Source organism: Misgurnus anguillicaudatus, chromosome 11, assembly GCF_027580225.2.
Source record: "Misgurnus anguillicaudatus chromosome 11, ASM2758022v2, whole genome shotgun sequence".
In the NCBI taxonomy this organism is placed as follows: domain Eukaryota; kingdom Metazoa; phylum Chordata; class Actinopteri; order Cypriniformes; family Cobitidae; genus Misgurnus; species Misgurnus anguillicaudatus.
The window spans coordinates 7,935,422-8,140,516 of record NC_073347.2 but is presented as its reverse complement, the minus strand read 5'-3'; the positions used below and the strand labels follow the sequence as shown (position 1 = coordinate 8,140,516).

General features: G+C 38.8%; 6 protein-coding genes across 27 annotated transcripts; 5 read left to right on the top strand and 1 right to left on the bottom strand.

The window, feature by feature from the left end:
* The first annotated feature begins 4,645 nt into the window (after positions 1-4,645).
* Positions 4,646-142,024, top strand: pde10a (phosphodiesterase 10A). 3 transcript variants are annotated; one of them, XM_073872959.1, is made up of 22 exons: positions 4,646-5,717; positions 92,560-92,691; positions 108,476-108,504; positions 111,552-111,675; positions 112,344-112,393; positions 113,987-114,133; positions 114,648-114,797; positions 116,338-116,388; positions 117,264-117,322; positions 120,260-120,311; positions 121,391-121,533; positions 122,838-122,930; positions 123,396-123,582; positions 125,681-125,823; positions 126,163-126,246; positions 128,746-128,896; positions 128,983-129,138; positions 131,361-131,533; positions 131,636-131,747; positions 131,875-131,955; positions 132,131-132,219; positions 137,629-142,024. In XM_073872959.1, exons 1-22 carry the CDS (start codon positions 5,498-5,500, stop codon positions 137,747-137,749), a joined length of 2,547 nt encoding a protein of 848 aa, XP_073729060.1. In that variant the 5' UTR covers positions 4,646-5,497; the 3' UTR covers positions 137,750-142,024. The 3 variants fall into 3 exon arrangements, with proteins under 3 accessions (XP_073729060.1, XP_073729061.1, XP_073729062.1); XM_073872960.1 differs by having other exon boundaries at positions 4,649-5,717; positions 111,555-111,675; XM_073872961.1 differs by lacking the exon at positions 4,646-5,717 and adding an exon at positions 60,529-61,202 and having other exon boundaries at positions 111,555-111,675.
* Positions 142,025-145,489: 3,465 nt separating this feature from the next.
* On the top strand, positions 145,490-149,604 carry LOC129415537 (kinesin-like protein KIF20A). Of its 2 annotated transcripts, none has more exons than XM_055169551.2 (4): positions 145,490-146,776; positions 148,622-148,741; positions 148,925-149,063; positions 149,260-149,604. In XM_055169551.2, exons 1-4 carry the CDS (start codon positions 146,756-146,758, stop codon positions 149,382-149,384), a joined length of 405 nt encoding a protein of 134 aa, XP_055025526.2. In that variant the 5' UTR covers positions 145,490-146,755; the 3' UTR covers positions 149,385-149,604. The 2 variants fall into 2 exon arrangements, with proteins under 2 accessions (XP_055025526.2, XP_055025525.2); XM_055169550.2 differs by having other exon boundaries at positions 149,242-149,604.
* A 5,925-nt stretch (positions 149,605-155,529) lies between these two features.
* Positions 155,530-163,893, bottom strand: LOC141368842 (kinesin-like protein KIF20B). Its single transcript, XM_073873635.1, has 6 exons — positions 163,855-163,893; positions 163,576-163,714; positions 158,365-158,531; positions 156,674-156,725; positions 156,013-156,576; positions 155,530-155,926 (listed from the first exon to the last, which is right to left on the bottom strand). The coding sequence occupies exons 1-5, from the start codon at positions 163,891-163,893 to the stop codon at positions 156,284-156,286; spliced, it is 690 nt and encodes a 229-aa protein (XP_073729736.1). The 3' UTR covers positions 155,530-155,926; positions 156,013-156,283.
* On the top strand, positions 156,827-178,303 carry LOC129415533 (uncharacterized). 19 transcript variants are annotated; one of them, XM_073872955.1, is made up of 12 exons: positions 156,828-157,097; positions 167,860-168,149; positions 168,274-168,633; positions 168,979-169,197; positions 169,301-169,432; positions 170,265-170,374; positions 171,659-172,194; positions 172,395-172,582; positions 176,383-176,468; positions 176,863-176,897; positions 177,206-177,489; positions 178,126-178,303. In XM_073872955.1, exons 3-6 carry the CDS (start codon positions 168,400-168,402, stop codon positions 170,292-170,294), a joined length of 615 nt encoding a protein of 204 aa, XP_073729056.1. In that variant the 5' UTR covers positions 156,828-157,097; positions 167,860-168,149; positions 168,274-168,399; the 3' UTR covers positions 170,295-170,374; positions 171,659-172,194; positions 172,395-172,582; positions 176,383-176,468; positions 176,863-176,897; positions 177,206-177,489; positions 178,126-178,303. The 19 variants fall into 19 exon arrangements, with proteins under 19 accessions (XP_073729058.1, XP_073729056.1, XP_073729053.1 ...); XM_073872952.1 differs by having other exon boundaries at positions 175,866-176,468; XM_073872954.1 differs by having other exon boundaries at positions 176,863-177,489.
* Positions 178,304-179,330: 1,027 nt separating this feature from the next.
* LOC141368778 (uncharacterized) lies at positions 179,331-195,678 on the top strand. The gene is made up of 4 exons (XM_073872938.1): positions 179,331-180,761; positions 191,536-191,727; positions 193,966-194,072; positions 194,194-195,678. The coding sequence occupies exons 1-4, from the start codon at positions 180,566-180,568 to the stop codon at positions 195,664-195,666; spliced, it is 1,968 nt and encodes a 655-aa protein (XP_073729039.1). The 5' UTR covers positions 179,331-180,565; the 3' UTR covers positions 195,667-195,678.
* Positions 195,678-202,880, top strand: LOC141349113 (serine/threonine-protein kinase pim-2-like). The gene is made up of 8 exons (XM_073872939.1): positions 195,678-196,156; positions 199,632-199,717; positions 199,824-199,874; positions 200,024-200,402; positions 200,515-200,661; positions 200,806-201,557; positions 201,993-202,078; positions 202,185-202,880. Exons 1-6 carry the CDS (start codon positions 196,099-196,101, stop codon positions 201,036-201,038), a joined length of 954 nt encoding a protein of 317 aa, XP_073729040.1. The 5' UTR covers positions 195,678-196,098; the 3' UTR covers positions 201,039-201,557; positions 201,993-202,078; positions 202,185-202,880.
* Positions 202,881-205,095: the final 2,215 nt, after the last annotated feature.

Genomic DNA, 205,095 nt, shown 5'->3' with positions numbered 1-205,095 from the left:
GCGTGCACGTAAGCGCTGGAGCGTGCTGCGACGCTTCGATAGCATTTAGCTTAGCCCCATTCATTCAATGGTACCATTTAGAGATAAAGTTAGAAGTGACCAAACACATCAACGTTTTTCCTATTTAAGACGAGTAGTTATACGAGCAAGTTTGGTGGTACAAAATAAAACGTAGCGCTTTTCTAAGCGGATTTAAAAGAGGAACTACATTTCACGGCGCAACAGCACTTTTGGGAGTACTTCGGCTCGCCTGGAAAGTCCGCTCCCCTTCTCACTCTCATAATGGGAGAGGGAGGGTGTTACTGCGCCGAGTCGAAGTACACCCATAAGTGCTATAACGCCATACAATATAGCTCCTCTTCTAAATCCGCCTAGAAAAGCGCCACGTTTTATTTTGTACCATCAAACCTGCCCGTACAACTACTCGTCCCAAACAGGAAAAACGTTGATGTGCTTGCTCACTTCTAACTTTATCTCTAAATGGTACCATTGAATGAATGGGGCTAAGCTAAATGCTATCGAAGCGTCGCAGCGCGCTCCAGCGCTTACGTGCACGCACACAGATGATAGAGGGATGTATCAACAATTCTTAGTTAAGGTAATAACATATTTTAATATTGAAAATGAGTAGACTATTCCTTTAAACAATTGTCGCCTGGTGTTGGGGTTAGAGTTGGGTTTGGGTAGCCCCTGAAAAGTTAAAAACACGAAGTCTTGGTAAATTCCATGTACAAACACTCGACTGACTTTCCCATTGTAAAGATAATGGTATGTTTCTGTGCTTTTATTTGTGCATTGAAGACCTGTCACCTCCGATCAACAGCACAAATTTGAATATATCTTCATATATCAAGCCACTTCTTAATTTCATCCTTACACTGGTTCATAAACGGCAGTTGTAAGTTAGTAAACATTAACTGTTTAAATCATGTTTTATGCGTGCTCCCACTACACTCTTTTCTACCGGCTGGCTATTGAACCTTAAGTCTCGCGCAGGAAAGGAAATATGTCACATAACTTACTTCCGTGTTCGAGAAAAAGGTGGATAGTAATAAGGTATAGAAACGCATGGGAAATTTTTGAAAAAGTTTTCAATGATACCACAAAATATCACAATCATTAGCAGGTTATTGTAATGTAATTAGCAAACTAAAATAGCAAACCAAACACTTGAGTTCGAGAAGGAAAGTGTCCCCGCAAAAGTGAACCCCTTCTCAAAGCATTGCATTCACCAGAGTTCTAATCACCGTCACCTGTCTCTCATTATCAGCGCACACTATATATAAGCCACCTTTGCATTTACACCTAGGATGGTAAAAACTGTAAGGACAAAATATATTGCAAATCTACTTTACAATAGAGTTGTAAGGTATCCCTTAACATTCTGTTATAGCAATATTAATATTGGAGGTTTAATAGGAACAAAGTGTAAAATTTCATTGTGTCATACTCATAATGGCATACTTGCCAGTTTGCAAATCACTCATGAAGTGTTTAAGCAAGACCACACGCAAGAGAAAACATTTATTTACATCATAGCCGATTTACGTCATAGCTCAGTTTTCTGCTAATACGGGCCTGATTAATTCCTCTCTTTCGGATGTGTGCTTAGAGGGGAGGCAAGAGGAACTATTCCAGCCCCCTGTTATTACTGTGTTATTACTTTATAGCATTTATATAACTGATAAGCTTTTATAAGTCTGTATTGTATGGCTTTGTCTTGTTTATTTATTTATATACAGTATTTTTATTTGACATTTATAGTGATTAGTAGATCATGAGCCTAAACAATAATGATAGGATATTTCTATATATCCAATTCACAAAGCACTGCACGTGGATATGTAGAGAACAGCCTTTTCCATTCACTTATACATTAGTTTCTTCGTTTTATTATAATGCATCAAACGAGGGGAAGAAAATGCCATTTTGCCAGCATTGAAAAGGCCTGTGGGCATTTTTTATAATAATCCTATTAGGATCCAAAGAAAAAAACTCTCCTTCTGTCAAAGAGAGAGCATTGACGCAAGCAGCTCTGACGTCAATGAGGCTGCAGTGAATGGGGGCTGGGGGGGGGGGTTAAAGCAAGCGTCACTAACAGAGCGCTACACTGCTGTGATAGTCTTCTCATAGCAAACCATGCAGCTACTTTAATACAAAAACACAGTAACGGTAGGCATAAACTCCAGATTACGAAAGCCACCCGATGTAATCCACACATTGCTTTATTGAATTTGCCTTTTTTACAGATTGTGTCTCCCAATATACATTATATCATAAAGTAGTTAAGATCAGACATTATTTGGCCAACAAAGTTTGAAAATATCCTGTGTCATCTATGATTTATTCCATCAAACTTTGATAAACATCTGCATGCAGACCTTTATGCAACAACTGCCCAAAATTACGGAGGGAGAAAAATCAATACTGATTGATTCTTAGTAGTTTAATATGAAGACATGTTTAAAGGCAGAATTGTACAACAATGCACTTTGTACAAAAAGTGACTTTTGAAGTCTATGATTGCAAACTTATGTACATAAGCGGTTGTATCAGTGGCGACCGGTGACATCTTTATTCGAGGGCGCACGATGCGAAGTTTGTCACAACATGTATGTAGCCCGTCATGTGCGTGGTTCGTAATGTCAAAATATGTGTTCGTCACATTGAGTGGACCTGTGTGCATCACGTGTTTTGTCAAGATAAGTGCCTGCTGCAGACGCGTCTAAGGAGTTTATGATAAAAGAGACGCTCGCGTTTGCCAGATACTCGCATAATCTCATGCGTAATCAGAGTTTACTGTTAAGTGAGTGTCTTGCGTGTATTTTGTGAACGTGAGCTTCTCTTTTATCACAAACGGTTTTGCCGCGTTTGCAGCAGGCACTTATTTTGACAAAACACGTGATGCCCATGGTTTACATGACGCACAAACACATAAGCAACTCACATGATACTCCGAACACATATTTTGAATTTGCGCCCCTCGGATGAGCAGTCACCAGCCGCCACTGGGTTGTATAAGGGTTGCTGTGGGTAAATTAAAGGGATAGTTTACAAAAAACATTCTGTCATCATTTATTCACCCTCATGTTGTTCAGAACCTGTATAAAAGTCTTTGTTCTGCTGAACACAAAGGAAGAAATTTTGACGAATGTTTGTTACCAAGCAGAACTGGGCAACCATTCACTTCCATAATTGAAAAATTAATTCCGTAGAAGTGAATGGTGTCCCAGATCTGCTTCATTACAAACATTCCTCAAAATATCTACCTTTGCGTTCAGCAGAACAAATAAATGTATGCAAGTTTGGAACAACTTGGGGTGTATAAATTATGACAGATTTTTTTGTCAACTATCCTTCTAAGATAACAATAACACTAAACTAAACATGGGCATCAATAAGGTTCATGTGTTTTTTGGTTAAAGGGGCATGCAACACCTGCCCAAAATTACGGAGGGAGAAAAATCAAGTTTGGCTCTCCTTATGATGTCATAAGGAGCTCTTATTATAATAATACCGCCCCTTAATCTGCACTATCCAATCACAGCATTGCCATTTAGTGCAGAGAAAAAGAGAGCGAAAACAAAATCAGGTCACAATTTCAACTGCAACCAACCGCTCATTTGCATTTTAAAGGACACACGCAAAATGGCACATTTTTGCACCTACAATTTTAACAATTATTTATATGCTATTTTGAGGTAAAACTTCACATATGTGCTCTGGGGACACCAAAGATTTATTTGACATCTTTAAAAAGTCTTGGCCATGGCCCCTTTAAAGCATTTAATGGCCTTTGTGCAACTATTGTGGGGGAAAATTTCAGCTGCTTTTGGATAAAAGCAAACGCATCCAGCAATCCAGCATTTAAGCATTTCATCAGTCTTTGTGGTTTCTCTTAGATTAAAACTGCACAGCGCTGTGTTGGATCACAGGAACAATACCCAGGATTCCCTCAGTCATGAAAAAATGGAAAATATTAAAACATATAAAAGTGATTTCCAAAGCTCATGTATGGGTGTCTGTATGGAATACACTATAGGACAGTTTCCCAAACAGGGTTTAGATTAATCCAGGACTAGTTATATTTAGGACATTTAAGTTGTTTATACAAACATACAAAAAACAATACAGGTGTTCATCTTGAGACAAAATAGTAACATTGATGTTGTATGTTAAGATACGTCAGTGCAAGATGTTTTTAAATTAGGGCAGCTCAAAAATGCATTTTAGTCTGGGGCTAAAATAAGCCCTGTCTGGGAAATCACCCCTTATATTTCAATATACTCTGCTTTCTTGAATATAAAAAGAAACATGTAATCAAAAAATCATGAAAAATGTTTGGTGAGAAAGCAGGGGAATGCATGCTGAAAAGAACTGCAGGACTGGATGAACGTTATTCATTGTCTGATTTAAGTTAAAACCCAAGTCTGGATCCAGCACACGTGGATCGTGCAGACAACCGAGACACGTCCACGTATGCGTTGCTTGCGTAAAGCGCGCGAGTTTATAATTTGGTTCAATCTAAACTGTAGCCTTGGCAGCATTTGCGGAGGAGGCTGCTGACGTCATTTGCCCGTTGAATGGAACCGCTGTAGCGCTGATGATGCTGCTGCTGATGGAGCCTTTATTTACACACAACTCTTAAACTCTTTCGCGCCACCAAAACACACACAGACAGTTTACGCTCGATAAACGTTAAACTACTGCGAGTACCTCACTCCAGGTTTAGGTCACTTTAAGCTCGAGAGCGCAAAAACCATGAACGTTTGGGCGCTCCGCGGTTCCCTAGCAACCGGATTAAGAAGTTTTGAGAAGAACGTGATCAACGTAAGACAAACGTCGCTAATGCATCGATGGATGGATGATTTCTGTATAAGAGCAAAGGTACAGTGCGGTTCTCCATCCACCCGATATTTTGTGAGCAGGGGCTTTCTGAAATTTGGGAATAAATGGAAATAAAGAAATGTTCTGATGGCGCTTGCGTTGACTTTAGTAACAGAGACGGTGACTAAAACGGTGACTTGTTGCAGGTCGCGACAAACCATCAGAACTGACAGAAAGTTGGACATAGCTACATTACCTAAATGCAGTTAATCCATCGCTCGTTTACTCTCGTTTGCAAAATGTTACTGCGTATCAGAACAAAACGGTTAACATCGTGGGTGTTCGTGCCTCTGCGAATGGACGAGCGCGATTTGACTCGCAAAGTCAAGACGCGTACTTTTCTGCTTCAGTATAATCCCGGGCACACGTGATTCCCAAATCACTTTCGTAGCAACATCTCTCATTTGTCAGAGGAAAATCCCTGCGCATTTGTTTGCTTTATCCCAAAGCCTACATTTCTGGATGGCATTATCGCGTTTACTCTTTTTATAAAATACAGACTGATTGCTTTACGAACAGCATCACCGGTACCCAGGTGCACCTTGCTAACTTTTGCTCTCTTTGCGTTGATCTGGTGCCGGAGCGAATTGGAGACTGAATGGCTGAATGAATGGGGCTCGCGCTTTGTAAAGCTTTCGACAGTCAGCTTCCCGCTAATTTTATGTGCTTGCCCAGACAGCCGAGTGTTTCTCGTCCTCATTCGCATCTCAGTTTTGAGCCAAGAACAAAGAGACAAAAGAGAAGGCGTCATATTATGTCGAAGAAACGCAAAACTCCGGACGACGGTGGCGGTGGGGAGTTCGCGGGCGCAGAGGATTCCCTTCACCAAGGTATGAGCTCATTTTTCCTCACTTACCATGGGATCTCTCACCTTGGGGTCATTAGAGAATATAATCTTGACCCTGAACACATGCAGCCAATGTATTTTTCCAGGACAAGGCATATAATAATATACATTTTGATTTAGCATGATCAAAACAACATATTGAAGCTGTAACGTCTTTCCCTATCATAAATCACACTTGCTCTTCTGATCAAAAATGTGACTGTTGTCTAATAGTTGCCGTTTTGTGTGGGCCACGTTTCACCATAGCAAGAATACACTGTAGAAAATATAATAAAACATCACGTTTAGGACATAGCAATAAGTTTTTGAGATAATGACAGTGTTTAAATGATTAAACAAATATATAGAAGAACACAAAAACAGAATCTGGTGTGAGAAAATGGGTTTTGGTTAATTTGTTTCCTTTTGAAGTGTGTTGTTTAACCAAATCATTCTGTCAGAGATCGAACACTTCATTTCAGTACTACATGCGTGAGAAAGGATGAAAGAGGGACTGAGATAAACATGGAGGTGGGGAACATAGAAGCCAATAGGAAGCTCCTTCTGCACCCACAGTGTGAATAGACTTTGTCAAGGATGAAATGTCTAGCATAGCTTGAATAAATTATAAACACTGGATTCTTTCATGACATTAACGTCGTATCATGTTAGGATTGACTTCTAATGCAAGAACTAAATCATACAATGGCCTTTTATAAATGATGTTCTTTACTCAGAATATATTTAAAGGACATGCATCCGCACGGGAACACGGCATGCATCTGCATCTGGTGAAATTCACCATAAACATCTTTGAAATTCTAAACGATCGAAATAAACATAGCGTTGAACGTGACTGTGTGTTGCTATGTCAAATGCATGTGAAGGTCAGGCCTCTCTCTCTGGGTGACTGGGGTAGCACATTAATGTTATTTACACACGTTGTGTGACTCAGCAGCAGGTTTGTTGGCTGTGTATTGGCTGTGTTATCTCAGCTTGAGCCAGAATGCGAGTTTCCCTTGGCTAGGATGAAGAGGGATGCATGGGCACTTCCTTTAGCCTGTGGAGCGTGGCATCTGCGCAACTGTGAGGACTTATACACAACCGTCCACGTTCTGTGTGACTGACAAACAGACTATTAAAAGTCCACATTACTTTAAAAATATCAAGGTTATATTTTCACATAATGGTCTTTACATAATGTAGGATGATTTTTATATAGAAAACAATAAATCTCAAAATAATGACTTTAGATGGGTTTTCACAGACTGGTCATTCTACAGAAAAGGTGGAATTCGGGTGATGGAAATCTGCTTAAATAAACTTCTTTCAAAACACCCAAAACTTCTATAATAGCATTAATTAACTTGTCAAATCTATGAATCCGCAAAACGGGGAGCTTAATCTATGTTTAATTTTTAATACATTTTAATAAAGAATCCATGACGTTGTATCTTCAATACCTGACAAAATGAAAATATAATAATAGATAATGAATATGAATATGATAAAACTTATAAACTTAAAAATTTTTTCATCTTGTTTTGTTTGTATGCTTTTATGTTGGTCAGTTAAACCAGTGGTTCTCAAACTTTTTCAGGGTGCGGCCCCCCTTGTGTACAGTGCATTATTTTGCGGCCCCCGAAAGAAAATTTATGACAAAAACAGTTCTAAAATTTAATATTTTAATTAAACAAAACATATTAAATTATACCTAGTAGTGCAGTTGGTTAGTTGGCTTATTCTTTTTTAGGTTTAGTTACACAGAATTCATGATAAATGAATGTATTTTATAAAATGTCATAAAACTGGGGCCCCCCTGGCACCATCTCGCAGCCCCCCTGGGGGCCCCGGCCCCCAGTTTGAGAACCACTGAGTTAAAGGAATAGTGCTTAAGGGCGCACTCACATTATCCAAACCAAACCAAACCATGCCCCAGCGCGATTGTCACCCCTACCTACTCCCCCAGGTGCACGCACTCACACTGTACTTTTTATCGATCCGAGTCCGGGAAGTTAGGGTTAGGAGAAGTACTCATTAGAGAAGACGGTAACACCAATGATGGTAACTTGCCTTGCGCGATGTTACCAATTAGCGAGAGGCGAGCCTCTCATTCATTCATTCAGTCTATATTATAATATAATATAATATTCTATATAATCTATATTCATTGAGTTGAATCAAGTATAAAAATCCAGTCGAGAATCGAAAATTGGTTCGAGAATTGAAATCGAATCGATGTGATAGCTTGTGAATTGAAATCGAATCGATCTGAAACATCTGAATCGATACCCAGCCCTATATGTAACGTAGTTCGAAGTTAAGCTAACATCAGCTGACCCCCAAGGGGCTGAAAAAACTCCTGGGAGAAAAACTCTTTGAGAGAGAGAGCTAGACATAGCTGATCGATATACTATATTAAATATTATCTTATAAAATTCTATGGTAATACCCTATTGATTCATTTTCAAATGTACTTTTAACACATGGATGTCAGGTCCCTTTGCCTTCAGAATTTACAGCATGCAGCTGATGTGAGGGATGGACTTAGGATATGTTTACACGAAAACAGTGTACAGAAACAGTTGATCCTTTTTATTTTTCGTAAACAGACGACAATGCTGTCAAAATGAACGGATCAACTGAAACAAATAAAAATACTCTATTAGGGATGCCAGGCCAGTAGTAGGCATTGTCAGATGATGTAACGTAATATGCCTGTAAATGGCTTCCATGTTTTCAAAAATTCACATTTTGTAGTTTTTGTAGTTTGTGTTTTTTTTATTGCACTTTAAAGCTTACATTTTTTAAGCTTACATTTTCAGGCCTCTAAAATCCCGTTGTTACGTAAATGAATGGCCAAAACAAATGAGTGTTTCTCAAGTTCGCATTAACATGTAATCGATAAGGAATGAGATAAAGCATATTTGGCGTGCGGTCCGAGGAGAGGGTTCCGAGCTCGGAATTTTAGCCCGAACCCAGAGTACTCCAATCTCTTTAACTGTGAAAATGAATCTAGATGAGAGTGAGGTGATGGGGTGGAGGAGGGATGCTGCAAAAAATCTGTCACGGGACAGAAGTGAGGGACTGCCATTTATAGGCATCTCTTTGCACTGATTGGTTGGATCACATGACCATGCTTCTCCCGAACTTAGTTAAATAAACTTTATTAAAAATTAAAATTGCATAATTTTTTTGTGATTCCCTCATTTTCTGTTAATTTATTACATACTTTGCACCATTTTACATTATTGTTTAAATTACTGTATGTTTTCTTTAACCTATGAGAGTGTAGTACTATCTGCTCAATAGTATAATAGTCTAAATCAATTCTGCATTTCCCCCCAAAATCAATGCATATAATTTTGTGGGCCTGCCAAAAGATTAAAGTGATTAAAGTTTTTATATAATGCACACTTATTAGAAATTTGATATTTATTAAAATAAACTGTTAAATCATTTTGAAGATAGAAACGTGTACATTATAACTTAAGAGATGGTTCCTAAATTCACAAACATCAACCGTCCAACTTTTAAGTATATTAGCTACACTTGTGGTGATGGTGAAGATACATTAAATATTATGGACAAGACATTACAATATGAGATTTGGATTATGTCTAGATAATGAGAAAACATCTTTTTCATAAGAAAACAAGCAAGCAAAATAATAGTAGTGGGTTCCATTTCGGCTTCCATACATGACAAAACTGTAATTTCTTTAAGGTGAACTGTTACTTTAAGATTTTGAAACTAGCGTTAGTTTTTATTTACTACTTTTTGATTAAATGATGGTTTAGGACTTAAAGATGTGAATGCACAGATATGTGTGGCCCTGTCTTAAATGGTGCACTTATTGTGGGCTTGTGGTCGTGGCCTTCATTTGTGCATATCCGTAAAGTCCACAAGAGCGAGAGCAAGGACAGACTGCAGATTGTTTTCACAGTGCAGACGTCATGTGACGTAACTGTTAAGATTTATGTGCTATGCCCTGGATCTGAATGAAATACTACCAAGTACAATATACATTAGTTCCTTTTTTTTGCACTATATGCCAAACAATCATGATGTCTTTAGCATGAACAAAATGGGTAATGATTTTGGACCGCTTTGCATCAGTAGTGCAAAATCAGATTTTTTATTAATTGCATAAAAGAAAGAGCAAACGCACCATACGCATGTACGGAGGGTACCAGACGTGGATGGGTTGAAGATGCACTTTTTTGCAAAAAAGTACCAGTGAATTGTTGCTGTCTAGACAGTGTCAAAAAGGAGAAAAATCTATCAACCCTACCACTGATTTGTGAGATTGGGTTTGATGAATTTACCCTAAGTCAGATATTAGGATGCTCTGTACTTCTGTTTAGTATTGATAACAAAATAAAATAAAATAAAATAAAATAAAATAAAATAAAATAAAATAAAATAAAATAAAATAAAATAAAATAATAAAATAAAATAGAATTGAATTAATAATAATAATAATAATGTGGTGTATTATTAACAAGTTATCTGCTTGAAACATGCTGAAGAAGACAACCTGAAAAGCAACTATCGGAGAGAATTGCAGGTATAGTGTCAAAGATAAGGCGTAGTTACACATTTAAACCACAAGATGGCGAATAAGTTTTGGCTTTTTTCTAAGCTGGGTCTTAACATCGACCTAATATTAATGTATATCATGTAATGCTTGGATTTAAAAATAAATAAACTTAAATTCATGTTAGGCTATTTCATATGTTTTGAATAATAAAGTAATAAAGTGCTAAATGAATCAATGATAAATAAAACAAATGAATAGTGAATCAAAAGGTACAATAGACATGCTATATGAAGAAATATAATACAGATAAAGAAATAAGAAAATAAATCAACAAACCGATTTTGATTTGAGTTAAAAAAGTTCACCTGTGCCATGTTTCATAAAAGCTGTTTCTGTGTGACTGTGTACCAACATTAATTAATAAATACCAGTGATATTTCTATAAACAATTAACTTATCTATTTAAATTATTATTATTATAAATAGTAGGAGAAAACAGTTTGTTCATGTTTACAAATAACATATTCATACACTGTAAAAAAATGTAGCATTTTGTCCAATCAACATATATTTTTATGTTACCTTAACATTTCTACTTTTCTAATAAATTATGTCAACTTATCACAGGTCAAAACCTAAAATAGTAGGTTAAATTGACTTGCAAAACCAAGTTGTTATAACTTCATACTGCATTTTTTTACAGTGTATGTTAATACATTTTTCTTAATGAGAAGGGTTATGGTAAATGCACTGTAAAAACTTACTATTATTTATCTTGACTACTACAGGTGTTGTTATAACTTATAAAATTAAGTTGACTTTTCTCAACTATATTTTATAAGTTGTAACAACTCATCTCTGTTGACATGACTTGTAAATCTGAGTTGATTTAGCAAAAAATTTTAAGGCAGCAAAGTATTTTTTTACAGTGTGGTGTTGTAGTTTGGAAGTTGTTCCCTATATGTTTTGCTCCATTTAAATTATAACCAATGAGAATTATACTGTATATCACTTAACACTGTAACAATATATTACAGTATAGCATGCAGCCCCAAAAATATCTGAAAAAAATCTACATTTTTTGTTTTCTGAATCTTTCAAATAAATAATTTTATTCCTATTGGCAGTAAAAACTATTTTCTAACTTTGACACTGATAACACAAAATGTTTTATTAAAAATAATAAGAAAGATTTGTTTCATCTGTTATTTTGTTTGAATGGTGTTGTTTATTTTTTACTTTTACATTTTTGTATATTTTATTATATGTTCTTAATCTAATTAGATTATTGTTGTTAATCATTGCTTTGAATATTTTTTTTGCACTTACATTTACTAATTTAGCAGATGTTTTTATCCAAAGCCCCTTACAAATAAAAAAGCAATTTATACAGGAGCACAAAATATCGACATAACAATTATACATAAATTCTAACCCACTATAATTGAAAACAAGAGTAACACAAATAATGTCCATAAATGGCTAAATCTTGAAGTTGGATGTACTTTAATTTATGATTATAGATTAATTGATATAATCTAAATATGAAATAAATATCAAATACATAGAAAAGCCATCTAAAACATATAATGGGATTAACAGGACAATTATAATATATGCATATATTCTGAATATAAAAAAATATAAAAATTGTTCCAAGAGCGTTGTGCAAACTCAGTTTTGTGCTAGACACCGAACACAGCACTTTGTGACAGGAGTGCAATGTACTTTTCAAGAGTTTGTGAGTCAGTATTAAGGAAAAATTAAAGCTGTACGGCTTCTTTGTTCAGAACGTTGTGCACACACGGAGAATCTCCTGAAACAGCAGGAGGGACCTTGAGAGGCCGTATGACATCACTCATGTGTGTAAAGCAGTGCTGCAGATGTAGGTAGATGTTGAAATGAATCATTTTGGGCAATACATACAGCGCTGTTGACAGCCCGAAACACTTCCTCTTGAAGATGTACAGTCAGATGTTTTTCTTTATTCCAGATTGGGGAAAAGACTAAAGATCTTATGATAGCCACATTCTTTGAAGCCTCTGGTATGTTATGTAATAAATGGCTGTAATGGCTACATCACAGATTACATTCAACACTTCTGGACACGCTCTTATCACACAAAGTAATGACAGACATACATTTTTGATTGTAGGGTATTCATACAGATTTTGTAGCATAATGTCTACTGGTTACTACAATATTTTTCTTAACACTTATATCCCACTTACTGTTGTAAGACAGGACATTAACCGTAAATAAACATTGAATTTTTGCTGTTTAAAACTCTGTGCATAGTAATTACAGTTATCTAAATACAATTGTTTATGTTAGTTAATTCCGCATTAACTAATGTTAACAGTTACAACTTTTTTATGTGTCATGCGCAGGATACACTGCAGGATTTTTGCCATCCTATAAGATCATTACTTTATTACACTGTGCGACAGTGGCAGCTGGTGCTAAAAAATTTGGGGGGCATACAAACATGAAATTAAACTTTTACTGTAGTAATGCAGGTCTGTGAATAGCTGTTTATCAGGTGATGAATATCATTACTGTCAGGACTCTGCCTTGAAGTCTTGTTATATTTGTATTTTGTCATGGTGGCAGAGTTCTGGCAGCCCCTGGCCTTGTGTGGAGGTTCATGCCTTGTTTTTGTGTTTGGCATGTACCTCCGGTGTCTTGTCATTTGTCCCCGCTCCCTCGTTCTCCTGCTTATTGTTAATTATCACTTATTCCCATCACCTGTTCCCGCTCGTTATCTTGTTTGCTTTCTTCTATTTAATGTCAGTGTATCTTTAGTTCTGTGCAGATTTAAGTATTTGGGAATATGGTTTGACAATAAGTTAACCTGGAAAGATCACATTGAATATATTTTAAAAAAGTGCAGTAAGATACTGAATTTAATGAGAGGTGTCGCAGGTCAAGACTGGGGTGCAGATAAGCAGTCATTAAAAGATATATATGTTGGTCTCATGCGATCAGTCCTAGATTATGGATGTATTGTGTATGAATCGGCATCTGTATCTATGTTAAAAAAGTTAGATATCATACAAGCCAAAGCTTTAAGAATAATTTTAGGAGCAGTTAAAACAACCCCAAATGCAGCATTGCAGGTGGAAACATCCGAAATGCCTCTGTATATAAGAAGGGAAAAACTAGCTATGGCATATTGGATTAATCTAAATGGACAAAGTAATGATCATCCTGTAAAAGAAGTACTTAAGGAAAGTTGGGAAACTATGAATACACCAGGTAAAGGTTTTGCATGGAAAATTAAAAAATGGATTAATGAAACTGGGTTAGATACGAAAGTATTTGCTCCAATAATTGTAACGTCTCCAATACCACCTTGGTTACTTGATCAACCTGAAATAGACTTAAAGATACATGAGAAAATTAAAGAAAATGGAGAGGTGGGTAATGTTAAAACATTAGTAGCAGAGTATATTAAATATTCATATTATTCATTTCTTCAAGTATATACAGATGGATCAAAGAACATAGAAACTGGAAGAACAGGAGCTGCTTTCTATGTTCCAGAGTTTGATATTAGGAAGGCTGGAAGAATAACAGATGGCACATCTGTGTATACAGCAGAAATGGTTGCAATTCTAATGGCACTTGGATGGGTTTATGAAATAAGACCTGATAAAGTAATAATATGCTCTGACTCAATGGCTGTTCTGTTGAGCTTGCAATCAATGCAAACAAATAGAAGTGACATTTTAATAGAAATCATGATTACATTGTATAGTATTAAACGAATGGGAATAACAACTAATTTTGTATGGGTACCTGCACATGTGGGAGTTCAAGGGAATGAAGAAGCAGACAAAATGGCTAAAGATAGTTTAAATATGGATGAACCAAGTATTAATATTTCAATTAGTAGATCAGAAGGGAAACAATTAATTTTAGAATTATGTAATAGGAAATGGCAAACATTCTGGGATTCATGTCAAACAGGTCAACATTTTCATAAAGTTCAAAGGAGTATTAAGAAATCTAAAATCAACCATAATATAAGTAGAAGGGAACAAGTTATCCTCACTCATTTACGAACAGGTCATTCTTATCTTAATCACACTTTACATATAATAGGGAAACATAATACAGGGTTATGTGAAGTATGTTTAATAGAGGAAACAGTGGAACATGTAATGATGGTATGTAAGGTATATGAAAGAGAAAGGCAAAGTCTTAAGGAGGAAATGCAATCACTGGGAATTCAAGAGTTTACATTAACTGAAATATTAACTAACGGATTAAATGCAGGGGAAATGATACATGCAATCATGAGATTTATCAGGATAAGTGGATTAAAAAATAGAATATAATTTTTTTTATTTTTTTTTTATTTATTTATTTTTTTTTACTTCATTCTCTTCACACTCCACCACAGTAGGTGGCGGTATGCACCTAGGAAGTTGGTTCGCAATCCGCCATAAAATCAAAGAAGAAAGAAGAAGAAGTTCTGTGCAGGTTCATTGTGTTCTGTTCTTGTGGTCGTGTTGCAGTCTAGTCTAGTATCCAGTCATAGTCAAGTGTTATATGTTTTCATGTTTTGTACCCCCTCGTGGGTTTTGTTTTGTCAAAGAATAAAGTGTTTTCTGTTTATCCCTGACATCGTTGCATTTGGGTTCATCTGTCCAGCAAACCCTCACAGATGAACCTGCCAAAATTGAACCCAGCAACGGTGTCGGGGTTACTTGCTACCCCTCCCGGTTTCATTTTGTTGCCTGTGGTAGTATGCCCAATACCGGACTGGCTGACCAGGAGGAGTCGTGAGCATTTCTACTCCGTGCTCTGGAGAACCATCGCCATGCCAGAGCCTTTCCTTAAGAGGTCTGCCGCCGTGCTCGGTCCGTTCCTCGGCTTGGCCGCAGTGAGGTTTACTGCAGCTCGCGGGATGGCTGAGCTAGAGCCAGAGCCGGAGCCCGCGCAGTCCGCGCAGCCAGAGCCGGAGCCCGCGCAGCCAGAGCCGGAGCCCGCGCAGTCCGCGCAGCCAGAGCCGGAGCCCGCGCAGTCCGCGCAGCCAGAGCCGGAGCCCGCGCAGTCCGCGCAGCCGGAGCCCGCGCAGTCCGCGCAGCCAGAGCCGGAGCCCGCGCAGTCCGCGCAGCCAGAGCCGGAGCCCGCGCAGTCCGCGCAGCCTGAGCCAGAGCCGGAGCCCGCGCAGTCCGCGCAGCCACTGCCGGAGCCGCCGACCCGTCTCGCGCATCCCGCGTGGTCGATTCAGCCCGCGCAGTCCCAGCTGCGTCCTCGCCCCAAACCCCCGTGGACTGTTGTGATTTGAGTGTCTTGTGGACTTCAGTGTGTTTGATAAGTTTTGTTTTGCACCTTTTGTTATTTTATAGTCTGATGTGTTCATAGTCTTGTCATGTGTATTATCTGTCATGTTCTTGTCTTGTGTGTTCCCTTTTTGGACGCCAGGTGGCGTCCTTTGAGAGAGGGCTACTGTCAGGACTCTGCCTTGAAGTCTTGTTATATTTGTATTTTGTCATGGTGGCAGAGTTCTGGCAGCCCCTGGCCTTGTGTGGAGGTTCATGCCTTGTTTTTGTGTTTGGCATGTACCTCCGGTGTCTTGTCATTTGTCCCCGCTCCCTCGTTCTCCTGCTTATTGTTAATTATCACTTATTCCCATCACCTGTTCCCGCTCGTTATCTTGTTTGCTTTCTTCTATTTAATGTCAGTGTATCTTTAGTTCTGTGCAGGTTCATTGTGTTCTGTTCTTGTGGTCGTGTTGCAGTCTAGTCTAGTATCCAGTCATAGTCAAGTGTTATATGTTTTCATGTTTTGTACACCCTCGTGGGTTTTGTTTTGTCAAAGAATAAAGTGTTTTCTGTTTATCCCTGACATCGTTGCATTTGGGTTCATCTGTCCAGCAAACCCTCACAATTACTGCTTAGCTAAAATGCTGAATATGTTACTGTTGAAGTCAATTAAATTATTAAATAAATTTACTATGAATGTGTAAATCTGAGTATAACACGCACACGTGCGCGCGCGCGCACACACACACACACACACACACACACACACACACACACACACACACACACCAGAGTTTACGTTAGACTATTACATTTGAACATCTCAACAGTCAATTATCCGTCATTTCGTGTTTTAATGATAATAATTGTTTTCGTTCACCTGTTCATTTTTTAATCATGCACCATGACGAGCATTCAAGTTCAAATGTATTTATTTATTTGTGGAGAGAACAGATGAACAGAGACCGTGCATCACTTTACATGTTTAACATCACATGAAGCAGATTAATAAATTATTTTTCTCGCAGTTACAGACAGCTGAGGCGATAAAACAGACAAACTTTGTGCTGAACAGGCAAATATGAACAAATCAAATCACAAAATAGCCTACTATTGCGATTAAAATAGCAACAGACGTGTAAAAATCTGAATTAAATTATGTGTATCTGAAACTATCTTGTGTAATAAACGCATGGAGGCAGATAAATGGAGACTCTTGTCATTTTGTGTTTTTGCCTTACATAGACACTCATTAGGGGTGCGCCCCAGACACACAAACATGACACACACACAACAAACTCAGTTTTGATTTTTAATTTTTTTAAATAAATTATAACATGACTAACAGTAAAATAGTACAACTAAACGATTTTATTTTGTATTAATTTGCATTTTGCATTATACATTTAACTTTTTGTTAAAGTAGCTTTCTTTTCTGGCCAACTTTGGGGGGCGGCGCCCCAGCGCCCCCTACTGACCAGCCGCCACTGCTGTGCGACATGGGTTGTTTAAAATTGGGTACGACAAGCATGTAGACTGTACGATGATGACACCTTTTGAATTGGAGGCTGCAACGGCTATGACACATGCTGATGACATTGCGCTAGTGGTAAACAAATACCGGTACGCAGGTCGTAGCAGCAAATACACTTTGCGTTGATCATGCTGAATTTCTGACACTGTCAGAAAACTATCGTAGGCTATCTTTGAAAGCAAGACCGGGAAAATGTCAATTTTTGAACCTCTCTCACTGTACGACATAGGACCACCGATTAAGAGCCACGATCACAGAAATCGCCATGATTGTTTCACGGTGGTAATCTTTCGTCTGGGACAGCCAAAAATCGAGCAGTGTATTCCGGCCTTAGGATGATAAAATTATAATGAATTAAAGTGGACATATCATTAAATTCTGACCTTTTCCGTGTTTAAGTGCTATAATTGCGTCCCTGGTGCTTCTATCAACCTAGAAAATGTGGAAAAGATCAACCCAGTAACTTTTAGTTTGGTAAACCATTCTTTGTAAGCATGTGAAAAAATAGCTAATTGAAATGTCTCTCCTTGTGATGTCAGAAGGGGATAATACAGCCCCTTATCTGCACTACCCAACCACTACACTGCCATTTAGTGTAGAGATCAGCTCATTTGCATTTAAAAGGACACATCCAAAAACGGCACATTTTGCTCACACCTACAAAGTGGCAATTTTAACATGCTATAATATATTATGATATTTTGAGCTAGGACTTCACATACATACTCTGGGGACACCAAAGATTTATTTTACATCTTAAAAAAGTCTTGTGAAATGTCCCCTTTAAAATTAATGAATGCTGCAGAGCTATTGATCAATGTTAGTTAATGTTAGTTAATCCATTAACTAATGTTAACAAATACAACCTTTTTTACCTTATAAAGTATTACCATTTATTTTTATATATTAATTTCTTTACATAACCTTCTGAATGCCGGCCTATTTTTGCAGTGTTAGTGCATTCATTGCATGAATTGTTGTAATTACAGTGCATTGAAAATGCGCTGTACTGTTGTTACTGGGCTTTTTATTATTATTATTAGTGGTGCTTGCATTTATGCAAGGCATCACTATTACTATTGTAAAAATTATTATTATATTTTATTCTTACATCTGCACGTTTTTTCGGCACCTAACTCGTCCCGCACGGTTTGACGTAGACCCATGAAAGAGGGCTCAAATCGACCAGCTTATTGAGGAGAGGTGTGCTATGACTTTTATAAGCGATCGGGTGCAGGATTTCCGAAAGGGGGGCGAAAAACCACCCGAAAAATCCCATTGACTTAACATTGCGCCCAACTTTGACGAGTCATAGCTCCGCTCGAGGATTTTGTAGAAACATGTGGGTTACAACATTTGAAGAGGGTGGTAGGCTCTGTAAGAACATACATCACATTGGGGTGTAAGTTGTACCCCTGGGGTGTAAGAGGCGCCCAAAAGTGCCCCAATTAAAAGTCAATGGGGAAAAATCCCATAGACTTAACATTGCAAAAACTTTGACGGGTCATAGGTACGAGCGAGATTTTTGTAGAAACATGTGGGTTAATACATTTGAAGAGGGTAGTAGGCTCTGTAAGAACATACATCACATTGGGGTGTAAGCTGTACCCCAGGGGTGTAAGAGGCACGCGAAATTTCCCATTCAAAGTCAATGGGCGAAAATCCCATAGACTTAACATAGCGAAAAACTTTGACGGGTCATAGGTCCGAGCGAGGATTTCGTAGAACCATGTGGGTCACAACATTTGAAGAGGGTGCTAGACTCTTTCAGGACGTCCCCCACAATGGGTTGTAAGGTTACCCTAGCAACCATTTTGGGCACCCTAGCAACCTATCCCATAGACTGCCATCATAAAATGCCCAGATGGATATCTTTGCACCACAGTGTCATAGAGACATGGGGGTGGTCTCATTTTACTCAGGCATCCAATCAGTCTCTCAGGATCCTTAAAGACTTACTAAGCCACGCCCCCTAGCAACCACTTTTGAGCACCCTAGCAACATAAAATTCAAACAGTTATATCTCGGCATCACAACATCGTAGAGACACGGGGGTTGGACCGTTTTACTTGTGACTAGGGGTGTAACAATTGGGCACATAATTGGCCACTCCCAAGCCACGCCCCTAGCAACCAAATTTGAGCACCCTAGCAACCGAATAAACTAAGCCTTATATCTCCGCATCAGAACATCGTAGAGACACGGGGGTTGGACCGTTTGACTCGTGACTTGGAGGGTAATCACTAGTGGATGCCAATTTTTTCCCTAGCAACCAAATACAGTACCCTAGCAACAGAGTAAACAAAGCCTTATATCTCCGCATCAGAACATCGTAGAGACACGGGGGTTGGACCGTTTGACTCGTGACTTGGAGGGTAATCCCTAGTGGATGCCATTTTTTCCCTAGCAACCAAACACAGTACCCTAGCAACAGAGTAAACAAAGCCTTATATCTCCGCATCAGAACATCGTAGAGACACGGGGGTTGGACCGTTTGACTCGTGACTCGGCGGGTAATCACTAGTGGATGCCATTTTTTCCCCTAGCAACCAAATACAGTACCCTAGCAACAGAGTAAACAAAGCCTTATATCTCCGCATCAGAACATCGTAGAGACACGGGGATTGGACCGTTTGACTTGTGACTCGGCGGGTAATCACTAGTGGATGCCAATTTTTTCCCTAGCAACCACATACAGTACCCTAGCAACAGAGTAAACAAAGCCTTATATCTCCGCATCAGAACATCGTAGAGACACTGGGGTTGGACCGTTTGACTTGTGACCCGGCGGGTAATCACTAGTGGATGCCATTTTTTCCCTAGCAACCAAATACAGTACCCTAGCAACAGAGTAAACAAAGCCTTATATCTCCGCATCAGAACATCGTAGAGACACGGGGGTTGGACCGTTTGACTCGTGACTCGGAGGGTAATCACTAGTGGATGCCATTTTTTCCCTAGCAACCAAATACAGTACCCTAGCAACAGAGTAAACAAAGCCTTATATCTCCGCATCAGAACATCGTAGAGACACGGGGGTTGGACCGTTTGACTTGTGACTCGGCGGGTAATCACTAGTGGATGCCATTTTTTTCCCTAGCAACCAAATACAGTACCCTAGCAACAAAGTAAACAAAGCCATATATCTCCGCATCAGAACATCGTAGAGACACGGGGGTTGGACCGTTTGACTAGTGAGTCGGCGGGTAATCACTAGTGGATGCCATTTTTTTCCCTAGCAAACAAATACAGTACCCTAGCAACAGAGTAAACAAAGCCTTATATCTCCGCATCAGAACATCGTAGAGACACGGGGGTTGGACCGTTTGACTCGTGATTCAGGGGGTAATCACTAGTGGATGCCATTTTTTTCCCTAGCAACCAAATACAGTACCCTAGCAACAGAGTAAACAAAGCCTTACATCTCCGCATCAGAACATCGTAGAGACACGGGGGTTGGACCGTTTGACTTGTGACTCGGCGGGTAATCACTAGTGGATGCCATTTTTTCCCTAGCAACCAAATACAGTACCCTAGCAACCAGATAAACATAGCCTTATATCTCCGCATCAGAACATCGTAGAGACACGGGAGTTGGATCGTTTTACTTTTGGCTTGGAGTATAATCATATATGTTACCCAGAATTTTGCCACGGCAAGCACCACTCACATTTTCTTCAGGAAATGTACCTATCTAGTTATTAGTGGTGCTTGCATTTATGCAAGGCATCACTATTATTATTGCTCATACTTATTATATCTTTATTTATTCTTATATCTGGACACTTTTTCGGCGCGTAACTCGTCCCGCACGGTTTGTCGTAGACCAACGAAACAGGGCTCAAAACGACCGTCTTTTTGAGGACACGTCTGCTATGACTTTTATAAGCGATCGGGTGCAGGATTTCCGAAAGGGGGGCGAAAAACCACCCGAAAAATCCCATTGACTTAACATTGAGCCCAACTTTGACGGGTCATAGCTCCGCTCGAGGATTTGGTAGAAACATGTGGGTTACTACATTTGAAGAGGGTGGTAGTCTCTGTAAGAACATACATCACATTGGGGTGTAAGTTGTACCCCTGGGGTGTAAGAGGCACCCGAAATTTCCCATTGACTTATAATGGGGCAGGAAACACGCCCATATAAGGGAATAAAAATGTTCCTGATGGGATATCTTCGCATTACAGCTTCGTAGGGACAAGGGGGTGGGCTCATTTTAGTCAGGCACCCAATCAGTCTCTCAGGATCATCCCAGAGCTATTAAGCCACGCCCCTAGCAACAATTTTGGGCACCCTAGCAACATCTCCCATAGACTGCCATTATAAAATGCCCAGATGGATATCTTTGCAGCACAGTGTCATAGAGACATGGGGGTGGGCTCATTTTACTCAGGCATCCAATCAGTCTCTCAGGATACTTACATAGGTATAAGCCACGCCCCTAGCAACCACTTTTGAGCACCCTAGCAACATAAAATTCAAACAGTTATATCTCAGCATCAGAACATCGTAGAGACACGGGGGTTGGACCGTTTGACTCGTGACTCAGAGTGTAATCATTATGGGATGCCAATTTTTTCCCTAGCAACCAAATACAGTACCCTAGCAACAGAGTAAACAAAGCCTTTTATCTCCGCATCAGAACATCGTAGAGACACGGGGGTTGGACCGTTTGACTAGTGACTCGGAGTGTAATCATTATGGGATGCCATTTTTTTCCCTAGCAACCAAATACAGTACCCTAGCAACAGAGTAAACAAAGCCTTATATCTCCGCATCAGAACATCGTAGAGACACGGGGGTTGGACCGTTTGACTCGTGACTCGGAGTGTAATCATTATGGGATGCCAATTTTTTCCCTAGCAACCAAATACAGTACCCTAGCAACAGAGTAAACAAAGCCTTATATCTCCGCATCAGAACATCGTAGAGACACGGGGGTTGAACCGTTTGACTCGTGACTCAGAGTGTAATCATTATGGGATGCCAATTTTTTCCCTAGCAACCAAATACAGTACCCTAGCAACAGAGTAAACAAAGCCTTATATCTCCGCATCAGAACATCGTAGAGACACGGGGGTTGGACCGTTTGACTCGTGACTCTGCGTGTAATCATTATGGGATACCAATTTTTTCCCTAGCAACCAAATACAGTACCCTAGCAACAGAGTAAACAAAGCCTTATATCTCCGCATCAGAACATCGTAGAGACACGGGGGTTGGACCGTTTGACTCGTGACTCAGAGTGTAATCTTTATGGGATGCTAATTTTTTCCCTAGCAACCAAATACAGTACCCTAGCAACAGAGTAAACAAAGCCTTATATCTCCGCATCAGAACATCGTAGAGACACAGGGGTTGGACCGTTTGACTCGTGACTCAGAGTGTAATCATTATGGGATGCCAATTTTTTCCCTAGCAACCAAATACAGTACCCTAGCAACAGAGTAAACAAAGCCTTATATCTCCCCATCAGAACATCGTAGAGACATGGGGGTTGGACCGTTTGACTCGTGACCCGGAGTGTAAACACTATTGGAGATGTCAAATTTTCCCTAGCAACCAAATACTGTACCCTAGCAACCAAATAAACAAAGCCTTATATCTCCCCTTCAGAACATCGTAGAGACATGGGGGTTTGACCATTTGACTTGTGACTCTGAGTGTAATCACTAGTGGATGGCAATTTTCTCCCTAGCAACCAAATACACTACCCTAGCAACCGAATAAACAAAGCCTTATATCTCCGCATCAGAACATCGTAGAGACATGGGGGTTGGACCGTTTGACTTGTGACCCGGAGTGTAATCACTATTGGATGTCAAATTTTTCCCTAGCAACCAAATACAGTACCCTAGCAACCGAATAAAAAAGCCTTATATCTGCGCATCAGAACATCGTAGAGACACGGGGTTTGGATCGTTTTACTTGTAACTGGAAGTATAATTATATATTGTCCCCAGAAATTTGCCACGGCAAGCACCACTCACATTTTCTTCAGGAAATGTACCTATCTAGTTATTATTATTCTTATGTCTGCACGTTTTTTCGGCGCGTAACTCGTCCCGCACGGTTTGCCGTAGTCCCATGAAAGAGGGCTCAAATCGACCGGTATATTGAAGAGATGGTGGCTATGACTTTTATAAGCGGTCGGGTGCAGAATTTCCGAAAGGGGGGCGAAAAACCACCCGAAAAATCCCATTGACTTAACATTGCGCCCAACTTTGACGAGTCATAGCTCCGCTCGAGGATTTTGTAGAAACATGTGGGTTACAACATTTGAAGAGGGTGGTAGGCTCTGTAAGAACATGGATCACAATGGGGTGTAAGTTGTACCCCTGGGGTGTAAGAGGTGCCCAAAAATGCCCAATGAAAAGTCAATGGGGCAAAATCCCATAGACTTAACATTGCAAAAATTTTGACGGGTCATAGGTCCGAGTGAGGATTTCATAGAAACATGTGGGTTACTAAATTTGAAGAGGGTGCTAGACTCTGTCAGGACGTCCCCCACAAGGGGGTGTAAGGTTACCCTAGCAACCATTTTGGGCACCCTAGCAACCTATCCCATAGACTGCCATTATAAAATGCTTAGATGGATATCTTTGCATCACATTGTCACAGAGACATGGGGGTGGGCTCATTTTACTCAGGCATCCAATCAGTCTCTCAGGATCCTTAAATACTTACTAAGCCACGCCCCTAGCAACCACTTTTGAGCACCCTAGCAACATAAAATTCAAACAGTTATATCTCGGCATCAGAACATCGTAGAGACACGGGGGTTGGACCGTTTTACTTGTGACTAGGGGTGTAACAATTGGGCACATCATTGGCCACTCCCAAGCCACGCCCCTAGCAACCAAATTTGAGCACCCTAGCAACAGAGTAAACAAAGCCTTATATCTCCGCATCAGAACATCGTAGAGACACGGGGGTTGGACCGTTTGACTCGTGACTCGAAGGGTAATCATTATGGGATGCCAATTTTTTCCCTAGCAACCAAATACAGTACCCTAGCAACAGAGTAAACAAAGCCTTATATCTCCGCATCAGAACATCGTAGAGACACGGGGGTTGGACCTTTTGACTCGTGACTCGGAGGGTAATCACTATGGGATGTCAAAATTTTCCCTAGCAACCAAATACAGTACCCTAGCAACAGAGTAAACAAAGCCTTATATCTCCGCATCAGAACATCGTAGAGACATGGGGGTTGGACCGTTTGACTTGTGACTCAGAGTGTAATCATTATGGGATACCAATTTTTTCCCTAGCAACCAACTACAGTACCCTAGCAACAGAGTAAACAAAGCCTTATATCTCCGCATCAGAACATCGTAGAGACACGGGGGTTGGACCGTATGACTCGTGACTCTAAGTGTAATCATTATGGGATGCCATTTTTTTTCCCTAGCAACCAAATACAGTACCCTAGCAACAGAGTAAACAAAGCCTTATATCTCCGCATCAGAACATCGTAGAGACACTGGGGTTGGACCGTTTGACTCGTGACTCGGCGGGTAATCACTATGGGATGTCATTTTTTCCCTAGCAACCAAATACAGTACCCTAGCAACAGAGTAAACAAAGCCTTATATCTCTGCATCAGAACATCGTAGAGACACGGGGGTTGGACCGTTTGACTCGTGACTCGGCGTGTAATCACTAGTGGATGCCATTTTTTTCCCTAGCAACCAAATACAGTACCCTAGCAACCGGATAAACACAGCCTTATATCTCCACATCAGAACATCGTACAGACACGGGGGTTGGACCGTTTTACTTTTGGCTTGGAGTATAATCATATATGGTCCCCAGAATTTTGCCACGGCAAGCACCACTCACATTTTCTTCAGGAAATGTACCTATCTAGTTATTCTTCTTCTTATATCTGGACACTTTTTCGGCACCTAACTCGTCCCGCACGGTTTGCCGTAGTCCCATGAAAGAGGGCTCAAATTGACCGGTTTATTGAGGAGAGGTGTGCTATGACTTTTATAAGGGATCGGGTGCACGATTTTCGAAAGGGGGGCGAAAAACCACCCAAAAAATCCCATTGACTTAACATTGCGCCCAACTTTGACGGGTCATATCTCCGTTCGAGGAATTTGTAAAAACATGTGGGTTACAACATTTGAAGAGGGTGGTAAACTCTGTAAGAACATACATCACATTGGGGTGTAAGTTGTACCCCTGGGGTGTAAGAGGCACCCAAAATTCCCCATTGACTTATAATGGGGCAGGAAACATGCCCATATAAGGGAATAAAATCTTTCCCGATGGCATATCTTTGCTTTACAGTGTCGTAGAGATAAGTGGGTGGGCTCATTTTACTCGGGCATCCAATCAGTGTCTCAGGATCATCTCAGAGCTATTAAGCCACGCCCCTAGCAACCACTTTTGAGCACCCTAGCAACATCTCCCATAGACTGCCATTATAAAATGCCCAGATGGATATCTTTGCACCACAGTGTCATAGAGACATGGGGGTGGGCTCATTTTACTCAGGCATCCAATCAGTCTCTCAGGATCCTTACATAGGTATTAAGCGACGCCCCTAGCAACCACTTTTGAGCAACCTAGCAACATAAAATTCAAACAGTTATATCTCGGCATCCGAACATCGTAGAGACACGGGGGTTGGACCGTTTGACTCGTGACTCAGAGTGTAATCATTATGGGATGCCAATTTTTTCCCTAGCAACCAAATACAGTACCCTAGCAACAGAGTAAACAAAGCCTTATATCTCCGCATCAGAACATCGTAGAGACACGGGGGTTGGACCGTTTGACTCGTGACTCGGAGTGTAATCATTATGGGATGCCATTTTTTTCCCTAGCAACCAAATACAGTACCCTAGCAACAGAGTAAACAAAGCCTTATATCTCCGCATCAGAACTTCGTAGAGACACGGGGGTTGGACCGTTTGACTCGTGACTCAGAGTGTAATCATTATGGGATGCCAATTTTTTCCCTAGCAACCAAATACAGTACCCTAGCAACAGAGTAAACAAAGCCTTATATCTCCGCATCAGAACATCGTAGAGACACGGGGGTTGGACCGTTTGACTCGTGACTCGGAGTGTAATCATTATGGGATGCCATTTTTTTCCCTAGCAACCAAATACAGTACCCTAGCAACAGAGTAAACAAAGCCTTATATCTCCGCATCAGAACTTCGTAGAGACACGGGGGTTGGACCGTTTGACTCATGACTCGAAGTGTAATCATTATGGGATGCCAATTTTTTCCCTAGCAACCAAGTACAGTACCCTACCAACAGACTAAACAAAGCCTTAAATAACAGCAACAGAACATAGTAGAGACACGGGGGTTGGACCGTTTGACTAGTGACTGGGAGGGTACTCATTATGGGATGCCAATTTTTTCCCTAGCAACCAAATACAGTACCCTAGCAACAGAGTAAACAAAGCCTTAAATCTCGGCATCAGAACATCGTAGAGACACGTGGGTTGGACCGTTTTACTGGTGACTCAGAGTGTAATCACTATGGGATGCCATTTTTTTCCCTAGCAACCAAATACAGTACCCTAGCAACAGAGTAAACAAAGCTTTATATCTCCGCATCAGAACATCGTAGAGACACGGGGGTTGGACCATTTGACTCGTGACTCAGAGTGTAGTCACTATGGGATGCCAATTTTTTCCCTAGCAACCAAATACAGTACCCTAGCAACAGAGTAAACAAAGCCTTATATCTCCGCATCAGAACATCGTAGAGAAACGGGGGTTGGACCGTTTGACTCGTGACTCGGCGTGTAATCACTAGTGGATGCCATTTTTTTCCCTAGCAACCAAATACAGTACCCTAGCAACAGAGTAAACAAAGCCTTATATCTCCGCATCAGAAAATCGTAGAGACACGGGGGTTGGACCGTTTGACTTGTGACTCGGATGGTAATCACTAGTGGATGGCAATTTTTTCCCTAGCAACCAAATACAGTACCCTAGCAACAGAGTAAACAAAGCCTTATATCTCTGCATCAGAACATCGTAGAGACACGGGGGTTGGACCGTTTGACTTGTGACTTGGAGTGTAATCACCAGTGGATGCCAATTTTCCCCCTAGCAACCAAATACAATACCCTAGCAACAGAGTAAACAAAGCCTTATATCTCCGCATCAGAACATCGTAGAGACACGGGGGTTGGACCATTTTACTCGTGACTCGTAGTGTAATCACCAGTGGATGCCATTTTTTTCCCTAGCAACCTAATACAGTACCCTAGCAACAGAGTAAACAAAGCCTTATATATCCGCATCAGAACATTGTAGAGACTCGGGGGTTGGACCGTTTGACTCATGACTTAGAGTATAATCATATATTGTTCCCCGAAATTTGCCACGGCAAGCACCACTTCACATTTTCTTCAGGAAATGTACCTATCTAGTTAGTGGTGCTTGCATTTATGCAAAGCATCACTATTATTATTGCTTTCGGTTATTATTATTCTTCTTCTTATATCTGGACACTTTTTCGGCACCTAACTCGTCCCGCACGGTTTGCCGTAGTCCCATGAATGAGGGCTCAAATTGACCGGTTTATTGAGGAGAGGTGTGCTATGACTTTTATAAGGGATCGGGTGCACGATTTTCGAAAGGGGGGCGAAAAACCACCCAAAAAATCCCATTGACTTAACATTGCGCCCAACTTTGACGGGTCATATCTCCGTTCGAGGATTTTGTAAAAACATGTGGGTTACAACATTTGAAGAGGGTGGTAGACTCTGTAAGAACATACATCACATTGGGGTGTAAGTTGTACCCCTGGGGTGTAAGAGGCACCCAAAATTCCCCATTGACTTATAATGGGGCAGGGAACACGCCCATATAAGGGAATAAAATCGTTCCAGACGGGATATCTTTGCTTTACATTGTCGTAGAGATAAGTGGGTGGGCTCATTTTACTCGGGCATCCAATCAGTGTCTCAGGATCATCTCAGAGCTATTAAGCCACGCCCCTAGCAACCACTTTTGAGCACCCTAGCAACATCTCCCATAGACTGCCATTATAAAATGCCCAGATGGATATCTTTGCACCACAGTGTCATAGAGACATGGGGGTGGGCTCATTTTACTCAGGCATCCAATCAGTCTCTCAGGATCCTTACATAGGTACTAAGCCACGCCCCTAGCAACCATTTTTGAGCACCCTAGCAACATAAAATTCAAACAGTTATATCTCAGCATCCGAACATCGTAGAGACACGGGGGTTGGACCTTTTGACTCGTGACTCAGAGTGTAATCATTATGGGATGCCAACTTTTTCCCTAGCAACCAAATACAGTACCCTAGCAACAGAGTAAACAAAGCCTTATATCTCCGCATCAGAACATCGTAGAGACACGGGGGTTGGACCATTTGACTCGTGACTCGGAGTGTAATCATTATGGGATGCCAATTTTTTCCCTAGCAACCAAATACAGTACCCTAGCAACAGAGTAAACAAAGCCTTATATCTCCGCATCAGAACATCGTAGAGACACGGGGGTTGGACCGTTTGACTCGTGACTCAGAGTGAAATCATTATGGGATGCCAATTTTTTCCCTAGCAACCAAATACAGTACCCTAGCAACAGAGTAAACAAAGCCGTATATCTTCGCATCAGAACATCGTAGAGACACGGGGGTTGGACCGTTTGACTCGTGACTCAGTGTGTAATCACTATGGGATGCCAATTTTTTCCCTAGCAACCAAATACAGTACCCTAGCAACAGAGTAAATAAAGCCTTATATCTCGGCATCAGAACATCATAGAGACACGTGGGTTGGACCGTTTTACTCGTGACTCGGCGTGTAATCATTATGGGATGCCAATTTTTTCCCTAGCAACCAAATACAGTACCCTAGCAACAGAGTAAACAAAGCCTTATATCTCCGCATCAGAACATCGTAGAGACACGGGGGTTGGACCGTTTGACTCGTGACTCAGAGTGTAGTCACTATGGGATGCCATTTTTTTCCCTAGCAACCAAATACAGTACCCTAGCAACAGAGTAAACAAAGCCTTATATCTCCGCATCAGAACATCGTAGAGACACGGGGGTTGGACCGTTTGACTCGTGACTCAGAGTGAAATCATTATGGGATGCCAATTTTTCCCTAGCAACCAAATACAGTACCCTAGCAACAGAGTAAACAAAGCCTTATATCTCCGCATCAGAACATCGTAGAGACACGGGGGTTGGACCGTTTGACTCGTGACTCGGAGGGTAATCATTATGGGATGCCATTTTTTTCCCTAGCAACCAAATACAGTACCCTAGCAACAGAGTAAACAAAGCCTTATATCTCCGCATCAGAACATCGTAGAGACACGGGGGTTGGACCGTTTGACTCGTGACTCAGTGTGTAATCACTATGGGATGCCAATTTTTTCCCTAGCAACCAAATACAGTACCCTAGCAACAGAGTAAACAAAGCCTTATATCTCCGCATCAGAACATCATAGAGACACGTGGGTTGGACCGTTTTACTCGTGACCCGGAGTGTAATCACTATGGGATGCCAATTTTTTCCCTAGCAACCAAATACAGTACCCTAGCAACAGAGTAAACAAAGCCTTATATCTCCGCATCAGAACATCGTAGAGACACGGGGGTTGGACCATTTGACTCGTGACTCAGAGTGTAATCACTATGGGATGCCATTTTTTTCCCTAGCAACCAAATACAGTACCCTAGCAACAGAGTAAACAAAGCCTTATATCTCCGCATCAGAAAATCGTAGAGACACGGGGGTTGGACCGTTTGACTTGTGACTCGGAGTGTAATCATCAGTGGATGCCAATTTTTCCCCTAGCAACCAAATACAGTACCCTAGCAACAGAGTAAACAAAGCCTTATATCTCCGCATCAGAACATCGTAGAGACACGGGGGTTGGACCGTTTTACTTGTGAGTCGGAGTGTAATCACTAGTGAATACCAATTTTCTCCCTAGCAACCAAATACAGTACCCTAGCAACAGAATAAACAAAGCCTTATATCTCCGCATCAGAACATCGTAGAGACACGGGGTTTGGATCGTTTTACTCGTGACTGGACATATAATCATATATTGCCCCCCGAAATTTGCCACGGCAAGCACCACTTCACATTTTCTTCAGGAAATGTACCTATCTAGTTATTATTATTCTTATGTCTGCACACTTTTTCGGCGCGTAACTCGTCCCGCACGGTTTGCCGTAGTCCCATGAAAGAGGGCTCAAATTGACCGCATTATTGAGGAGATGGTGGCTATGACTTTTATAAGCGATCGGGTGCAGGATTTTCGAAAGGGGGGCGAAAAACCACCCGAAAAATCCCATTGACTTAACATTGCGCCAAACTTTGACGGGTCATAGCTCCGCTCTTGGATTTTGTAGAAACATGTGGGTTACATTATTTGAAGAGGCTGGTAGGCTCTGTAAGAACATACATCACATTGGGGTGTAAGTTGTACCCCTGGGGTGTAGGAGGCACCCAAATGTGCCCCATTGACTTATAATGGGGCAGGAAACATGCCCATATAAGGAAATAAAAACGTTCCAGATGGGATATCTTCGCTTTACAATGTCGTAGAGACATGGGGGTGGGCTCATTTTATTCAGACATCCAATCAGTCTATCAGGATAGTATCAGAGCTATTAAGCCACGCCCCTAGCAACCACTTTTGAGCACCCTAGCAACATACAATTCAAACAGTTATATCTCGGCATCAGAATATCGTAGAGACACGGGGGTTGGACCGTTTTACTTGTGACTCAGAGTGTAATCAGTGGCCACATCATTGATCACTCCCAAGCCACGCCCCTAGCAACCAAAATGGGCACCCTAGCAACATAATAAACAAACCCTTATATCTCCGCATCAGAACATCGTAGAGACACGGGGGTTGGACCGTTTTACTTGTGACTCGGAGTGTAATCAGTGGCCACATCATTGGTCACTTCCAAGCCACGCCCCTAGAAACCAAAATGAGCACCCTAGCAACAGAATAAACAAAGCCTTATATCTCCGCACCAGAACATCGTAGAGACACGGGGGTTGGACCGTTTGACTTGTGACTCGGAGTGTAATCATTATGGGATGCCAATTTTTTCCCTAGCAACCAAATACAGTACCCTAGCAACAGAGTAAACAAAGCCTTGTATCTCCGCATCGGAGTATCGTGGAGGCACGGGGGTTGGACCGTTTGGCTCGTGACTCGGAGTGTGGTCGCTATGGGATGCCAGTTTTTTCCCTAGCAACCAAATACAGTACCCTAGCAACAGAGTAAACAAAGCCTTATAACTCCGCATCAGAACATCGTAGAGACACGGGGGTTGGACCGTTTGACTTGTGACTCGGCGTGTAATCACTATGGGATGCCAATTTTTTCCCTAGCAACCAAATACAGTACCCTAGCAACAGAGTAAACAAAGCCTTATATCTCCGCATCAGAACATCGTAGAGACACGGGGGTTGGACCGTTTGACTCGTGACTCGTAGGGTTATCACTAGTGGATGGCAATTTTTTCCCTAGCAACCAAATACACTACCCTAGCAACAGTGTAAACAAAGCCTTATATCTCCGCATCAGAACATCATAGAGACACGGGGGTTGGACTGTTTGACTCGTGACTCGGAGGGTAATCACTAGTGGATGCCAATTTTTTCCCTAGCAACCAAATACAGTACCCTAGCAACCGGATAAACACAGCCTTATATCTCCGCATCAGAACATCGTACAGACACGGGAGTTGGATCGTTTTACTTTTGGCTTGGAGTATAATCATATATGGTCCCCAGAATTTTGCCCCGGCAAGCACCACTCACATTTTCTTCAGGAAATGTACCTATCTAGTTATTATTATTCTTTTTCTGGACACTTTTTCGGCGCGTAACTCGTCTCGCACGGTTTGCCGTAGTGCCATGAAAGAGGGCTCAAATCGACCGGATTATTGAGGAGAGGTGTGCTATGACTTTTATAAGCGATCGGGTGCAGGATTTCCGAAAGGGGCGCGAAAAACCTCCCGAAAACGTCCCATTGACTTTACATTGCGTCGAACTTTGGCAGGTCATAGCTCCACTCGAGGATTTTGTAGAAACATGTGGGTTACAGCATTTGAAGAGGGTGGTAGGCTCTGTAAGAACATACATCACGTTGGGGTGTAAGTTGTACCCCTGGGGTGTAAGAGGTCCCCAAAAGTGCCCTAATGGAAAGTCAATGGGGCAAAATCCCATAGACTTACCATTGCAAAAATTTTGACGGGTCATAGGTACGAGTGAGGATTCCTTAGAAACATGTGGGTTACTAAATTTGAAGAGGGTGGTAGGCTATGTAAGAACATACATGACATTGGGGTGTAAGTTGTACCCCTGGGGTGTAAGAGGCACCCGAAAATTCCCATTGACTTATAATGGGGGAGGAAACATGCCCATATAAGGGAATAAAACAGTTCCAGATGGGATATCTTTGCTTTACAGTGTCGTAGAGATAAGTGGGTGGGCTCATTTTACTCGGGCATCCAATCAGTCTCTCAGGATCATCCCAGAGCTATTAAGCCACGCCCCTAGCAACAATTTTGGGCACCCTAGCAACATCTCCCATAGACTGCCATTATAAAATGCCCAGATGGATATCTTTGCACCACAGTGTCATAGAGACATGGGGGTGGGCTCATTTTACCCAGACATCCAATCAGTCTCTCAGGATCCTTATTGAGGTATTAAGCCACGCCCCTAGCAACCACTTTTGAGCACCCTAGCAACATAACATTTAAACAGTTATATCTCGGCATTAAAACATCGTAGAGACACGGGGGTTGGACCGTTTTACTTGTGACTCGGAGTGTAATCACTGGCCACATCATTTGCCACTCCCGAGCCACGCCCCTAGCAACCAAATATGAGCACCCTAGCAACCGAATAAACAAAGCCTTATATCTCCGCATCAGAACATCGTAGAGACACGGGGGTTGGACCATTTTACTTGTGACTCAGAGTGTAATAACTGGCTACATTATTGGCCACTCCCAAGCCACGCCCCTAACAACCAAATATGAGCACCCTAGCAACATAATAAACAAAGCCTTATATCTCTGGATCCGAACATCATAGAGACATGGGGGTTGGGTCTTTGGGTCAAGTTAGCTTAATGCTAGCTTAATGCTAAGTCATAGTAGTTTCATGCTAGCTTAATGCTAATTTCACAATAAATCTTGCTAACTTCACGTTAAATCATGCTAGCTTCATGCTATCTTCATGCTAACTTCATGTTAACTTCTTGCTAATCATGCTAACATCATGCTAATCATGTTAACATCATGCTAACTTTATGCTAATCATGCTAGCATCATGCTAATCATGCTAACATCATGCTAACTTCATGCTAACTTCATGCTAACTTCATGCTAACTTCATGCTAATCATGCTATCATCATGCTAATCATGGTAACATCATGCTAACTTCATGCTAATCATGTTAACATCATGCTAATCATGCTAACATCATGCTAGCTTCATGCTAATCGTGCTAGCTTCATGCTAACTTCATGCTAATCATGCTAACATCATGCTAGTCATGCTAGCTTCATGCTAACTTCATGCTAATCATGTAAGCTTCATGCTAGCTTCATGCTAATCATGCTAACATCATGTTAATCATGTTACCATCATATTAACATCATGCTAGCTTCATTCTAATCATGCTAGCATCATGCTAATCATGTTAACATCATGCTAGCTTCATGCTAACTTCATGCTAACTTCATGCTAATCATGTTAGCTTCGTGTTAGCTTCATGCTAATCATGCTAACATCATGCTAATCATGCTAACATCATGCTAGCTTCATGCTAACATCATGCTAGCTTCATGCTAATCATGTTAGCTTCATGCTAGCTTCATGCTAATCATGCTAACATCATGCTAACTTCATGCTAATCATATTAGCATCATGTTAGCTTTATGCTAATTATGTTAGCTTTAATGCTAGCTTCATGCTAATGATGTTAGCTTTATGCTAGCTTCATGCTAATCATGCTATCTTCATGTTAATCATGTTAACATCATACTACCTTCACGTTAATTATGCTAACATCATGCTAGCTTCATGCTAATCATGCTACCTTCAATAAACAAAGCCTTATATCTCCACATCAGAACATCGTAGAGACACGGGGGTTGGACCCTTTGACTCGTGACTCAGATTGTAATCACAAGTGGATGCCAATTTTCTCCCTAGCAACCAAATACAGTACCCTAGCAACCGAATAAACAAAGCCTTAAATCTCCGCATAAGAACATCGTAGAGACACAGGGGTTGGATTGTTTTACTTTTGGCTCGGAGTATAATCATACATTGCCCCCAGAATTTTGCCACGGCAAGCACCACTTCACATTTTCTTCAGGAAATGTACTTATCTAGTTATATTTTATTCTTACATCTGCACGTTTTTTCGGCACCTAACTCGTCCCGCACGGTTTGTCGTAGACCCATGAAAGAGGGCTCAAATCGACCGGCTTATTGAGGAGAGGTGTGCTATGACTTTTATAAGCGATCGGGTGCAGGATTTCCGAAAGGGGGGCGAAAAACCACCCGAAAAATCCCATTGACTTAACATTGCGCCCAACTTTGACGAGTCATAGCTCCGCTCGAGGATTTTGTAGAAACATGTGGGTTACAACATTTGAAGAGGGTGGTAGACTCTGTAAGAACATACATCACATTGGGGTGTAAGTTGTACCCATGGGGTGTAAGAGGCGCCCAAAAGTGCCCCAATGAAAAGTCAATGGGGGAAAATCCCATAGACTTAACATTGCAAAAACTTTGACGGGTCATAGGTACGAGCGAGGATTTTGTAAAAACATGTGGGTTACATTATTTGAAGAGGGTGGTAGACTCTGTAAGAACATTGATCACAATGGGGTGTAAGTTGTACCCCTGGGGTGTAAGAGGCACCCGAATTTTCCCATTGACTTATAATGGGGCAGGAAACATGCCCATATAAGGGAATAAAAAAGTTCCAGATGGGATATCTTTTCTTTACAATGTCGTAAAGACAAGGGGGTGGGCTCATTTTACTCAGACATCCAATCAGTCTATCAGGATATTCCCAAAGTTTTTAAGCCACGCCCCTAGCAACCACTTTTGAGCACCCTAGCAACATAAAATTCAAACAGTTATATCTCCGCACCAGAACATCGTAGAGACACGGGGGTTGGACCGTTTGACTCGTGACTCAGAGTGTAATCATTATGGGATGCCAATTTTTTCCCTAGCAACCAAATACAGTACCCTAGCAACAGAGTAAACAAAGCCTTATATCTCCGCATCAGAACATCGTAGAGACACGGGGGTTGGACCGTTTGACTCGTGACTCGGAGTTTAATCATTATGGGATGCCAATTTTTTCCCTAGCAACCAAATACAGTACCCTAGCAACAGAGTAAACAAAGCCTTATATCTCCGCATCAGAACATCGTAGAGACACGGGGGTTGGACCGTTTGACTCGTGACTCGGAGTGTAATCATTATGGGATGCCAATTTTTTCCCTAGCAACCAAATACAGTACCCTAGCAACAGAGTAAACAAAGCCTTATATCTCCGCATCAGAACATCGTAGAGACACGGGGGTTGGACCGTTTGACTCGTGACTCGGAGTGTAATCATTATGGGATGCCATTTTTTTCCCTAGCAACCAAATACAGTACCCTAGCAACAGAGTAAACAAAGCCTTATATCTCCGCATCAGAACATCGTAGAGACACGGGGGCTGGACCGTTTGACTCGTGACAGAGTGTAATCATTATGGGATGCCAATTTTTTCCCTAGCAACCAAATACAGTACCCTAGCAACAGAGTAAACAAAGCCTTTTATCTCCGCATCAGAACATCGTAGAGACACGGGGGCTGGACCTTTTGACTCGTGACGGAGTGTAATCATTATGGGATGCCAATTTTTTCCCTAGCAACCAAATACAGTACCCTAGCAACAGAGTAAACAAAGCCTTTTATCTTCGCATCAGAACATCGTAGAGACACGGGGGTTGGACCGTTTGACTCGTGACTCAGAGTGTAATCATTATGGGATGCCATTTTTTTCCCTAGCAACCAAATACAGTACCCTAGCAACAGAGTAAACAAAGCCTTATATCTCCGCATCAGAACATCGTAGAGACACGGGGGTTGGACCGCTTGACTCGTGACTCAGAGTGTAATCATTATGGGATGCCATTTTTTCCCTAGCAACCAAATACAGTACCCTAGCAACAGAGTAAACAAAGCCTTATATCTCCGCATCAGAACATCGTAGAGACACGGGGGTTGGACCGTTTGACTCGTGACTCAGAGTGTAATCATTATGGGATGCCATTTTTTCCCCTAGCAACCAAATACAGTACCCTAGCAACAGAGTAAACAAAGCCTTATATCTCCGCATCAGAACATCGTAGAGACACGAGGGTTGGACCGTTTGACTCGTGACTCGGAGTGTAATCATTATGGGATGCCATTTTTTCCCCTAGCAACCAAATACAGTACCCTAGCCACAGAGTAAACAAAGCCTTATATCTCCGCATCAGAACATCGTAGAGACACGGGGGCTGGACCGTTTGACTCGTGACAGAGTGTAATCATTATGGGATGCCAATTTTTTCCCTAGCAACCAAATACAGTACCCTAGCAACAGAGTAAACAAAGCCTTTTATCTCCGCATCAGAACATCGTAGAGACACGGGGGCTGGACCGTTTGACTCGTGACTTAGAGTATAATCATATATTGTTCCCCGAAATTTGCCACGGCAAGCACCACTTCACATTTTCTTCAGGAAATGTACCTATCTAGTTATTATTATTAATAACCAGGGGCGAAAAAGCAGCCGAAAAATCCTATTGACTTAACATGGAGACAAACTTTGACGATTCGTAGCTCAGACCTAGAATTTCACAGAAACTTGTGACTTGCCACATTTGAAGAGGCTGGCAGGCTCTGTAAGAACATACCTCACAATGGGGTGTAAGTTGTACCCCTGGGGTGTAAGAGGCCCCCAAATTTCCCCATAGACTTATAATGGGGCAGGAACCATGCCCATATAAGGAAATAAAAACGTCCCAGATGGGATATCTTTGCAACGCAGTGTCATAGAGACATGGGGGTGGGCTCATTTTACTCAGGCATCCAATCAGTCCCTTAGGATCCTTATTGAGCTATTAAGCCACGCCCCTAGCAACCATTTTGGGCACCCTAGCAACATTTCCCATAGACTGCCATTATAAAATGCCCAAATGGATATCTTTGCAGCACAGTGTCACAGAGACATGGGGGTGGGCTCATTTTACTCAGACATCCAATCAGTCTCTCACCATCCTTATTGAGGTATTAAGCCACGCCCCTAGCAACCACATATGAGCAGCCTAGCAACATAATAAACAAAGCCTTATATCTCTGGATCCGAACATCATAGAGACATGGGGGTTGGGTCTTTGGGTCATATTAGCTTCATGCTAGCTTCATGCTAAGTCATACTAGCTTCATGCTAGTTTCATGCTAGCTTTATGCTAATTTCATAATAAATCTTGCTAATTTAATGCTAAATCATGTTAGCTTAATGTTAAATCTTGTTAGCTTCATGCTAAATCATGCTAGCTTCATGCTAATCATATTAGCATAATGTTAGCTTCATGCTAATCATGCTAGCATCATGCTAGCTTCATGCTAATCATGCTAGTATCATGCTAGCTTCGTGCTAATCATGCTAGCATCATGCTAGCTTTGTGCTAACATCATGTTAGCTTCATGCTAATCATGCTAACATCATGCTAGCTTCATGCTAATCATGCTATCATCATGCTAGCTTCATGTTAATCATGCTAACATCATGCTAGCTTCATGCTAATCATGCTAGCATCATGCTAGCTTCATGCTAATCATGCTAGCATCATGCTAGCTTCATGCTTATCATGCTAGCATCATGCTACCATCATGCTAATCATGTTAACATCATGCTAGCTTCATGCTAATCATGCTAGCATCATGCTAGCTTCATGCTAATCATGCTAGCTTCATGCTAATCATGCTAGCATCATGCTAGCTTCATGCTAATCATGCTAGCATCATGCTAGCTTCATGCTAATCATGCTAGCATCATGCTAGCTTCATGCTAATCATGCTAGCATCATGCTAGCTTCATGCTAATCATGCTAGCATCATGCTAGCTTCATGTTAATCATGCTAGCATCATGCTAGCATCATGCTAATCATGCTAGCATCATGCTAATCATGCTAACATCATGCTAGCTTCATGCTAATCATGCTAGCATCCTGCTAGCTTCATGCTTATCATGCTAGCATCATGCTAACATCATGCTAATCATGTTAACATCATGCTAGCTTCATGCTAATCATGCTAGCATCATGTTAGCTTCATGTTAATCATGTTAACATCATGCTAGCTTCATGCTAATCATGTTAGCTTCATGCTAATCATGCTAGCATCATGCTAATCATGCTAACATCATGTTAGCTTCATGCTAATCATGCTAGCATCATGGTAGCTTCATGCTAATCATGTTAGCATCATGCTAGCGTCATGTTAATCATGCTAGCATCATGCTAGCTTCAATGCTAGTCATGCTAATCATGTTAACATCATGTTAGCTTCATGCTAAATCATGTTAGCTTCATGCTTAATCATGCTAGCTTCATGATTATTCATGCTAGCTTGATGGTAAATTATGCTAACTTCATGTTAAATCATGCTAGCTTCATGATAAATCATGTTAACTCATGCTATCTTCATATTTCATCATGGTAACTTTTTTAAATCATGCTAGCTTCACACTAAAACATGTCAACAGCCAGGTAAACTGCTAGACTAAATTTCTTTAACATTTCTGTCAATCAACTTTTTTTGCATTTTCATGCACTGGTAATTCCTTGGGAATTGCATATCTAGTTTTATATATACTGTACATGTGTATGATTTGACATTAAATTATAATGTATGTATGCTTAGTTTATTGTTAGGTCTGCTTAGAAAAAAAGTGTGAAGAAAGAGAATGTGTGAAACCATAAGTGTGCAAGCTTTGATGTTACCGCACAGCGAGTCACTTAGACGTCCCCTACTGACGTAAGCAGACCACATTGTGGAATATATAAAGCCTAAATCCGGTGCTTGCTTTTTCCTAATTTGTGTTTTTTCTCGCTTTACGAGAGCCCAGGAGATGGTGACGTGTGTCACATTCATAATGATAATCAGCTCTTAAAGTTAATGAGGGCAGTGATTCAGGTTTAGAACGGCCTCTGTGAAATTCCAGGTCACTGGTCTCAGTAGATGTGAGGGTTTAAGCGTGTGTGCCAACCTCCATATTGTCCTCAGAGTGTGCCACGGTGACGCAAAAAGGGGATGTTTAGGGAAAACTGTGTCAGGCGCTCTGGGATGATTGATTAGGGAGAAAAAATGTCTGACGTTCACAAACGCAGACGCGCCTGGACCTCTGCTCGAATGGCTTTATTGGTGTGAATGATTTCACATTACTGTCTCTGAGAAATCTTTGCCCTCTAGACCGTTGATGCAATACTCCTGGAGTCTGCATGGAAAAGCACAGAAGCTCTTTAAAATGGGAGAGGCAAGCAACCCCCCATCTGTGACGCTCAGACTGGTCGCTCCTAATGAAGCCAATGTGCCACAAAACCCTTTCTTATTTTCATTGGCTTCAGCTAAGTTACTGTGCAAAGATCACTTAGGGGCCCCGTGCTTTCCAACAGCACAGGAGAGAAACACAAGTCGGAGATCTTGGTTTAGAGAGAAAATGGTAAATGATTTGTAAAAATAAAAAATAGAAATTGTGTGTTCACTTAGAAGAAAGAAAATGTTTTACCTAAAGCGGAAATATAGCATGTTATCTTCTACCTGGCTACATTAGGTTAGAGAAAAACTGTCCCAGCAACTACAGCAGTCTAATACAGTTACTGTTATATTATCTAGTTCATATGTTTGCTGACTATGTAAAAAAGTAAATGTTTAACTGTGATAAATAAAATACATCTTTATTAGTGTCTAAAGGGTTTATGATAAAAGAGACACTTGCATTTGCCAGATACTCGCATAATCTCATGCGTAATCAGAGTTTACTGTTAAGGGAGTGTCTTGTGTGTATTTTGTGAACGTGAGCGTCTCTTTAATTATAAACGGTTTTGACACGTCAGCAGCAGGCACTTATTAGGACAAAACACGTGATGCACATGGTAAACATGACGCAACAAACACATATTTTGAATTTGCTCTAGAGCAGTAATCGGGCCTTAAAAGTTAGGCCCGAAATGTCCGGAGCCCGACAGAATGCGGCCCGAACCCGAACGTACATTTAGATTGACAGCTTTTTAAAAGCCCGAACCCGTTTACAGCCCGACATTATTTAAATGTGCGCACACACACAGCTTTTGTCAAGAATGAGAAATTTACACAGGTTTTAACATTATTTATTCATGACTAATAATCTACACACCACTTGGAAGTTGAAACAAAGAAATAAAATAAGTCATCTGTAACATTGTAACATCTCATTCTAAATAGGCTTATGCAATACACTATAAATATGCCAATAAAATTATTATTTCGAATTAAATTAAGATAATACATTCTGAATTAAGATGGGAATTTGGCAATAACGAAATTAAGAGAAAGGCTCCGCTGGATTTGCGTCGGCACTTCTCTTCATTACTGCTAACATAAGTCTATATCCTCTGTCTAAATGATGTATTTAAGACTTGATTCATATTTAGTTATACATTGAAAAACCTACTCACCAAGATTAGGCTACATGTTTTTGATGAGGAAAATCATTAAATCCACTGTAAATGAATTCAGCGCGGTCCTGCGCTACTGATAGTGCATCCAGCAGCATTGAACTTGACCACTCATTTACCTCACAAAGCCGGAGCGCAAGCCCGACCCTGGCCCGAGCCCATGTAAAATGTTAGAAATGAAGCCTGAACCCGCCCGAGCCCGTCGGTTCGGGCAAAGATCTTCAGCTCTAATTTGCTCCCCTCGGATGAGCAGTCACGAGCAGTGATGGGAATAACGGCGTTATAAATAAACGTCGTTGCTAACGGCATAATTTTTTTCAGTAACGAGTAATCAAATAAATTACTGTTTCCCCCGTTATAACACCGTTACCATTACTGACAATAAATGCTGCGCGTGACTATAATTAATCTCACTGTAGCAATTTTCACCGGAGTAGGTTCTCTCATCCAGACAGGCAAATTTTCTCTAGTGCAGGGGTGTCCAATCCTGCTCCTGGCGATCGACTATGCTGCAGAGTTCAGGTCCAACTCTAATCAAACACATTTGCCTTCAATTTTCAAGTAATCTTGAAGTCCTTGATTAGCTGCTTCTGGTGTATTTGATTTGGGTTGGAGCTGAACTTTGCAGGACAGTCGATCGCCAGGAGCAGGATTGGACACCCCTGCTCTAGTGTGTGTGTTTGTGTTGGAGGGTGGGAGACATAACTATGATGATTGGTGTGTGTGTGTTAGAGGAGGTGGGACAACCACATAACCGATGATGATTGGCTTATTTTCCACCGATAGCCAACCAGAGACTAGCAGTCGCAAACACAAAGTATAATAAGCACTACTTTTACATCATTGAGGTGAAAGGCAAGAATGTTTATGTAATGTGCAACTTATGCCGACCGAGTAAGAAAGAGTCACTCCAAGTCTGTAATTCTGATCTAATGAAGCACCTCACATGATCACATTCTGCCACAAAATTTGTGGTTTCTCTTTAGTGTCCAATTCATTCATTTAACAAATTTAATATTGGGGCATCCAAGTTATTTGAAATATATCAAAAATCCTGTTGTGTGGTGAGAACCTTGAGGACTAACACACACAAATGATGTAGATTGTCAAGTGAAGCTGTCATGTGTGGAGGTGGACAAAACCCATGTGTAGATAGCTCTTTAACACAAGACTTTATTTATTAACAAAGTACACTCTAGTGATGTTAGAGTCTTGAGCGAAGCGTTCTTAAGAGACGGGTCTTACCCCTTCAATGCTCACTGTCCAGGAATACATTCAAGGCTTCCGGCTTGGGGCTCACCATCCAGGGACACACTCGTGGCTTATCGTCTAGCACCGTGAGTGTTTCACAGTCCAGGGACACACTCGCAGCTCATCATCCAGGGAAACACTTGTGGCTCTCTAAATCAGGGACACCATTTAGGGACAAACTCAAGGCTTACCGTCCAGCACCGCGAGCGTGTCTCCATCAAGGAACACACTCAAGGCTCACCATCCAGGGACACACTTGTCAAGGCTTACCATCCAGGAACACACATCGCGGCTCACCATCCAGGGACACAATTGTGGATCATCAACTAGGAACACCCTCGTGGCTCACTGTCCAGGGACACACTCAAGGCTCACTTTCTAGGGACACACTTGCAGCTCATCAACCAGGAACACACTCAAGGCTCACCATCTAGGGACACACTTGCCACTCACCGTCCAGGGACATACTCAATGCTCACCATTCAGGGACAAACTCTTCGTCCAGGAACACACTCAAAACTCACCATCCAGGAACACACTCAAGGCTCACTGTCCAGAAACACACTGAAGGCTCACACAAGGAACACCGTCCAGGGACACACTCAAAGCTTAGCTTCCAGGGTCATACTCGCAGCTCACTGTCGAGGGACACACTCGCGGCTCTCCATTCAGGGACCCACTTACGGCTCACCATCCAGGAACACACTTGCGGCTCACCATCCAGGAACACACTCAAAGCTCACCATCCAGGAACACACTCAAGGCTTACCATCCAGGAACACACTCAAGGCTCACCATCAAGTAACACACTTGTGGCTAATCGGTCAGGACACATTGGTCAAGATTTCCCTCTCACTGTCCAGGGACACAATAGTGGATCACCGTCCAGGGACACATTGGTGGCTTACCATCCAGGGACACACTAAAGGCTCACCTTCCATGAACACACTCAAGGCTCACCAACCAGGAACACATTCAAGACTCACTGTCCAGGGACACACACAAGGCTCACCATCTAAGGACACACTCATGGCTCAACGTCCAGGGCACACTCACAGCTCACCCACCATGGACACACTCAAGGCTCACTGTCCAGGGACACACTCGCAGCTCTCCATTCAGGGACACACTTGCGGCTTACCATCTAAGAACACGCTCAAGGCTCACCATCCATGAACACACTCAAGGCTCACCAACCAGGAACACAGTCAAGGCTCACTGTCTAAGAACACATGGCTCACTCTCCAGAACACACTCACCCACTATGGACACGCTCAAGGCTCACTGTCCAGGGACACACTCAAGGCTCACTGTCCAGGGACACACTCAATGCTCACCAACCAGGAACACACTCATTGCTCACCATCCATCAACACACTCAAGGCTCACCATTCAGGGACACACTCAAGGCTCACTTTCTAGGGATACACTTGCAGCTCATCAACCAAGAACACACTCAAGGCTCACCATCTAGAGACACACTTGCCGCTCACCGTCCAGGGACATACTCACGGCTCACCATTTAGAGACATACTCTCCGTCCAGGAATACACTCAAAACTCACCATCCAGGGACACACTTGTGGCTCACCGTCCATGAGCACACTCAGGGCTCACCGCCAAGAACACACTTAAGCCTCACCGTCCAGGGACACACTCAAGGCTTAGCTTCCAGGGACATACTCGCGGCTCACTATCCAGGGACACACTTGCAGCTCACCATCTAGGAACACACTCAAGGCTCACCATCCAGGTACACACTGAAGGCTCACCATCCATGGACCCACTTAAGGATCACCGTCCAGAGACACACTTGTGGCTCATTGTCCAGGGGCACATTCACGGCTTACCGTCCAGCACAGCTAGTGTGTCACCATCCAGGGATGCACTCAAGGCTCACCGTCCACAAACACACTTGTGGCTAATTGTCCAGGGACACACTGGTCAAGATTTACCCTCCAGCACCAAGTGTGTCACTCTCCAGGGACACACTAGTGGATCAATGTCCAGGGACACACTCGTGGGTCACCATCCAGGGACACACTCAAGGCTCACCATCCAGGGACACACTAATGGCTCACCATCCAGGGGTAAACTTGCGGTTTACCATCCAGCACCGTGAGTGTGTCACCATCCAGGAACACTCAAGGCTCACCATCCAGGAACACACTCCAGGCTCACCATTCAGGGACACCCTCAAGGCTTACCATCCAGAAACACACTCAAGGCTCACCATCCAGGAACACACTCCAGGCTCACCATCAGGGACACACTCAAGGCTTTCCGTCCAGGAACACACTCAAAGCTCACCATTCAGGGACACACACCATCCAGGGACTCACTCGCGGCTCATCATCCAGGGACACACTTGCGTCTCTCCATCCAGAGACACACTTGTGGCTCACTCTCTATGTACACACTCACATTTCACCATCCAGGAACACACTCAAAACGCGCTGTCCATGAACACACTCAAGGCTCACCAACCGGGAACACAGTCAAGGCTCACCATCCATGGACACACACAAGGCTCATCGTCCAGGGACATACTCGCAGGTCACCATTCAGGGACACACCCTCTGTCCAGGGACACACTCTTGGCTTACCATCCAGGGACATACTCACGGCTCGCCATCCAGGAACACACGGCTCACCATCCAGGGACACACTTGCAGCTCACCAACCAGGTACACACTCACAGCTCACAGTTCAGGGACACACTCAAGGCTCACGTCTAGGGACACACTCACAGCTCACTGTCCAGGAACACACTCGCGTTTCGCCATCCAGGAACACACTCAAGGCTCACCATCCATGAACACACTCAAGGCTCACCAACCAGGAAGACAGTCAAGGCTCACTGTCCAGGGACACACTCAAGGCTCACCATGTAAGGACTCACTCACGGCTCACCCATTATGGACACACTCAAGGCTCACTGTCCAGGGACACAATCACAGCTCTCCATTCAGTGACAAACTTGCAGCTCACCATCCAAGAACACACTCAAGGCTTACCAACCAGGAGCACAGTCAAAACTCACTGTACAGGGACACACAGCTCACTGTCCAGGACACATTCACGGCTCACCTACCATGGACACTCAAGGCTCACTGTCCATGAACACACTCAAGGCTCACCATCCATGAACAAACTAAAGGCTCACCAGCCAGGAGCACAGTCAAGGCTCACCGTCCAGGGACACACTCAAAGCTCACCATCTAGGGACACACTTGCGACTCACAGTCTAGGACACACTCATGGCTCACCCACCATAGACACACTCAAGGCTCACTGTCCAGGGACACACTCGCAGCTCCCTATCCAGGGACACACTCACAGCTCACCGTCTAAGAACACACTCAAGTTTCTTCACTAGGATCACACTTAAGGTTCACCATCCAGGAACACACACACACAAGGATCCCCATCCAGGGACACACTCAAGGCTCACTGTCCAGGAACACACTCAAGGCTTACCAACCAGGTGATGCTGCTGTCAAAGCTGTCTGCTGGGTTCCCTGATGGCTGGATTGTTCTCTCACGTGTGGAGATGGACAGAACCCAAGTGCAGACAGCTCTTTAACACAAGACTTTTTTTAATAACAAAATATACTCAAGGGGGCAAACAAAGGCAAAAATTCAATAATTCAAACATAACAAGAAAAAAAACAAGGCAGGACAAGCACATGAAACACCCCTGGTCTATGCTGGCAGTGGCAGCCGGTAAATAATGAGCGCTGGGGCGCCGCCCCCTTAAAGTTAGCCAGAGAAGAAAGCTACTTTAAACATGTTATAAAAAGTTCTAATAATATAACACACTAATAAATGAACATATGAACAGCATATATATTAAACATTTGAACAAAATACGAAAAACATCTCTATATTTAGTGGTTATAATGATAAACTGCTAACATTCACTTAACCATAACATTACCACAATTAATAGGATATAATGAGCCTAAATATTAACCAAATGTTATATAAGCTGTGATATATGGATTAATATAGGCTAATGTTTCCTGTACTTCAATGTCTGATTTATTTGTGGTTAACTTTATATTTGAGTCCATAATTTCTTACAAGGCGTTTCACAAATGAAATTCACCTCCTTTGCGTAGGTCTTTGCTCTTTAAATGCTTTAATATAATAACTTAATATAAATAAATCACTGACAAACATGCAAATGCTCTGATTATAATCATATAGCCTATAGATAATTTTAGCTGATGTTTTGTATGCTTTATTTTAGCAGCTTGCAAATTATTAACGTTATATATGAAAGTAATCTATGCACGTATACGTATGTGCACGCGCACTTTGATGCATATACAGCGGGGAAAATAAGTATTTGACAGATCATCATTTTTATCAGTAAGATTTCTAAGTGAGCTATTTACACAAAATTTCCACCAGATGCAGCCATCAAGCCAAACACGGAACTCATAGAAAGAAATCAGAACATTTAAGTATACAAGTTGAGTCACAACAAATAAAGTGAAATGACACAGGGAACAAGTACCGAACACATGAAGAGAACACGGTGCAAAATGGCATATAAAGCCAGGATATCACCTGAAATCCGTCAGTATGGAGAGAGAAACCCTACCCCTATCAGTACCAATTGATATCAGCTGCTTTAGTCCTAATTGATGGCCTATAAAGGCTTCTTATTACGCAGGAGGCACACAGGAAAGACTTCATGCTGGGTAAAAGCAAAGAACTCTCTCAAGATTTTCATAATCTTATTGTTGAAAAGCATTTTGAAGGCAATGGTTATAGACACATTTCCAAAATGCTGAATGTTCCTGTGAGCACAGTGGGGGCCATTATCCAGCATCACTTCACTATAAACCGGCCACGATCAGGTGCTACGTAAGATCCCTGTCCGAGGAGTCCAAAGAATAATCAGGAGAGTTCTCAAAGAGCCAAGAACCACTCGGCAGAACTTCAGGAAGACCTTGCATCAGCAGGTAATGTTGTTCCAAAGAAAACTATAAGTAATGCACTGAACCGCCATGGCATCCATGCACTCTCACCACGCAAGACTCCATTGCTGAACAAAAAGCAGGTTGAGGCTCGCTTAAAGTTTGCGAAAGAGCATTTGGAGAAGCCTGTGGATTATTGGGAGACTATAGTATGGTCAGATGAAAGCAAATTGAACTTTTTGTCATTCCTCACACCATGTTTGGAAAAGAATTGGCACTGCCCACCATCCCAAGAACACCATACCAACAGTTAAGTTTGGGGGTGGAAGCATCATGGTTTGGGGCTGCTTTCCAGCAAGAGGTACTGGCAGACTTCATATTATTGAAGGCAGAATGAATGGGGAAAATGTACTGGGACATTCTGGATAAAAATCTGCTGCCTTCTACCAGAAAGCTGAAAATGAAAAGAGGGTGGACATTTTAGCAAGACAATGATCTCAAACACAAGGTCAATCACCTGACCTAAATCCCATTGAAAATCTATGGAGAGAACTGAAGATTTAAGATTTAAAGACCATTTGTGTGGAAGAATGGGCCAGAATCACTCATGAGCAATGCAGACGACTGGTCTCTCCATACAAGAGGCGTCTAGAAACTGTAATCACCAACAAAGGATTTTCTAGAAAGTATTAAATAAAGTGTGTTCAATACTTATTCCCTGTGTCATTTCACTGTATTTATTATGACCCAACTTGTATACTTAAATGTTCTGATTTATTTGAATGAATTCAATATTCATGCCTGATGGCTACATCTTGTGGAAATTTTGTGTCAATAGCCCACTTAGAAATCCCCTTACTGATTAAAATGCTGATGTGTCAAATACTTATTTTCCCCGCTGTAGGTCTTATAACCTGTATAAGGCATACATATATTTTGAAATATAAAAATGTTAATGAGAATCAGATATACAGCTCTTAACCAATGTGCATGTTCGAAGGCGCCAAATTATTTCTCTGCCGGTGGGTGCACAGCATCAAGCAATGCTTAGGTTACTTAGCAACGAAAGACGCTCTGGAGCGCTCACGTGCTTTGAAGATGGGGAAAGCTGCCCTGTCACGGTTTCCGTGTAGTTTTAGACGCGACATGTGAAGCAAATGTGAAGCAACTGTGCATATGTGCTTGGCCACCGGGGCTCGGCTCGAGCACCCATGGCATCGGCACCTATTTGCGTGTTTATTGTAGCTCTTCCATCTGTGAAACAAGAAGTTAGGAACCTTTTTGGGGTTATAATGTTTCCAGCCATGCTGAAAACGTGTTCTGATGGTTTACTGGTAGCGCAGTTTGTTTTTTGCAGCGTTGAGTGACCAATTAGAACGTCCATTTCTCAATCCGAAGGCTGCAGCCTCCGGAGGTCGCATATGTCATCAAGCCTGGTTTATTTCAGTTAACTGAGTTACATTTGCAACTCATACGCATATTACAACAGTCAGTATATTTAAGTAAAATCACAGGCCTTCCTTATCCATGTAAATAGGCCACACAAAACTTAGATGTAGGGGGATAATTTGTAAAACACACTAGGTCCCCAGATAATACTAATCTCGTGCGAATAGGGCTTTTGACAGAATATTTTAAGCAGTGATGGAAAACTCTGAAAGCCATTTTGACAGATTACACTTACTTGTAAATGTAATTCCCAGCCCTGTCCAGTTGGTGGCAAATGCGTATTTGACCTAAATGCAGCTCTAGGCGGACTGATCTACGTGAAGTTCTGTGAATTACAGTAGTAAGCGATAATAATTTAATGTCATAAACTGATAGATTTGCACAGTGCTGCTGAAGTTTAACACTCCAATGTGGTGGAAGAGCGGAAGTTCAATCTCCAGAACAAAATTAAAACTGCAACAAGACAGTTGTCTGTCCGAGGTGATGTCAGAAATTGTAAGATCATAGACTAAAGTGAGACAATAGCCGTTTCTCAATACCAAGTACGCCAAACTCGGACTTGTGTCCTTCGTAGTTCGAACTTGCAAGTTCAGACTCGGAAGAACGAACTCCTGACGCGAAATGCATTATGGGAAACTTCGCTATCATAAGTCCACACAAGTCTCCTCTGATGCATCCTCGATAAAATAGGCGGATCAAGAACACATCCGGGGATTTTATGTGAACTTGGGCTTGATGCGAACTTTGAATTGGAACAGTACTTGGGCCGCGACTGATGACGTTTCACAAGTCCACAAGAACGCAAGTACAGACAAGAACGCATATTGAGAAACGACTAATATTTCAAGCTGATGCCCCGTGTCTCAATCATCCTTCATCAGCATTCAAAAGCAAGATAAGGTCATCCTCTTATTTTTCATGGACAACTTTTCGCGTTACATCAGGGATTCTGTTCTCAGTGAATGTATTTAGAATGATGAATAAAAAATACACTGCATATTGCTTGCTTATTTTGTTCAAAAGCATGATCAATCTAAGTCACATGTCAGTCATAATAACAAGGAACTATACTTCTAAAAAGAGCTGGAGAGATGTAGTTAAAACCACACAAGTTTGCGATGCAGTTAGCGAATGATGGTTTCAGGAAACACCCGAATCGCTAAATTATGCTGTAACGGCGGAACATGCGACCAAACTATGCTTTTGGGAAACACACCTCAGGGTCTTACCATGCAGTTGCTAAGGTGTTCTGCAGGTTTTTACATGTTGCGATGCTGTTGCTAGGCTGTTCTGGTTAGTTTCTATCATGTTGCTGTGCATTTGCTGAGCTGTTCTAGATTGTTGCCACGTGGTTGCTTATTGCCAGAAGTCAAAATAAGCCATCTCCATTTTACTTTGAAATTTTACTAATATTCACATATAAACCGCATTTAAACTATATAAATAAAAGACTTCATTGTGCATGAATGCTGAATGTAGTCTTGTCCTGCATCAGTTTAATGATGGTGGGCCAACAGAGATAAATGCAGTTTCTCCCCCAGGCTCTCCTGATATGGTACCATCCGCTCATGCTCTCTTTATGGCAATGCTCAAGCATCGCTGTAAAGCTGCCCTGACGTCACTCTAATCTCAATATGCATCAGCCGTACGTCAGTGCCTCTCGTTTAACCAAAGATCAGCTGAGATTAAATCGATTCAGATTTACATACCTACCAAACTCCTTTAAAAAACTGCATTTATCTGTTTTAGTCATAATCTCAACAAAAGAAATTGAAAAGGTTACTGTGGTGAATTTTTAAAAGACAAAACCATCAGGTGAAGATTATGGTTTTAGAAACTAAATCATATAAAAACCATTAATATCTGGATGCATTCTGGGGGGTATTAGATGCCGTGTATATAGCGGCTAAACACTTACTTCTTATTATCATTGTTGAAATAGTTACAGGCTGTGAAGATGAGCATAAGTTCCCTCGAGCCTCCAGGGACCCATTTTTTTTCATAGCCCTGTCTCTGACGTCAATGGCCCGGCTGTCCTGTGGATTGTCACAGCAGACGTTTAGAAAGAGAGAATGTGTGTGTGTGTGTGTTTAAAGTGAAAGCCTGTAACCTTCCACGCCGGTTAATATTGGAAGGTTTTAGAAATGTACATGGGGTGTTTATGGGTTTAAAGCATGTGTACACATGTGTGTGTGTTAAAGACTTGGGAAGGTGGACGCAAGAAAATCCTTACAAAGCTACAATTACACAGCAGCATAAAAATGTCGGTTTATGATTTAATTTTTGTTACACAGAGCTTCTGGTAGCTCCTGTATGAGTGTCAGTCTCACAGATGTTTCACTGCAGTGTTCTTTATATTCAAAAATCATGTTGACTTTATTTCAAATTAAACACTAACTTATTATACTATGCAGTGTATACATCTAATCCTGCATACTATTTTTACAGTATACTATTTAAAAAAAATAGTATGCTATGTCAATGTTATACGTATGTGAATTTTAAATAAATAAGGCCATTTTCATTTTCTTTTGTCAAAAAAGAGTTTGAAAAATCAAGGCTGCAGTTATTTTTCGGCTTATTTGTCATCCCGGAAATATAAAGTCAAGAGGAGCACATTGTATTGTGGCATACAGCACGGATAGTAAGACTAGTACATTAGGCTATTGAAAACATTGCTGTCGTCTCTGCACTACTGAACGCTGGGCAATGTGTTAATCTAATATTCCTGCTCAAACTGGCTGTCGTGCCTGGCACAGTTTTTCCTAACTAAAACAAAAATGACAAGTCTATTACACTTTGTTAGATCCAGAGCATCAAAGATACGGCGCGCCCAGTTTTATTTGGTCTGTGACGCATGAGGTCTGTTTAGCTGTGCCTTTTATAGCTTTCTGCCCCTGATTAATGAGTTTAAATTATGTATAAAAGACAACACTCCAGTTTTCAATTCAAATGTAAACTTCCGATTTTTGTTATAAAATAAGTGATAGCTACCACATTGTATATCAACAAATTCTAATGTAAATTTATGAAAGAGTATCTGCTATGACAAAGCATAATACCCAAAAGCTTTGCAGATCTCCACAGTGCTCCACGCATCAGAGCCACTTGTGTGTTCATTTTTAAATCATTTTGCGATGCATTTCATCATTTATTTGAGAAGCAACAAACAAGCAATAAAGAATTTTAGTGTATTTACTGTGTTTACAGATTTCATAAAAAAAGCTGCACAGTTTTTATTAAGTAAGCCATGTTCTGTATTTAAGTGATATACAGAATAATACAGATATTTTTGTTAAGGGATAAAAATTTATATTATTATTATTTAGTACAGTTTAAGTTTGAATTTTATTGGATTCATTTTTCTTAACAAATGTAAGACAATGTAACAAAGTATCTGTATTTGTAAGATGGCTGTGCAAAAGATGACATCATCACTATCACATTAGGGTTTGAAAGGACATTATATTGGTTATAGATATTTTTTGTGTGTGTAGAGCTCATTTATAAGTGATACCTCAACCTCTTGGATGGGTTTGTGCAACGCTCATGATTAGAGATCACAAAATCAGGAGTGTATTTGCAATGCATAATTCTTGTTCATTTTATTGCATAAACTTTTCACAAAATGCACCTTTAAGTATGGCAAATGACAAACTTGTCTATTTCTCCAGCTTAATATGCAACTATAAGTGTGCAATTTGTATGCTTTTTCTACCATCAAGTGTAAACATCGTTCCTCTGTTTGTTTGAATGACCAGACACACAAGCAGCAGTGTTATGTTAATGTTTCAGAGAAGAACTGTCTCTTCCGATTGTTGAGTCTGGTTTCTTCCAGTTTTATGCCACTTTCAGCTTTGGCTTACTCACTGGAAGACTGCTGAGACTAGGTTATACGTTAGGGTTTTATACTTAGTTAATATTGCCTTAATTGTCTGACCACATCTTATAGTCATTTAACTTTTAGAAATGCTAATGTAGACTTTATAGTATTATTGCAAATTCTTCATGCTTATTAGTTTGCCTGTTTTTATATCATTTTCTCTTTCGTTTTTGGCCCATTTTCATGTTAGCTGGATTCACATGTCTAATTTAATTTGATACTTGTCGTTTCATGCTTATTGACTAAATGTGCATGCCTTTAGATAATGACATGTATTTTATGACTGGTACATTATTTATGATATCCTGCATTCCCTAATATTATGTATTCTGTATATTTTCTATTCTACGTGTTTTCTATAATTTTTCCTCTATATTGTTTATTGTATTTTGTCTCAACTGCATGTACTAATAGGCCCTTGTGTTTTCTTTAGCTGATCTGCAACAAGTGCAAAATAGTGAAAAGCGCTTTTGAAATAAAACTTAGATAAATTAAGATTAATATTGGCAGTTTTAAAAATGACATACCATACATGCATACTGTGCACTTATGGAAAATGTACTGTATACTACAGAAATAATCAACCTGTCCCTTTATTTACACTGTGATGATGGATACAGAAGTAATACCAGACACATCTTTTCTGACTAATTTGTGGATGACTCAAAGTGAACTTTTGTGCTAAATTATAGTAAGCATGCAGAGTGCATGTTATTTCCGAAATAATGACTGGATGGCAGTTCCTAAATGAAACATGTAATGCGTAACCATGTGACAGCAAAACTAATGTTTTGTAATGTTTATCATTGCATACTGTTTCACAACAGCAGGCATCAATGCATACTGTGCAGTACAGCCGTATGCAGACATTTTATTTGAATCAGTGCATAGCTGAAAAAATAGTACCCAGAATGCATTGCACTGCAGAATTTTTTAGAATTTATTTGGTGCAAGTACACTGTAAAAAAAATGTAGCTTGACAGCACAATTGAGTTTCAATTTCAACAAACCACCATTATGGTGATCAGTGTTTGCATTTCATCAGGGCTGTTTCCCAATAATGATTGAACTTAGCACTTAAGAGCGCTTACTACAAGCTACTTAACAAACATTTGTTGTTCATTTACGTGCGTTTCCCAAAAATGCACGTAAAACGATCGCTCGCAGCTGGGTTTTAAGTGCTACTTACTATCCGTTTGTCAAGTGCTGATATGTCACCTGTAGAACGACTCGTAATTGTAGCAGAAGCTTGTTTAGCCTGTTTAGATGTGCACTAATATTTTTAATAATATTGTTCATTATTGTTCAATGACTAATTTTTTTATATTTGTGCATCATGATATATTCTTCTCCATATTTAGTTAGGACTCATCCCACTGCGCAATGCCTTCCGCATCTTGTATTATAGTGTAGATTAATATTATTATTTGTTTTTTATTATCTATGTTTATTTATCATTATGGATTTCTGCATTGTACAGTACATATTTATATTGAGCACAACCTTTGGTCAGAGAATAAATTAAGGTTTAGAGCTAAACAATACAGTTTCTCTACAAATCAGGTGTTTCTTTAAGTATTGCCTTCTGAATTTAGTGGAATAGACGAAAGGCAATGTGTGACGTGTGAAAGCCTAAAAACGTCTCAGTTACGGATGTAACCCTCATTCCCTGAAGGAGGGAACGGAGACGTCACGTCGTGACCGACGAATTGGGAACTCGCTTAGAGGGACCAATCTGCTTCGATAACTACTAAAACGCCAATGAACTTGGCATTAAGATATTTGCATAATGCTGGCGCCGCCCCGCCAGGTGCGTATATAAGCAGCAGGTGCAAATATGGAAATTAGCTTCTTTATCTAATGAACGTATTAGGTGTCGCCCAACCAGCCAGCTCTGCAGATGTCTGTTAGCGAGGAACCACGAGCGAGAGCCCAAGATGAGGCAACATTTCGTGCTGCAACATACCCTGCAGATTATAAGCCAGGGCGATAGTATCAACTATCCAATAAGACATCCTCTGCTTAGTGACAGCTTTCCCTTTCTGCTGACCACCATAACAGACAAAGAGCTGGTCTGAGGTCCTGAGGCTTTGTGTGCGATCCACGTAGAGTGGCAGTGCGCGTACGGGGCACAATAAAGCCATGGTTGGGTCTGCCTCCTCCGGGGGCAGCGCTTGCAAGCTCACCACCTGATCTCTGAAGGGAGTGGTGGGAACTTTGGACACGTAGCCTGGCCTGGGTCTGAGTGTTACGCCTGAGACAGCAGGACCAAACTGAACGCACGAATCCTCAACGGAGAATGCATGTAGGTCCCCTAATATCTTCACGGAGGCCAATGCTAGCAGGGTCAGAGTTTTCATTGATCAAAACTTAAGACTCACAGACTGCAAAGGCTGGAACGGGGGTCCCTGCTGGGCTTTCAGCACCATGGACAGGTCCCAGGGAGGAATAGAGGGAAACCTAATAACTAAGTCGTGCTGGTCGACTGATCTGCCGTTGATAAGCGAGTGATGAGCAGATATAGCGGCGATATCAACTTTAATGGTGGAGGGTGACAGCCTACGCTCCAAACGGTGTAGAAGATATGAAAGCACGATATTAATGGGGCATTCTCGGGGGTCCTCGCGTTGCGAAGAGCACCAGGTGACGAAAAGGTTCCATTTAAGCGCGTAAGCCCGTCTTGTGGACGACGCTCGTGCCGCGGCGATGGTGTTAGATACCGCTTGCGATAAATCACCTAAACCTTGCGTGCGCTCAACGACCATACATGGAGATCCCACAGGTCGGGGCGCGGGTGGCATAATGTGCCCTCTCCTTGAGAAAGTAGGTCCTTCCTCAGGGGAATCCGCCAGGGAGGGGCTGTCGAGAGGAGCATTAACTCTGGAAATTGATATGCCAGTGCAGCTGGGGTGCTGTCCACACCCCTGAAGCTGCAAGCCCGTTGTACGTGGCTCCCCAGCCCGTGTCGGACACATCTGTTTGAACAACAGCATGCCGGGAGACCTGTCTCATGGACACACCGGCCAGAATGTGCTATTATAAGCCAATCGTCGAGGTAAGCCAATATGCGAACACCGCTCTCTCTCAGGGGCTTTAACGCCGCCTCCACTACTTTCGTGAACACACGGGAGAGAGAGACAGCCCGAATGGTAAAACTTTGTACTGATATGCCCGCCCCTCGAACGCAAAGCGGAGAAATGGTCTGTTACGAGGGAGAATGGACACATGAAAGTACGCGTCTTTCAGGTCTATTGCTGCAAACCAATCTTGGGGGCGAATTGAATTGAATATTTGCTTCGGTGTTAACATCCTGAAAGATCTCTTCTGAAGAGATTTGTTCAGTACGCGCAAATCCAAGATCGGTCGTAACCCACCGCCTTTTTTGGGTACTATGAAATACAGGCTGTAAAAGCCTGACCTCATCTCGGTTGAAGGGACCGGCTCGATCGCGTCCTTCGCCAGCAGGACTTCGACTTCTGCACGCAGTACATGTGCATCAGACGCTTTCACCATGGTGAAATGAATGCCCAAGAATTTGGGTGTGTGCCGGTTGAATTGTATTTCGTAACCGAGGTGGACTGTGCGTAAAACCCAACGAGATGGGCTGGGAAGCTGAAGCCAAGCCCCCAGGGACCACACAAAGGGAATTAACGGCACTACTGATGTTACCCGCAGTGGGGCAGCGAAGCGAGACAGGTGGGACAGCACGAACATCTACAGTATGTGTGTGTGTGACACTGACCTGAGCTCGCTGAGGGTGATGGTCATCTGGTCTCCTCTGCGGAGAGCGCAGACTCCAGTGAGGGTGCTGGTGGTCCGGTCTCCTCAGGGGAGAGCTTGGACTCCTCAAACCACCCACTGGCGATAGAGGAGAGGGAGGATGAGCCTGTGAATGCCCGCTCATGGCTCTCTCGATCCTCAGGAGACCTGGAGAAGGAAGAGGTGGTGGTTTTGTGGGTACCGGCTGAAAAGCCGGCGGAACGGAAATAGAACGAAACCAAGGATTTTCTATCCAGCCCTCCTCTGGGGGAGGGAGTGGTGCCTTCACCGTCTCCCGAGGAGTGATCCCCACCAACTCCAGGTCGCCTGTCTCAGGAACGCTTCGATTTCCGTTTGCCACGGGAAGCGGGTGGGGTGGTCGGGGCGGGCTGTCGACGGCTGTTCCCCCTCCGTGGCCTGGATGACGTCCTAGCGGGGGGGACGGAGGCAGCCGCCACAGGGCGCCCTCGGCGAGGAGCAGCCGGCGCTGGAGGGCGAGATGCTGCCCGCTTGCGCCGGGGCATGATCTGAGCGATCGCTTCCGTCTGCTTCTGGGTGGCGGCGAACTGCTGGGCGAAGGACTCCACCGACTCGCCGAAGAGACCGGTCTGGGACACGTCTAAGAATATATATATATATTTTTTTTAATATTTTTTTTACTACAGTGATATTAAAGCAATGGATATGTGAGTGTCAAAATATATTCCTTTAAATGTATGACTCCCTTGATAAGGACTTGTTTAGGCCTTAAGAGTTTGTTAATGAGGATATTTTAATTTGGTAATAAAAGTGCATTATATCTGTGCATAATAACTAAGAACCATCTGCTTGTATAATGCAGGTGCAAACATGCAGGGCAAGTCTAAACTTACAAACAGCACGTAGTACTGTCTAGACAAAAAGCTGTCTTCCTTGTGTCTTTTTAAGACCCCATTAAATCAAAAATTGTATAGCTTTTAGCATGCGTGTTAGCTTTAAGTTTGGCAGCCAAAAAAGTATTATTTTAAGTATTTGTTCTTCTTCTGGGAAAATACTGATGACTCCTCTTGAGAACATATGCATGTCTAACTTTTTTGTCTGATGTAATTATCTCAGAATATGAAGCAACTTCTCTAATACCACCTGCATCCGACTAGCAGTGGTTTACAGTTATAATGTAAAATTAAGGTTATTGGCTCTGAATATTTGAAAGTGAAATAAATAAACAAAATGCAAACCAATTCTTTGCAAACATATCCACTGATGTACAGCTGCAGATCTGTAATATTATTGATGTCTGAAAAATTAGCAGATGTGAGCTTCAAGTCTTTTTCCAAATACTTCATGTGATACAAAATTATTTTGTTTTCCAGATAAAAAAAGTCAAACACAAACAAATCTTCATTACCAGGAGCTGTAAGCTTGCAGATGTTACGAGTAATAGCACTTGAACATACAGAGCTTAGGAAAACCCTAAAAACCGCATGACATAAGAACCGCAGTTTGGTCTGTGAATATTCCCTCTAGCCTCTAAACACCGGGTGGTTAGAAATGGGAAAAGAGGTAGTTGCTGTAAAATGACTCTTATCCACAAAGTCCTGAGTGACATTTACATTTTCTTAATGGATCAGCATTCATCAGTGCTGAGCTCCCCACACACGTCACCGCTGGTCTCTTCTGATGTGGCGTCTTACTGTGTTGCAGGGCAGGTTTCCTCATATGGTTATTACCCTATAATTCACTCTGCCAGGATATACAAGGCTATTTACAGTGTGGTTTTGCGATGAAAGAGATGAGGTTGTGAATCAGAGAAGTTCTGCACAGGAGCTCTGCTTGAAGGTAGGTCCGAAAGGAAATGGATTTGAACACATATCTCAATGGGCTGAAAAGATCTGATTTGCACTTTTTTCCACCGCACACTGTAAAATGCTATGATGATGTCTGAAGCAAGCATGTAAACTCTCACAAAAGTTTCCTGCACAATGAAATTCTTGCTTTTCTTTCCACACCAATGCCGTTAAAAATGAGAATATAAAATAAGAATAAAATAAACTACATTGAAAGAACATATAATTTACAAGTATAAAAATATACAAACAATGCAACAAAAACTGTACTGCAAATTTACAGTAAATTATGTAGTGTACTGTATGTGCAAATCATATGAAACAAATATTAATTGAAGTGGTTGCACGCAATTATATATTGAAACAGATGCTGATTATGGCAAACACTTCCAAAGTAAATTCTTTCTAATGAAGGCATTTACAATGTAATGCACAATGTAATGAGGCTCTACTCGTCTGCACAATGGTAACCATTTAAAAACCCACAAAACAAAAAATCTTTCAATACAAATAAAACAACAATAAACATTAATATGTCCCCCTCTTTTGTTATCTTAATTTGAATAACGCTTTATTTGATATTTAATCTCATTATCAGTCTCATGCAAAGCATGCTGGGAACTGCCCAGTTTTAGCAATATTGATTTAATCCAACACAAATAATTCATGTAGTCCCAAATTAAATTAGGCAAGTAGGATGAAACACCTAGAAAACACTTAATATTTTCATTAAAAAAACAACAACATTATAATGGATTAAATGAGCAAATTGTAATAATGTTCAATTTATTTAGGGTTAGAATCATGCCAGGTGGGGTGAATGTATATATGGTACTATGGTGAGTGTATTTGAGGTAGTTAGGGTTCACCCTTTTTTGCTATCTCAAAATTAAAATGCTGTGTTAAACCATATTGAAGGTATGGAAAAGCGTATACTACTAAAATTTACTATAGTATATATTACATATGCATATGCAGCTTCAGACTTAGTATTTACCACATGTAGTATACCACAATGGATGTTTATTTCTGAGAAGATAACACTAAGTATGCAACAGGATAAGGTCATCAGACAGCAGTGTAGTATACTGTTTAAAACATTATCTTGGAAGAAGACGAGAGAAAATAATACCTAGAAAAAAAATTATTTTCCAAATTATTTATATATTATATTTATTATCTAAACCTCTGCATATGTTCAGGAAAATTAAAAATATATATCATAGCCTATATATAATCAAAGAGTAATATGTGATTGGAAACATGAGTATGTTACTGTATCCTAATATCAAAGTGAAAATCAGTTCTTGCAGAGTCATTGCCGGCTCAATTGGAGTTATGAAACTTATGACAAAACTGCTTCAATATACTGACACTGATATACCAACCTTAATGCAATATTGTGCTAGTGATTAAAACAGGAGTCAAGCTTTATATGGTAGTACATTTTTGGTAAACTAATTATTTTTTTTAAATATATATTGCAAGTCTGCCTTAAAAAGTATATTGCGTACCATGTGCAGTTCTTACCAAATAAAGAAACATTTTGCAAGCTCTTATTTTATCCACCAACTCAAGTCTGAATGCTCAGTCAACACATGAAGAAATATTTCTTTAGTTTTGGAAAGTGTGGGGCCCAACAGACGTCAATGGGACGTCAAAATGATACAGGAAATCCTTTAAATAAACCTCAGGGTAAAAGAACTGGAACAGAAACCCAACTCCTGTAATAATGACACAGAACGTCTCTACTGTATGTCATGCTGCAATAACAAACTGAAACTTTGCAAAATGAGCATTATTAACTTAAAATGGTCTACATGAACAACCTGTTAAAAGTGATTTTTCTATTATGCTTTTGCATGATCTTGCAATTTTATTACCATGTAGTATTTTGCAAAACTTTTACACATTAAAGTTTTTTTCTACAGGCTGAGGCATTTAAAGTTTATAACAGTGCAGTGGTAATGGTTTTCAAACAACAACACATTACATTAAAATACTTCAATTTTTTAGAAATATAAGCTATTTATTCTGGTAACCTGTGATGGAGTTGCAGATCGCTTTGATTGGGTTAATTTTAAAAATGAAATAAAATTAAATTAAGCATACGAATCACACACTATCCCCTAAAATCACATAAACAATCATTAAAAATGTGTTGGTGTTGTGCTTTTAAGAATCAAAATAGGTGCACTTATGTTCCTTAGAAAACCCAGATAGAGAATATATTTTTTCATTTTTTTAATGATCACCAATTCTGAAATTACACACAAAGGTTTGTAGAGAAATATAACATGGGCAGCTGTAATTTTGTATTTTATTTTCATATAGATTATGATTTCGTCGTCTTTTCTGCAGCAGTAGTTTTTCATTAGTACGCTGTGCCAAAGCGAAAAACTGAGCGCACACACACACACACAAGCGCGCACTCGATCTGTTTCACACACAGTAACTGACGCGCGCTGACGTCAGAGCACTTCAGCCCACAGCAGCGCACGCTTGCATGATTTCTTCACTTCTGCCATTCGTTTATAAGATTACGGTCGTTTGTTTTCGATGACAGCCGATTTTATGAACACACTGTATGTTAAAACAATCTGTGAAAAATCTGTTGTCAGAAAGATTCCAGAGCGCGCACAAACCAGCATGTTTGTTTGTTTAGCAGTGAATGGCGTCTAATGGCAGCGCTTATAAAACACTCATCTGTCTTTCAAATTACACGAACTGCTTTCAAATTAATTCCCCAACGTCCTGCCTCGACACTATAAAATAAGAGGATGTACAACCCTGAGAAACGACGCCCCCAAGCCCCCCCGAGCAGTGGGAAAACACTGATGTGAGACAAACACGATACAGCAGTCCGGAGACGAGCAGCTGCGCCAGAGTGCGCGCAGCCGGGGAGGAGACGCGCACACGCCGCCGCAATCAGTGCCGTTCTCCGGCTCGACTCAAGTCGAGCTCCCTTAATCCCATTGCTTCTTTTATAACATTATACTGTGGGAGAGGACTGGGCGCGTCTGCAGTACTGGACCGTGCGCGTAACTACACGGCGTTGTCTGACGCGCTTTGATGTCATCCGGCGTTTGAATCGGATCATTTCGTTTATAGCAGCAGGACTACATTAAACCAGAGGCACATCGCGTCAAGAGTTATCATTACTCGCTTTCGGTCAGACATGGAAGATGGTCCGCCTTCAACAAGCTGTTTCCGAAGGTTTACGGACTGTTTTCTTGGCTCAAGTAGGTGTCTTTATTAATTCCCATGTCCGTCAATGTGTCATTCTTTGTTGCCTGCAACTTGCATCGAATTGCAAACTTTTGGTTGCTTTTATTTGATCAGCATTAAGTTTGAGCAGAAATATAACAATTGCAAGATTGTGTTTTTGAACAATCATGTTCATTGTAAGTTGTTGTTTAGATAATTCTCTACCATCACCTGTTATGTGTGTTTCTGCTCAGTTTCTCAGTGCAGTAACTGGGTGGGGACATACATGTGGGAGATTTATTTTTAAAATTTAGATTAAATAAGTGTGACACTAAACTATATTCATTGTGGGACTAAACACAATAGTCAGTTGTCTACTGGAATGCTAATTAGCCAGTGTAATTTATTGGGACTTGTCTAATTCAGGAGCAAGCCAAGTAATGCAGAGAATAAACACTGGACCTGTTTGTAAAAAAGGACATTAATCGAGTCCTTTACTATCTGCAACAGCCTGTGGTATAGCAAAAGTTGTCCTTTGGGCAAAGCACTGTACAGTAGACTTTTTCTTCATGGCATAAATGTGCACATACACCGTACAGTAGTTGTGGGATCTTTAAAGTATTTCGTTTGATCATTAATGGCATGACGTGTCTTTCATTGAATGGAGATTTTCAGGATAATTTTTTTATCTCATACGAGCATTTATTAACATTCCCTGTCACATTCTTTAATGTCAGAGACTTTACTATAGTCACTTCATTATCTTAAAAAATCTGAATAGATAAATTAAGAATTTATTGCCTATTAAATTCAATTCATATAATCTTATATTTTTTGACTGTGTATATATTTAAGTCTTTGGAAGTCTTTAAAAATCATACAAATTGAAAACATTTTTGGAACTTAAGTTTTTGACCCTGATACAGTATGTGCCGTACTGAGATGATATCAAAAACTGTTTTCAATTATCTGTTGCCTTTATGCCCATAAATGGACTCTAAGTGTAGGTATTGCTATATTTACACTACACATTATGCACATTTGCATCTAATGCTGCATATTTAGAGAAAGGAAAGTAAATTGAATGCACATATTTTTCTCCTTTGCATGCATTTTGCTGCACAACACAATGTAATTAAATGCTAATCTTCATGGCAAATAGTTGTAATGTCATGTGCAATTGAATACCTTTTAGAAATTACCATTTGTTTCTCTTGACAAAATACTCTCAGTAGAAGACAATACATTACGCTAGTATATTGCAAAGAGAACGTACTATAAACTCACCAGTATACATTATTTAACCTTTTTCACATTTTCTGTTGAAAAATGATTCATGCTAGTGCTACGAAAAAAGGAAATAGGCAGGAGTAACACATGTACACTTTGATCCAAAGCTATAAGAAGATATTATGTTTATATAGCAGAGGCTCACTGTCCTGTCTTGCAATAAATAATCAGAGCTTTACATGTAGAGGAATAATTGTGCTTAACTTCAAATACAGTTTCTCACAATTCATAGCAGTAGCCCAGAGATGCTGTGTTACCACCATACTATGTTTGTTTTATGTTCCTGAATGATAATAAGGAAATAAAATACATGCATAATGTCATTTTAAGAGCTGCATATCTGCATACGTGAGACCTTTATGTGGTGCTCCGTTCGTTATATATTGTACTTAGTTTCATCCAACATGATATGTGTGTTTCTGCTTCAAGATCAAATAAAGCACAGGGTGTTTCTTCTGCTTCAATGTCGCAGAAATGAGCTACACGCAGGATATTGTGGGAGTTTAAGATTTTTTTACTTTAGTTTTGCTACACTATTGAAAACATCACCAGGACAGTTTAATATCAACATTAATATACAGTGTGTCTCAAACTTCTGTTGAAAGCGGTCTACCAACAGCTTCTGCAAGCTATATAATATAATATAATATATGCCACGGGCCTGTTGAATGCTTTATTCTGATTGGTTCTCGAAATGTTTCATGGGTGTTGATTATTTTTCTATAAACCGCACACCTAACCTGTCAATGGTCTTAAAATAACCACCAGAGCAATGTTTGTGGTAAACGTGGTATAAGTGGAATAATTGATTCTGGTCCTTTAAATTATTGGAAAATAATGCACACCCGCTTTGCGTCGTGCCGCATGACCACCTCGGGTGTGCATTATCTACAAATAATTCAACGCTCCATCGTAAATTATTCCTAATATAATATAATTTAAATTTTGGTTTTATAATGTTGAACATTAATTACTTGTTTCACTTAATTCTTTAAATTCAGGATTGTTGTTTTCCTCAAAGAAACACTCCACTTTTTTGAAAATATAATAATTTTTCAGCTCCCGTAGAGTTAAACATTTGATTTTTACCATTTTGGAATCCATTTAGCTGATCTCTGGGTCTGGCGCTAGCACTTTTAGCATAGCTTAGCACAATCCATTGAATTTGATTAGACCATAAGCATCGCGCCTTAAAATAAGCAAAGAGTTTGGATATTTTTCCTATTTAAAACTTGACTCTTCTGTAGTTACATTGTGTACTAAGACCGACAGAAAATTAAAAGTTGCAATTTCGATTTTCAAAAATAGTCCTTTGCTATTGAAAGTAACCAAGGGGACTATTTTGGCTGCTGTGTAACATCATTGCACCTCCTGCAGCCATGTTACAGCAGCAAAGTCCTTGATTATTATGCCAGAATGAGAGTATAGTTCCTAGCCATATCTGCCTAGAAAATCACAACTTTTAATTTTCTGTCAGTCTTAGTACACAATGTACCTACAGAAGAGTCAAATTTTAAATAGGAAAAATATCGAAACTCTTTGGTTATTTTTTAGCTCAATGCTAATGGTCTAATCAGATTCAATGGATTATGCTAAGCTATGCTAAAAGTGCTAGCGCCAGACCCAGAGATCAGCTGAATTGATTCCAAAATGGTAAATTTTTTATTATTAACTCATACATACATAACTGGAAAATGAGCATTTAAAAAAAAAAGTTGAGTGTCCCTTTAACAGACCTAAAACCCAAATCTGGGTCCCAACCTGCATGCTGGAAACCACGGCACTTAATTTCTTGTCTTATTGTTTAATGGCCATTTTGTCTTCGTTAGACAGGATTGTAACAGAAGCACAGGGCAGTGCATGGACGAGAGACTAAAAGCACTAGTACATAATTGCCAGGGTTTGAATCCAGGGGCGTCATGCACCAGTTTTTTTGTAAGGGGTCTCAGTGTGCACAAACAGACATTAAAAGCAACAATATTGAAGAGTGGTTTCCAGTATTTTCCTTGGTGTCCCCCACTTAAATGTATAACATTCTGAGCCCCCCTGCCTTCATAAACCCTGTATTATATTGGCAAAAATTGCATTTATGTTTAATTACTTTTTAATACTGCTCATTTGTGCCATTGTGCCATGTTATAAAAAGTAATGTAATTTTAAATGCACAGAGTATATAAACAATGAAAATGACAAAAAAGTCACGTCTGTGATTGGTTAATGTTCAACTGCAAAATCGACCCCTTTTGTTTGTTTCTGCACTTCATTTTAATTTAAAGCATATAATTTTTAGCATTTCATTTTTAAAAACTTAAAATTATTAGAGGCATGCATTTTTTACTTCATTTGTGAACATGTGTGATTCAGTGCCCCCATGAACTCTGCTATTGTACAATGATGAATGAAGAAATCTACATTGAGAAATGGTTTTTAAACCATCAGCTTTGTACACAGCAAGGGTTAATTGCATGTTACCGTACTGGGTTTTGGAATTTGTTGTGCACGTATCAGTTCTGAAGACGTCTTAATTCCTCAGATAGTAAAATGCAGCAGCAGCGAGCCTGTGACTGCACACAGAAGCTGATGATGTCTTCAGTGCCTGCACCTGAATGAAGCAACATGTGATCACAACCCTATGATCCAAACATCAAAATCTGATAATATTACTTGTGGCTCAAAAAAAAAGTTTGAATGGGCATGAGTCCTCTGATTGAGTCACCAAACTCAAATTAAGAGTTGTGGAAGATAAAGTGTTTTGTAGGAATTGTTATTTTGCCATTAGAGTTATTGTGATGTTATCTGTAAGCAGATCAGTGCAGATGGATTGTGTATTGAAGGGAGTTTGTGGCATCTCTCACATACAGTGCAGGGGCTTTCTTACTGCTGTCTATAGCGCAGGTCTGCTGATATCAGCACAACGCTACAGATATAACACTGCAACAATAGATGCACATTGATTTCCAATCATTTTAATTCATTAAAGTGTCCAGTTTTAATTGTGTTGTTATAAAAGATTATTTTGTGAATGACGTTTTGCTGATAATTTTTGATAGATGAATTAGTTTGTTATCTGGCTGTATAGAGCTTGTTGTTGTTGTTATATTAGGGTTAGGGTTGTGTTAGATATAAAACTGATAAAATGATGCTTATTGTTTACAGTGTTACGACTGGCACTGTTCCAAAGCGAGTTTCTAACAAAAGCATCCATTTCACTGACATATTTTGCATTAGAAGATGGCCCTAAAATAAGTTTAATTTTCTTGAAGCAAAATATAATTTCTCCTTTCATTTCTTTAATTTTGGGAAGAAATAGGACCCAGACAGGTTCTTGACAGGTTTTGTGTAAATCATTGAAAAAATCTCCCCCAACTTAGATCTGAAGTTAAACAATAAGACAAATCTTAGTATTATAATTAAATTTAGTATTGGACAAGCAGACAGCAGCACACTGTTGTAAGTCAAACTTTACGATGCCAAGGACTACCAAATATGATGAACCATTTGTGGGGGACCCCCTACCTAAAATATCTATCAATTTATATATTTTTATGGCTACACTTAAAGCCCGTAGTATGGTCTGCTTTTTTGTGTACGCGAACGTATGCGCATGGTCGTTGGCACAAGCCTTCAAAGTTTAGTTTATTTGATTCGTAGACAGACGTTCAACGCATGCACATTGCGAAAAAATACAATGTATCTCCTGGGCTTCATAGTACATTCTCCGGTAGGCACATGTGCGACCTACACATACAATGTACACAGGGTTTCACCATAGACTGTAAAAAATCGGGACGTAATGTTTGTGACTTCACACATAGGTTTGTGAAGAGCTATTTTGAAGCCAATAAATTGGTGGAGCCTGCCGTTGCTGTCTTGGCATCGCATCACTGGCGGATAGCCGAAAATGGGCAGAGAGGCGGGGTGTGGGTGAAGCTGAAGTGATTGGTTGCTGAAACCATGCTAGGGTGTCACGATTCTCCAAATCTTCGATTCGATTACATTTTCGATTTTACGGTCACGATTCGGTTCGATTCTCGGGGTTTTTTTTGAAAGACAAAAATGCTATGCCATTATTATTATTATTATAGTTTCACATTACCATGCACATTTCGTGCTTTTCCTCACATGGGGGGTTGTGGGCTTCCCTTTACGCGAGAGAGCTTGTAGAGAGGATTCCTTCTTGCATGCACATGGACTTAATGCGCACGTCTTGGACTCCTAGCACGTGAAATAAATCCAGCGCGTCATAAGCAGCTGCGCTTCTCTCTGTCTCACGTGCACGCACATATGTCCAGAGTCTAAACATAAACTAAATTAGTAATCCTTACGTAGGCCTATTTGTTCAGTTTTATGCATTTCATGCGAGCTGAGGCAAACTGTCCCTTTTGTTTAAAATATAACCCTCTGCATCTGTGCCTCTCTCACTCTCGTGTACGTGCAGAGCTGCGCCCTGTCCGAAGTCAGATCATTAGCTAGTAATCCTGATTATGATATGCATTTCAAGGAGTTGTAGCAATACATCCCTCGTGTTTAAAATATAAATCGCGTTCCGCTGGACCGATGTTTTTAAAGGCACCTCTGAGAGTTTTTTTCCCCACTTGGCAAGCCAACCGGACGTGACATGGTGACGTGGCAGCATCGACGATCCCATTTTTTAATTCGAAGTTCGAGGTTGTGACTTAAAGGAATAGTCTACTCATTTTCAATATTAAAATATGTTATTACCTTAACTAAGAATTGTTGATACATCCCTCTATCATCTGTGTGCGTGCACGTAAGCGCTGGAGCGTGCTGCGACGCTTCGATAGCATTTAGCTTAGCCCCATTCATTCAATGGTACCATTTAGAGATAAAGTTAGAAGTGACCAAACACATCAACGTTTTTCCTATTTAAGACGAGTAGTTATACGAGCAAGTTTGGTGGTACAAAATAAAACGTAGCGCTTTTCTAAGCGGATTTAAAAGAGGAACTACATTTTATGGCGTAATAGCACTTTTGGGAGTACTTCGACTCGGCGCAGTAACACCCTCCCTCTCCCATTATGAGAGTGAGAAGGGGAGCGGACCTTAATTATGCAGAACTTTAAAGGGGGTCGCACATCAGACGAGAAGTGTCGCACCGCGTCGCGCCATGAATCTAAAAACGTAACATATTATTTTCTATGAATGTATGCACACCGGCAGCGTCTGGCGGTGTCTGTTCGCTGTGACTCAAATCCCTGTCGCGCCACTCACATAGTTTAACATTAAATAACATCATATTTGTCCTAAATCGTAAGCGATTTACATTGGCTGCTAACGTACATTTAGCATTTTGAAGTAGACGCTATTTGACGCTATCTGACTAAGCTCACGCTATTTATATGTATATAATCTTTAGTGGCCAGTCGATGAATTGCAGTTTTAGTCCTTTCCATGTTGGCTTCACGATATAGATCGGAAGGTTGCCCCTTGAGTTTCAAAAATCCAGCGGTGCACGTACAGTACGCGCACACTCTTCTGATGACGAAAATTGCATCACACTCATTGTACGCGGTCCCCCCCTGAAAATGTTCAGCCTTATTGCTACATTTTCAATTCAAATTTATTTATACTGCAGCACATTTCACTGACATTTTCTGGGGACCCCCTAGAACCTTTTTGAGGACCCCTGGGGGCCCCCGGACCCCAGTTTGAACCCCTGGTCTAGCGTAGGGTGTTTTATCAGCCCTGCTTTGGTGTGGCTTTAGTGTCCACTTCTGAGGCTACACCAGGTCAACGCTTATGTGATCTGACAGTCCATCTACGGAGAGCTTAACTCAATGAAGAACGCTGCATTGTCATGCAGGAAGCGCTCATTCCAGACACTTCCTCCCTCAGCTGGATGTCATTTAATCATCTCTGTGAATTCCCTTTTCAAACAGCCTTTCACCAAACACAAGTCAATGAAACTGCTCATGTGACATACATTGAAACACAAACGTCTTACAGCCACATGTCGAGGTCCAGCATGCAGCATCGTCTGATAGAAACTGTATCAATGGAAGAGAAGGAAGTTTCTGAATATTATATATTTTTCTTATTTGTTAGAGATTGTGGGAGCCGGGTGTAGTGGTTAGCGCACCTTCTGTTAACATGTCCAACTTGGGAACCGGCTGCTGATGCAGGTTCATGTTTGCCCTATATGTCTGGATCCCATTTCGTCTCCTTTGCTCAATAATATCCAGTTTTAGATAAAAAAGGGAAAATTTGGGATGTTCTTGATGGATACCGTTTGCTTCCTCGACGAGGCTTTATCAGCAAGTATTTGCAAATATGCAAACAATTCTAGCAAGCTTTATACCAGGCATTTAGACCACAAGGGCCAGTGAAACTGTGGTCAGTTTTTGCCTACAGTTCAACTGTTATCATGAAATCCTGCTGAGCAAGTCAAAATGTAAATGTGTGTAGCTGGCTACCCGGAAAAAAACATATCTGCTTTAATGGGACACGTATTTTATTGCAAGTACTGACATTTGTTACAGTCATAGCATCACAAGAAAGTACATTCATGTATAAAAGACTGTACGTTGTCAGTATGAAAGTACATTTACTTTGTGTGTATTGAAGATACACGAACATCCCCTCACTTTTTTACAACCAACAGCAGCTCTACGTATGTACACACTGAATTCAGTACAGCAATGGCCCTCAGCTCACACATTCAGCTAAAAAAACATGAAAGGGAATTTGATTTGAAAGACTAATGTCCAATTTCAATGGGATGAGCACACATTTGACCTGTTAGACAGCACTCTGTTCCTGTGATGATGTCAGTCTCGTGACATTGAAGTCTACAGAGCTCCATTATGACCTTATGTGAGGAATGTCCAAAAGCAGATAGTGGGTCTGCTGTTCTCATCAGACCATGTTTAGGTCCCAGTGCTCCGCTGGTCTCAAGAACTCTCCAGATGTGGCCGGGTGAATTTCTGCATCTTTGGCTTCTGCTGGCTGCTGTCAGATCAAAACTCCTTTAGGGAGTAGGAATGGGTTTCATTTTACTTTAATCAGCTTTGTGTCAGATATTTCATCACAATTCCTTAGAAAAATCTTTACAAATCTTTTAATTGAAAGCTTTAGTATATCTGAGAACAGTATCCTACTGCAGTTTAACCATAAACGTTTCAGTTCCTTATTACTTCCATAAAAGCAATAGATCAGACAAAAATAAAAATAATTTCATCATTTTCTCACTCTCATGTATAATTTTCTTTTTTTTTCTGATAAACACGAAAGAAGATAATTTTGTGGATGTTCAATCAGAGGCCCCATTGATTTCCATTGTATTCTTTTTTCCTACTATGAAAGTCGATGGGGCTTGGTTACAAACATCCATCAAAATGTCTTCATTCGTGTTCATCAGAAAAAAATAAATTTATGCAGGCTTGTAACAACTTGAGAGTGGGTAATTGATGACAGAATTGTCATTTTTGGGTGAACTGTCCCTTAACAATTATTTTATTAATAGACGATTATTTTTATGCTGATTTAAGTGTCACAAGCTTTAAAAGTGATGTTTTTTTTTTTGTTAAAACACTTTCACATATGTCATAGGAATGCTATAGCAACATGAAGTGGTAGAGACCTGGAAGTGGTGGGCAACGATTAATCATATACAAAATTAAAGTGAGTTTTTGTATAATATATAAGGTGTGTGTCTGTGTGTGTGTGTGTGTGTGTGTGTGTGTGTGTGTGTGTGTTTCAATTATTATGTAGGGGAGAGCGGGGCACAATCTAACGCTTTTTGGTTTTGGCTCAATCAATCAAAAAATATTTGAGTTTGATTAATTGTATTTTTACACAAGCAACATACACATCTCTGCTACAAATGACTATTAGAAGTTTGTTTCTCATACTTACCATTCTTGGACAATTACACCAAACGTGACCAACGTACCCCATAGGTGGGGTTAATTGTAACAGGCGGGGGGTTAGTTGTAACACTTGCTTAAAATTAAGTTTGCAGGCAAATATTTCAATTATATTTTGTCTACTTGAAGTGGATATTGTTTATATATCTGTCTATAATAGACAGGTATATATACTATTCATCCCTCATCTAAACATAGTTCAATTATAAATGGATACAAATGTCTAAGTATGTAAGAAAAAGCAACAAAATTATGACAAAACATTTTTTATACGTGACCCAGTCTGTAATAACTATACTACAGTTTCAAAATCAATCAATGTCTGATTTTAGCCATTCATTTCATTATGATTTCAATCTTTGAAGTGACCTTATTCAGTCAATATTAAAGATATGAACAAAAATCAATTGGACACATGATTTTTTATAAGACAGGCACATTTATTTTGTTGGCAGTCAGCAATCATTCGTGTGTAGCTTATTTAAAACAACGGCAAGAATTACGCTAACATTAGCAGGTTTTCATATCGTAAGTGCTGAAGGGTTAGTTGTAACACATCGTTACAATTAACCACGCTGGGTCAAAATATTTTCAAGCCCACCAAAAAAGTTGCTAAGAGCTGCAGACATATTTCAAACCGATGTTATGTTTTAGTCAACAAGACACTGATTAATATGACATAGCATTGGATTTCGTATCTTACACACCCAACTTAGAAACCGAAAAAAACATATGATGAAATAATTGCATGCCACCTAAACACCCGTTCATCAATAACTCTCTGGAAAAACATTATACATTTCCAATCATTTGTGAGAGATCTTTTGGCAGCGTGAAAAAATACCGGAAAACCATCTATTTTGGTTTTATCTATTTACGAAACATTTACATGTGTATTAAATAATAAAAAAAAATCTATATTATATATATAAACTAACAAAATTTATATATAAAATAAAACATTTAAATGTATACATGAATGAATGAATAATTTTTATACTACTGTATGTCCAGCCCTAGGCTTACATGTATACACGTATCTGTTTCTGCTTAAATATTAGAGCTGGGCATAGATTAATCTAGATTAATCTCATACAAAATAAATGTATTTTTTTGCATAATACATGAGTTTGTGCTGTGTGTAAATATTATGTATATTTAAACACACACACATACATATATATACATTTAAGAAATGTTTTATTTATATATCGTTTTTTATTTATATATAATATAGAATATACAAAAATATGAATAAATATATATACACATGTAAATGTTTCTTAAATACATACATGAATGTGTGTGTATTTATATATACATAATAATTACAAACAGCACAAACTCATATGTTATGCAAAAAATTTCTTTTATTTTGTATACGATTAATCTAGATTAATCCATGCCCAGCACTATTAAATATACATAATAATTACACACAAAACACACACGAATATTATGCAAAAACTCACTTTTATTTTGTATGCAATTAATTGCGATAAATCAATGCCCACCACCAATAGTAATATTAATACAGTACAGACATGAGAGGTCAATGTGCCATGAAAGTTACAGCATGTCATCCCTGTGGGGTTTATGATGTAAGAGGCCTTACTTTAGTGCTGCATCGGATGAAAGTGACTCTAGGTAGTCCCCAATCCGGAGTCCCTCCCGTCAGGTGCAGGTTATAGGGGACTCTTATCTCTATCTCAACCAGACATTTAATAGCCCTCACCCTTTCCTCTTAATGACCACAGCCATGAGAGTGGAAATAATGCAAATTACTTTTCCATGGTAGCCGCTGCGTGTTTGTCCTGCGTTACTGTAAATCTACTATTCATTTGTTAACAGATGTTGTGAATGCCTGTGAAGCCTTTAAAAAGAGAAAAATATTTGTGTTTTTCTATTAGGTTTGTGTAGTTTGACAGTACATACATTGCAACAGTTGGAGACTATGCAAGGTAATGCGTAGGTGCAAAACGTGATGCTTTCCAAACAAGTTGAAAATATATGAGTTTAGTTGTTTACAGTTGGCAAGCAAACTTGCAACTTTTGTTTATGTAGAATTTATTAAATCTGTCTGTCTATTCATCCATCAATACATTCGTGCATCACTGTCCTAGCCAGGCTGCAGGCCTTTCTTTAGATAAGAAACATATGGTCTTCCCACCTTTGGAAAGGGAGTCCCAGGCGGACCGATGACGCAGGTGGCCCCCTCCTCACCACACCCCATCCCACATCACTCACGTCAGGCATGTGAAAAGTAGTACCTTGGCAGTCTGCCCTTGAAAGCATGCCAGAAAGAGAACAGTTTACAAAAATCTCTCTCTCTCTCTTCTGCGGTCTCTGGTGTTTTTGATCACGGGTTTTTAGAGCTAACAGTTTCTTTGGTCATCAGGAGCATGATGCTGACCCTTCAAGTTTAAAGACCTTTAACTTTACTGCTGTAACCTTGGTTGACCAGCAAAAAATGTCAGGATTGATTAATTATAATATAAGCCGTATGCAGTATGTGCCGAAGTTCAAATCAAATTCAAAAAGTGTTTTTGTTTCAATTTACAAGCAGTCTTCAGCTGTATCAGGAGGTATTTTTTGTGAGGTTTGCATGTTCTCCCTGCGTCACCGTGGGTTTACTCCGGGTACTCTGGTTTCCTCCCACACTCCAACGACATGCAGGTTAAGGGCGTTTTCACATTAGCACTTTTGGTGCGCACCCGGGTTCGATTGACATCAGAGTTCGGTACATTTGGATGATGTGAACGCTGTCTTCCGAACTCGGGTGCGCACCCGCGAAACGTACTCGAGTCATGTGAACTCCAGATCAGTTCGCTGCTAATGTGAGCGCAATCGTACCAAATCGCGGAAGTGAACCACTGTTAATTACGTATTATATGGAATGTCCCACCAAAACAGACGTGTGTGTTTGTGTGTATGCACTTACCTTGACAACAAAATGCATAGAATGCTTGCTTGACTTTTGTTCTTATTTTTGTAAACCTTTGGTTTTGTTTTCAAAGAAATAATACAGAAACGTACTTTCGTCTGTTTGCTACAAACATACTAAAGTCGTTTCGATGACAACGGTCTGTCCGCCGTCGTACATTTTTGCGGAGGCATTCATCTCTCTGCTTGCAGTTCGTCAATCACGCTTGTCGTCTTCTCGTTTACAGCGGTTGCCAAGCAACATGAGCACGCGCCGGCAACTGTACACTATCGATACAGCTATCTATCATGATAGTAAACTGTACTGTCATAACCTGCAATCGGATTAAATTTAGTGGGATTGACAAAATTTGTGCATTGTAAACAATGCCATTGTATTTTTCTTATTTTTTTGTTATTTGCATAATTATGCACACATGTTGGACTTATTCAGCTTACCTTTTACAAATTTATCCAAATCTACAATTCATTCTTTCTTTAAATTTTTATCGCTGCAGTATGTTAATCCCTGAATGAAACAAATAACCTTTGCTAACAAAATGCAATACCAACTGAACTACAGGAACAGAATACAAACAAAAAATGTTTTTATGTAGTATACTACCACTAAAGTAAAATACAAAGATAGTGTCGGGACATTGGACACGACTCTGAGTTGTCCTAAAGTTTATCAGGAAGTCTGGTCACCCTGTTGTGACCTCCTCTTCAACATCCCAAAAAAAACAACCTTTATCATAACTCCATTGAAGTAGTTTTTTGTCACTCCTGTGTCTCCACACATCAAAACAACAGTGATAAAGCTTTTTAAACCACTTTGTCAGCTTTGCATGAATTGTGTGGTGAGACGAAGAAGAAAGATGCTTTTTCTTCCAGGATTGACATACCAATAGTTTTCTTTTTACATCTTATGAGTCGTGTGGGAAAAACAGAGATATTTAGCAGTCACACAGCGCTGAAGTATTAGCCCATTTGTCAGTTAAATATTTTTTCCTATGGTTTGATCATGTATTTATTTAATGTTTGGCACACACGTTACCATGCTGTAAATAAACATCTGGATTCTTCTAGGACAAGAGTATTTCCTTATGGCGTGTGAATGAAGTCATGTGCTTTCCTGAAAGTCATCTTGTGTAGTCTGTAATCGTGATCTGTAGTGAAACATTAACCTCGAGCAACTGCTTAAAAACAGGAGAAATACCAAAGACATGTTCAGTTCCATTCCTTAAATGCTCATGTCAGAACAATTCACCAAAACATGTTATGATGTATTTCAGATAGTGATGCATGTTTGGTTTTAACATTGTGAAGGACATTTTAAGATCAAAGTATACAGATGAACACAGGTATACACACAGAAATCACAAGTTATGTATAAAGTATTAGAAAATCATTATTTTGTTTCTTCTCATCAACTATAAGTCATTTGAGTGTTTGGGTGCACTCACATTATCCAAACCAAACCCCCAGAGTCTGGTTCTTTTGACTAGTGTGATTGTTCTGTGCCTCACCTGATTTGGTTGATCTTGCCCTGGCCCGCTTGCGGAGGTGGGCTCGTGCGTGGTTCGGTTTTGCTCGGGTGCGGAAGGCACGGTGTGATTGCGAGTTTTGCTAGAGCGTGGTTTAAAGGGAGAGACGTCATTGCGCGAATATCATCGCACCCCAAACGACCCCAAAACAAAGATTTAACATTACGATGGGCTCCAGTGTTAACTAACAGTGCAACTAACGATTATTTTCATAATCAAATAATCGTGAGATTTTTTTCATAAACATTTACATTTATTATTACACTGTAAAAAATCTGTAAAAAATTGCAGCTGGGTTGCCTGTAATTTGCCGTAGATTTGAATTTGTGTTATTTGCTGGCAACATTTTGTTCAAGGCTAAATGAACATTTAACATTTGCGGGTCTTTGTCTTTACAGAGATAAACTAAACAAAACGGCATCAAGCAAAACATTCTGGTAAACATAATCTGAAGCAAAAAACAGAAAAAGTTTGACGATGATTTCTGGTTCCCAGAATGCTTTTCATGAGGCTGTTATTGTATAGTTTTATTCTGTAAAGATAAAGACTTGTTAATATTTAAAATTTATTTAACTTTGAACAAACTCTTGCCAGTAAATAACATCAATTTAAATCTACGGTAAATTACCGGCAACCCAGCTCAGCTGCAATAACGTTGTAATTTCTACGGAATTTTTTTACAGTGTAGATTTTTCTTATAGCTAAATAAGACACTAAATTAGGGTATTCATGTGTAGAAGTGTACTTTTAAATGTGCAAAAGCCACACGTTACAGGGTTTTACTAATATAATCTTTTTGATATTTTAAGCCTTAAATAAAAAAGTTTGTATTTAAAGGGGCTGTATGTAGTTTTCAGCGGCCTCTAGCGGTGATGTTTGTTTCAGATTGCAACCAATAAGTTTACAAGCGTGTGCTCGAACTCATGAGCGACGGCCAGACTGAGATGCAACACACCGGAGAAAGCACCACACAACTGGAAACTCACTGCAACGTTAAATTGACTGCATTTAGCCTATGTAATGTGGTGTTATGTAGGTAAATGTATGGTAAGTTAACGAAAATGGTTGGTGAACTACACTGAACAATTTCAGTATAACAGTAAAGCCTGGTATACATTGTGCTATTTTAAATAGACCTTTAGGATTGTTGCTTGCCACAGTGTGCGATCAATATCGTAGTTAAGTCCATATCACAGTGTATAATCTCAGTTTCCATCAATGTCAGACTGTACGAGTTTAAAGACTAAAAAACGGACAGCAGTTTTACGTCATTGATCGACGACGGCTGGGCAAACACACGCTAAAGCGAAGGCTAGCAAACCGAAACAACATCTAAAAAACTAAAGCATATATTTTACATGCTTTGTAGTAATGTTAGCTTACCTGTCCAATAGGATGAAAGCCAACTCCGGATCCGTTTTTATACCCAAAACAAAGCGGAGGTTTCTCCATAATTCAAATGCCCTGCCGATAGGGATGCTCATATCAGTTGATTTTCCCGACCGACAACCATAGCTTCTAAACCAAACATTAACCGTTAACTTATAAGATTTTAATATGAAATTGTCATTGAGTAAAAATACAGTTGACGGTTGTCTGTGAACTAGTAAAAACTAAAGATTTAATTTGAACGTGCAAACAGCAGCGACAGATCAACAACAGAACCAGGATTCATACACAACGCAACATTATCTTATTAAAAAGCACGCGATCAGTCCAGAGGATTAATATCCAAAAAGGGCAGATTGTCTCTGTTTCATCTACCACAGTGGTCATTTCTAAGGCAGGATGCTTTTCAGAAAGTTTTGCTTTTGCGTCGTCTTTCTCCGTTTGTGCAAAAAGATCTAGATGTTTATGGACAGGGTCAGAGGCCATCAGCGAACGTCTGTCCGGATGTGCGCGAGACGGACCGCGTCATCTTGCGGGGACACGCGCTCATCTCCGTTCAGTTTCCAAACACGCATACAAATGATTTCTCATACAAATGATTACTTTATCAGACCGTCAGGGCAGCAATAATTTGTGTCATTTACAGGACATTCACAAATTAAAGATAGAAAAAGTGGCGAAATGTCTGTCGGCTCATGACGACACGTACCATGTATTAACAAATATTTTTTATTTTAACTGATAATGTTAATCGGTCATAAATTCTTACCTTCGGTTAACGGTTAAACAATCAATGTGAGCATCCCTACCTGCCGATGTTAATCCGTGTTTTTGTCCTTAGTTGATTCGATTCACGTTTGGCCTTACAAGCTTCAGCAGATAATTTTTTTCCTTCACAATATGTGGAGTTTGTGTTGGAGTCTGTGTTGTGCTGGGAGCAGGTCGTTTCAGTCTGTTATCAGACACGTTGCAGTAGGGTTGTGCCGATAGACGATAGTATCGTGTATCGACGATCTTCAGACATATCGCCAATGCCCGGCTTTCATGGCGATAGTCATGACGATAGTTGGCGAATGGTTATTATTATTATTATTATCATCATAGTTTTACATTAACATCCACAATGCATGCTTTTCCTCGCATGAGGGTTTGAGGGCTTCAATTTACACGGAGAGCTAGTAAAGAGAGAATTCCTTCTTGCACGTACCTGCACTTAATGCGAGCGTCTTGGACTCCTTCTAGCACTAAATCCAGCGTGCCGCGTCATGAGCAGCTACGCCTCTCTCTGTCTCACGTGCACGCGCTCTCGCGTCTGTCCGAAGTCTAAACATAAACTAAAGTAGTAATCCTTATGTCTTTGTTCAATTTAATGCGTTTCATGCGAGCTGAGGCAAACTTTACTTTTTGTTTAAAATATGACCCGCTGCATATTGGCGCCTCTCCCACTCTCGCGTACGTGCAAAGAGCTGCGCTCTGTCCGAAGGCAGATGGTATTAATCCTGTTTATGATATGCATTTCAAGGAGTTGTAGCAACATATCCCTCGTGTTTAATATATGAGTGTGTTTAAAATATGATCGCGTTCCACTGGACCGATGCGTTTAAAAAGGCTCCTCTGAGAGCACCACGGCTTGACAGGTGTAGCCTTCTGCAACAGCACTAAACAAATGCATTGATTTGTTTGTATGTGCGCGCACGTGTGTGTGCGTGCGCAGATGCATGTTTTTACAGTTATTAAGTAATCATGATAGGGTTTTAATGACGCGCTCGCGTTAATGGCATCAGTTTTGAGAAGGTTGCGGTCATGATGGTGTTGCTCTTGTTCTTTTTTGTCCACCCATCAAGTGACTTGTTATAATGAGTAAAAAATTAACAAATAAAAAAATGAGTAAACTACTGCCCCGCCTCCGATACTATTGTGTATCGCCGATCTCACAGGCTGACGATAGGACGATCTCAAAATAGGGCATATCGCCCAACACTACGTTGCAGTGTCGTCGCTGTTGAGCGCAAGTCAGTAGATGAGGCGAGAGGCTCGGGAGTGCGCATGCAGGCGACATCACTGGATTTCGCGCCAAATCCGACCCGGTACTTTCACATTAAAATTATAATATTTTTTTTCAGAGGTAATGGCAAACCCGCAAAGTGGATCATTTTAATGTGAGATTACAACCCCTTCACACACAGGCAATTGAAAAGGGATTAGTTTAAGTAGAAACGCTACATACAGCTCCTTTAAAAAAGTTTGTAAATAGTAAAACATTTAAATGAATTGAGTCTTCAGGGATCTGCTGGTGAGGAAATTTTGCCACAGATTATTAATTAAACTCAACTTTAGACCTTGATGAATTAACAGTATTAATTATTAACAAAATAAATAAGCCATGTGATATGAAAGTGATATACGTGCATTGTTACAGTAATAAAAACCTGGATTTCCCCCTTACTTTACAACAAAAACTTAGTTTGTGGTTCATACCTTTTTATAAAAGCCCAACAATTAAAAGCAAAACAATACAATACAAACTCACCTATATTAAAAGACAAAATTAAACTTTTATTAACCAGCGTTTGTAGGCGCTTATGTTTCCATCATTGTCCTGTCAGGGTTGCCAGATCCGCATAACAAAACCAGCCCAATGGCCTTTCAAAGTAAGTCCAAAAGCATCCCAATGACTATTCACATCCCAAATACCAACAACTAATGAACCAAATCCTGTTCTTCTCTAACCTGCAGAAAAACATAATTCTGCAGAAACTTCTTTAAAAGAAGCCCAATTCAGAACCTCGCCGAAAGGCAGAGGACCTGGCAATGCTGTGGACGGCGGGTTGCAGGGTGAGAAGAAGCGCCTAATAAACGTGCATCTCGCGTTGTATGCAAAAGACATGCCTGACTTTAAGCACGCAACTCACCCTGAATGAAGAATGCTTGTCCGACGGTGGTGCGGGAGCATGTGACATCACCAACCAACAAATCGATAATAAAATTTGTTAACAATCTTAACGATTAGTTGTTGACTAGTTAACAGAATGCTTTACTTCCTGTTTTCTTTAAAACAATTGCATCCTAATGCAAAGCGTGCCCGGGCTCGGATCTATATAAGTACAGTGTGAATGCATGCTTCTGGGGGATTAGAGAGGGGGACTGTGCTTGGGCACGGTTTGGTTGGGTTAGGTATAATACTGTATAAGGGCGCAGTCACATTATCCAAACCATACAATGTCCCAGCGCGATCATACTGTTCTTTTATTAATATAAGCCCGGGCGTGCTTTCGTCATTAGGATGAAATTGTTATAAAGAAAACAGGAAGTAAAGCACTCTCTTAACAAGAGTTGAGTGGTGGTCGCGCAATTGACGTCTTTCCTTTTGAATTGCGCTCAGGTTCGATTGCGCTCATGCTATAGCCTTCCGCACCTGAGCCCAAGTGAGCTGCGCTCCAGCCCACCTCCGCAAACCGGCCAAGGTGCAGTTAACCAAATCGCGCCCGCGCGCGGAACAGCGCGATCACACTAGTCAAACAAACCAGGCTTTGGGGTCAAACGCACCCCAGCGCTGTTTGGTTTGGTAATGTGAGTGCGCCCTAAGTGGACTCTTGGTAGACTTTCTGCTCCTCTGACAGAACACCAGTGGGTGGAGCCAACAATCCAATAATGTGCTGTGTCTATCTGTGGGGCTGGTCAAACTTTTCCAGACATTTTTAATTAGCTTTTTCCTAGAGAATGGTTACATAATTGCTTTCAATATTGATCAGGAGGGTGTTTTAAGCTTAAAACCTGCACGATGTATTAATGATCCCAAGACCTGTTAAAAGTCAAAAGATCAAGGAAATTTGATTCTTAATGTCATAACCCCTTTAATAACCCTATTGCATGAATAATAATGGTCTTGGTGTTTTGTGTGCATGAATGCGTAATTCCTTACTCATTTTATGCTGACTACGCTTTATGATGAAATAACAGTGAACAGGGCTTCCAAATTAAGCCACCAGCCCAATCACAAGGCCTGCATGTTCACACAGGTGACTTTACTTATATAATAGTTTACCTGATCATTGAAGCATTCTCCAAACTACTGCTTCATGCAGCTGTGAATGCCTTTTAAGAGAATCTGAAGTCACATGCACATAGTCTCATGCTATAATTTAATACTAACATCATTTAATTTATAACGGGAAATACTATGGTTTTATTTTACTAATATTAAACAAGATGCGTCACTATTGCTATCTCAAGAAATATTGGTAGTGATCACTGAATAGTCCTTCATCTATATCCAAATCTATCAGACTTTGTGGTGTGACATTAAAGTTATGACATTGTGAAGGAAGATCAGATGTCGCAATGAATAACTGACATCTGTACCCACTCCCAACCCTTCCTTTACTCAAAGCAAAACTTAAAAAAGGGGAAAAAACCTTGAATGACGCAATTAAAATGTCTGGGGGATCTGAGACTGTACAGAACTAATCTAAAAAAGAAAAAAGAGCAGTGTGTTAAAGAAGAAGGACAAACGCAAAGAGGAAATGAGGCCTGCTTAAGATAGAATATAAGTCTTAGGGACTTAGCTAACATCTTTCTCTCTTGATAGATATTTTCTGTTTCTTTGAAGGGTGCTGTCAGGGTATATTTCATCACGTGTCATTTTGTGGAAGACAATACCTGTCCTGTAAAACGGTAACTTTGTCGCAGTACCGTTTCAATGGTATAGTAAAGCTCCCCGGTCCAATCAGATTCGAGGAGTAGGAAAGCTATTGTATAAACCCATTTACATGTCATGTTCTATCTATATCAGCAAATATAATGTAAAACTAAATATTTATACTTCATATCTGAGCAAGTAGTCATTGTGAGGTAATTTCCTCCGAATAAACATGTTACGTTTAAGAGGGTGAGACCAAGCTTAAGAATATCCAGCGTGTAAAAACAAATCCACCTACATTCTAAACATGGCAACAGGTTCCAGCTCTCTTAGGTCACAACCACAGGCTAATTAGATGACTTGGTGTTGAGGCTGAATTGCTTCACCGGCATTACACACGATGATGTCATTTTATCCAAATCAGTAGCTCAAGTGCAAACATTTTGAGTGCCTCATTTTCGAGCAAATCAAAAGGTCGGACACTGACGAAAAGCTGGCTTCCATTAGAGGTCAGGGCGCAGCCAAATATGTGCGTACCATCTCTGATTTGAGCGGCAGGGGCCACACCAGCTGGGAGCCGAGAGGCATCTGTTTTGAGCCCATGAGATCGCAACGTTCCCAGAGGTCCGGCGTTCAGTTGGGTCACATGTATTCTCATTGTATGTGCAAAGAGCTGCTCTGAGGAATCTTGGGTCGATGCAAACAAACAGTAAATGTCACTTATTCAGAGATGTAACTAGATCCCAACAATTTCCCACAAGCAAGATCTAAAGTCCTGGTCACAGTTTTCCTCCCAGTGCTTCAAAAATAGCATTATATTTAGTATTAATAGTATTGATATTTCTTAAATATTATACTTAAATATTATAGTTACTGTGTGTTGTAAATGTATTAGTATTAAAACTTAATGTATATAAAATAATTATCGATACTCTTTAGTAAACATAAGCAATAGGGTGGTCCTTATAATGGGTCTTTTTTTTATGTTCAACTTTCATCCCCTAAATGTATTAGGATATCAATAAAAACACACTGTGCAAATTTTTGAATTGTTCATACAATATCTAGAGCAGGGGTGTCAAACTCATTTTAGGCTGAGGGCCGGATGGTAAATAACGCCACAAAGTGAGGGCCGGATAATTTTTTTAAACCTTAGTGTGCTGATAATTGTCTTAAAATTAACTAAACAAACCAATTAATTAGTTTGTTTAGCAAGAAAATCCAGAGAAACACACAGCTCTGTGAAAACTACATTTCATAAGTCACACTCATTTTGTACATATTATACACACAAATTTACATCTGTACAAAACCCACTGGCCTTAGGTTGAAATGCTTTAATTTAACTTCTTTTGCCTTAATGGCAAAATTATTTATAAACCATTCACTTTTCTTTGTAATAAGAACAGTCATTTAGAAAATGAAAATGCTAGATGTGGCAGTGGCCCAAAAGCAAAAAGGGCACTATGGGGGGTGGTACTATTATTATGGTTTTAATGAAGTATTATAAATATGATGTGTTATATTACTAGCATCAACTTAGACAAGTGATTATAATGGGAAATATAATAACAAGAATTAAAGTCTGCTAAACATTCAATATGATTTACCTGTTGGCTTGATGGATCCATGTTTGCAATGTTAAACTGCCTTTAGCAGCCTCTCTTTCCGTTCTCTGACGTTATTTTGTGAAGGCATTGGTGTTTTTTGTATTTTTTTTTTCTACAAAGTGTGCCAACAACAGCAAATTTAGTGTTTATATTAACTTAGATCTGATCGGGGACATTAAATCGATTAGACAAGCATTGTAACGTTAATACTAAGAATGTGGATATTTTGTTGTTGTTTGCTTGCTAAGTTGTTAGCACTTTTAGAACGCCGAAGGCAAATCATTACCGGAAGAAATACATAAACAAACTTACAAATTACTAATTCTGTTGTTTAACAACTGATATAATGTAATGAATCTACCTGTTAATGCAACGAACTTCGGAAACTGTCGTCTTCGCTCTCCAGGCAGAGAGTGAACACCATCACAGAGAAAACACGAAGTGGATCGCCGGAATCAGTGGATCTTTAGCGGAGCGGTAACAATAAAACGGCAAGATTTTTGGGCACCGTGTTAAGTCTATGTTCTGCGTTTTGCTGCTTTCCGCAAGTCTCTCATATTAAAAACGAACTAGACACCCGCCTGAAAGGGTTTTTAAAATATGTATTTAATATTTAATAAAACTGTATAAATCATCATGCGGGCCGCATGTTTGACACCCCTGATCTAGAGGTTGCTCAAAGCCTTTGAATATTTCCGAAATCACATATTTTTGCAAAAACTCTACCATTTAAAAATACACAAGACACATAAAAACTTGCTTCTTGGAGGGTATTTCAGTTATTTCAGTCTCTTCTGATCCGAGTAACTATAGCGGACATGCTTCGTGTTGCTTGCCATTGTCTCATATTGTCTATTGTGCTTTATTCACATTGAAGCTTTCTTGCTTTGAAAGACACATCACAACTAAAACAGGAGTTTTATTTGCATGGAGCATGGTCAAATAAGTCCATTGCTGCCATAAGTATATATTATTAAACGATTTTACATGCTAGCACAAAGTGTCACATAATACGCGAAATGTGTTAAACTTCAAAGGTCTTGAGCAACCTCTAAATATTAATTAGTATTGAAAAATTTTTGTCCAATTTTTATTAATTTATTCAAACATATTGGTGGGGTGAGAGCATGAACTTTTAAAAGTTGAAAAATAAGGACCACCCTACTAAGCAAGTCACTGATTGGTTGGTGTCCCCAAAAAGAGTTATGATGGTATTAGGGTTGTGCCAATAGATGGTGCTTTAGTCTATCGACAATACTCAGACATAACGCCGATAGCGATTGCATTCATGAAAATAGTTTTACCATGAATGTTTTCAATTATTTTTATGTTATTGTTATTATCATGTTTCATATTAAAGGGGACATTTCACAAGACTTTTTTAAAATGTAAAATAAATCTTTGGTTTCCCAGAGTGCATATGTGAGGTTTTAGCTCAAATATCCCATAGGTAATTTATTATAACATGTTAAAATTGACCCTTTGTAGGTGTTTTGGGGGATCCTTTTAAATGTTGATTTTTGCAATAAATGACATTGCCGTGTTTGGATAGTGCAGATTAAGGGGCGGTATTATCCCCTTCTGACATAACAAGGGGAGCCAAATTTCAATTAGCTATTTTTTTACATTCTTGCAGAGAATGGTTTACCAAAACTAAGTTACTAGGTTGATTTTTGTCACATTTCCTAGGTTGATAGAAGCACTGCAGACCCAATTATAGCACTTAAACATGGAAAAAGTCAGATTTTTTATGATATGTCCACTTTAACATTCCCGCATAATCTGCATTTGCATTGCATGCTTTTCTTCACCAAAAACTCTGTTTATTGTCCAACAATTTAGTGACTTGTCACAGATAAATGCATAAAAAAGCAAATGAATAAGTAAGGAAACTACTCCCACAATTATATACCACAATTAAACACTACATGGTAGCAGTGTTATGGGTTTATTTGAGCACCCAGCACAGTCTCAAACAACAGGATTCAACCAATAGGGCAGAGTTGTCTGTTTGACCAACCAATAGGGCTGCACGATATCACAAGCCAGCCCATATCGCATCCATAATCGCTGGCGATACGTACGCGATAATTCATGCGTAATTGCCCTGATGTCAGTGAACTATGGCTTTGTGTAGTAAATGCCGCTCCATCTGAAAGCAAGTGATGCCGATTTACTACTAATCAAGGATTGGCATGCGATTTATTGTGCAGCCCTACCAACCAATGGCAGAGGTAAAAACGAAATGTGTCCGATGTAGCTCCTTTCTTACGCATAGCAAAAGCCTACACTGAAAAACAAAGCTAAAAGATTAATTCTGTCCTGTGATTGCACTGATATCAGACTGAATCAGACTGAAAGGGGTGTGTCCTCAAGGTCACATCGCTGACAACCCTGTGATGTATGAGGTCTTAACTCCAGTCTCATAACATCACAATGTCACTTATCTACAATTTATAGTCACGGCCTTGAGTTTCACCGCTTATTATGAATAAACACTCTTTGTGTGCGTGGAATTAGTGTCTACATCAGCATGCTCATCAGTTGATCATATTTGTGTTTTATCATTTGTGTTGTTGCCCACCATGAAAAAAATAAAACCCAGACGTTCTGTAGTGGTTCAGCTATGTGCAGTTTTTGCAGCACAAAAGTAATGTTTTATGTTAATGTGAAGCCATCACTTTTTTTGAAAACCTACCAAACACCTCTGAACCTTTTCTTTATCCAAGTTATGATCACATCTCTGTCAGTAGGATGCCACACAAGAGAACGTGTGAAAAGTGCCAGCCGCCTTGGATGAGGTCATCAGCCTAGCAAATCAATAAATAATGACAACATTTCTACAGGGCTGTGTGCTCTGGCTTCATGTGCTGGAAAGTGCAACAGTAAAATAAATCTAAAAAAAAATCTGCTAAAGAAAATGTCTTTGGGATAGGCTTGAGACGAAGCTTAGTGTTCTTAGGTGGTTGTTAGTTTGACTTTACAATCTCTAAAGCTGGACAGAGTTCAGTCCCTAATATAAAAATAATCATATGATAAATCTTGTCAACCATTAGTCAACTAGTTATTTTTAAGTATTTCAACCTAATGCTTATATAAATTCAGTTATGTGGCGTAAATGTGACAACAGTTTGATGCTTACTGGAATGACTTCATAAGACCTATAGTAATAGTAATGCTTGCTGAAGTATACTCTCCAGTAAACTACATTTTATATGTGAATTTTATCTTAAAAACTAAATCAGTTTTACATTCTAGCTTGTATTAAACATTCAAATTGAAGGAGGTTGTTTGTGTCTTTGTAAGAAAACAGGGCACGGGGTCCACTGTAGCTACTGGCTGTTTAAGACATTGGGCAGGGAAAGAACGGGTGGTGAGTCTTCTGTGCTTTGTGGTTTTGGGCTGTTGTTTTAGCTTGCTGTTGTGATCTCTGTCGTCATGTGACGCATGCAGAAGCTTTGATGATATTGCATGTGATCTGTCTGCAGCTATGTTCATGCAAAATAACAAGCAATGCAAGGTGAACTTTTACAGATCTACAGATTTGTGTCCTACTTTTTTCACTGAACAGCCTTAAAAAGTTGAGGATTTTATGATGCATATAATAGGGATGTGCATGCATGGTCGAATATTCGATCTGCAATAATAATTTGAATAGAAAAAATGCTATTCGAATGTATGTTTGGTTAGTGTTACAGTATAATATTTGGTATGATTTTTGTAAGATCGAACAGTAGTGAATTCACACTTACGACTGACTTGAAACACCAAGGATTTAGACTTAGCCTTCGCTCCGTTTGGGGTTTTAACCGAGGGGCAACCTTCCGATCTCTCTGATAAAAAAAAAACTAATCTCTTCACTGAGGCCTATGGGCTTTAGCACCCCCCTTCCCCTCCCCTTGTTTTGTTAAGCGCGCCCTATATAAATTAAAGTTATTATTATTATTATTATTATTATTAAGCCATTACGGAAGAGACTTAAACTGCAATTCATTGACCGGCCGCTAGAGGCAGTCAATTCCCATAGACCTCCCAACTTTACAGCAGAAAATAATGTCTTTACAGCCTGCTACAAAAAGTGTTTTTGGTCTATATAGCTAATTTTGCCCTTAAAGGAGCATTTCACCCGCAGAAACAATAATCTTTATTGAAAGTGTGTCATATTTGTTCATACGTTTCGAATTTGGTACCTATTTGACCGAGAAATGGGGTGTTTGTAGTCTCACCCCCTCAACAAAGATATTGGACTTCCTGCTTTCAATGACGCAGAATTATGATTTTTTCATCATTGAAAGAAGGAAGTGCAACACTGAAATCTGCATTTCTCCTGTCTCAGCGGCAACTGAGGAAATGATGCACGACCATTAAAAAAACATGACTGGGGTTCTAACGATACAAAACTTAATGCAAATGGGTTAAGTGTCCCTTTAATGACAACTGTGAGGGGGGTGAATTTGTAACTCATCTGTTTAAATGATATTAAGCTTTAAAGTTTTGCATAATTAAGGGTGTGGCCACTTGAATGACGGTTGAATAGCCACTGCTGTCACTAGAGTTGAGCTAGGGGGCGTGGTTTTAGCAACCAGCCACCTCAGCTTCACCCACGTGACGCCCTTGTTACCCATTTTTGGATATCCGCGAATGATGCACGGTGATGCACGGCCAAGATGGCGTAGGCAAGCACCGCCTACTATTGGCTTCAAAAACGAACATCACAAACCTATGGGTGACGTCACGGACACTACGTCCGTATTTTTTTTACAGTCTATGGTTTTAACGCCATTTTTTGTAGGCTTTTTACAATGTTTTCAACTTAAAATGCATATATACAGAATATAAGCTTAGCTTAAGATTGTTGTGGATATTTCCTAATTATAAGCCTTCTTTGAAGTGTCAAAACTTCAGAAACGTTTGTCTTAATTAATGTAATTTTAGTAAATGTATTCGAATATTTGTTTTTATGAGCTCAAGTATTAAAATATCTTATAAAACGGTTAGTTCCAATCGTTGATTCTGATTGGTCAATAGGTGTGCTTTATTCACGATAAAACACTGCTATGACCGCTTCACCCAACGGTTCTATTTAATATCACTGCGCCCTTAGCAACACCCTTAGCAACACATAAACATATAATGAGACAAAGTCTGAGAACAGTTTGTTGTTTTTATTTGAGCTTTCATGTTGTTGTTCGCAGTCAGGGACTATTTTTTCTAGCGGAAGGAATGCATTTATTGATTTAACTTCATGAAAGTTGCACTACTATTTTTTTTACTTTAATATTGTGTGGTAACCGTTTTATAAAAGCAATAAGGTACTCGAGGCAAGTGCTGTATCGTGAATAAGTAACGCCCTTCAGCCGTTACTTATTCACGATACAGCACAGCCTGTCGTACCTTATTGCTTACATATTACCTAAAACATACATGAAAATTTAAAAACATTTGTCCATTTGTGAATGCTCACATTCATAAAACAAAAATGGATATAGGTACCAGAGATAATAAACATTAAAAAAGTAACACAAATCATTTTGAATGTTGTTATAACTCCGAATTTAACCTTTTCACAATTTACACTCCTATTTTCGCATTCACTAGCACATGTTTGAATGGTCCCATAATTTGACAATTTTTATTATTATTATTATTTATTTATTTATTTTGTTTTGAATATTTTTCAACAGCAAAGGTAACAGTTATGACAATTATTACAGTGTTTTATTACGTTTCATTTCTTCAAAGTAAAAAAGATAAAAAAACACACAGAAAAACTGGGAAAATATTAAATGTGTTGTGTACAGTATACAAAGAATTATAGAATATATGATGTATTCCCAATTTTATTGTCCTCCTCATAAATGAAGTATAATCTAAAAAGGTTTTATAGCCTAATTTTTCATTGGCTATCAAACATGTTGATTGAATTTAACAATGTATCAATGCATCAATACATTTTAATATTTAGGATATATTCAAAGGTATTTTTTAAACAGAGACACAAACTGTGATCATCTACTAAAAGAAATTGCTATTCCAAAATCACGTAACACATGGATCAGTGCGTACACGATGCAGATAACCTCATTGCAGCTTGCCGAGTACAGTTTCTCTCGTCTCGCCACTCTCAGTCTTTGTGTGTCTGCGTCCCCTCCGCTGTCTGATTTATTAAGCAAAGCTCTCTGCCCATGTGCGTCAGCACTGGCTCTGCGAGTCTCGTGAGGCGCTCCTGAAGAGCTGCGTCTCGTGTCTGGACAGCGTCAGTCTGCGGCACCCCTCCTGTTTCGCTCTCCTTGCATACAGAGACCTGTACCTCCATGTATTAAACTATAATGTGCTTTTATCCCTCTGGGATAATCCCAGCCTATATGACAGTTTATGTGTGGATGTCTTTCTTACATCTGGTTTGGTTTTAGCATTTAAAGAGCGTAGGCTGTGCCATTCTCGTGTTTGGTCCTTTGTTGTGTGCACCAAAACAGTCTGAAGCCTCTTACTACGCCTTTGTCTGCTTGTGAGAGCTCTCTGTACTGCTCGAGTCTCGGTGTCTTCCTCCTAACATGTGTGTGTTTTATGTAGTGTAAAACACATGCCTCCCAGCTGTGGTTCCCACAGGTTTGCACATTAAGCCAGACTGCACATATTCTGCAAAAAGTCTGAGCGTACTGTAGAGTCCATCTTGGAATTAAAAAACCAAAAGTGTGTTGACTAAAGGTATTACATTAAAGTTCCTGGAGGTCCAGTCTATGCATTTTTTTCAGAAACATGCAAAGCTTTTGTTTAGGATATTTTAGTAATGTTAGGCAGCAAAATAGTAAAAGTTTTGGTTTACATCATATACAGTACTGTGCACAAGTCTTAGACCACCATGTCAGAATTTGATTTGTTGTTTTTGCAATGGTCATATATAATTGTTTCTGAATCTCTTTAATAAAATACATCCAGAAAATACAGGAAATGTGTATATTGTATTAAAAACTGTATAAAAATGTAAACTGATCTGCCAGGTTTTAAGAATAAACTCCCCTTTCACTTTAGCAATTGCAGAAAACTGCAGGATCTCTTAAACCTAAATAAAATTTAAATCCTAATTTATAATTTTAAAGAAACCATTTTAGTCTCTTTACTCAAAAACGTTCAAGATGTGTTTAGTGCCAGGAGAGGTCACACTATACACCGACGATGCCTAAAGTCAACATTTAGTCCTGAAAGTTGTTTTTTTCCTTGTACATGTGTCCTGTATTTTCTGTTTGTCTCTTAATAAAATGAATTGAAACATAAATGTGGATGGACATTAAAACTTCTAAAACAACATGTCCGGTGGTGGTGGCCTAAGACTTTTGCACAGTACTGTGTGTGTGTATTTTGTATAATAGTTATGTGTATAGTTTAAATACACACACATGCATGTATAATTTTAAGAAAAAAAATGTGTGTATATATTAAGTATTCATATATAAAAGTGTCTACCAATCCAAATAAACCAAATGCATAGAATCTCAGTACAAATTTATGCAATAATAAAAAGTTTTTGTTAAACAGATGCAGCAGTAGATTTAAATTTAAAAAAAATTCAGTTGCTTTATTTGGGTCTGTGTGTGTGTGAATGAAATGCAATTTTCCAGCATGGGAAATGTGTTTGTAATTCCTGTGTAAATGCGTAATGAACTGTCTGTGGAGTGTAAATACAGTTTAACTGATTTGTTTGGAGAAAAAGACACTATATTTATTTGTATTCATGACAAATGATTGTTCCTGGCGGAAGCAGGTCTGGGTCCGGATCTGGATGTAGACAGTAGGTCAGAGACTAAAAAGAATGCCATAGATTGACTGTACTGTGTGTTTATCAATGAAAAGTCTCTAGATTATGTTTTTCATGGTAGGGCTGGATTTATGACATATTTACGTGTAGCAACAAAAATTTGTCTGACTGCTTTTCTGTTATTTATAAGATATGTTAAACTAGAAGCGTGGTACAGTATACGTCCCAAACATATCAAGGCATGGAAGAACCTATTTAGACATGTTTTATAGGCAAAACTAACAGGTGTTGACTAGAGTTATACTACATAGTGGCTATTTTACAGTGTTTTTACATTTTGATTGGATGAACCATTGTAAAATCACAGTCTGAAATATCTATTTTGTGATGGTTTTACTGTGTAAAGTTTTTTTTTTTTTAGCTCAAGTGATTATGGAGTCTATTTATGAATATTTTTTTGCAGGTTTGAAATGAAAAAAAAAAATATATATATTTTTTGTATTTAAGTTTTAATTTTCAAAATTTTTAGTTACAATTTAATTTACTGGATTATATTTGTACAAAAATGACATTATTCTGTGAACAACCCCTTTAATGCAAATCACCCCATTTTCTTTCAGATGAACACAATTGAAGTTGTATTGGGAGGTTTCCTGCCTCTTCCAAGCTTTGTAATGGTGGTAAACAGGGCCTGACATTTTAAAGGCCAAAAAAGTGCATTAATCCTTCACAGAAGTAATCCACATGGCTCCATTGGATTAATAAAGGCCTTCTTAGGGTAATTGATGCAATTTTGTAGAAAAAATATCCATATTTAAAACTTAATTTTAAACATATTTAAAATATAATAACTAAGTTAAAGTAATGTCCAATATGCATTTACCAGAGAGTATCAATGTGGGACATAGCATGTAAGGAGTAGTGACGAACAGAGACCAAAGATTAATGGCAGTCACGAATAAGAAGTCTAAATCAAGGATTTTTTTTAAATGGCAGAGGATTTCGATAAAAGACGAGGATACCTCTGGTGAATGCACATTTAAAGTTTTAAATATGGAAATTTTCCTACCAAATCTTTGCCTTAATTTAACCCACTGGAGCACTGTGGATAACTTCTGAATGATAGATTCACTTTTTTGGGCTTCAAAATGACCAGCCTCGTACAGTGCCATTCAAAGCTTACAAGACCCAAGACATTTTCTAATATTACTTTGATTGTGTTAGTCTGAAAGAATATGGTCATATGTATGTTGGATGGCTTAAAGGTGTAGCGGAGGATTTTAGAAAAGAACCGCCTTCTCCACTTTTTAAAAAAATGTAATTGCGCAACACTCCTGATTGACAACCAGGAGGACCAATAGTCTTGATGATCCACCTGGAAAAAGAAAATCCTCTGCAATACCTTTAAGGGGGAGTTAACCTAAGCAAAGTTTTTTTGTGGGGGGATTATCCCTTTAACCTGTATAGTTATTTAATAATATACAGTACATATATAATAAACAAGTTTTCATCATGGTTTCAGTAAAATTACTATATCATATTAGTTTTTTGAAAAGAACCCCCACTGATATATTGCCACCCCCCATTAAAACCTCAATTTCTTATGCATTTCCTTCAACAGTTAGGGTAGGACAATCAGAGCAAAAGTAAAGACCTCCTATATCTTTATGAGCTACCAGAATGTTTTTAAGATTACATGATGTCATGTTTACCCATTCAGTTGACTGCAAGAACCACTACCTCCGTCATAGTGGTCTTTTATTGAGTATTGGTCAGTCTACATTACAACATAAAACATAACAACTACCACCCCCAAAAAGAATAAACAGGCTTTCACTAGGACTACCCACAAAAGGATTTTGTTCACTGTTAGCCAAACGACACCACCAAGCACATTAGAAATGTGCCTGGTTTCAGCAACAGCCCGGTAATTGCATGTTTGTCCTGACAACAAAGACCATAAACAGCAGCACTTAGCAAGCTCTCAAACACTTAATTGCCTATTAAGCAAAAACGACTTGTCTATCTTCTTCTTGTGGTTTCATAAGGGCCTCTAGTGCTGCAAAGTGGGAGTGGCCCCAGCACAGAGCCTTGCAGCCCCCCATTGAGTTTTAAAAATTACATTGGGGTCAGCAGCGGGACACAGTTGTTGATCTGAGTCAGCATGTGTGTGTGATCCCAGTCTAAATGCTACACTTTATTTTTTCATACAAGTAGAAAAATAAAATGTTCAAACAACTCTGCTGCATTGGTGAAACAAACTGCCAATGATAAGAATGTCAGGAACTCATACAGCATGTGCAAATACACAGCGTTCACAAGCACTACACTAATCTTGATCACTGTGTTGCAGGTTTGACGGATGAGAAAGTGAAGGCTTATCTCTCCCTTCACCCGCAGATGCTGGATGAGTTTGTTCTGGAGAGCGTAAGCACAGAGACGGTAGACAGATGGTTGAAACGGAAGAGCAGCAGCCAGCCTGCAGGTAGGAACTCATGGCCATGTGAACTGTGCTTGAATGTTCTGCAATAAGAGCTTTGTGTTGTCAAGAATACTCCTGTGTAAAATTTCCTTTAAGCTACAAGATGTTTCTTTATTTGAATTATAGATTGTTGCTTAATTTTAGATGGGTAATAAAAGAATAGGTAGTCTACCTGAAAAGCAGAAATTGTAGAGTACATATTCAAACCAGCGCATGCTATTACAAATACCTGTTTACACTTGGACTAGAGAAACATAACTTTTGATAAACTCCATAAATTTGACAAATATAATAAATGTATAATTTCCATATAAAGACTTTTCATTGTAACAGCTTTTACAAAATAATAAAAACTGATTTTAAAAACCTTGTTTAAACCTTAAATAATTAAACATTGTTTAACTTTAAATACTTAAACTAAGCTTAAAGTAAAAAAAAATGAATTTTGTGTTTTATTTGTCAACTCATCTCTTACACATTTGAAGCACATTTAAAATTTGCTCTACAGATAAATGATTATTTTATATTCATTATTTATATTAAAAAATACATATTTTCAATATACACTGTAAAAAGTGAAAGTTGGACCAACTTTTTTCAACTTACATTTTTAATTTAAAGTGTTTTTCACTTAAACATGTAAATTGAAACAACTTTATTTTTTAGGTGTTACCAATTCAAGTAATTTTTTAAGTTGATCTAAATTTTACTTTTTACAGTGTAGGTTGGGTCTATGGGACTGTATACAGTACAGTCTTTTCTTCAGTACCCAAAACAGTATTATTTTTATTAAATACCATTTTTTCTTTGAAGTTATCTTTTGATTCCTACAATGGATTTGTCTTAAACATACCCTAATGCGCCAGTGCTTCAACAGAACTGTTAATGCGGTCACAAACCACTTCTATGCATGTGTTTGTGTGTATGTAACCTGAGCAGCCAAGACAGGCTGAAAGGCTACAGGGTTATAGCCCCAGTAAAAGTACGGGAGAGAAAGCCCGCTGGGTCCTTATGGGTCATTAGGACTGTTTAAGCAGGACTGACATGTCCGTGCACGGCATGCTTCATGCCACGGCCCGGTCCACTCGACCCATCGCATCCATCAAGGGCCCACAGGGTTGGCGGCTGGCCCAGCTCGACTACTGACGTCAGAGCCAACCTCCAGGGGCATGCAGTCGGCCGGGAGGGGGAATGGAGGAGGGTGAATGTGTCGCATTTTGGGAATGTTTTCTGCATGAGTGCGGCAGAGTGCAGCTCTCTCTCTCTTTTCTCTCTCTTTCTCACTCGGGCTGGGCGGCTGATGGTTAACCTCGCCTGTGTTCTGCAGGCCCGGGTGGTGGGATTTTTCTCAGGCAGAGTTTCAACATCAATCTCTCCACAAGCATGCATGCCAGATCCCGTTTTGGCCTGTGATGCATGTCAAGCAGTGCTTTGAATTAGTATGCATGTCAGCCTTCAAATTCTTTGTGCACGTCAATTCTTTTTAATTCGTGACCATGACCAATTAAAGCATGAGGAATGCAATGTGGGTTCAGTCAACTTCGTGTTTCATATATGAACATATGGGACTCCTTTAATGGACGACGGTTGCTGTTTGGTTGGGTTACACTACACCTTAAAACTCTATGATGTATAATTTTGGCAATGTTAAAATACTTTTGCTTATTAGTAGGTCATTCATAGGTTGATTCCATTACAAAGTGTAAAAACTATGTGGCTGTGTGGAGATATTAAAGCATCGCTCTGTTTGTTTGGGCATACGGAGCAGCCTGACAGAGCAACATGGGACAGGAGTTTTTGTGTTGATCTGACTATTTACAGACAGGAGGATCTGTTAGTATTTTAGTGGCAGTTGCTTGCCTGACACAAAATCATAAATGTTATGGATGCACCGAAATGAAAATACTTAGCGGAAAACCGAAAAAGAGGAAACCAAGGCCAAAAACTGTAACACAGAAAGAAATTATGCCAATTATTAGTACCATTGCATTTATGGCTATGAATGTGTATTAACATTTTATTTGTATGTGCCCTGTCAATAACAGAAAGATTTTATGTTAGCTTGCTTTTTAAAACGTGTCTCTTCGTGTATACACTACTGAGTGCACTTAAACGCGCATGCACACAGACAGATGGCGAATTCCAATAGCGAAGCATAAACAGTCTTCCACATAAAAACATTACGTTGTTTTTCATTGCTCTGTTCTCCAAATGTATTTTAATGGATTGCATTTTAAGACACAGTAGCGCAACTCTCTCTAAAGTTTACACATCAAGAGTTCTGATCTTTGAAGGGATGATCACGTCTGTAGCTGGACCGAACACATTCAACTGCACGAGTGTCTGTGCGTACAGAAAGCTGCTCACTTTAGCGTCTTTTTGGGGTTAAATTGTCTAAAATCACTTGAATGTTAACATTTGCAAGCCTAAGAAACACGTGCAAATGATAAACTTTCCCTACTTAAATTTGCGTATTAATCTGCAAATCGCATGCGAGCCGTACATACTGATTCACGACCTCGGGAGCTAGGGAGCGAATTGAGACCAAGGGATACTGAAATACGTCCACATTGTAGACCTGTTGCTTAAGACGAGTACATGCAGGTCGCGGTTTCTGTTTGCGTCATCACAACATTTTGGCCGTATTGTTTTTGTGATAAATTTGGTGCATCTCTAATAAATTATGAATCATAAATAGGGTTGCAAAATTCTGTAATAATGTTACATTACATTTCTAACCTGCATATTCTTCAGTCACATGTATACAGCACAATACTGTAGGGCCATTGAGGCCATACCCCCTGCATGTACTTACATTCTTCCATAACATGCACAAAATGTCTATCGTTGCACGTATTCACATGAATTACATAAATAATTGTTTAAAACTTTCTTGTGCTGTGTGTTCATATTAGAATGATTTCTGAAGGGTTTTTGATCAAAAAATTCAGGCTTGATGAGCGGAAGTATCAGGATTCTTCAAAATTTGTATTACCTTGCATGCATGTCTGCTTATGACCAAACAAAATGTTTATTTATGTTTGTATATTATATAGTGTATATACATTTTCCTAAATTTCCAAATAATTCCTATAAATTTCCGTTGGGTTTCCAATTTGGAAAATTTCCAAAGTGCCCCAGACTATGTTCCTATCGAAAGTTTCCAGGAATTTTCCACCACTTTGCAACTTTAATCATAAATGATAAACGATAATTTGACAACACTGGCAGACCAAAATGTGCAAATGATTAATCCTTTCACTAAACTGTCTTGAACTGTGAAGTCAAAGACAATAAACACAGAAAATGTGCAATTCTTTATTTAATTTAGTCAGAAATCACATTTACTTTCTGGATCATATGCCTGTGAAGACCTAGCTAAAGTCATTTTTGTGATTTACTACTTTCTACACGAAATCCTTCTCCTAATGTAAAGAACATTGTGTGAAAATATAACCTTGATATCTTTAATATCGACTGTGCCAAAGATTGAAATCAAACTTTAATGCTACAAATCTCATCGTTATATTATGAGACTTAAGTCTGGGTTTCATATATAGGGTCACAAAGTTCATTTCAGTTTAATGCTCTTACAGCCTTCATAGACTATTAATAAAAGCATTCTCTGATCATTGGCATATTTTACTGTTTGAAAGGATGAACTATGCAGACCTGAAGTCTTTCAGGCACTGACATTGCATGACACTTAAATCAATAGGTTAAATCCCATGACCTACTGGTGACATCTCACTGAGCTCTTTTTAATTCTGTCTCCTTGTCAGTGTGGGTATCTCTGTACTTCACAGGTCACCTATCTGCTAAAAGACTGCTGACTGGACACTTTGAAATATAAGCTAGAAATCGTTTAAGTGTATGATGTCTATAAATGCAAACAGTCATGTTTTATATCTTGTAGTCATTTTTACCCCAAAAGCACACATTTATCACCACTTCCTAATTTCAAATTTTAAAGAAATTAGTCTTTTTACTTCATTCTCCTCAAAAACGCTCAAAATGTGTTTAGTGCCAAGAGAAGTCACACTAAACACAGACGATGCGTAAAGAAGACATTTAGTCCGGAAAATTATTTTAACACATATTTCCTATATTTTCTGTTTGTATCTTAATGAAATAGATTAAAAAATAAATATGGATAGACATTAAAACCTAAGACTTTTGCACAGTACTGTATATTGCTTATGTTAGTCTGAAGTTGCATACTGTCTTGAGTAATCAGTAATTACTTAACAAACTCCTTAGTATGTTTTATATAGTATGAATGTGTGTAGTATATGAAATCCAAACATTGTAAGAGATTGTGCATCGGAGCTCCGTCGAGTTCATCACCGAAATCCTTTTTTCTTACTATCTTATTCCTATTTATGTAATATAACTTATTAGTTTATCCTAGGAATACTTTACTGTGACGATTATTGAGCAGTACTACAACGTGAAATGATTTATCACTAATAAACACCCAGTGTTAGCATATAGCCCGCTAGCATCAACAAACGGTGCTGAAACTAGCATTTGGCGATCTAATGGCGGATTCATCTGATATATGCTGTTCTGACCTGTCCTCACCTGAGCGTGAAGCTGTGGAGGAGTTGATACCCGGTTTTAGCAGATCCAACGCGAGGTACAGCACCTACTTCACCCTGACTCCGGACGTTCACAAGCGACTGAGGCATGCAACAAGCGAGCACCCTATGCGATGCAGCTACAAGGACCACGTTCAGTTGAATGGAGACGCCATGACCCAGCATGAAAGCGATCAGGAAGCTGTGGAGGAGCCGCTGCCCGGCCTTCGCAGATTCAGCGTGCCTCACATCACCCTGGCCCCAGACGTTCGCAGGCGACCGAGGCGTGCAACAAGCGAGCACCCCACGCGACGCAGCTCCACAGACCCGTTTGCCACTGAACCTGCATTAACGACGACAGTGGGGCTTCAAGCCTTAGTCAAACGGGTCGACAGGTTTCATTTTCTCTTAAAGATTAGAAGGTGACCCTTAGTTACCATATATACCTTCGCATTGGGCCCCCAACTTACTAAATCCTCAACTGTGGATAACATAATTATGCCGCAATAGTTAGCCTGTCTGGAACTAAGCTTGTTTAAACCACAACACTGTGTGACACTTGCATTACATGTGAACGGCCCCTACGTTAATATGATTTTGTTTTTCTCTCCCTGTCTCGTCCTCGACCCCGAGGACAATGAGACAAACAGACCCACCAGTAAATGTGAAACTCAGCACACCTCTGATCTACTGGCCGTCCTTCAACGTGATGCCCAGCTGATGCCTGACCAACGACCACTGGCATACCAACGACCACCGGCAGAACCCGCTTAATCTCCGTTTAATCTCCTTATCCGTTTACATGTATATACATATATATATATATATATATATATATATATATATATATATATATATATATATATATATATATATATATATCTCCCAAGGGTTTTTTCCTCCTAGGACTTTTTTTATTTCCCCGGCTAAAAAGCCCAGGGTTTTTTTTCTCCTAGGGGTTTTTTTAAACCGGGGAGGCAGCCTGTTTTGGCTTAACTTAGCTTCCTCTTCTAGACGTTACATTAGTAATACGCTCGCTTATAATGTTGAGTCATAGCCGCAGCAAATTTAACTGCTTATGATATCGTGTATTATGTTTTGCTATTTGTCGTTTTTATGTGCTTTTCACTGCTTCTATTAATATAAAGCTGCTTTGAAACAATTGACTATTGTGAAAAGAGCTATATAAATAAATTGAATTGAATTGAATTAATTCATAGATTGTTGACAGACAATTTTATAACTAATATAATAACATTTAATACAGATGCCTGAAAAAGTTAAACAAGATAAGTAGTCTTATGATTAAAAGACAAAAATAAACATTTGGTTGCTTGTCAGTAGCATGGTTTTAGTACATTGTAGTTACAATGACAGCAAAAAATACATCGGCCTACATGTAATTTTAAATAAAGCCTTCAATAAATTGTTGTTAAATTGTATTAGTTTAATGTTTTCAGTGCTTTTTAATGACTGAAATTTAATTTAACTATTAAAATCAAAATACAGAAAAGTGAAAATGGAAAACATGGAATTTGGGAATAAATAAAATGGAATTTGGGAAAAAATAAAACCGATTTCATAGGGCCCTAGTTTAGTCCTTTGTCTCTTTTAGACTTTCTGTTGTACTAATCTGTTGTCCTAAGCATTTTCTTAATTGCTTTAAACCGATATATGCATGTAATAGCCCCGCAGACCAAGGGAAGCAATGCATAAATCCATGTCAAAGCTTGCTTAACAAGCCTCACAATTTGATGGACATGTACACACATGTCTGTTGCAAAAGGATTCTTGTCGATCACTGTCAACCAGGGTAGGGAGGTGGTGGGTTGTGGACAATGGGTCTTAGATGGAGGAGTGTGGAGCAGACAATTTAGAAGGTACACACCCTGAACCTTTATAATTAACACCACCTGTCATCCCGTCACCTAATGTTGTTTGGCAGAAAGTGTGACCCTGAGCATCAAAGTTTGATTTCAGTCATCGATTTCACATTAATTTCAATCTATGACTTCAATATTAAATAAATCAAGGCAAAATTTTCCCAAAATGTTCTTTAAATTATGTAGGATGATGTTATGTAGAAAACAGTAAATCACAAATAATGATTTTAGCTGGGTTAACTCTAACCCAGTCCTTATTTACTACTTATGAAAGAGGAGTATTTATATTTATTTGCGTGAATCAGTTCAGAAGTTTGTGCAAATTTCTATCCCTAAGTATTGTAATGGTGATGCATGTCTTCTTTTGAGATGTTCTCCAGCAGTGAAGTGTGTTCATTCTGTATGAGTCTGTACTTTGGCTGTGACTAACAAGGACCCCCAAGGCCCCAGTGACGTCAGAGGCCTCCACCACATTCCCACCTAACGTCCCACGGGCCCTGTTTGCTTCTCACACGCACCGTCTTCAAATAATGGATAAGTCCCAATCCTTTCATCTCTCGTCCTCCAGAGAACTGCTCATCTGGAGCGGTTTTGTGCCCCGATATCGCATATGCACATGAGCGTGCACAGCATGATTCATTAACGGCTCATTCAGTCTGTCTTTATCCCACTGGCCTTGTTGACCTGGCCCATACAGGAGAGCTGTGGATGACGTGCAAGTAAATATTTCCGAAATGTGCCATAATTCAATAAGAGTGCCTGAATGTGCCGTTTGTGTCCAGCTGTGCCGTCTGAGCCCCAGACAGGGGATGTCTAGAAGGGTCCTGTTTCTTGTCCCCTACTGTTTTCTTTACAAAGATTCATAGAGACATTTGTTTGCTTCATGTAATTCATTTTTATTGATTTTGGCATTTTGTTGTCATTCTTGGTTCTGTGTGGCGTAGCACTTATTAAACTGTTGACGTAAAGTCGACACAGCAAAAAAATAACATGCGGTACACATTTTCCATATGAGATGTGAGTGTAATGGACAATTAAACAAGCAAAAAAAAAAAAAAATGTGGGGAGGGACTTGAGTTTATCTAATGGAAATTGATTGGATTGTAAATGTGGTCTGACAGGAAGTTCGAGGGAAGAGGTTAACAAATAATAGGGCTTGGTGACAACACCCCGGAGGTTTATTTGATTGGAATCAGATGAATTGTGAGCAATTAAACGGAAGCCTGTAAGTTGGGTAGATAACTTGGAAAAAGCAATTTAATTTTATGTTAACTATACTGATGAAACATTACAGGCAGAAAACGAATGCTTTGGATTGTAACAATTGTAAGCAATGGGTTTATGTATCTAAACAGAAATTAGTTTTGCTTAATGCATTTAATTTTTGAACAACATGCGGCAGCTGAAAGAAATTGCACTAATTTTTCCACATACAGGTAGTACTCAAAATACAATGTTAAAGGAATAGTCTACTCATTTTCAATATTAAAATATGTTATTACCTTAACTAAGAATTGTTGATACATCCCTCTATCATCTGTGTGCGTGCACGTAAGCGCTGGAGCGCGCTGTGACACTTCGATAGCATTTAGCTTAGCCCCATTCATTCAACGGTACCACTCAGAGACAAAGCTAGAAGTGACCAAACACACCAACGTTTTTCCTATTTAAGACGAGTAGTTATACGAGCAAGTTTGGTGGTACAAAATAAAACGTAGCGCTTTTCTAAGCGGATTTAAAAGGGGAACTATATTTTATGGCGTAATAGCAGTTTTGGGAGTACTTCGACTCGGCGCAGTAACACCCTCCCTCTCCCATTATGAGAGTGAGAAGGGGAGCGGACTTTTCAGGCGAGTCGAAGCACTTCCAAAAGTGCTACTACGCCACAAAATTTAGAAAAGCGCTACGTTTTATTCTGCACCACCAAACTTGCTCGCACAACCACTCGTCCCAAATAGGAAAAACGCTGATGTGCCCGGTCACCCCCAACTCCACCTCCAAATGGCACCACCGAATGAATGGGGCCAAGCCAAATGCCATCGAAGCGTCGCAGCGCGCTCCAGCGCTTACGTGCACGCACCCAATGATAGAGGGATGTATCAACAATTCTTAGTTAAGGTAATAACATATTTTAATATTGAAAATGAGTAGACTATTCCTTTAATGTACTGCATTATTTGTCATAAATGTAGAGTTTTATGTTTAAGTGTCTGGAGCTTATATTTGTCTACAGAGAGCTTTACAGAAACTCATCTGCATTGAATACTGAGCATTTCCATCTGTGAATGTAATGACGTGAGCATAGGTAGCCTGTGGGATAAAGTGGATCATGATGGCGATCCCTTAGCTGCCCATCAGACTTTGGGTACAGAAACAATTTAGACTACATCTACTAATCCACATTTATTGGAAAATTGTCCACACTAACGTTTTATAAGTTGCTCATCCAGGCAGAAACATCTGAAAATGCTTCCTGTACATGATAAGACACTTGGACATGCATCTTTCACATCACGCGTTCATACTTTCCACTTCTTTGAAATGCAGCCTTGAGTATGTACAAACTGACATGAATCTTTAAAGTGATACTTAAAATTACCCCATGATTTACTCACCCTCAAGCCATCTGAGACCGTCTTCTTTAGACAAACACAATTGAAGTTATATAAAAAAATGTAATTGCTCTTCCAAGCTTTATAATGGTAGTAAATATGGATCAAGGAACAACTATTGACTTTAAAGCCCAAAAAAGTGAATTCATCCTTCACAGATGTTCTGCTTTCAAACAAAAAAAGTAGGTAGGTTTCTTCAAAAACACTGAGATAATTCCATTTGTGAAGGACTTTTGATAGAGATCAGATTCAGAGAGATTCTTAAAATTTACACGGACATACAGCTGTTTGCCCTTGGGCGATACTTCCGAGTTTTATTAGTTGCGCAAGTTTGTTGTTTTATAAGTTGTAGTGCGGAAAGCTGGAAATACTCGTCATTTGCATGGGAAGCATTTTCTCTTATGTGGGGAAAGAGTTAATAAAGGCATTCTGAGGGTAATCATTGCGATTTTGTAAGAGAAATATCCAAATATTTCAAACAAAAGTGTCCTTTTTAACAACGCTAACAGTAGCCAAAAACAACTGTAAAAAAATCTGTAGAAATTACAATGTTACTTGCAGCTGGTTGCCGTAGATTTACATTGATGTTACTTACTGGCAACGTTTTGTTCAAAGTTAAATAAAGATTAAACATTTACAAGTCTTTTTTCTTTATAGAGCAAACTAAAATAGCAGCATCAAGCAAAGCATTCTGGGAAACAAAATCTGTAGCAAAGAACAGAAAAAGGTTGATCATGATTTCTGCTTCCCAGAATGCTTTGCATGGAGCTGTTATTGTATAGTTTTATTCTGTAAAGATAAAGTTGTTAATATTTAAAATTTATTTAACTTTGAACAAACTCTTGCCAGAAAATAACATAAATTTAAATATATGGTAAGTTACTGGCAACCAGCTGCAAGTAACACTGTAATTTCTACAGATTTTTTACAGTGATGTAGTACAGTGCCGTCCAGCATCTTGCAGTGGGCTGAATGGGTCAGATGTCAAAAAATCCGCCATCGTTTTCAAAAAGTCTCCGTATTCAGTCCACACAATGCCAAAATTGTGTTTTCAAATGTAATAGTTAACAAATTCACGAATTCATCAAAATCTTGAGAGGTTCCTATGTAAATTCATATAAATTCATAAGAACATAAGAACCAGATTTGGTTCTCAGATTTAAAAAACATAATAATTTTGCAGTAGACAACCACTGCCTATGGGCTTCGTGGTCCACTGGTTGAAAACCAATGGTGTAGAACACCACATTACCCGACTTTAGCAGCAAGGGAAAACTGGCAAGTCCACAGTGTCCAATTTACAAGGTGATATGAATTGATAGTTTCAGTGCCTGCTGATGTCGTGTAGAAATTAAAAAAGAATGCAGGTTTACATTGACACCACAGCGGCACTGGATGCTTTAGAGCAGCAACGGATTGCTGTCCCACCCACAGATGGATTTTTACGGGCCTGTAATGTAGAGGGTATGAATTGACGTCAATTTTCAACGTGACCAAGAGAGAGCTCGTCCGGTTGAGTGGCAAAACATGAAACAAAATGGCTGGTTTTCATAGCGACTGCTGCGAAAATCCCAGTAAAACTGACTATTATCAGCTTAAATTACATTTAGTTGGACTTGATAGCAGAGGTGGACAATACTACATTTTCCAAGCATCTGTGCTTTATAAGGATTTGTATTGTGAAAAATTTACTTCACTACATTCTAAAGCATAGAATCATACTGTGTATTCTTTAAAATTGCATATTAAAATTTATTTAATACCTAATTGCATTAAAATTGTGTAAGTTTACTTGAGTAAAAGTACGTTAATGTACTTATATATTTAATGAAAAATAAAAACGTATTATTTATGAAATGTAATGGAGTAAAAATTAGGTAACACTTTATTTCGATAGTCCACTTCAGACATTTTACTAATTATAAGTAACTTTGCAACTACTTATCAACTACCAATCGTTAGAGAATTAGTAGACTGTCTGCTTAATATCTACTAACACTTTATTGTGATGATATCTCAACAGACATTAAACTGTCTATAAGTATCTTTGCAGGTGCATGTCAACTTATTCCTCTAACCCAAACCTCTTCCCTAACCCTAACACTTACAGTCTACTAATACACTAATGACAGTTAGTTGACGTATAGTTGTAAATTATTAAAAGTTAGTTGACATGTAGTTGCAAAGTTATTTATAGTTAGTAGAATGTTTAAAGTGGACTATCAAAATTAAGTGTAACCAAAAATTATGATAATATGCTTTGGAATGTATGTTTTCCAAAGAAAAACACGGATAAAATACAAACACTTGAAAAATACTTTTAAGTAGAATGTAAAATCTTTGCTTGATAGTGACCCTAGCAACTTATCAACCCACCTGTGGTCTGTGGACGTTGGAATGAACAATCAATTTACTTCTCCTTTCTGTGTCTTTTGGTAGTCTGTAAAACGATAGCTCTGAATTCTTGTTAATCTGTTAGTACAGTCTATAGCACAACAGCTTTTACCCATTTCGACGCGTTTTCACTGTGTTTTCGTCGATGTCACGCTGTACTCAAATGTTGACGCTCTGTCTTTTGCCACGCGGTGGGCGTAACCGCAGTCCCTCTCGCCGACGGTGACATCATGTGCATACCCTCTATAGTATCAAGCATATTTAGGTAAGCTAATATATGAGATAAGTGGTCAGTGCTTTCTGCACAATCTTTCTTTATGTTTGTCCATGCCATCAGTCAACAAACATTATCAGCAATGATCTGCTTGTGAAAGCTATACCTGCTGATCTGTGTCCTCAAGTCTTAATGTGCATTCCCAAACATTTCTGATTTTCATCATTGACATCTGGAGAAGATTAGATTGCGTTGCATGCGTGTAAACCTGCAAAACACAATTAGATTGGGTTGTTTAGCGTCTGATTGGGCCTCATTCAAATGTGGATCTAAGTCCATTACGTATCTGACATCTGGTCATCTGAACTACATCTGACTCGTATCTGATTTGCTAAGTAATTCAGGAATTCCCATTATTGTTATGTGGGACATAAGCTTTAGTAACATTATTGCATGGGAACTGTGTGAATCACGTAGTGCTATTTACCTTCATTTAGTTGTTTATTATTGCATGTCATCATACCCGTTTCATTTACCCCTTCATTGTAGTCACACAGACTTCATGAGCTGTATGTGATTCAGAACGGTGTCAAATATTTAGCAGCTGAAGTCTTACAAAATATGGTCTAGAATCGCTTATGAGTCTAAGCTGTTTTTCTGACTCCTCACATGATGGGCAACTGCTCGGGTCACTCATCATTGACCGCTTTGAGTCATGCTCAGTCTGAGAGATCTGCATCTCTTCCTGTGTTCTGAGATTTCTCTAAAAAATATCTCATGACATGGTTTATACGACAGCTTAAAAATCAAAACGGGTCAAATTGACCCGGAACATAATATGAGGGTTAAAGCCTGTGGCTTTAGCTGCAGTACATTTCTAGATTCTTTTTGGGGACAATTTTAATTAGTTTTTCATTAAGATGCATCAAATGTGTGAAAGTAAAGTTTCTTAGCCTTTCATACTGGTGTTTTTATTATCACAAAAAATATTTTTAGAATAAACTAAGGCTGCGTCCGAAACCGCATACTGTACAGTACGTACTGAATAGGATGAAGTACCTACTTACTGACCGTTAAAACAGTAGGTACTGTATAGTATGAATCCCTGGTAGTATAAATGTGATTCGGAAGTACTACATCCGCCATGTTGATACATCATGTGACATACATCGTCATCAGGTCATGTCATACCAGCACGAAAACGTCCGAAAACTATTTGGCTTGTGTTTTGTTTCTGTGCACTTCAGGCATTTTGCATATTTGTTCTGCACTTTGTTACTTCTGACCTTATTTTATTTAAAAAATGTATCTATTATAAACGTAAATTCTGATCTAATTTAAGTCTGTAAATTTTGGATAGCTTTTCGTTGTATCAATGTTGCACTATTGCGTGCTGGCCATGCTTTCGCATGTAATTTAGCCGAACGGGCTAGGTGCTCTGCGTCTCATATTTAGGAGTTCATCAAACTAAACATTAAAAAACGGATGTTTTTCGACAAGTATAAGTTTTTAAAATGTATTTATCATACATTTTGGTTATCTTGTCAAAAGTTAAACTACAAAACAGGTAAGCCGTTTTTTAAAATTTCTGTGATGAAACGGAAACTATCTGCACCGAACCTATTTCTGCCTGACACGAATGTCTTTCTTGTGATTTAATATTATGGTTGGTGTTCACTTTTAAATGATAGCAAAGAGATTCCTGAAATAAATAATATCATCCGGTCTTTCTGTATCTAAAGTGAATACAGAGATGATCAAAGTCAGAGCAAGCAAGCAGGTATTTCTGTGCTAAATAATAACGCATAGTGTCTATAAAATCATTAATTTCAGTGTTTTTCATGTTATAAATTAACGTTTAATGAATTGTAAATAAAGATTAGTTTTTATCATTTACAGTCACAATCACAAATTATTTGTAATTTCTCATTTGTCGTTTTTTTTTTGGTCATGACTGCTTTGACGCGCTATATCTCCAAATTAAATAAAAACACTGAATTGTAGCCGGGGGTTTCCAAGGCAGAATCACCTTTGTTATTTTTTTAGGTTTAGTTATCAAAATGTATTTTTGTGTGATGTTCTGTAGATCGTGGCTTTAAAATGTTATGAGGAATAAATAAACAAATGTTGTCTATATATTTTACCTTAAAAAAATAAATATATAAATGCATCGTCAGTTTTGTCTTCGTTCATCACTTGAAAGACAGTTTGGTCACTTTAACAGAAAGTTGTTTATGTGTGCTGCTTGTGAAAGAAAATAAAAGTTACCAATTTGTACCTGGTCTGGCCCCCTCCCAACCCATGCAGACAAACATAGATATGATTCGACTATCGGTCGACTATGGAAAGATTCGACAATTCTGATTCGAATATGTAAATCCTTAGTCGAGGACACCCCTACATCACTGCTTTCGTCTTTCTTCTTCGTTGCATAACTCCGCTCCCGGGGCATCATGGGATAGTGAAGTGTCCATCATATGCACGCTGCAAAATCTAACCGGATATAGTAGGTCATCCGGGTACTTTTCGCATACTGTTTTTGAAATACTATGTATTCGGACATACTACTCGCCTTGCCTACTGCTTTTCGCCTACTACATATAGTATGGAAGTAGGCGGTTTCGGACGCACCATAAGTCTCTGCTTTCAGATGAAACCAAACTTATGCTTTTAGTGCAAAGGCTTCATAAACTGTACCTAATTTTAGTTTGGGTAGGTTTTCAAAAGAGAAGGTTAATGATAAAATGATTAAAAGTTGCCTAATTCAGAACTTTGCAGAAAGGCAGAGAACCTGGCAATGCTGCAGATGGGGCAACGCTGCCTTGTTTTTTAAGCAAGCTTGTTGCGCTTTTAAAGAAGCGTCTTATAAACGTGCAGCTTATATTGCATGAAGACAACGTGGCTGACTTTGCACACCTTGCGTTGTATAAAGAAACACCACCTGACTTTTATGAAGTGCGCAGCGTGTCCACACTGTCCAACGGTGGTGCAGGAGCATGTGACGTCACAGGCCAACAAATCAATAAAAAAGTGTTGACAACGGAATTCATTATTGATTTTATGGATTAGTTGTTTCAGCCCTATGGAGGACCCAAAGCTTTCCAAATCAGCATAAACTAGACATGTCAGTTATGGTGTTTTTCCATTGCATAGTACCCCATGGTTTAGTTTGGGTCAGTTCAGCTCACCTCACTTTGGCTCGGTTAGCTTTTCCATCAAGATTAATAGCACTTCGGAATGGGAGGGGTTATAGGCGTGTCATTATATTCGCGCTGCCTACTGCTGTGACATCATACAAGTGAGAGCGTCACATGCTATACATTCCCATACATTAATTTATTTCTCAGTCCACCACAAATTAAAATTGACCACCACAAATGTTCTGTACAAATTATGTACAAACAACCATGGCGTTGGTCGACGCGCTCCGCTGAGCCTCATTTAATTTGCATTTAAGCATATATGCAGACGCATGCATTGCGAATGTGCCGCCACAAACTACAAAAACTATTATGGTGTTCCTGATTCTCAACCTGTGGATGTTTTTCATCGCTAAAATGGAGTCTGGGAACGTATAGCAAAGCACAGATAACAACAGCTTTACTCGAGATGGCGCAAGCTGGCATGAAGGTAAAGCTAATCTTTTACATTATAGCGATGACGCTGGTAGTGACGATTCTCTCTGACCAATCAGTGATCTACAGTGTTTCCGCATCATGTTTTGGTATCAGCTCGGGTCGCTTGGAGCCCCGACCGCGGTGGTATGAAAAAGAAGTATCGGGTACTACGAACTGAACCCAGTGGAAAAGCCCCCAAAAGTAAGCTGACCCCAAACCAAATCGTGGGGTACTATGCAATGGAAATAGAATAGATATTTCTGACTTTATATTTCAACTTGATGAGTGAGTTTTGAAGCTATTTGTAAAATGGCTACACACGTGCATGCGGCAACAAACAAACAATAACTATAGCGTAACTAATGTAATACAATACATGTTATAACATTTTATAGGAATAGAAAACTGTGAAATGTTGTAGACTGTCATGGGCAGTGAGTTTGTGCTGCAGTGCATGTAATTTAGTTTTTCTTTTATGTTTTAACAGATGATTCTCCGGTTAAAGAAGTCAGTCGGGTAAGTGAAGCATCATCACTTATGTGTGTTTTTGCAGAAATCCCAACCCTAAACCAGTCCCTCCAGAAAAACGCGATTGTGCGATCGCGCAATATATTGCATAATCAGCCAAAGTCCGGATATTTATGCGGGGCTGCATTTTTTCCAAATATGACGCACTTTCGCCGCATTAATGACATATTACCGCGCACAAAATATGAGGGGCTTGCATGATTTCATAATCTCTGCATTTTCGTAGCAAAAACTCACATATATATTAGCAGAAAGTTGAAAAATGTTGCATTTACTTCCCAAAAGCGCAGCCGTGTCCTCTATTGCCATTGGAACGTTATGAAGTGACGTGATTATGTGACGTGAACATCATTGCAGCTTTTGCAAGTTTCCGCAGTTTTTGCAAGTTCCGCAGTTTTTGCAAGTTCCGCAATTTTCGCAAATTCCCGCAACTCCATCGCATAAATTGCATAAATATCCCGCATATTCCATCACATTTTTTAAGAAAACGTGCCGCAAAATCAAGGATTTTTGCCGCAACAATCACAAAAAACTCTGCATTTTTCTGGAAGGACTGCTAAACATATATTATATATATATATATAGCAAATTTGTCAAACCTTGTCCTGTTCCCGGCTTTGTTGTTACATATCCTTCTGAAGCATCCCATCAGCTAAAGTTTATTTAAAACAAGATTCCTGTTCAATGTATGCTTTCCAAAGAAAAGAAGTTCAAAATTATATTGAAATTGCTGTGAGCTCAAAGTATGTTTTCACATGTAAAGAGGATTGTTTGCACAGCAGTTTAAGAGCCTGTTGAATGAGTGGAAAATGGTCATAAAAACTAAACTATTAAGCAAAGAAAACATATATATAAAACACATAGTCTTGCAGAGTGTCCCAAGTGAGGACGGGTTGCCAATATTGCACTTCATTGAAACATTACATTTCTGCAAAAAAATCTCTCAACAACATGCACACAGCTATTAAATACGAGTTTGATGAACAATGACCTGGTAATGAGATCATCGGTGCTTTAATGGTCTAATACACAGACACACGCCTCATATCTGAGCAGTAAGGCATGATGTTATAGTGGATGGAGATGAAGAGGTTAAACAAGGCCGCTGAAAAGAGAGCATGGAGAAAAAAATGATTTTATTTGGACATTGTGGATGTCGCCCATCTTCAGTACGTCACATCTTCGTCTACATAAACAGGATGTGTAGGGAGCTGTTCCCGCGGGGGAGAACCTCACACACCCCTTATCCACCAGCCCACTTTGACCTTTCACACGGGGACAGAAATAGACATCCATGCTCGGGCCTGCACTGCAGTTCATCCTGCCTAATTTAGAGTCGCTCGCTATTTAAAACTTACAGTATAAAGAGCACAACAGATTTAAGGAGATCAAACAGATATAAGATAGTTTATTGTGACTAATAAATGGTGCTTTATGGATCTTGACATACAGTATATAGTCCATTTGTTATTAGGCACAAATACAGTTAAAGTTTAAACATTGCAATTTGACATTTTGTATTAATTATATGATATTTGACTGATGTGCAGTCACAGGTGTGCATACTGTATATCCGCCATTTTACAACAGCTCGAAATATGGCTGGTCCAATCAGAGCTTTAGTTATGAATCTCATCTTTTGGTTAAGCTCAGAATTTTTTACAAATTCTTAATTGGCTTTGTTTGAGACAGTGAGACATCAAATGGGACTGTATCGTACAGATAATATGTGACCCTGCCTGTATGACCCAGCTAAAGTCATTTTTTTTTGTGATTTGCTGCTTTCTACATAAATCTTTCTACATAATGGAAAGAACATCTCGTGAAAACATACCCTTGATACAGTGGCAAGAAAAAGTAAGAACCTTTTGGAATTTCATGGTTTTCTGAATAAATCCAATAAAATGTAATCTTATCTTCAAAGTCAATGGTATTGACAAACATAATGTGTCTAAAAATAATAACACAAGAGAGAGTTCGGGTTTTCAGGTCTGTTCGTCAAAAAACACATTTAATTTTAAATTACCCGAGACCCAATTCCACTATTATCATACCTGACCCATGTCCGAGGCACACTTGAAACTTTTAGACCCGAACCCGATCGGGTCTCGGGTCGGACCTCGGGTTTTCAGATCTAAGTGGACCTGTGAAGACCTCTAGTGTGGACTACTTTGAATGATAAAAACCGCTCACACTTTTGGAGTTTGCTCTGCACAAGAACCCCACGCTTATGTGAGCCATGCCTTGTCAAAAATGATAAGAATCGTCAAAATGACACCAAGAGCACAACCAAGACTCATCAATGAGGTAAAGAAACAACCCTGAATAACAGCCAAAGATTTGAAGGCATCATTGGAACTTGCTAACATCTGTGTTCATGAGTCTACAATACGTAAAACACTGGACAAGCAGGGTATCCACGGCAGGACACCATGAAGGAAGCCAATGCTTACTAAAAACATCATTGCTGCATGCCTGAAGTTTGCAAAAAAGCACATTGACACTCCACCGCACTATTGCCAGAGTTTAAATTGGGCAGGGGCCGTCCTGGGCTGAGCCCCGGGACATGGCTGAAGGATTCGCTTTGCTGTAGCACCAGTGTGCCTACTGGGGCTGGTGCGTGTGCACTGACACAAAGCGAATAACATGCTTTCGTTCATTCCTATGGAAGGTAGCTCTCCTTTTACACATTTTAGAGTGACCTTTTATAGGCCAGTGGCCTAAGGCACACCTGTGCAATAATCATGCTGTGTTATCAGCCTGTGAGGTGCATGGATTATCTCGGCAAAGAAGAAGTGCTCAATAACACAGATTTAGACAGATGTGTGAACAATATTTGAGAGAAAAGGCCTTTTCTGTACATAGAAAAAGTCTTAGATCTTTAAGTTCTGCTCATTAAAAATGGAGGCAAAAACAAAAGTGTTGCGTTTTAATTTTGTTCAGTGTAGATTATGAGACTTTAACCTGGATTTCACAGAAACGATCACATATAGTATACAGTGTGTGTGCATGTATTGTTTCTCTCTTGTGTCCAGCAGTATCAGGACACTAATATGCAGAGTGTCGTATATGAGCTCAACAGCTACATGGAGCAGCGATTGGACACTGGAGGAGACAACAAACTACTGCTCTATGAGTTGTGCAACATCATCAAAACAGGTCAGGATCTCTACATTTTCCAGCATACTCAGTAGGTGCACATAAGAGGAATTGAAATGATAATCATTTGTAAATATAACCTGCCACTTGCTTATTCCGTAGTTTGGATTATTTGGTTATGCCTTTATAAACTACATAAATAAATGAGAATTTCAAAATGTGTTTGGTACCCCATATGAATTTTGTTCATATTTGACCCAACCAATGTTCAGACCCTACACTGAACAAAACCAATGTATCCTGTAATCTACACAACAAATAAAAATCAACCCATCTTTTTTAAAGTGCTTCACAGACCTTTGACTGCACACATATGTATTATTAAATATTATTAAATGTAACTGTTTATTTGATCATATTCTCGTCATAGAGATGTTACTATCATTTTTAAAAGCAATACACTTTTAAACTCCTCTTATCGGTGGTAAAGTGATTGTAACGGACGGCCTCTCATGGCTTTTGGGATACTTGGGATTATTTTAAAAAGTAATGTCTGCTGAAAACATTAGACATGTGTATTAGCAATTATTAATTTTCCTCCTGCCGAAAACAGAAGCGGACACTGGGTTCATTTCTGTCCGGTTAAATGGATGCTTTGGGGCTGTTATAAATGTCTGATACTTCAGTTTATGATACTCAAGTGATCAAAGAGTTTTCTGTCTTCACAGCCACAAAAGCAGATGGATTTGCACTTTATTTTCTTGGAGAATGCAACAATGTAAGTATGTTGTGTAATAATGGAGCAGATACAACCTAAATGTATCCTGTAATCTACACAACAAATAAAAAGTTTGGGTGCACATACTCATTTGTTCTTATTAATTTTTACAACATTTTCAATCATCAAAACTTTGAATAATACAAACGGAAGTTTGGGAATTATTATATATTGACCAAAACATTTTTAAATAAAGTAGATTTTAGATTTTGTTAGATAACAACACTACAGATAAAGTGCATTCTAAAATGCCTTTTAGACCGTATTGAAAAAGTTGATTAAAAACCTCTTAAACCCTGAGGACCCTGTCCCGGGTCCAGAATTTTGTATTTTGACTTAATATTAAATATTCTTTTAATCTTTAATGGTCCTTCATGGACCCCAGTAACACATATGAGATACTGTTTGAAAGCTTAGATTCTCTACTTTCTGCAGATATGCATCACTTTGACATATCTTTCACTGTAAGTAAGTTATTTACACTTAATTTACACTATCACCCCCCCCCCCCCATATTTTTTAATATCATTTAATATTCATATATTTCATATTTTTCAAGTATGACAAACATGGGCAAGTCTTATATCAAATGAAAGCTCTCACTCTCAGGAATAAGGCTACAGCGTTATTTTGTTTTATTATCAACACATATCCAACAATCGATGAATGAATAATAAGGTAAAAAATGGTCTTTTGTAAATTTATGTGAAACTTGAGCATGAACTGCCTCAGATAGCACAGATAGCCACAAATGATACACCATCTTTTCTCTTAGGTCCTACTCTAAAAAATGAGTCCATTCACAGCATTTTCTTTGGTTGTGTGCATGGATAATCCCTTGCTATTTATTATATGTGCAAAACAAAAAATTAATATTATATAAAGTATTCGTTTTATTATTTTTATAAGACCCAAACTGTTGGCCTATAGAGGATTATCCCTGGCAGCTGCCACGCCACTCCCTAGCAACCAAAGAGAGTACCCTAGCAACCATTTGGCAAGACCTGCATCTTTGCATCAGAACAACATTGAAACGTAGGAGTTGGCTCTTCTGTTGAGTATAGGGTTGCATAACGATTAATCGTGATTAATCTATTGCAGAATAAAGGTTTTTGTTTACATCATATATGTGTGTGAACTGTGTATAGTAATTATGTAGCCTATATATTAATATGCAAACATGCATGTATAATTTTAAGAAAAAATATATATGTATATATAATATTAATTATACATAAATATTCAAATGTATATACACATGTAAACATTTCTTAAATATATACATCCATGTGTGTTTAATTTATTTATACAAAGTTATTATACACACACGTATATGGTGTAAACAATTTGTTTGGTTCTGCAGTAGATTGGTCGCGATTAATTGTTATGCAACCCTAGTTGAGTATTATAATTGACAGCAGCCGAGCCACTCCCTAGCAACCAACAAGAGTACCCTAGCAACCATTTAGCAAGACCCGTATCTCTGGATCAGAACATTGTAGGGGGTTAGGTTAAAGTTTAAGTTACAGTGACCAATTCAGGATGTTTTCCTAACTTTATGCTGTTTTGTTAACGCATGTCTCTCTTTGGCAGAGTTTATGTTTGTTCACTCCAACGGGGGCAAAAGAGGGGCTTCCTGGGCTCATTCCCTCTGGTCCCATCACATTCGGGACCACCATCGCTGCTCACGTTGCAAAGACACGCAAGACACTACTTGTAGAGGACATCATGGGGGATGAGGCTTGTATTAATTCACAATATTTTACACTTTACTGCTTCAATAGAAGTTTTGTAAAACAACCTGGGATGGCTGCGAAATTGGACATTATACAAAATCTAGCATCATTTGTTTGCAAATATTTACTTTGATATTTTATTATGTAATGTTGACACAAAACCCCGTAGTTGCACTTGCAGAGACATTGGAAGAACCCTTGGGACATATTCCCATGTGACAACTAGCCCCAGTCTCTTTCGTTCAGAGCAACTGGTCTTTAGAGATAAGGATCTACTGTAGATCTGTTTAAAGACATTCAAACATGTGTATCCAGTTGTTTCATTCTGAAATATAAGTAGAGTTCTACAGAATTCCGCTTTGCATTCATAAAATTCCACACATTCCATGTTTGTTGAAAGCATGATCAGATTAGCCAAAATATTTAATTTACAATGAATATGAGTTTAACACTTTAATTTATAAACGCAGATTCTGTTTACCTAAGCAATTCGTGCATGTCTGTTTTTTTAGGATGAGCGGTTTCCTAACGGCACAGGGCAGGACTCAGGGATTCGTGTTCATTCTGTTTTGTGTCTACCCATCCTCACCGCCATCGGAGACCTCATCGCCATCCTGGAGCTCCACAGGCATCGGGGCAGAGAGCCCTTCAACCTCAGCCACCAGGAGGTACTCGGAGAGCGCCACTGAGAGCCACTGCTGGTATTTGTTACCCATGTGGCTCTGCTCTCAATTCTTTTAGTCAAGCTGAATTTATCCTCAGGACTGTTGAAGGAATGTTCAGAGTTATTTTCAACTTAATGTCAATGATCAGCATCCACTCTTACCTGAAGTGTAAGCATGTGTGTTTTCATGTGTAGGGGAGAGCGGGGCACAACCTAACGCTTTTTGGTTTTGGCTCAATCATTTAAAATCTATTTTGAGTTTGATTCATTTTATTTTTACACAAGCAACACACACATCTCTGCTACAAATGAACATTTGAAGTTTGTTTCTAGTACTTACCATTCTTGGGCAATTACACCAAACGTGACATTACGCTAACGTAAGCGGTTTTCATATCGTAAGTGCTGAGGGGTTAGTTGTAACACAGCGTTACAATTAACCCCGCAGGGTCAAAATATTTTCAAGCTCACCAAAACAGTTGCTAAGAGCTGCAGACATATTTCAAAAATGATGCTATGTTTTAGTCAACAAGATACTGATTAATATGACATAGCATTGGATTTGGTATCTTACACACCCAACTTAGAAACTGAAAAAAACAAAAAAATTTACTTACATGCCACCAAAACACTCGTTCATCAATGAGTCTCTGGAAAAACATTATACATTTCCAATAATTTACGAGAGATCGTCTGAAAAAAAATACTGGAAAAACAAAATGCTCAACCTGGTGCAACAACGTAAACAGTTTGTGTTACCAGTAACCCCTGAATTAGTTTTTGCCCCGCGCACCCCTACTGTGTTTCCCTGGCCGACACCAATTATTATGTAAACCACTTTGGAATACCTGTCACAAAACCTTGTTGGAAATGCAAAAAAAGCAGCTTACTATAACCAGTCCTTGGCCTCAGATGGTTACAGTCAAAGGTCCGGATGCTTGAATGATAATCGAATGAGAATCACTTTTACGGTAACACAATTTACAGTAATGCATTAAATGGAAGCATCGAGCGGGCAGCACTTCATACAGTATAAATTTTTAAAATAGGCAGCTATCACATTGTTTTGAAAGTGTCATGATCCTAACAGCCTGAGAGCAACATTTCAGCACGAATTGTTTGAATAAGACAATTAAATAATGTTATTTTGCTTTCTTTGTAGGCATATTACTTTAAACACTTTTCTTTTGTTTATACAAATCCTGTTAGGACAGTGATCCATGTTTTTGTGGTAATCGAAAATAAATCAGCACACGCTTCCATAGACATTAAATAAAGAAAATAACTCAATTGCAAAGAACATACTCCTGTGAACAAAAAAAAAGATTAAATACAGAAACTTGTCTAAAAGAAATTGATCACAGATACAAACATTCTTAAAACATTGCAACACTCTTTGAAATATTTCAAAGTTTGACAGATTATTTTTCTCATCTTTGACTACTTTAACAAAATATGTTTTTTCATTTTGTGTTCTGTGTAACACAATATGTAATTGAGGAGAGACTTTTGGCAATTTTAGATAACCCTGCCCTGTTTTTCAGGTTGCAACAGCAAATTTGGCCTGGGCGTCTGTAGCTATACACCAAGTTCAGGTGAGTTCATTTGAGAAAACAATGCGGTATTAAACCTTCCAGGTCAGGGTTTTCTTGGTTAAGCTGGTTCTGCACACGTGTTTTGATTTCTGCAGTCCACTGTGTACATGGATCAGGCTGCCGGTCGGCCCTGTGTAAGCAACCATTAAACATAAACGTGTCTCAGGAGGGGCAATTAATGACAGTGGAGGCTTGTTTGTATGTGAACAGTTGCTGGCTGTGAGTGACACCACTTTGGGGTTTTGATGTCCCTGTGCGTCACAGAAGCTCCCTTTGTGGGACCTGAACCTTCTTCAGAGTTATCCCAGGCAAAGACGCTTAAGCTCATTCTCGCGTTTTTTGGAGAAAATCCACAAGATTTTATATTGTTGCAGTTGTAAGGCTAATTCACATTGATCTAATATATGGCTACAAACACTGACAACATGCAACATTTTTAGACTGTGTGTACACCAAATAGTTTTTTCCTTAGCCAAGCGTATTTTTTTTCAATTGTTGGCAATTATAGCAACCAAAGCACCTCAGCTAAAAATAACGCTGCCAAGCGCCCACAGTCTGTGTTTTAAAGTCTGTGAACAGGGAGTCACGATCGACTATACTTCCATATTATGACGTATTAACGAATGAAATGGAAAATCACACGAGGAACATAGTGGGCGTGGTTTGTGTTTTCACTTTGAATTGATTGGATATAGAAAACCAGGCATTTCATTCAGAAATGGAGCTCAAATAAAAAAAATCACCACAAAAGGGTGGAAGTACGTTACATTTTGAGATTTTGATTAAAGTTTGATTTTTTTTTATACGTATTAATTGTTTGTAATGAACCTGCAATACTGTCATACTCAAACTTTCCTCTCATGTTTTCTTCTCAGGTCTGCAGAGGTCTCGCCAAACAGACTGAACTTAATGATTTTCTTCTAGATGTATCAAAGTAAGTGACTTTGTGTCTAATGTAGGGCTGTCAAAAGATGAATTGCGATTAATCTCATACAAAATTAAAGTTTGTGTTTGCACAATATATTTGTGTGTGTGTATTGTGTTTATTATATATTATATATATATATATATATGAAAAGAGTTTGGTTCAAAAATGTGATAAACACCTTTTTTAATGAGTTACCACCAAAATCAGTATTATATCAGGTCAGTATTAAAAAGTGGATTCTTAATTTTGCGGAAAATCCAATATCCGCCGTGTTGTTCTGTCATCTTTTTTTAAATTTTTTCCCAAAATGCAATAAACGTCACTCCTCCTTTTCTGCGGAATGCAATAAAGCCGCTCAACAAATCACAGCGCACCATTCCACGCATTGTAAACAAAAATGGCAGCGTGTTGAATACACACAATACATGCAATTGTACTTTGTGATCAACAAACAAACAAAAACAAAATAATACTTTTATGGCATTGATAAACTTTTGGTGGTTTTCTGTGGCAGGGAAGAAACGTAAGCCATCAAAATCGAATAATTTACGAGAGAGGCACTCGGGCGAAGGAAAAATGCCGGCTGTTGCTTGTTCTCACACGACAGCATCAAGCTTCTGTCATGCTCCCAGGGGATTTTATGAAAAACTTTACATTATTTTACTCAAAGTCAATGAAAATTGAGCAGGACCAAAACATTTTACAGCTGATTGCTGTCAAAAAAAGTTCAGCAACGACGTCCCATGGATGACAGCAGCAATGACAGTGTTCTTAATATGACAAATGAAGTGTTTTGATTAATGCCATTAATCAATCAAATTATGGATTTGAATTTTTTATGTCTGTATAACCTAAAGATGCTATGTGAACGTTTGTAACAGACAATAGTGGTTTTCATCTTGTCACTTTCTTGGTATAGAAAACAAATTTTTATCAAAATTAAAAAGGATTGTCGAAAAGGATTTATTGCGTTTTGGAACCAAACTCTTCATATATAAATACACACATTCATGTATACATTTACAAAATATATATTCATGTATATATTTGTGTGTGTGTGTGTATTTAATTTATATATAATATCAAAATCGAAATATATAATGGCTGTCAAAATTAACACGTTAACGCAAATTCATTTAACGGCACTAATTTTATTAACATGCGATTAATGCAGCGCGCAATTTCAATTTGACACTTGGTTTAGCCCATTAGAGCATTTGCGTTTTAAAACGGCATTTTAAAATGAAAACGATCCTCGTTTATACTGGCATTTTAAAAAGAATCTTTATCCACACTATACATGACCATAAACGCATTAAACATGACCAATCACGTAACTGGGCATGCGCATAAAAGTGTAAAATAACTTTATAGTAGCAAACAAAACTTAAATTAAACTCGAAAATAATGTCTGACCCATTACAATTCTCCCTTCATATTGGCCTTTACAACGCCCTTTATGACGTTTAAAATTACAATCTATCTTTCGTAATAAGCTAACTAAATTAAAACAAAACATAAACAACATTACAACTATATTCAAACCCAACAATACTCAAACATGTATCTATAAGGATACATGTTAAAACAATCTGATATAGCTTTAAATAATTTTTACTTTGAAAATGATGCGCTGTCATGTTAACATCAGCTGTTAACATGACAGCGTCTACGTTCATTTACACGGCAGCGCAACCCCCGAGTTCTCAAACTAAAACAGGGTCTTCAGCGTTTACGAACGACTCAGTTTATGAGGGTCGAAAGCGGTGGCGTAGTGTAATTGAAAGGCGTAAACGTGGCAAAAGTAATGCGTTTTAAAAGGTAAACGCATTAATGTTAACATAGCCTTAGACAGTAAATGTTCACATGTCGCGCCTAAAAACGTGTGGAAAATGCTAGGCGCGTAGCGTAGATTCTTGTCACATGACCTGCGGTGCGCTTGCGACATTCTGAAAGGTTGAAATGTTTGTAACTCGATGCGGTGCGGACGCACCTGAAAAAAAACGTGCGTGTCGCCCACCTATTATGAGCCTACATTTGAAATAATGAACTTGAGTGTGCAAAAGACACGTTATGTGAATCACCCCTTAATGAGTCGGAGGTTTTCATAAAAATATGACATTAAGCTCTAGTCTAGCGATCCCAATGCTCTAAATAGTCGTTGAACATCTAAAATTATGAAAAAAGGGCCAATATCTTCTCCAAAATCTTAAAGTTTTTAAACATTTACTAGCAACATTCTATACTGCATGTTTTCAAAAGCAATTTGTGCCATTTAATTTACAAAAATGCAATGTCAATAACTATATTTAATTAATTTAAAACCGTTTACTTATTTACATAAACTTTCTTGGGAAGTACAGTAGGGATGTTTAACACAAAGTCAACTGCATTCCTTGTATGGTGAAATTTATCATTGAATCTCAATAATAAAGAAAAATAAGTTTCAAGGTAAACACTTTCATTTATAAAATATAAATACACCATGTTTTATTTACATTTGCAGTATGTTATTTTTATATTTATTTGGATGCTGTTACAAAAATACAAAATTTACTTCATACAAGTTCATTCACATAAGGTGCAGTATGCAGAAAAAGCTGTGATGCTTTGCTCAGTGCGAACAAAACCAGCCACTGCTGGCATTTTTGAAAAGCACGTTGCTACTATTGGAAACAATTGAAGACACGCCCCCCAAGAGCTCCTGCATAGCTCAGTGGTAGAGCATTGCGTTACCAGCGCAAAATGTCATAGGTTCAAACCCAGGATTTTTTTTTACTTGTAATGCACTGTAAGTTGCATTAAATGAAAGCATCTGCCAAATGCATGAATGTAAATATAAAATATTACATATTTGAAACTAATTTTATGTTACAGCAGTCATCACAATCAGTTTCCCTTTAAAGTTGATATATCTTTTCCCTGTATTTTCATTTCAAACAGAACGTACTTTGACAACATAGTGGCAATAGATTCTCTACTTGAACATATCATGGTGAGTACGTTTTGCTTTTTTCAGTAGCATCACATGCTCACTCACGAGGACAAACTTGCTGTTCTCCTGTCGCTCGTCTGTGTCACCATCAACGCCGAAGAAATCTGTGCTATGAAAGGCCTTCTCTTATTTGTTTGCCATGTTCTGTGATAACCCTCATCAGACGCTGCTCGACCCAGCAGCCTTGGGCTTGTTGTTAAATGTCCTCTCATTTACGCACATGTTTGTGTTCTCGAGGTCTCACACGCACGCAAACAAAGTGAATTTATACACCCAGTGTATCAGATAACTCCCTTAAGTCTCTCTCCTGTCTTTCCTGTTGAGCGATGCAGCACAGGAAGTGATGCAAGCCGGTCAGGATGAGGACAGACTCGATGTCTGACACTTTCCCAGAATCTGTCAGATGTCTTGTTTTTCCAAGTGTATACTTTCAAAGCTAGTCATGTGACTAAAAGATTTTTTTAAATTTGGCAAACATTTCCTAAAGCAGAAGTTACGTTGGGGGGTAAAACATGATGTGCGACAAAGTTACAAGAAATAAATTAGTAAGAAACATCAGTTGCGGGCAGTATTTAATCAATTTATACACTTTATTTTTGTTTGCTTGAAATGTATATTTATGCACAATTTATGTTATTGTGCATAACTAAAGCATTTTAACAGAAGCCTTTGAGTGCAAAGATTTTAACACAAATTGAGTCAAATCTGTATACAATTTAAGATATTATTATCAACACTATAAAAAAATTGTCAAAAAATGGTCCATAGCTGTCACTGAGTGCATACAGTATTAATATAAATATTAATAAAGATCCATATTGGCACCAAATGTTTACATCTGTACCCAAATGGTATCTTTTAAAATGGTACTCCTCCAATGATAGCTTGGGACCATTTTTTTGACCACTTTATCTGACAATGTACTATATAATGCACTATGAGAACAGGAATTTTTACAAAAATGACTTTTATGACCTCAAAATGACCAAATACTGCCTCTGGAATAAAATTTTTGTATTTTAGTATACCGTGCATAAATTGTTTTGTTGTGGAAATGTTCATTTGCATTTGTGTTTCAGATATATGCAAAAAACCTGGTTAATGCGGACAGGTGTGCGCTCTTCCAGGTGGATCATAATAACAAAGAGCTCTACTCTGACCTGTTTGATATCGGTGAGGAGAATGAAGGGAAACCTGTCTTCAGGAAAACCAAAGAAATTAGGTGAGCGGTGACAATCCCTCACTCATACCTGTCAACTTAAACCATCACTGACTGATTTTGGAAGAAAAGAAATTGATGTACTATATGTTAAAATATACTATACTATAAGATTTAATAAGAATTTAAACATTAAGAAATTTAGGAAATTATTATTGAATTATTATTATTATTGATAGTCTTTACTGCTTTAATATAGTACATAAACCAACAAAGACTTGAGGGTAAAGCTTATAAAACCTGTGAAGAGCACATATTTGACCTCTTCAAAAAAAATAAACTATATTTTGCTTAAAGAGTACTTGGTAACACCAACTCAATTGTTAACACCTAAAAATTATTTTTTAAACTTACATTTCACTTAAAGTGAGAAAATTTAAGTTGATAAAACTTAATTATTGAAGTGTTACCAATTGAATTTTTTTAAGTATATCCAACTCTCACTTTTTATGGTGTACATTTTAGGGTGTGCATTGCCATTGATGAGAAAAAGTTTTTACGCCAATCCATATTTTTTTGCTATTATGCTCTAGGTGGCGCTCTCATCCAACTTATATAACATATAGATAGCTTCCGAGCCCCTAAGGTGACATTGGAGTAAAAAAAACTAAAGTTTAATTTTATGTGCTCACGTGAAACTTTCGCGTGCTCACGTGAAACCTTCCTGTGAAGAATTTTTTTTTTTAAGTTTAGTTTCATGTGCGCACGCGAAACTAAACTTTATTTAATTTTTTCTACATGTACCCTTAGGGGCTCCGTAGATAGGATAGTATAGTTATAGTTTTTTTTTAAGCAGAGGGTCTGTTCTTTTATTTGATATATTGTATGTTTATATATTCAAAGAAGAAAATGTTCTGGAAGGCTTTCATTAAACTTTCATTAGGCTTTTCATTAAACTTTTCATTAAAAAAATCATTTAAAAAGTCATATAAAATGCTGGTGCGGATGGCAACTTTTTCTACAAATGCTGGCGGGGAAAGAGTTAAATATATACAATTTATCAGTAGTATGTGTGTTTTATTGTAAACCAGCCTGTGACCTCTGCAGTTATACTACATTGACATTTTTTATGATAATTAAGTCCCCCAAAATCTCTGTTATAATCCAAATAAGTTTGTAATGAAAATAAAAATGTGCATGAGTCACGGTTTACATGCAAAAAGACATTGTATTAATTTTTTTCTATTTTTTTACCATCATATTACATCTTCAGTCTTAAAACATCTGAATGCATTACTGTAAAATCACTTAAACATCTAAACAGTTTAGGGGACAGTTTAGACATTAACCTTGAACCCCATTCACAGGTTTTCTATAGATAAGGGAATAGCAGGTCAGGTGGCACGAACGGGAGAAGTTTTAAATATTCCAGATGCCTATGCAGACCCTCGTTTCAACAGGTAATAAAAATTTTCATTTTTGGATTATCCTCAGTTAGCATCATAGAGAAATGCAAAAGTAAAATTGCATTTTAAACCATTTTTAAACTTCCATTGGTTGGACAAACAGTTACAGTGTTGTTTGGTATTTATATTGCCATGCGCTATAGGAACAAACGTTTTTTTTATTATTATTATTAACTCTCATTGAATCTCATATTTAATTTCATAATTCACAGTGATATCAAAAAAAGTTTTACCAGCAGATTGGCACAAAACATTGGAACATTATTGTGCGTGTTGTAATAGATATTTCAGATAAAAGAGTCTTTCTGATTTAAGTAAATCTAGAATAAGTTGATTAAGTTAAGCAGCTTCAGATGAAGCAGCACTTGAAAGCATTGGGTCTTTAACTCAATCATACAAGCATTATAGGTTTTCTGGCTCGTCTGTGTATTTCCCTGTTGTCTGTTCTGCTTTTCACAGAGAAGTCGATCTCTACACTGGCTACACGACGCGTAACATCCTGTGCATGCCCATAGTGAGCCACGGGAGTGTGATCGGCGTCGTTCAGATGGTGAATAAGCTGGGAGGAAGTGCCTTCACGAAAACTGATGAAAACAACTTTAAGATGTTTGCTGTCTTCTGTGCTTTGGCCTTACACTGTGCAAATGTAAGTGCTTGTACAGTTGACATTGATCTGCAATCTAGCAGGACGTCTGTAGTCGATGATGTACAACAAACAATGATTAAAACAGGGCCAAGCAACCATTATACTTTAAACACAGGAGTGTGCTACAGTATTTGAATTACCAGGGTGAATGTTACATTACTGTTAAGTTATGAAGTTTATAGTTTGCCCCAGCATGGTCATGATGTCCTACCCCTCAAATGTCACATAAGACTTATAGCAGCTTTTACAGTTATTGAAGCATAAATTAATAGTTCACCCAAAAATAAAAATGACTTACCTTAATACTATCCTACATGACTTTTTTCTTCATCCGATAACTTTTAAAGTTATATTCAATAATATCCCGTCTATTTCTACCCTTTGTAATGGGACTAAATAGTAATGTTTTTGGTTTTGGTTCTGTTGTATGTGATGTATTCATGGTAGACTGAAGGTTAAAGTAGGTGTAAAGTCTGAAATTAAAGGTAGGGGGTATGATTTTTGAAAGACACTTTGGAAAAGGGAGTCGGGCTGACTACCAAAACACACTTGTAGCCAATCAGCAGTAAGGGGCGTGTCTACGAACCGACATCATTGGCTGGGTTGCGTATGTGTTGGAAGCATAGACTGTAAAAAGATGGACGACGCCTGTTCGCTCTCTTCCATTGATAAAAAGTGAAGCCGCCAGTGTCCTGATACGGCGCTGACATCTTGGGTCTTGAGTCTGCGCAGTAGCGATTTCAGGACCAGTCCTGCAGAGTATTGAGCAGGAAGTAAAGCCGCGAAAGCAAGGCCCCGCCCTCGCAGAATGTGCATATCACAGCTGTCAATCATGTGGTGACACCACCGTTTTTATAGCATTAAATAACTAACTAAAAACAAACTTATTTTAAAAACAAACATAAGCGTGATAAAAACTACAGTAAATGACAGAAACCAGCTTCGGAAAAAAGATAATTGAGTTGTAATTAAATTAAATATATAGTTGGTCTCAAGTCCCATTGAATAACATGTGGAGGCGGGGTTTATGACCTATGGGACCACTGGAGGGCGACCGAGATGTTTTGGCTTCACTTTTCAGGGCTTGTGTGGCACGCTTGGTGGGAAGGGTCTATTAAAAGAAGGTCCAGATTCTATTGGGGTAGGGGCGTGTTTGTTTAGGTGATTTGAAATATTAATGGCTCTCAGAGATCATGCACCCCGTCTTTAAATGTGTTTTCAGTTTGTCACACCACATAAAAAAAACATGTTACTATCCATCCAGACAAATTTGAATGATTAAAAAAGCGGCAAGTAAATAAAATACGTTTTCAAAATCTTGGAAAGATATGCAGGGTTATCTTCTCTCAGACGCTGGGGGCGTGTGCGCTTTTGGCCCTGAAACCACGCCCACTTGCGGGAAAGCTGCCGCCCGTCTCCCTTAACTTTCTAACAGCGATACAACCTGAATTAATGCTCACGATTATGTTCACTTATGCTCACTTTTTCCAAACAGTTTTTCCACATTGTTGGAATTAAACTTAACAATTCAGTACTACATGGTTAAAAGTCTTTGTAACGTGTTTCAGCAATAGATTTCTAACATTTATAATGTTAGAAACTATTCTCTGAAATTACTTTTACGAACAAGATTCTTGTTACCACCAATTTATAATACAGTTCATAAATAGCTAAAATAACTTAAATCACTTTTTCCAAGTTTAAGTGCTATAATTGGGTCCCCAGTGCTTCTATCAACCTAGAAAATGTGACAAATAACAACCCAGTAACTTAGTTTTGGTAACCATTCTCTGCAAGCACCCAAAAACGCCATGTTTTTGCTCACACCTACATAGTGTCGATTTTATCATGCTATAATAAATTATCTATATGATATTTTGAGCTAAAACTTTACATGTACTCTGGGGAGACCAACGATTTATTTGACATCTTAAAAAGTCTGATAATATGACACCTTTAATTATTATTCATGCTGTAGGCAGATAGACAGATGTCTGTTATATATGAACAGTAATACCACACAGATGATATTTTGCATGAATATTTTGCATTTACGTATATGGGGTGTATATTTGTGTGTGTGTGTGTGTTTCTGTAGATGTATCACCGGATAAGACATTCAGAGTGTATTTATCGGGTGACAATGGAGAAGCTGTCTTACCACAGTATCTGCACGTCAGAGGAGTGGAAGACCCTCACGCAACTCTCACTTCCTTCAGTTATATATAAAGAGATTGAACTGTGAGTTCACCCTCTAATACATCAATGCTTGCGTCTAAAAAGAAGTCTTTAACTGATATATTATTTTATTGAACAGTTATTATAATGTGTGGTTGTGACTCTAAAATCATAATGAAATTGAATCATAAATGGATGTGTTTATTCACTGAATATTTATCGTATTGCACTTGCAAACGTTTAGTAAAAAAAAGGTCAATTGGTTTTATAACAGACTCCAGCTCTAAATTTTTATGATATGTGCACTTACAGTATTGTGCATCAGTTAAATGATATAACAATGTTTAGTAGATGTGATATACAAGCACAAAACCTGCAAAAAATCTTTTTTCTCTTTCCAAGGTTTCACTTTGACATCGCCCCTTTTGAAGAACTTTGGCCTGCGATCTTTGTGAACATGGTTCATAATTCATGCGGGGAAAGCAGGTAAATATGTATAGCAACAGGAAAAGACATTCTTGCATGGTAAAAGATGGCTCTGTGGATTTAATAAAATCAATAAACATATGAGGAGCTCAGATGCAAAAGCCTCTAAATGCCACCTCAGTCAAAAATGAGATCATGTTATTAACCGAATCCTCTTGACACGTATTATATACCAAATACTTTTGCTTTATTCAAAAATACAGTTTTGTTGGCAGAATCATTAAGAGTCGAATAAAAAATGCTTGAAAACATGTCAGATGCATTTAGGGATTTTGCATCTGAGCTCTTCATATACAGGTACATGCATAATAAGAGAATAATGTTTTTGCTAATTTAGTCTTTTTGTCTCAGTTTATGCATTTTTTTTATTACATTCTTTGGTAAACTTAAACATTTAGATTAACTTAATCATAACATTAACAAACTAAACATGATTCTTTACATTCCTGAAAAAAAGTTTTTGTTTTACACACACTTATACTCAAAGTTTATGGTCAGTTCAGTGAAATACGTTCCTTTAACCTTACAAACCTTTTTCAATAGGTTAAGTGGATAGCACTGTAGCTTCACAGCAAGAAGGCCAGAGTAGAAATTACGCACGACTATAAATCGGACTCCCATTTCCTCCCAAAGTCCAATGGGATTAATCTCACCATAAAAAAACATAGATGACTAAATTTATGTAAATAAATTATTAAATAAAATTAAAGACTTTGACTAAATAATGACGGAAATGCAGCCAACAAGAGCCAAGAACTGCTGTTAAAAAATGTTTTGGTTTTTATTTAATACCTTTTTTCATCTAAACATAATTTTCACCTACCTGTATTTTCCATAGTTTACTATTACTCTAAAATGTGCAACAAATATTAATAAGTATGTGAGTACAGTAATTGACCCTAAACTTGTGAAAGTAGTGAAATTGTTTTCTTCAAACACTTGTAATATTGGCCTTGATTTTTCTTTGTGTCACATGATACTGTACATATCAGACATGGCCTTCACTGACAATGTTGTCTCCTTGATAAACACATACACTAACTTTTATCACTGACAAAATTCATGATTGTGATGAAAGGACACAGCAAAGTGACAGTCATAACTTGTGTAACTACCAATCATTTTAACACAATATATGTGACCCATGCTGGCAAAATGAGTCTGAATGTGTCTAATTTAAAGGCAAAAGAAAGTATAAATGTCGATTTTGGTCGAAATTGTTGCGTTTATAAAAATAACCCTCATCTAGCAATCTCAATGATCTAAAAAGTCATCTAAAATAATCTTTATTTGTACGTTTTCTGAGAGGTGTAACGTCCTTAATGCTTAACCTATACAAAAATCCGTATCAATTCACATGCATGTCTGACATTTTAGATCAGACCTCAATATATACACAAATGCACAGAATTACAGTTTTGAAAAATCAGTTTTAACAAGAATTCATGCAGATATTATCTGTTATGTCTTAAAGCTCCCGTTCTGTCTGTGATTTTGAAGCTTTGATTGTGTTTATAGTGGGCAATATAACACGTGTTCATGTTACACGTGTAAAAAAGCGCGGCATTTTTCACACAATGTACTTCTCTGTATAGCGCCGTTTTCACTGTCCTCAAAACAGGCTGATGTCTTCCTTGTTCTATGAAGTTCCTCCTTCAGAAATACGTAATGAGTTCTGATTGTGTAGTTTGTTTAGTGTGTTGTGATTCGATAGCAGCTTAGCTTACCAGAGCCGTTTGAGCCAAAGCTGGTGACTGACGTATTCCTGTGGGCGGGGTTTAGTCAACGAACTGTTTTACTGACGTCATTAAAGCAGGAAATAGAGGGCTGTAGTCCAAACCGGCCGTTCGTTGTAGGCTTTTAAAGAGGAATTCTATTGAAGAAAATATATCGCCTGGCAGTGAACTTTGAGCTTTATCATTTTACAGGTATTATTTATGCTATTATAGCAACATTACATACTAACTAGGGTTTACAAAATGGTATCAGGAAGAACGTGACCTGTAAGTGAATGTTTGGTTAACTGTTGAGGAAAAAAATATCTGATGTGTAACATTACATTAGATCCTTGCATTACAGTAGATCTTAAAGCTGTCTGTCGCAATGTCAATAACAATGTCAATATAAGCTGAACTAATATTTTTCCTATAGATATTGTTTTTGACTTTGTGTGTGCTAAATCTATTAGTTTTACCAGTGATTTTGTTTTGGAACCCTTAAACATCTTTAACTTGAGTTTTCTCAAAATTGACTTTGCTGACTTTATCAACTTCAAACAGGTGTAGCTCTGTTATTATCTATCAGATTCCGACACATCAATGTTTTTTATGTAAAAATGTAAATCATTTTTTTTTACATTTCAGGCTCATTTTGCCAGCACAGGTCACAAACATTAAAATGGCTTTTACTTCACTCTTTGTTTAGATGTATCATGATTTTTAAAATGCAATAAATCAACAGTTCTTCATTTCTAACACACTCTCTTTGTTTTTCTTAAAGTTTTGAGCTGGAGAAACTGTGTCGCTTTACAATGTCAGTGCGGAAAAATTACAGAAGAGTTCCATATCACAACTGGAAGCACGCTGTGACGGTAGCACACTGTATGTATGCCATCCTGCAGAAGACCACGGGGATCTTCACTGAGCTCGAGGTCAGCAGCTCATCCACAAGATTCCCTCTGTATACTGCATGATAAACATGACCTCATCTCTTCTTCTGCTTGTCTGTCTCTACCAGAGGAAAGGCTTGCTCATCGCCTGCTTATGTCATGACCTGGACCACCGCGGCTACAGTAACAGTTATCTGCAGAAGTTTGATCATCCGCTGGCTGCTCTGTATTCCACCTCCACCATGGAACAGCATCATTTTTCACAGACGGTGTCCATCCTGCAGGTAAAGCTCAAATACACTATGTGTGGAAATATACGAGATAAATCCGTTTTTTACATTTTTCAGAAATCTCATTTTTTGGTTGTGCATTCCAATTAATATCAATTCAACTGCAGTTGGTTTGTTTTGATTTAAAACCTTCATAACATAAAAAATACAGCACCATAAAACAAAATAATAACATGATAACGTAATGTTTTGACAAAAATGTTAAAAAATGGCTTTATCTCGTTTTCCAACGAAACTCTTCAAATACACCTCCAGTTTGTTTGTTTTATAATCAAGACAAACTTAACAATACATAACTTTGGTTTTTTTTCAGTTTTTAAATAAATGTACCTAAACTTTTGACTGGTAGACTTCTCCTGCTTCCAGCTTTTAAAGCAACACTATGTAGTTTTTTTGTCTTTTAATAATGTCTCTAAAATTATTTCAGTGGTAGAACAACTTTTAACTGGACAAATTGTACTGTTGCTGCAACCTGAGCAGCCTCCTAGCTGCTACAAGCACACTCTGAAAGTGGCGGTGGAGGGTAGAGCACCAGCCCCGCCCCTCCCCCTGCCTGCAGAAGAGTGTCTGATACCAGGCACTGTTGCGCTTTTCAACCACATGGGGGAGCTGTAAGTCATTTTTACATGGAAACTACATAGTGTTGCTTTAACATCTTACATTGCTTCTTTATATATTTTTTATACCCAACATAACTCCATTGTTTTGATAATAGGCTAATTTTCTGGCTCCCGTGGGGTTGAACATTTGAGTTTTGCCGTTTTCCGGGTCTGGCGGTACCACTTTTGGCATAGCTTAGCATAATCCATTGAATCTGATTAGATCATTAGCATCACGCTAAAAAAATACCAAAGAGTTTGGATTGCAGGAGGCGCGATGATGTTGCGCAGTGCCTGAAAATAGTCCCCCTGCTATTGAAAGTAACCAAGGGGACTAGTTTCAGGCAGTGTATAATATCAATACGCCTGCTGCAGCCATGTTACGGCAGCAAAGTCCTTGAGTATTACGCCAGAATGATTGTATAGTTCCTAACCATATCTGCCTAGAAAATCACAACTTTTCATTTTCTGTCGGTCTTAGTACACGATGTAACTACAGAAAAGTCAAGTTTTATTAAATTGGGAAAATATTAAAAACCTTTGCTGAGCTGTGCTGGGGGTGCTAGCGCCAGACCCGGAGATCGGCTGAATGGATTCCAAAACGGTGAAGCTCAAATGTTTAACTCTGGGGGAGATGGAAATTAGAATATTTTCAAAAAAAGTGAAGTGTCCCTTTAAAAATCTGCAGTAAACAACAATAAATAGCAGTTAAAAGAAGAATTATTGCAAGAATTACAAACATTACTTCCTACAGATTGTAGCAATTCCATGCAAATGTCAACCTTATTATGAAAATAAAATTTTTACCGAAAGTTTTTAAAACCACAATATGTAAGATTTTTCTTATGTAAGACTGCTCTTGGTGAGCTACAGTACCGTTAGTGGTGGCTCATGACTGCTCATCCGAGGGGCGCAAATTCAAAGTAAGTGTTCGTCATGTGTGTTGCTTGCTTTATAAAAATATTTGTTTGTTGCGTAAAACAATGTGCATCACGTGTTTTGTCGAAGTGGGTACCTGTTGCACACATGTCAAAACCGTTTATAATAAAAGAGATGCTCACATTCACAAAATACACGCAAGACACTCCCTAAACAGTAACCTCTGATTACGCATGAGATTATGTGAGTATCTGGCAAACGCAGGCGTCTCTTTTATCATAAACCCTTTGGGCGCATCTGCAGCAGGCATTTGTTTTGGCAAGACACGTGAGACACATGAGATCACTCGACGTGCCGAACAAATATTTTGAAATAAGGAACCACAAACATGACGGGCTACATACATGTTGTGACGAACTTCCTCGAAAAAAGAAGTCACTGGCCGCCACTGAGTACCTTCCTGCAGTTTTAAGCTCCAACCCCAATCAAACACCGCTAAAGCAGTTAATCAAGGTGTTCAGGGTTGCTTGATAATTACAGACAAGTGTGTAGGAGCTGAAGTCTGCAGGGCGGTAGCTCACCAGGAGCAGGGTTGGACACACCTGAGGTAGACCTTCAAATTCTTTCAATGTCCTTTAGTAGCCAGTGATCGGTTGGATGACCCTTCAGTTTCCAGTAGAGCCAAATGCCCTATAAGTGGAGCTTTTTGCTTTTTTATTGATCTCTTTTTTCCCATAGCTGGAAGGGCACAATATTTTCTCCAACCTGACTTCCAGTGAGTATGAGCAGGTTCTGGAGATCATCAGGAAGGCCATCATCGCCACCGACCTTGCACTTTACTTCGGCAATCGCAAGCAACTAACTGAGCTGCTGGCCACAGGGGCACTGGACCTGAACAACCGTGCACATAGGTCAGAGGTCGTTCCCTTCATCCATACAGAAATTAACCCAGTAATAGAGATATTTTTATCTTCAGTTAAAAGATTTGTTGACTGGTAAATTGTCTTTCACAGGGACCGTGTGATTGGTCTGATGATGACCGCCTGTGATCTTTGCTCTGTTACCAAACTATGGCACGTCACACGACTCACGGCCAATGACATTTATGCTGAATTTTGGGCTGAGGTATGATGAAACATTAGCCAAACATCAATCCTATAAAATAAAATGTGCATTATCACAAACAATTTAAATAAAACAAATGATTATTACAATTTTATTTTTTGTAACAAAATATATTTTATAATGGCAGGGAGATGAGATGAAAAAGATTGGAATCCAACCCATTCCTATGATGGACAGAGATAAGAAGCATGAGGTTCCCCAGGGACAGGTAAACTTTTTGTCATGACCAGTCTTTTTTTTTAAGCCAAATTGCTTTGGTTGAAACACCTAGGTAGGCTGCTTGCTAGATAATGGAACTGTAATATTGTTTGAATGAAACATTGTTAGCTGTCAGTCATGTTTGTTTGAGTAATACTAAAGTCATGTTTTTACTCATGTTTTAGGTGGGGTTTTATAATGCAGTGGCTATTCCATGTTATACGACCCTATCAGAGCTGTTTCCTCCTTCTCATCCACTGCTTTCAGCCTGCAGGTCAGTCACATATTCAGACTACTTACAACAACAAATGTTTGAATGCATCATGTGTAATGGTAAAACACAAATGTGTCAGTGAACTTACAATATCAATGAACAATTAGTACTTAAGTACTTCAATTAATAAAATGAGCCATTGTGAAAACATTGCAACACTCAACCTATTGCAGTTTTTGACTTTAACAATCAGTGCCACTATATTTACTGTAAAACACCCTGCTTCTCTTTATCCGGTCAGTTTTGTGCACATTCAAAATTAGACCCGAGATAATAATTGATCACAATTAAATGTCTAATAATCAGCTTCTTTGACCTATCAACGTCTAGCAACCAGGTGAAACACCCTACCAACCTTGTAACACACCTTAGCAACACCAAGCAACTGGTTTTTGGGGCCTAGCAAAGCTTAGCAATTAGGTAAAACACCCTTGCAACTACTTAAAACACCTCAGCAATATCTAGAAACCAGCTTCTGGGGTCTAGCTATGCCTAAGAATTAGGCGAAACAACCTAGCAACCAGGTGACACACCTTAGCAATGTCTAACAACCAGGTGAAACACCCTAGCAACCAGTTGACAGACCTTAGCAATGCCTAGCAACCGGCTTCTGGGCCCTAGCAATGCCTAGCAACCAGGTTAAACACCTTAGACACCAGGTGAAACACCTTAGGAACGCCTAGAAACCAGTTTCTGGAGCCTAGCAATGCCTAACAATCAGGGGAAAAAACCCAAGCAACCTGGTGAAACACCTTAGCAAACCTAGCAATCAGGTGAAACACCCTAGCAACCAGGTGAAACACCCTAGCAACGAGGTGAAACACCTTAGCAATGCCAGCTTCTGGAACCTAGCATGCTTAGCAACCAGGTGAAACACCTTAGCAATGCCAGCTTCTGGGGCCTAGCATGCTTAGCAATCAGGTGAAGCACCAAAGCAAACGGGAGGAAAGACCTTAGCAACACCTAAAATAGCAACCAGGTAAAACACCTAAGCAATGCCAGCTTCTGGGGCCTAACAACACTTAGCAACCAGGTGAAACAATTTAGCAATGCCTAGCAATCGGGTGAAACACCTTAGCAACGCCTACTGTAGCAACCAGGTAAAACACCTTAGCAATGGCAGTTTTTGGGGCTTAGCAATGCTTGGCAACCAGGTGAAACACCCTAGCAACCAGGTGAAACACCTTAACAATGCCTAGAAGTCTGGTGAAACACCTTAGCAATGCCTACAGTAGCAACCAGGTGAAACACCTTAGCAACGCCTAGCAACCATGTGAAACACCGTAGCAATCAGATAAAACACCTTAGCAATGCCAGCTTCTAGGGCCTAGCATCCTTAGCAACCAGGTGAAGCACCTTAGCAACGCCTAGCAACCACGTGAAACACCCTAGCAATCAGATAAAACACCTTAGCAATGCCAGTTTCTGGGGCCTAGCATGCTTAGCAACCAGGTGAAGCACCCTAGCAACCAGGTGAAACACCTTAGCACCGCCTAGCAACCACGTAAAAAACCATAGCAATCAGGTAAAACACCTTAGCAATGCCAGCTTCTGGGGCCTAGCATGCTTAGCAACCAAGTGAAGCACCCTAGCAACCAGGTGAAACACCTTAGCAACACCTAAAATAGCAACCAGGTAAAACACCTTAGCAATGCCAGCTTCTGGGGCCTAGCATCCTTAGCAACCAGGTGAAGCACCTTAGCAACGCCTAGCAACCACGTGAAACACCCTAGCAATCAGATAAAACACCTTAGCAATGCCAGTTTCTGGGGCCTAGCATGCTTAGCAACCAGGTGAAGCACCCTAGCAACCAGGTGAAACACCTTAGCACCGGCTAGCAACCACGTAAAAAACCATAGCAATCAGGTAAAACACCTTAGCAATGCCAGCTTCTGGGGCCTAGCATGCTTAGCAACCAGGTGAAGCACCCTAGCAACCAGGTGAAACACCTTAGCAACACCTAAAATAGCAACCAGGTAAAACACCTTAGCAATGCCAGCTTCTGGGGCCTAGCATCCTTAGCAACCAGGTGAAGCACCTTAGCAACGCCTAGCAACCACGTGAAACACCCTAGCAATCAGATAAAACACCTTAGCAATGCCAGCTTCTGGGGCCTAGCATGCTTAGCAACCAAGTGAAGCACCCTAGCAATCAGGTAAAACACCTTAGCAATGCCAGCTTCTGGGGCCTAGCATGCTTAGCAATCAGGTGAAGCACCCAAGCAACCAGGTGAAACACTTTAGCAACACCTAAAATAGCAACCAGGTAAAACACCTAAGCAATGCCAGCTTCTGGGGCCTAACAAGACTTAGCAACCAGGTGAAACAATTTAGCAATGCCTAGCAATCGAGTGAAACACCTTAGCAATGCCTACTGTAGCAACCAGGTAAAACACCTTAGCAATGGCAGTTTTTGGGGCTTAGCAATGCTTGGCAACCAGGTGAAACACCCTAGCAACCAGGTGAAACACCTTAACAATGCCTAGAAGTCTGGTGAAACACCTTAGCAATGCCTACAGTAGCAACCCGGTGAAACACCTTAGCAACGCCTAGCAACCATGTGAAACACCCTAGCAATCAGGTAAAACACCTTAGCAATGCCAGCTTCTGGGGCCTAGCATCCTTAGCAACCAGGTGAAGCACCTTAGCAACGCCTAGCAACCACGTGAAACACCCTAGCAATCAGATAAAACACCTTAGCAATGCCAGTTTCTGGGGCCTAGCATGCTTAGCAACCAGGTGAAGCACCCTAGCAACCAGGTGAAACACCTTAGCACCGCCTAGCAACCACGTAAAAAAACATAGCAATCAGGTAAAACACCTTAGCAATGCCAGCTTCTGGGGCCTAGCATCCTTAGCAACCAGGTGAAGCACCTTAGCAACGCCTAGCAACCACGTGAAACACCCTAGCAATCAGATAAAACACCTTAGCAATGCCAGTTTCTGGGGCCTAGCATGCTTAGCAACCAGGTGAAGCACCCTAGCAACCAGGTGAAACACCTTAGCAACGCCTAGCAACCACGTAAAAAACCCTAGCAATCAGGTAAAACACCTTAGCAATGCCAGCTTCTGGGGCCTAGCATGCTTAGCAACCAAGTGAAGCACCCTAGCAACCAGGTGAAACACCTTAGCAATGCCTAGCAACCATGTGAAAAACCCTAGCAATCAGGTAAAACACCTTAGCAATGCCAGCTTCTGGGGCCTAGCATGCTTAGCAATCAGGTGAAGCACCAAAGCAAACGGGAGGAAAGACCTTAGCAACACCTAAAATAGCAACCAGGTAAAACACCTAAGCAATGCCAGCTTCTGGGGCCTAACAACACTTAGCAACCAGGTGAAACAATTTAGCAATGCCTAGCAATCGGGTGAAACACCTTAGCAACGCCTACTGTAGCAACCAGGTAAAACACCTTAGCAATGGCAGTTTTTGGGGCTTAGCAATGCTTGGCAACCAGGTGAAACACCCTAGCAACCAGGTGAAACACCTTAACAATGCCTAGAAGTCTGGTGAAACACCTTAGCAATGCCTACAGTAGCAACCAGGTGAAACACCTTAGCAACGCCTAGCAACCATGTGAAACACCCTAGCAACCAGATAAAGCACCTTAGCATTGCCAGCTTCTGGGGCCTAGCATGCTTAGCAACCAAGTGAAACACCCTAGCAACCAGGTATTTTTACATTTTATCACTGATATGATTAAAACGTAAAAAAAAGAAACCTGGATGTCATTTTGTCTCACATCATGTTGATCTCATTCGGTGGCGTGAACGTTTCAAAGCCAAAGAGGTCTAAAGTGCTTCTGTTGGGTCTCATAAACAGAACTTTAGCTTTGTTTTATTGTAATTGTAATTCAGTTCAAGTTTATCCATATTTAGAATTAACACTAGAGGTTACTACTGTACACGCATCTCTCCTGCCCAACATCAGACCCATTGCTGCGCTTCACCCAGGTCACATTAACAAGTTTTTCGTTAAGGCACAGTTGTGCCAGTTCTGATGTGATAAAGTGTCTGTGTGTCTAAACTAATCCCCAATGCTCCTAAACACCGGTCGAAAGCTCCCCGGCCTCTGTGACCTTGAGCTACGGAGAACGTAAACACAGTTGATGGCACAATTAAAAAAGCTGTGCCACTGCGTCAGCACCAGGTTTCATACTGGAATCTGTAGGCAGCAGGCCCAGACGTTCAGGAGCCCTGGTCATTGTGAGATCACAGAAGGACCAATAAATGACATCACCTCTTTTTAAATGAAAGGGAGAGACTAATAGACGATAATTTTTACCCTTTCCTATTGGCTTGCATTACATACATGGAACAGAAAGGGCAGACCTAAAAAAAACACACAGACTGTCAAATTGAGCATGACCACCTTCTTCCTCCATGCCTGGGTCAGATCGCCCTTAAAAGTGTTGCTTCTAGTCAAAGGCAGGCGCCGTTACAGGGAGTGCAGATTATGCAGTTGCTAGGGGGCCCAGGGTCATCACTTTTCTGTTTGTTTTTTCTGTTTTTTTACGTTTCAATCATATCAGTGATAAAATGTAAAAATAAATTCATATAAAACAGCGAGCAAGCATGACCTAAATGCAATATTTTACATATTTGGCGGTTTCGAGGTGGTTTTTAATTTGATTGTGCGGCTAAAAATGAGTATGGGTGAGTAGGCCAAAATTTTGGTTCAGGATCAGTTTTTTGGGTTTTATACAGTTACATTATATAAGTTAATGGGGAAACAAAACGAAAGCGTGCTTCCAATGCTGTGCAACTCTTGCGCTTGCCATACGGTAGCGTCTGCAACCATGAGCCGTACAGTCCATAGATTCAGAAATGCATCTCCATGCATTATTCTTCTTTTAGTGATCTCATTAAATTGGGAATGTTTTCTGCCTTTCCAGATTAAAATGGTTTTTGTTTTTTTCGAATAAATCTTTTTTTACTTCTCAATTCGCATGCATTTATTTTTAGCTGCAAATGCGAGTAAAATGCTCCATCAAGCCCTGTAAAATTAAATAAACTCACTTTAATGTTTATGTAGCTATGAATACAACCATAGAGTCAAAAAAAATCATCTAAAGGAAGAAGCCCAAAATTTTGTCTTGCATATTGCACTCACAGATTCCGGAAAATCATTGGCAGTGTGAATGAACCAAAAATCCCGAAAAAAATATATATTTTACAACTAGAACCTGTGAATATATGACCTTCCTGTAAAAAACCAGCTCAAGTCTGTTTTTTTGTTCATTAAAATTTTTCAACATAAAACCAAAAAATCTTACTTTGTTGCTCCAAATCTCATCATTAGATTACGAGACTTCAGCCTGGACAAACAAAAGCAAACAAAGCTTTTCGGTTACACGCAGTAATTTTTGTGTATTACCAGCTGATGTAACACAGTTACAATGTGTGTTTGCAGGGAAAATCTGTCCCATTGGGAACGAATTGTGCAAGGAGAAGACGTCTCAGCGTGGGCTTCGAATGAAGAAGTTGACCTGAGCGAGTCTTCAGACAGTGGACCAGTCAAAGTGGACAACTGAATCTGTGGCACTTAACCCACAGCAGCACCTACAGCCTGCCAAACACATCGGACTTCCTGTGGACAGTCCCGCGTCCTGCAGAGACAGGAGGAAGTGAAGAAGGCAGGCCAGGAATGATATATTCGGAAGATAAACAAACACATAATGTTACCTCAGTGGGTGACGGAGGTGAACAGGGCTCCTCCGTCGATGGCTGGGATTCAAGTCCACACTGTGTGGAAACCTTTCAGCCGAATGGACATCAGAGATCGCTTTTGCATCTTTTCATTTAGGTGATTATTTTTCATTTTGATCAGTTTGTAGAAGAAGAAGCCTTAAAATACGAACGTGAGTTACGGTCCCGTCTGTGGATTTAAAACGGTACTTTTTATCCTGCTGTGATCAGAAAGTTGTACGTAGAGCTACTCGATTGTCAGAATGTGGAGTCAAACGTAAGGACGAAGAGGCGTGTTAACTTTATTGCTCTCGTGATCTATACGATACTTTGAGCAAAAATGTTTTGCAGTACTTGAATGAAGAAATACAGCCTATTCTGTGTGGAGCTAAAAACAAGAAAGCCCCTGCAGCACATCTGTCTGAAGCAAAGAGCTTTTGTGATGATGGCATTCACAGTCACGTCACTCTGAACCTCGCTGGAGTCACACGCGAGTCACGGCCAATCTGCGCCATCTTCCAAACAGATATGAAAGTCAGCTCACCCTGTTACTCGTGTATGTGACCTTAAAGAGGTCATACCGTGAGGAATTAAATTTTTTGGTTTTGTATGAAAGCACTTCAAAGTTTAAGCAATGAAAGTACAACATGTTTGTGCATTTATTGAAATGAAACTGTAAAAACAACCCCACACCTTCCTCAGCTCTCTCACGCTGTAGATTTGAATACATGAAAATATGGCTACTCACATTTAAATTTCAATAACATTAATTCAGTGTTCAGAAACTTGGCACGGTAAGGTAAAGTTTTGCATGTGTTTGCAAACTACTGTCATATTTAACTACCAATAGTAGTCAGTGTCTGAGTGAAGAAATTAACCAAAATGATTTTCCAGGCTACACCTGCCTTTATATGAAGCTGTAGTAGCAAGCCATTTCAATACACTATTACTAAATATAAAATACCTTCATTTTGCCCAGACTTTGTTTAAAATTGTCACAAGTTTGATTTTTTTGTATATTGGGGCCTTAACAGTTAAGTTTGAATGGAGTGCTGCCGGCATTTTTTTTAAGTTAGCCCCATATGCCAAAATTTTCTAATATATTTCAAAATATTCCAAAAATGGCCAAAATATATATTTGCTGAGACATATTTTGGAATATTTAATAGTATAGCCATTTTAATAGTAATACAGTCATACATTAATAACATCTTCACATACCCAATGGCTTCCAATGATTAATAGTAATTGGCCAGTAATACAGTAATTTCTGTAGAAATGTTTTACAGTGTATTTAAGTCATAATGTAAGAAAAACTGTAAAAATAACGATTTTTAAAAGGTTAAAAATTAAATATATTTTCAACTTTAAAAATAACCTTATAAAATTTGATTGCATTAAGCTTATATTTAAAATAGATTTTGGCCAAGAAAAAAATTCTTGACATATGGGTTGTAAAATTAGAAATGTATTTGCTTGCCCTTGGAATACATTTTGAAATGTAGTTTTTTTAAACCTTCATATCAACATTTATTTTCAAATTAAAAAATATATTTTAAGATGTATTTTTGGCCAAAGATTTTTTTTGCCGTATGGGGCAGGACACTGGTTTTCTTGCAAAAAATTCCATTAATTTGTCCCATAGACTTTTGGGTTATTGCAGAAAATAAGATCTGTGTTTAACAGAAGTTTATGACACTTGGACGTTTTGTCCAGCAGGTTGATCTTCACAGGTGAACACAAATTTTGTGAGTTTTGAAGTGTAAATTTGTTTACTAGAAATATAAAGAGCCGGATTTTGACTACAAAATTTATGAAAGTTGTGTCCATGTGTGCAGATTGGCTTGTTGGACGGAATGTGTAAGGGTCATAAACTTTAGTTAAATACAGAGCATTTTTGCCATAATTAAAAGCTTTTTGAGGAGGGCGCTAACTTCCGGGTTAACCTACAAAAATGCGTAATTCCTGCGGCACTCTTTTCTGATCTTGTCACAGTTTTTGATGAATGAGACATATGGGACAACAGCAAACCTTCAGCCCATGTGACCATTGCTTTATTTGGAAGAGGTCGTTTACATTGTAAATTAATATTAATGTAAAAGCAAAGCAGCAAATAAGAGCATGTTTAATCCTAAAGTTAAAAAAAATAGTAATGAAAAACGAAATGATAAAAAGCCCTACAGTACATTATAAGTGGACCTCAGGGGAAAATATGATCATGTAGCCTAAAAGTATAACACCCATAAAAATGACTGTAAATGAACTGCAAAGACAACTCATTGTGTATGCAACATGAAGCCTAAGTACTAGAAATCAGATGTTTGTGGTTTGCTGTGTTTTTTAGGATAAGTGTATAAAAACTAAAGTGCACAAGCAGATCAGTTAGTTGATTATGCAAATGTGAGATCATTATAAAGTGGATAAGATCAACAGAAACAATTTCTGCTTTTTTATTGTAGGTACTACAAATTGACTTCAGCATTAGCCTAGATTCCCACTTCTTATTGTTCTTGACTAGAAATTGATTTAAAAAATAATAATCAAGTGATCAAAGAAAGATTGAATAGCAATTAAAAGAGGATGAATACTATTAATGCATATCTCATGAGACATGTAAACGTCATGTAAAAATACACTGCCAGCTTATATTGCTTCAGCTAAATAGCAAACCCTATGACCCTTCATTAAGCCCCATTTTGAAGACATCACTAACCAATCCTACAGTCCTTAGCAACTGTTGTCATCTACCCATCGTATCTGACAACTTTATGCATTTTCTTTTATAAAAAATTAATGGGAAGTTGTGTGTGTCTGTGTAGTTTTAAATGTAATATCCAAAGTATGGTAAAAATTGGCACTTTTAATAGTCAAAACTGTTAAAGACCTTGCATGCATCTGTTGCATGGGATATCGCTAATTTCTAATAATTGTCTTTACACTTTTGAGCACTGTTATTGGGTCATTTAAATTTCTTTCAAGCAGAACAGCAGATGAAACACGCCTTAAACTCCTTTCCAGACCATATAACATCTATTTTGCTGTTCAAGTCTAACTGAAAGAAAATCTCCACTTCATTCCTATGGGACTTTCTATAAAGCTTCTCTGAAAAAAGCAACAATTTCCAGGGGGCGGAGTTTAGCGAAGGGATAATTGAAAATAGATGCGGGAAGTTGCACACTTTGGAGAGTAAGATTTATTGCATCTAGATCATAAAATATGTAAAAGAGGGCTACAGGTCAGAGCTGTGAGGATGTTGATATCCATCTAAGGTTCAGAAATGCTCAAAGATGAATTTTAAGCCTAGTAATCAATATATTGCCTTTGTTTTAATTGCCTGCCAAGTTTTATTTACCTGTTTGAAGCCCCCCGCAGTCACTGTGGACAATAATGAAGCTCTGACAGATGATGGCCTTTCTGTATATACTGCAGGACTTATGAGTGAATGTACTGTCACAAACTGCTTCAACATGCCTGATGAGTTTTTAAAGGTGTACCAAAGGTGTACACGGTCAGATATGGAAATGTTATTAATGGCTTCCAATGATTGTGTGGGTGTGCAGTATGCATTGTGTGGGTATGTGAAGATGTTGAGTTTTGTAAGCTACATTCTAATGGTGCTATCTTAGGCAGTCATGCACTTTCTGATCCTGTGCGCATGCAAGCGGATGTACGTACGTGTGTGTGTGTGTGTGTGTGTGTGTGTGTGTGTGTGTGTGTGTGTGTGTGTGTGTGTGTGTGTGTGTGTGTGTGCTCTGAATTAATGCTATTATCTGCAGAGTCAGTCACAGACATCATCCACAACCTGTTGTCTTTCCCTTCATATGCACTATGTTTAGAGACTATTATTATTGTTATTAATGTTATTGCTCCTGTTATATTATTGCCACAATTATTGATTATTACCATTGTTATTTTGTTAGAGTTCGATTTTAAATTAACTTATATTTTTTATACGAAGTTTAGCATTTTTGTTTTGTATAGAACAAATTGTACATTATGAAATAAAGCGAATGGTAATTTAGAGCCACTGCATACTGTTGCCCGAGAGAAATGTCTCAACTCGAAATATGTATAAGCAGAAATTACTTTTATTAAATAAAATGCAAATGCATGATGTGTAATATTTATTACTCTATGAAACGTTATGCATGTTTTAAATTGTTAACAAATGTTTTGTTATTTATTATGACGTGTAAACATAAAAACTCATTCAACACAATACTGATGAGCTGAAAAATCCGTAGAAATTGCAGCTGGGTTGCCGGTAACTTACCGTAGATTTAAATTTATATTTTTAATGGCAACATTTTGTTCAAAGTTAAATGAACATTAAACATTTACAAGTCTTTGTCTTTACAGAGTAAACAAATATAACAGCATTAAGCCAGGTATTCTGGGAAACAAAATCTGAAGCAAAAAACTGAAAAAGTTTGACGATGATTTCTGGTTCCCAGAATGCTTTGCATGAGGCTGTTATTGTATAGTTTTATTCTGTAAAGATAACGAGGTGTTAATATTTAAAATTTATTTAACTTTGAACAAACTCTTGCCAGTAAATAACATCAATTTAAATCTACGGTAAATTCCCGGCAACTCAGCTGCAATAACATTGTAATTTCTACGGATTTTTAGTACAGTAATAACGACACAACTTGGTAATGCTGGATAACTTTCTACCACTTAAACAATAGAGTAACACAATTATTGACACCAAATTGTGTGAGATAGAGTGGCACCAAAACTATTTGGACAAATATCTTAATTATTAAACCTTTTTCTTTATTTAAATAAATAATTAAATATCGTGGCATTGTGTAGTTCACATTAACTGTGTTTAGCTTAAATATTTTAAAAACCAGAAAGTATCAAATTATATGGTAACACTTAAAATAAGGTTGCATTTGATAAAAACAATGAACTCCTGTAGCATTTACAATATTAATCTTAGTTCATGTTAATTTTAGTATATAATATTAATTAAAAAGTTAATATTAGTGAATGTGCAATGAACTAACATGAACAACTGCATTGGCATAAGCAACATTGCTCATTGTTACTTAGTGCATTAGAAAAGGTAACAAATACAACTTTATTGTAAAGTACTACCAATTCTACCTCTTAAATTCAAAGATTTCACATTAACACAATACATTTAGGTTACAATTTTGTATCGAATGACAGTGATACATTTTAAGTATGACATAAGCATGCAAATACTTTCTGAAATCCATTCACAGCGGTTCGTACAAGTTCATGTTAGATCATACGTCTCTGCTGCCCTCTTTTGGCTAGCACCTACACTTACTAATGTTTAATACATTGCTTATAGAAAGTTGATGCTTGCACTTTCTATACAATAATATTTTTTAAAGATTTAATAAACGTCGTAGACAATTGGCCACAATAAGAAACATACAGATTTACTATCTATAATATAATACAGAACAACTGTAATCTATAAACAATAATTGCAGGTATCCTTTAATATGAAACCTGTAAAGGTAGATAAAGCAAAAAAGACAAATAGACAAAGAGTGGCGCCTCCTGCTGGACACAGATCTTACCAGCACTGAGAGTATGAAGAATTCATCATGTGCACTGACACAAAATGTTGTTTGTATTCATGTGATGTTTCCCAGCCTAATATCAGCTATAGGTTACATTCAAATCTCTATGGGGTGGTTTCCCAGACAGGGATTTACTTAAGCCAGGACTAGGCCTTAGTTTAATTAGGAAATATAACTAGTTTTAACAAACATGCCTTACTAAAAACATTACTTGTGTGCATTTTGAGGCAAAACAAAGGGCACAGATTTATTTAAAGATAGGACTAGTCTAATCCCTGTCTGGTAAACCGCCTCTATATGTTTGTTTTATGTTTTATCTTTAAACCTTTAAACAGTAGTGCAGCTATATACAATGTTTTAAATTATTTTAAAGTTCACTCAGCCTATAAAAATCACTCATTCTTTATTTATGTGTTTCCACCTTCAAAAAAAAAGAAAAAAGAAAAAAATACATTAATAATCTCATCAAAACTGGAATGAGACAAAATCTATCACTCAGGTTCTTTTAAACGGTATTGAAGGAATTATCCTGACCTCGGTTTGCTGCTTTTTCTTCATTACTTGGTCCAAATCATCTATTTCAAAACATTATTTATTTATTTTGTTTTTAATATGTTCAATATATTTTGTTTACAACTTCAATAGATCAAAAATTATATTAGGCCACAAGAAACAATTAGCAGCACCTTTGTGTGCAACTAAGGAATAAATCTCTAAAGAGGACTTTAAAGAAAACTTGCAAAACATCCTGAATATTTTGTTAAACATACAGGTTATACAAATCTTTAATACTTGTATTGTAGAGTTGTTTACCTCAACATCTTTTATAACAGCAATGGATCTCAGTTATTATTTAATATAATGTTATCTGGGTCAGATGCTTGACATCAGTTGTGGACAACTAAATTTAATTCAACATTCAGACTCGTTTTTGATTTCTTGTTTTCTTTGCATCTTCTTGTGAATGAAAAACACAGAGATGATCATCACATGTCTATCAGAGTATGACTCCAGATTTTTGGATTTATCAGAAAGTAGGCTGTATCTCAGATAGAAATATTTCAGTGATGGCACATTATGAGATGAGGTTGGAAAACACTTACAGCTGCACCTCCAAGACAAGTTCACCCGTTAGAGAAGATGAGATCCACACTACAGGAGGACCTATGTGAATGTGATAACATTTTACCATCCATTGCTGCATTGTCATGGAGTATCGCAGCGATGTTTGTTAATCTGGATGTCCCTTAATATGGATGCATATTTTTGCAGCTACTTGCCATTACATAAGCAATGAAGCGATATGAATCGATAAATGACAGATAACTTGCCTACCAATAGATTATCCACCCCTAGTCTATTGGTATCTGGGAAGTTATCTGTCATTTATCTGTTGAAAATGCTAACAACTTAAATAAATAAAAAATGACACTTCTGTTTTGTTTAATTAAATATTTAAATATTCTTGTCAAACATAACTTCCATCAACACACAGGCCTATAGTTTAAAACATTTAACATTTATCCTTCTCCTGACTGTTAACTTCCGTTTTGGCCTGCTTTTTAGATAATGACAAACATGTGCACGTTATAAAAATGGGATTTAATTTTGTGTTAATGATCTGATTAGAAATAAAACTAAAACACAGAATACACCTTTAATTATGATACAATTTACTAAAAATGTAACAAAAAAATCTTGGGGGAAAAGTGTCATTTTCAGAGTGAGATCTCGTTTTCACCAGCAGGTGTTGCCATTGAACCATTTTACAAAGCTTCAAAAGCTCTGTTTCTCCCATCACTAATCACAAAATATGTCACTCCTTGGTGGATCCCATGCTACAGCTGCCCTGAAGTTAGAGCCATCCCACCACGGTCGGACTGAGGCTAAAAAAAGCCCTAGACTTTCTCCCAAATAGGCCCATCCGACCATTCGCCCCTAACCGTGCGCAACAGACAAGGATGTCCTGATACTATGCCACAATACTGTCAAACTATTATCAGACAAGGTTATTTAATATTTTGTCATATTACACTTTGATATATATTAAGGCTGTGAAATAATGAAAATGGCGAGACCCTATACATATTTTTGTAAAGCTTTCATAAACAACCACCAGGTCTTTGCTAAACACAAATATGAAAGACAAGGGAAAACTGCACTATGATGGAAGACCGACAGAAAGTGTAAGCTAGGATTTTTTTGGTCAAACTAAAATTTGGTCAACTATTTAGCCCCCTTTCTTGTATATTAGCACATTTAGGGTAGCAATGCATGTCTGATATTTTCCCATTTAATTCAATACCTAAGTCTTCATTGTAGCAGAAAATGTGAGCTCACTACAACCTCTCATATATAATAAAGTCAATGAAACAAATGAAAACCAATGCAATCCACACTATTCCTGACGCAAATGCGGGCGACGCCATCTTGAGCTCAGATGAGTAAAACTTCCGGTGAGGCACTACAGCTACCCAGGTAGCCAGTGCACTCGGGCCAGATCCGGCTGAGTGTTGGCGCATGCGGCTGTGTTCTGGCTGCGGCTTACCAGCATTAAGCCAGCACTGGCCCAGCAAAAGTTGCCAGATTCGGCTAGGATGTGGATATGCGGATTTGGTCCGATTTTGGCTGACAAATGGCATATTTTCCACATATTGGCTTTCACATTTCACTGTTTGTTTTAATAAAAATATATTAATTTAACAATTGATATGCATATAATTGTTTCTATTTAATGTTTTGATAATTGTTTTTAGTTTTCCTGATTAATGGTAGCCTATGTAAACTGATTTTAAGTAGTGTAATGAAAAGTTAAGCTCAGAAATTTTTACCTAATAAAATAAGGGAAGGGGAGAAGCATATTTTAATGTTAAGAATAGGTTTGTAGAGGCGTAAAGTGCCATTAGCCTATTGAATGTAAGTATCTGAGCTATTAAGTTTATACTGAAATATTTTCTATGTATGTAATATTTCAACAAACACATAATTGATTAATTAATGGTCAAATACTAAATTGAAATTTTATTAAAAAAAATTAATAAGCTGTAAAGCTTGTCAATTTGTTTACTTTATTACAACTACAATTTTTCAGCCCTTTTCCAGAATTTGAACTAATTTGATCATAAAGATTGATCTATTTATAATTTATCGAGTACAATTTGTAGACAATTAAAGCTGGTTAAAGGAACTTTTATTTTGGAAAAAGAAGTGCTGCTGTTTCAAGACATGCGCACTAGCTGCGACATCTAGTGACGACATTTACCGGGCTTTAACGGTTGTTGCTGCATGAAGTGCAATTTCTCTGAGGTAAGACTTTTGGGAAGTTATTTAACATAATTTTATTGCATAAAATATTTATACTCTGCACATATTAGATGTAAACTTCATTTAAAAGAAGGACAAACTGGTGTGACTGATATATAGTATAAGTAATATTTTAAATGACCACAATCCCACTTCAACAAATATGTAACGTTAAATTAGCATTTGAATTTATTATTCAAATGATAATATTATAGAAAAATCGATTTTTATAAGTTATCTGACAAGGATAATTCGGACATAAGAAATGAACTCTTAATAAACTTACTTAAACAGTAATATTTCGTTTAGCAAAACAAACGAATAATATTTCGCAACTCATAAAACTGGTCTGAGGATTTGCCTCAGCAGTCTGCAGCAGGTGGGAGTAACTGAGGGATAGTGAAGCGATTCTGCTAAACTCTCGTAGCCACCTCAGCCAGTTCCGCTATTTTACAGCTGACTGAGGTAAAAAAAAAATGTACCAATGGATAACTTTGTCTGGTACAGAAAACGTTAAAATTTTACAGAACAGAGAGCATTGCAGCTAAAGGACACAGCTGGTAGTTAAACTTCTTTACTTAATTGCATCTTCAACTTCAGAGGCTGCAAAGCCTTTCCCCATAACTTCCTTTTGGCTATCTGATAAGCGCTGTAGTTTAACCGATTTAAGGAATGAATCCGGGTCTTCATCTTTAAACTCTGATGTATACAGGTGTTCATAAAATTGTTTAAATCTATTATTAATAATTTTATTGTTTGTAATAACATCATCTGATTCTTCCTCTTTTAAAGATATAGATTGATTCCTTGCAACCCTTTTGACTATTGATGCCAAATGTTTACCCGATTTATTAGCTGAGATATAATTCAACTTATTCGAATTTTGTCTTAGATCTTTAACTTTTTCCATCAGCATAGTATCCATTTCTAATTTCTTTTCTTGCAATTTACTTCTAATTGTTTGGTCTCCCTTTTTAAATTGAGTTTCCATTAAATTAATATCCCGTTTTATTTTAGCCATTTTCAAATCAAAACTAGCTTTCCTTTTTGCTGCAAAGGCTATCATTACCCCCCTTACATATGCTTTAAAGGAGTCCCATATAATACATATATTTGGTTTATCTTGAGGATGAGGTTGCTGCACATTAGTTAAAATAAAAATATCAATTTGCTCTTTTACATATGTAACAAATTCCGTATCCATTAAATATTTTCTATTCATTCTCCAAATTCTATGCTGTAAAGGGTTTTCCTTTTGAGTCATGGTACAGACAACTGAAGCATGATCAGATATCATAATGTTATCGATTTTACATGATATACAATTATTAATTCCTCCTTGAGACACAAAAAGATAATCCAGTCTACTGTAACTATTTTGGGGATTTGAATAATAAGTATAATCTTTTGAATTTGGATGTAGGGTCCTCCATATATCTTGAAGAGCATTAACACAAATACATTTCTGTAAATGTTTTGGAACATTGACCTTCCTCGTTTTTGTTGTACTGTCACAAGCACTAAAAATGCTGTTGTCTAATTTCATGTACAGCAGAATTTAGGTAGATTTTAAATAATGCACTGAAATTAACAGGGTAAAAATACCTTGGATGTTTTTTTCCAGTCTTACACAAATTTTGCGATCGAATATTTTAACTGGACAATTTGTAGAAATTAATTTTTGTTTTATGATGTGTGTTAGATTATTTGCAATATGCTATTGATTGAAAAATTTCCATTTATGTGCTTAAAATGATAAAACATTCCACAATTTCAGTGGGTTAGTATTGCCCTTCAAAAAGTTTGTTTCTGACATTAGTCCGTTTCCCATTGTATGCCTTTCTGTAGGACTGTGTGGCCATGCAGCCTCCAGAGACTGTGCTTTTAAAAGCACCACGAACATCGCTCTCTGCCAGACTCAGTGATAAATCAGTTCCTGTTACAGCTCAACGTTTCCAGTTCTCTAAGGCAAGATGATGCACCAGCACTCTCCGTTTATAGTGATCGATGATGTGCAATAGTAGTTTTTCCTGTTTGACAGCCCTGAACAACTTTAATCTTTGTACTTAAAAAGTTTGAGATCAGGTTTTGTGCTTTGTTTTGGTCAGTTTGAGTCTTTAGTGTTTTTTTATTTTTTGACTGTATTTTTAGGTTTATGGTCCAGACACAACGCAGAAGGAGATATTTGATGGTACAGTGAAGAGCCTTGTCCAGCATGTGCTTGAAGGACAGAATTGTCTGGTGTTTACATACGGTGTTACCAATGCAGGGAAGACCTTCACCTTTTTAGGTCTGTGTATTTTGTATATATTCTACTTATTTTTTCTTTTACACCAAAACTGAAAAAAAGTGATGTTAAATATCTCACCTTTTCTTTCTTTGTATTATGCTATTAGAAATGTGTTTTAGAAATAAATAGTTATTTGCAAAATATTATTTCAAGCATGTTGACTGTGCTAATGCCTCAGGTCCAGATAATGATTCAGGCTTCCTGCCTCGTTCCCTCAACATGATCTTTGGCAGTTTAGAGGGCCGCATTTTTAACCAGATGTGCCTGAAACCTCAAAGGTGCAGAGATTTTATCAGGCTGACCAAAAAAACAGGAAAATGAAGAAGAAATCACCAAGCGTAATCTACTTAAGCTCTTCAAAGAGGTACTGTAACATGGATATAGACATCAGATTGCTCAGAGACAGTAGCTGTGTCTGAAATAGTCCCATTCGGGGCTCGAAATTGCGACCATTTTGGTCGCATATGCGATCGAAATTTAATCTGTGCGACCTTTGGGAGCATTTGTGCGACTGCCCATTTTGTTGTGACGCGAGTTGATTGTGATCCTGCGTGCATGACGAGAGCATGACGAGCATGACGAGAGCGAGCATGACGAGAGCGAGCCGATTACAGCCAAGGTTATTACTGTATTTTTTGACGACGATCCGGATTCAAATGTAACTCCACCACCGGAAAATACGGGTTGACGTTAATCCTTTTAGAGAGAGTGGCTTAAAGATTTCGAGTGTCTCCGCTATGAAAATGTAACTTACTGTGTTTACTGTAAATCCTGTAAAACAGCGTTAATGGCGGAATCAAAACATTTTAAGCGCCAGACGTACCTTGCTTAAACATGGCGAAAGTGCCAAAAATACAAGACGTGTCATGACAAATGTGTTTTTTATTGATGGAGACACCGAGCTGTCTGTCAAAGTGTGTTTGATGGTGTATGTGCGCATGCGCTGGTGAATGGACATTCGACAAACATCCTTGTGGTCCATGTTGCTGTGGAATACGACAATGCTGATGGTATGTTTTTGTTGTATTTTTTAAAACATTGCCTCTTTAGTAGTAAAAGCATCCTGGTAATGCAGTTATCAATACCAATATATATTAGCCTTCTATATTAGGGTCACTTTTGTAATGTCACAATTAATCAGTGTTTTACGTGTTTGCTAGATTTTCTATGTAATCTTAATCATGTTACCTGTAATTGTTAAATTATTATTGCTGCAATACTATTTCAACAGCATTTGGGTATTAATTTAGGAATTTATGCAGCAAAAAATAAAATAAAATAAAATAAAATAAAAGACCAACTTTTAAATGCTGGCCATAGGACGTATAAAGTCCGATGGTGGTGTTTTATTTTTAATAAAATAAATCTATTAACATTTACATTGTAGTTGTGGTGCTTTTAAATTTTTTGATGGATGCGCCTAAATTTTTGCTGGTGCTCCTAACTCTTTAAAGTTAAAAAAGTTTATTTTGAGGCCTGTGTTTAGGTCTCCTCCCATAATTATCATACCAGTTTGTGAACTATCCATTCTTCTTTGAATATCTTTTAAAAAGGCCATATTTGAACCCGGAGGTCTATAAATACTCAAAAGCGTATACATTTTCCCAAATAATTCACATTTAATTATAAGATATCGACCATATGGATCTGAGTACTGTGACACTAATTTAAAGGGTATTCGCTTATTAATCAATATCCCAACTCCTCTACTTCTGGATGTATATACTGCCTCAAAAGCCTCCCCCACCCACCTTCTTTTCAAATACTCTATTTGGCCAGCTTTAAAATGGAGTTCTTGTAGAAAAACTATGTCAGCGGACATTTTTTCCAAATAATAAATAACTTTGTGTTTTTTTTAACCCTCCTGTAATCCATTTACATTCCAAGTTACCACTTTAAATGTGTTTAACTTATCTTTTATACTCCTTGTATGCATTTTTTAAAAATATTTTGATTACTAATTTATATAATTTTATTCCATTTATATATATATATATATATATATATATATATATATATATATATATATATATATATATAAATGGAATGATGTAAAACAAACTATATAGCCCAACTTCTTCTGCAAATTTAATTCTGTTCAACATTAGGACACACCTAAGGAATTTAAACAAACACTCATCCCTCCAAACCAACATGTAACATATAAACACATAACATATACCCTCTCCCTCCCCCTTCCCTCCTTCCCTTAGAAACATGCTTTTTTAGAGCCTTAACTCCCAGTTCCATCTGACCTGGAAACAGTGACTTCCCAATAATTCGTATAATACCATCCCCCTTTACAACCCATATTAATAATCAAAATTCACCCCAAAAAAAGAGAAGAAAGAAAAAAAGAAGAAAAAAGAAGAAAAAATAATAATACATACATGCGCATAAAATAATAATAATAATAATAATAAACAATAATAATTATAAAAACAAATACCTAATCACTGCTATTATTACAGACAAATTCGAATAAGTACTTTATAGAGATCTCACCGAATTTAAGCCATTTCCCAAATAAAAATAAATTAACTAATTAATTAAATAAACAACCAGTTTCCATCAATTATTCAATTATGGCATATTTTTTATATTCAAGTTCAGTATTTTTACGTCCAGTTTCATTTCTTCAGCGGAGATCTAAAAATACTAAATGTTCTTACCAAGTTCTGCAAGATCAGGTCATTTTATACCTGGATACTTCTTTTTTAGTTCCAATTTAGCTTTCTCTAGTGAGGTGAAGGTATTTACGATGTCTCCGTTCTCGACACATAACATCGCAGGAAATTTTAGAAAAGTCTTAATGCCGATCTGATGCAACTGTTCTCTCAAAGGCCAGAACCCCCTCCTTTTCTCCCGCACAGCTGGAGGCATATCAGGCACCACCTTAAAGTTGCAACCTTCTGTTTGTCTGCGAGTTGCTTTCCAAATATACAACTTCTTCTGATAGTGATGCAGCTTAAAAATTATAGCGCGTGGATACCTGGTATTATCTCTTTTAGCCCCAACACGTTGCACCCTTCCAAAGTCCTTCTTGTTTAAGCTCAAGCTTCCACTTTTCCGCAAAGATTTTAACCAAGAAAGCGGACATGGGCAAATCCTTTTTGCTACCTTCCAAAACATTCACCAAATGTAAATTGTTCTAGCGATGCCTATTTTCCAATTGATCAATATGATCCAAAGCATCTTGTAGCTTCTTTTCAAGCGCACCTGTACGGCTCACCTGCTCCTCCACCAAAACACCATAATCATGAACCTCGGCCATCGCGCTTTCAAATCGGGTTTTCCAATGCCTCAATCCTCTTCACCGCGGAATCAAGCAGTGTGTTAGTGGAGGTATTAACTTGCAATAGTTTGTTGAGTTTAGACTCTAGACCATCAAACCTGGCGTTGTAATCGAAGCCAATTGCTTCTGCTGCTTCTCCCACGTCTGCCATTCTTTGTCGTTGTTGCCTCGTTTGCGGTCTCCCTTTCGACATAGGATCGCTCTTCCTGACTTTTTCCTTTTCTTTCCTTTTCGTCTGGGTTTACTTAATACTAAACGTAAGCTTTAATAGTTGAGGGACTTAAAAAAACACGTTTTAAGCCAAAGTTTCTCACGCCAGGAGGAGCTCTAGCCCTTACGACCTCTCACGCCGCGCATGCTCAGTAAAACAAAAAAACCCGATTCAACTAGAATCCATTACACCTTCCAGGACAGCCAGAAACCTGAGTGGTAATTGATGATCAGCTTAGCTTAATGGATCATGTTACCAACACCGCCGGGTCCTGTATATTTATCCTATACAACCTATGGAAAATTAGACCTTTCCTATCGGAGCATGATACACTCTTGTCCTGGCCAGACTGGACTATTGCAATGCACTACTTGCCAGACTCCCGGCCTGCACAACTAAACTTCTACAGATTATCCAAAATGCAGCGGCAAGAGTGGTCTTCAATGAGCCAAAGAGAGTGCACATCACTCCTCTCTTTGTCAAGTTACATTGAATTTGATACGAACGACTATAGGATGCCAAAGCTCTGCTCCTGGTCTGGGTCCACCACGGAGTCAGCACCCTCTCACTTTCACTCGCTTATACAGACTTATGTACCCTCTAGATCCCTGCGCTCTGCCAACGAGCAACGTCTTGTAGTGCCATCCCAAAAAAAGGAAAAAATAAATAAATCGCAATCATGCGACAAGATCTGCTGATTTTGTAGGCATCTTTAAGAATCAGCTAAAAACCCATCTCTTTGGCAACACCTGGCTCACTAATACATCTCAATAATCTGTTTTCTATCCTTTTCTTTTCTGCTTTAAAAAAAAAACACAATCAACTTTAGCTTCATATACTGTGTTAGGCTTGATGTAGTATCAGCCTCAGACATCACGCCCACAAACTGTTGGCTGAACGTCTGATGTTTTTCGTACACTTTTCTGGAAACCCTGTGAGAATGTCTAAAGTCGTCTTTTGATTGGTTGAAATAAACCAGATTTCCAGGAGACGCGAGTGTCGCGATTCATTTCGGTCCCTGGAAAACAAAGCTCTGACGTTCCATTGAGGAAGAGAATCAGTCGTGTTCACGTGGATAATAATGACCAGTTCTTCGTACGTCGCTTATTACATCCGAGATCAAATGACACATCCGAGATGACATCATCGTTCTAATCATGAACCGGCTAATTGGGTTCTTCGAACACACCTGTTGTGTATGATTAGTATCGCTGGATTGAGTTATGTGAGATAATTGCGCGTTCATGTGTTGGTTTAAAAGGGGATATGTATCGATAGCAGAAACATTGATCAGCAACGCTGCTATTGGCTGTTCAGCATGGCCAAAGAACGTGCCCAATTTTTCTCCAAAGCAGAACAAGAGCTTATAAATGGAAGGTTGTGCCGAATTTCAGTCGTTAATTAAAACGACAGGGAACACCTCAAACTCTGCAAAAGCCAGGAGACAGGGCTGGCAAAAAGAAGCAGACAAATTAAATGCGTAAGTGCTGTCCATAGATGTTTCTACCATTTTCTACAGTATGTGTTTTGCCATTTTAATATTTTAATATTTACTTTCTTTAATCTCAGAGCCACCACTGGACCCACTAGAACATGGGAACAAGTAAAAGTAAAATACAAGAATATTCTAAAAAATGGTAGCTTTTAATTCATACAGTCGTTATTTTAAAAAGCCACTTTTTTCCTTTTTAAAAGCCACTGTGAAATGATGTGTTTGTGTATTTATAACAGCCACCAAGAAAAAGGCTGAAAAAAAAAACAGGTGGTGGTCCTGCACCACCACAATATACCCCAGCAGAGGAGCTGGCCCTTGGATTGAATGAAAACCGAACCATTGTGGAGGGCATCCCTGGGGGCAGCTCTTCCTCAGACCCAAAGACAGGGACCAGTAGCAGCAACACCTTCATTACTGGTAGGCTAAATGAGCTTTCAATCGTCTTAGTACACTGTAAAATTATTTGTTGCTGCCATAAATGAAGTATCATCCAAATGGCTGGTACAGTCATTTCAACTCTTTGTGAAAGTGAAAACTTGTACACTTTTAGTTAATACAAAATATGTTGCCATGAGTTATTGATCACATTATATTTTTTTACAGTGTAGTTAATTGTAATGACAATTCACCCCGCCCACCCCTTTACATAATACACCAACACTTTTACCTGTTCCCATGCAAGTGGTAGCTGAAGCATGTGCAGTAAGTTCTGTTCTTTTTCTAACTTGCATAAAGGGAAAAAAGTGCAACACTCTGCAGGGTTCTTGCAGGTTTCAGCAAGTTAAATTTAAGACCTTTTTAAGACCTTTTAAGACCATTATGAGTAAAATTTAAGACCAACACGACACATTACTAGAAGCATTCAAATGATCTCAGAAATTCTTAAAACGTTCTATTTTTATTGATTCAGTTATAGAAAAATATAAAATGAACCTGTAAGTGCATAAGCACCTTTACACTAATTTGTATATAGCCTTCTTGTGTACCTATTCTTTCTGTGTGCAATTTGAGTTGCAGGAGTGCACACCTAGAGAAAGGCCTACAGAAAGCCTTGCAGAAGAGTCTGCACAAAGAACTAATACAGAGGTGGACAGTTTTACTTTTTACTTTTGTTGCATGAGGCATGTTTTGACTCATTTTGTATTTATTGTATTTTTTATTTCTTTTAAAAAATGACAGGGTGACATCCGTTCCCTCTATAAACGGCATCTTCAACAAAAAATTGAGTATTTTGAGTTAAAAAAACGTAAATTAAGAGGAGAAATTGAACTTGACAACTTGAATAAGACAAAAATTGCTCTAGAGATAGAGTTGCTTCAAAAGGACCTTCAGAGTAAGTGCTAATACACCATTTGACACATGGTTATGTAAAGTCACCAATACTACTATCTCTAATTGCAGGCAAAAGATGACGTGCTGGCTTTACTTTATAAAGAATTCTTTAAATAAAACTCTGAGAACTAAGCATATTTGTCGTCTTTTATTACACATTCAAAAATGGTGTTCCACAATTCTGTCCCGTGCAGCTCTGCCACTAGGTTGGTCCAAGTGCACTGGCTGGAGGTCATCATCAGGCTGCACCCCCACCACAGGGATCCTCTCCTTTCTGATAGTGGCGATGTTATGCAATATGGCACATGCAACAATTATGTCACAGGCCCTGTCAGGTGCAACCCTCAGACTTTTCAGACACTGAAATCTTTCCTTTAGTTGCCCAAAGGTCATTTCAATCCGTGCCCTTGTCCTGGCTAGAGCTGCATTGTAATGGGTTTGTGGTCCAGGGTTTGGGTCAGGGAAGGGCGTCATAAAATACTGCCTGCAGGCATAGCCCCTGTCTCCAAGCAGGATCCCATCAAAATCCCCTGTATAATGGAAAAATGCAGTTTTGTTAGGCTCAGCATAAGTGTGTGTGTGTAATACTGTGAGCTTGACATTTATGTTCCCTTACCACGTTCAAATAATGTGCATAAATGTGACTCTCTGAAAATTCTGGAGTCATGCACTGATCCTGGCCATTTTGCTTCCACATTTGTAATATGGAACATACAGTCACACACCATCTGGCCACAGGTTCATAATTTCCCACTTAACCAGGATCCACCAGCATCTCCACAGTCTTATTTGTATTAATCTCCAGTTTATTTGCATCACACCAAGCCACCAGACTTTCTATTGATTTTATAAAGAAAGATTGCAATTATGCATGAAACTGTATCTTATTAATTGTTTAAAAGAGTAAAATACCTTATTGTGGTAATCATAGCTGTTCCAAGGACATTTCTTGTTGCTTGAAATATAAAAGCAGGTGGTCGATTACCTTTGATAAATGAGTTGCGACAAAGACGGAGGTTTATTCTACGTGAGGCGTTGTTCGCTTGCTGTTCCAGCAAATCGTGAATGTTCTCGTTGTAGATTTCATGAAACGAAACCCAAACAGAAAACTTAGTGTGAATGTCCAGAGCCAAACTTTTCTCATTCGCTCCAGTGCTAATATCACACAAAGAAGAACCATCTGGTTGAAAAACAAAAGTTATTTGTCACCAATACAAGCAATACAAGCCGGTGATCATATAACAGATTATAGTGGTGTAGAAATTCGTGCTTTTTACCCTCAAGATCAGATTTTGAGCTTTGGCCAGACGAGTTCTTCTGAGCATCCGTCTAAATAGAATAAAGAATTTAAAAAGATCCAATTTTAATATTTAGTAGGATTAAACACCCATGCAAAAACTAAAACACTCGGATTGTAGGGAGTTTAACATTCTCCACCTGACATTGGCTATGTCCGAAATAGCCCCCATACCATTAAATAGTGCACTACTTGAAGGAACATCTATTTTTAGTAGGGGTGCGCGGGGGAAAAACTAAAGCGGGGTTAGTTGTAACACGGACTGTTTACATTGTTGCACAAGGTTGTGCGTTTTGTTTTTCTTGTGTTTTTTTCACGCTGCCAAAAGACGATCTCCAGCAAATTAATGGAAATGTATAATGTTTTTCCAGAGAGTTATTGATGAACGAGTGTTTTGGTGGCATGTAAGTAAATTTTCATATGTTTTTTGGGGGGTTTCTAAGTTGGGTGTGTAAGATACCAAATCCAATGCTATGTCATATTAATCAGTGTCTTGTTCACTAAAACATAGCATCGATTTGAAATATGTCTGCAGATCTTAGCAACTTTTTGGTAGGCTTGAAAATATTTTGACCCAGCGGGGTTAATCGTAACGCTGTGTTACAACTAACCCCTCAGCACTTACGATATGAAAACCACTAATGTTAACGTAATTCTTGCCGTTGTTTTAAATAGGCTACACACGCATGATTGCTGGCTGCCAACAAATAAATGTGCCTGTCTTATCAAAAATCGTGTATCAAATTTATTTTTGTTCATATTGAATAAGGTCACATCAAAGATTGAAATTATAATGAAATGAATGGCTAAAATCAGACTTTGATGCTCATTATCTCAGAATTTGATTTTTGAAACTGTAGTATGGTTATTACAGACTGGGTCACACATTAAAAAAATGTTTTGTCATAATTGTGCTGTTTTTCTCACATATTGAGACATTTGCATCTATTTATAATTGAACTTTTGTTAGAAAAGAGATGGATGAATGAATACAGTGTGGATAGCTGTCTATTATAGACAGATTTATAAACAATATCCACTTCAAGTATACAGACAAAATAGTATTGAAATATTTGCCTGCAAACTTAATTTTTAGCAAGTGTTACAACTCACCCCCTGCCTGTTACAATTAACCCCACCTATGGGGTAAGTTGTAGCGTTTGCAATTCTGTCACGTTTGGTGTAATTGTCCAAGAACGATAAGTACTAGAAACAAACTTCAAATGTTCATTTGTAGCAGAGATATGTGTGTGTTTGTGTAAAAATATAATTAATGAAACTCAAATATTTTTTTAAATGATTGAGCCAAAACCAAAAAGCGTTAGGTTGTGCCACGCTCTCCCCTAGTGTCCAAAATCCTAGGCTGTGTTCCACTGTAAATTTTTGTTCCCTTCCCTCGCAAACTTCCCTCTGTCTTGTTGACTTGGATGTGCGTCATTGCTTATATTGCGACGAGTGTCCACTACTGGTGAATAGGGAATGCCCTAAACCCTTGATCACTATAAATTAAGTGCAAACACAGCAGGTGTGTTCCATTTCATAGATCGGGGTATGATTCACTCCTTCGAGGGAACTATATTAGTGGATTAATGTAAGGAATAGTGAATGGGACTATTTCAGACACAGCTACTGTCTCTGAGCAATCTGATGTCTATATCCATGTTACAGTACCTCTTTGAAGAGCTTAAGTAGATTGCGCTTGGTGATTTCTTCTTCATTTTCCTGTTTTTTGGTCAGCCTGATCAAATCTCTGCACCTTTGAGGTTTCAGGCACATCTGGTTAAAAATGTGGCCCTCTAAACTGCCAAAGATCATGTTGAGGGAACGAGGCAGGATGCCTGGATCATTACAACAACAAACAACAACAACATTTATTTGTATAGCACATTTAAAACAACACTTGTTGACCAAAGTGCTTTCCAATTCACAATTTACATAAAACAAGGAAGACAAAACACAACACACATTAAAATTCCTAAAACAATACTCTAAAAAGCAGTTTGAGCACAACCATTACCACTATGGACAATTATAAGCAGCCGAGTAAAGATACGTTTTAAGTAAAGATTTAAAACACTCCAGCGAGTTGCAGGCTCTAATATGAGACGGTAGGTTGTTCCAAAGGCGAGGGGCGGGCACAGAAAAAGCACGATCCCCTTTTGTTTTTAGTCTTGATTTTGGAACACTCAATTTAAAACCAGAGGAAGACCTCAACAATCTAGTAGGGTCATAGCATATCAACTTGTCAGCAATATATTCAGGGGCAAGCCCGTGTAAACCTTTAAAAACCATTAGCAAGACTTTATATTGCACTCTAAATTCCACAGGCAGCTAATGCAACGAAGCGAGCACCGGAGTGATGCTGTCATATTTCCTTGTGCCAGTTAAAAGCCTAGCCGCTTCATTTTGTACTAATTGTAGTCGGGACAACTGCTTAGTCGGCAGGCCCACATATAAAGAATTACAATAATCAAGTCTGGAAGATATAAAAGCATGTATAACAGTCTCCAAATCCTTAAAATTCAAAAAACTCTTTAATTTAGCAATACCCCTAAGTTGAAAGAAACTGGCTTTCACCACTGCATTGATTTGTTTATCAAATTTCAACTCTGGGTCGAAAAGCACCCCAAGATTGTGAACAATGGTGGACAAGCACCTCTGATTTGGACTCATTTAATTGTAAAAAAATTGAGGACAACCATGCTTTGACTTCCTCCAGACAGTCAAATAACACAGTGAGATCAGACCCATCACCACTTTTCAACGGGAAATACAATTGGGTGTCGTCTGCATAACAGTGGTACGCAACATTATATTTTTCACAAATCGAACCCAGGGGAAGCATGTATAAGGAGAAAAGAACAGGGCCAAGACAAGAGCCCTGAGGAAACCCCCGAGAGAACCGACTGAGCGGCTGATGTGGAATTCCCTAATTCCACAGCAAAATTTCTTTCTTGTAAATAAGAGGAGAACCATTTCAAAGCATTCCCCTTAATCCTCCCCCAATGACTTAAGCGGTCCAAGAGAATCCTATGGTCCACTGTGTCAAATGCTGCACTGAGGTCGAGCATGACCAGCGCAACACAGTTGCCCGCATCTACAGACCTTAAAAGATCATTAGTCACTTTAAGAAGGGTGGTTTCAGTGCTGTGCCGAGGCCTGAATCCAGATTGGAACTTGTCATATATCCCATTAGTATTTAAAAAACCTCAAAGTTGATTAAGTATCACCTTCTCCACTACCTTTGCCAAAAAGGGTAGCTTCGAAATCAGCCTGTAATTATTAACCTCTGAATGGTCAAGGCTAGGTTTTTTTTAACAGAGGTTGCACCAATGCATGCTTAAAATAGGAGGGTACTATCCCCTCCGCAATACTCTCATTCACTATAGATGTGATCACAAACCCCACCACGTCCCAGGCCTGGATTAAAAGCCGTGGAGGGATAACATCAAGAGAACAGTAGGCTGGTTTCAGCTGTTGCGCAATCTCTAAAAGGTGAGATGATGTAACTGGTTCAAACCTCGATAACTGACCGCCAGTGGATAAAACCGGGGGTGGTACTATGTGGTTAACAGCCTGCAAACTACAAATACTCTCTCTAATATCAGCAATCTTATCCATAAAGAATTGCGAAAAAGTATTACAAGACAAACCCGCATTCTCAGCCACAGAAAATGAAGCAGGGTTTAAAACAGAATTAATAGTACTAAATAACACTTTCGGACAGTGGTGATGCTTAGCAATTAAATCAGAAAAGTAATGGGCCTTTGCTGTTTTAATGAATTGCTGATAGGTCATCATTGCATCTTTTAAAATCTCATATGAAACTTGCAGCTTATCCTTCTACCATTTCCTTTCCGCCTGTCTCCATTTTTGTCTAATAGATCGACTGTCAGCATTAATCCAGGGCTGGGGAGTGGCTATAGATTTTACCTTTTTAACAGGAGCAACATGGTCCAAAATGACCTTACACTTTGTGTTAAAAACAGCAAGCAGCTCCTCTGAACCCATATTAACTATCTTCGGATCTTTAACTAAAAACTGTGCATGAGCGTTAAAAGACACCGAAAACTTTGAAACTACTTGTGCATTTAAATGCCTAGTGTAGCGAACCACAGTCTCATGGCCTGTAGAAGGCGCAGCAATCAACAATTTAAACAAGATTAAAAAATGATCTGACAGACCAATATTGTCTATTGTGAGGTCACATACAGGAGCCCCCCCGTGTCAAAACCAGGTCCAACGTGTGACCCTGAGCATGTGTGGAGCCCAGTACACATTGATTAAGATTAAATGAATCAAGCAAAGATAAAAAATCTTGTACTAGGGGCTTGTCAGGACAACAGATGTGAATATTAAAATCACCTAAAATAACCAGATTATCACATCCAGGAATCAGAAAAGAAAGCAGTTCAGAAAATTCAAAAATAAAATTTCTGTTGTAGCTAGGAGGTCTGTATATAAGTGCACAAATAACAGGCACAATTAAGTCCATCTTAAATACTTGTACCTCGAAACTCACAAAATCATCCACCACCAGGGCCGCCTTAACCTAATGTGAGGCCCCGGGGCTAAGAGGTTTTGTAGGCCCCCCTTCCCCTCGATTTATGGTCTATTTTTTTTTTAAGTGTAATATCTAGGTAATCTACATCACAAAATGCATTAGTTTCTTTCCAGACATACAACAGTGAGTTTTCCCTCTTTGAGCCAGAAAACACCATAATATTGTTATTAACATATCACTGAGCCCACTTGAGCATAAACACAAGACACTTTATTTAACAACCACACACAGCAACATGTGGTGATAATAAAACCAAAATGTGTGAAAGTATAAATGTTTATAAGCTTTATGTTTATATAGTTTTTGGAATATACAAATTTGCAGAAAATTGCCACTCACTAACTAAATGCTCACCACAGTTTTAAAAATATAATAAGTTAAAGTTAGTTTTAAAGTGAAAATGCATTAATGATAACAAAAGATAAGTCTTTATAGACAGAATCTTGTTTTTTAATCAGTTATTTATTTTGTAGGCTATTGAAGATATAGTATGCATTGTATTTAGTATTTATGCATACATAAGCATGTGAAACGACCAAGTATGAATATGCACAAGACAGACAGGGAACATACCTGTATATAAGATCTTTAGATAATGAGATTATAATGGTGCTATCAGGGGATGATCATTTGAGATGGTCTTGTCGCTCTTTACTTTCTTAGACTTGCACCTTTACCGTTGCGTCTCTTTCTCGTTTTTCTAAACCAACAGATGTGTGTACTGAGCTAACGTCGCGTCAAACTACATCGCTCCAGCTGCGCACGCGTCACTGATATAAACGCGAGTAAACTTAAACTTTATAACAACTAACAGCATTATGTGCGGTAACTCCTTTCTTAATTTAGCGGCACAGTTTCTTGTGCACGGTGGAAGAGACTTCTGCATGCCAGAGACTCAGCTGGACGAGCACAGAGAGCGAACGAGCGAGCACGCGCGCGAAAGAGAGAGAGACCTCTCTAATGCTTATGAAATTTCAGAAATTACTCTTTCATTTGTTGGTGGATTATTTCCCGTTTCTCTGTCACACTCAGTCTAACGTGCAGGAATGTCAAGTTGACAACGCGCACTTAATTACATTACGCGGAATAAAAAATATGTTACGTCTAACTTTTTATTTCACGTTAAGTTACAACGGACCAATCAGCAGCCATGAAACTTGCAATTAGAGTGATTGACAGAAAACCTGACAAGTTACAAAACAATAGGACCTTTTCAGCTCATCATGAACGCAAACTTGGGAGGCCCTTGAACTTGGGAGGCCCCTGGGCTTCAGCCCAGGTAAGCCCGTGCATTAAGGCGGCCTTGTCCACCACAATTTGTTTGCATTTAAAACAATTCTTAAAAATAGTAGCAATCCCACCCCCACGTCCCTGAGGTCGCGGTGAGTTCAAAAAGTTGTAATTACATGGGGATGCTTCAGACAGTGGGACCTGATCCTGCCCATTAAGCCAGGTCTCAGTTAAGAAAAAGAGATTAACGTCTCTCGATAGAATAATGTCATTAATTGCAAATGACTTATTGACAATAGACCTCGAATTTACTAGTGCCATCTTCACGTATATAGCAGGAGACACATCACTATGAGTAGATACAGACAAGGCATACTCCAGACAACGAAGGTTGTTATGGTTAACCCCCCTCTTCCTCTTAAAACTCTGGCGTATTTGATTAAAACCAAAATACGCATCCCGGTGCGGTGGCATAACTGCAACTAGATGCGAGTACCTCACATGTCGTCTCCAACGAGCCGACCCCGGGACCTTCGCTGCTGAACCCGCATATCCAAGGCATCCTGCTACGAAAGCACGCTCTCTTCTCTGTTTCACTCGCGCGCCTCCTCGCTTGCCTCGTCTTTTACTGCGCTTTCTGCGGAGTCGAAAACAGTCCGGCCAGCCACTTAAATCCACAGGTGGATGGGGAAAACATGGGGGATCGCAGGGCTTTCGGCCACCTGAGCAGCTCGATGCCAGCGCCACCGATCTCCGAAGACTGAGTAAAAATTCCCGATCATAAACTTGCAGAGAGTTCACTTGCTGCACAAATAAGGATAAAAACGGATCTAAAACAAACGAAACATAAAACAGGAACAGCAACCGACGGCATGCCGAGTGACTCACAGGCGCCATCTTTATCTGGACCTGAGGCATTAGCACAGTCAACATGCTTGAAATAATATTTTGCAAATAACTACTTATTTCTAAAACACATTTCTAATAGCATAATACAAAGAAAGAAAAGATGAGATATTTAACATCACTTTTTTTTCAGTTTTGGTGTAAAAGAAAAAATAAGTAGAATATATACAAAATACACAGACCTAAAAAGGTGAAGGTCTTCCCTGCATTGGTAACACCGTATGTAAACACCAGACAATTCTGTCCTTCAAGCACATGCTGGACAAGGCTCTTCACTGTACCATCAAATATCTCCTTCTGCGTTGTGTCTGGACCATAAACCTAAAAATACAGTCAAAAAAATAAAAAAACACTAAAGACTCAAACTGACCAAAACAAAGCACAAAACCTGATCTCAAACTTTTTAAGTACAAAGATTAAAGTTGTTCAGGGCTGTCAAACAGGAAAAACTACTATTGCACATCATCGATCACTATAAACGGAAAGTGCTGGTGCATCATCTTGCCTTAGAGAACTGAAACGTTGAGCTGTAACAGGAACTGATTTATCACTGAGTCTGGCAGAGAGCGATGTTCGTGGTGCTTTTAAAAGCACAGTCTCTGGAGGCTGCATGGCCACACAGTCCTACAGAAAGGCATACAATGGGAAACAGACTAATGTCAGAAACAAACTTTTTGAAGGGCAATACTAACCCACTGAAATTGTGGAATGTTTTATCATTTTAAGCACATAAATGGAAATTTTTCAATCAATAGCATATTGCAAATAATCTAACACACATCATAAAACAAAAATTAATTTCTACAAATTGTCCAGTCAAAATATTCGATCGCAAAATTTGTGTAAGACTGGAAAAAAACATCCAAGGTATTTTTACCCTGTTAATTTCAGTGCATTATTTAAAATCTACCTAAATTCTGCTGTACATGAAATTAGACTTATGACAGGCCTCAAAATAAACTTTTTTATTTGGTAGCACTGGTGCTCCCAACTTTAAAGAGTTAGGAGCACCAGCAAAAATTTAGGCGCATCCATCAAACAATTTAAAAGCACCACAACTACAATGTAAATGTTAATAGATTTATTTTATTAAAAATAAAACACCACCACCGGGCTTTACACGTCCTATGGCCAGCATTTAAAAGTTGGTCTTCTATTTTATTTTATTTTATTTTTTGCTGCATAAATTCCTAAATTAATACCCAAATGCTGTTGAAATAGTATTGCAGCAATAATAATTTAACAATTACAGGTAACATGATTAAGATTACATAGAAAATCTAGCAAACACGTAAAACACTGATTAATTGTGACATTACAAAAGTGACCCTAATATAGAAGGCTAATGGTATTGATAACTGCATTACCAGGATGCTTTTACTACTAAATAGGCAATGTTTTAAAAAAATACAACAAAAACATACCATCAGCATTGTCGTATTCCACAGCAACATGGACCACAAGGATGTTTGTCGAATGTCCATTCACCAGCGCATGCGCACATACACCATCAAACACACATTGACAGACAGCTCGGTGTCTCCATCAATAATAAACACATTTGTCATGACACGTCTTGTATTTTTGGCACTTTCGCCATGTTTAAGCAAGGTACGTCTGGCGCTTAAAATGTTTTGATTCCGCCATTAACGCCGTTTTACAGGATTTACAGTAAACACAGTAAGTTACATTTTCATAGCGGAGACACTCGAAATCTTTAAACCACTCTCTCTGAAAGGTTTAACGCAGGGGTGTCAAGCATACGGCCCGCGGGCCGCATACGGCCCACAAAGGTGTCCAATCCGGCCCGCATGATGATTTATTAAATATAAAATACATATTTTAAAAACCCTTTCAGGCGGGTGTCTAGTTCGTTTTTAATATGAGAGACTTGCGGAAAGCAGCAAAACGCGGAACATAGACTAAACACGGTGCCCAAAAATCTTGCTGTTGTATTGTTACTGCTCCGCTAAAGATCCACTAATTCCGGTGATCCACTTCGTGTTTTCCCGACCGCTCCGCAGCATCTCTGTGTCCACTCTCTAACTGGAAAGCGAAGACGACAGTTTCTGAAGTTCGTTGCATTAACAGGTAGATTAATTACATTAAATCAGTTGTTAAACAACAGAATTAGTAATTTGGAAGTTTGTTTATGTATTTCTTCCGGTAATGATTTGCTGTCGGCGTTCTAAAAGTGCAAACAAGTGCTAGCAAGGAAACAACAACAAAATAGCCACATTCTTATTAACGTTACAATACATGTCTAATCGATTTAATGTTCCCGATCAGATCTAAGTTAATATAAACACTAAATTTGCTGTTGTTGGCACACTTTGTAGACAAAAAATACAAAAAACACCAATGCCTTCACAAAATAACGACAGAGAACGGAAAGAGAGGCTGCTAAAGGCATTGCAAACATGGATTCAAAGCTCCATCAAGCCAGCAGGTAAATCATATTGAATATTTAGCAGATTGTCACACTTTAATTCTTGTTATTATATTTCCCATTATAATCACATGCTAGTAATACAACACATCATAATATTTTATTTAAACCATAATAATAGTACCAACCCCCTTAGTGCCCTTTTTGGTTTGGGCCACTGCCCCATCCAGCATTTTCATTTTCTAAATGACTGTTCTCATTACAAATATATTCCAAAGAAAAGTGAATGATTTATAAATAATTTTGGCATTAAGGAATAATGCAAAAGAAGTTAAATTAAGGCTTTTCAACCTAAGGCCAGTGGATTTTGTACAGATGTAAATTTGTGTGTATATTATGTACAGTATGAGTGTGACCTTATGAAATGTAGTTTTCACAGAGCTGTGTGTTTCTCTAGTTTTCTTGCTGAACAAACGAATTAATTGGTTTGTTTAGTTAATATTAACACAATTATCAGCACACTAAAGTTTAAAAAAAATATCCGGCCCTCACATCATGGCGTTATTTACCATCCGGCCCTAAAATGAGTTTGACACCCCTGGTTTAACGTCAACTCGTATTTTCCGGTGGTGGAGTTACATTTGAATCCGGATCGTCGTCAAAAAATACAGTAATGGTTTTACTACACTAACCATGGTTTAAAGTTATTTTGCTGTTACTATGGTTTCTCTACAGTACCATGTTTTTTTTGTTAATTTTCGTAGGGGTAGTTAAACCTGTATTTATCACAGGATAACAATTTCTCATAGTAGGTGAATGCATTTTAAAAACTTGTTACTGATGCTATTGTTAATTTGATCTATGCTTGCAGTGACTATACCTGTAATTAATCTTTGCAGCAGTGGCGGCTCGTGACTGCACTTCCGAGGATGCGCTAATTCATAATAGGTGTGTTCGACTTCATGCAGCGCTGCGCAGACCGATCGGCGGCTGACTTGAAGCAGTGCATTCCGGTTAGTACTTTTGTCCGACTTCAGCTGGCGCTGCAGGCACGTCACGTGACTGTGTCATATGGTTTTTAAGTACCGCGAGAGCGATTCGAGATCAGCCGCCTGAGTAAGCCAGCGCAGTTCGCGAAGAGGAGCTGCACGGGCTGCTCTTTCACGATTGGTCGGATTCACCACATGACAACCATCACGTGTATTTGTGTTTATTTTCACGCCCTCAGTTTCACAAATGCTCACAAATGCTCTGTATTTTTATAACAGTTAAAGCTATTTTCATGTAGTCGCGATGTTATATTGTGTCATCTTCATCAAAATAAAATGGATTAAAAACGTAGACCCCACTACATTGATATTTAAATAATATATGCTTATGTTGAACTTTATTCTTGTAAAAACAGATGCTGTAAGCCTCTTCAGTTCCACTCATGCTCATACACGGACATTCAAAACAGTATAATTCACTTTTTATGTAGTTTACATCTTACAAATCATGTTAAATGCGATTAAGCAAGCAAACGGCACGCGATCAGCCATGCCTGACGTAAATGCAGCAAACTACGGGAACCACAGCGCGTCCGACCTCACGTCTCCGTTTTCAGCTCCTCTCCGCCTGCACGCGGCTAATCTCGCAGATCGGTTACATCCAGCCACAGCCGATGTCGAACACACCTATATTTTGAAATGACGAACCACACACATGACAAGCTACATATATGTTGTGACGAACTTCGCATCGTGCTCTTCAAAAAAAAAGAAGTCACCAGCCGCCACTGCTTTGCAGGTATTAGTTGTAATAATGTTTGGCTAAAGGTGATACATTGCTAATAGGCTTTATGCCCAGCTGCACTACTTCCTGAACTTCAGCCAGCTCTTTGTTTCCTGTCTGCCATTATTGGACAAACTGATTAATCCAGGTGTGCCTGACCTCAGTAGTCACAAACAAACTGATTAATCCAGGTGTGCCTGACCTCAGTAGTCACAGCAACAATAATCAGACACACCTGGATTAATCAGTTTGTTTGTGACTGTGTATCAGAGCATTTTTGTAACCTTCAGTATGTTTTTTACAGTGCACCTTGAAATGGCGAAACCAGTATTCCCACTGCCCCAAAGGGTCGTCAGCAGGCCTTATTGGTGGCGACCAATGAATCCCGTGCCTACAGATACAGAAGAATGAATTTTCCTCTGCCCCCTCCTCAGCTGCTCAGTGATCCACTGCCCTGGTCCATGCTGAAAGAGCTCAAGGAATCAAAGCACCATCACAACAGCAGTGTCTGGGGAAGCTGGTGTTACCCTTTGGCCAATATGTCAATGCCCCATTTCACTGGCTGTTGTCAAATAATGTGGGCTACATGAAGTAGTAAGCATATTCTATTTCAAGTCATTATTAATAAAAACATTGATAATATTGATAATAAAGTAATCTCTCAGAATATTTACAGAAGTTTATAGCTATTATATTTTAAACAATTTTGTAATTGCAGTTTGGTCGACAAGCACAGAGAAGATCTCTCTAAAAACTTGGAAAGGGTCAAGTACAAAATCACTGGATTAAAGATCACAGAACCCTTTCCAGAAGTTTCAATCGTCCTGGAAGCCAACATCAACCGATGTGTTTACGGACAGAAAGGGTTCGAGAAAACCATACTTTCCAGGAGATGTGGGAGCTCTACTGCCAGTATTCTGCACAGAAGGACAGGCCAGATGATTTTGGTACGACTCAGAGGGATTTGATACAGAAGGCATACAGCTCTGTTAGCCGGTGGCTAAATACACCTATAACCCACATCACCAGTGTGGAGATGAAAAGGTTTAGGAAATACATTTATGACAGGAAGACTCAAGTAAGTTGTTTGAATCTCTAATCATACAAAAACAACATTAAATTAATGTTTTCAGCACATACAGCATATGATATATTTCATAATAAAATATGTTAAAGGCGGAGTCCATGATGTTTGAAAGCCAATGTTGATATTTGAAATCACCTAAACAAACACGCCCCTACCCCAATAGAATCTGGACCTTCTGTTGATAGACCCGCCCCACACATACGCAAACCGGCATTTGATTTGATTTGATTGGCTATAAGTGTGTTTTGGTAGTCGGCCCGTCTCCTTTTCCAACGCGTTTTTCAAACATCGTGGACTCCGCCTTTAATTAAAATGTGTAATAACTTTGTTACACAGATGTCAAGCTCTTCAATTAGTGATCCTTCATGGCTGGACGACACCCACTTATTTGAGGTGATAAAATCTGAGGCCATGGCTTCCACAGCATCATCGGGAGCCCCGTCATCATTGGCAGTCCAATCATCATCTACAGCCCAGGCATCATTCGCAGCTACCCCTGCAAAGAAGTCATCCACAGCCAAAGTCCCAGTAGAAACATTACAGAGTGACTCCCCAGTGAGTAATATTTACATACAAACATTTATTATACATAAATGAAAGTAGTGATATTACGCATATATTGTTATGTAATTATGTTTTCTGTTGTGACATGTTTCAGGTCGATCTGGAGGGCTGGGTGCGACTGTGGGAAAATCCTAATGGTATCTCACCAGCTGATCTTTCCTGGGTGAAGGAGGATACAGAGCGAGGACTCTTTGGCCCCATTCAGGTGTACCGTAACAAAGATGGGGTATTGAAGAGGCGGCGAGTTCTAAAATCAGACCGCATGTGGTTTTACCCATGGATATGTATATAAAGGCTAGATGGCTCAAGGCGGAGTCCCTAACGGCATCACCTGGCGGCCATCTTGCGGCGGGGCGCTCGCTCACTCGTGGCATTGGGTTTGATGGTGCGGGTGCTTTTGGGTGACCATGACTTGCTCGGTTTTCTGCCGATTTTCAAACCGTTTGGGTTTTTACAAACGTTATTAACGTGGCTATAATTCTGGATGCTTTAACATGTTTCATGAATTTATTTTTCATTTTTAGTATAGGTATGCAGTGTCATAGGTACATCTTTGACGTTTATAACAGACCAAGCCGTTTGAAAATCGGTAAAAAATTAAGCAAGTTATGGTCATTTAAAAGTACCTGCATCATTAAAACTCAATGCTACGAGTGAGCGAGCGCCCTGTCGTGGGATGGCCGCCAAAATGCGGACGTTGCACTCAATTGGCCAGCAGCGCGGACGAGCCATCTAGCCTTTATATACATATCTATGGTTTTACCCTCCAGACTAAATAAGTGGTTGTGTGCCAACTCCACATCTCTTTTATTCGGGGTCGCATCTTTGTGTGGCGGTCTGTTGCCATTCGGAAATACTTTGAAGTGTCCTCGAGGAGAAGAATGTGTGGGTCAAGGTACAAAAGTGTACCTTAACAAATTAGGATACCATACCAAGGTATTACATGTTGTTAATTAGACTAATTATTATTACAGCTGTAATACAACATCTTAATGATTTGTTATTATGTAAATACATCTACAGATCACATAAAACAACGTTGCTTTTTTATGTTCCAGATTCATCACATTTGTGACATTTCCAGCTGATACTGTATAATAACAGAGGTCCTGTCCTGCGGACCATGTACAAAAGCAGCCAAGGGTGGCAGCGATGGCAAGGTGGGCAGGTGGGTGGCATGGGATTCATTCATTCATTCATTCTTTGTCAACTCAGGGTGCATCCCAATTCAGGACTTTGAAGGCAAGGCTCGATATTTGAAGGCGGCAGCCTCTAAAGGCCACAGAGTGAACTGAAATGAGACGGTCTAGCCCAGTGGTCCTGAAACTCCTGATTCAACTTATCAGCCTCCTTCCAAAATGGTAAACATGTCTCCCTAACAAGCTGATGAGTTAAACCAGGTGTGTTAAATAAGGAGACATCCAAAAATTTCTGGGAGGGGGCCTCAAGGACCAGGATTGGGAAACACTGGTCTAGCCTACGGGAGGAGTTGAGTCACTTTAATGATATTAATTCACATCACTAAAACATAATTTATAATATTTAAAACTCTTGGGTATTTTGAAAAAAACATTTAAAGCTGAAGTAAAAAAAGGGTATATTTTGCAAATTAAAGGTCCTTGTCACTGTTTTATTATTATAAATGATGTTTAATGATGTGAATTAATATTATTGCTGCAATATTGTGCGTGTTGCTTTAGTATATTTTTTAAGGTGGTGAATTATACATACTGTTGGAAAGTTTAATCTGCATCACTGTGTTATATTTTTTAAAATAAAACAAAACAAAAATCTGCCTCCATATGTATTTTTAAAAGTCTGATAGTCTCAGCTGTTGTGTCCCGCTGACAAGCGTAGTAGGAGAGAACAGCAAGTGACGCAACAACCCCCCGTAGGCTAGACCGTCTCATTTCAGTTCACTTCGTTGCCTTCAAAGTCGGCGGCCTGAATTGGGATGCACCCGCTGTGAGGGATACATATATTGATCCTTGGTTTCAGGGGGAAAAACCATGGTCAAAGTGTGCCGACAAATTCAGGAGAATCATGTTGAGTAGTATCTCCACAGGAAAGACCTTTACACCACACTCCTCATGACTCTTCTGAAGCCTGGGGGAATCGTGTCGGCCTTAGGACACAAGTTTGAGGCTCAAAGAGAGCTTTCCTCTGCTCGCCTGCTTCGCCATGCTTTCCTGCTGGCAGAGGCCAGCAACGTCCAGGACTACAGAAACCAGATAATCTCCACTTTTGGCAAAGTGCTAAAGATGGACTCCACTGGTTTTTTGTCACTATTTACTCACCGTTACATTGGTCCAAACCTGTATGACTGACTTTCCTGTGTAAAACACAAAGATAGAGACACATTCAAAAACATTTTTTGGTCTGTTCTGTTAAACACATGAACACTGTTTTGAATACGAGTGTATTCACTTAGCAAGTATCTCGTATCTTGCAGGTGGTGAAGAAACTTGGCAAAAGGCACAGCGGAGTGGTTCACCAGCATAGCCAATGAGGATTCACAGATTGTCTCATTTGTTCTTACCTGTGAAGAATCCACGAGTGTCTGAAACCCATGTGTCAGGGAGTAATGGACCACTTTCACCAGGCCAATCAACTTGTGCCCAAGATCTTGTTCATTGGGCACAAGGCCCAACTGCTGTGGAGAGCTTATTCCAGATGTGTGAGGAGAATGGATCCATCGCTTTGTTGCAGCCATTCGTACCGACAGCTACTCAAACTACGCAGTTCAACCGCGCAGACTTGGACCTGCTCATTAAAGCTGTCAGAGCAAAGAACCTGACAGTTTTTGACACAGCGACTGATGAAAACATGGTGTGCGACTTTATGTATCCAGGGAACAGCTGAAGCACCATGTTCATAGAGTCACACTCGGGGCTCAGGAGACCTTCCGGCTCGTCCAGATAGCTATAGATGAGCTCAAAGGTCCCGCTGGGCTAGACGAAAGCGGAGTCAGCCTCTATAAATCGGCAGGTAAATAATTGGATGCAATTATACAAAAAAGCATTTACGTACATATTAACTTTATTATCTAAATATGGTTGTCCTGTATACCGCAAATAAATAATAAATAAATACATGAATAAACAAATAAATAGTATATTATTCATGTACTCTTGACACGTGCATGCTAATCCCATGTTTAAAGATTTATTATGGTTTTTTTTTTACAGAAGCAGTAGATAGTGTGTGGGAAGGCCAGCAGCGACACCTCAGAGCATTCAGGATCCTCCAGGGATGAGTATGTACAGAGTGCCTCATAGCACCAACATCGACGGGGTGGACGTTCCATATTACAAATGCCTTCGTGGAAACAACAGCCTGGAGGGATTCCACAAATCTCTGCCTCACATGATACCAGGTAAAAGTAAAACAAATGCACAACATGTTTTCAGACATTCTGTGCTTAACTTTATGTGATACTCCCCGATTGTAGCTGTAAAGATCAAGGCTTTGAACCGGTTCACGGAACGAAAACCAGAAACTTTTGATGTTTTGCAAGGAACAGAAACGAAACCAGAAACTTTCAAAAAATATATGTTCCGGAACAGAATCGTTTATTTAAAATAATGGTAACCGGTTAAAGCAACATCAAAGAGTTTTTTTACCTTCAAATAACGTTTTTAAAAAAGTTTCAGTCGTTCATCAACTCGAAACAGGGTAAACGGCACTTTCACATTCGCTTTGCAGCCCTCTATTGGCCAAAACCGCACTAAAGAAGTTTCCAACAGTCGGGGCGTGGTCCTGTAGGAGCAAAGAGCAAAAACTCTTTAGTGTTGCTTTAATACCGATATATATATTTTTTTTAAGTTCTTTGACAAGATTACTGTGCAAAATGACTCTGTGAAGTTCACTTCCGGTCTTCATTGACTCATCGGAAAAAAGCTTGCCACCAGCAAGTAGCCTACTCAAGCCCAAGTCTCTAATGCTCAACCATAAGAGGTAAATATTAGGGGTGCACGGTTCAGAAAATTTCACGATTCGATTCCGATTTCTAGGCTCAAGATTCGATTAAAAAACGATTCTCGATTTTAAAAAACGATTCACAGTGTGTAAATGTAGTTTACTGTTTCCTTATTGACTGATTGTAGTAGATATACAATTTTAAAGAAAAGAAACACAACAAATTAAATGTAGTTTGATATTACTTTATGCAAAAATAAAAACTGATATGATTAGATGACCCCTTTTATCAAACTCTATTAAATACAATAATATAGTATATTAATGATAGACAGTGCAGGTCTATAGATTATAAATGTGACTGGTGTTATAATGGTTATTATTTCTATTAGCAGAAGCAGGAAAAGTGCCTGTCTTTCTATTTCTCTCTTGTCAATTAAAAAAAGCTTAATCCACTCATTATTTCAGATTCAAAAGTCTACTTGCTGTGCCAGTGACAGGGGACTTTACATTACAGCTTTGCGTTTTGTAAATCTTGAGTCAGCTTGAGCTTTGCTTGTTCAGTGCAATAGGCTTAACATTAGCATTGTCTTTTGCTACCATCTCTGTGCAAACTTTTTAGATTTTAGAAAAGATATGGTTTATTAATAATAATAGTATAAAAAAATGGGAAAAAGAAAATCCAGCGTGTGGTCGTGACTTTCAAAACAAGAGCCAGTTGTTATTGCCATAGAAACCGCAGGCACGCTGAAGTTGCACACAAGCTTTAGCGCGGTAGCATTCACGGCCATTCTCCGATCGACTCGGGTTTTACACACAATATTAATCAGACTTGGGACCCGAAGTAATTTAACTATGACTTACCCGGACCCGACTGACCATTTCAAATACAAACCCAGAACCATACGGTCCGCGGGTGCTCCGTGAAGACCTCTAATGGTAAAACTCTGCTCAAGTTCAGAAACATGAAGGATACAATGTAACACGAGCTTGTTCGAGTCGCATCCCAATTCATTGAGAAACAGAGAGCACGTGAATGCACACTGAACTCATCATGTCGTGCACAAAATGTCATTATTAAAGAGTGTCATGATCACGGAAAAACAAAAAAGACAAAATTTGTTAATATACCTGGGCAGCGTGCCCATAAGTAAAGTCAATGTGTGGGAAACACTGTGACAAGAGTGTGCAAGCGTCAGTGTGAATTCGCCGCAGCGCCATCTATGGGAATACTGAGATAAACTAATTTCAGGACAATAGTAACACGGCATTACAAAAATATATGAATCGCGATTCAAATGTGAATCGATTTTTTTTGCACACCCCTAGTAAATATTGTAGGCTACCAAGTATCTCAAGATGTTTGTTCTTTTAATACTACGTAGTGGTGTAATGAATCCCAGTTGATCTGTACAGATCACGACCCACGGTTCGGCTCGCATGCGATTCGCGGATTAATACAAAAATTTAAATAGGGTGAAAGTTGATCATTTGCACATGTTTCAAAGGCTTTAAAATGTTAACACTTAAATGTGACATAGAATGATTGAACGGAGTATTTATCCTTGTTCTGTGATGTGACATGTAGACAAAACATTTTTTGTTTGGGTCTGTAATGCCTTAGAAGCTACCTAAAAACCTCTCTCAGATAGCTCTATTAGGGTGGGGGATTTTAAACAAGTGGTTTTGCACCTATGTGGCTCCCCCTACTGGCTTAACTTGCAATCTCATTCCTGATTGGCTGAATTTGCTGCCACTCAAAAAATGTAGCCAATTATTTTAAAGTGGAGGGTCAGTTAGATGCCTGTGATGTCATAAGCATCAGTTTTTCAGATTAGGCTGTTTTCTGGCTGACATTTCTAAAAGAGGAATTTCTATGAGACTGAGATGTTTAGCATGTTTAGCACTTTTTGCATGTTTGTGAATGTGGGTAGACTACCATTATTCAACAAAGACAAGGTAAAAATGATTTTTCATTCTCTGTCCCCTTTAAGTGATTTTTAAACAATTTAACCGCAAAAGGCGCTAAAGTGAGCAATTTCAATCAGACGTGATAAACTCTATGCCCTTCAAAGATTTCTTGATGTTCATATGTTGTATTTAAAACTGCATAACAACATAAGTGCATATCACACTCATTGAGAATTTAACTCATTTACTCACTTAAGTACACATAACAAAAAAGTTTTTTGTTCAAGCTAATTATTTCAGTAGCCCTATTTAAACTACAACATCTATCTTAACAATTGACAAACATAAGGCTACCTTCTAGTAAGAGAAATTATATTTTTAGTTTTGTCACATGACTCACCCTCTGCAGCTCATGCTGTATGAAATGGACACACGTGCATCAACTCGTAACTGGGGCCCGTTGTCCAACTAACTACATTTATTCTAGAGATGTCTTTTTCACAGACTATATAAAGGGCCAGATGAAATTACCTCGGGGGCCGGGTTTGGCCCGTGGGCCGCCAATTGAATAGCCCTGCTGTAGTCCATTGAAATACATTTGGCGAATAAAGCACTGAAAAGAGCGTCATTTTCACTTTATGTGTAGCGACTGTTTATGCTGCATCTTTATGCTGAACCAATTGGGAAAAAAATCTGGTTCAAAGCCCTGGTAAAGATCAAAGTTTAGCACCCATACGTTGGATTGGCTTTATTTGCTCATACTGTCATGATTTCGGTCTTATTGGCTGCTTTGTCTTTGTTTCACTATGTGTTGTGTTTTGTTTTGACAGCTCCACGCGTGCGCGTCTTCCACCTGTGGATCTCATTATCTCTGACTCTTCTCACCGGCGTCCCACACCTGATCCTTATTATTGCCCAATCCGGTTTGATTTAAATTCCCCTTGTTTCCTTAGTTCTTTGCAAGTTCGTCTTAGTATGTTCATGCCCGCTAGCATTGTCTAGTTCTTGTCTTGTCAAGCGTAGTAGTTTACTGAATTATATCTGTGCTCTCTGCTGCCTTTGCCCCTTAGATTCCCAGCCCCGTTGTTACTCTATTGTGGATTAGTTTCCAGTCTTCGCCATCTCTCTCTGCTGGATTATCTATCATCATTGCTGTCTGGTTTTCCCCGACTGGTGTGGCTACAGTAGAGTATTGAGCTCCCTACATCAGTGGTTTCCCTGAGCGCTGTCCAACGGCTTGTGCTGATCAGCAGCAGTGCGCTGTCCAGCGCTTTCGTCAGCTGAAGACTCCGTCAGCTAATCTCTCTCTCTCTCTCTCTCTCTCTCTCTCTCTCTGTGCCCCGCCAGGAATCTCTCTCCGTGCCCGCCAGGAATTCGTCTCTGTGCTTACAGATTCTGTGGATGTCCTACAGCCCGGCTGTGTTTCCCACATTGTGAGCTACCCAGAGGAGATCGTTGTGGTCCGCCTCGCTAGTGTTTTCTCTCCACCTCTTCATCACATACACGGACACTGAGAGTTTTCTATTATACATATTCTGATCCACCAAGTGTTTTTCTCCTATACATATTTTGCATCTGATGACATTGAGTGTTTTCTCTTTTACATATATTATTGAATTAAAGAACCTCTGCGCTGGGATTCCTGTTTTGTGTGATTCCTAACACATACTGTTTATTCCATTCAGTTGTACATTAATGGGTTGGATTTTGCAGCTTTCATATTCGTATCTGAATTTATGAATGACAAATGCTGGGATAGCACTTACACATGATTGTCATGGACGCACCAAGTCCACACACTAATTCATTGTCTGGTCACCCAAACAGACTCTCAGATCGCTCATTATTCCTGCAAAGAAAATGTAAGTGTGTGAACCAAACCACTTATTAAATGTACTTACTAATCGTTACTGTATCATTCATTATCCTGCTTATGGTCAGATCATGTGCTCTGCCTTTCATATGTTTCTATACTTACCTGCTCAGTAGTTCTCTTTCCGTGCCTACTAAACTGCATCACACCTGCCTGACATACTCACCTGCTGGGCCATCCGTTGTGCTTTTTGTAGCGTAGCTCCTTTACATCCTTCTTTAAATAAATAAGGCTTTGGGTTATCTTTAACATGTGTGGTCATGTAATGATTTTAATGTCCTTTTTTGTCATTTTAAGGCCCCCTCGGTGGAACTCAGACCGCAGCTCTGATGCTGTGTTCGGTGGCAGAGGCAGAAATTTCATCGAGCGCCTCAACACCCGCTGCCTTCTCCCTCAGTGGCCTGTCAAAGAATGGACCCAGTCCAGAGGAGGAGGTCGTTCAGCCTGACGAGCCTGACCCCGATGAAGATGATGAGGCCTACCAGAGCGACCCAGAGGCAGAGCAGGACAGGGTGACAACTGTCCCGGCCTACATGACCCCTACCACGGAAGAAACTACCACTGCTCACCCTCCAGCCTTTGTAAGTGATTTTCTGTTCACTTGAACCCCGTTCACACAGACCTCTGGTCCCAGAAAATACCCGTAAAATTGCCAGACAAGCGTCTGTGTGAACAAAAATTCGTTCCGTTAATCTTCTGGGATCGTTGCCGGAAAGAGGACCTAGTAAGATACGCGGGTAACCCTCTGTGTGAACAAGAAGCCGCAAGAATGCCATAATGGGCGTGTCGAAGTGAGGACGCACGCGTCATCATCACAACACAAGTTATGGTTCAGCTCCTTACAACGAGAGCTGAGATCATTCACCAGAATAGAACTGTGCGTTCACGCGCTCCTTTGTAGTCTTGTCATAAACAAAAATGCACGCGAGTTGTTTCTGGAGAGAGAAATAATAAATAATATGCAAACTTCAGACGCTGCGTAGAAGAGAGGGCGGGACTTTCAACCGGTCACGTGTCTTTCCGGGACCATCACATATGCCGGGTTAACTTGGCAGTGTGAATGAATAAAATATCAAGCGGTCCCGTAAAATTCCAGGATGCCTGTGCCGTGTATCTTACGGAATATGTGTGTGAAAAGGGCTTTGAATGCATCACTAGCATTTTTAAAAAGCCAACTGATGCAAATATCTTAACATGTGCTTGTTTTACTTTTCAAGGATTCATGCCTGTAGCCCCAAACCGCTGCCTGGATTCTAGCAGCTGAAAAACTTCTGTTCTCTGCTGGTGGAGATTGGCCAGATTGAGAATACGCCTTATTCAGCCTGCCACCATGTTGATTCCAAAATGGGGCTGTGAGGGATGGACGTGTTAGAACTCTGCCTTGAAGTCTTGTGTTGTATTTGTATTTTGTCATGGTGGCAGGGTTCTGGCAGTCCCAGGCCTTATGTGGAGGCTCATGCCTTGTTTACTGTGGCATGTGCCTCCGGTGTCTTGTCATTTGTCCCCGCCCCCTCGTCCTCCTGCTTATTGTTAATTATTACTTATTCCCATCACCTGTTCCCTCCTCGTTATCTTGTTTAGTTTCTCTTATATAATGTTCTCTTGTCCTTGTTTCTGTGCAGGTTCATTTTGTATTGTCGGTGTGATATTTTGTAATTGTCTAGTCAAGTCAAGAGTTTTATTGTCAGGTCTAGTTCAGTGTTTTGTGTAGGGATGCACCGAAACCAGGAATCGGTTTCGCATTCGGACGAATACTGGGCTTTTTGGCGGGGTTCGGGTTCGGCCGAATCCTAGATTTTTTTTCCACCGAACCGAACCCTAGGCTTGCGCTACGCTGGTCGACGTCACGCAGCCGTTGATTACACACATCGGGTGCTGACGTGGAGATGAGCTTTTTCTTTCGGTCAGCTGGACACACCAAAACTTTTAAACACCGCTGAAAACGCCTTGAGGACCCCAAATGCCAGCTGTTTTTCAGCCGAGCGCTTGGTAGCTGTGATGCTTCAGCTGTGAGCCGGTTGGTTGCTGTGGTAATGTCCTGCCCCTCCTCCACTGTAATTGGACGGCCGTGTGAAGACTGACATTGACGAGCGGAGCTTCTCACTCAAAGTTAAATATAGTTTTCAGCGCGGAGCTGCTTGCTTATTGGAAAAACGAGCGTGTCGCAACGCATCGCTTTCATTATGCATAGGCTTATGGTAATTGTCAAAATAGTTTTTCCAACTTGTCATTAGTTAAAATTAAATAAAATGAAAAATACACTGATGTGGACGTTTTTTACTTCATTAATGTGTTTTACTGTGTTGGAATAAGGATGCGAGTAGGATTCGGTATTCGGTTTCAGATTCGGCCGAATCTTAAACGGTGGATTCGGGATTCGGCCGAACCTAAAAAATATGGATTCGGTGCATCCCTAGTTTTGTGTCAGTCTATGCTGTATGCCCCCACGTGGGCTTTTGTTTGTCTTGTTTATTATTAAAATCTTTTGTTAACTCCTTCATCGTCCGCTATTGGGTTCATCTGTGCAAATCCTGACAGGACGTCCAGAACGTTTGCTTTAAACCTATTGTTTTGTACCGGGATGCTGGTCATTCAGCCATCAAAACACAGAAATTCTTCATTTTACAAATTTCCACAGGACAAAGAACCTCCGAAATCATGGATTGTTAAAATAAGAAGTGACATATGACCTAATTTGAGATGAGTATAGTGCATTGTGTACATAATAATTGTGTACATAAATTTGGATATTAGCCTGTTGGCTAATCGTTAATTTTTAATGTTGTAAAAATAGAAATAGAAACAGAAGATTACATTTCAGTTTATACCAAATATTGTTTTTTTTCTATTATTTTTTATGTAAAGTAACAGATGTTAATTTTTTTTTATTGTTTTTATATTTTTAACTGTGTGTTTTGAAGATAGTTTATTAGGTATATTATTTTATTCAAGTTATACTTTATTTAACATATCTAGTATTACAAAAATGTATTAGACCCATATTATTGTATTATACTTCATTATAGGTAACCAAATATTGTTTAATATATTTCATGAGGGTAAGGTTTTATATTTCATTTAAATTCATAATCTGATAAAAGCTAATTGGTTTTTATAAAAAAAAATGTATATTATATAGCAGGATAATAATATAGTTAACTAGCGGTTGTTTTATCTGAAAACTTTATTTTGTATATACTATATTAAATATTTACTTTTCTATGTAAATAAATAAAGTAATAATTTGTTTTAACAATGTGTCAGATTATTTACACACACATATAAACATTTATAAATTGTAAATATATTTTTTTTAATAAAACAGTGTGTGATATATATATATTACATGGTGAAGAAACAATGGCATGGAAGCAGTCGCGCGCTATGGCAACCATGGAACTATTGTGACGTCACCCATCTATATAAAAGCGGGCACCTAGCAATGCAGAGCTCACTCACTTTACGGATCTGGACGAGTTCACTTTGGTTGATTCTGAACTGAGCTGTACAGATTATTAAGTGAATTTGCGAACTCAACAGAGTAAGCAACTGAGGCTGTTGACGCGCTGTGACAGACAGAAAGTTTCTTTAGACCACCAATCTAAATTGAGACTGAGTCTAAGCAGTTTGTTTACAGACTTCTTTACTTTCGACATCATGTGGTCGCGGTGGTCCATTACTAAACACAGTGATGGAGGTGATGTCGAAGGGGTGGATTTTGTCCTGCCAGGCGCTGTTTTGACATCTAACAACACCGTCCGCACGACCGGACTTCTGTTAGACGTTATGAACGCTGCCGGTGGCTCAAAAGAAGGAGAGGTGACTGCACGTGATGAGCCTAATAGCTCAACAGGTACCGTTAGATCAAACTTAAAGCGGAGTGTGTGACTTTCATATTGATAAGTGTACAGTTACTGTGTTTTTCAGGCACGTGTACAAATTAACACAGAGGGGTGCTCTCCCTACTGAAAAATCCAGCTAAGACCAGCATGAGCTGGTTTTAGCTGGTCTAGCTGTGTTTTGGTCACTTTTTAGCTGGTCTAGCTGGACCAAGCTGGGAGGACCAGCTTAGACCAGTTACTGCCACCTAAAACCAGCTACCAGTTTATGCTGGTCTTTGCTAGATTTTTCAGTAGTATCTTCAGATTTTACATTCGTTTAAAAATAACGGGTTATTATAGTTTAAAAAAAATTTTCGTTTTTATTTTCATTTAGTTTTGTAATGTGTTATTTTATTTCAGTTTAGTTTTAGTTCTTTTAAGTGGTGCATAAATAGTTTTGGTTTCGTTTCTATTTTTCAAAAATCATTACTTTAAGTTTTAGTCTTTAGCATAATATCATGGTTGTGTACATACACCTCGCCAAATCTGGTAATGTTGAAAATAAAATAATACGATTTTTTTTAAATAAGTTTTTTTATTTAGTCCTGTTAATCAAAGGACAGGGCAAATACCACACCAACCAACACCCTAAATTCTGTTAGGTTATTTAAGCTGGGTATAAGTAATATAAATATATAAATATACATGTTTGGTTATAAATAATCATATGCTGGGATGTTGTTAACCCAAACATGAGTTAAAACAACCCAGCATTGCATTCAAACAACCCAGCATATGTTTATTTATAACCTAACGTGTGTTTTGTCCAATATTTCCCTTGTACAAACTTATGTCTGTCCACAACAACTGAAAATCAATGCAAAGTTTAATATTCTGTCTATGAATGTCCATTTCTATACCAGAAGACATCGTTGTACTAACAATTATTTGTTGACTTTATATTAATACATAATATTATTTGTTGATTATCCACAAAAGCAACTAAAATTTCAGATAAGTTCCACGGACATTCTTTATCATAGCAACCAAAAAGCGTCAGCTAACACTGCCAAGCAAGCGGTCGCCGTCAGCGTTTTCAGCCATGTTTAACATTTAAATGCTTCCGTGTACAGTACATTGATATAATTAAACCTTCTTCAGTTATTGTAATGGTTTGCCAGCAGAAGACAGGTTGTCTTAATAAACTAGTCGTCATACACATTACGTGACGCTGCTGTGCAGGCCTGGAGTTCTAATAGACAAAGTCTGCCACCTATTGGTCATTAATGATTCAGCAACATCTGCTGAACATTTGCTTATGATCCGGTAATATGACTGACTCCGTGTTCAACTGCTGTCTGCTGATCCAATAACATTTAAAAAACGAAAACGCAAGTTTTGTTTTCCAAAATTGTAGTTAGTTTCAGTTAGTTTTGCAGGTCCACATTTTAGTTATAGTTTAGTTTTAGTTTTTTTTTTTTTTAGAAACTTTCGTTTTTATTTTATTTCAGTTAACTAAAATGTTTTTTCCCTAATAGTTTCAGTTTTCGTGATAGTTTTCGTTTACTATAATAACCCTGAGGCCAAAATGTTTTGGCAACAGCCCTTCTGAGTTTAATAAAAAGCCACCAAAATTAAAGATGAGAATTTCCGCTGTAAGTTACTTGCTTTGATATTTATAACATTGTGTAGTTACGTAATAGCGCACAAGAGGGCGCTGTTGTCCAAACTATCAGAATTACAGCATAATAACAGCATAATATAAACTCAAATACAACTTCAGGGGATTCACAATAAAAAAACGATCAGCATGAATGCAAATGTGATATTCAATGCACTCTTGCACTCTTGCAATGCACACTTAACTTCCGCGTTTGACGCAAGGCTGCTCTTTAGTTTCCGGTACGGGAGATTTAAAGCAGACTGACGGCAGAATCGCCAAAATGAACAAATTATAAAATACGTGAGAAATTATTACAATTTTTAAAGGATACAGAACTGGTAAAAAAAGATATAAAGTTTTTTTTATTCTCACCAAATGTATTCAACCAAATAGTGCTCCATACTCCAATCCAGTAGCTGGCGGAAAATGCACCTTATGTTGATTTGCCAACCGCCATTTAAACATCAGAAGAAGAAGAAGAAGATCGCTAAAATGTACTCGTTGTTTGCTGGATTTACCCAAATTTACAACCTGTGATGTGAATTGTCCAGATGTGCAAACTCGAGAAAGGTTGCAAGTCTTATGTGTCGTCTTATCTTTGTAATCATTACGATATGTTCATCCTCTACTAGAAGAGCTGACATTGTGCTGTTTTTACGATTCGTCCAGCAGGCTAATCACGTTACGTTAGTAATATATTGTCTTTGTAATGTTGTCTTAAAGTACGAAGGAGGATTAGGGACAAGCTAAAATAAAAATATAAACATCTCCAGATTAAAGGGCCCATGGCATACAGAGGTTAGCATTGCTACTTTGTAGGTGTGAGCAAAAAATAGGTTATTGAAATTTGGCCCTCTTTTTGATGTCATAAGGAGCTCTTATTATAATAATACCGCCCCCTTAATGCGCACTATCCAACCACAGCACTGCCATTTAGTTCAGAGAGAAAGAGAGCGAAAAGAAGGACTTGACAGCACAATTGAGTTTCAATTACAACAAACCACCATCATTGTGATCAGTGTTTGCACTTTATCCGCTCATTTGCATTTTAAAGGACACGCCCAAAATGACACATTTTTGCTCACACCTACAAAGTAGCAATTCTAACCTCTGTATGCCATGGGCCCTTTAAAGTCATTAAAATGCGAGAAAAAAATCATTATTTAATGAGAAAAAAGTCAAGAATAAATATAATTTCGAGAATAAAGTCGTTATTTAACAAGAATAAAGTCGTTATTTAACGAGAATAAAGTTGTAATATTTTAATAATAATGTCATGTTTTTACATTAACGTGTTTGGAGTGATGTGAACAAGCAGATACCAAATTATACCTGTCTCATTAATAAAACAATATGAGGGAGATGCACTCAGAAAGGCAATTTAAAGGTGCAATTTGTAAGATATTTGCAGTAAAATGTCCAAACACCGCTAGGCCAGTGTTATATATTTTGTCCAGCTGATCAATATCTGTAATGTTTTCAACTACTTGTAAATCGTGAGAAAATTTCCATTCAAAACATTGACGGGCAGTGCAGTCTCCTGTCAATGACGTTAATATCCACGTGACCCTTTGTCAACGCCTTTACTGACGTAAAAACCACATTACAACAGTGGTCGAGTTCGAAAAAATAAAATGGCGGCCAAGGAAGCGACTGGATCACAAATTTAGTGTAAATAAACGTATATTTTCAATTTTTACACATTTTAAAGGGCGTTTTGCAGGTAAAATTTTTCAACGAATTTGTGCAATTTGCTTGTTGATAATAAACATTTAAACTGTTATCCATTGTATTTTATGTTGTTGGGTATCACAAAACCCGAAAAAGTATGAAAAAGTACAGCAATTTGCAATGATTCTCCTTTCCCCCACAACGCACTGTATGACGTCACGCTGGGGAGAGAATTGACCAAAGCCGCCTTGAGAGCATTGAGAATGACTATAGAAAGACGAGTAAAGTACAGTTCTGATAGCGCAGATTATAGATAAATACATACATACATACATACATACATACATACATAGATAGATAGATAGATAGATAGATAGATAAGATAGATAGACAGATAGATAGACAGACAGACAGACAGGCTAGTATAGAGAGATAGGCAGACAGCCAGATAGCATAAGGTTAGCATATCTTCGTGTAGAAAGTAAACAAACAATTAACATACTCGTGCATGCTGGCTTGAGGGGGTCCATGATCCTGCCTGAAATGGGTGTAACTTTATGCGATCTTCCCCAGATAGCAAAAAATAGCAATGAGTCGGCGGACCACCGGCGGTGCTCTGGCGGCAGTAAGCGGCATAAGGGCGTAATCGCAAACAGGTCTGACGGCGGACCGCCGCGGCAGCCGCTTTTGCACAAATTAAGCAGTCGGTCCGCCGGCTGCATGCTGGCGGCATCTCGCAAAAAAATGAGAGTGACGTATTCGGCGGCAAAAGTTTCATCCCCGCCAGCGGGACGCACCTATAGCCGACAGCTTGGGGCTGGCGGCATAAAGAAGCCATGCGGATATTTTTTGCTATCTGGGACAGGACAAACGGTTTTGGCAGCATGTCTCTAATCCTGGAAGGTGAGTGAAGCACGTCACGTCTGTTCGCGGGGACCAGCGACCCAAACGAACTCACTTTCTTACAGCCAGTAGCGGAATGGCAATCGAGAGAGTCGGGACTTTCCCGGGCCGATCTAATAATAGTTATACATTTCGAGTTATATTAGCAACACCGTCTGGCGGCGTGATGTGCGCCGGTTCCCGCAGCCCGCTGGTCAAACTGAGCAGGCAGCCTCTCTGCTCAATAAAGTATATAAAAGTGCTCAACCTGTTCGGCAGGTCCAAACATGTACAGGATTTATAAAAATACGGTGATCAATGAGCGGTTCCTCCTCAAATGGCTTAGCCTGTCGTGATGTAAAAAGCCGCCGAACGCCTGTTTATTACAGTATGTATGTGGTCGGATCCGAGTGTGCTGCAGCTGCTGACTGCTGCTGCATATAAAATGATCGTGTGATTCGTTATAATCGCATAAACAATATAACAAAGCATCCTTTTATTTTACAAAACAATATATTTGAGATATTATTTGATAGACTAGTAAGTGTGGATTAAGGATGTTTAAAAATCTCTAGCCTGGTGGTCAGGACATGAATGGATCAAATCAGCAGATTTGCGAAGTTTCATTTATCTCCACATATATCATAAATAATAATTAGCAAGGTAACTTTGCAGTATAACACATTATATATTTCCTACGATGTATATATGATTTCCAAATTATATACGTAAGTATTAAATAGCAATAAATGTCTCATCTATCTCTATGGCTCTGGCTGAGTCTTTCTCCACTTCTCCCCAACGTGACGTCATCGCAGAATTGCGTTAAAAAAACCGTTAATACCAAAAACGTAAAAAAAAGTTGTCTTTAAGACCATTTTTGAGACATTTTAAAAATTATACACATATCTTGAGTGATTTATGTACCCATTAATCGACAGTGGTGGTTAACCTGCAACATACACTTTAATTGCATTTCTAGCGAGAAATTAGTATTGTAGTTTTCAAATATGTGATTAGTTATCACAAAGGCGCTCTCTGTTTATATTTCAAACACGCTGCCTTTGAAGTGCATCCGAAAGCCTTTCTCTGAGCTGCCTTCATGCCTCCGAAGTCATTTCCTTATGAGGCAGCGAGGCAACAAGTCACTGCTTTGAGTTTTCGGACGCAGCCAGTGTCGTGGACAAATGCGGAACTATGCGTTAAGCCGCCTTTCCACTGCACACGACAAACGACGGCCGATAAGCTGGAAGTCATTCATTTCCTATGGAGAGTCGCAAAGTGGGGTGCCGGCCATCTGCGGATGCGTAGGTGTCGGGTCCGTTTTGAGCGTTGGATCCGTTAAAAAAATTGAACTTGTGCGACTAAACCGCATGTGATTTGTTTAACTTCATTAGTAACACTTGAATCCTTAAAAAAACCTTTTGATTACTGATAATAAATACATTATCAATTTAATTTGTGTATTTTATTATTTTAATCTTGTCTTCATATGTTCTCTCCAAAAAATATTGCCAATCTTTGTCATATATGTATAGCTGTTTATCGTTTCATTCATTTGCATTCATTTATTTAGTCCACCATGGTAAACATATTAGAATGAAGCCTCTTGCGCTGGAATGAGCTTCTCTCATATACGATTAAACTGAAACTTCATTACGACTGCCACTAGGGGGCAAACTCCGACTGTCGTTTCCGTATGTTGTGTGCAGTGGAAAGGCGGCTTTAGCGCCTGTCGGGCTACGCGCTTGCTTATGGACTTATGGATTAAGTTACTCTTTACCGTCTGCCGCTGGTTGTGTCAGCAAAGATAGCTCCCGTAGGCGTACCATAATTCCACGCTGCTACAGAGCGCCATTAAACAACGTCATTGTTATTGATTTGATCTGGCGCCATCTAGCGGCGCAGGTAATACAATTTGCATCTTTAAGCAATCTCCCTCATAAAAAAGGCAATATGGGGGGAGATAATGAACGAACAAAATTCGGTGCACTGCACACTTTAATAAAACAGGGATGCAATGAACAGAATATCGTGATGAATAATGGGTTTTGTTAATTGGCTAGGGTAAAGTAATCCGCACATGGAGGCGCACCTATGAAAGTGCACAGGTGATGGGGAATATGAATCGTCTGGCCGAGGGAGGAATGGAAAGACTCTGCGGCTTTGTGAACTAACAATTGAGATAAATGCAACGAGTAGGCTATGTTTCACTGTTGGATTGTTCTTATGAAAGCAACAATATAAAAGCTTTATGTTAAGTGCAGACCCTTATAAAACCCTAAAAGACAAAAGACATTGAATGTGGCTTAATACATCTACACAGTAATAATAAAACACCATATTCAGCAAACTTTTTATTAATAAAACATTCTGTGTACGGGCAAGCAGAAGATCCCAGAATAACAACACAAGCCGCTGAAGGCCATGTTAGTTTCCTTCAATGAAAATAATCACATTCTGGGCTTTTCTGCTTGACCGTACATGCTTCTTATAATAATATATTATAGTGTGTAGTGAATTAAGTGTATTTATATCACTGTCTTAAAGCAATACCATGTAAGTCTAGCTCGCGGAGTCCGCCTACAGTTGGGAAATAGTATTGTCTTCTACTACCGTCGTAAAATCTGTCATGGTTACACCAGGGGATACACGTGCGAAACCCACGAACTCTGCTTATTTCAGCATATTATATATTAAATGTTATGACATCATTGTACAATATATACACACTATACAATATAATTTCCATGGGTTTTATTTTTTTTCAAACGCCAAAAGATCACGTAGCTCACGTTTTCAAGCCAGCACTATGGTCTACTCCTGTTTTACAGAATGGATATGCCAATTAAATTGTTGTATTGTAAATCATTGTTTGTTTGGTAGGTAATAGCAATAGGCTATATCGTCAATATTATAATAACAAGCTATCATAGATGAATCTGCAAAGTTGAAAAATCAATTTGCATTATAGCCTGAGGCAAGACACTTTCACCAGAAAAATAAATAAACAAACATGATTATCAGCCTGCAGTCATCAGGCTAGTTAGCCTTAAAAGATTCATTTGTTTGTCTAATAATGTATTATTTACTTGTACCAAACTTGTACATGCGATTTAGACATAGGCTAATAATAATTTGCTCCTCCAGCATTACTTGATTCATGAAGAGAAATGGAGGACCAGATAGCTTCCATAACATAGTCAGGCAGACAACAAATTCCTTCAATACTTACTAGTCTAACAACATAACGGCCAAGTCAGCATCGGTCGGGCAGCCCTCGTGTCAGCGAGCAACCGCTGTACCAATGTTTATCCTCGTATCCTCGCCTTTAATTTTGTCACTCTCTTCCTAGACTCCTCAGACAAAACATTTGCCTTCTTGGGTTTCATTGCTGCTTTAGCAGCCCATACACGAGGGTTGCCAACTTTCTCACTCTGAAATACGGGACAAAATGTGACCTGTCACAGCAGCGCGTATATGGTTTTATACAGTGTATTTTAAGCCCGGGATACACTGCACGATAATTGGCTGTCCCAGACGAAAGATTGCCATCGTCGCGATTTCTGTGATCGTGGCTCTCCATCGGTGGTCCTATGTCGTACAGTGAGAGAGGTTCAAAGACGACCGTTTTCCCGGTCTTGCGTCCAAAGATAGCCTACGATAGTTTTCTGGCAGTGTCAGAAATTCGGCATGATCACCGCACAGTGTGTTTGCTGCTACGACCTGCGCGCCGGTATTTGTTTACCACGAGCGCATGCTGGTGACATTGCGCAACGTGTGACGCAGCCGCCGAAGCTTCCGTGTCATCATCGTACAGTCTACATGCCTCTCGTACCCGAGTTTAAACGATACATGTCGCACAGTGTGATAGGGTAATGATCTTATAAGAGGACAAAAATCGTGCAGTGTATTCCGGGCTTTATGCCCTGGGAACATACATGGAAGGTTTATTAATAGTTTGTTAATTTACAGCAGGTAGTCTACTTTTAACACAGTAAGGCTAATTTTGAACCATTAAATTAACTTTACCTGTCTAAAACAAAACACTTGTGACTCCCGTACTAAGGGTAAATAAAAATCCCCATATCCCCTTCATTTTAATCTTGTGGCAAACTAAGCTAACATAGATTCTGTAAGATGTGGTCTTACAGGGTCAACATCAAAAACATAAATTAAAACACACTTACAGTGTGTGAATCAGAAGCGCCAAATGTCCTAGTAAGGTTGAAAATGATTAAATCCTTCAGATTGAGGCGTTTTAGGCAGACTTTGTAACTATGCAGATCTTATACAAACAGCTAAGTAGTAACCAACTATATAAAAAAGCAAACATAAATTTGTATTATTTGTTTACTGAATGTGCTGGGGATCTGTGATTGGATAAAAGGTGTCGTGATCAGCACTGCTACTGCTTGTGGCACCGCAAGGACTGACAGGGGATGGCATCAAAGTACCACAAGAGCATTTCGATAGTGGCTTCTGTAGGATTTCTCGAATCCCTCTCACGGGATTTTGATGTTATCTGCCTGTCTTTGTGGCGCCACATGAAGTCGAAGCCTGTTGTATCAGTCACTGGTTAGATCAAGCGTAACAGTCAAAAAATGGGACGCAGGACGTCCCGTACGAGACAAATAAATTAGGCTTAAAATACGGGACAGTTGGCAACCCCAACATACACCCGCGTGACAGCACAAACAAACGTTAGTAAGGCTCTCACGTCCGAACTTGACGAAATGGTGGTAGGGGGGCGGAAGTGAGGTATGCCGTAAAGCAGTCAGATTTTGTAGTTATTTTTGTTCTCGGGTTACTACCCGCACCCCGAAGTTCCGTAGTGCCAGTAAAAGTGATACAGACCCCGTCAGGCTATGGCATACGTGTCATTCAACCTATTGTAAGCCTAAACTGAATATATTGACTTCATTCTTGAAATTTTAGGACTTTATTCTTGTTAAATAACGACTTTATTCTCGAAATTATATTTATTCTGACTTTTTTTCTCGTTAAATAATGACTTTATTCTTGCATTTAAATGATTTTAATCTCGAGATGGGTTTTATTTATTTTAGCTTGGCCCTAATCCTCCTTCGTATTAAAGTGTCAGGTAAAATAAGAGACGCAAATAAGATCCCATTATGATTTCACTGTCACTGCTGTATGAGGAAAAAACAAAAAAACAACACAAACTGCAGCAGGACTGATAGCTTAAATGTGACGTTCAGAGTTCTGTTCTGAGTTTTTACCTCTTTATTTTTTGATATATTCAATTGTCAAAACATTTTTACTTGGATATTTTTAAGTTAGTATCTTGAAACTGTAGAGTAGGGTTCCCCAAATCTTACCCTGGAGGACCGGAGCACTACAGAGTTTAGGTCCAACCCTTTTCAAACTTTCCACCTATGATTTTCTAGTGATCGTGTGTGTGTGTGTGTGTGTGTGTGTGTGTGTTTTATTTTTCTTAAGTTATTCTTGTTGTCATTGATATCTATTTTCTATTTGTCCTTTGCATTTGTTATTAATAAAGCATACATAAATACTCAAAATACACGTTTTTACTGTTCTAAGCTTGTATAAGCACAGATGTTATCTTCGCTAGTACTGATGATAACAATTACACAAAATTCATAAGTATATCAACAACAGATGAATGCACTGTTATCAGTGCAATTTCTCACTTTAACTAGTGGTTATGCAGATACAGGGTAGCAGTGTAAAAGTTGTCATGCTTTCCAGTGAGTCTAATGCTGTAAACACTATGACACACAGCAGTGGTGGCTAGACGTTCATTATGGTTTTAAAGGGATAGTTCGGCCAAAATGATATTAAACCCATGATTTACTCACCCCGAAGCCGTCCGAGATGCATATGTCCATCATTTTTCAGACAAACACATTTTCAGTTATTTTAGAAAATGTCTTCATAACTTCACATTTGATTAAAGGAACAGTATGTAAGAAATGTATATCAATTAATCATAAAATGGCCCTTATTTGTCACTAGACATTAAGAAATCATTTTCATTTCAAATACTTAAATCACTGACAACAGTGGTCTGGTCAGGATATTGTCATTTAAAAAGTGGAGTTGTAGCCCTCAACTGATGTTTATGTTGTCATGTTGTGTATTGGCCACCAGTTGTTTGATTGCAGTACCAGTTTTAGCCACAAGTTTTGTGATTGCAATACCAGTTTTGGCCACAATCCTACATACTGTTCCTTTAACTAAAACATTTTCTAAAATAATTGAAAATGTGTTTGTCTGAAATATGCATCTCGGACGGCTTCGGGGTGAGTAAATCATGGGTTTAATATCATTTTTGGCCGAACTATCCCTTTAAGTGTGTGGTATAAGTCAAACAAATTAGCCGTGTTCATTTGGCTGTTTTGGCAACCAACGATCCTGAATATCATAGCGCTCTATGACTGGCAGAAGTAGTCCAGCATCCTGAGATTTCACAGGAAATACGTCCGCCATGCATAGAGTCCATTTATACCCTAATATAAATTAAATGACAAATTGTAGACAAATGTTTCAGTTCAGTTTAAAGTAATAACATTGTTTATTATTTGTTTATTATATTGTATTTGCAGTGTTTGTCAATAAGGAGGAGAGTGATGGAGGAGATGTTGGAGTGGTGGGATTTGTTCTACCCAACGCTGTTTTGACACATGACACAGTCCAGACCACCGGATGTTTGTCAAATGTCATGCGTGCTGGTAGTTCAAATCAAGTAAGAGGAGAGGAGTTTTCCCCTACCTATGGTGGGGTGGAAAGCGTATCAGGTGAGATAACAATGAAAGCTGAATGTTTGACTTTTATATTGATTATTGCAGTGGTTCTCAAACTTTTTACTCCAAGTACCACCTCAGAAAATATTTGGTACCACCATAATGACCAACGTTAAATTCCAGAAGTGTAGTAGGCCTAACTATTCAGAGCTAAGCACAGTTCAAAAACAAAGTTTTATTCCCAATAAGAATATTTCTTATTTTTATTCCTTATACAAATATTTATTATTATTGTCAGCCAACCATTACAGAGTTTGAACCTTAACACTGCACTGTGCTTACAAGTAAATAAAAACTTAAATAAGATTAAGGATTAAATTAAAATGTGCCCAAAAGTTAAATAAAAACTGTACGTAGTTAAATTTTAAAAAGCTGTACTTAAATATATTTTCAGATTAATCACACCCTACTTGTTAATTTTCAAAATTAAGAATATACTAATATGTTTGTTAAACATCATTTACTATATGCCACAAAGTCAAGGCCACCTTAATGCACGGGCTTACCTGGGCTGAAGCCCAGGGGCCTCCGAAGTTCAGGGGCCTCCCATTTTCGCATTCATGATGAGCTGAAAATGTCATTTTGTTTTGTAACTTGTCAGGTTTTCTGTCAATCACTCTAATTGCATGTTACATTTCTGCTGATTGGTCCGTGGTAACTTACCGTAAAATAAAATGTCAGATGTAACAGTCAGATTTTTCTATTCCGCATAATGTAATTAAGTGCGCGTTGTCAACTTGGGATTCGTGCATGTTAGACCAACCCATTCTCACCAAAAAGCGTACAAATGACACGCAGTGTGATTATCGTGCAATAGATAAGCCAAATTCCGATTTTGCGTGCATATGATACGCCAGTCCTTCCCATTCACTTATATGGCGAATCGTTTTGTGACGTTTTATTTATTGTTTTCTCATTTGTTTTCTGTTTTTTTTTACCATTTTCGCTTGGGTTTAGGGTTAGAACAGAAAACAAATGCGAAAACAATAAATAAAACGTCACGAAACGATTCGCCATATAAGTGAATGGGAAGGACTGGCGTATCATATGCACGCAAAATCGGAATTTGGCGTATCTATTGCACGATAATCACACTGCGTGTCATTTGTACGCATCTTGGTGAGAACGGGAAGGTTAGACTGAGTGTGACAGAGAAATGGAAAATAGTCCACTAACAAATGAAAGAGTAATTTCTGAAATTTCATAATAAGCACTAGTGAGGTGCAGGTCTCTCTCTCTTTCACGCGCGTGCTCTGGCAAGCAGAAGTCTCTCCAACTGTGCGCAAGAAACTGTGCCGTCAAATAAAGAAAGGAGTTCCCGCACATAATGCTGTTAGTTGTTATAAAGTTTAAGTTTACTCGCGTTTAAATCAGTGACGTGTGCGCAGATGGAGAGAGATTTCTCTCACAAGGAACGTAATAGCAGTGATTGACAAGCCAGAGGGCCAATCGTTGACGCAATGATTGCTTCAATGATTTGCTGATGTGTTTAAGGCCCTACCTTGTGCACAGAAGACGTGTATTAATATTATTACTTTCAGTGTACCTAATAAATAGTCTTTCATCATTTAGTAAAGACAGTTTCAAGTAATATTGCAAAAATGTATTAAAAAAAATCTTCTTTTGCACCTTTAAGCGTGTGCCAATAAACGCAGACAAGTTTTGGCAACAATTCTTCAAATTTTAATAACAAGTGGCCAAAATCAATCAAATGTCCCCGAAAATTAAGAATAAAAATTGCCCCTAAACTGAGGTCTTGTTTATATATTCATAACACAAAATAGTTAATTTAGCGCATATGGCGGGTTTTATCCAGCCTGTGAGCATGAATGCGAATGTGACATTCAATTTATGCAATTCAGTACACAAGGTAAAGCGAGACACTTAAGATTTAAAATGATCAATCAAGCATTAATTCTATAAGATTTATTATTGAATTGTTATTGTGGTGTTAATAAACCAGCTGAATAATAGTTTCAGTCCATGTTCTTTTAATCTGTGGCAATATTATCATCATTATTGATGCCATAAGCGTTGCGGTATTTTCAGGATTTTTTAATAGTCTGTTTAACAGAATACTTGATTACATTGTTTTATAACATTTTAGATAACCAGGGCCATTTTCCTTTAAGATCTCACGCTGGTCTCTATCATTTCTAATGAATGAATCAAATTAATTGTCAGATATTGAATTTATGACATTTCTAATAGTTTACTGTTTGTCTATTTCAGAAAAAACTAAGAAAAAGGGTGCTTTTAAAAAAGCGGCGAAAGCTATAAAACGCCCATTCCAGAGCCTCTGGAAAACCAAAGTCGAGAACATTGTGCTTTGCCAGGAGGTGAGTAGTAATGTCCTACTATTTAATTGGTTTCATCTACTCAATTAACTTTGTTTGTCTACACATACACACACTATTTGTGTATTTATGTATCTTTGATCATCTCTGGCCTTCTCCACAGCTTGATGCCGATCCAGGCATTCCTGAGCCAAAGGCCGATGTTGACTGTACCAGAGATAAGCCAAAGGCTAGGATCAGTCAGGACCAACCCAAACAAAAAGGGGCAAAGTTTCCCTTCTTTGACTGGCTCCGGAGGGGCAAAGTGGAGCCTATGCCGTCTCCACAGCCTGAAGCCGTTGCAGCTCGTCCTGATGAATGGGATGATGCTGACCTCGGCAATTCTCAGTCAAAGACTAACGTTGGTCCAGACAAACCTAACGCATTGGCGAAAATTCGACAATTCTTTAACCACCTCCGGAGAAACGATGGGGACCTTGTTGTGCCTTCTGCACGGCAAGATGCCGATACGGCTAATCCTGTTTCAAAGGATGATGCCGATCTGGCCAGTCCCTCTGTAGACATTGCCGCGCTACAGGAAGCTTCAGTTCCAGCTTATATTGGGCTAAACAAAACTAACAAACAACCCAAACTAAAAGCTGTCAGCAGTCCTGATACAAAGGATGATGCTGATCTGGCCAGTACTTTTGTAGCCGATGCCGAGCTACACAAAGCTTCAGTTCCAGCTTATATTGGGCTAAACAAGACTAACAAACAACCCGAACCAAAAGCTGTCAGCAGTCCTGATACAAAGGATGATGCTGATCTGGCCAGTCGCTCTGTAGCCGATGCCGAGCTACAGAAAACTTCAGTTTCAGCTTATATTGGACTTAAGAAGACTAACAAACAACCCAAACTAAAAGCTGTCAGCAGTCCTGATATAAAGGATGATGCTGATCTAGCCAGTCGCTCTGTAGCCGATGCCGAGCTACAGAAAGCTTCAGTTTCAGCTTATATTGGACTTAAGAAGACTAACAAACAACCCGAACTAAAAGCTGGCAGCAGTCCTGATACAAAGGATGATGCTGATCTGGCAAGTACCTCTGTAACCGATGCAGAGTTACAGGAAGCTTCAGTTCCAGCTTATATCGGACTTAAGAAGACTAACAAACAACCCGAACTAAAAGCTGGCAGCAGTCCTGATACAAAGGATGATGCTGATCTGGCCAGTACCTCTGTAACCGATGCAGAGTTACAGAAAGCTTCAGTTCCAGCTTATATTGGACTTAAGAAGACTAACAAACAACCCGAACTAAAAGCTGGCAGCAGTCCTGATACAAAGGATGATGCTGATCTGGCCAGTACCTCTGTAGCCGATGCCGAGCTACAGAAAGCTTCAGTTTCAGCTTATATTGGACTTAAGAAGACTAACAAACAACCCAAACTAAAAGCTGGCAGCAGTCCTGTTCCAAAGGATGATCCCGATCTGGCCAGTACCTCTGTAACCGATGCAGAGTTACAGAAAGCTTCAGTTCCAGCTTATATCGGACTAAAGAAGACTAACAAACAACCCAAACTAAAAGCTGGCAGCAGTCCGGTTCCAAAGGATGATCCAGATCTGGCCAGTACCTCTGTAACCGATGCAGAGTTACAGTAAGCTTCAGTTCCAGCTTATATCGGACTAAAGAAGACTAACAAACAACCCAAACTAAAGGCTGTCAGCAATCCCAGACCAAAAGTTAAAGAAAACCGTTGGCAAAAATTGTTCAGAAATCCCAAACCAAGAGTTGAAGAAAACCCTGGGCAAAAATCGACCAGAAATCCCAGACCAAAAGTTGAAGAAAACCCTGGGCAAAAATCGGCCAAAAATCCCAGACCAAAAGTTGAGGAAAACCATTGGCAAAAATTGTTCAGAAAACCCAGACCAAATGTTGAAGAAAATCCTGGGCAAAAATCGTCCAGAAAACACAGGCAAAAAGTTGAAGAAAATCCTGGGCAAAAATCGGCCAGAAATCCCAAGCCAAAAGTTGAAGAAAATCCTGGGCAAAAATCGGCCAGAAATCCCAGACCAGAAGTTGAAGAAAATTTGATGCTAAAAGTTGCTAAGGAACCTGAGCCAAAAGTTGAAGAAAATCCCACACTAAGAGGTATCAGAATTTTCTTTTTTGGTCATATTATAAGTACTTGGAAATGTATTCAGCCATATTTTGCTCTGTTAAATCAATACAGTTAATTTCTATGGCTTGTGCTCATCCATTTTTTTAACAACGTATTTGGGGAGTCTCCTTGTTTACATGAGCAACTTGTTACCATTTCTTGTCATTTAAAAAAGAAAAGGTAACAAGTAGGTTTTAATTGATTACTTTAATAATCCGTTTAAAACAGAGTAACACAACTTCAATAAACAAAATAGGATAAACAAACTTGTACAATAACTCTTACCTAGGGTTGTAACGGTATACCGGTATGGTGGTATACCTTGATATTAACTTTTATGATTATCATACCATAAACATTTGCTTATACACGGTTTTGGAAAAAAATAAAGCAGATCTCATCTGCGCCACTACGCACATGCAACTTCATTCGGCATGACTGCTAGACTCCACTCATTTATGTACAGCAGAGAAAATGAGAGACTACAAATTCTATCCCCTATCCCCTACCAGAAAAAAAGTTAAAATCTACAGTATGGGAATACTTTGGGTATAAGAAAAACAAATGCAGGGTTGTCCTTGAAGATGCATATCCAGTTTGAAAGAAATGTGGACGAAGAGTGGCTGCAAAAAGAGGCACTAAAGCCCATTTAAGTGATTTATATTACAGATCAATTTAAGTTGATTATACTTAGGCTAAATAATAAAAACTATACATTTCAATCAGAGCAGCTCTGAGAGAATTTAATGAGTATTTTATCATTTTATTTAAAAGAATAAAATTAAAAGAATCAAAAAAAGATTAAGAATCAAAGTTTACTTTTTTCGAAAGTGTATTTTTTTCCAAAAAAAGTTGAATATAATAAACCATATGTTCAACCCAAAACCCCTATCTGTTTTTATTAATTAAAGGTTCATTGTAGCTAATAATAATAATAATAATAATAATAATAAATATAGCTGCAAAGCAGCAATGCCGGGGTCAAGCCAAAAAGGGCACAGAATGAAGTATCAGTAATGACTGTCATGATTTTAGATCTAAGTTTTCAGTAGATTAAGGCAAAAATAGGAATTTTTCAAATCTTGAGACCACTAGGTGGCGCTGCACCGAAACAATAGATGGTGCCTCGGGTCATGATTGTGATGACACCTACCAAATTTGATATACATATGATTAAGCAATGTTGAGATATAGCCTCAAATAACTTGACCACTAGGGTGCACTGCATCGAAACAATAGATGGTGCCTCTGGTCATGATTGTGATGACACCCACCAAATTTGATATACATAATTAAGCAATGTTGAGATATAGCCTCAAATGACTTGACGACTAGGGTGCACTGCATCGAAACAATAGATGGTGCCTCTGGTCATGATTGTGATGACACATTCACCTATTCATACAGTGTCAGCCATGCAGCTCATCGGGAGCAGTTGGGGTGTAGATGTCTCACTCAAAGATACCTAAACACTTGGTCAGGTGGAGCTGGAGTTTGAACCACCAACCTTCCGTTTTGTAGACAACCTACACTAACCACTGAACCACTAGAAATACACACATTAATGTGCAAAACTTTTGCGAAGATATAGCCTCAAATCCATTTCGGCGTGCTCGCCATCATATTTGTTGATGCGCTATACAATAACTGATTGGTCTATCAAAATCTTTTTATGACTTTTTGTCTAGAGTCTAGATTGTGTGTACCAAATCCAAGCCAATCAACCGAACGCTTTAGGAGGAGTTTGCCTCAAGGCATGCCTCAAGGAATCTAACAATAGCAATTTCATGATTTTAGACAAAATTTTGCAGTAGTTATAAGCAAAAATAGTTACTTTTCAAATATCGTGACAACCCGTTCCATGCACCCTCATTTCATGACATATAACAGTTGGGGTTAGATGTCTCACTCATGGACACCTCAACAATTAGTCAGGTGGAGCTGGGGTTTGAACCACCAACCTTCCGATTTGTAGACAACCTATACTAACCACTGAACCACTGCCAATACGCACATTAATGTGCAAAACTTTTGCGTAGATATAGCCTCAAATCCATAATTTTAAAATCAAGTTAGCATTAGATATAAGCAAAAATAGCAATTTTTTAAAATCTCGTGAACACTAGGTGGCGCTTTGACGAAACTGTGCATGCACCCTCATGTCATGACTGCCATCAAAACTACTTTGGCGAAGATACAGCCTCAAATCCGTTTGTTCGCGTTCTACGTAACATTTAATGACGCGGTATACGGAAACGGATTGGCGAATCGACACGAATTCCATAACTTTTTGCCATGAGTGTCTGTAGATGCTACACACCTATTCTTTACGCAAATTGGAAAAAAGCTCTAGGACGAGTTCGAAAAAGTAGGTTTTACAAACAATTCAAAATATCAAAATAATTAACATAACGGAAATAACGTCATATGGTGCAATCGAATCGGCATGAGCCAAGGAATCAGAAGCAACAAGAATTGCGTTTCTATGACATACGGGTCAGCAGTTATTACCAAAAAATGTAAGTGAAAAATTGGACTGTTGGTGGCGCTATCGGGTTTGACATAGACACTCCAAATTTGGTGTGGGGACTATTTGGAATGTCCTCTTTGAGTGTGCCAAATTTCATAACTTTCCTACAAAAAAGTTCAAATTCAAAATGGCCGACCGAAAACCTTTTGGTATCGTTTGACTCGGCATGCCTTAAGGAATCTAACAATAGCATTTTTTTATTTTAGACTCAAGCTTGCAGTAGTTATAAGCAAAAATAGCCATTTTTCAAATCTCGTGAACACTAGCTGGCGCTGTGACGAAACTGGGCATGAATCCTCAGGTCATGACTGCGGATTCAACACGAATTCCATAACTTTTTGCCATGAGTGTCTCTAGATGCTACACACCATTCTTTACGCAAATTGGACAAAAGCTCTAGGACGAGTTCGAAAAAGTAGGTTTTACAAACAATTCAAAATATCGAAATAATAAGCATAACGGAAATGACGTCATATGCAGTTATAACCAAAAATATAAGTGAAAATTTGGACTGTTGGTGGTGCTATTGGGTTTGACATAGACACTCCAAATTTGTTGTGTTGACTAGTTGGAATGTCCTCTTTGAGTGTGCCAAATTTCATAACTTTCCTACGTACGGTTCTATGGGCTGCCATAGACGCAATGGCGGAAGAATAATAATAATAATAATAAAGAAGAAAACTAACAATCCCATTCTGGGCTTGACCCCTAATAAGTGTTTAATACCGGCAAACAGTGAAATTGTGATAGTTTCTGAGACGATTATCATAACGTGGAAATCTCATACCGTTACAACCCTACTCTTAACTCTAAATTCTTGTATAGATGGATGGATGGATGGATAGATCATCTATTATGTATCGAACATGTCAAATATTGCCGTATATCCTGGGCCAAATTTAATTTTTTCTTTTCTCTGTTTGTGTTTTGAGAAGATTTCCACTCTAAATATGAGGCAAATCTCATAGAGGGGCATTCTGCCAAGGTCTTCAAAGGAATCCGTAAAGCTGATGGTAAAGAGGTAGGGCACTCATACTTGTATCTATAAAAATTGTGTGAACCTTAAAGGTTTTGTGCAGTGTCAGGTGCGTTTCAGTGTTTTATCAATGTTGTCTTTCTCTTTGCAGGTCGCCATCAGTTTTGTGAACATAAACAGTCACACCAAGTTTCTTTCTGTTGTAAGTTTTTTCAAACTAAATTTAGGGAAAGCTAAATTACCATATTTACTAAAAGCAATGTAACTTACATCCAAATGCAATACCAATACATTTATCACAGATTTAAAGAGATTCTGCTATCTAATGTTTTGTTGACCAATTTTTTCCAGCCTGGATATTCCAAACCACTTCCAGAAGAAGTGGCAGTGATGCTGAAGTTAAGAGAAGCTCCTGAATGCCCCTATGTTATTCAAATGTATGACTGGTATGAGATGGACAACAAGTTCATACTGGTTTTTGAGTACCTTAGAAACTGTGACAAGTTGTGGACTTATATAAGACTCCGAAGAAAACTGAAGGAAGATAAAGCACGCTACCTATTGGTTCAATTATTAAGAGCAGTTAAACACTGTTTGGATAATGGCGTTTTACACAGTAGTATCACATCTAATGGCATCTTGGTGGAGAAAAGCAGTTTACACCTGAAGTTGTGCGACTTTGACTATGGTATTCTAGTTGGCAGTGATGGCTATTCCACAACATATAACGGTGAGCTGGAGTTTTTTGATAACATACTGGAGCATATAAATTTGTTTTTAGTGACCAAATTGATGATGTGACCCTTTTACAAAAATAACTCAACACAATGTTTTGCTTACAGGATATAAGCATGCAGCCTCCCCTGAGGACTGGAATGTCTGTCAGTTGAGTTTTTTGCTGTATGAGATGCTGAATGGCCAGGAGATCTATCCCCCTTATTGTACAACATCAGAAGAATTTAAGTTTTATAATCCCTTTGTATCAAGGGGTGAGTAAAAATCACTAACAAAGGCAAACACGCACACACTGAAAAACAAATAATTAAACGAAACAACAATAACATCTCTATATGCCATGTCAATAAATGTCATTAGTGTATCATGACTAACAATCTCTCTTCTAAAACCTACAGATGCCTTTGATCTCATTCATTGGGGCATAGGCATGCCAGAGGACCGACCGACAATCCATCAGTTCTTAGCACATGACTGGTTTAAGGATGAAGGGTTACTGGACATAAATCAATATGAACAACCGGCAGTCTATAAGACCTTTGAAGATGACTGGACTACTAAGGAATGGCGCAGAAAATTGAAAGCCCTCAAAGAAAAAAGACGAACATTCATAAAAAAGAAGGGGCTGTAACCTGCAAACTCAACTCAATTATTCGGCTTATACCACAGTTACCACAGACATTGCTCTGGTGGTTATTTTAAGACATTAGACAGGTCAGGTGTGTGTTTCTTAAAAAATAATACATAGCTGTGGCCAGTCCCTCTGTAGCCGATACCAAGCTACAAAAAGCTTCAGTTCCAGCTTATATTGGACTTAAGAAGACTAACAAACAACCCAAACTAAAGGCTGTCAGCAATCCTTTTTAAAAGGATGATCCCGATCTGGCCAGTACCTCTGTAGCTGATGCCAAGCTACAGAAAGCTTCAGTTCCAGCTTATATCGGGCTAAAGGGTTGTGGAAATCTTAATCTTGATTTAAAAACTAGCAAACAAATCAAACTAAAGGCTGGCAGTAATCCTGACCCAAAAGTTGAAGAAAATCATGGGCAAAAATCGTCCAGAAATCCCAGACCAGAAATTGAAGAAAATTCAACGCTAGAAGTTGCTAAGGAACCTGACCCAAAAGTTGAAGAAAATCCCACACCAAGAGGTACCAGAATTTTTTTTTTTTTTTGATCATATTATAAGTAATTGGAAATGTGTTCCGCCATATTTTGTTCTGTTAAATCAATACAGTAAATTTCTATGGCTTGTGCTCATCCATTTTTTTAATAATATATTTGGGGAGTCTCCTTGTTTACACGAGCAACTTGTTACCATTTCTTGTCATTTAAAAAAGAAAAGGTAAAAAGTAGGTTTTAATTGATTTTTTAAATAATCCGTTTAAAACAGAGTAACACAACTTCAATAAACAAAACATGATAAACAAACTTGTACAATAACTCTTAACTCTAACTTCTTGTGTAGATGGATGGATGGATGGATGGATAGATTGATCATCTATTATGTATCGAACATGTCAAATATTGCCGTATATCCTGGGCCAAATGTAATGTTTTCTTTTTTATGTTTTTGTTTTGAGAAGATTTCCACTCTAAATATGAGGCAAATCTCATAGATGGGGATTCTGGCAAGGTCTTCAAAGGAATCCGTAAAGCTGATGGTAAAGAGGTAGGACACTCATACTTATTTCTATAAAAATTGTGTGAACCTTAAAGGTTTTGTGCAGTGTGATGTGCGTTTCAGTGTTTTATCAATGTTGTCTTTCTCTTTGCAGGTCGCCGAGGACAATAAGACTAACAGACTCAGTTCCAGCTGCCGTGAAGGTTAACATGCCACTTATCTACTGGTTGTCCTTCAAACGTGATGCCTGCCAAACGACCACCAGCTGATCGCGTCCTTATCCGTTTATATATATATATATATATATCTTCCAAGGGGTTTTTTTCCTCCTAGGACTTTTCCCATTGGGTTTTTCTCCTAGGTGGTTTTTTCCACCCCTGGGAGTCAGCCGAATTTGGCTTAACGTAGCACCCCCTTCTATACGTTACATATTACTACGCTCGCTTTTTCAGTTTAATCTTATCCGCTGTATTTTGCTCCTTATGTTGTCTATCGATTTTTCAGTGTTTCCGCCTGTCCGCTGATCAAACTGTTAAAAGACGCGATCTCTGTAGACAGCCCAGGCTCCACAAACTGCAATACAAACAAAGTGGCCAAACCTACAAACAGAAACCATAACAAAGTGTTCCAGCCAAAAAAAACGACAAGAAGGATTTGAGGGTTGAGGGGGTTGGGCGCGTTCATGAAAGCACGGAAGGGAGGGGGAGCGGGAGGAGTTAGCTACGCTCCGTTTGTTTGAAACCAGTTCAAACATCAACAAAAAGTGACGTCTCACAGATTCGCTTAGAGTGCCTTTAATGTAAAGCTGCTTTGAAACAATTACTAATTGTGAAAAGCGCTATATAAATAAAATTGATAAAGTGCAATAAAGTACTTTATTTTGGATATTAATACTGAATACTGTTACTGTTTTGCACCCAAATTATTGTCACTTGTAATTGAGGTTATATTCTACTGTGATGTAATGATGTTAAGTAAGTCCATTTGTCTTACTTTCTTCAATAAACATTGATGAAGTCATTGTTTTTTTTCTATATTTTCAGACACACTATTTATTAAAAAGTCTACGTAGTGAACCTTAAAGACACTGTGTTCACATCTTTTGCCTACACATTTTATCTATATCAAGCAATGGAAATGCTGTGGCTCAAAGCACCTTAATTGTAAAGACAAAGTTGTAAGACAACTTTATACAAAGCTTTTTTACTTACAGATTGACATGGGAAATAATTGAGTAATTGTTTTAAATTTATATAACACTACAATACATAAAGGGGCGGTTTTTGCGGACAGGGATTAGATTAAAGTAAATACAAGAGCTGTCCAAACTGAAAACAACTTGCACTGACATATCTTTAAATACATCAGTACTCTTTGTTTTACCTCAAAATGCACACAAGTAATGTTTTATTAAGGCTTGTTTGTTAAAACTAGTTATATTTCCTAAGGTCTAGTCCTGATTTAAGATAATCCCTGTCCGGGAAACCACCCTTAGGTGTTGAGTAATCACACCATCATTTAAAATAACGTGAACTGTTGCAAGTGCATTGCGAACTTTTGAGTAATAGAAAAGTTTTAAACCTCAGTGATCACAAGTATTGTACATATGTGTCATTATGACATGCTGTACTGTACAGTTTGTCCTGGATGGAGCTGTCCCTAAATCCACCTTCCTATTCGGATGGCACTGTTATTACCAACAGTGTTTAGATTACTTTTTCTTAGATCACATCACAGCAAACTTATGTCTTTCCAAGATAATGTATGGGGTTACATTTATATTCTTAGCATCATATTACAGTTACTATTATAATAATCTTTACTTTTTACTTATGTACGTATACTACGGTACGGGATGTTTAATAGATATCATGTGAGCTGAGTCAACCTTGTCTACTGAACTTTTGTCCAACCAGTCTGCCGCCTCTCCTGCCTTAATATGTTTTTGTGATTTCATATGTGAATCTGACCCTGAATCAGGACTCATGATTTGGAGTCTTGCACTGCTTGTGGTAAAGGCTGCTGTGAGTTTTACGAAGTAACGCAAAAGAAAAGCAGACTTATTATATTGCTTTTGAAGCTATGGGAAGTGTCATATAATGGCATCTCTACTAATGTAAATTAGAGATTATGAAAATAGCCACTTACCCACATGAGCACAGCCCAAACACACATAATTATAAATGATAAAAGTAATAAGAGGATGGACACTGGAGTTCTGCTAAGGGTTGGGGATGTCATCAGCCCTCTCAACTGGTGCTGCTTTGAGGGCCATCTATAATGATACTGTCATTATTTTAATGTAACTTTTGTTTTGTTTTTTATTTATAAACACTATTCATTTGAGATTACTTTGAAACTGTTTTCTTTATGTACAATGCAATCGATTACAATATTTATTGGGTTAGGGTTTGTGACAAACAAATATTCCAAGAGGCCCACAGTGTGATTCAAATAAGACAAAAAAATACATGAAGGATTTGACTACTGTGTCTGACAAATGCATTAGACCATTTCATCTTTGTGATACAAGGGCTGAGTGGGCACCCTGAAAAAAATTATTCATTCAATTTAATCAATTTTTTAAGGTAAGTGGTTGCAATCAATTTATTTAAGCTACATTTAAACAAAAGTTTTTTGTTTTGTGTTGTATTCCTAATTGTTTTTGTTTGTTTGTTTAAATGTAGCTTAAATAAATTGATTGCAACCACTTACCTTAAAAAATTGATTAAATTGAATGAATCATTTTTTTCAGTGCAGAGTGAAATTTAACAGTTTGTCATAGGACTTATCTAAATATACAGCGCCTTTAGCCAATCTGAATGCTGAACGTGGCTTCTGCTTTGAAATGTTGACCTCTGAACTTTAAAAATGTTGCATATATGTGAGTCTCATCATTCAGCAAAGGAAGGGGCTAAAATGATGAGACCAACTGTTTTACAAAGCCCTTGAACTCTTCCATCACGAGGGCTGTTTGGTGTGATCACTAATAGGTGGCATCACAAAAATTATACAAATTTCACTTTGTTGTCATTTATAAAACACTAGCGTGTTTCACATCTGCC

Bases quoted from the DNA above. Each gene is read 5' to 3' on its own strand.
- pde10a (XM_073872959.1), top strand. From the start codon at position 5,498: ATGGGGCTCGCGCTTTGTAAAGCTTTCGACAGTCAGCTTCCCGCTAAT. The intron at 5,718-92,559 runs GTATGAGCTCAT...ACTGTGTTGCAG, and splicing joins AGAGGATTCCCTTCACCAAG to GTTTGACGGATGAGAAAGTG. The intron at 114,798-116,337 runs GTACTCGGAGAG...CCTGTTTTTCAG, and splicing joins TCAACCTCAGCCACCAGGAG to GTTGCAACAGCAAATTTGGC.
- LOC129415537 (XM_055169550.2), top strand. From the start codon at position 146,756: ATGAAGTGCAATTTCTCTGAG. The intron at 146,777-148,621 runs GTAAGACTTTTG...GCCTTTCTGTAG, and splicing joins TGAAGTGCAATTTCTCTGAG to GACTGTGTGGCCATGCAGCC. The intron at 149,064-149,241 runs GTCTGTGTATTT...CTAATGCCTCAG, and splicing joins GAAGACCTTCACCTTTTTAG to GTCCAGATAATGATTCAGGC.
- LOC141368842 (XM_073873635.1), bottom strand. From the start codon at position 163,893: ATGATGCACCAGCACTTTCCGTTTATAGTGATCGATGAT. The intron at 163,715-163,854 runs GTGCAATAGTAG...CTGTATTTTTAG, and splicing joins CGTTTATAGTGATCGATGAT to GTTTATGGTCCAGACACAAC. The intron at 156,726-158,364 runs GTACTGTAACAT...TATTCTATTTAG, and splicing joins TACTTAAGCTCTTCAAAGAG to ACGGATGCTCAGAAGAACTC.
- LOC129415533 (XM_073872940.1), top strand. From the start codon at position 168,400: ATGTGTTTACGGACAGAAAGGGTTCGAGAAAACCATACTTTCCAGGAG. The intron at 168,634-168,978 runs GTAAGTTGTTTG...TTTGTTACACAG, and splicing joins TTTATGACAGGAAGACTCAA to ATGTCAAGCTCTTCAATTAG. The intron at 169,198-169,300 runs GTGAGTAATATT...GACATGTTTCAG, and splicing joins CATTACAGAGTGACTCCCCA to GTCGATCTGGAGGGCTGGGT.
- LOC141368778 (XM_073872938.1), top strand. From the start codon at position 180,566: ATGTGGTCGCGGTGGTCCATTACTAAACACAGTGATGGAGGTGATGTC. The intron at 191,728-193,965 runs GTGAGATAACAA...TGTCTATTTCAG, and splicing joins TGGGGTGGAAAGCGTATCAG to AAAAAACTAAGAAAAAGGGT. The intron at 194,073-194,193 runs GTGAGTAGTAAT...CCTTCTCCACAG, and splicing joins ACATTGTGCTTTGCCAGGAG to CTTGATGCCGATCCAGGCAT.
- LOC141349113 (XM_073872939.1), top strand. From the start codon at position 196,099: ATGCTAAAAGTTGCTAAGGAACCTGAGCCAAAAGTTGAAGAAAATCCC. The intron at 196,157-199,631 runs GTATCAGAATTT...TGTTTTGAGAAG, and splicing joins AGAAAATCCCACACTAAGAG to ATTTCCACTCTAAATATGAG. The intron at 200,403-200,514 runs GTGAGCTGGAGT...TTTTGCTTACAG, and splicing joins CTATTCCACAACATATAACG to GATATAAGCATGCAGCCTCC.